Source organism: Nuphar pumila, chromosome 13 (genome assembly GCF_984573655.1).
Source record: "Nuphar pumila chromosome 13, dmNupPumi1.hap1.1, whole genome shotgun sequence".
Classification (NCBI taxonomy): domain Eukaryota; kingdom Viridiplantae; phylum Streptophyta; class Magnoliopsida; order Nymphaeales; family Nymphaeaceae; genus Nuphar; species Nuphar pumila.
Window position 1 is genome coordinate 2,446,998 of NC_143261.1, and position 205,940 is coordinate 2,652,937.

At 37.9% G+C, this 205,940-nt stretch overlaps 7 protein-coding genes and 1 pseudogene across 10 annotated transcripts in view; 5 read left to right on the forward strand and 3 right to left on the reverse strand.

The window, feature by feature from the left end:
- The window catches only part of LOC149817496 (uncharacterized protein At1g03900-like), a 12,063-nt gene extending 4,722 nt beyond the window's left edge, over positions 1-7,341 (forward strand). Inside the window, exons 2-3 of the mRNA XM_089985310.1 lie at positions 6,429-6,707; positions 6,865-7,341. Of these exons, the coding sequence (XP_089841436.1) occupies positions 6,429-6,707; positions 6,865-6,933 (348 nt within the window). The 3' untranslated portion in view covers positions 6,934-7,341. The remainder of the gene's footprint in view (positions 1-6,428; positions 6,708-6,864) is intronic.
- Positions 7,342-14,843: 7,502 nt separating this feature from the next.
- On the reverse strand, positions 14,844-21,639 carry LOC149817497 (uncharacterized). The gene is made up of 6 exons (XM_089984258.1): positions 21,619-21,639; positions 19,395-19,621; positions 16,033-16,284; positions 15,858-15,944; positions 15,646-15,779; positions 14,844-15,223 (listed from the first exon to the last, which is right to left on the reverse strand). The coding sequence occupies exons 2-6, from the start codon at positions 19,602-19,604 to the stop codon at positions 15,121-15,123; spliced, it is 786 nt and encodes a 261-aa protein (XP_089840384.1). The 5' UTR covers positions 19,605-19,621; positions 21,619-21,639; the 3' UTR covers positions 14,844-15,120.
- Positions 21,640-22,831: 1,192 nt separating this feature from the next.
- LOC149817498 (protein CHROMATIN REMODELING 8-like) lies at positions 22,832-31,960 on the reverse strand. Of its 2 annotated transcripts, XM_089984727.1 has the most exons (8): positions 31,783-31,871; positions 31,106-31,537; positions 30,521-30,664; positions 28,723-29,301; positions 28,106-28,511; positions 25,553-27,048; positions 24,765-25,229; positions 22,832-24,145 (listed from the first exon to the last, which is right to left on the reverse strand). In XM_089984727.1, the coding sequence occupies exons 3-8, from the start codon at positions 30,626-30,628 to the stop codon at positions 23,480-23,482; spliced, it is 3,720 nt and encodes a 1,239-aa protein (XP_089840853.1). In that variant the 5' UTR covers positions 30,629-30,664; positions 31,106-31,537; positions 31,783-31,871; the 3' UTR covers positions 22,832-23,479. The 2 variants fall into 2 exon arrangements, with proteins under 2 accessions (XP_089840853.1, XP_089840854.1); XM_089984728.1 differs by lacking the exon at positions 31,106-31,537 and having other exon boundaries at positions 31,783-31,960.
- Positions 31,961-50,911: 18,951 nt separating this feature from the next.
- Positions 50,912-65,702, forward strand: LOC149817499 (uncharacterized). 2 transcript variants are annotated; one of them, XM_089984814.1, is made up of 13 exons: positions 50,912-51,525; positions 54,011-54,185; positions 54,921-55,004; positions 55,090-55,331; positions 55,458-55,689; positions 62,699-62,778; positions 62,861-62,945; positions 63,703-63,834; positions 63,912-64,025; positions 64,189-64,236; positions 64,450-64,531; positions 65,201-65,254; positions 65,346-65,702. In XM_089984814.1, exons 1-13 carry the CDS (start codon positions 51,311-51,313, stop codon positions 65,444-65,446), a joined length of 1,644 nt encoding a protein of 547 aa, XP_089840940.1. In that variant the 5' UTR covers positions 50,912-51,310; the 3' UTR covers positions 65,447-65,702. The 2 variants fall into 2 exon arrangements, 1 of the variants encoding a protein (XP_089840940.1); XR_016427206.1 differs by lacking the exon at positions 65,346-65,702 and having other exon boundaries at positions 51,175-51,525; positions 63,931-64,025.
- Positions 65,703-73,423: 7,721 nt separating this feature from the next.
- LOC149817500 (pentatricopeptide repeat-containing protein At5g27110-like) lies at positions 73,424-82,305 on the reverse strand (annotated as a pseudogene).
- A 15,613-nt stretch (positions 82,306-97,918) lies between these two features.
- Positions 97,919-107,273, forward strand: LOC149817501 (casein kinase 1-like protein 10). 2 transcript variants are annotated; one of them, XM_089984259.1, is made up of 14 exons: positions 97,919-98,977; positions 99,261-99,301; positions 100,313-100,382; positions 100,463-100,611; positions 100,747-100,842; positions 103,728-103,798; positions 104,458-104,519; positions 104,634-104,697; positions 104,788-104,872; positions 105,197-105,323; positions 105,439-105,512; positions 105,602-105,671; positions 105,772-105,911; positions 106,522-107,273. In XM_089984259.1, the coding sequence occupies exons 1-14, from the start codon at positions 98,902-98,904 to the stop codon at positions 106,804-106,806; spliced, it is 1,410 nt and encodes a 469-aa protein (XP_089840385.1). In that variant the 5' UTR covers positions 97,919-98,901; the 3' UTR covers positions 106,807-107,273. The 2 variants fall into 2 exon arrangements, with proteins under 2 accessions (XP_089840385.1, XP_089840386.1); XM_089984260.1 differs by having other exon boundaries at positions 98,047-98,977; positions 105,602-105,647.
- A 6,444-nt stretch (positions 107,274-113,717) lies between these two features.
- On the forward strand, positions 113,718-114,086 carry LOC149817502 (uncharacterized). Its single transcript, XM_089985423.1, has one exon. It carries the CDS (start codon positions 113,718-113,720, stop codon positions 114,084-114,086), a length of 369 nt encoding a protein of 122 aa, XP_089841549.1.
- Positions 114,087-128,958: 14,872 nt separating this feature from the next.
- LOC149817503 (putative serine/threonine protein phosphatase 2A regulatory subunit B''delta) lies at positions 128,959-189,649 on the forward strand. Its single transcript, XM_089984261.1, has 13 exons — positions 128,959-129,587; positions 133,556-133,801; positions 133,896-134,001; positions 134,095-134,194; positions 140,867-140,972; positions 141,143-141,233; positions 144,362-144,503; positions 145,137-145,284; positions 145,397-145,506; positions 146,563-146,719; positions 146,800-146,925; positions 147,035-147,190; positions 189,012-189,649. Exons 1-12 carry the CDS (start codon positions 129,438-129,440, stop codon positions 147,173-147,175), a joined length of 1,623 nt encoding a protein of 540 aa, XP_089840387.1. The 5' UTR covers positions 128,959-129,437; the 3' UTR covers positions 147,176-147,190; positions 189,012-189,649.
- Positions 189,650-205,940: the final 16,291 nt, after the last annotated feature.

A 205,940-nucleotide genomic window follows, 5' to 3' on the forward strand; every position in this document is an offset into this window, starting at 1 on the left:
CAAAGGAATCTTGCCAGAGCTTTCTCCAGCCTGCTTGCAACTTTCTTTGGAATCTTGTGGAGAGATGTGGGATAACGTGCTTAATGAGAACAACATGACCAGCCATCCAAAGGTAGTTTACATACTATGATTTTAGCTTCTTGTAGACCCTATCTTCTATTGTCAACTAATGTGTGCTGCCCTTGATATGCCTAGATGAGGGGCATTTCAAGATGCTTCATTAGTAAGTTCCCAAGTTGGCAACCAAATATCATGATATTTATTGACCACTTCTCTTATGCATTTTTTTCAAAAATAAAAAGTAAAGTTTGCAATAATATCACAATATTGTCATGGTAGATTCGAAGAAATTTACTAAAAGCTATATACATGCATGTGTGTGTTCTGTTCATCTGCATATGCCAGCGAACATCAGCTTTTGGATGCGTAGCTCTGTAATTTGGGGTGAATGTCCTACAATTATCGTGCATGAACTTTGACGGGTTGGAACTGTGCAGGAAATTCTTGAATTATTGGGGAATATCAGGAGGTTGTATGTCTTAAATGAGATTCTCTTGTCAAAGTGGATGGTGTTAAGAAACGACTTTGAATACATTAGGTTCAATAATGAACCAATACACATGCACATGAAGTGCCGATATACCCACTAAAGGGGAAAACACAAGCACATAATGTGCTAACACATAAACCCACGAAAGGGGCAAAAATGTCTATAAGGCATAGGTTAATATTATTGAAGAGAAGAAGGGTGTAACACTCATTACAATGGAGAAAAAGCTCCTTTAAGAAGATTACCAAATACAAGGGGGAAATCCCCTATTTATAAGCCTTTGAGGAGCCACATAGGGGGCTCCCAAAGGAGTCGTTGGGAGCCCCCAACGGTCACATTTGTGACTGTTGGGGGCTCCCTAACGACTCTTCGGTGAGTCCTCCAATATGGCGCAAACCACAAAAAATAAATTTAGAAAAAAAGAAAAGAAAAAAAAAAAGAAAATACAATCATATTCCAAAATGGAATATGCGTAAAAATAGGTAAAATAACTAAACTACCCCTACGGCTAATATAGAAAAATATTATATATATATATATATATAATTAGGAAGATACATATACATATATACCATATATGTATATGTATCATCTTTTATATATATAAAATATATCTAATTACAATAATTGATGAGTACATTTTAACACCCCCCCCTCAAACTTTGCGTGGGGAAACAAAAAGATTGAAAAGTCGCAAGACTCTAAGAGGCTTCGGTAAGGATGCCATTGAAATTTGCAAATGCCTTCCTCCAATTGTCTTTTAATGGTGAACACATTTCCCGATCTATCCAAGGTACTTCTTTTTATCCTATCTCCAAGATCTTGTGGAATAACAACAAAAAACAAGTAAAAAATATCTTTGCACTTTACTCAAATGGAACATTCCTAACAAAATGAATTAATCAAAACCATATCGGATGACTCACCCACAAAACAATGGTGCAAAAATATAACTTATGCATGGTAATTTAAAGCACATGATAGGATAATTACTTTAGCATGAAAAGAAAATTTAGAAAACCAATATTTCAAAATCATATATCATGTCAAAGAGAGAGAGGAAACGAATTACAAGAATGCATAATGCTTTCACAAGCTCCAAAAATGAACAAAACACAACCCCACAATGGGGAATAAAGCAATGGTCCGCCATGGGACCCCATAAGACGCTTATAATGAAGTGCCAAACAAGAGAGACAAAATCTCCAAGAGTAAGCACGGAAGCACGCACATACACAAGAGGCCACTAATGGGCAAAATAAAGCACAAAAGCGGTCAAACACACAAGAGAGGTGGCAAAATATATTTCACTCATAAAAGGCTTCATAAGAAGCTTATAAAGAGGTATGAATTAATGGGTGTTACATACTTATTACATTCATTTTTTTTTATTCATTTTGCAATGCATAATCTACACATTTCTCTATTTTAGTAGAGAACCTTACACATTTAGGAACATCTCACTCAAATAATTGCAATTATAAAAATTCATTTTATATATTAAATACAAAGGTGACCAAAACCATAAGCACTTAATATGTAGATTAAATGCCAAAAAAAATTGATTTTAAAATATGCATATTAATGATATGCTATGTCACATGGGTGCGGGTGCGGGTGCGACACGGGTGCGGTGCAATTTCAAAAATTTTGGACACAGGGACTCGGCTATATATATATATATATATATATATATATATATATATATATATATATATATATATATATATATATATTAAAAATATATATATATATAAGACTCGGTCAAAGTTGTGCCCATTAGGGGACAGGTGATGAGTTGTGAAGGCATTCTGTACACTTTCTTCATACAAGAATAATTCACTTTTGGGCACTTTCTTCATACACTGTAATAATTCACTTTCTTCGTACAGGAAAAAACCACAAAAACTTGAGTTGTGCCCATTCTGTACTTAAAACTTGAAAGTGTACAGGTTTTTTAGTTGTGATGGGTTTTTTTCCTTACAGCTGTAGCCCAGAAAATTCAAAAAAAAATTCAAAAAATTTTTTTTCCAAAAAATGGACCAAAATGACCCTGGGTGCGTTGACCACACCCAGGGTCGGGTTGACCGAGTCCGAGCCGCACCCGTGTCGGTGCGTGTCGACGCGGGTGCGGCGACCTTGGAGCCGAGTCCGTGTGACATAGATGATATGATTCTCTTGTATTTTTAAAAGACAAAATATGAATGAAATTTCACAAATTTCAACAATAGTTCATCTACTACAAGCAATTACCTCATTAGTCCTACAAAACCCACAAATCAAGTGTATAAGCTACTAGAACAAGAACATAACCATAATGTCATTAAAGGCCAAAAGACACACACAAAGGTGTGTAAAAATACCTCTTGTCTATATGTAATAATACTTGAAATGAGTGTATTAACGACAAGAACAAGATAATATACGCCAACATAGACCAAAAGCATCTCTTGTTTACGTAAAAAGACACTCAAAATCAAGTATGTTTAGCTACTAGAACAAGAGTATCAAGCCAACCATGGGCTAAAACACAATACATCTCTTGTCTACATAAAGTGACACTTGAAATGAGTGAAAGAAGTCAACTATGGGCATACATTTCAGCGACTAGAACAAGGACACAAATGCCAACATGGACTAAAATTACATACCATAGTGTGAATCAACGTGCCTTGTCTACATATAATAACACTCAAGACAAGTGTGTTCAGCTACTAGACCAAGAGAACAAAGCCACCATAGGGCTACCAACACACAAAGATGTAATCAAAGAGTTCTTGTCCATATATTATGACACTTAGATAAGAGTTATAAAAGGAGAAGACGAGAGACACACTCATAATTAGAGATCATATAACAAATCATTTTAGAGTCCCAAGGTGCCCATAACTCACCTCAACAATCATCTTTAATATGGTAAGTGGACAATCTAAAATGACATAACACAAGGTGCCCATAACTCACCTCAAGAATCATCTCTAATATAACAATAACAAGGCCAAAAAGGATTGATGCATCATATAAAAAATAAATGCCATAAAAAGGCAAAGAACACATAAGGAAATCATTTTCCAAATACGTGATTTTACAGAGCGGGCCGATTTGAAAAAATCAAATCAAAGGTCCAATATAATCAATCACAACAATAATTTTGCATAAACACGAATTATGCTTAATCATGATCAAATCTTTAAAAAGAAGTCATTTATATCAAAAGGCAAGCCTTTAACTATGATAGATATAAAGTGCAATTATATGCACATCAAATTATAATAGATGTATTTTTTTACGCAATACAAGATGTCGAATGACAATAATCTTAAAATGAGCAAATAACAAATTTAGGACAACATATAACAAGATATTGCGGAAGCACTTACAACGATAAAAGAAACAATCTTACAAGTCCAACAAGGGACAAAACAAACACAAGCCCTAAAGAAGACAATATAAACATTTCTTATTTAAAAAAAGAGAGAGAGCTCCCAAACATTCATGAAGATGGTAATATTTAAAAAATCTCATAAAACCAATATTGTCATTTAAAAAGAAGCTTATCATGAAATCTTCTCAAAGAGTATATACTCATAAGAAGATTCACAAGGATCAAAAGGCCTCTCAACGAGAGATACAACACAAAAACAAATCCTCAAAAGAGGGTATATACGAAAGGAAGAGGGAAAACTTCGTTAAAGTGGAGAAAAACCCAACAAAAAAGAACAATAGGATTGCGTTATGACATAAATCTATAAACAAAAATTCATAATATTATTAAAAACATATGACTTAATAGATTATAACCAACTCCTAATGTAATAAGTATGCAACAAACATTAATAAAGACCATAAGTTTTATAATAAAACACATTCTTGAAATTGAATTGAAGAATGTAAAGAAAATAACCATATTTCATGAGATCATTTTTAAAATTTAATTCAACCGGTATTATAAATTGCCTTCTTAATCAAATATTGCTCATATGAAAAGAATTCATTAGGTAGGAAAATAAAAAATTAATAAAGAATTTTTCATAGTTAATATATGTCAATCACACGATGTTATGAAAAGCACCAACAATTATGATGAGAGTATGTGAGCAATGCTACATATCTCACAAACATTTTATTTTTTTTTCTTAAAAAGACTTATTTTTCATATAAACGGTGTTCTTACAACCAAAATTAGGTATAAATTCAAAAATTCCAATGGTCATATTTTTTTTTTTATCGACCCATTAGACCATGCTTTGAGCAATCACATATTTAATTATTCGAAAAACAAGTTCACCGGTTTTAGAATTTACCAATAAAAAAACTTTCAAGAAAAGACATACGAAAAAAATTAATATACGAAAAAAAGTTCAATGAAATGTTAAGAACGCAAACTCATAATGACAAAGAGAACACATATGCAAAATATATTTAATTCTTCATAATGCACAATACTTAAAGAAATATAATGCATACCAAATAATTTTAAGAAACAAAGAGAGAAATGAGGACTTCACCATTTTTTCTTTAAAATTTCTTGAATAGCACGCTTCCCGATGCAACAAAGAGCAACTCGATCCCAACCTTGCTCTGATACCATGTTAAGAAACGGCTTTGAATACATTAGGTTCAATAATGAACCAATACACATGCACATGAAGTGCCGATATACCCACTAAAGGGGAAAACACAAGCACATAATGTGCTAACACATAAACCCACGAAAGGGGCAAAAATGCCTATAAGGCATAAGTTAATATTATTGAAGAGAAGAAGGGTGTAATGCCCATTACAATAGAGCAAAAGCTCTTTTAAGAAGTTTACCAAATACAAGGGGGAAAGCCCATATTTATAAGCCTTTGAGGAGCCACATAGGGGGCTCCCAAAGGAGTCGTTGGGAGCCCCCAACGGTCACATTTGTGACCGTTGGGGGCTCCCCAACGACTCTTTGGGGAGTCCTCCAATGTGGCGCAAACCACAAAACATAAATTTAGAAAAAAAAAAAAATAAAAATAAAAGAGAAAATACAATCATATTCCAAAATGGAATATGCGTAAAAATAGGTAAAATGACTAAACTACCCCTACGGCTAATATAGAAAAATATATATTATATATATATATATAATTAGGAAGATACATATACATATATACCATATATGTATATGTATCATCTTTTCTATATATAAAATATATCTAATTACAGTAATTGATGAGTACATTTTAACAGATGGATATGCCATTTTTAGCATGAACCATCCGTGAGAGCAATCTCAGTGTATTATAGTTCGGGATATCTAATACATCACGTCAATGTAGCATTCAAACGGAAATTAAATTCTCCTACTCTAGGTTTCTAATGCATCACATCAATTTAAACCTTACATAGTGAGCCCGGTCTTTCTATAACTAAATTCTCGTACTCTCAACTTCATCAATGTGGAAAATCTCAGAACAAATGGAAAAAACGAGATTTAATCCATATGGATATGAAAAACTTTAAGTTTTGGGAATTGTTGAAGACAATTAAACATGCTGTTACTGTTGCTGAAGAATCAGCTTGAGATATAGGACATGGAAAGGGAACTACACATCTTCTGTGAGCTGCTGATTTAAAATAGCCAGTTTGCATTCTGACGGCAACTTTTTAAAGTTTGTATTGGTCTGCCAATATGAGCGTGCAAGTCCATATCAATATTGTAAGGTAATAGCATGCATGATTACCAGCTAGCAGTTGGTCACTGAAGTTGATTAGCAACCTATCCAGCTGGTAATTGAATTCTCTGTTGGCACACGAATCCCTTATTGGTAACTGATCTTGGTTTGTGCCTCAAGTTGTAAGCTAGTCCCTTTGTTTTTATTTGGATTAACAATTGTTGGTTTATCAGGAAGGAGAAACAATTAGGATCAATGTGAAGAGCAAACCATCCACTGGAACTGGCATGTTATCAGCTGCTGGAATACATGGTGGAGCGTCTGGCACAGGGAATGCTAGCGGATGTCTGGCACCTCCACCAAGTGATGCACCCAAGATCATGTCGCCTCTTCCACCACCACCTAATGATCTTGTTGCTGCTCGAATGACCTATAATGCTGGACGTCTCCATGTCTCAAAAGAAAGTGCAAGTCATAGTACCGATCCTTTGTCAGATTTCTCCAAGATTGAGGTCTGTTTTTTCATTCTTAAAGGGAAATCTCTCTCTCTCTCTCTCTCTCTCTCTCTCTATATATATATATATATATATATGCACACGCAGACACAGGCACCTTTCGCATGCTTGAGATTAACAATGGGATAATCTAATGATTTATTTGGGATTGCAGAGAAGCCTTCCTCAGGTGACTGACTCAGGATCAGCCAAGGACACTGCATTTGGATGGGCAGCCTTCTAAGATTGTTAGCACATATGCAAGGTCAAGTTGAACAGAGAAAATGGCCATGAAAAGGTAAGCGGAGACACACTCTTCCCTTCTCTCTTTGGCCAGTAACACATACTTGGTGCTTGACATTTTACTGATAGGTGAAACCTTTTTTTTGTGGTTCATCAATAGAAGCTTTATTCGCCAACTATGTGCCCATTTCAATATCTAAGCATACACAAATTTCTTTATTTCCTCTGTTGAGAAAATACTCATGACTGTTGGTATACATGTAATGCTTTGTCCCTACCCGTACCGTTTTCTCTTTTCTTGTGTTTGTTAATTGTGTATTTTTGGTGAGCAATTATGAGTATATGCTCATGGTGCATGCGTGCACTCATGTATGAATGCTTGGTAAGTTTTGATATTTTACAACTTAAACATGGGATCTGAATGTTGTAGGCATCGTAGCAGTTGTAGGCTTGCTTCGAGCTAGGCTCACAAGCTGGAGTGTTTCCTCTTCGTTGGAGTTGTCTATGTGAGCACTGTAGAAAGCGCCATTGTTTAATTTTTCATCTGACTCGCATAAAGGCAGTCTGTCACAAAGTTAACGAAAGCTTCTTAGATAGGTGGGAAGCTTGTTTTCTGGAAGCTCACTTCGAAAGCGCGATACTCCTCGCTTCCGAAACTTGATGAGAATCTCGATTCTCCCACGCTTTTTCTATGCTTTCCACACGCATTATTTTCTTACTCTACTTTTCATGTTTTTTATGTGTTTTTCATCACGCTTCTCACTCACTTTCATTTATTTTTTCTAAATTGGCAGTCATCTTTTTTAGATTTTGTTAAAAATTTAATTATTATACTAAAAAATCATGAAATTTAAGAATAGTCGCTTTTATTTTAGTTTTTATTTGTGTTTCATTTGTATTCTCATTCAATTCTTACATTAGTTTTTTATTCCTCGCTTCCCGCTTCCTATACATTTTTAAATGCGGTGCTTCTCACTTTCGCTTCCTAAATCATTTGTCGTATCCACTTCCTAATCTCGCAACCTTGGTCTCTCATTCTAAATCCATAGGTTTTTTAAAATGCTTACCAATTTGTAGACGATGATCAAAGGGCTTATACCTGCCTCTTTATGATGGTTAGTCATATGTAGATTAGGGATGAATAGCAAATAAGATAGATCAAAACTACTGGCCAGCACTTACTACAACAATGTGCACATAATGGAAATGGTTCATATGAAGCTATTTGGTGGTTTGGTAAGGGATAAATGTTAAAGTGGATGTGCTCTGCCTCCGATGGGCAAGCAACTGTAATCTTGCTTGAACTTTCTAAATTCTATCTGCAATACGTTAAAAACTAAAGTTTTGCATTGGTATCTGATCGATCCAATCATGATTTTTTTTATATATTTTTTATCCAATCATGATCCTGAACAACTACCATTACAAAGTGTTACATATCCAGTTTCTTGTGTTACTCTGAATAGCAGAGTCGGACTAAGGTCGTTGGTTTTTCTTTGTAATTTTTTCATGTGCCAGGCCATTGTTGGCATCACTGTATAGGTTTCATATATTGTTAGTGATTTAACTTATGTGTTAACAGTGTTATGCAAGTTATATTATACAAAATTAAATTTGAATTCCGCACCCGGAGTTTACCTGCTTCATTGAAAATAAGATGCGAGAGAATCGTTTACGGTGGTTTGGACATATTCGGCGAAGGCCTAATGATGCTCCAGTTAGAAGGTTGGAGAAATGGGAAAATATATTAGTTAAAAGAGGTCGGGGTAGGCCTAGGAAGACTTGAATGGAGATGATAGGAAAGGATATGAATGCTTTGAACCTCACCGAGGACATGGCGTTGGATAGAAATGATTGGAGGAAAAGGATTCATGTGGAAGACCCAAAATGAATTTCTTTTTTGGTTCATATCGCTGACCCCAATTGTTTTGGGATGAAGGCGTAGTTGTTGTTGTATCGTGAGAAAATTGCCATTTTTAGCTTTCAGGTAACTTCTCACAACCCGCCCGGGGTTCGTATTTTCACTCGATAATTGCTACTTAAATAAGATCTGAATGTGTATTCAACTCCGATTCTAATCCGTTTAGCCAGGTTGTTCTCATATTTTATAGAGGATATATGTTCAGATTTGGTTCAAACCTTACGCATTTATACTTTTTACATGCAAAAGCACTTTTTTTTGGTTCTTTTTTACAGGATCACCATCGACATGATGGATCCTACTTTTTCCTGTCTCATTCAGATATGGACTAAGACTTGCATCATATGTTGCGTTGGTTTCAGATGATCAATCTTGAGAAGAAGTTGCATATAAGGGGATGAAAATGGGTCCGATTCAGTTTGGGTCGGGGCTTTACTGAATCCAACCTAATCAGATCTTGCTTAATCTGATACGGACGTGGAGTTGGATGGAAAAAGCTATTACCTAATCGGATATATATTATATGTAATTGGGTTGGATTGAACATGATAAAGATAAAGAGATTGACCCATGAATGTGTGGCGGACACACGACCTATAAGCAGATTTGCATGTCAGAATAGGGATGGTAATGGACCGGGGGACAACGGGCCCCGCCCCGCCTCGCCCCATTTGGACCAGGGATGAAGGGCATGAAACGGGGATGGAGGCGGGGATGAAGGTTAAAAGCTATCCCCGTGAGGGGATGGACTTGCGCCTTTCCTCGCCCTGCCCCATCCCAATCCCCACCCCACCCCCAATCCTTCAAGGGATTACTATAAACTAAGGGGAAACGGGGCCCTGCCCGCCTCACCCCTGTTTGCACCGGGGATGGAGGCGAGGGAGGAGGTTCCGATTTTGAAACGGGGTGGGGTGGAGACCTTGTCCCCCACCCCCGCCCCAGTCCACTGCCATCCCTAACTCAGGGGTGGCATCCCTGTCACAAGGTCAAAGTTGGGTGCACTACTTGTTGGGTTGGGAGACTCAAGGTTTTACCAATGGGAGGCCAACCAATGTGAGGTTGATGATGTTTTTTTTTTTCTTGGATTATCCAGAAAAGCTTTGAAGGCTCGTTTGATTAGTGGGATACAATCGTCCATCAGACAAGAACAATTGCTTCCTAACCTATGTTGGTCCCACATCCTACACCAAAAATGAGAACATAGTATCACTGTCAAAATGTCTTATATATTTTTTACAACTTTGTATTGTAAAGCTTTAAATGCATTGTGAGCCATCAATTTTTTAAAACATGTCATCGAAACATGTTTATATGTCGTAATTTCTTCGTGTAAAGCATGTTTCATACTATATAAATTATAAAGAACAAATATATGAGGTTCGAGATGCTCAAGTATTGAAGAATGGAAGCCATCCCATCATCATTGGTTGTAGATTTTGAACCTTTAGTTGGATGATCCCCATCCATATATATATTTATGAGTCACTAGAATATAAGAACTAAAAATATGGGCATTCACAATACTTTTTTTTGCACATCCAACCATGTGGATGTGATTGGCATGGTGAATTTGCTAGAAATCAACCATTGGATCATGTATTTTCGATGAAAAAATGTGATTTTTGAATGCTTAAATATTTATGAAGATTATGGGTCATTGATTTTAAAGCCTTAAAAACTCTTGTTTATACATCAAAATCAGACAAGCCCGATGTGCAAAATGCACAAGGCTCAACAAGCCCGATGAAAACGAAGTTGGCCAGCTGTCCACCCCTAGTCTGAATCCTTGAGGTTAACCAAATATAGATATTGAAAAACTAAACCATGTACATTGTGAACCAGATTTGCATCATTTGTAAGCTAATGATAAAAAATAGAAAATGATGGCACTATACGACAAAAAATGATGCATTTCTTGCAATGCCCCCACAATTTTCAAATTTTCTCTCTCATGTCCAAATTCAGATATTTTCAACTTTAAAAGGACTTTTAAATTTTTGCATAAGCAAATTTCCTCTAGATACGTGAATCCTCTCAAATATGTGAATGTGTGAATTTATCTCAAATATGAGAATTTTTTCTTAAATTCTCATATTTGAGAGAAAATTTTAATATTTAGGAGGAGACTCATATATTTGAGAGAGAAATTGTATATTTAGAAAAAAATGTACATATTTGAGAAAAAATTCATGTATTTAAAAGAAAAATTGTATATTTGGGAGAAAAATTGCATAATTGAGAGAAAATAGATATTTAAGAAAAACTCATATATTTAAGAGAAAAATAACATATTCACATATTTGGGAGGAAATTCACTTGTGCAAAAGGTAAAAAGGTCTCTAAAACTGAGCGAATTTGGACATGGGAAAAATTTGAAAATTGTAGGACATTTCTGAAAATGCATTATTTTTGTTGTACAATACAATCATTTTTCATTTTTTTTAAAGCAATTTGCATTGTGTTATCCTTTGTTTTTGAATTGGTCTATTGTTTGCTCGGAGTAACAATGAACAAAATTGTAATGTGACTGCACGTATTTGGTTTCCTATGTTCAAGGCAATATTTGATTGTTATATGCATTGTCACTCGTAGCCAAAGTCTGACCAAGTTACAACTACGTAGGAAACTACCTGTACGAGTCTAATATAACCCAGTCAATAATTTAAGTTCTTAAGGGACTCATGTGGTTAGATTGATAAGAGAACCACTTATTTTACAATCTGAAGCAAATTCAACTGTTTAATTGAAGATGAGCCGAGTCTGCCCTGTGCACCATCATGTCAGCTCAAACACCAAATTAGGATATAATTATCAGGTCCCCATATGCTGAGTCGGGCCTAGACAAGGATCCAAATCCAACCTATAGGCATTCAGGATGGTTGGCTTCAAATCTGCTTATTAGAGGCTTCCCAATGTAAATCTGGTTAAACCATTAAGGATGCACAAAACGCAACGGACGTGTCACAATCAATTGGCACCTAACACGGTCAAGTTTGTACTGGGTACCTGAGCCGAGAACCCCAATTCTTGGGTATGAGTAGGGGTGTCAATGGGTCGGTTTTGACCTGGACCTGGCCCATACCAAACCGTATACGGCAGGGGTTGGTGATAAATAAGAAGGCCCAATTAGAAACTGGGTGGAACTCGAAAGGTCCGATTAATATAAGGAGCCGGGTATGGTTTGTAAATTTTCATACCAGACCTGGACCTGGCCTCAGATCCGACTAAGAACCACAGTTTTATTATTTTACTAGGTATGGTCTGTGTCTGGTTCATGTAAAATCCTTATCTGGGCATGGTTTCTCTTATGGTGGGTCCAATTAGACTCAAGTTCAGACCCTGTACCATAATCACAAATGAGGTTGGAGTATGGTTCCACCTGGGTCTAAACCAAACCTGACCCGTTGACACCCATGGGTATAAGCATGAAAAGTGCTGACTCAAATAATATTCGTGTCGACCCAACCAATATGCAGGACAGGTTTGGGATATGATTTTTGGCGGGTCCTGACCTGACCCAGCTTTTTTGCCAGATACCCGAGCTAACCCCAGTGTTTTATATGTATTTTCAGTAAAAATAATTTTCTAAATTTATATGGGTCTGGGTCTGAGATTACATTTTTGTGACCCGACAAAACCCGAACCTGAACCCAGCAATGTGTTATTTGGGCGAGTTCAGGTATACCCTGATGGGTCATTGACAGCCCTGCTCACCCCAACTTAGTAAAAAATAAACAGGCACCTGGACTTTAGTATTGTGATTTTCCAAAACAGCACCTAAATCCATCATAATTGATTGCATCGCCCATAAACAGAACATGTATAAGCTGTGAAGTTAGATTTCATATTATAAGATACCATCATTCATTCTGGTTATGTACCTGACACATTTGCAAAATAAGTATGCAATGCATATGCGCTAATTTGCATCATTAAAAGAAACAAAAAATAACAAAGATCTTTTGGAATTGCAATCAGACTTTTGGGTATTTCTTATTGAGGAAGGGTTAGGCTGAGCCTATCATATTGAACCTAAATAGGCTCAGTTCAGGTTAGATAAGAACATATTGAACTTTTTTCTAAACAAAGATTCAGCCCAACTTGATTTATGTCCTCAAGTCTTATTGGTTTCACCTAATATGTGTCACATATCCCCCCATCCCAACTTGGATACTCAAAGACCCATTGGATAACTTAACAGGGCTTTTTTTTGGGCCAAGAGAAAACTGAAATAACAAGTTTTGTGACACTGCTTCAAGTAACTATTGAAAAATAGAATTTGAAGAGGAAATATTAAACAAATTGCATAGTTATTTATTTTTAGCCTAAGAAAAAACTCAATAGCGAGCTTTTGCGGCACTCCTTTAAGGGATTATTTGAAAAATAGAATTTGAAGAGGAACTACTAAATGAATTGAATGGTTACGAAGAACTAAGGTTTTTAATTCTCACTTCAGATTTTTTTAGTTTGAAAATAATCAGAAAGACCACAACTTTTAAAATTAAAATAAATTACAATGAAGAATGCAAAAGAAACAAAATAATAAAAAACAAAAAGAGCAACAATATCATTACACTTGGACCCAAGGCCAAGCAGAATTAGAAACGAATTATGCATCTATACGAAAATTAATAAAAAAAAAAGATAACAAATTAGCCATTAGCCATCACTATGATGGTAAAATGATGAGATAAAAATAAGAAAATAATAGCAGGTTCCCTTTTCATTTAAGGTTCTAAATACATCAGCTTAGCCATGTGTAAAAAAGGAAACACACACAAGGAACATGGATTTATTTCCATAGACATACTTGAACAAACGGTTTATGACTTGGTTACTTGTATTTGTGAACTGATTCGCTATGAAATGCACTTGCAGATAGCTATCCAAAGTTACGAGGTCAGAAGTCTCACACCATATATATCTGGGATTTTAGATCCCTGACATGAGATCCAACATTTGAGGCACCTCAGATCTTTGCATCACGCATGCCCCACACCTCCTTAGATCTGAAATCCGAGGCTGCGAAAACGCCTCATAGGGTTATGTTATCTTGTGACAAAAAAAAACTCTAAAGCCTTTGCAGAAAAACCAAAGTTTTGCCTCAATGGACTTGGGCAGACTAGGAAGTTCCTCTTCACTTTTATCAGCTCAAAATCTAGTGCATCTCCATCTCAGAGTAGGTGCACCATATAAATAAAGTGAGCAAGATGATAAAACAGAAGTAAAAGAACACTGCTTTGCAGTATATCAAGCAATTGATGGCTACATCAAAATGTGGCACGAGCATCAAGAGACTAGCATCGCACCATCACCCAGCTCAGGCTGCCATTCTTGAAAAAGAGGGGCTGAATCACAAAAAAAAAATCTACTACTCAAGAAAATGAAGTAATGAAACACAGGATTTATGGGTCCAAGACAGGATATCTCTAGGCCCACATGTAGTGACTGTCAGCTACAACAGTTCAAAGGGCAACTTGAGCAATTAAACAAATACTCTTAAGATAAGGGGACACTGACTACATTATAAAAGGACCACAAACATGCCTCCAGAATCCCAGTTCTTCGAACCAAGTCTTATTCCAAAGCACATCAACCACTGTTTGATTGAGCTAAAATGAACACACTACCCCTGGAGGTACTAAAGAAAAAGCTACATGGTTTACAGAGGTGCAATCGTTTTCCAGAGCAGAATCTCAAAATGGCATATTTAGCTAATAGCTCTAGACTGAAAGGCTTAACATGCAAGAGAAGCATTCTACCAACGCAGATCTACACATCAAACTTGTGAACAGTACCATCAAACCATTTTCCTCGCATGATGCATGAAATAGATCTAGAAGATTGAAATGATGGTTTAAGCCTAATCATGCTCCAAGAAAACCTACTTGAACCCACACAGACACCAATGCTGGAAAACCATTTAACAAGAAAAAAGACATCCTTTTCTGGAAATCAAGAAAAGAGATAGCTCTGCTTGAGCACATAAAAACTATTGTTCAATAACAAAAATCAAACAAAATTTCTTCCAATCACAATAATTATTCACATCCAGTTTCTATATCACCTTAACTGATGATTAATAAATGGAAGAGGGTTTGGAGCCTTGCTGTTTCCTCACTATGTGCTTGAGCTGAGCTGGCCTGGTCCACATCAGGCTGTTCCATGAGATCTGTTGGTAAAACTGAGCCGAGGCAGGCGGCCTAGCACTTGTAAACATGTTAAAATTCAAACTTTCAGAGAATGGTTTCTAGGCTACAGAATTCTCTATTTCTTGAGTGCATTCATTTTGTCCCTCAAATAATATAGCTTAGCTCTTCTTACTTTCTTCTTGTCCAAAACTTTGATTTCCTTTATATTTGGGGAGTAGCTGCATGAAAATAATAATTCAAATGAACATTAACAGATAGGAACACGTTGAGCTATGATTCATCAAAAATAAATTGGATAACCCAGCATATGAAATCTATGAGCAAGTTTGCAGCTCAATTTTTAAACAACTCGAGATAATTGAGTTTTAATTGCCAAATTGATTCTGAAATGCATTGAGGGAATCAAAGTCATTCCAAAGCAGCGAATCTCCAATTCAGTATAATCAAAACTGGAATTTGGTGCCAAGAGAGCTGGTTAGCAGAGCCCCTATACAAAGGCACTAAGTCTTCAAACATGGAATAAATGGAGAAGTGAAAAAAAAAGATTGGTATTTTGCAATGATAACAAGCTCACAGAAATGCACCATTTCAGTAGTAACTGATTGATAGACAAACATAAAATGAAAGACTTGTTGCTTACAGAGGATAAACAGATTCCACACCAACACCAGCTACCAATCTTCGTATTCTGAAAGTTGAATTCAATCCTGAATTTCTCCTTGCAATAACTATGCCTTTTAACACTGAAGCACGGCGCTTGTTCTCAGGTACTTCCTGTTTACATCAAAGGTTAGAACTAGAAAGAGTAAGTCAAATTCACACCACTATAAACTATAAACATCACATTCCTACCACTTTAAGTTGGACTATATATCCAGGTCTTATATCAGGTATATCTCTCTGCCCTTTCACTTCTTCCACTGCCTCCTTATCCAAAATCTGAAACAGAAATTACAATCTTGCCTATTATGCAGGGAACTAAACCATTTGTACTTGATGAGGAGTTAAATATGCAACAGAAATGTACCTGCATTATGTGTTTTGCTGTTTTACTAAGCCTCTTAAATTTGACACGTGGAGCTAAATCTGGGATAACGGTAGGTTCATCACTCTCAGTAGATTCCTCAGGCTGTGTAGCTGCTGAGAATAACCTACTGTTCTCAGCAAGCCCCAGAATGCCTGACCTGAATAATTCCAGATGTGGAACACCACAGGAAGATAGCAATCTTCTACCAGCTTGAGGCATCAATGACTGTGTGTGAGTACCGAAGCCCATATCCTGAACAAGTACAACATTAGAATAAGAGTGCTTGGAACAAAATGGACATACATCAAGGTAAAGGACGGTAAAAAGGAAACAATAAAATGAACATGGTTTTCCCTCACAGGACTTGAACATCATTGTGGCCTTCATCAAAATCATCCCCTACGTAATTTATTGGAGAAGGAATATGCCTAACTAGGTAAGTCAGTCTAGCACCAAATTTCTTTAACTAGCAAGTTCCCAGCATGAAAATAAGGCCCTCTGTTCTGAGAAACTAGGTATAGATATTTATTTATTATTATTCTAAAGTATTAGGCATCTTAAGTGATCTTGGGATATGAATATGATACAGACTTATGAAAACTTATGCAAATACACTGAAGATGAATTAAGCAGCAACCCGAATAGTATAGTGGAGAACTAGCACCCATGACTTCATCATGAAGCTTGAAGACATGTCACTGGTTAAGCTAGACCCTTATGCAATAAATGATGAGATCATGAGACACTTGTAAGAAAGGAGTGACATTCCCCATGCACAACCAAGTATTAAAGAAGGCCTTACCAACCATAGAGGTCAGTACTTGATTCATAAGCTAAACATAGGAAAATGGACATAAACTAGGTATAAATGAGAAGTTGGTACTAAGACTCAACTCTTAACAGAGCAAGCTCCTGACACACCTTTTAGGCATTTCTATGTTGCTACTTCAGTATTCATGCTCTTGCTTCCTGACAATTTCTACATATATGTAAGTTACTAACTACGATGCTTATGCCATCCCTCTCCTAACGTGTACCTATCTATTACAGTGAATCAGAAATAACATAGACTGTCCAACATCATCATCAAACCTCTTCCAGCTACACGAGGTCGGGCATGGATAATTCAATTGCACAAATAGAATGATCTACATTGAGATGATGGGGAAGGTAAGGCAAAGTTCAACATAGAGTATGCCCCTTCTATAATTAGGGAAATTTAAAACATATTGGGAATGTAAACACCCTAACTTCACCAAGCATGGAACTGCAAAAGTAAAGTCTAGCTCACAGTGTTGTATTTTTGTTTACAACCAGGTTTAATTTCATTTCTTCTGTTTATCACTGCTTTCAGTGTCATAACTCCAAAATTTGGGATACTCTAGTCATTTGTTGATCATGCATCTGAATTTCCATGTTGTCAGATACTCACTATTCATCCGTTCAATTCAACTTAATCAAGTTCTATGGCACAGTCTTGATGCATCTAACAAGATCAACCTTTTTTACTAAAGTCAAACAAAATCATAAAATAATAAAATGAAAAAAGAAGTGCAAGGCCAGGAAACCCATGCAGTCATATCCTAAGATGATCCAAGGATAATACCATGTGATAACAGAAATCACTAATTAGAAAAATATCCCTATGAACCAATAAGATGATCACAAAGTAAAGTGTCACTGCAAACACAACTGGCTATTGACACCCAATATTTGCACATCATTTCCAGTTAATGGACTGCAATCAGAATATTCAAGGAAAAACTAACCCCTGCAATAATATAAGTGCTGAAACTTGGAAAGAAAAAAGTCTAAACCATGCACCACCATTATAGCAGGATTGCACATAAAACCTTGTCCAGACTCCAGACCAGAAGTAGGTGCCTCGACTCACTTTCTCTGCTGAGATCATTGCCATGTTGGTTAGGGCAGGATAAAGGTTAAAAATATGGAATCAGAATCAAACAGAAGGCAAGTAACTTAGCTATGATTTTTTTTTTTGTATATACAGTTATTTGGATGTTATCTGGTGGCACAAAATGGATACTCCAAGATGGACGAGATTCTGTCACATAAATGAGCAACTATGCCTGTACATGCAGCGGGAGGGCTTAAACACCATTTACTGATTTACATCAAGATGCAGAGTATTCGAGAAAATTTCCATTGGGGGAATATATATATTCATGGTAGACAATCCATCAGCTGAGTAGTGGATACAAAGTTCAGCTTGGTAGCTATTTAATTTAGTTTGTTTGCTGTGAAAACCGAACCCAAGCTGTTACAATATGTTCTTTTCCAAGTCCTATCTAAGAATGCTATCTTTTGGGAAGTGAGTTTAAGGAAAAGAGAACAGGATAAAGCATTTATACATGAATCATTGAACATTTCATGGGCAAAAAAGAATGATGATGTACCTAACTCAGTCACCATGCTGAACTGCTTGGCTGCTGAGATTCAGCATCCTGTTGACTGCATTGGCATGAGCATGGGAAAAAGAAAAAAAGATTATAGACATGTGGTTGCTACTCGCAACCATATTTAGGAAGAAATGTCCAGTTTGCCTATGGTATGGTGGTCAGCTGGGTTTAGAGTCTTTAGACCGTCGTGAGACAGGTTAGTTTTACCCTATTGATGATCGCGCCCTGATAGTAATCCAACTTAGTACGAGAGGAACCGTTGGTTCACACAATTGGCAATCACGCTTGGTTGAAAAGCCAATGGCATGAAGCTACCGTGTGCTGGATTATGATTGAACGTCTCTAAGTCAGAATCCAAGCTAAGAAGCGGCACTTGTCCCTGCCGTCCGTGTGCCAACCCGTGGTAGGGGCCTCGTGCTCCCAAGGGCCCGTGTCATTGGTGATCTCCTGTGTGGCGGATGAGCCGCGCAGGTAGCCTTGAAATGTAATTCCATTCGGTCGGCGGGCTGAATCCTTTGCAGATGACTTAAATACACGACAGGGTATTGTAAGTGGCAGAGTGGCCCCATTTATGCAAGAAACTGACGATCAAAAAACCCATTAAGAACTGACACCGCAACAATAATCCAGGATCAATCATAAGGTTCACAACTAAGTGAAGAACAAATCGCTTGTAACCACAAAATAGAAAAGGAAAAATCGAAGCAGCCAAGAAAAAAAAAATACTTCAAATCAATAACTATTAAAACCCAATAAATCACCCAAAAATATGATCCCAAACATCACTGAAGCTAGAACACATAACTATTCGAAGATTAATTACATGAACAACCGATGATGATTTTCCCGCATGAACAATACTTCAGAACAACAATGAAACAATTGAAAAAGGGTACCATCATATGACAACAAAGCAAAAAATATAATTGAAATAAAACATACCAAAATCCCAATCCTCATTGAAAGATCGCCAAACAGGGATGCACTACCGTTTGAAGCACTAGCGATCCATCGACAAAAAACTGAGGCAGCCCCATCATTACACAGAAAAGCACTAGGGTTTAAGGGATCTGTACCAGGGTTGCAAATTCTCGGGCACTGGCCATAGAGAAGTTTTCCGGCGACCAACAAGTTTCTCTGGAGAGATTGCATACTTTTGAGGTACCAAACTGTTCCATCAAGAAAGGAAAAAAACAAAAGTATGGTGATTTGCTTAATATAAGAGGGGAAGAAGGAAAACTACATTCAAGAGTAAAACAATCTCAGAATAGTGCCAGTACAATCTGAGAGGAAACTGGAAGACGGTTTTTCAGCAGCAGAAAGATCAGAAAATGGTTTCCCGGTGGGGGAATTTTGGTAAGAAAAGAATGAGAAATGAAGGTTAGGGATGGAACCAATCACATAGAAGAAATCAAAACTATGGATTCGTTGTCCATCTTTTCTTTCATTGTTTCTGCTCTCCCAAAGTAGAGAGAGGTGTGTTTAGGGATGCAAACAGATTGGATTCAGATCAGATGCGGCCAATACCAAATCCGACTAATCGGATGTAGCTTCTCGGATTCGGATTTGAATTCAGATGGGAAAGAACTAATACTGAATCTGAATTCGACAGCTATAATCATACCCAAATTCAAACCGAAATCCACATAAAGACGCGGATTTGGTCGTATCCGGATCCGACAATGGACAACCATCACCCGAATTTGAATTCAAATCCGAATCAGGCGATGGACAACCATCATCCAAATTTGAAACCGATACCTGCTTATATGCTATACACAGGTCATAATAACATTCCACACACACACACACAAACCCTAGTTAACCAACCACAAACATCACACATCTTCACAGTTCACATGCTTGAATCAAACAAAAAACCAAAAGGAAAAAAAAATCTACAGAACAAAAGAATCCGTTACAATGAGATGGATAAAAAATCTCAAGCAAGCATTTTCTTTAGCCATCATTTCAAGAAATTAGAAAGACGAAAAACCATATCTACATTTATGGCTTCTACCAAATAACATGAAGCAAAATTGTCAACTCTGCATAACATCTAAATTCCATCCAGCAACTTAATAAAAAGAAAACATATCAACAAGTAAGCTGAACAGAAACCATATATAAAAATCCCAAGTATATTCTTTTAGCATCTCCATTTCAATAATTCAGAAAATAAAAAAAACATATATATAAATTTATTGCTTCTACCAAATACCAAGAAGCAATACATAACATCTAAATTCCATCCAGAAACTTAATAAAAAGAAGCTATATCAAAAAGTAAGATTAACAGAAACAAGAAAATTTCTGGGCTAATCACATCATTCATATTATTATGAATGAAAGTTAAAACTCAACTATCCAAGTTACACTGTGTCAAGAGTTGCTTTTAGAAGCAGCACACTCTCTATTGTTGAATTATTCTTGAGCATCAACAATTGATTCTGGCTTTATAGCACGGATGAGAGATATAAAGTTACTGTCATTTCCACTTCTTTAAATGTAGCACATAGAAGATGGAGATTTGTGTGGTGATTCATAGGCAGCATTATATCATGTGATGTACAACAATGTTTTCCCCTCCTCCTTTTGCATCCGGGTTGGGGGCCGGCATTGGCAGAGTAAAAACTGTTGGGACAGAAAAATTATGAAGGACAAACAGTGCAAATAATTCTAAATTCTAACTTATCATTCAGTTGATCATTAACAAGCAGCACCTAACAAGTAAAAACAAATCAAACTAACTAATTTACAAGAAAATTAAACAAATTCACCCATCATTCACCTATGCCCAAAATAGGAACCCTAAAAATCAGAACCCCAAATAAACGTATTTCATACCCCCATTTAGCCTCTGCACTAGACAACTAAAACAAAAAAAAACTCATCTAAACATGAATCAGGATTATTCTCAAAGATCCAACCTTCTTCCTCCTTTTCGATCTTTATAGACAGAGATTGATCACCAAGCCATGATTCATTCATCATTCAACCATGCCCAAAATGAAAGGCCCTAAAAATCGGAACCCTATAAATCGGCAACCTAAAAGTTGGAAAAAACAAAGAGACCATAATTGATTCACCATTCAACCATGCCCAAAATCAAAAGCCTAAAAATTCGGAAGCATTTCAGTCTCCCGGAAGAGAGAGAGAGGTTTACTTGTAGCACTAGAGTGCCGTCTCCGGCCGGAAGCCCCGAGTGTTGTCGCCGGAGATGCAGTCGTCCGCCAGAGGAGAGGCCGAGAACCGCGAGAGTAGGGTTTATGAGCCACCGGACTTAAACCCCAAACGGGTCCGAACCTTGTTTCTTTCTACACGGGTTAGATAGAATAGATCAGATTTGGGCTGAATTCGAATCCAACTTTTAGGTTCCGCTAGGAATGTCAATGGATCTGATTTTATCTGATATTCGACCTAATCCAATTTTATTTAACCAGATTTGGTAAACCAAAACGATATCCTATTATATAATCGGATGCAGATATGGTTTTTTTGTTACGTAATCTGATAAATATAAGGATTTGATATAACATCTAAATCTGATTGCATGTAAAAAACTGGATATGGTATGAGCTTTTCACCATCTGGATTCAAATCCGCTTATACAACATCCGACTAGTAGAATATGGTACTGGCCACATCCGATCTGAATCCAACCATGTACATCCCTAGGTTCCACTGCCACTACTGGGACTGGTAAACAGACCCAGCAGCTCGTGACTCGGGCTCCGTTCGGCTTGTCACAGACTTGTCCATGATCGGTTGGTTCATATAGCTGGCCAGCTGAGCCATGAGCAGCTCACAGGAAGTTCATAGCCTGTATCTCTTTTTAGGCCAGTGGTCTGTCCCATAGTGGCATGAGTCATAGTTCCAGTTTCCTTAAACACAGGGTTCTAGTTTTTCTCAGAGAGAGAGAGAGAGAGATTCACCAATTCAATATAAGCCATGGGAAAGGCAACACATCTCTTTTGTTAGGCTGGGTGGGCCCCTTTCCTGTCCAAAAGATGTCCGAGATCTTAGATAAAATTTGCTCATTCACTCGTTAACTATTCCATAAAAATGACATCTGCTGCCTGACCGTAAGCACAACACTTTGAGTGCAAACTTGGTGTCTCTGTAAGTGAATTATATATTATAAATGGCACGTTTCAAGCATCTTATTTGATCCCCATGTGATGTAGTTCACGCAGCAAAAATCATGCAGGATGGAAAATAAGATGCATGGGAAAATATTGCACCAGAAAAAAATTGTGATATTTGAGTATTTACAGGAAACAAATTAACATTTTCTAGTCTTTAGAATTATGGTGATGAAGAAGATCTATGAAGCTATATACCAATTGGAGAAACGGAACACAGAGGGACAAAAAAAAGAAGGTAAGCTCCCTGTTTAATTAGTTGGTGAAAATTCCTTCATGTATCACAAGACTCTCAATAGGATCTCAGATGAACTTTGTACCAGGTTAGTCCCTATACATGAGCATCCTCAACCGCCATAAGTCCATCCTGGTCAAGCTTCAAATTTCCCTTTGTCAAAAGGATGCAGACTTCCAGGCAACATTCACAGAAAGCTTTTAGTTGCAACAAACAGAGAGCACAGATGATATTCCTTATGGACATCATGAACTTTTGCATATACAGTACTTCCTCTTCTTGTGCATTACCAGAACTTTGTTGTTGCCACCATTTGTAATTCATCCGTTTGTTTCCCCGAGAGTTCAGTCTTTGTCCATTGGAAGAATATCTCAACCCCAAACAAAATGGCAGGGATCTGAAAGCATGCTCCACGAGGATTACACACCTCTGGTATCCCTAATTGGATGAGCTAAAACCATTAGCAGGTCACTCTCAAAAACAAGGTTTTAACTGCCAAGAGAAGCAGCATACATCTCCTGTAACAAAAAGGCTCAAAAGGAAATGCATGGAAAGAGATGCCAGAATGTTGCACAGCCATCATGGATATGCCAAGCTGCATAAGGATAAATAAGATGGTGTTCCGTGAGCATAAAGTGGGATAGCTACTATTCATAATCTGGTTTCAGAATCCATTTAGATCCAGCCGTTCCCTTTTCTAGTGTTGCTATTTGCTTGAGAAGGTTCTTAAACAAGGGTAGATCTTTAGAAGGGACCTTGTCTTTAAAATGTTCCACAATAGTTGCTGAGCTAGTGCTTCCTCCCAGCTGCTGAATGAATGCACACAATTGCTGAATCAACACCTCTGGCTGAACCACTCCATTATTATGAGACGAACTGGAAGCAACACTACTTGATGCAATTTGCCTGCAGTTACTTGAACCGTTGCTTGATATATCAACTGATCTTAGTTGGTGTTCAAGCCCAGCACCAATTGCATTGGCTTGTGCACCTCGAATCCTAGCCAGTAATTGATCTGAGGACATGGCTTTACCAACAGATGTCCCAGCACCAAAGGACCCCTGTGGGAGTTTTGGAGCATTAACCAGTTTAGAGTTAACGGTCGATCCAAACTTTTTTCGGACTGAAGATGGTGCACCAGCTGCGCCGGATCTTCCAGTCCAGGTAGGAACCGAAATACTGTCTTGGCTCCTGAGAATTCGTGATTGCCGCAGAGCTTCTGCTGCCCTTTGTGCAACCTGAGATGCTTCTTCTTCAAGCCTCAGCTTCTCTTCGTCATTTGCATTCATGATCACATCATGATTGACGGCACTCTGGGGGAAAATACATTAGATTAGTAGACAAAAAGTGTGGCTCGTCAAACAACCTGAAAACATGATCCAAGAACTTCAGAACTTGGATTAGCCTACCAACTTTGCCAAAAATGTCTTCAACAGTTAAGATTAAGAAACTCCTAGAAGCAAGAACTCAATTTGAGCTGATCCATTATATTATGGACTTGGAAGAGGTATGTATGTGGTACAATTAGGCAGTTGGGGCTTAAAAACTCATCCCAAGCAGTTACAAAAAACAAATTCTCAAAGAAACGAAAACCAAGGAAAGATAAACATGCATGAGCAAGAAAATAAAGCAGATGTTTATAATACAGACAAACTGTTCAAATATCACGAGAATTCATGGAAGTAGACAATAAATCACTTGATTCTTTTGAATTATATTTATAAATGCATTAACACTATCATTAAAGTTGGTATCTAAAAGATCATGAAAATTCAAGATGAAAATCTCACTCGCATTATCAATATAATGAAAACTCCCAAGTAGCAACTTGCAAACAAGTTGGTTGATCACGCCCACGTTTCTATTCAAACTTGCAATTCCATGTATAAAATCAAATCCATTTCTCAAAACACCAGCATAAAACAGACTTACATGAAGGCCATGAACATCCAAAAGGCTTTTCAACATGTTTGACTCCTCATCTGGTTGGCCATCCTCAGCATAAACTTTAGATTTCTCTCTAGTTTTGGATCTTCTGGCCTTACCTGCATTTTCTCTTTTCCCAGTGACAAGATCAGAATCACCCATTGTTGTTGATGGTTCCAGTTCACCGGTATTATCTTTTTTGACTCCCACGTTTACATTACCAGACAAATGACTGAAAATATTTGATGTTTCAGTGCATGCACTTTCTTCATCATCCTTCAAAGTGAAAAGATCTTTCATGTCTCTAGATTTGAAGAACCTTCGCTGCTGAGGGTTCTTCAATATCTTATTGGTTAGAAAATGTTTATATATTTGTCTGTGGTAAATCTTCTCCTCAATGGTTCCACGAGTGATCAATCTATATACTGTAACATCCCGTGTCTGCCCAATTCGCCAAGCACGCTCTCTTGCCTGAGTCATCAAACCACTTATTCAGTCTTAGCATGCATAAACAGATGAAGCAAAAAAAGACCGTGACAGCAGTGTAGCATGCAAGCATTAAAAAACAGTCAATAGTCCTAAAAACACCTGGCACCTGATACATAGATAGCAGTAAACACTGGTTTGGTTTAGCTCCATCTCATACTGAACCATATTACCTGACCATCATGAGATTGAAATGTCCTAGCCATCACAACTTGAAATTTGGAGTCAAATTGAGATGGCCAGGTCCAAATGCAGGTTATCAGGACTTTACACATTTGCAACAAGTTTATTGAGACAAATTAACATACTTGCATGTCAGTAGAAGGATTCCAATCAGGATCAAATATGATGACCCTGTTTGCGCCAGTCAAATTTGTTCCCAAGCCACCCACTTTGGTAGTGAGGATGAAAATGAATACATCAGTTGAATTATTAAACTCATCCATCAGTGCCATCCTTTGCTTCACAGGAGTAAGTCCATCCATCCGGCGGTAAGCATAACCTTCTGCAACCAGGAAACTCTCAAGAATGTCCAACATTTGTTGGGTTTGTGTAAAAAGGAGAACACGATGACCTTGATCCCTCCACACCTTCAGCACTTGAGAGATCAATTTTATTTTCCCACTACGGTCTGGATTTCCATAGTCAGGATGAGCAGCAGAGTGATCTCTTTCCAGCAGATCAGGATGATTACATATCTTGCGCATGACATCTATTCCATAAAGTGATTTTCTACTTCCATCCAAAATTTGCTCTACCTCTGAGCTAGCCAAAAATGCACGATATACTGATCGCTGATCAGCAGTTAGACTACAGAATAGAACATGCTCTGTTTTCTTTGGAAGCTGAGCATTAACATCAGCTTTCATGCGCCTTAGAAGATATGGCATAATTAGGTCACGAAGAACCACTGCACACCTGTAAGCAGTAGAGACCTGCAAGGGTGTAGCATTTGCATAGCCACCAATAGAGATTGGAACAGCAAATTGAGCCTCAAAAACTGGTAATACTCCTAACTTTCCTGGGAATACAAAGTCAAACAGTGACCACAGCTCGGTCAGCTTGTTCTGAATTGGGGCACCTGACATTATGATGCGGTGCACAGTTTGCAGCTGCTTGCAGACTAGGGTAATTTCTGCATTTGGGTTTCTAATTCGGTGGCCTTCATCCAAGACAGCATAGCCCCACTCTATGTCAAGCAACTTATCTCCCAGCAGTCGCAGTTGCTCATACGTAGTAATCAGCAATCCAGACTGTGATTGCACAACTCGATCTATCAGAAGATCCCACCTTTTGCTGTTTTTAGGGGATATTCCACTGTCATTGTCAGACAAAGCCTCATCGTCGACATCGCTTTCACTAGAGTACGTCTTCTTTTGTCTACATGCAGAATCTTGAGCAGAATCATGAAGTATCTCAACATCAAAGTATGGATACCAGGTTTGTATTTCCCTTCTCCACTGGCACAAAAGAGTTAATGGGCATATAACAATACTGGGTTTATACATCTTACTGAAGTGTAAAGCTGCCAAGAAAGCAGTTACTTGAATAGTCTTGCCCAAACCCATTTCATCCCCAATAATGCCACCTGCTCTTTGACAATGTAATTCCCATAGCCATTGCACTCCAACTTTTTGATAGTCAAAGAGTCTGCTAAAAATTGATTCTGGAATTCTTAGACCTCCTTCAAGAGCAACAGCAGCATGTTCAGTTTCTGTTGCATCTTCAAGTTCTTCTGGGTAGTCGGATTCATTATTCAAACTACCAGAGTCACCAGAAGTTGCCTTTTCCTTTGTTTCTTCACCTGAAAGGCAATAACAATGTGAGTACAAAAGTACAGAATCTGCTTCTTTGACAAATAAAACCTTCTCACTCAACTAAGAATAAAAATCACCAACAATGAAAAAAAATCACAAATAACCTCAATGAGATTACCTGATCAATAGATAATTCTCAATCAGGACTATACTAATAAAACAGAAATTTTCTAGAAGTAGGAACATAGCAATATCTCACTCTTATAATTTGGATAACAAAGCCTAAGCTTGGAAGTATCTTCTTAGCAAAAATAAAGTTGGCGCACTCCATCAACAAAGTTAAACATAGTGCAGATGCCTGTATATGTTCAGGCACACAAAGAGAGTCCATGATGTTCAATGTTATCAACTGCACAAACCCAAATAGCCCTGTTGCACATGTCAAGAATCTCCATTCATCCTTGCATGAATGCAAACTCATATATGGTATCAACATGATGCTGTAACAGTGGATATGCCATGTTTGCAGTTTAGAAAGTGTACTTTATAAAGTTAACGTTGGATATTTACCATATAAGATTTATAACACATGCAATCAACAAATATGCTTGTTTCAAGAGAACTGCATGGTGAGCTGGAAAAACATATCCAACATCTCAAAAGAAGAGGTAGCCTGTATGGATATATCTCTACTCACCTTCCAATATTTTCAGTTTGGAAGTCTTAACGCTATAACATTAGTGAAGGTTAAAGGAAAAAGAAAAGAAAAAAACATTTGAACCAGTCACAAATATCAATATTGGAAATTTGTTGATGATCAAAAATATCATGATGAATCAAATTTTTTTGAAAAATCCTGGGAATATAATGGGATACATAAAATCTAAACATATAATAGAAAACAAAGAAAGATACAAAACATAAAAATGAAAGAATTAATATTGTGACAGAATATTTTAAAAATAGGCAACACACTGAAAACGTCGGGATTATTTCATGATTTTATTGGTTCTGACAAATATCATGATAAAATCACAAGTTTTTTCAGAAATAGAGTCCATATTTGAGACTGATTCAAACTAACAAAACAATCTAAACACACACCACTTGCTTCTGAGGGCCTTTCCTCACGTGAAATAACTTTTCTCCACTTCTTATCAGGTAAGGGTCTTTTTCTTTTCCTTAACCCATCTTTTAGAGGCTTCTCGTGCTTCTCATCATCAGATTTCCCACTTTGATAGATTCTTTTCTGCAACCTGTGGAAAGGATGAGTAGGCGGATCAAGTTTTGGTAAGCATTCTGCGTTGACCAATTTAGTTGCAGGGCGGGCCCGAGCAATTGCTGAAACTGAAAATGCAAACTTAGCAATAGTACTTGATGCATGATTATTATCCGTAACCTCCTCCGAAACACTACTGTCAGATGGTCCTGGTTGTTGAATACGACGCTCAAAACCCTCAAGTTTAGAAAAAGGAGTAAGAACACCCTTGCGAATCAACTTGTCCCGTTCCTACCACACAAATTATTGACGGTCAGACTACAAGAAACAAAGACTTTGTAGGAATACGTGACCAACCACAATAATCCACCATGCTGTACAGAATGAGAGTTGACTACTCAGAAATCAGAGCTTTGAAAGTTTCACATTAAATATATCTAAAAGATATCGTCCACAATCTCAAAACATCTGGATGCAAAAGAGACTAAGAAAGACATCTTACTGTTTCAACAAATCCTGCTGAAGCGGCATCCAGTACTGCATCAAAATCAATATCTTCATTGTATGAAACTATTTTCTTCCCCTTTCCAGTTTCTCTACTTGAGTTATGAGATTGAGAAATGATATGCCTATTTTTATGCTCATTTTCCTTGACCAGATTATGAAGCATTCTGTCATCATCAAGACAGTTATTGGAAATATTATTGTCCAAAATAGTAAGCTCATTTTTTAGCTGATCTCTTGTTCTCCTCAGACTTCTTAGCCTATCAGATGCTAGAGCCCTTTGGAGAGCTAATCCACTAACAGAAACCATAGCCACAGTAACATCTTTACCATCACCTGTCGTCCTTTGCAGAGAATTTTCCATATCAGTTGAGTTAACCACTTCATTTTTTATAATGCTCTTAGTCTGTTTAAGGCTAGCGGCAACAGCATCTATCTCAATTTCTACTGCCCTCAGTTTGTTTTGAAGTTTTGTTTGGCTGGCAAATGAAGCTTCCACAGCCTGCACATTGCCTTTATTCTGTCCATCTATGCTCTCCTCTGTTTCACTTTCCTCTTCTACTGCATCAGCTGCTGCCTGGCAGAAAGTCACGCAGATTGTGAATTGAGGCAGCAAACAAGCTTTCTACTATCTCGTCACAAAGAAAAAACATCACGCTTTCTAAATCAATATAAAAACTAAGTTTTACAAAGCATGAGAAAGAAAAGAACAAAAGATCTATATATAAACAATGCTAAAATGATTTCCAGAGAAGGTTACTGGCTGTTTGTGACAAGACTAGAGAAACCAGCCTAAAGTCCTAATGTTGAAAAGAAACTACAAAAAACAGATGAAGCATAACCAAATCAAGATGGCATCAATCAATTCATTTTTTCAGCACCCTTGCATATACTAACCTAAATACTTTGCAATACTGCAAGCTAAAAACAAAACTTTTCAAACTGGCATCATGGCAATTTTGCAAAGTGACCAACTTTTCAAACGTGCCCATACTCCATAGAAGCTGAATTAGTGCATCTATTTTGTATGAAATATGTCAGAAAAGAAAGACCAACTTTAACCAGCTCAAACGCAAGCATCAAAAGATTCGTGATGATACTGGTAACTCCAATAACAGAGGCACAAGTTACATAGAGAAGCAATTGTTAGGATAATAGGAATCGTAAAGATCCAAAAATTTGAATTTCATATGTTGTAGCATAGGATTGGCTCTCATCTTTCCTTTCTTCTCATTTCTTAATTTTCCTCAGAGATGATGTTGACAATAACCTTATTTCCGATAATCAATGCAGCAGAAATTAATGCAAAACTTCTCCTAGTTTTTGGTTTCCTTGTGCAGAAGCAAACTGATTTAAGCTCTCATAGAACTGAATAGATGCATCTTTCTTAACTTCATTCTCTTACTTTCTTTTTCATAAGATATCACATAAATTTCAACTAAATTTTTAAAATCTAATCATAAGGATCACACAAAGTTCAACTAATGTTTAAATTTCCACATCTGCAAATGTAAAAACAAACACACAGATGCAGAGAGATGATACTATGGGTAATTTACCAGATCTAACTGAAAACGTAGCTACAAGATACAGAATCCAGGCCATCAAATGGACAAAGCTAAAAAAAATGGGACAAACTGTCCCAAAGACACAAATTTCTTGCCTTCTAACTAGTCATAAGACTTCTAAGCAAGTATATACTTTTGATGCAGGTAGAGATGAGATTCTCAAATCCTAGGCTACATTCAAGAAGCACAAGTGAAAAGTACCCATACAAGATAAAGCCTAACTCAAACCTCTTTCAATATGCGGCACTCAATCTCTTCATGATTCGCAGATGTCACGCCCAAACTGTCTAACAGAAGTTGATCTTCCTCCTCCTCCTCCATATCTCCTCCAGTCATCTTATTTATAGAGGCACAATGTGATCATTCACCCGCCTATAAAACCGAGATAAAGCTTCATTACAATGGCGTTCATGAATGACAGGTGCAAAATTAACTATCGGTTCCCATGGAAGAAAGGAAACTTTCCTTTAATACAATAATGTCCCATTTCGAATAATAAGTAAACTGAATTTGAACTCAGAAATGGGAGACTGGCATGCTCATGTTACACGAACAAAAAAGAAATTCATATACTGATATTTATGTCCATCACTCTCTCTAGAACTAAAAGAGAACAAACCTATTCTAGCTTGTAGAGGGGAAATCACACAATGCAGCCTTCCTTGTACTACAGCAAGATAAATGAACATCCAAATACAACACTCTGAAACTTTTCATAGAACCTGTGGTATAAACACACTAATTTTCGACGCCCCATCCACCTTAGACATATAAAACGTTCAAATACTAAATAGAACACCCATTGGAACTTACAGAACGACTTGCGTATGCACTTGCATGCAATGCGCCATAGCAAACCCAGGCTTCCATGGCCATTGGTTCATAAACCGAATGCCAAAAAACACAGCAACACGCTAATTACTGTTTCCTGGCATCCAAATGAATATTTCTTGTGTCAGGCAGCAACGAAGTCCACTCAATTCGCATGATTGAACATTCTTAGACTACTCTTGGGCATCAATGAGCTCGGATTTTCCGTCACTATCTAAATGAATTTACTCCAATGAACTCGGCGGGCGAGGTGATTTTTCTCCGGTTAACTTTGTCAGTGATAGGCTTTATAAGAGACAGTTGGAACATGAGCAGAAACTTGTTGGCCAGTAAACATGGATTCTCCTCAGAGACACATAGAAAACCCATTACAAGTTGAATTCTAATTGGAATGCATATTGGTTGCTGCTATTTCTGCAATAAATCACATTAAGATTGAATCTATAATTGCACAGGAGCTTCTGGTCCAATCATAGGGTGCCCATATTGTGGTATTATAATGTAAAGCCAGTTCAATATGGTTGTAAAAGAAACTTGTTGGGCAAGTAACCGTGGATCCATCCCCGCCAAACACATCGAAAACCGATTAAAATTTGAGATTCTAAACCAAACATCAGAAGGGAAAATGGATTCTGAAAGAGAATATACGCAAACCATACCGAAATTGAAGACGAAGAGAAGTGGGGCATAAAATTGCTGTCAAAATAGTCGGTAAGAAAAATCAACAATCCGATTCCAACGGGGAGATTGATTGTGAATTGGTGATGGACAACGGATTCAGAGGAAGAGGAGAGGATGCACTTGGGAACCCTAGAGACGAGGCCTCTCTCTCTCTCTCTCTCTCTCTCTCTCTCTCTCTCTCTCTCTCTCTCTCTCTCTCTCTCTCTCCTGGATTTTAGAATTTCGCTCGTCGCCGATTTCTTTTGTGCTGAGAAATTGCCTACCTGACGTTTAACCCATTACAAAGGCCCACCCAATGTTTATGGAAATTACAAATTGCCTGCTAAAGTAGGTCTACCGATGTGGACATCGGGCCAGACCCAATAAGCCCGAACTAAACCCGGGAATTGACCCGACTCTTGTTGTTTCGGGCCAAGTTCAGATCGAAACCTTTCAACACGACTAATTGTTGGACTGGGATGGGCCAGGATCCATTTTAGGTGCCGCTTTATTCTTACTTGGACCCAGATCGTTTATTAATGGGGCTGGGTGAGACCCAAGGCCCGACTCTTTATGGGGCTTGAGGGGGTGTTTGACTGCTTGTCTAAGCTTAGACATAACACATTGTTCAGCATAGACACAACGTTGTTGTTATCCCGGACACATTGTCCCAAGTGTTTTTTTTAATACTGTTCTCCCCCGGGTCCCTGTGGGGGTCGGAATGAAAAAAAGTGTTCCTCGGGATGCACAGAACAACACATCCGCCTGTCCTGCATTTTTTACTGCACCAGTGCGGGACGCTCAATCAAACACTCCCTAAGTTGCACAAAGTCAATGTCTCGGAGAACTGAGCAGATGTCTACAAGGCCGGATTAGGTGCAATCAGATTGCACCAATCCAATCTGCTACTGCACGTAATCATCCTCCATCTGTTGTTGTACAGCCATGTCACCTGATCCCTATTCGGCTTCTACCGCTGGGTTGTAACAAGCTGGATATGGAACGGGTTAGACGACCCAACACTGTATTCATTTTAAGTAGTGGACCTGAGTCTGGATGTGGATTAAACTTGTATCACATAGTGAAATTCCTAATCCAGATAGTACCCGCACTTCTATGGCTCTGGATTCGACAGAAAAACGGGTTAAAACCCATCGATTATTCTTTTGATGCATAAAATGGTTCAGGTTAGTCTTCATACTTGTGTCCGGTTTGGTTCGGACCCAGGTGGAGCCAGACTTGGGACAGATTTTTGGGTATGGTATCGGGTTTGGACTGAGGTCTACTATAAGAAAAACCATACCTGGATCCGATAAGAAGTACATAAAACCAGACCCTGATCATACCGGGTAAAACAATATTTTGTATTATTTTTATATTGAAAAATTGCCTATCGGGTTTTGGCCTGGTTCTTAAGGGGCTTTGGTTTGAAGAGAAGCCCACAGCCCAGCCCATTGGCCCAACAGGTCAATGTGAAGCAGGCTGGGTCTTGTCCAGCTTGGTCCAGCCCAATCTTAAAATGTATAAAATGCTTGACTGAAACTATTGGTTAATGAGATAATAGCAAGTTCTCATACAACTAATTAGGTAAATAGTAATAAGTAACAAATAGCAAGTTATCATGCAACTAATTAGGTCAATAATAAATAATAATAGTCATCTAAGTTACTAGTTATTTTTTAAAAATTTTATATTAATAAATAAATTAATAAATAACTCAAGTCCATCAGGCCATTCCGGTAGCCCGGTATCTAACGGCCCCGAGCCTAATATCATTGCCCAAACTAGGCACTAGGCTCATGGCAGGCCGGGTGGGCTTGGTCCATCGGGCTGCAGGGCCGGTTGCCCACCCCTACTGGAATATAAAATGACCTGGCCATATTTGTTCTGGATCTGATCCATATTTCAGCTCATGCTACTCGGATCCGACTGAGTCAGATTTGGTTCACACATGGGCGGAAGCTCCAACTATACCTGTCCTGTTACCGTTGATGTTGGCACTGTAATGCCTGAACGGCTAAGATCTGACATTCTTTGTTTTGGATTGATACCTGACTCACACACCTTATCTGGTTAGATGAAGAGTTGGATCTGGTATCAGATTTTCAAATATCCAGATTTCATAAAGCCTGATAATATTTGAATTTGATTACCATCGGCTAGTACGATATTTTGATCCAGGGGCGACAAGGGGTTGCCCGGACCTGAACCCGAATCCGAGTCTGGACCAATTATTCTAGACGTGCATACAGATTTGCCTGGTTTACTGTAATAATACTGAACCTAACCCTTCTAGTCATTCATCTTGTCTTTCGGTTCATTATATTGTTTTTGTAAGAAAACCTAAACTGGGCACTTAAACTTGTACCGTATATGTGCATACTATACAAAATTTCTATCCATTACATATTTATTTGGATCTTATCTCGGTCTCATTAATTGGATTTCCACATGGACTTTTGCTACATTAAAGGTAAAATTCAAGGGTTCCTTTTTTCTGGGTAGGGCCAACCGTGGTTTGTTACTTGATATAGGGCAACCATGGTTCGAAACACATGGGAGGCATCCCTTGCCATAAGGTCAAAGTTGGCAAGGGGCTGCCAATGTGTAGATGGTGATGAGGGATTTTTTTAGCCACCTAGAGTTTGACCTGGACTGTAGGTGGGCAGGGCCCACCCTGACTGGACTGCAGGTGGGTAGTGCTCTGGGTCAGGGTGAGCAAGACTCGTGCCCAACCCTTAAGCCAAGCGGCGAGTACATACCCAACCCACTCTCTCTTTCTTTATTTTTTTTATTTTGGTTAGACATAGTTTTTTTTTTTTGAGTTAGCATAAATTTATGATTTTTTTTAGAAGTTAAGGGATTGATTTAGACTTTTGCAAATGACATAAATGTTCAATTAAGGGTTTAAGTTTTTTTCTGTGTTTTTTTTTCTTCTTAGGATTTATCTGATAATAGTATGAATGTTTTGATTTTAGGGGTTTTATTTATTTATTTGACATAATGTATGACAAGGTTTTTATTTAATATTTAGTTTATTTTTAAATAGCATAAATATTTAATTAGTATTTCAAAGTTTTTTATATGTTTTTTAATTAGCATTAGACATGTAATGAGTGTTTGATTTTAGTCAGAATATTATTGTTTTTTTAATGAATATAAATCCATGATTTTTAGTGATTAAGGTATTGGTTTGCATTTTCTCAAATAATGCAAATGTTTAATTATAATTTTTGAGTTATTTTGTGTCATTGTTTTATATATCATTAAGCAAAATTTAATTAATGAATGCTTGATTTTGGTTATAACTTATCAAACCCCTAAATTTTTTATTTTTACTAGAATTTGAGTTTTTTATTTGGTTTTTTAACTGCCATGAATATTTAATTAGGCATTTTTATTTTTATTTTCAATTAACATTAAACATTATTCTATGAATGCAATTTGGATTTTGGTGAGAAATTTAGAGATTTTATATTTCTTTTTCAATTAACATATTTATGAATCATGTTATGGATTTAATTTTTTTATTGTGCATTTGTGCCCACCCTAGTTTAGATTCCTAGATCCGCCCTTGATTACTAGACAGTTTTACCAAAACTCTTTTTAAAGCTTGTCTTTTTTAATAAACCAAAATTTAAATAGAACTTCAGTCTTATAAAATTGGCAAAAAAAAACCTGTGTTTTCCAGAAAAAACATTAGAGCACGAAAATTTATATTTAGGAAAATGTTTTAAAAAAGCTCAACAAAACCTCTTCAATCATGCATTAATCATTTAATATTTTTTCCACCATTTTTTCATATTGCTAATTACTTTTATGCTCCATCTTTAATTTATACAGAACCCATCTAGGGATGACCGTGGATAGGGGACAAGGTCTCCACTCCAGTCCCATTTCAAAATTCTGCTCTTCATCCCTGCACGGGTTTTGATTTTAACCTTAATCCCCGTCTTGTGTCCTCCATCTCTGGTTCAAACGGGGCGAGGTAAGGTGGAGCCTTGTTTCTCCTCGATCCACTATCATCCTTAAAGAGTATTTTAGCATTTTACTAATGAAAATTGATTATGGAGCAAGGTAAGGCGGGAGAAAGCATAAGTCCATTTTCGCATTTTGATTTTAACCTTCATTCCTGCCTTCATCCCCTATTCTCCCAGTTCCACTGCCACCCCTAAACCCCTTTATTGGGTCCATTGGTTGATGGAGGCTGGATTAGGTGCAATGACATTCACTTTTTTTTTTATCTTACTGGTGTAGCCTTCCATCTTATTCTTTTTCCTTGGTTGATGTTCCAAAAAATTTGGTGTTTTTGCCTTTTTATATGTCATTCGTCATGCTAGTGATGTACGATATTATTTTAATAAAAATATTTTAAATGTTAAATTATTTAAAAAAAATTTATTTTTTATTCATTAAAAAATAAAGAACCGTATCCTCGTGTCCTATTTTTTTAAAAAAAAAAAATCGAGCTTTCAAGTTGAATCAGAATTCAACGTCCTAGAGTCATGAATCATTGTGACATTGGTTGAAATTAATAGTCTCAAAATAGGCCTTCACAATTTCAGTGTGTTGCATTTGGTGTAATATCTTTAAAGTTTGCAGCTCAAGATAGATTAAATTGTCACTGGGAGCCTATAAGGTCATATTGTATATAATTGATTTCTCTATTATATTTCCTAGCTATGACAAGGGAAGATAATTATGTGCAATGTGATTGGACACTTTTAGTGTGTCACCTTTCATCTTTGGGATATAGCCTGTGCTGTGGGGCCCAAATAATGATGGAGGATGAACACGTGCAGCATTACACTAAAGTGTACAATCACATTGCACTTGATCCCTACTCGAGATGACAAACCCTTATAGTTATCTAGTGAGATGTGCAGCAAGGATCAATTATATACAATATGACCTTGTATTCCCTGATTGTTACTGATGATTAACACTTGCTTGTATGCATCTCTCCGGTGAATGCACACTCATCCAACATCCTTGGACCATAGTGTGGTCTCTCTCCACCTCTCTCTGGCTTTTGTTTCATGGAAAAACATTTCATATAAAAGGTTGGACCATCAAGTCGAGCTCCTATGATCCCCGCTTTTTTTTCGTGGGAAAAAGTTTTTTCAAATGGGCATTAATAAAAGAGCTTTTATAGAAAACTAGAGCCCGACTTCTTTTATATGTTTTTTAAGTTAACTAGGTAGAGTCTAACTATATTTTTTTTCTTAATTAATTAAGGTTTTTAATTAGAGTATGAATCATAAGAGGTAGGATTATAGAATCATCTCTCTAATCTAGTTCATGTTTCACAATAAGACTTTTTTGTGACTTATGAATTAATTGTTTGATTAAAACTTAAATTCATACCTTTATGTTATAAATAAAGGTTTGAAAAACCCCTTTGGATTATGAATTGAAAATGATTGAATTGATTTCCTAAACTTCTATTTTTTCTCTCTTTAAATGGCTTTTTTTTTCTCTAATTCTTTTCTTTTTCTTTCCTTATATTTTTTTTCCTATCTATGATCTCGTAAAGCTAGGCCTCCCTAGGCTGATCATTAGTCTCTTCCAAGGATTAAGCATTTTTTGTACCCATATATTTATCGTGGATTGATCTCTACCTTGAAAATCAATGTAGGAGTCTTATCAATCATGATTATGTTGATCAATATTCATTATAAATGTCTTTCAAGTATTTATACCACTCTCTAGATCTCTATCACACCTTAAGACCAATTTCTAACATTTTCTAAAGTCGTTCAAGCCATCTAAACCAAGACTGCATCAAGAGAAAATGTGCAATCCTGTTTTGTGGGTTGTTTCACCTTCTTTGGACTTCTACATCTTACTTAACCCTACTTAAACATTCATAACCCTTTCAAACCTTCCTAATACTGTCACATAACTCTTGTAATGGATCTAAGCCTTAACCAAGACCCGAAACACCAAAATTGCAACCTAACGATTCGACAAAACATGTAGTTTTGATTGTTTAACATTACCTGTCTTTCCAATGCCATTATCTGACCTACCTGACCCCCAACACCTATACCATACCTAAATGCTTGTCTTTAAATTGTCCCAAAACCTTAGGATCAATTTTTTTCATATCTGAATGAAACCCGCATATGAACCGCTCATCGAACCCAAAATAGTCTTATCACATTTAGTTGGGTTGACCATGTAGCTTCTTATACCACATAAACTGTCACCATTAGAGTCGCTTGACCGTTACCACACTATATCAATCAGGGTACAACACTTCAGACATGTCAGTCATATGTCCAAGGAGCCCGAAATCACATACACGATCCTCTCGTTGTTGTTGGGCTCCAACTAGCATATTTGTTTCTTGTCTGTCCGTGACTCCCTTCAGGTCTATGTTATGAACCTTTAAATCTAGTTTTTGAAAAGGGTGCAACATCACTACATGTAATAACACTTAAGAGATGTCAAACATCAAAAAATATCTTCACAATAGTTTTTGACATCAAGGACTTAGGAAAACTTGGGCACTTTCTCGGCATTAAAGTAGCTCACTTAAGTTTGGACAACGGACTAGTTAGGCCCACTAATAGATCAGGCCTGGCCAAAAGCTCAGTTTGGGATGGTCCATTGAGAAAACCTTGACTGATGGCTCACTTGTTAGGCCCATGGCCTAATCGGGCCAAACTTATTATATTATATATATAGAGGTTGTGGGCCACCCTGCATCCCAACCCAATTTAGGACAAGCTTTGGCCTAATTTATAGGTCCAAGCTCAACTCATTGTTGATGAATAAGTTTATATGTTGGAAATATTAGATTTACCTACATTCGTTGAAATCGTAAAGGACACCATTACAAACTTCAACCGTCCTTCACCTGACGAAAAAGTAAAGATGATGCATGTTTTCTCAATCTTTGTAGCTTAAATCATGTTGTCACGGATTTTGATATGCAATTTAAAAGATACAAATGTGTATAAGTACCTAATCAAAGATTAAATAAGATTGAAATAAATAGCTTATAGATCTAAGAAAATATTTTTTTCAAACTCATGAAGTTCGTTCTATCATTCTAGCTCATTCTTATGTCTGTTATCACTTTTGTGTAGATAAGAATGTTCGTCAATGGAGTTTGGACATCATGTTGGCAGGGTTGAGTAGATATGTTCTCGCAGGGTCGATAATTCCTCAATACTTTTCAGATGCTCAAGGTATAGGGGTGAGTTCATATTTATAGAGTTCAATATATTCATCTAAAAGCGTTTTCTCATACAAAAACTTGTCTCAAGAAGAGTCCTCCCATTCTGAAAGATGTGCAAGACAGTTGAAATAAGATAGGGATAAGCCTCGAAGCTTATCCACAAGTTCGGTACAACGGATGACATTTTGATCATGTCATCCCCTAACGGATGACACTCCTTATTTTGTCGTTAGGCAATGAACGATGTTCTTGTTTTGTTGTTCGGTAATGAACAATGGTACATGTTCTGCCGACCAGTGAGAGGAGACCCAATTCTTATACCTGCAAGCACTTATCTTTAAAAGATATTAGCGTCTAGGCATCATGAAATCTTGTGTCTACACTTGTAGTGGGTTGGGCCAGGCTACCTCGCAGGTTGCTCGACGTGTTGGCCACCTCTAAGTTCACTCGATGAAAGGAATTTTCCTATCACAAATAAAATATTCTCTTGACCTTTTAAAGAAAACCAAAAAACTTGGAGCTAAACTCCTATGAAGGTGAATAAAAAACTTAGTGAGGCTATTAGTGATCTCCTTTAATATATAAGTCAATATCAAAGTCTAGTTGAAAAGTTAATATATCTCATCATCACCGGACTCGACATTGCCTTCGTTAACAGTATAGTAAGCCAATTTATGTATGCACCCAAGAAAGAGCACATGAATATTGTTGATCATATTCTTAGGTATATTAAAAAATCTCCGAGTTAGGGCATTTGAATGTAGAAGAACAAACATGTGGACACAGAGGGATACTCAAGTGCAAATTATGTCGGGAGTTCATCACACAGAAAATCAACCATCAAGTTATGCATATTAGTAGGAGGAAACCTAACATCTTGAAGATGCAAGAAATAGAGCATTGTATTATGATCATACAGGGCAATGGCAATAATTAGCATGTGAACTTATCACAACAAGTCACTCATATCAAAAATTGATTTTCATATCACAATCCTATGAAGATGTTTATTCACAAAACTGTAAACTCTGTCTTTCACGAAATAACTAAACATATAGAAATTGATTGTCACTATGTGCAAAAAAAGTTCAAAACAAAAAATTCGCATACCTCATACAAAATTTTAGACTAGCTAGCCGACATAAGGCTCTTCAGAAGGCTCAGTTCAGTGAAATCCTCAGCAAGTTAGGTTCATATAACATATCCCACCTACTTGAAGGAGAGCTGGTTTTGAAAGATTGTTACGATTGTCAAGTTGGCAAAGAAGATCTAGAATTATTCTCAATGCTGGTGTATCCTTCATATCATGACGAATAAGGTAACTTTATCCTCTCCCACTGATGTATGGCTCCCTTGTACCTTGTGGTTATGAACAAACTACCTTACAAATTTCATCGTGGATGCATGCTCTGTGACAAATATGGCAAGATTTATAAAAATCTAAGGATAATATCGCAAGAAATTGCCTAAAATTTTAAAAGGGTAATTTTTGGCGAGATTTTCAAACCATGACAAATATCATGATATTTACATTTTTAGCATATAGTTGTCATGAAAACCCCCAAGATTTTTATTTTAAAATATGTTTTATTTATATTTTTATTAAAAATATTATTTATTTATTATTACTTAGATTTTGCCAAAAAATGCAAGATTTTATAAAAATCTTCAAAATCTCCTGAGTTTTTCACTGCCAATATTTTGCAGTTTTAAACTTTTGTCACTATGGATGCTGGTAAAGATTTGTCGAATCACGTAAATCTCTATCTTTCCTCTCTTTCTATCTCTCTCTTGTGAGAGGGTGGTGTATGTTCGCCCCCGATGATTCACTGAATCCCACGCCTGTGTTCGGGGCTTTGAATGAGCACCACGTATACAAGCACATGGGGCTCGTATTCCTGTGTATGTTGACATAATTTTGCATCGGACTCTGGTGTTGTTGCAAAGACTTAAGTATCCTTTATTGCTATTCTTCTCATTAAGTGATGGTTTGAGAAAATGACAAAAATGTCTTTCATTCAAAAAAGAAAAAGCAAATAGTTCAAAAAAAGGACAAATATGTCCTCCATCCAGAAAGTCGAGGATGATGTTGACTCTTCAAAGTCTTCTTCTTTTTCTGTTCAAAAAAAGGACAAACATGTCTTCTTCTTCTTTCTCCGTAAAACACTGTAAAACCCTTTCTCTCTCTAGAGAAGAAATCAAGGGAAACAAAGAGTTCTTCCTAGAGAAGGCCATGAACATCAACCTTCTCACTCTCTCTCTCTTCTCTCTCTACTTTTGTGCACATCCAACAGACGATCCTACATTGCTCCATCGTCATATTCTTCTTCTTCCTTCTTCGTAAAACACTGTAAAACCCTCTCTCTCTGTAGAGAAGAAATCAAGGGAGGTAAAGGGTTCCTCCTGGAGAAGGCCATGAACACCAACCCTCTCACTCTCTCTCCCTTCTCTCTCTACTTATGTGCCTGATTTAGAGTTTTTGCCCTTACAGAAGGGGGGTCCGGGGGCTCCCCCCCGACGCGAATCCCGGGGGGCAGCGCCCCTGGCGGAGGGCTCGGGGGGCAGCGCCCTCCGGACCAATTTTGTTTTGGGCCTTCCAACAATGATTTGTAGTATTATCGGGCTTTCCTACAATAATTTGTAGTATTTGTAGTGTCTTCCGTAAATCGTGAAACGCTATAGCGATTTGTAGTGTCTTCCGCAAATCGCGAAACGCTATAGCGATTTGTAGTGTCTTCCGTAAATCGCTATAGCGATTTGTAGTGTCTTCCGCAAATCGCTATAGCGATTTGTAGTGTCTTCCGCAAATCGCTATAGCGATTTGTAGTGTCTTCCGCAAATTAGGACCAACTTGTCAGAGCCATATCTCCCTAACCGGAGGTCATATTCCAAATCCGTAAAAAGTGGTGTCTTTGTTATTGAGTCTAGTTTATTTTTTTAAATTTTCAGCAATTTCTATTGTCATTTCATTCCCCATTTTAACTTCAATGATACATTATAACCACAATCATCAAAAGAAAGATTGCTCAAGCTAAGAGTCACCGTTCTCGCCCTCCTCCTCGACAGCAACCCAGTCGGTGCAGTCGCGCTGAGGATGGCCAGCAGAAACTCCACCACGTCGTCTTCCTCTCCCTAGCGAGGAGGTCTCAACAGAGCCGTCGTTCCGGTGACGGGTGTTCATCTCGTTCCGGTGATGGGTGTTCTACGAAATGTAAATCCCCCCTTCTGTAAGGGCAAAAGGCCATGAACACGCTGGGAGGAGCCCTCAGACCCTCCTTCTGTAAGAGTAAAAGCTCTGAATCAGACTCCATAACTCTTCAAGTTGAATGATGCTACTCACACTGGGAGGAGCTCTCAGACCCCCCTTTCTGTAAGGGTAAAAACTCTAAATCAGACTCCACAACTCTTCAAGTTGAATGATGCTACCCACGCTGGGAGGAGCCCCCAGACCCTCCTCCTGTAAGGGTAAAAACTTTGAATCAGGCTCCACAACAGTAAATGTGCAGGTCAGTCGGTGCTTGATGGAGCAATGTATGATCTTCTAATGGATGTGCACAGAAGCAGAAATAGAAGGGAGAGAGAGAGAAAGTGAGAGTTGAATGATGCTACCCACGCTGGGATGAGCCCCCAAACCCTCCTCCTGTAAGGGTAAAAACTTTGAATCAGGCTCCACAACAGTCAATGTGCAGGTCAGTCGGTGCTTGATGGAGCAATGTATGATCTTCTAATGGATGTGCATAGAAGCAGAAATAGAAGGGAGAGAGAGAGTAAGAGGGTTGATGTTCATGGCCTCCTCCAGGGGAGATTTCTTTCTCGGATAATCCTGCAGTGCAGAGACTGGGTCTTAAATAATCATCTTCGGGGCACTTAAGTCTTTACAACCACTCATTTTCAAGAGCCGTCATTTTTTTTTGCACCAATGGAGGAGAGGGTACTTAAGTCTTTGCAATCGCATCAAACTCCATCGCTAATTAATGTTGACAAACATGGGGATACGAGACGCACATGCTTACATACGTGGTGCTCTTTGGGACCCCCGATCATGAGATGTAGCTAACTGCCCTGTTCGGGGGGGGAACATATAACCTGCTTCGCTCTCTTGTTGTCATTACTTTTTACATGCACCACCTGTATACCACGTTAATAAAAAATATCAGATAAATAAAATTAAAGAATAAATAATTAGTAAAACTCTAAATGGAAAATCAATAGTAAAAGTATGAAAAAAGGTGTGATCTGTCAGAATAAATCAAGATACTTTTAGAATATATGACACTTTTAAGAATATCATGATTTTATTGTGGGATCACCAATACATTAAGATATTGTTCTAGTACAAAGAACATATACTTGAAACTTGGAGTCCAAGTCAACTTTGTACTTTATTCTCATTTTCTAGACATTGGTGTGGTGTTAACTTACCATAATGCATATTAATAAGGCTCCAAGTGTTGCAGCTACAATGTGTTGGCTGGTTCATCATCATTTGGGTGACCACCTCTTGAGTCCCCTTGCATAGAAAGTCAAATATGAGGTTTACATTTAATTTTGTTTATATTTTAATTAGCAGATATTAGAGTGTTTAGTCCTCTGTTTTTGGTAATGAGAAATGAAGAGAGAGAGAGAGAGTAGTCTATATGCTTTGTATGTGTGTGAGAGAGAGACCTGAAATCCTGTATGCAAGGAGAGTGGATCTACAAACTTTGAGGCTTGAAAAGAAAGTATTTTAATCTAGTTTTTACATAGTAAATTTTTTTTGGCTTGATGGTTTTTACTTTTTTTTTATGACAAAGATCCCTTTCCGAGAATGGGAAGCAGATCAGGTCATGCTAAACATGAGCATTTTTTCTCATGCCGACATCGTGGCCATTTGATTTGCATTTTAAAAAGCTCAAAAGTCAACAAAACCACGTGGCATTCATCCAAAATGCAAACAAACAACCACAATGTTGGCATGAGCAAAAACGCTCATACTCAACATGATCTGATCTGCTTCCCCGAGAACGAGGTGACTTAACAGGCCTGTCTCTTAAGAATTAAACCTTGGGTGAGGTCACCAACACCCATGCCCTTACAGAACCCACCAGTTAAAGGCACTAGCACATCTGGTGGGAGTCAAACCCGAGACAAAATAGTCAGCACCTTCTCCCTAAGCCTGCTACCACTAAAGCAACCCAAGCAGGTGTTTTTTTTTTCTCTTATTTTGGAGTGTTTTCTTAAGTAAATTTGTGTTTTATTCCCTTATCTTGCTTCCTCGATTGTTTCGATTGTGTCTGTGATGACTGAGATGGTTGTATATTGGTGCTCCTAGGGTTTGTGCATATGCCCACAGAGTATTTGCTGAATTTCCTAAAAGATTTACATGGAAGGTGAGCTTTGCACATCTATTGGTTTCTTTCCAATAGTATGCATACATAATTAGGGATGGCAATGGACTCTTGGGAAATGGTGCCTCGTCCCACCTTGCCCAATTTGGATCTAAGATGGAGGACATGAAACGGGGATGGAGGTTAAAATAAAAACTCATGCAGGAATGAAGGCAGGGATAGACTTACGCTTTCTCCCACCCCGCCCTGTCCCAGTCCTTGATCCCTGCCTTGCCCCGGCCTGACTTGTCCCCAATCCTTCTTTAGAGATGGCAGGCCCCACCCCGTCTTGCCCCATTTAGACCAGGGATGGAGGACATGAAACATGAATGGAGGCGGTGATGAAGGTTAAAACCATAAACTATGCTGGGATGGAGGCAGAGATGGAGGGTGGGATTTTGAGACGGAGCGAGGGTGAAGACCTTGTCCCCCGCCCCTGCCATCCCTATACATAGTAAGAAGAAAACCCTACAATTTAGTGTCCCTTTCACTACAAGAAAAATGCTAATTAGCGACAAAATTTTACGATGGATTTTTTTTATCGCAAATTTGTGATGGATTAGTGAGAGAAAACTATTAATCACTAAAATGCAAAATATTTGCAAAATTAGTGACGAAAAAATTATGTCTTAAAGTCCATCGCAACTTAGCCACGGATGAGCGATAGAATTTTTCCCATCGTGAATCCGTCGCTAATTAGAGATGAATTAGCGACAGAATTTTTTTGACACTAATTCTGTAGCTATTTTTTGATAAAAATGGAGCGCGAAATTCTACCTCCCTCTCTCTGATTACCCCCAACTCCTTCTATCTCATTTTTTATCTTCTTTCCTCTCGTTTACCCCCTCTCTCGCCTTTATGTCTTCTGCAATCAGCCACTACGAGCCCACCACCGGTGAAATTCTGGCGACCTACGACGGGCAGTGAAGGGGTAGGATTCCAACATCCTTTCTCATGAAAAAAAGGGGGAAACCCCTTGAATTTTCATTTTCTTTTTTTCCTTTTCGCAGAAACGAACATCGTCCCCTGGTAATTCGTCTTCCTCTCTCTATTCTTCAAACCCTAGGTAATCTGTCTCTTCCTCTCTCTATTCATGCTTTGATTTCTAAATGTTGGTGGCAACTTTATTGTGGGGATGAAAATCTTACACTATGTTTTAGGAATAAATACCAATTGTTGGGCACGCCTTTGAAATGGGAACCTACTCGCTCTCCTGTGCCAAAGATTGTCATTTTGGAGAATGGTTTAAGAACTTGTATCGCTCCACCGGGTAATGATGAGTTTTGATGCTCCTAGCTTCATTCATCATCAGCTGAGTTCTCCATCTCTTCTTACAGTCTCATGTTCGGCTTCATTGGGACTAACCCATTTTCAAAGGGGTTGCTTTGGTCGGCTGGTGCGTCTCCCCGATCCAAGTGTTTTGTTTGGCTAGTGGCTTTAGATGGTGTTCTCACACAGGACAATCTTGCATGTCAGGGCTTCGCTTTAGCGGGCTTTGCTGTCTTTGAAAGGCTGCCTAAAACTGCCTGCCACCTGTTTTGGGCTTGCACCTATTTCCAGCACATCTTTAGGGCTTCATGACTGCAAATGACAATCTCTATGAGTGAGGAATCGAGACCTACTTTTGAACCAGTCATTCGTTCCAAAGGGGTCTGGTCGGCTGTTCTTTTGGCATGCCTGGCTGCTTGTATCTTGCTGGGCTGTTTGGAATGAGCGTAATGTGTGAGGACCTTTGATGGAAAAGAAAGCCCACCAAACGTTCTGCTTGTGTGGATCTTATCTGACGTCTTGCCTCTAGCACAAGCAAACTGGCCTGAACAAAACCTGATTTGGATGAGGAACATTTTTCTTTAATCCTTGGCAGGTTATAGTGGTTGACAGTTCTTTGACTCAATCTCCTAATCTGTAACTTAAGGACTTTGTCATTCATGTCTCTGATAAATAAAATGTTTTTGTTCTTCTTCTTATTCAAAAAAAAGTAAAAGATCAAGTGCAATGTGATTTCACACTTTTAATGTACTGCTGCACCTAATCACCCTTCATCTTCATCTCTGGGATTCAGTCTGTCAAGTGCAATGCTAGTGTCAAATAAAACCAATGTTCTGATAAATGCTAGTGTCATTTTGTTTTGATTTTCATTTAGTGTTTTTCATTTCTTATTTATATAAAATTTAAAAATAGGGTGTTAAGGTGCTATTTAGAGGCAAATTTTTTTTTCATTCTGCTAAATTTTGAAGGATGTATTCATCTGATAACATACAATTTGTTTTACAGTGGTGAATATGTAGTGGTTAACAAACACCTTCTTCATGACTTGACTGAGATGAATCTTTGGTCTCCATCTCTAAAAAACAAGATAATATATGAGAATGGCTTTATACAGAAAATCCTTGAGGTTCTAGCTGGTCTCAGATCAATTTACAAGTATAGGAATGCAAACCTTTCTTCCATTTTGTTCAGCCATTAGTTTGAAAAACAACCTTTTATAATTATCTTTGTTAGAACTGGGAGATCAAGCAAAAAACTACGGTGGATCTGGCTATTGACCGTGGATGCCCATTGTTTGTTAATCACATTTTACTGATTTTTAGATGATGTTTGTTTGAAATTCAGTAGTTTGATCCATCGCAACATGGGTTAGTGGTAGATTGGCTTTACATGATCTTTCTAATTTCCTTGTTTTATCTTATTTAGTTGATTAGAAAATTCATTTTGTGTTTTCATGACTGTCTGTATGCACACATGGGGCACATAAAAAAGTTTATAATGTAGTAGGAATGGGTATTCTAACTTGACAAATGTGGCAATAGTTTTCAGGAAAGCCTTTGGTTATAACAGACAATGGTGCTAGTGGAGTCTTTGCTGGAAGCACATATCTTTCCTATCAACAAGTTGTAGATGATGGTGCTGATATAATTGATTACTCTGCTCAAATGACATGAACGTTAGGCCAGAGTAAGAGGTCCAAACCCATCCCACAATAGGCAAGAGGCATGCCTTAGAGCTGGACAAATTTGACACATTTGAGACTTGATACTTCTCATTCATATATATTTTCGAGGTGAACGTGCATATATTTTGTGAAAAATATTATCTCATTCTTCTTGTATCTAGTTACACATGACTCACAACACTTTGATGTGTGATTGTAAACCTTTTATTCAATCTTGGAAATGTATTTGAGGCATCTTGGATGAACACTTTTGTTAAAAATTGTAGCATCTCATAGTAAGTAAGGATGTGTCATTTCTATCAACATCTGCATTTATCATGGGTCATCTTTGAGTTGGATGGCGGCTTTAAGCCATAGTATTCATTTTAATGTATTTGGTAAAATATTGTCTTGTATCTGTACTGTCAATGATATGATTTACACTAACAAGCATCTGATGAACATTAATCTCTAACATCATGAATATAGTATCTAGCATTTTATACCTGCAATTGTACTAAATGTAATAAATAAATTATCTAAAATGCAGTATATGCAGCATTATGTAATGGATCTGTTGTTGAATCTTGTGTTTGCATGTGTGTGTACTCTTGTTAATTGTGCTCTATCAAAGCTATTTTTGTGTCTTTGTTGACCTTTGAGTTTGCCTCTGTAATTTGATTCTTGGAACTAAGATTTTTTTTTACCTTAGCCACTTAATTCTCATGCACCCAAAGAACAAAATGATTTTGAAACTAATGTGGTTAATGTATCACATGTGGTCATGAGAAAGGTGGCATCTTCTGATCATGGTTCGACTGAAAGTGGTCAAAATCAACAGCCTGATGACTCATTCATGTTCGATGAATTGATAGATACATGTCAAGTTCAGAATTGGCTACATGCCGATGAAGAAATTAGTGAGGGAGCACATGGTTCAATGAATTCAAGTGACTGCATTTCATAGTCATTTGTAAACGATGAAAAGCTTAAAACTCCTATTCATGATGAAAAATTACGCCAGTATATGCAAGAACTCCAAGTGTGTACCCATACTAAGATCACGTCAGATGCAAATGAGAACGACAACTCTCACTATTCAAGAACACTTTCAGCTATTCTGTGTAATTCTCTCGGGCCAAAACATGTAGATATTTCACATGGCTTCTCTTTCAAAACTTACTTGTCCAGTGGTAGTAACGTGTCTTGCTTCTCAAAATGGAGGTAAGGTGTAAACTACCAGATGCAACTGATTGATACAACACAAAAGTTATTGAAGAAAGCTTTGTTTGAAGTTACTTGGCTGCACAGTAAGCACTCTCTTACCCAAGAAAAGTTTTATGGCAAAGGCAATTTATGAAAATTGGTTTATGATCACATTTTATGAAGAAAGAAGAAGCAAAAAATTAAATGAACAATTTATCGTCTTAAGGTCACTTGTTCCTTCAATTAATAAGGTACTTTTCCCGTACTCTTCCTTGCACCTTTGCTAATTGTCTATCACAAGTCCTATGAAGATGTTTATTCATGAAACTGTAACTCGTGTTTTTCACGAAATAACTAAACATATAGAAATTTATTGTCACTATGTGCAAAAAAAAGTTCAAAACAAATAATTTGCGATATTTGAAAATAGTTTATTTTTTAATAAATGTTATATATATATATATGATAAAATATAAAAAAATAGTTTTTATAATAATGTCTTATTTTTCAAACAATTTTCTAAACCGCAACCAAACTTTTTTCTTGGATAATCCAAGGAAAAAAACCCCATCACTGCACCTTGGCTTGCCTCTCGTTGGTAAAATCCATTGATATCCCCCCACCCACCCCGGGGGGGGGGGAGTACACACTCAGCCAGGGATGGCAGTGGACCGGGGCGGGGGTGGGAGACAAGGTCTCCACCCCCGCCCCATTTCAAAATCCGAACCTTCATCCTTGCACCAGATGAATTTTAACCTCCACCCCAGCCTCCATCCCCGGTCCAAACCAGGGCGGGGTGGGGCCCGTTTCCGCTTAGTTTATAGTCATCCCTTAAAGGATTGGGAACGGGGCAGGGTTAGGCGGGGATTGGGACGAGAACGGGACAGGGCAGAGAAAAGTGTAAGTCCATCCCCGCCTTCATCCCCGTTTCATGCCCTTCATCTCCAATCCAAACAGGGCGAAGTGGGGCAGAGCCATGTTGTCCCCCGGTCCACTGCCATCCCTACACTCAGCTTCGACCTTGCGGCAAGGGATGCCACCCTTGAGTTTCGAACTTGTGACATCTGGACATTCACAAGTTGCCCCTACCATATGAGCGGAGCCTTTGTAGGCAAAACCACAATCAAACTTCTGGAGCAAGTCAGATTGTAGCATAGGCTCTAAATAGTAGGAATGGGCCATTGTATCCAGGGGTGTATGTGGGTCAGGTATACTTGACACAATATTAGTGGACTCTTGGGTTCCCGTCAGGACCAAAATATAGACATGTAATGAAAATGGGTCAGGTATTGGATATTGAAAATGACAACCCAAACCTATTTGTACTCAAACCACTTTTTAATACCTGACTCAAATGGTTCTTGGTACCTTAAACCCGAACCAACCCCATTTTATACCGGAACTCATTTGGTACTTGACTCAACCGAACCCAACTCAATTATGTACTCAAACCCATTTCATAATTGGTAGTACCAGGAAAGAACTAAAATAATTGGTTAAAATAAAAATTTATATAATCAATTAAATATTTAAAGATGTTAATAAACTTAAAATTAATAAGTTATCAAAACTTTAATTCATTTTGTGTGCCCTTAAAGCATATAAATTGTTGGGTTGAATTGAATCTCAAATCTAAATAATAATACTCAAGAACTCATTGAATTTGATACATTTTGAATATGACATCATTATCCCGTTATTTTTACCCACGAAGGTAGCAAACATTACCGGGTTCACTGTCAAAGTTAGATGTGGTTAGGTTTGCCGATTTGCTCCCGCTGCCCAATATTGGAATTTGAGTTCTGACCTACCTTGATCAGGACCGGTTCCGATCCGTTTGGCTGATTAAGATGGACGATCCACTGAGGCACAGTCAAGCAACGTATATGAGTTTCGCGCTTGTGTGATCCACCCTCTTTGCTTCCTTCTTTCCTTTTTTTCACTTTCCCATCAAATTCCGTTCTCTAATAACTTAAAAAAAATATCTATCATTAAATTAGAAATAAATACCGGGTATTTAAATCTCCTGCTATGCGGAAGTAGTCTCTCCCTCTCTCTTCTTCAATTTCGGTAGCGAGTCGTCGTCGTTCTTTGTTGCGAATTCCATCCACCGTCGTCGGGCGTTTTAGGTGACGCGATCGCCCGCATTTTCCTTCGGACGGTAACCCGGGAATCTCCTTTCCCGCGAAGTCGATTTCCCGATTTTTCTGGGTTTTCTCATCCGCGTGAACTCGCTAGATTGCGGATTCCGTGGCGGGTTTCGAGGTGTTTTTGATCGGGAGTCACTGGGTGGTCCCCCACCCCATGGACGTGGAGTTGGTGGGGGCAGTCTCGTGTGGGATTTGGTAAAGTTGCTCCGGATAGGTTTTTTGTTTCGCAAATTGTGCGAATCTGGTAGTGGAATTGTTCGGTTCGTGATGTTTTGATTGATTTTTTCGGCGAATTTCGCGCTTTTTATTTTGAAGGTGTGAAGATTCTTTCGTGGTTGTCGCAGAATATATCGCCCAGATTAGGGTTTTCTTTTCGCTTTTATTGTTGCACAATTCATCTTGATTGGATTTAATTGTGGGGAAATTTGGAGCGCTTTATGTGGATATATGCAGGATTTGGTAGGTAATTCTTTCTGGCGTAAGGAATAACGTTTGGGATATTGGTCCTGTTTTGGCAAGAAATTCGTGATTTGAGGGAACACAAGGGTTTTGTTGAATAAGTATTCGGCATTGATGCGTACGAAGGGTTGCGTGTTGGGAAGCGGTTTTCTTTCCGAAGTTTATCGGTGAATTGTGGGATTTGGAGTTGGAGTGTGATGGTTCTTGTCGGTTTTCTGTTGAGACATGGACTCGGCTAGGAGCTGGTTTCGCAAGTTTCAACCGAGAGATAAGCTGCGGTCGTCGAGTAAGAAGGACCCGACGAACGTGAAGGAAGGGATGAAGCCCGCGAACGAGGACGCTCCGTCGAATGTCACTAAGCAGAGGGTCGCGGCTGCGAAACAGTATATCGAGAATCACTACAAATCTCAGATGAAGAGCCTGCAAGAGCGGAAGGAGCGGTATAGTTATCGGATTTTCACCTGTTTCCTTTCTTTATTTGGGATCGGATGATTATGCTTTTTTTGTCGTATCACTCCTCCCGACACCCCACAACACGTTGTTGCAAGATTGACTAGGAAAAAAACTATTAACAGTTTGAATTGCAACTTCCATTTTTTGGATGAGCATGGGAATTCCCAATTTTTAGTACCGTAACAAGTTGATGTTTGCTCGTGTTTTGTTTATTTATGTATGAATTTGACACTTGCATCTCTTTTACAGTTTGCTGTACTCCAGCAGTTGCTCGATGTGCATATGGGGAACATATTATTTCTATTTTTCTTCCCATTGAAGGGTTTATGAATATCTTTCTTTCAACTTTTACATGCATTTTTGGCTTTTTTTTGCGTTAATTGGCAACGTTGTATATCTTTGGAAAGATAACAGTTCATGGATCGTCACTTGAGGTATCTTTGGATACATTCATTAAGCAATCTGTTTCAGCTGGAATTCCTGGGCCATACGATATTTGAACTTGGATACGTGACAGATGTGTACAGTGTTTTTATGAAGACCCATATCTTGATCTCCAATCAATTTTGAGTTGGAGTTTAAGACCTGATATGTGGGTTTTAGGTTGAAGTTGAAAATGGGGGCCGCTTTATATAAGGACTGACCCCCATGTTTGCATCATATGTTGGGGCCTGGGTGCCCATTCATTTCCTCCGAAACTTACCATCTTCTGTCTGACACAAATGCACCCTGAGAGCGATCCTACAGATTCCTGTGACATTATGTACCCATTGCTCTTTTACAACTTCTCTTCTATTTTGGGAGACTCGTTACTTGTAGAGGTCCTATGGAACCCATATTGTTGCCCTAACCATTCCTATTTGTTATGTTATTTGAGAAAGCATTGGACATTTCCAATAAAACTTTCTTGGATGTAAGCTGTATACTATGTAATTAAAGATTGCTCATTTTTGCACGTCCTTTTCATAGCCTAATTTTTGGATAGCTATTGGTGTGATATAAACATAGATCATTTGATTAAGATAATATGACTCTAGCCATCATCACACTTGCATAGGTCCTTGTTCATATCCTTGCAACCTTTGAAGAGTGTGGCTTCATCCTATTGGCGAAAGAAGCAACCTCCCCGAACCCAATAGAGGAGTCAATGGGCCCTGCCGTGGGAAATACTTTAATGGCAAATGGATTGTTTACTCTCATGAAAAGAAAAGTAATGAGAAAAAAATCTATTGGGAAATTCATGGAATGGATATAGCTAAAATAGAAAAAGGGTTCTAATGGATTACGTCTTGCAGGATAATTTTCTAAAGTGTTTGAAGTTTTCAATTTTACAATTGCTGTATTGAACAACACGTGTAGTCTAATATTTGTTATGACAAATTGAGGGGAATGTAATTTAGCAAGATACATAAACTTTTAATTTTGATTTTTTTAGTTCCTCTCCAATTCAGACTTGCAGTTTTATAGCCCAAGTTTATTGCAACTTGCAACCCAGCATTCCTTTGGCACACCCCCTTATCCCTGCTCCCTTCAGAATAAAAAGGAAACCATGGAAAAAGAAATAATTGGCTAGCTAACCTGCCTTCTTTGCAGATGATCCATACTGAAAGCTGATATGTTGCATTTATTTTGCATGACAGGGTGTGCAAAAAACAGAAAATGCTGCAGAGAAAATGTAATTAATGAACCTTATCTTTTTTCTAACACCTGTTTGCGTGGTGTACCTCCATTGGTTTATTCGTTCCGTTTTGTATGGTTTTCTTCGATTCAGTTGGTTTCTCATGCTTTTTCTGATATTTTACTGAATGAGTCAGTATTCTCTCAAAATGTCACAGATTGGTTTTCACTTGTCATTCTTAACCCTTTTGTCATTGGCATGATGCTCTTCAAAATCCCTGGCTACTGTATTTCTAATCTTTAGTAGCATGATCTCTAATGTTTGTCTCATGGTCCCTCTCCTATGCATTTGACATTGTCAACATATGCATCATGCGGCTGCCACCTATGCTTCTGCATACTGTAAGGCGCAACTATGCCTGTAGGGGCAGGATTGATGCTGTTATGTCTTTTCCAGGTGGATTTTATTTCACATTTTAAGTTACTATCTGAATCTGAATTGTTCATGCTTACCTTCTCTTAATCTGAGTAGAGGCTGGTAGAGAAGTTTGGGTGCTTATTTCCATGTACCACCAAATTTGTATTGTGAACTCTATTTGAAATTAGTTAATTGCCCATGAGTGGATTTTTTTTTGGTCAGGAGTTCTGGATTACATGACAATTTTCCACCTCTTTTTTTAGTAGTCAAGCTTGTGATGTGCTCTTGGTGGGATTTGAACGCTGGACCACTTGGTCAACATATTGTCACTCTAGGGGTTCAGCTTATTCAACCCATTATCTGAAGTTATATTGATCTTTTAAAATATATAGCTTTTGATATTGACAATCTTTTCTCATATTTGTTTTCTGGATCAGGCGATGGACATTGGAGAGAAAGTTGGCTGATGCTGATTTCTCTGTGGAAGAACAAAACAATCTTTTGAGAACTTTGGAGAAAAAGGAGACTGAGTATATGCGTCTCCAGAGACATAAAATGGGTGCTGATGATTTTGAACCTCTGACGATCATAGGCAGGGGTGCTTTTGGAGAGGTACTTTTCTTTAGTATTAGCAAGCAGTTTTTCTTTTTCCATTGAAGTATGTTATTCTTGGTTTTTCTGTTTTTAATCAGTGATAATAGTGTCTGGTTATGCCGGTTTGCATTGATTGCAACTCAACTCATTTCATCACTTTTTGACACATGAATCCAATTGCTCCTACCTTGTATTCATTGTTGTGTTCTATGCTATTTTGGATACCTGCAATCTCTGCCATTTCAGATGTTAGCTTTCTAATTCTCTTCTGTTCTATTTTTTCCTTTAATTATAATCCTCTCAATACTTTATTTATGGTCTTATCCTACATTTGATGTTTGAACCTGAAGATGACTCCTCATTATATGTGGAACAAATATGGTATAGAAGCTGTTTCAGTAAGGTGGTTAAGTGGGCATTGAGACATTCTTTCCAATTGGAGAATGTGCTGAAGATTCTTCTTGTTATGAAAAGAAATATGTCCTCTGCTTTTGTTGATTCTAGTTGCGTGTTTCATGCTTAAATTGTTGGCATTATGTTCAGTGCATCCAATTTCCATATCAAAACACATTTTTTCATGAGGTCTTCCAACGTGCTGACATAAATGTGCCGCCCTTCAAAAGGATTATGATTTGTATCATCACCATGTCATATTTTATTTAGCTTTTGACTTGTGAATGTTGGACCAATTCCTTATAGTCATGTTCTCCCTGATTTATTTTATTTGGTTGTAATTTCATTTTAATAGTGCAGGTTAGGATTTGTAGGGAGAAGGCAACTGGCCATATTTATGCAATGAAGAAGCTTAAGAAGTCAGAGATGCTTCGTAGGGGCCAGGTAAATTTCGTTTGATGTGTAAAAAATCCTGTTTCTTAGACTGCTTTATCCTGACTTCTGTATGTGCTTTATGATGTCGGGTTAGGTTGAGCATGTTAAAGCTGAAAGAAATCTTCTTGCTGAGGTTGACAGCAATTGCATTGTGAAACTCTACTGTTCTTTTCAAGATGATGAATATTTATATCTGATTATGGAGTACTTACCTGGTGGAGATATGATGACATTACTTATGCGAAAAGATATCTTGACCGAAGACGAGGCCAGATTTTATATTGGACAAACAGTTCTAGCTATTGAATCTATCCACAAGCACAATTATATTCATAGGTTTGTTAAAGCTGACCATATGGCCTTTCAATGTTTATGCTCACTGAATTATTTACTTGGAAAGGGTCCATATCTCTGCATAAAATCAGAAAGAATGGGCTAAGATTCATTGGTTTTTGGTTGCAGAGATATCAAACCTGACAACTTATTGCTGGATAGATATGGACATATGAAGCTCTCAGATTTTGGGCTATGTAAACCTTTAGATTGCACTACCCTTCCAAGCTTACAGGAGCATGATTATGGAACGGGGAAAAGTTTGACTGATTCACTGCTGGGCGATGGTCGACCAAATGTGGCACCAAAGCGCACACAGCAGGAGCAGCTATTGCATTGGCAAAGGAATAGGAGGATGCTGGTAAAATTTGTTGTGCACTATTGAGGGCCTTAATACCAACCAGCCAAAATGGTCTAAGATCAAGAACCTAAACAAACAATTGGTTACTTGTGTACTTCAGTGATGGAGTTATACATCCTTTTACTTACATACATGTATAAGCACATGTTGCACATTCACCTTTCTAATGCTTAGCATTGTCATAATTAGTGTCAAGCCAATAGTTACTAGGTTCTCTACATGATCTGGCATCCTGTGAATACCAGCATCCTTTTAGTTCAAATGATCCTATACCAATGCACCTGGGTCTTTGGGCCTTACCGACCTGCAAAATGCAACCAACTGGCGGACCATGGTCAAACTGTTTTCCTTTTACATGGGGCTAGATTTGTGAATCCTATATCTTCAGTTTATTTCTATCCAAGGCTAAAAACGAGTCAGCCTATATTAACTGAAAATAATAATGTCAAGATGGTATATGGCCATTTCTTGTGTTCTAAGTTCTAACCATAATCACAAATATTGGTATCGGCTATATCTTGGCAAGGCTATTTCTCACGATATTATAGGTTTGGTGATAAATCTCAGGAAAATCTTGGGGCTTAAAAAATGTAAAAAATAACAAAAATAAGTAAGAAAATATCATGTTTAGACAAAAAATACATAAATAATAAAAGAAATAAGTAAAAAATGTAAAAGAAAGAAGAAAAACATATTTAAAGTATAAAAAATAAATAAAAACAGTAATTCACTATATTATCATGAGAATATCGCAATATTATCACAAGAATATCGCGATATTATCAAATTGGATATATTTTCAAAATATCTCTATATTTTACCTATATTATAGTTTGCTGAATTTACAGTGATAATATCGCGATATTTTGAAAATATCGCCGATATCTGTGACTATGGTTCTAACATGGCTGCAAGACTTGTGGATTTTTTTTCCAGTCAAATCATCCATTGTAAGTGCACACGCATGGCTTGGTTATCTATCTTGATTAGAAGGATCAAGATCTGATTGATATTGTTACAGAACTATATAGAGATCAGTAGTAGCCATATAGCCTGATTCTCTAAGTATGGTTACGATTAGCGGCCCCAATTTGCCTTTAAAATTGAATATCATGAGTAATTTTTTGGGATGTATTAAACATCATCTTATTTAATGATCTCATACTGTTTTAAGCTTATAAGTGTGAGTGGGGAATGGGGTGGAGGGGAACGGTGGGTCTGTTTTGATGATGAGCAACCCACCAGGTTAATTGGCCCGCTCTATCAGTGGTAAAGTAAACCCATGGAAAGTGGTGTAATGAAGTATGCGGAAAAATAAAGAATGCTAAAAGCATTCACAATGACCAACAATGGACCAATACACAAGGGAGATAATAGCCAAGTCCAGTATGGGACAACATAAACAAGCCTTGATAAAGGCACAAACTAAAAATAAATACTCTTTATTGAAAGAGAGAGTTCTAAAGCTTATAGAATACAAAGGGGTTGACCCCTATTTATACACCCACAGTGGGTCTCAAAAGAAGAGCCAAAAGGGGGTTCCCATAGAGTCGTTGGGAGCCCCCAATGACTCTATGTGGAGCCCCTTTTTGGGTTGGGTTTTGAGACAAAAAAAAAAAAAAAAACGAAAATAAAAATAAAAGAAAAAAGGAAATAGTTGTTTACTAAAACAACTATGTGAAAAGTCGATATATATATGTGTGTGTGTGTGTGTGTGTGTGTGTTTGTGTGTGTGTAGTAACATATATTTTAACACCCCCCTCAAACTTTACGGGGAGATGACCAAAAGTTTGTCAAGAAGAAACATGAAGCGGGGAGCAGAAAGAGCTTTAGTGAAAAAATCCGCTAACTGATATTTTGATGTGATATATGACAGAGTAACTGTTCCTCGTAGGTACTCATCACGAACATAGTGTCAGTCCATCTTTATATGTTTGGTGCGCTCATGGAAGGTGTGATTACTGACAATGTAGATGGCTTTGAAGCACCTGTAATGTCAACCCCCATATCTTTGAGAAGGCTTCGAAGCCAAACAAGTTCCATTATAGTAGTTGTCATAGCCCGGTATTCAACTTCAATAGAGGATAGCGAGACTTTCTGTTGCTTCTTGCATCTCCAAGCAATTAAGGAATCTCCTAAAAAGACACAGAAGTCAGTAGTTGAGATTCCATCATTAAGGTTGATTCTTCATTTTGTATAAATATAAGCAAGTAAATTCAAAGAAGAAGATGACGATAGAAATAGCCCTTTAGTTATGGTGTTTTTGATGTATCGAACAACCCGGAACACGACACTCATGTGCACAGTTGTAGGAGCATGCTAAAATTAGCTAGCAGAGTGAACAACATGAGCAATGTCTGGTCTGGTGATAGTCAGATATGTGACAGATCCAATGAGTTGTCTATAGGGTGTGGGATCTTCTAGAAGAACCCCATTCTCCAATCTTAATTTTGCGTTAATTACTTCTAGAATCTTCACATTTTTATCATCTGAAATTTCAGATTTAGTACATATATCTGCAGCAAGCTTCATCTGTGACAGTATATATCCTCGGGGAGAATATGCAACTTCAATGCCGAGAAAATATCTTAGGAAACATAAATCAGACATATCAAAACTATCTTTTAACATATTTTTAACATTAATAATACTATTTTAATAATTTCCTGTGATAATTATATCATCAACATAAAGTAATAAGATAACAATACTATTATCTGCACTTTTGACAAACAGAGCAGTGTAAGTATAACATGAACGAAATCTTAATTTAATCATGATATCACTAAATCGATTATACCAAGTCTTGGGAGCTTGTTTAAGACCATATAAGGCTTTTAAAAGTTTAAGAGTTTGACCTTGTCCAATATTAATTCCGGCGGTGGATCCATGTATACTTCTTCATTTAGATTTTCATTTAAGAATGCATTTTTCATATCGAGTTGATATATAAGTTATTTTTTGGTTGATGCAACAACTATTAAGGTTCTAACACTTGTCATTCTAGCTATAGGGGCAAATGTTTTCTCGTAGTCAATTTCATATTCTTGCGAATATCCCTTAGCTACTAATCTAGCTTTATATCTTTTCAAGGATCCATCACTTTTGGTTTTAACCTTAAAGACCCAGCGACATCTAATACATTTTTTATGTGGAGGGAGTTTGACTATTTTCCAAGTATTAGCCTTTTTTAGAGCATCTAATTCTATACTCATTGCTTCAATCCAATGAGTTAGAGTTTTGGCTTGATTATAATGAGTGAGTTCATAATATGAGTGTAAGGTTATTAGGCATGCTCGATAATTTGGTGCAAAGAGACTCATATGACACAAACCTATTGGGTGGAATGGATTATATAGAAGATCGCCTAATGGGGGTTTCTTCCAATGATTCAGTAAGTTGAGAAAATTTCTCCAAGGCACTAATAGGCCTTTCTTGTTCTCTTCGAGTATAAACATGAATATTTTCATTATTAATATCACCATTATGTGGTGATATTTCAATATTGGATACATCACAAGTATCATCTATACTTTCAAGATGATTCATAGAATCATCACATATATCATCTATAAAATCATGTCAATTTCATTTGGTTTATCTAGTTTTTCAAATCCATTTTCATCTTCCAAAAAAGTCACGTCTTTTGAAACATATAGTTTGTTATTCTTGAAATCAAAATACCTATAGTCTTTTTTATTTTTTTTGTAACCTAGAAAAACACATTCAATTGCCTTTGGAGACAACTTATCTCTCTTATGTGAGAGAACAAAGCATTTACAACCAAAGATGCGAAGGCGATTGAAGTCGGGGGAAATTTAAAAAGTTTTTCATAAGGAGAAACATTCTTTAATTTAGAAGAAGGCATTCGATTGATTAAGTATGTTGAAGTTAAGACGACTTCGACCTAATTTTTTTTTGGAATATTTTTAGAAATAAGCAATGTTCTAGCGGTTTCTATAATATGTCTATATTTTCTTTCAGCTAGTCCATTTTGTTGTGGAGTTCTAGGGCATGATCTTTGATGGCAAATTTTATTTTGTTTTAAATAATTTTGAAATTCGTTGGACAAGTATTCTCTACCAGAATCGGATCTAAGAATGAATATATTATTTTGAAATTGATTTTGTATTTTCATATGAAAGTCTTTAAAGAAAGAAAATACTTTCAATTTATGATTGAGGAAATAAATCCAAATATAACGAGTAAAGTCACCAATAAAAGGGACATGACCGGAGATGAACCCCAAACATCCGAGTGCACCAATTCAAAAGGTCTTATGGAAAAAAATGTTCTAGTTGGAAATGTAATAGACTTCATTTTTCCAAAAATGCAATCTTTCCAATTGTCTTTTTCTTTATAAAATTTTGTTTCCAAATGGAAAAAAATACATTTTTTAATAACTTGGATGTCCAAGTCTTTTATGCCAAGTTTCAATACTTTTATCTTGGACATAAGTACAAAAAGAGTTTGTAGGAAGGTTTAGATGATCCATATAGTAGAGGTCCATCTTCCTAGGGGTGGCAATCGTGTCGGGTTGGCGGGTCAGCATACCTCAACCCGAACCCGACCCGTTTATTAAACGGGTCGGCTGTGGCAAACACGAACCTGACCCGTTTAATAAACGGGTAACTTGACACGACCCGCCAACCCATTTAATAAATGGGTTGGGTCGGGTAAACGGGTTCTCAGGTTCGCGGGTCGGGTTGACGGGTCGAGTTGGCGGGTCGGGTTGGCAGACGAGTTGGCGGGTTGACCCACCCGCCTAACCCGTTTATTAAACGGGTCAGCCGAGTTAGCATACCCCCAACCCGAACCCGACCTGTTTAATAAACGGGTTACGCGGGTCGACCCATTTATTAAACGGGTTGGCTTAAGCCCAACCCGAACCCGCCTAAGAGGCGGGTTGGCGGGTCGTGTCAGGTTTTGCCACCCCTACCTCTTCCTATGGCTTTGCCCAATCCGCTTCTCGGACTGAAGATCTTGCACAAAGCAACCATTAGATGAGAAAGATATTTCACATCCATGGTCAGCAATTTGGGAAACCGAAAAAAGATTTAAATTTAATTTTGGAACAACTTTTACTTTTGGAACAAAAAAGTTTTGAGAATTTTTAGAGTTAAATGTTCCAATAATTGTGATTTTAAGAAAATTTCATCGGCCGTAGAAACACATGAACTTTTTGAATTGGTGCATGCATCGGTTAATGCATTTTCATGTGGGATCATATAAAAAGATGCTCCGGAGTCTAAAATCCAAGAATATGTACTGGGTGATGATGTAGACGCAATGGCCACACCCGACGTGGAGGAAGTAGCTTTGAGAATTTGTTGTAGAGCCATAAATATTTGACCAAGTGTTTATTTGAGGTTGCCACTCTTGCCTTCACCTTCTTTGGTGGTAGATTCTTCTAGGGACGCCACCTTAGGCTTGAATGTTCCATTTAGCTTTGTGCAAGCGGGTTTAATGTGACCCAACTCATAGCAACGATGACATATAATCATCTTTCTTCCTTCACTATTGTTTTCATGTTTTTCAAAATGGGGTGGTTTATAGGTTTTGACATTGTTGCCGGGATTGGATATGACAAGCACTTCATCAATGTTCTTACTCATGCCAAGCTTAGTTTCCTCTTGTGTGATTTCGGCAATGACGTCTTCTATTGGTGGAAAAATAGCTCTATGGAGCAGTGATGACCTCACTTGCTCAAATTCGGGACGTAGCCCAAACAAAAATTGGAACAATTGATCTTGTTCTATTTGTTTTTGCCTTAGTTCAACATCCTCTATAGCTATCCAAGTTGACTCTAAAAGAGCTAGCTCATCCCATAGTGGGTCTAATGAACTTTAGTAATCTTGTATACTTGAATCACCTTGTTTGGTGGTTCTATTTTTTTTTTTTTTTGCAAAAAAATATGCTCTTGTAAGGTCTTTTTGGGTATACATACCCTTCATAAAAAACCAAACCTCATTGGCTCGGCAAAATTTAGCTATATTAGCACATACCGTGAGTTCGACATTGTTCATAAACCAAACAAGGATTTTGGCGTGGTTGCTCTCTCAATCTTCTACTTTCCTTTGGTGGTCTTCAATGGCTTTGAGGTGAGCATCTCCCTCAAGAGTCTTTTCTTGATCTACTTAAATCCTGGTGAGCTCTAATTGAGGTTTCGGAATATAACCCATTACATAACCCCAAAGTTTCTTACCTTTGAGGTTGTTCTTCATGCTGATGCCCACATCATATAGTTCTTTCCATTGAGCTTGAATGATAGGGCGATTTTGGTCTCCATAATGCCACCAAAGTGTACGAAGAAGAGATACAAAGAATGTGAAGATGAATTTCATGCTTCTTCCTTTAAGAACCGAATGGATCTGATACCATGTAATGAAGTATGCGAAAAAATAAAGAATGCTAAAAGCATTTACAATGGACCAATACACAAGAGAGATAATAGCCAAGTACACTATGGCACAACATAAACAAGCCTTGAGAAAGGCACAAACTAAAAATAAATACTCTTTATTGAAAGAGAGAGCTCTAGAGCTTATAGAATACAATGGGTCTTAAAAGAAGAGCCAAAAGGGGGCTCCTATAGAGTCGTTGGGAGCCCCCAATGACTCTACGTGGGGCCCCTTTTTGGGTTGGGTTTTGAGACAAAAAAAAGAAAAAAAAAAGAACGAAAAAAAGGAAATAGTTGTTTACTAAAACAACTATGTGAAAAGTCGATAATACCCCTATCGGGTATATATATATATATATATATATATATATATATATATATATATATATATATATATATATATATATTTTAACAAGTGGACCGACCCACGGTGCTGCTCCATACCTGTCATGGGCTTGATCTCTGTGAGAAACAAACTTGTGGTGTCCAGGGCTACCGAACATCTCGATGCTTGCCAAACCAAGTGGGCGACCCTGTGAGGGCTGTGTATGTATGGTTACATTATAATTTTTTCAACATTTTTACTGTGTTCACTTTCTAAAATTTCAGGCTTATTCAACTGTTGGTACACCTGATTATATCGCTCCGGAAGTATTGTTGAAGAAGGGATATGGAATGGAGTGTGATTGGTGAGACTTGTTTAGTCTTGTTGTCTGTCTAAAATTTCTAATACCCTCCCTAAAATGATCTTTGCTTAATGACACTATGCAGGTGGTCTCTTGGGGCTATCATGTACGAAATGCTTGTGGGATATCCCCCATTTTATTCTGATGAACCCATGTCAACTTGTAGGAAGGTAAAGATTAGGATTTGGCTTATTGTCAACATGTATCAAATTATTGTGGTCTCTTTGCCTTCACTTTGAATTCATAGTAACTGCTTGATCTTATTGTTTTCCTTTGGATATGCAGATTGTCGTATGTAACAAAAAGTGTTTACATGTTAGATTATAAATGTGTAGCAGTTCTCTAAACCCGAAGCATTGATCTTGAAGGGCACATATATGTGCATGATTTTATCTTTATGTTTATTTGTGAATTGAACTTTCATTTGGAACATCTTGGTACTAAGTTTTAGATCTAAACACACACATACACAGAGTGCATACTTAAGATTCCAGTTTATTTTAGGAAATTGCTTCGCCATAATAAACATCTTTTTTCCAATGTAAGTTTGATGCAAACTCAGACCTATTAAATAAGAGAAAAATAAAACGTTAGAATATGCAGAAAATGGAACCAGACATTTGAATAACAAGGTGTCATGTGATACATGGGGTTCCAGAATAAATATGAAAATTTAAAGGGAAAGGATGGAAAAGTACATTAAATTTTTTTTATTATTATGAAGAAAAAACTATTGTGCTAAAATCAGCATGTCATTTTCATGGGAAATTTGATGAAGTACTAACACCGCTACCTGTGGTGGTCGTGTATTTTCAGTCATGTTACAGATAAAAATATGTTATCTCATAAGCCTGAAGTTTGCACCATCGTAAGTGTTGTCTTTTGCTGTACGTCTTGTGCCTTGATTCTTCTATTTTTCTTTTACAGATAGTGAACTGGAGGAATCATTTAAAATTTCCTGAAGAAGCAAAGCTATCAGATGAAGCTAAAGACCTAATAAGCAAACTATTATGTAATGTTGAACAAAGACTTGGAACAAAAGGAGCTCATGAAATAAAGGTGTTTTGTGTTATTGATGCTGAAATCTTTGTCTGATTTTGACAACACATGAAATATTAACAGCTTGTTAATATTAGGCCCATCCATGGTTTAAAGGCATCCAGTGGGATAAATTGTATCAGATGGAGGCTGCATTTGTTCCTGAGGTCAACGATGAATTGGACACTCAGAATTTTGAGAAATTTGAAGAGGTAGTACATGACTTTCTTCCTCAAAGGAAGTATAATCTTTGATTATTCGCATAGTCTAGAAAGATAAAGATATAAGCATATATTATGTGAGTGCAGCTAGCTTTACTGTGATGTATATTGTGTCTCTTGTATTCTCATAAATTTTGTATGATTGGTTTTGCAGTCTGAAAACCAGATGCTAACTCCATCAAGATCAGGCCCTTGGAGAAAGGTAAGCTTGTAATTATCTGCAGTCTAGATGTTTTTATCTTGTATGTCTCTGTCTATCTTCATGCCCATGTTGTGTCTATGAAATTTCTTTTTTTGGTCTTTGTATGAAAATTCTCTTTCTTGTGTTTCTTTTTTAGTTTATTTTTATTTTAAGATTTAATTGCCAAATAATTTACGGATATGATTTGGCTCATTTATTTTATTTGATGCACAGATGCTTCCTTCCAAGGACCTCAACTTTGTGGGTTACACTTACAAGAATTTTGAAATAGTGAGCGATCAAGTTCCAGGAATTGGTCTCTCTCTCTCTCTCTCTCTCTCTCTCTCTCTCTCTCTCTCTCTATGTGTGTGTGTGTGTGTGTGTGTGTGTGTGTGTCTGATCTGCACATCCATCTGATATAATTTAGGGTACTGTTATTTTTAGCATATAGGAACATGAGCATTTTCTACTCTTTTTTGTTTAAGTTTGTTACGTCACTTGTGCCTAGGGCTGCACAATGAGCTCGGGTTTGACTCGTCTAAACCCGACTCGGACTCGTCCGAGTAAATAAACAAACCGAGCTTGATCAGGCATTCGAGCTTGATTAAGCTCGATTAGCCCGATTAAGCTCAATTAATAGTATCATATGGGGACCACTTTTAGGATTTGTATCATTTTTGTTAGAAAATATACATAAATTTCCCTTAGCCAAGTGGTTAACGTCTTTGCGTGCATGTGTGAGGTCTTGGGTTCAAATCCCGCCCTCTAAGCAACTGAATTCTTTTTTTTAATGTAATTTAATGCGGGTCGAGCTTGAACTCCGGCCGAGTTCATACATAGTTTTTCAAGCTCGGCTTGAGTCAAGCCAAGCTTTTTGAGCCTGAGCTCGGCTCGAGCCTGGCTCGTGTGTACCCCTTGTTCCTTTACAAACTTTATCTCTCTCTTCCTATATCTAAGTTCTTTCCGTTGAACATCTTTTATGCAGCTGAGTTGAAGAAGAAGAGCAAAACAAAGAAACCGTCAATCAAGACTCTCTTCGGTAACATATCAAATAAACAATTTAGGATTGATTTTTGTTTTCTCTTGTTCAGTACCTAGGCTTCTAAAAATCTGTTTTGCTGATGTTACAGAGTCGACCCCTGGATCTAATGCGCCTCCTCAAGGGAGCTTCTTGAACCTCTTGCCTCCACAACTAGAAGTTACAGAGACCAAGAAGCCATCACTTCCATGATCATAACTACTTCATTGTGGCCAGCATTGTGTTTTATATCATACTTTTCTTTTTTGGAATTAAGATATTTGATTTGCAATATAAAGGCTCTGAAGGGCAAGAAATTGGCGCATCATATGGTGCCCAATCTTTTTCCATCAGAAGGTAAAAACCTGGGGAAGTGGATGTATATGATTGGACTCTCCAGCCCTGTTATTTTTTCTTGATTCAGGCCATGTAAATTAGTTTTTGTCATAAATATGATTCTTTTTCCAAACGGTTCTCTAGGTGTATATCTTCTTTTCTTTCTCATAAATATGATTGTGATTTTTTTCTTTCCTTCTACTTTCTGTGTTATATATTAGAGTGATCAAAGTCGCAGGAAACTTCATTCTTCCAGGCCCCTGGCTTGACATGTCAGTGAGCAAGTGGCTGCTTTGGCTGCTGGCGTCCATTACTGAACAACCTGTTTGTGTCTCCTGAGACAGGTTTTGACCCGTGCCTTGGGGCATGTTTGCAAGCGGGAAAGTAGACCGCTGCCTCTGAGAAAGTGGTTGAGATTTTCTTTTCCATGACCAAGAATGGAGAGAAGTTTCAGGCATATTCTCTACATGTGAATCTTTTTAGCTTTGAGAAAAATGTATCACGGTTTGTAAAGCTGGCATGTTTGCTTTGGTCACAAGTGAGACTAACAATTACATGTGAGAAAAATATATCACGGTTTGTAAAGCTGGTATGATTGTTGGTGACAAGGTCCATCTTGTGACCAAGAATCACAGGATTCATGTGATTCTCATTCTCAAGTGAGAATCACAATCGCAGCTGGCACCTTTTTATGTTTCAGTAAACTTGAGAAAGTGGTGTGCAACCGGCTCGGATTGGATACATTATAAAACTTATAGCTAAAAGCCTAAAACTTTACTCATATATTACCTTGTTTTGGGGTCAACTCGAATAATATTCAGATCAGTATTTCTATACCATGGAATTTTGGTTCAGGTTGGGTTGGGTATCAATGCAAAACCGAACAGTTGACATGCATGGGTATTATTTTTATATATTCAATATATGCTAATAAAAATAAATACATTTTCATATTATCAGAGGTTAGTTTTATTGATTAAAAATAAAATCCCTGTCCTCATCTCTTAAAAAAAAAAATTCACTCGTACGTTTAACTCGAATCATGTTTCAAGTTGTACCCAAATCTTTGTGATACACGTCTTAATGTGAATGTTACTTTGGAAGGAAAACCAATCATTAGAATTTTTCAAATTATAACCTGAAGAAACCACACCTGGCACAAAGACCTGGTCGTGTTGGCTCAGCCTGCCATATCTACATCATCGTGCCAGTGGCGTGAAACTCCTAGGCTAGGACTCACACCCCGGGGTCTATGCATTGCTGGGTATTGGCTTGTGTAGAGAAGAGATGCCCATGGAAGTCTAACCTTGACCGTGGGTCTAGCGGCTAAGGCCCCCATCCCATTAGGCCAAACCCACTTGGGGCAACCAATCATTATAACTTAATACATACATTCAGTCCCCTCATCTGCAGATTCTGCACAAACGAAATCATCATCATTCATCTTCTTGAAGAAAGGAGAAGACATAAAACTACGTTTTTGCACGTTATACACACATAAGAGGCATAATTTATGTTTAAAAATAGATTGAAATGGAAGAAACCAAGCAAGAGGGTGATGAGAAGAACATGCTAGAGTTTAGACTACACGCACGTTATGCCTTCCACGTCTACCTAACGCATAACATGCGTTTTCTATATCTCTGTATTCCTTCAGCCTTCATTCTCACGAGAACAAGAGCAAGAGAATACCGTGTTATAGATTGTTCCCCTTGAAACACGTCTCTCAAGAATGTCTTCCATATTATCATCTCCCATGCATATCAGCGAAGAAGAAGAGTGCAAAGATGAACTTTTTATGGCTGATCCCAATTCGTCGAAAACATCTGTGATTACAATGAATTTCCATACACCATTGCAATTCCGAGTGAAAAAACAACCGCCACCCGGAAAGCCAGCCAACTTCAAGAGTACAAGCCTGCCTTCTTCCTCCAATTCGTCGCCGAGGACATTGAATGGTTCGTTCAAAGGTAACAAACATGGTTCATTACGAAGCATGAATAGTGATGAATCAACTCCGAGGAAGTGGTCCTTTCTGAAACATGGTTCACTCGCACGTAGCAAATCTTGTTGCACGGGTGAGAAATCATATGATTCCTCAGATGAGTTTGAACTTGGAAAGACGGCGAGATACAAGGAAATTGAAGAAACTGAATCAAGGATGAATTATCGTTATGATAACAGTATTTCCATCAGTAACAGAAGCAGTGGTGAAAATGAGTACACCAGCATAGAAGATAAGGTGTACAAGTTGAAGAAATCGAATGCTGATGATGACAGTTCATTCAGTTGCGGAGCAATGCACATGTTCTTGCGGTGCCTTTCCAAGGGGAAGCAGGTAAAGAGAGAAAATGATAACAAAGAAGATGTTAGCGATTATGATGCAGATCAGATGGTGATGTCTACAATGGCCTCCTTGGAAAGGTTTGAATGTGGATCTTGGTCATCTCCTGCCATTATGGAAGATGAGGGAGGATCACATGTTAATCTCTACTCTGATGTGTCGAATGGCGATGACACACATTATCCGGATTCAACTGCATTTGTTCTCAGCAATGACAAGGTGCCTGGATTAAGTGGTGTTCCAAAGAGGAGCACATCATCTTTTCCAAGATTTGTTGATACATCTCGCCATGTCTCGTTCTCCATCAGTTCCCCCTCATCTTCCAAATTAGTGATTTCACCACGCCTTAGGATGGCCAGGGAAGACTTTAATGCATATTTGGAGGCACAAAGTTCTTCATAAGGCACAATGAAGCGACCAACTTATCACAACCTCATTATTCATGGTGATGATACACATGAAGGTAAAAGTACTTGCTTTTCATGAATGTGTACAATTTTGTACCTCTAGTGAACCTTTTGCACTGTAATGAGAGGATTATGGATTTATTAATTAGCACTTGAAAATGAATATATATGAGCGGCAGTATGAATTTGTATGAATATAAAACATGGTAACACTTGCCGAATGACATTGAGGATGCATATGACAAATGCTTGTTGAGTCAATGTTTCCTGTGGTTCTTCAAGAAGACTGAAGCAAATTTTTGTTTCAAATCAGTCGTGTTTCTCATCGGGAGAAAAAAAACAGTCGTGTTGATCCACCCATTCATCATGGGAGTATACAAAAAATCAGCCAGACTGTTTTCAAGAAAAAAATATCTTTGAAATACTGAATAAGATGGACATATTAATCGTTGAAAAATTAAAGAGAGTACATACGTCACCTTTTTTTGTTCTATCAATCCTCTCCCTTTAAAACCATAGAGACAATAAAAATTAATAAAAGAATTACTAAGAACCACATGGCTGCACCAGCAAGGGAGTTCAGACTTTCCAGAGAGTAAAGTAGGAACTCAAAGATTTTTGAAGGAAATCTTTTTTACTGATATTTAATGGATAGGGCCATCAATGGACTCTTGCAGTCCATCCAATCAACCTTCCAAGTATACCTTATACAGGTAACCTGACACTGTTTTTTAGAATAGGCAGCAACTGATTACAATCATATAGGCCTCCATGTCATTAAGTAGTAGTTGATAGACACCATAAACACAGTTTCACTGACCACAACAATGATAGATGCCTCAAGAACTAAGTCACACAGACTCGGCTAGGGAGGCGACACACCATTGTCGACACGCCCGAATGCGGGTGCGGCTTTGAACATGGGCCGGACTCGGTCAACGAAGAATCAAACTCGGTCAACGCATCGAGTCTGAATTCATCCTCGTTTTGGACTCGGTCAACAGTGACTGAGTCCAAAAATATCCATTTTGAAATACATTTTGGATATGGGTCGGATCCGAACTCGACTCAGATCCAAACTTCATCTGCATCGTTTGGGCCGAACCCTAAAAGGGGTTTACGACAGGGGGAGGGGCTTACTTTGTCGATTTTGCCTCCCTGCAGCTTCCTCCTACACTCACGCCAGTGATCCAGACTCCAACGACAGTAGCCGCAAGCGACGCCAGCCACTGTCTCCCCATTTCCTCCGTCAACAGGTATGCCCCTCATTCCTACTCTCTCCTCTTCATCCGACAAGGGGCTCCCCCTTCCTCCTTATTTTCCGGCAGGTGGCAGAGCCCCCTGCCTCATTATTTTTTTTCGACAGGGGGCGAAGTCTCTGCCGGAAACTAAAGTATGGCAAGGGCCTCTGCCCCCTGCCAGAAAAAAAAGAACGAGGCAGTGTGCTCTGCCCCTGCCTCATTCTTATTTCCCGACAACCCCTCCCCCCCCTCTGCTCGCAGAAGAGGGGCTTGGCCCCTCCTTGTTTCCTTTCTTTTCGACGGGCAAGGCTAGGCTCAGCCTGTCAGCCAAGCCCCCTCCTCCTTCTTACCCCTGCCTCGTTCTTATTCCCCCCCCCCTTGAACCCTCTGCTCACAATAGAGGGGCTCGACCCCTCCCTGTGCCTCTGATTCACATAGAAGGGGCTCGACCCCTCTTTGTTTTCCTTCTGTCCGGTGGCCAAGTCTAGGCTCGGCCTGTCAGTCGAGCCCCTTCCTTCCCCCACTCCTCCCCTCTTCGTCCTCTCCTTCACTGTCGGCAAGCAAGGCCTACCGACCCTCCTTTTTGCAGGATAGGCAGGGGTGAAGCCCTTGCCGCCTCTGCTTTTCTAGCAAGGGCCTTCACCCCTTGCCTTCCCGTCTTCTTCGCCAGACAGGGGCATTAATTGCCCCTGCTGCCTTTGGCTTTTTCACAAGGGCGAAGCCCCTGCCACTGATAAGGTTCGGCAGGGGCTTGCCCTGCCCCTCCTTTTTGCGTTAGACAGGGGGTCGACCCCCTGTCTCAAACCTGGTTTACAGAGAGGGAATGAACCCCCTCTCTGCATCATCCCCTCGTAGAGAAGGGCCTGGTTTGAATAGAAAGAACGAACCTGAAGCTCCTATTACTATTATTTTGAAGTGTTTATTAACTTTATTTTATTTACTTATTTTTTTTTTGACTTTTCACTTTTTAGATATAATGGCGAGTTCTAGCGACAATATCAATATAGTTGGTTCAAGTTTTAACCTGAAATTAGAAGTTTCTCAACCACTTTGGAGGCTTGTGACAAAAGGGATAAAAGCTACTAGTGGTGGTGGGAATGTGCAGTTTCATTGTAATCTATGTAAGACTGTTTTCACGGGTTCTTATACACATGTTAAAGCACATCTTTTGCATATTCGTGGTCAAAGAATTAGAACATGTGCTAGGGTTGACAACGACTTGTTAAAACAGTTAAAGAAAAAACAAGAGAAAGCCAAAAAGAAGAAAATTGCAGAGATGAGAAGCAATTCGATTAATCTTCATTTTTCTATTGCTAGTGATGTACAAGAAGAGCTTTTAAAAAAAAGAAAGATGGAAAGCAATAAAGCAATACAAACACCATTCAAAAACATGGCAAGATCAGAAATTGATAAAAAGATTGGTCGATTCTTTTACTCAAGCTCAATTGCATTTAATGTAGCTAGAAGTTCATACTGAAAAGATATGATTACATCTTTGGCTAATTGTAATTTGAGTGGTTATGTGCCTCCTACTTCAAATAAACTAAGAACAATCATTCTTGCAGAGAAAAAAAATAGAATTGAAAACTTGTAAGAGACCCAAAAATTTGCATGAAAACGACATGGAGTTTCTATAGTTTGTGATGGGTGGACTGATATACAAAGGCGGTCATTGATAAACTTCATTGCTTTCTCACTTAATGAGCCAATCTTTTTTAAGACTGTTGACACATCTCGGGAGTATAAAGATGTTGAATATTTAAAGAGATTATTTGTCGAAGTGATAAAAAAAGTGGGTGAAGGAAGTGTGGTACAAATCATTACTGACAATGCTCCGATTTGCAGTCGTGTAAGAATGAATTTGGCAAGTGAAGATACATATTCACATATTTTTTGGGCTCTTTGTGCAGCACACCGTTTAAATTTGGCACTTAAGAGTATATGTAATCCATCAAAAGATGATGCACATGCACATGAAATGTGTTTATGGATTGAGAAAATAGAGCATGATGTTCGAAATATTAAAAATTTTGTTGTAAAGCATCATCATGCCCTTTCTATATTTAATAAGCATTCTAATCTCAAGTTACTGAAACTCATTTTGCTTCTCTCATTGTTATGATGAAAAGAATTAAGCAATTCAAGAATGCATTGATGATGATGGTGGCTGATCAAGATTGAGATTTTTATCGTACTGAAGATGATGTCAACGCTCAAGCTATCAAAAAATGCATCTGTGATGATTTTTGGTGGGATAAAATTACATATTTTGTTAAATTTACAAAGCCTTTTTGAGAAATGTTGCGAGAAGTTGACCGAGATGTACCCATGCTTCATAGAATTTATGAAATGTGGAACAATATGATTAAAAAAGTTCAAAGTATCATTTTTAAACATGAGAAGAAAGATGTTGCACTTGATAATTCAGAATTTTACAATCATGTACATTCAATTTTAATGAGAATATGGGATAAAAGCAATATACATTTGCATTGCATGACACACACTCTCAATCCAAAATACTATGCAAAAAAATGGTTGACAGCAGGTGTTGGTCGTGTTTCTCTAAATAAAGATCCTGAGATACCAAGAAATAGAATAATATGTTTGGGAAGACTTTTTAATGATCCTCACATGTTTAAGGTTGTAAATAATGAGTTTGACAAGTTTTCTACTGAGAGATTTGATTCTTTAGTAGCACTCGTGGCAAGGGATGAGAAAGATCCTCTTAATTGGTGGGTAACATATGGATCAAAGACACCAAATCTGCAACGTCTTACAATGAAGTTGTTATCTCAACCTGTTACATCATCTTGTTGTGAAAGAAATTCGAGTATATATGCTCAAATTCACAATATTAAAAGAAACAAACTCACTAGTAAAAGAGTAGAAGATTTGGTTTATGTTCACTCTAATCTATGATTAATTTTTCGCCGCATCAAAGAAGAGTATAAGTATTTTTTTTCTTTGTATTCAAAGTTCGTATTTAAATATTTGTATTTAAAGTTTGAAGTTAGATACTAATATAGTTATTTTTTGATGCAGTTGTGGACCATCCAAGAATTGAAATGTAAATCCAGAAGATTTTGACTTGAAGGGAGAACATAATTTGCATACTCTCAACATGGACTACCTCGATCATGTTATTCCCTTTAATTCAGACGATGAGGCAGATTTATGATAAGTTTTGTTGTTTATCACACTCACAAGCTTCTTTATGTGTTATATTTTGGTAAGTTTGTGTTGTTAAGAATTACTTTTTTATTTTTGCTTTAAAATTTACAATCTTTATGTGTTAATTTATTGTTATATATATAATTATATATATTTAATATATATAGCAGAGTCCCCGTGTTTGAATTTTTTAAAATTGCGCTGCACCCACATTTTGCATACATGTCAACAAGGGCTACATGTCACCCACAATTTTTTAAAATTGCGCTGTGACCATGTGACATAGCTCAAGAACCATCTCACTCTTTGCTATTTGTTGTCTTCATTTTCTTTGGATTGCCTCTAACAATCACTCATGTCAGTAGACTAAATCCTTCCGCCATTGAAACAGTTGATCACGTGCAAATTTCTCAACCATCTTCCACCATATGGAATGACCATGAAAACCCTCAGCTTCACCGTAGATGGTGATGAGTTTATTGTACATGGCTATGTAGCATTTGGAACATATCCTTCTCTTTTCATGTGCAGCAGAAGGCTTTCCAAAGATTCATATATCTGTTCTGCCTCTGGATGTGATTTATCTTCAACAAAAAATGTGTGAATCTTCTTGTCAACTTCAATCCAGCTGCAAACGGGGCTTTTCTTTAGTCCCCGCTCTCTCATCTTTGACCTCACCATCCTCACATCATCCCATCTCCCAGCTGTAGCATACATATTTGATAGAACTGTATGTAGAGGCATCGTCGGGATCCTTCTCAAGCAGAAGTTTAGCAATTTCCTCACCCAGATCTAACTTCCCATGCTGATTACAAGCATAAAAAGAGCTCCAAGCAACCTGATATCTGCCCGAATAGGCATTTTTTTTAGAATCTCATATGCATCATGCACCCTTTCTACTCGATTGAGCAGATCGATTACACAAGAATAGTGCTCAAGAGTTGGATCAATACCATGGTCAATTCTCATCTGATCGAAATAGTGATTTCCTTCATCAACCAGACCACCATGACTACACGCAGAAAGAAGAGCAAGGAATGTGACGTTGTCTGGTTTAGTTTTCGACCTATTCATTTGCTGAAAAAAGGTATAGAGCTTCCAATGCATTTCGATGGGAACCGTAGGCTGTGATCATGGTAGTCCAAGAAACAACATCCCTTTTTGGCATCTGATCGAAAACTCGTCGTGCATCATCTACTGCCCCGCATTTTGCATACATGTCAACAAGGGCAGCTGCTACTATTTTCGCATTTTCAAGCTTGATCTCCACTATATATATTGGTGAATTTCTTTACCAAACTGCAGAGCTGATAACTGTGAGCATGCTTGTAGAATACTTGCAAAAGTGATAGCATCTGGTTTGATACCATCATTTCTCATGTCATCGAAGACTTTTAGAGCTTCATCACAACATCCTCGTGATACAAGTACTGAGATCATAACGTTCCATGAAACACATTTTATCTTTGGCATCGTCTCAAAAATGTCCCGAGCATATTGCAAAATCCCACACTTAAAGATACAGATCAAGCAAAGCAATTGTTGGTTAATGCTCAAGGTAGTGGGCAAGAGAATCCAAAGCCCACGTATGGCTTGGTGTTCAATGTAGAAAAAGTGGGTAGGGTATCCAATGCCCATGTTTGACTTGTAGAGCACTCAAAGCCCATGTAATTTCAGTTTCCTAGTTTATAGGATTTGCTTTTTGTTAGTAGAGTCTCAAAAGTTGAGTATGTGTGGTATCTTTCCTAACTTTTTGCTCATGTTTCATATTTTCATGTAAAGGCTTTTGCCTTCTATAAATAGTGGTACTTCTCATGTTAAAAGTAGTAGTGTGTAGTGAGAGAGAGAAAAGAAGAATTCGTGAATAGTAATACAATTGAGGTTTTTATTTTTCAAGTCTTGTATTTTATGTTATTTCATGTGTTGCACCTTTTGCCTTTTACCCTCTATTTCCCTCAATTCTTGGTATCAGAGCACAGGTTCGAATCGGAGCTGGGCGTTCGAGAAAAATGCAATAGGAGCATTGCCGAAGCAAGGAGTTCCTATAGATTCGAAATTTCTTTTGAAGGATAATTGTTGAGTAAGTTCGGTATTGCAAATAATTCTAACTCTCTCAATTTGTCACAATCATTAGTGCCAATTTTTAATGGTGAAAATTATGAATTCTGGAATATTAAGATGAAGACTTTCTTTATCTCACAAGACCTCTGGGATTTGGTCGAAAATGGTTATGCAGATGTTGAAGGATTAAAGGCAACAGAAAAAATTGATGTCAAAGAAGCACGAAAGAGAGATGCAAAGGCATTGTTAGTACTACAGCAGGTTGTGTCTGAAACCATTTTTCCAACTATTGTCGGTGCTACTAAGTCAAAAGAAGCCTCACAACTTCTGAAGCAAAAATTCCATGGTGATAAGAAGATCACTACGGTTAAACTTCAAACCTTAAGAAGAGAGTTTGAAACGTTTTCTATGAAAACCAGTAAGTCAATTCAAACATTCTTTTCTAGGATCTCTACTATTGTAAATCAAATGAAGACCTTTGGTGAAATTTTAGATGATCAAAAAATAGTAGAAAAAGTTTTAAGGTGTCTACCTTCTAAATTTGATCATGTTGTTATTGCAATTGAAGAGTCTAAGGATTTATCTGTGTATTCTATTAATGAACTAATGGGGTCTCTTTTAGCCCATGAGCATCGCATAAACAGGTCTTCAGAAAAAACATTGGAAGAGGCCTTTTAATCGAAAGTTGAAATTCCAAAAGAAAAGAATGGCCAGTTTGATCAAAAGGGTGAAGGTAGAGGTCGATGACGAAGAGGTTTTAGAGGATCCTTTCGAGGACGTGGAAGAGGTCGAGAAAGGTTTTATGATTCCTCTCAAAGGAATGATGAAACAGAAAAAGGTAATCAAAATATGTTCTTTAGAGGGAAACAATGTCATTTTTGTAAAAAATTTGGTCATATTGAAGCCCGATGTTTTGAAAAGGCAAAGCAACAAGCAAATTTTGCAGATGAAAATGAAAATTTGTTTCTTGCAAGCATGAATACTAACAATTGCAAAAGTGAAATGTGTTTTGTAGGCAGTGGTTGCAGTAATCATATGACCGGTGATAGAAGTCTTTTTAAGAATATTGATGAGACTGTGACGTTGAATGTGTGGCTTGGGGACAACAATAAAGTAGATGTCAATGGCAAAGGAACTGTTGCAATCAAGACAAAATCAGGTAATGAATGATACATTCAAGATGTGTATTATGTTCATGGTTTGGCTCAGAACTTATTGAGTGTAGGACAATTGGTTAAAAAGGGTTACACTCTTTTATTTGAAAATGACATCTGTGAGATTAAAAACAAGAATGGTACAGTTCTTGTAAAAATAGATATGGTTCAAAATAAAATGTTTTCACTTGAAATGATCAAGATAGATGATTGCGCCTTTATGGAAAATGGTCTTGATCAATCCAAAGGGTGGCATTTGAGGTTTGAGCATCTTTATTTTAATGGTTTGAAACTCTTGCATCAAAAAAATATGGTAGTTGGTTTGCCAGCCATTAATTGTACAAATGAGATATGTGAAGGGTGTGTTTATGATAAACAACACTAATTATCATTCTCAGTTGGAAAAGCATGGAGAGCTAAAGAACCTCTTGAATTAGTTCATGCTGATATATGCGGGCCCATGAGAACTCCTTCATTAAACAATAGCAAATACTTTTTGCTTTTAACTGACGATTTTACTAGAATGAGTTGGGTGTACTTTCTTTCTTATAAATCTCATGCATTTGATAGATTTAAGGAATTTAAGTTCCTTGTTGAAAATGAGAAAAGAAAAACTATAAAAATATTGTGCACAGATAGAGGAGGAGAATTTTTATCTGATGAGTTTGGTTTGTTTTGTAAAGATCATGGTATTCGCAGGCAACTGACAGTAAGAAAGACACCACAACAGAATGGAGTGGCAGAAAGGAAAAATCGTACAGTGGTAGAAATAACACGCAGCATGCTAAGTGAAAAGAAGGTGCCAAATGAGTTTTGGGCAGAAGTCGTTAACACTGCAGTTCATATCTTGAATATTTCTCCAACAAAGGCAGTTCAAAACAAAACACGTTATGAGGCTTAGTGGAATCGAAAGCCAAATGTAAGTATGTTGAAGGTATTTGGCAGTATGGCATATGCTTTGATTGACTCTTCAGAAACAACCAAGTTAGATAAGAAAAGTGAAAAGTGTATATTTGTTTGTTATAGTAATGAAACTAAGGGATATCGTCTTTATAATCCTTCTTCTAAAAAATTGATTATAAGAAGGGATGTTATTTTTTATGAAAAAGCATGTTGGGAATGGAACAACAATGAAAGTGTGAAGTTGTAAATTGATGAAGTGGCATCGCAGTCAAATCATAATACTGAAACATTATCTCCAGAAATGTCAAGTATGGGAGATGAATTCACAGAAAATATTAAGTTCACACTTGATGTGGACACTCCTCCAAAAAAGGTACGGTCTCTAGAGGATATTTATAAATGTGATTTTGCTTTTGTTGTTCTAGAACCATCATCATATGATGAAGCATGCACATATAAGAAATGGATAGATGCAATGAAAGAAGAAATGGAGGTCATTAAGAAGAATGACACATGGGAGCTTTCCAACTTGCCACCTGGAAAGGAATCAATTGGAGTAAAGTGGGTTTATAAGGTCAAATATGATGCTGGTGGAAATGTGAAAAAATATAAGGCAAGGTTAGTTGCTAAAGGGTTCGTGCAAAAGTATGAAATTGATTTTACTGAAACGTTTTCACCTGTTGCAAGATTTGAAACTGTGAGAATGATCCTTGCGATTGCAGTTCAATTCAAATGGAAAGTTTATCAATTTGATGTTAAGGCTGCATTTTTAAATGGTTTTCTAAATGAAGTTGTGTATGTTGACCAACCACCTGGATTTGTTGTTAAAGGAAAGGAAGAAAAAGTTTATAAGTTTAAAAGGCCTTATACGGGTTAAAACAAGCCCCGCGTGCATGGTATAGTTGCCTTGATAAATTCTTCCACCAAAATGGTTTTCAAAGACGTGATAGTGAACCTACACTCTATGTCAAAGTAAATGAGAATGAATTGCTCATTGTAAGTGTCTATGTAGATGATATTATCTACACTGGTTCTTCATTTAAGCTTATTGCAGAATTTAAACATAGTATGATGAAGGAATTTGAAATATCATATTTGGGGATGCTATGTTTTTTTCTTGGTCTTCACGTTGTGCAATCTGAAGAAGGGATTTTCGTGTCTCAAGAAAAGTATGCTTTGGAACTGCTCAAAAAATCAAAGATGTTGAATTGCAAAGTTTGTGAAACTCCGATGAATGCGAATGAAAAATTGAGTTTGGAAGATGGAATGGCAAGAGCAAATAAAAGATGTTTTAGAAGCTTGGGCGGTGAATTAATGTATTTAACTCACACTCGGCCAGACATTGTATTCTCAGTCAGTATGATTTCAAGGTTTATGCACAATCCATCTGTACAACATCTAGGCCCAGCAAAAAGGATTCTCCGCTATATACGAGCAACAAGCAATTATGGAATTTTTTATAATTATGTTACTGACTTTAATTTGATTGGATTTACTGACAGTGATTGGGCAGGTTCAATGGATAATCGAAAAAGCACAAACGGTTTTGCTTCAGGCATTGTGTCGTGGTGTTCAAAGAAACAAAATTCAATAGCATTATCATCTTCAGAAGCGGAATATATTGCAGCGACATCGGCTACTTGTCAAGCAATCTGGATGAGGCGTGTTATGAAGGACCTGCATGTAGAACAAAATCTTCCAACTAAGCTCTACTGTGATAATCAGTCTATAATTTTTATTGTTAAAAATCCTACTTTTCATGGTAGGACAAAGCACATTGAACTTAAATATCATTTTATAAGAGATGCAGTGGAAAAAGGTGAAGTAGAGCTGAAGCATTGCTCTACAAATGATCAAGTTGCTGATGGTTTCACAAAAGCCTTGCCATCTAAAAAAAATTTAATGTTCAGAGAATCCATAGGTGTGCAAGGCCTTTCACATTAAGGGAGAAAAATGTTGGTTAATGCTCAAGGTAGTGGGCAATAGAATCCAAAGCCCACGTATGGCATGGTGTTCAATGTAGAAAAAGTGGGTAGGGTATCCAATGCCCACGTTTGACTTGTAGAGCACTCAAAGCCCATGTAATTTCAGTTTCCTAGTTTATAGGATTTGTTTTTTGTTAGTAGAGTCTCAAAAGTTGAGTAAGTGTGGTATCTTTCCTAACTTTTTGCTCATGTTTCCTATTTTCATGTAAAGACTTTTGCCTTCTATAAATAGTGGTATTTCTTATGTTAAAAGTAGTAGTGTGTAGTGAGAGAGAGAAAAGGAGAATTCGTGAATAGCAATATAATTGAGGTTTTTACTTTAAGTCTTGTAGTTTATGCTATTTCATGTGCTGCACCTTTTGCCTTTTGCCCTCTATTTCCCTCAGCAACATGGCTAAAAATGTCTGTTTCTACTCTGTTTCTGTTAATGTATCCATGCACAAACTTTCCAAACTGTAAGTTACCAGACTTTGCGCATAGTGATAGCAAAATACTCAGAGTCGCTGAAGTGGGTCTCACTCCTTCCATAATCATGCTGAAAAAGAGGTCAAGAGAAGAATTACAATCTCCACTTGTAGCATAGCCTGATATCATCAAATTCCAGGTAACCACAGTCTTCTTTGGCACCAAATCAAATACCTTCCTGGCCATCTCCAAATACCCGCACCTTGCATACATATCAACAAGTGAAGAATTCACAAACATATCCATCTCATACCCAGTGCTGATCAAGCTCTCATGAATCCTTCTCCCCTTCTCCAATGCAGAAAGTCGTGCACACGAAGAAAAAAATGTTGTGTACGTCACAGAATCAGGCTTGAATCCAGAGGCTCTCATTTTGTCAAACAAACCAAGAGCCTTCTCATACTGTCCATCTTGGTAATAACAAGACATCACGGTGTTCCATGAGGCAACATCTCTTTCAGGCATTTCATCAAACACTCGGCAAGCCTCAAGAAAAACGTTGGATTTGGCATACATTCCCACTAGAGCACTAGCAACAACAACATCCCCAAACCCACCTTTGATCACACAACAGTGAATCTTTCTCCCATCTTGGACACACCAAAGTGCTCCAAATGCCTTGAGAACACTAGGAAACTTATAACTATCACGTTTAATGCAGGAAAAACTCTGTAGTTACTCGAAAAGCAATTGGGTTTCTCTGTACATCTGATTTCTAGCATAGGCTGCCAACAAGCTGCTCCACAGTGAAATCTCATGTGGGTTTTCTATGTTTTGGAAAACTAGCCTTGCAGATTCAAGGCAGTCTAAAGAAATGTAGAGGTTTATGAGTTTTTTACATAGAAACATGTCCTGTTGTAGACCACATGATATTATGTGCTTATGCAGTAATTTACCTTGTTGTAGCGACTTGTTAGAAATGCAATTTGTTAGTAGAAGTGCCAGCCTTCATAATGTCCATGACAAGATGCACTACGTTATCAACATAACTTTCTCCTAGTATGTTAAGACCTAACGATTCTAATTAGCATTAGGTTGAAAACCATCACTAGTATAACTGTTATGTGGACTATTTGGTATCTCAACCTTCTGCTTCTTAGTGGTTCTTTGCTTTTTAGTACTCTACGCTCTGCATGAAATCCTACACATCAACTGGGGACCTCAGCACATGGAACTGTGTCTTTCTTCTTGATCTGAGCATGAAACTTCATCTGATACACCCAACAATTGAACTCTCTCTGGCCATAGTTGCACCTGACTTTCTGTTCTGCTGCATCAACCAAAAAAAGTGCTTCTAGGCTTCAAGCAAGCGTCGCTTCCTCTGGTCCTGCAGCTGATGTCAAACTTCAAATTCAGATGTTGATATAAGTCTAGTCACAGACGTCGCCGATATTTTCAAAATATAATACAGTAGTAAAATCAGCAAACGATGTTAAAGGCAGAATATCACAATTTTCTAAAAATATCAAAAAAAAATATTGTGATATTCTCGTGATAATATCACAATATTATCAGTTGGCTTTATTTTTTTATTTTTTATTTTACATCTTAAATATGTTTTTTTTTTACTTATTTCTTTTGTTTGTCTAAACAAATTAAAATTAAAATCTGAAGCCCATGCTTTTTTTAATTGGTAAATGAAGGTAAGGAGAGAAAATAAGAGGATGAAAATGTTGCAGGAACTTGTTCCTACAAGGTTTGTCAAATCAAACATATTTTTTAGGTTTTCTTTTCCATAGCTTCTTTTTTATTTTGTAATTTTAAAGCTTATTTCCTCCCCATGTTAAACAGGTGACAAATCCTTGAGGATTTTGCTCAAGAGTCTGCTTATTTGCCTTCTGAAAATGCATTTGATCCATATCAAGGGAAATCTGTTTTTCTTCTCTTTCATTAATTTCATGTGCTATTCATTTTCATCAAATCTGATAGCTGCTCAGCGTGACCCCATCGCTCAAGCCCCCCACATGGACTAGCTTCCAGTTGGGACTGGGAAATTGCTTGGTCTGTTAGCAACTTGACCAGACACGAGACAAATAATTAACTGGTTACTCTGATGTGTGCACGGCAAACACACGACCAAGAAGTTGATTCACACGTTGTTGGGAAGAGGATGAACACACTCGCACAGAAAGAATACGTTTTTAACGTGATTCGGTCTTCAATGACCTACCTCCACGGTGCCTCTCTCTCTCACACACACACACTTTAATGTGAGATAAAGACTCTTCTATTATTCAAAGAGGATGAGTTTCAATTCACATTGAACTCTTTCACATTCTTTCACATTGGAGAGGACATTACGTTTAGTTTTGGACGCTTTCTTTCTTTACTTCAAGATCTCTTCATTGAGCTGAACTTTCATATTTTCATTGGGATACATTATATAAGAGTCTCTCTTATAATTGTCCACACTCGAACCTCCTTTCTTGACTTGGACTCCCTTGGTTGTGGGATCCTGATAGGACTAGACCACCGCGCTTGGATTGGGTCTTGATCGCATTCCTTAAAATGGTCTGGTCTGGACGTTGAGCTTCAATCGTAGGTAGTTGAAGCAAGGAACCTCAAGTGGCTTGTTAAGGGCATATGCCAGTTCGTCGTTGGTTGAAATACATTGGACTTACAAGGCATGAAAAACCACTTTATTCTGAACAAAATGAACATCAAACTCAACGTGCTTATTGTGATTGTGAAAGGTCGGCAGCGAGGTATGTAGTAGAGACATTGTCTCAATAGATGGTTGGTGGAGCGAACAATGAGTAACCACGCTCACCAAGAAGATAATGGATCTACATACATTCAACAACAACAATGGCAACTGCCCTGTACTTGACCTCAATATTAGAATGAAAAACAACTGACTGTTTCTTGGAGCTCCAGGAGATGAGATTTGACCCAATATATGCGGCATATGTAGATGTGGACTTATTATCATCCGGAGAGCCAGCCCAATCAATATCAGGGTAGATGGAAAGACGGTGAGAACCGTTGGGCTTGGAGACCATGTTGAATAGTAAACTTGAGGTATTGAAGAATATGCTTAACAACAACCCGGTGATCGGTAGTCGGAACATGCATAAACTTGCAATCTCGGTAACCAAAAAAGACAAATCCAGATGCATAAGAATGACATACTAGACAGCACACTTCGGGTACAAAGTTGGATTGTCCATGGGCGTTCCAGACAGAGCGGACAGATGAGTAGAGACCACCATTGGGGTGGACACTAGTTTGGCATGGAGTATATTGGTGTGCAAGAGAAGCTCAAAAATATACTTTTGTTGAGACAAATGTAGCCCTTGGTCGGAGCAAACAATTTAAATACCCAAGAAGTAATGCAAATCATCAAGGTCTTTAAGAGCAAATTTGCAACCCAAATACATGATGAAGGAACAGGCCACAGTAGGTGAGCGAACAGTTACAAGGATATCATCGACATACACCATAACATAGAGACTAAGGTTGTCTCTCTGAAGAACAAATAAGGATGGATCAATGCGAGAGTTGTGAAACCCATGTTCTGCTAGTGCATGACTGAGCTTATGAAACCATGCACGCGGTGCATGTCGAAGCCCATAAAAGGCCTTATGTAACTTGAAAACAAATTGCAGTCGATGAGAATCTTGAAAGCTGGGTAGTTGCATCATATAAACAAGACTCTTGAAAGTTGCCATTGAGAAATGCATTATTCACATCAAGCTGGAGGACATACCTATTATTACCGTCAACGATGACAATGATACTACAGATGGTATGAGCCTTAACCACATGGTTGAAGGTCTCAAAGAAATCAACTGTTTCTTCTTTGTGAAATCCCCTGGCTACAAGATATGCTTTGTAGCATTCAAAGGAGTCATTTGCCTGTTCTTTGATTTTGTAAACTCATTTGCAACCAATGACATTCTGATGAGGATGTGGAAATACCATTTTTCAAGTATGATTGTGTATTTGAACCGCATGCCTTGCTGTCACATATGGTCATTGAAAGTCTATTTATAGGTAGTGGTTTCACGATCAGAAGATAGGGCAATAGGAAGAGAGTGGGTCGTAGTGAGAAACATGTGGGAGCTTGAGAGTACCATCATGAGAATGTGTGACCATGTCATGTATGTGCGTAGGAGAAGGCAGTGATGATGGTGGTGGTAGGGTAGGGGAAGAGGGTACCGGGTTGTCAACCATGATCGGTGGTGAAGGGGATCTGAATTAAGTGGAGCTGTCAGAGGTGGCTGCCGGTGTGATCACTGGCTCCACGGGTAAGGGTGACAAACTCGGTGGGGGTAGGGAGCAAAGCAGGTGGGACATCTGGTGGTTTTGGACCAGATACATGAGGTGGTTGTAAGAGAAACCTAGTTTTATCAAAAACTACATGACGGGAGATATAGTTTTATTCATCTTGGGATCTAGACAAATATAGCCATGGTGAGTGAGACTGAAGCTTAGAGCGAAAATCAAGGTTATGAGCACCATAAGGGGGAAGGTTTGGATAACAGACATAACCAAAAGTCTTGAGAAAGACATAATTTGGTTTCTTTCTAAACAGAATTTCAAGAAGAGTTTGGTGTTGCGAGGTAGGAGTAGGCAGACGATTTATGAGGTAGACCGTGTAGGAAAGGTATAGCCCCAAAATTGTAAAATTGTGGTAGAATATCTCCATGCTAAAAGGGACAAACCTATTTTAATTGTAGATTTGTGCTTACGCTCTGCTGCTATTTTGTACGTGGGTATATGGACACTAAACACGATGTTGGATCCCAACCAGATTTAGGTAAGGTTCAATGGCTTTGAATTCACCACCACCATTAGACTAAAAAAATATATAATTTTTTTGCCCATTGTGTTTTCAGCCAAGACTTTAAATTTTTTAAACGCCTTAAGCACATTCGACTTATTAGACAATAAATATATTCAAGTGTATTTAGAGAACCCATCAACAAACACTACATAATAACACACACCATTACTTCTTAGAACATTACTTCTTAGAACAGGAGGTGGCCTCTAAATATCAGAATAAATAAGCTCAAGGGGTTGACTCACATGATTAACATAAACAGAAAAAGGTAATTTATAGGATTTACCCATTTGGCATGTTAGGCAAATATTAAAAAAAGTTTTATTAATAAATGACAACCCAAAATGACTCACAATGGATCTAACAACTTTAAAGAAAGGATGACCCAATGATTGTTCCACTGATCAAGAGAGGCATGTTCACCTACATTGGCCTCTTTATTGCACTCATCAAACTGTATTGAATATAAACCATGCTTACTAACGCTTTTGCTATCCTTAATACAACAGAAGTTAAGGTGAAACTTAAAAATCATTTTGTTCTATGTGAATCTTTGAACAGAAAGCAATCGTTTAGTAAGTACTGTTTTCTATTTTTAACAGAATCACCACCATGATAATTGTCACCACCATGATATCCCTGTGAAAACAAATAGACAGAGAGCGTACCTTGATTCGCCATTGATCATGTAGGTGATTCGGCGTTCTCCTCAGCCGGTCGACGCCCACAATGAGCCCAGGCCTTATGTCGACGGTGAGCAGGACCCTTTCCGCAGCGTCTGAATGCGGAGCAGAATTTGGGCAGGGAAACAGCTACAAGTCACTCATCATCCCAGTAGCCCCTAACCCCTTATTTGTAATGGGAGATTAGGCAGTTACGTGAATGTGGTCTCTCCACATTCACGTAACTCCCACCCACTATCTCCATTACTTGGCCAGTTACATGACCCACTAATGGCTGTGTCAAACCGGGTCAGACTGCGGGTTGGACCCGTAAAACCCAAAATGTCCAACATTCTCCCACTTGACCCATTGACACCAAAAGTGTACTAAATCGAGGTGTATACCGTTATCTCGATTTAATTCTTCATGTGGGTTCACATGCCACCCTTTATCACAAGGATAAATCGTATGAGTCAAGGATATGAACACCCCTTTATGAAATGTCATATTTTCTTGTACTACACTACAATTCACCTTCAGTGCTTAGGCATGTAAAGTAATTACATTTATGAATAGGTTGGTCTCTCACATATTCTATTGGTCCTTTAATATTGTTATTCTGCTATTCTCTCTAACCCATATGAGAGATTCTTTATGCAAAATCAACAATAATACAAAACTTTAGAGAATCAAAACATAAACACAAATGTGATTACATAATGTATTGTCATACATCAGAAGGAATCAAAAAGACTCATCCCCTTTACATGTTGGGAATACAATCCCGGTGCTAGCCCTTTAGTAAGGGGATCCGCAGTCATTTCCTTCGTCCCAATTGTATCAATACATACCAGATGATTCTCAGTCCTTTCTTTAACAACAAAATATTTTAACTCAATGTGCTGACACGATGTTGAGCTCTTGTTGTTATTTGAAAAAGACACGGCTGCTTCATTATCACAAAAGATCTTTAGTGGTCTCTCAATAGAGTCCACTATACCAAGACCCATAATGAAGTTTCTTATCCAAATGGCCTGTGACGAAGTCTCGTATAGAGCAATAAATTCCGCCTCCATGGTATGAGCAGCAGTGGTAGACTGCTTTCCGCTTCTCCATGAGACAACACCACCCGCTAGAAGGAAAATGTATCCAGTAGTGGATTTTCTACTGTCAATACACCCTCCTAAGTCCGCATCAGAGTATCCAACGACCTCTAGGTGGTCAGCTTTCCTGTAGATCAACATATAGTCTTTCGTTCCTTGTAAATAGCGCATGACCTTCTTCGCTGCCTTCCAGTGCGCAATGCCTGGATTTGACTGATATCTACCAAGCATTCCCACAGCAAATGCTATATCAGGTCGAGTGCAGGTCTGCGCGTACTGTAAACTCCCAACTGCTGAAGCATATGGGACAGCATCCATCTGAGCCTTCACAATATCATCCTGAGGATAATCCTTCAAGCTCAATTTATCCCCTTTCACTATAAGTGCCGAACTAGGAGAACAATTCTCCATCCCATATCTTTTAAGAACCTTAAGGGTATAGGATTTCTGAGATAAGCCAAGGACACCTTTAGTTCTATTACGACGGATCTCAATTTCAAGGACATAAGTAGCCTCACCCATGTCTTTCATATCGAAATGAGAGGAAAGAAAATCTTTTGTTTCATGTAAAAGACTCAAATCATCAGTTGCAAGAAGAATATCGTCAACATATAAAACCAAAATTATGAACTTACTCCCACTAGTCTTAATGTAAATGCACTGATCAACAATGTTTTCAGTGAATCCAAAGTTCATTATAAACTGATTGAACTTCTTATACCACTGGCGGGAGGCTTGTTTAAGTCCATAAATTGACTTATTCAATTTGCAAACTAAGTTATTTGAGTCATCTATACTGAAACTAGGAGGTTGTTGCATGTATACCTCCTCATTCAGATCCCCATTTAGGAAGGCGGTTTTCACATCCATCTGATGCAGCTCTAAATCAAAATGAGCTACAAGGGCCATGATTATTCTTAATGAATATTTAGTTGAGACAGGAGAAAAAGTCTCATTATAATCAATGCCCTCTATCTGTGTGAAACCTTTTGCAACAAGCCTAGCCTTGTACCTCTCCACATGACCTTTAGAGTCTGTTTTGGTTTTGTAAACCCATTTACAACCAACAGGTCTAACTCCATCAGGTCGAGGTACAAGATCCCACACTTGGTTCTTTGCCATAGAGTCAAGCTCTTCTTTCATGGCATTAATCCAATGTGTTGATCTTTCACTTTCAATGGCTTCTGCAAATGTGAAGGGATCTTCATCAATGTCTATGAAATCATTTGACTCTTGTAAATACACCACATAGTCCGGATGGATAGCAGATTTCTTAATTCTGGTGGACCTCCATACAGGTGCTACAGGTGGTTCAAAATGAGCCTCTGTATCCTGTTGTTGTTGTATATCCTTATCAACAACCGGATCTAGTTGGGATTGATATTCATTGACTGAACTTTCTCTTACATTACTCGAAGGAACAATGATAGAGAAAATCGGGTCTTTATCCTTAGCAGGTGAGAAACTTGAATCCTGCATTTCCTCAAAATTAATATTTTGAGACGCATCTATCCCAACATAACAATTTTCAAGAAATCTTGCTTTATCTGTTTCTACTATCTGTGGTGTATGAGATGAACAATAAAACCTAAAGCCTTTCGATCTTTCTGGATAACCAATGAAGAAACCACTAGTTGTCCTAGGATCAAAAGCTTTTATATGTGGGTTATACAATTTAGCTTCTGCTGGACATCTCCATATGTGCATATATGATAAAGAAGGTTTTCTACCTGTCCATAACTCGTAAGGAGTCTTTTGAACAGCCTTCGTAGAAACCTTATTCAGAATATGCACTGCTGTCCTTAGAGCTTCACCCCACAAGGTTAAAGGGAGGTTTGAGTGATTCAACATCGCTCGAACCATTTCTTTAAGCGTACGGTTTCTCCTTTCAGCTACACCATTCTGGTAAGCACTATCAGGCATGGTATACTGAGGTACAATGCCTTCCTCTTTTAGAAACTGCGCTAATGGACCTTCCTTTTGTCCCATCTTAGTGAAACGACCATAATATTCGCCACCTCTATCTGACCTGACAACCTTAATAACTTCACCGGTTTGTTTCTCTACTTCTTTCTTGAAGTCCTTAAAAACCTGAAAGACTTCTGATTTTTCAGATAATAAGTAGAGATACATATACCGTGAGTAATCGTCTATAAAGGTGACAAAATAATTTTCACTCGTATAACACCGTGAAAAAGGGCCGCATGCATTCGTATGCACTATTTGTAACTTTTCATTGCTGCGTTTGACATCTTTCTTATATGTGTTAGACTGCTTAGCCTTTATGCAGTCAACACATGGCTCTATATTCATAAAATCAAGGGATCCAAGGATTCCCTCTTTCACGAGTCTTTGGACTCTCTCTTTCGAGATATGTCCTAACCTCCGATGCCAAAGCAAATAGGATTGATCATCCTTTAGACCACGTTTATTGCCAATCATTGTGTTCTCAATGGAGTGAGATTCCTGAATTTGGAGTTTGGTTCTTAATCGATACAAACCATCACACATATATGCAGAACCTATATTCATTGAATTTTTCATAATAATAAGTTCAGATTTTTCAAATTTAAATATAAAATCAAACTTATCAAGTTTTGAAATTGAAATTAGGCTCCGACTATAAGATGGAACATAAAATGTATCGACCAAATCCAACATGAATCCCGACTCCAACACAATTCTGCAGGTCCCAACGCTCTTGACATGTGAACGCATCTTATTTCCTGAGAAGATGCTTCTTTCATGCTCCGTTGGTTCCCTTTTGTTCAGAAATGCCTGCAAAGAGTTGGCAATGTGCACCGTGGCACCAGAATTAATCCACCAACTATGCAATGGAACATGAATTAAATTGCACTCATGAGAAACGAATGACTTATTACCTTTATTTTCGAGCCACTTCTTGAACTTCAAACAGTCCACCTTCTTATGCCCTTTCTTTTTGCAGAAGAAACACTTTATAGAAGGGCCACCAAACTGGGATTTGGCTTTCGCCTGAGAGTTTGAACTCTCCCCAGTGGCTCTCTTCTGATTCTTCTTTTTGAAAGAGCTTTTCTTTGGCCTCGACCTCTGTTTATCCTTATGAGAGGCCATATGTGCACTTGGCACCCTCTCACCCTTCAACCTCTCCTCTTCCTCAACACACTTACTCAAGAGGTCATTAAAAGACCACTCATCATTATGTGTGTTGTAGGAGATTTTAAAGGGTCCATACTCAGTAGGTAACGAGGTTAAGATCAAATGGACTAAAAATGAGTCAGAGATGGCGAACTTCATGTCATTCAGTTGAGTCGCAATATTCCTCATTTCCAAAATGTGCTGTCGGATGTGACTGTCACCAGCATATTTCATAGACACTAATTTGGACATAAGGGTACTGGCCCTTGCCTTATTAGAAGTGACGAATTGAGCCTCAATGGCTCCCAGAAATTCCTTCACAGTCCTACAATGAGGAATTGCACCTCGAATGTTCTTAGCCACCCGAGATTGCAAAAGCAACAGGCTAAGTCTGTTCGAGCGCTCCCACTTCTCAGAGGCAGCTTTCTGATCAGCTGTACTCTGCTCTGTAAGAGTGGGAGGTTCGTCAATTCTAAGGGCCAGATCTAAATCCATATAGCCCAAAGTGAACAACACAATTTCTTTCCAATCAGAAAAATTCGATCCGTCTAAGATAGGGATACTACTAGAACCGTCGATATGGAAGGAACCTGATAAAAGGAACGAAAAATGGAAAGATGTTACTATTATTGCTCAAACGAGACTCGTGTTGAAAAGGTAAAAGTGAGACCCTTTATTTTTACCTTTTCTGAGACAAGCATAGTTGAGTCATTATCGTTTCACTTTGGTGAAAACGATAATACTCATGATTGCTCCGTCTCTTCAATTCCCAAGGAATTGACTTCAGTTGGTGAAACTAGTAGATCATGAATCCAGAGGCAATTCAGTACTATACCTTTGGGTACGAACATGCTTCATGGGCTGGAATTCATATCTACTATCACACCCTGTGTAAATTTGGAACAGAACGACCTACCTTTGGGTAGAATCGATGTTTCATAAATTCACACACAATCATAATTACGAATCTTAATACGGTTCAAAGAATCCTCAATTAACACGACTCAGATCACTTTGGTGATTGATGAATCGGTTAATTAAAATCTTTTACCGAAAAATTTATTCGTATTATGGAGCACACCCATGCACACATTTTAATGCATGTATATTCATGACCTAATATCAGTTTATACTACAACAAAAATACATAAACTAATTGTCATAAATTTAGTCATAATTCATGCTTAAAATCATCATGCATAACTTAACCAACGCTAAATACATGAATTAACATGCATAAGTCATGCATTATTCAAAATAAATACTTTATAAAGCATGAAAAATAACAAAAGCATGCTCATATGGGTAAAACCCAGGGTCTTCATGTAGGAACCGGTCTTAAAACACTCTGAACCGGTCTGAAACCACCCCGAACCGGTCATCTAAGGGTCTGAACCGGTTCTGAACCTTATAAACCGATACACAATATGAACAAAAGTTCATAAAACCCTATAACTGTATGCCAAAATCCCTATATTTCTTTATATTTATGAAAACAGGGTCTCAGCATCCCGGAACCGGTGAAAAACTGGAAAGAACCGGTCAAAAATGGCTCCGAACCGGTTCCTGAAGGGGTCGGATCAGGTTCCTGATCCGATTCAGTCTCAATAGTGTTTGGATCCTGTTTTTTTTTTGTATGGATCCAACCTAGTTTCAAATGGGATCCGGGTCTGACCCAACCCATACTTAATACGGGTCGGACCCGGCCCGAACCAAAACCCAGGTTAGACCCGGTCCGAAACAGGCCCGGGTCGGACCCGATCCAAAACAGATACCGGGTTAGACCCGGTCTAAAATGGATACCGGGTTCGACCCGGTTCAGACCGGATACCGGGTTCGACCCGGTCCATCATGGACCCGGGTACGACCCGGTTCAGACCGGATACCGGGTTCGACCCGATCCAACATGGACCCGGGTACGACCCGGTTCAAACCGAATACCGGGTTCGACCCGGTCCAACATAGACCCGGGTATGACCCGGTCCTATATGGACCCGGGTATGACCCGGTTCTTAATGGGTCCGGATCGGACCCGATCTAAAATGGGTCCGGATTGGACCCGATCCTTTTCAGATCAGACCCAGACCCGGTACCTTTGTGGGTCTGGGTCAGATCCAAAAGAAAAAAGCAGACCCCGATCCACCCAAAAGGGTTTGGATCGGGTCTGTCATCGGGTTTCCTCTCCGGACCCGATCCGGTCCAAATTTAAAACCTAAACAGAAACCCGATGGTTTCTGTTTCAGTTTTTTTTTTTTAGGGAAACCGAAAAGGCGACCCACGTCGCCGTCACGGCGACCGGCGCAGCTGCCGGCGACCTGCGTCACTCCACAGTGACGCCGGTCCGGCGTCATCCACCCCGACAAAAGACGTCGCCCCACGGCGACGATTTGCGGCGGTGCCGACCGATGGCTGAAGGGCACGACCGGAAATACAGTGCCGGCAAGATCGTCGGCGAACGGCGGAAGATTCAGCCGGCATATCGCCCTACGGCGATGGTCCAATCCGGCGACAGCCCCGGCGAAAACCCACCCCCTCCCCGGCGACAGGTAAGGGTTTAAATAAATTTTTTTTTTTTATTGTCGCCGGTTTACTGGTAACTCCGGCGATGAGGTGGGAAAACCAGGGCGCCGGCAAGACTGCAGTGGCAGTTCTGCTGTTTTCCGGCAAAAGCCCCTGACGCCGGCCATCCGGCGTTCAACCCCGGCAATATCTCCGGCAAATGAAACCCGGCGATGGCAAACCCTCTCTGCAGCCCAACGACCACAGGTATAAAACGATTTTTTTTTTGTTTGCCTGAACCGGGAATATTAAGTCGCCTTTTTCCGATGACATTTGCCGGTGATGATTGTCGCCTCACAGCGACAGTCTTTGGCTAATCGGTAGTTGTCGCTCCACGGCGACTCCACCGACGCCAAAACGCCGTTTCAGCCTACACGGCCACGCGCAGCGGGAATGCGTGGTACCGTGGGCCCATAACCCATTGTAGGCGATATCCCTGTGAAAACAAATAGACAGAGAGCGTACCTTGATTCGCCATTGATCATGTAGGTGATTCGGCGTTCTCCTCAGCCGGTCGACGCCCACAATGAGCCCAGGCCTTATGTCGACGGTGAGCAGGACCCTTTCCGCAGCGTCTGAATGCGGAGCAGAATTTGGGCAGGGAAACAGCTACAAGTCACTCATCATCCCAGTAGCCCCTAACCCCTTATTTGTAATGGGAGATTAGGCAGTTACGTGAATGTGGTCTCTTCACATTCACGTAACTCCCACCCACTATCTCCATTACTTGGCCAGTTACATGACCCACTAATGGCTGTGTCAAACCGGGTCAGACTGCGGGTTGGACCCGTAAAACCCAAAATGTCCAACACCAGGGAGTTCAAATATTATGGTGCAACATGATGTGGTACCAGGAATTGTTGTTGTTCACAACATCAAAGTCTACCGAGTAAACATTAGGAGATCTATGTCAACTTGATTCTGTACAAATAAGTTGCACGATTTGGCTGTGTTGTCACACAGTTGACACAAGAGTTGTTGGTCGTACGATTGGTTTGACCGTTGTTATTGTTGTTGGTGTTATTTTGATATCTATTATCTACAACCAAAAGACTGGTTTTGCTGAGAACGAACATGTATTCTATTTTGGCCTCTGTTATCGTGGTTAGAAAAACCATCGCGATTGTCTCAATTATTCCAAAAGTTATTTTGTTGCATGAAGTTGACGTTTGCAGGGGTTGGCTTCTCCTCATTGTTGAACTATTGTGCTTCCTCAGACAGTAGGAGTAGGAGGTGGTGTCGTTTACTCATAGAGATGGGTTTGACAAGAGTAGTAATGGAAGTGTAGAAGGATGTATATTCCTAAGATAAGCCTCTGGGGATATACATCACCATGTCTTCATCATAAACAAGTTTGCCAACCATAGCAAGATGGTGATCAATAGATTTGGTCTTTTATATATAGTCTCTAATAGACTTGTCAGCCTTAGGCATAGTTTCCAGTTGGCCTTTTTAACTGCATGATCTTTGATCGAGAGTATGCAGCATACCCCTCTCTCAAAGCCTTTTAGATGTCAAAGGAGGTTCTCAAACCAATGATCTCTGTGTGCACATGTTCTGTAACGGATGAGATAATTCAGCTTAACAAGGCTTGGTTTAATTTCTGAAATTCATTTTGAGTAGCGTATTAATTTGGTAAGGGATTCGAGCCATCTATGAACCCTTCCAAATCATATGAGATGGAGTAAAATGAGACTCCCATAACATATAGTTTTCTACAATTAATTTGCTAGAAAGCAGAGAATTAAAAGAAGGCAAAGTAGGTAAAGATAAGAGTAAATAACTTATCTTAGATGATGAGGACCTATTGTAAATTGCACACACAACCACAACAAGATGAAGCTTTGCTAAGACAGTTGGGTGACTAGGCAATGGCTCTGATGCCATAAGGAAATCGATGGATGTTTGCATGACAAACACACGACCAAGAAGTACATTCACACGTTGGGGAGATCACACACTCGCACAGGAAGAATACATTTTTAATGTGGTTCGATCTTCAATAACCTACATCCATGGTGCTTCTTTTTCTCTCACACTTTAATGTGAGATAGAGGCTCTTCTATTTAAAGAGGATGAGTTGCAATTCACGTTGAAGCCTCTCACATTAGGAGATGACATTATATTTAATTTGTTCTCTTTCTTTCAATGTCTCCTTATTGAGCCCAACTTTTATATTTTCATTAGGAAACCTTATACAAGAGTCTCCCTTATAACCATCCACATTGGAACCACCTTTCATGACTTGGACTCGCTTGGCCGTGGGATCCTCATAGGACTGGATCACCGTGCTTGATCTAGATCTGGATCTTGGATCTTGGATCTTGAATCTTGGATCTTGGATCTTGATCACGTTTCTTAACAAATATAACCTACCCGAACCATTTGGACCGGGGATGGAGGACCCAAGATCCAGGTAACATACCCAAACTCTTGACACTCAAGGTAACAAATGTTAAGGTATCAAACTCTTGACACTCTTTGTTAAGGACAGGAGGAAAATAGGGCCCCACCCCACCTCGCCCCATTTGGACTGGGGATGGAGGTTAAAATCAAAACCGGTGTGGAGATGGAGGCGGGGATGAACTTACGCTTTCCCCCACCCACCTTGCCCCGTCTCCGATCCCCGTTAGTAAAATGCTAAAATACTCTTTTGGGATGACAGTGGACCGAGGAAAAATGGGGCCCCACCCACCTTACCTCATTTGGACAGGGAATGAAGATTAAAATCAAAACCCGTGCAGCGATGGAGGCGAGGATGAAGGGTGGAATTTTGAGACGGGCCCAGTCCACTGCCATGCCTAATTGCACTTATCAGATAAGAGGAATAACAAATAATAGGTTAGTGGACGTTATCAATCAATGAATCTGCCTTCAGTTTTCTAAATGTGTTTTTTAAATACATAACGAAAATAATTGCTGTCAAGTTTAAACAAGTCGGAGGTCCAGACCCATGTTTAACCATACAAGGCCTGGAATGGATCTGATTAAATTTGAGTTTTAAAACTCATGCATGTAACAAAGAGTCATCTCAAGATCAACTGAGACTAGACAAGATCCACGTCCAACCCATTAATTGCTCAGTTGATCCCAACTTAGTGCCCAAGCCCGATCTGATGATGCCAGGTCGGGTTAGTCAGCCAAATAAACACAAAATCCAATGTAACCATTATATCACATATCACTAATAACTACATCACTAACTCGGACAAGGGCTTTGCACAACTGACTAGGTGTGTGGGCTAAAGGCATTTAAATTGAAGAGTGTCAAGAGTTCGATACCCGGAGTGTCACTTATGGTAACATTGAAGCTAGGGGTGTCAACGGGCCGGGTTTGGTTTGGACCAGGTGGAACCAGACTTGGCCCTGGTTTTCGAATATGGTATCGGGTCCAGACCCGAGTCTAATTGAACCCACCATAAGAGAAACCATACCCAAACCCAATAGGAACTACATGAACCAGACCCATGCCATACCTGGTAAAATAATATTTTTATCAATTATACATTGAAAATTTGTGGGTCTTAATCGGAACTCGGGTTTGGCCCAAGTCTGGTATAAAATTTCACAAACTATACCCGGATCCATGTATTAATTGGACCTTCGGGTCTGGACCTGGGTCTTAATTGGGTCTTCTTATTTATCACCATACCCAGACCCTATAGGGTTTGGTACCGGTTCTGGGTAAACCCGACCTGGGACATTAGAAAATGGGGGAAATCGTTACATTCAGTGATCCTCTTTTATAAAATACTTAAAAGTTCTTTCCCAAGAATGCTTACATTTCCTAAAAGATCCTCTTTTCCAAAAACCCTTGCATTTCTAAGGCCCAGCTTCCTTCAAAGGCCATAGGTAGTCAACGGGTGAGGTTTGGTTCAGACCCAGGTATAACCAAACCCAGACCTGATTTGAGATGATGGTACCGGATCCAGTCCCAGGTATAATCAGGTTCAGCATAAGAGAAACCATACTCGGATCCTATAAGGATTCCATTAACCAGACCCGGACCATACTTATAAAATAATATTTTTTATCTTTTCTATACTGAAAAATTGTGGATCTTAGTCAGAACTCAGATCGCATATGAAATTTCACAAACCATACCTAACTCCATATATTAATCGGACCCAGAGCCAGACCTGTAAAGAGGCCAATGAGGCTTGGGCCTCAGGGCCCCTGGGCCCAAAAAAAATTTAGGGGCCCATTGTTTAGGTAGTTTATATAAATATTTTATACATTTTTATTTAATATAATATAAATATTTAGAATATTATATTTGTTTAATGTGAATGCAAATTTTATTGTTATTTTAATTCTTTAAAAAAAATTCTGAGGTGCTGCCCCCGAACTCCTACTATTATTAGGGGCCCATTTTTTCCCTCCGCCTCAGGCCCCATAAAACACAGGTACGGCTTTGATCGGACCCAACCAGATTTTAATTGAAGCTTCTTGCCCTAACCCTATGTGATATGATACGGGTCAGGTCTGAGTCAAACCCGACCCATTGACATCCCTACCTACACAGCCCAACTGCCTCCTGCCAAACAGAGCAACAATAATTGATCATGTCAGGTTTTGCTTATCTTTGCTATGGCCAAAAGCAACTTAGAATAAAGTCTTTGCTATGAGGCAATGCACCTCAAAGTTGGTGAGAATTTTATGATTTGATTCCTTAGCTAACTCATTTAAGTCTTGTGTGTATACTTGTAGGACCTCATACACCCTCTTTCAAGGGTACAGTCTTCCATGTTTTTTTCTCCCACAACCCTTTTTTGTGAAAAAGCATTTTCTTTCTAAAGTTTCTGTCCTTTTTAACTAGACAAAGATGGCTTTTTATTTTACACCTTTCTTGTAAAGGATATCACAATTTAAGAATAATTATCAACAAAACTCAAGAGTGGATTCATCTTCACATATCCACCCACCATATATGTTTTTTTTGGGGATTTATATCTCAAAGAAACCATACCCGGCACGAAGACCCGGTCGCACTCACTCATGTCATGCTTATGATTGTCAGACTAGAACCCCCCGCCCACGGGCCTATGCAGAGAAAAAACACCCATAAGAATCGAACCTTGACCACATATCTAGTGGCTAAGGCCCCACCCCACTAGGCCAGCCCCCCTTGTGGCATCCACCCACCATATCTTACTGAAATTAATGAGAAGCACTCAGATGCAATATTGTTAAAACCGGTTCACTAGGTGAATCGTTTTCTATAAAAAAATCAAAGAATCGAATTATTTTTTAATTGGAATGATTAAAAAATAAAATGTAATTCCAAAAAATCATAAAATAAAAAATATAAAGAAATAAAAAACATAATTTTGTAAAAAAAATAAATGAAAAATAAATAAATAAATAAATAAAATGCCAATATAAACAACATTCATAAAGATGATATTTTAAAATAATGGTCATAAAGTACCATCACAACCCATTAAACAAAAACACATGTTACACTACACGTTTACTTTTTTTTATCAGGAACCGATTCAATGAAAAACCGACTAATTTTGGCTGATTTAGATTATTCGGGCCAAAATAGATCGATTTTAAAAGGGTTTCGAATCCACTCCCCTGCTTCAATGCTGCTGGTTCAGACCGATTTCGACAACATTGCCCTGATGCTCACAAAGGCTCCCCACACCCGGCTAGGTTGGTCACCTTAAGGCTTCGATTTAAATGACATCGAAATTCGATATTTGGGGTATGCACCACTTGGCACAAGGTCAAATTGGGATAAGTACTCTAGGGTTTACATTCTAGGCACCTAAAAGAAATCTAATGAAAATCAAAGAATTTAAAAAAAAAAAAACAATTAAGTAAAAACCCTAATCAAAGCCCTATGATTTTTTTTTTTAACCCTAATCATAGCCCAAAAGTCCTAATCAGAAAAAAAAGAAAAAAAAAAACAAGAGAGAGAAAATCGGAAAACCTTTTCCTCTCCCAACTTTTTTTTTTAACGAGTGTCCCCCCTCCCTGTTCTTTTCATATCAGGAGGTGAAACAACATTTCATCATTCTAAAGATGTGATGAATGCACCTTTCACACGTCCCCCACATCCAACGTTTGATAGCAAGTTAGCAACTATGTTTCACGAGACCGCCATACCCCTATCGATGGCCTTAATGGGATAGGTCACTAGACCATTGACCTTTGTTTTCCAATGACTTTATATGAAAGAAGTCAGAAGCCAACCTTGTGGAAGTTCATAAAAATGATATTGTTGCCAAGAAAGCTTTGCCCGCATTGTATAAATTTGGATTTGGATTTGGATACTCACCAAATCATACACACAAAGTTGAGAGAGAGAGAGAGAGTTAACTAGGAAAGGCAGGTTAAGGGAAGCCCCCCAAAAAGGGAAGGTTGCCTTGGGAGTTTGGGATGCCAACACCTGCCTGACGTGTCCAACAGGTTTTACCAAATTCGAGATCCGAGCGCTTCACCCTTCATTCCTTCTCACCACTTTCAATTACACCACCACCACCACCACCATCATCACCCAACAAGAGGGAGAGAGAGGGAGGAACCCAAGGGAAGAATAAAAAAGATCCCCTCTCTCTTTCTCTCTCTAAACCCCCCTACCACCACCACCATCTTCAACAACTCTTTCTCTATTTTCCCCTTTCCCTTTCTCTGTCTAAACCCAACACCATTACCAACAACAACAACAACAACTCTCTCTCTCTCTCTAAACCCAATAACACCAACAACAACATTGCACACACATATTCACCAACTCATCATTTTATCCAATTTTTTTTCTCATTATTATCTGTTTCTTAATTTCTTGATAATCCTTTTATTTTCCCTACCGCCACATAAGAATAAGATGCGCGAGATATTCGATCAATTTTTGGGGCAAGATCGTATTCTTCCTTGGAGGGTTTCCCTCTCTGTTGCCTTTCGTACCTAGATTTTCTTTTCTTTTATTTTCTCCTATCGTTCCCCCTAAACGTTTCCCTGTGATGAAAGATCGTGTTTGGGCGTCCGATTTGTGTTTCTAGGGTTCCGATTGTGATGGTGTTTCGTAGATTGGATCTTTCATCAGCAGCAGAATTAGGGTTTCGGTCGTCCAGAAGGAGGGAAATTGAAGTTCTTGGCGTGTCGGTGATGGGTGTCCCTGTTTCTGGGGGCTTTGAAGAGCCGTGACTAGGGCTTCTTTCTGGGTGTTTGGCGTCCTTATCTGTCGTCGATGGGCGGAAGTCGTTGTCTTTCGGGGAATTAGGTTTTCTGGTTTCTGGTGTGTAGAATTAGGGGTTTCTTGTTCGAATTCGAAGGGAGAAGGCGTGGTCGAAGGGGGTTGTGGGTAACGTCGTTTGTTTCCAGCTGTTTGGGCTAGGTGCGTTCGATTTGGGCGATATGGAGCACGTGATCGGCGGCAAGTTTCGGCTCGGCAGGAAGATCGGAAGTGGATCTTTTGGCGAGCTTTATCTAGGTATGCTTCCGTTGATGGGCTTTTGTTTTTTGTTTTTCGTTTTTTGAGAAATTCGGTATCTCTGTTCTTTTATTATTAATTTAGGTTTTTCATTCCAAATATGATTTGATTTCGTATTTTTCTCATTCCGTTAAGTGAATTTTCATCGAGAGGAAAATGCTATATGGTATGAATTGTTGAAAGATTTAAGATTGTTGATGATTATAAGATTGGGGTTTCATCGTTTTGATTCAGATGAAAGGCCTAATATATTTGGGGATTTGGGTGATGGAATTTATTGCAGGTCTTAACATTCAAACGGGAGAAGAAGTGGCTATTAAGCTGGTGCGTCTCTCTCTCTCTCTCTCTCTCTCTCTCTCTCTCTCTCTCTCTCTCTCTCTCTCTCTCTCTCTCTCTCTCTCTCTCTCTCTCTCTCTTTTCTTTTTTGGTGGATGATTATGATTTGGCAGGGGGTCTGCTTTTAGTTTCTCCTAGCAATTATTTATGTTGTTATATGACCAATTTATAAGGGTGTGATTGTCAAAGAATGGGTGATGCTTTAGCTTTGGGATTTGGCTGCATTTTCTGCTCTCAAGAGTTTCTTCTTTCTTTCTTGCTCTCTCGTGTGTTTGATATTTTTATGCTGAATTATTTGTGAGGAAGAAAAACTGCTGCGAGTGAACAATTGAAAATTTATATTGTGGGTGGTCATGTCATGATAAAGTAGAAGAAATTTGGACAAAAGAAAGAAGAATTATAAAACTAATAATTCAAACAACGCGGTGCATTATTCGTTATGAGAAATGACATGCTCTTCATTCTTGTTTGTTTCTTCTAAATTTTGATGAGGATTTTATTGGCCTCTGGGACTCTGGTCATTAGAGGCTTTATAATCCGTGTATAGGTATCACTTTTAAACCTGATATACAAAAGAGAACCGTATTCTGTTAATTTCCATTCATCTAAACTGTTATCAATTTGATTAGCAGAATGTCTCAAGTTTAGCCATGAGAATGGGAATCAAATTCTTATCATTTTCTATCTCAAAAAAGGGGGTGGGGGATAGAGAAAAGAAGATATCTTAATTAGGGCCTTTATGTCCTTATACTGCGATGGTATCCTTCTTTGTCCTGTATATTGCAAATTCATTACATATAAATGCTGGCCTGATAGGTTACCTCCAAAATTTGCTTTGTATCTTCACATCTCCATTAAGTCCTTGCATTGAGTTTTTTCCCCTTCACTGTGAATGCATACTGTGCTTGTGGAATGAAGTGTATGTTTGGTCACTATCTTGTAATCGTAACTTTTATGTGATGTATCTCCTTTAAAAGAGTTCACTTTTGTACCTTATAGGAATCTGTGAAGACTAAGCATCCCCAACTTCACTATGAATCCAAATTGTATATCCTTCTTCAGGGAGGAAGTGAGTACCCTTCTACCTTATCCAGTTCTTTAATTAAGCCTAGTTCACCACCATATGATTTTGTGTTTTTAAAAATGAAGCGGGCATTCCCAACCTGAAATGGTTTGGTGTGGAGGGTGAGTACAATGTAATGGTTATTGATCTTCTTGGACCAAGTCTTGAAGACTTATTCAACTATTGCAACCGAAAGTTCACACTAAAAACTGTACTGATGCTTGCAGATCAATTAGTAAGTAACTTTTCTATTCTACTACGTGACTATGCAATTGAACTGTTTGAATTGCCAATTCATTTATTAATATTGTCTGGCTGCACCATTTGCCTGTGGGAGTTTGAATTGCCTATCATATTTATTTTGATTTAGATCAATCGAATTGAGTATGTTCATTCAAGGGGTTTCCTTCATCGGGATATTAAGCCAGACAACTTCCTCATGGGTTTGGGGAGGAAAGCAAATCAGGTAATGGTCTTACAAATTTTTAGCGTGTTTCAGCTTTCTTTGGCATTTTTACATCTAATAATTGTTAGACATTATCTTCTTTGGCATCTTATTGATGTTTCAGGATCCTATGGACTTGATAAGCTGTTGTGTTATATTTACTAAATTCAATGGTTACAAGTGAACAAGGCAACACATGGCCTAAAGTCTTGAGGACCTTGATGGTTCCTTAAGCATTGGTGAATGTTAAAGATCTGATCAGTTTGTCTTCTTGGAGAGCTTATGATTGCCAGCCGCTATAATACAGATGGCTTAATCTATTGTCGTCTGAAGTTAGTATCTACCGAATCATGATCAAGAATATTGTCACTGGGATATGCTTAGCAAGGCAATTTCTTGAGTGATTTATAGAAGTTGGTTTTAGTATGAAAATCTTGGCAGAATACAAACACAAACATTAAAAAAATATTTTTGAAATACTCTAAATTTTTTTAATTTCATGAAGTTATCACTGATGTAGCAATATTTGCTAGAAAACTCACTTTGGTGTGAAATCCAGTTTTTTCCTATTATTTCAACATTATATTCATTTTTAGAATATCAAGAAAGTAGCCATGAGATTGAATTTCTAGGTTGCAATGCACAATACCATCAATAATTTCTTTAAGTCATTAATGATATTCGATTAAAATGACATTGGTAAATGTTGTGCTACCTCTATCAGAAACAGGTCCGGTCATTTTGAAGCTGATAGGCATTTCATTTTTTGAAATACACAAACGTAACTGTTGCAAAAACCATGATTTTGGTAGGAGGTGACACCCCTCTTTGTTTTGAGTGTGTGAAACCATTCTGTTTTGGTTCTTCTCCACACTAAAGCTTGCAGGAATTTTCCTATCATTTTAAAAATTCAGAAATAACTGTTTAAACGAACTGACTTTTTGCTAAATTTACAAATAGTGCTACCTTTTCATGTATGTTTGTTGATTTGGGTTATGAACACACTCCCACATATCAAGAGTTGATTTCAACTTCTTCACCTATATGCTTAGAGCATACTAAATAAGCATTTTTTGTGCGTCTAACCCACAAAAGATTGTAGACCACACTGAAGACTAAGTTGAACTCGTATGAGTTAAAATGCCTTGTTAAAATTCATATAAGCTTGTATGTGTGTGGATGCAAGTGAGGGGACTGTGATATTGTGTATCTTTTGTGTGTAATGGTTGTATAAATAGAAATAAAAAAGGAAATAAGTATATTAAGAACTGTTTCACATAAAGAGGCTTATAAGACATCTTTTTCAGTAATGTCTCCTAAAATAATTTAGGAGATAAATTCCTTCTTGTTCATAATTATGATAATTGAGGATGATCATCGCGCATGCGCGTGCACAACAGTCAGACAGATGGATACATATTATTTAATTCACCGCTAGGTTAACAATATTGTAGTCATGTTGGGTAGTCTCACTGTTTTAAAATGAATTAAACGTGGACATATAGAGGTTATTTTTGTTTACAAACTAGGGGGGTTGTATTCATGTTTTTCCTTGCTTTATATTGCTGTTTTTTGTGATAAAGCATAATTAGGCATAGGAGACTGTGTTCTTTCCCTTTGGAATTTAGGTATGTAATTGCATTTTTGTTTATCAGAAAAAGCATGGTCATTACTTCAAAATGGGAGTTTGAAAAATCATGTATATGACTCCATTCCTATAAAAAAAAATGCATGCTTTTGTTACCCCAATTTGGCTAGTTGCTTCCTGATGTAGAGATGGGAAGCGAGGCAAGCAGCTTGTGGCTTGGCTCAATTCAAGTTGTTCAGGCTCATAAAGTAAGCTTGACAAGCTGAGCCACAAGCTGCTTGTAAAGGTTTACCAAGCTGAGCATGAAAGGTGCTCGGATCGGCTCATAGAGGTTCATTAAAAGTTGTATATGTATATTTTAAGTGCATTTTATGCTGCATTCTGCAGGACAGTTGAGGAATTGGATCTACAAACAGTAGGTTCTAAATTCAAATCCTATGGTTGATAGATTTAAAAAATGTTAGATGCATTGTTGATTTGTGAGCTGAACTTGGTTGCTCTAATATAAGAGATGCAAGACGTGGAACATGTAATGAACAGTATTAACAACAAACAGTAGGTAGGAGAAGACAGAAAAATATCTGGATGAGTATGTTGAGTTCCTTGTTGCAACAATCTTGTGCTATACGATTTGGATCTCTCTGTTTCTTGTAAACAATGAATATTTGGCTTGTAATTCCATTTTAGGACAACAATGGAGATGGCGACGGAGGTGAAAACCGTGAAATAACAAATACCTATCTCTCGGTTTCTCATTTTGAATTTATAGGCAAATATATGCTAGAAATCCTTGTAAGCTTCCACCATGTCTAGCAATGTGTTTGGTCGTTGCATCCATTAGAGCATAAAACTCTCCTTTGCTCTTCCCGATATAATGTTGATTGAGATTGTTGGCATTCTGGCCCGTCCACTATGTGGAGTGCACAAGTATGATCTTTCCCTTTTCTGATTGTGTGGTGCTGAAGAGTTGTATGTCAATGTTCGATATATAGTATTTCTATCCTGGTCTTTGCACTGCTAAGAGATTCTTAAACTCATTGCCTAAAGTTGCAACAAGGGGTTTCATATCTTTTTTAAGATGCTATAGCAGTAAAAAAATGTTTCCCGCAGGGGGCTGTGGTTTGTTTTGTTTAGGATGTTATGGCTGAAAAAAAAGGTTATTTAAATCCTTGGTCCCATCTTTAGATTTCAGTTTTGTGATTATTTCCATGTTAATTTTGCTGAGCCATGCAACTTTGGTATTTCTCTATCATAGAGTTCTTTTTGATGTTTTGACTGTTATAAGAACCCACTGTTGTTGATGTTTTGTCTGATGCAGGTATACGTAATAGACTTTGGCTTGGCAAAAAAATACAGGGACCTTACAACTCACAAGCACATACCATACAGGTAGCTCTTCTTTTTTTTTTTGGTAATCCTTTTCTCTCTGTGCATTTCTGTTTCCTGGATGTTGCTTACAGTTTCCATCATTTCTGTATAATATTTTCTCATCTTATGTTAAGGAGAAAATCTTTTCTTTTTCATTTTTTTACTTGTGTGTCTATGAATCAGCATCTTAATAAGCTTCTTGGTTTTTAATGTGAGATTTATGTAAGATTTTTTTTTTCATATTTCATGTAGAAAAGTTCTGAAATAAATTTTAAAATATTACCTAAGAGTTGAGGATATTGAAAATCTGCTTCTGACATACATATAAAGATTAGGCCCTTTCCTTTGTGTGGGGAGATGATTCGGAGACTTTTATGTTGGAAATTCTTCTCCTTTAAAGCTTCCTAATTGTGGCCATTGATTTGGACTTCTTTTCATGTGATAGAACAGGTGAGGGATATGGAAATGCATCTTGGGAAAGCATACTTGGTTGAGTTTTATTAGTTATATTGAAAGCATGTATTTGAATCTCTCTCTCATATTCATGCATGTGGGTCTTTGTCTGATTTGAGGACAGAAAAGTGGAAAGTGGGTGGTTGTTGCTTGGTCTGTCTTTTCTGTAATTCCTTTCTCTTGTTTATGCCTTCATTTTCAGCATAGGGCTTAATTATACATTGCAGGGAAAACAAGAACCTTACTGGAACAGCTCGCTATGCCAGTGTTAACACTCACTTAGGAGTAGGTGAGTTTGAAGTATGATCATGCTTTGTGGATTTTTCATATTTGGATTATTTGTTCTCGGTTCTTTGTTTGTGGTGGGCCTGGTGGCTCATATTTTCCTTTTTTTATCTATTAGAGCAAAGTAGGCGAGATGATCTAGAGTCTCTTGGTTATGTGCTTATGTACTTCTTGAGGGGAAGGTGACTACTGAAACTTAACATCAACATTTACCTTGTTGTGGTTCTTGCTATTGTTTTACTATTTTTCTAAATTATTGTTTTCCATGTCAGCCTCCCATGGCAAGGTCTAAAAGCTGGAACTAAGAAGCAGAAGTATGATAAAATAAGTGAGAAGAAGATGTTAACACCCGTAGAGGTATGGTTTTGTACATGCCACAGTTTCATGCATGCACTTGGTTATTTTACTGGGATTGTTACTAAAACCTGACACGAAATTTGAACTATGAATAACTTCATAGTTTAATCAGTTAATATGCAGGCTGGATCAGTCTCTTGTGATCTAGCAACTTGGCTTATCAAGTCGCATTGACCCTTGTGGGAGAGCTAGAATCTCTTGAGCAGGGTTGTTTGTCCCATTGCTTAATTTGATTGATGGGTTACACATGGGTGAACTCCCAAGTGTACTCAGATACTCAGTTCCGTTATATCATCATGAATTATTGGTGTGATTCCTGAACAGGTTCTTTGCAAATCTTATCCATCGGAATTTATATCATACTTCCACTATTGCCGGTCCTTGCGGTTTGAAGACAAGCCAGATTACTCCTATTTAAAGAGACTATTCCGTGATCTCTTTATTCGAGAAGGTAATTCTACTCTATGGTTGATGCTATTTGTTTGTCTGTACATTATGCTGATTCCTTGATGATGTAAAATATGTCTCTCTAGGATCAAATTACTGACATTGTTTAAATAATGTAGGCTTCCAGTTTGATTATGTGTTTGATTGGACGATACTGAAATACCCACAGATTGGTTCAAACTCAAGATCACGTGTAAGTGCTTCCAACCTCCGAGCTGGAATTTGCATAAACTCTTGTTTCCCATTGTTCTGGTTGTTCTTATCTGCTTTGTACTTTTGCAGCCATCACAAAATACTGGAAAAAGTGGTGCAGCTGTTGGCCCATCAGGTGAAAGAACAGAAAGGACCTCAAGTTGAACTTACTTGAGCTTGTGCTTGATTTCAGTCGGCAAAATTCCTCTTTGGATGCTTTACAATGTCAATTGTTTCTTTGACACGTATTTCATTTCCAGTTGGACAGGAAATTCGTGATAGATTTTCAGGTGCAGTTGAGGCATTTGCTCGCAGAAACAGTGTAGGTTTGGGTCAACATACTGATCATTCCAAGCAGAAGGGTTTAGAAGTTGAAGTGCCTCCAGGATCCAAGGATGTGGTAAGGAATATGTAAACATAGAAGAAAATAAAAGGTTGCTCTTCTTATGCGCTTGTATGCTGTTTGCTGCCGTGGTATCTAGGATCCTGAGCTATTTCATGGGTTTCGTCTAGTTGTAGGAGGAATACTTTGCAGTATTAAGGCATCTTTTGTTATTATCACCCCTTCAGCCGATGCAACTTGAGATCAGAGTCCATTAGCCTTTGTCATGAACAACATAGACATGAGAAACGTCTTCTTGGACTCATTGGTTTGTCGGTTTCTTTTATCAAATTCAAAGTTGGTGGCCGCTCAGATCCATGGATGGAAAATTCTCTGACTAGGTCCATGTGTCTTGGTCATCCTGTCTTAAATTGCTTTTATGCCCATGATCGTAAGCAAATCATCTGAAGCCAGACTTCTGGTAAGCAGGCTCGAGTTGTTTGACCCTTTGGCCAGTTTGCTGTGTATCGGGCACATTGCTCAGATATTGGGCATAATTTCTTTCTGCTATTTTGCAATACTTTTCTTGATGTCACTGCTTATAATGCTCTGGTGAGGCCACTACTAGATCTAAATCTATGGTTGTTGACCAGATGATTAAGTATTGGAAAATGTTGAAAACTTTCAGGTGTCAGATGCTGAAAGAGGTCAACCTTCAACATCCAGAAATGGAAGCACCTCAAAGAAAGCAGTTGCATCCAGCAGCAGGCCCAGCTCCTCGGGTGATGCTGGGGACCACAGCCGGACCACATCCCGAGCAACATCAGGTTCCAGCCGTCCGTTAACAATGCAGCGTGTCCAACCGGGGTACGACGGAAAGCCCTCGAGTCTCTCCCGGAATCTAGCATCAAGAACCTCCCGGGATGACCTGAGGAATTTCGAGCTCCTCTCTGTGGGTGACAAAAAAAAGTGAAAAAAGGCAAAATGATGGTAAGATACTGCTGCCCTATGAAGATGAGAAAAGTCTCGTCCGAATTTCTATTAGTGCTCCGAGCTTGAGCATATATAGCCTCCTTCAGCTATGTCTATATTGTCTTTGCTTAAGATGATGATTGATATATGTATATGGGAAAATTGAAAAGATCCAATCGTGCTACTTTCACAGCTAAAATTCCTCCTCAGCATTTCTGACAGGTGGAAAGAAAAGGTTTTTAAGACCACACCCATGTGCTGAGGCGAGTCCATTGCTATGTGGTGTGAACTGTTGCCTTTCTTCCTATTTTGTTTTCTTTTCCCCCCAATGGTAATTGTGATATACGAGACTTTCTATTACCAAGTCATTGTTCTTGTATTGTTGATGTTACTATTGCCAGGGTAGGCTACATGCAACCACTATCAGACAAATCATGAGTAGCAATGGATGAATCAGAAGTTTACATATTTTGTTGGCTTATTATATTGTCTGTTCATACAGGCACACAGTGTCACGCGTGTGCATGCATGAGAGAGAGAGAGAGAGAGTAACCAACAAAACCCCCCAAACCCCAAAAGAAAAAAAAGGAATACCCGGAAACTGAGTTTCACCTGGGGTGGTCGGACTTGGTGGCCTTGGATCATGGTCGACTAAAGTTTGGGTTCGTTATATTTTTAAACATGGTCTTTCTCTGGGAGCTCACAAGTAGGGGTGTCAATAGGTCGGGTTTGGTTTGGACCCAGGTGAAAACAGACTTGGACCTGATTTTTGGGTATGGTATCGAGTCCCGACCTGAGTTTAATCATATTCACTATAAGAAAAACCATATCCGGACTCTATAAAAACTACATGAACCAGACCCGGAACATACCCTGCAAAACCATAATTTTTATCATTTTTACATTGAAAATTTGCGGGTCTTAACCGGAACTCGAGCTGGCTCTGAGTCTGGTATAAAATTTCACAAACTATACCCGGGTCCGGTGTATTAATGGGACCTTCCAGTCTGTACCTGTCTTAATCGAGTCTTATTATTTATCACCATACCCAGTCCCTATAGTTCAGGGTCGTAATGAGGTTCAGTTTTCACAAAGAAACGCTAGAGCTAGATCCACGTTATTTAGCTCTCTTTCACTATTGCAATAGTGGTAGCTCTACCGAATTCATACAGCGTGGACCCACTTGTGACATATGTTGGATCCTTAAAGTTCTAATATTAATATCTCACACAATACGCTTCCCCCAATATTGTGAAATTTGAGCCATAGTTGATGTAGCGCCCATGTCTACAGGTCTTACCTGCTCTCGGTTTGAGCTGCCTTTGCTTCAAGACAACTGTTTAGAAGCACAAACATCACACATAATATCAGAACATGGAAATATATGCACAAATGAGTACAGAATATGACATAATTTAAGCAACAGACCTGTTAATTCCGATTTCATCGAGCACCTATAAAAAAAATCATAGATAACAAATGCAGTACGACATTCATTAGCTATCATGCAAATCTTCTTTTAAGTGATGGAAGAGGAGGTCGCAAATGTTTGACGACATTTGCATATATTCAGTACGACATTTATGAGCTATCATAAAAATCTTCTTTAGGTAACCAATTGTCAAGGAAGTTCCCAAATATATATATATATATATTACTACATTAGTGAGTTACCATGCAAATATCTTTTAACTAAGGAGGTCCGCAAATGTGGTGACATTCACAAGTTACCATGCAAATTTTCTTTAAGTAAATGATTGTCAAGGAAGTCTGCAAATGTGTGGTGACATTATATATATATATATATACTGCATTCGTAAGTTATCGTGCAATTCGTAAGTTATTGTCAAGGAAGCAAGATGCACATTCTTGAAGTGCTTACCCCCATCACTAATCATCGCTCTCGGGACACCAAACCTACTAAAGATGTTATGTTTGATAAATGGAAGCACCTCTTTGAGATCATTGGTTTGTGTGGCCATGTAATCATGCATAATTTTTATGCATAAATTCATACATTCTCGTGTGCGATAATCGTTTAAAAATGTTTGTTTGCAAAGGTTTTCAAAGATTTTTATCAAATTACAATTTGAGCAATTTTGAGTCCTTTTTTAGTCTTTTTGTAAAATTGATTAAGTTTTTGGACAACACTTTCATAAAATAGAGTTATTTGAAATATTTGAAAAATATATGAATTCTTTTTGAAAAATTTTGCAAAAACCTAAAGTATTATAAATAGGAGGTTTTAAGGAAGAGGGGGGTGTCTCCCACCTTGAGAATCATGCTCCCTCGGTCTCTCTCTCTCCTCCTTCTCTCCCAGCCGGCTTCTTATTCTTTTACTACTTCTTTTCCTCTCTCTTTTTCTTTCCTCTATCCTTTTTCCTCATCGGCGTCTTCTTCTTCTTCCATCAAGGGGTGCAACGTGATGAACACATATCGTGGAGAGGTCGCTCTTCTTCTCAACCCGTCCATCGGAGGCGAGCCGTTCGGTAAGTCTCTTCTCTCCCTTCTCTTTATTTTATTTGGATATAGATTAAATCTCGCTCTTTTATGCATAAAAGCTTTGTTTTGCATCGTTGGATGTCTGCATATTAGTTGCATTTAGATTAAGGTAAGAGTCAATTTCATACAATATATAGTTAGATTTTATTTTCTTAGCAACGTCCTTCCAAGTAGATTCAGCGATTTCTAAATAGTTTTCTGCATATTAGACTTGTGTAGCATCGTAAAGTAGTTCATGTGTTCTTGATTTAGTTTAATCAATAGATAGTTTTTAGAAAACATGGCAGCTATATTTCGGGTATGGGCTTGCAAACAACCCCCACAGATCGGTACGATGAGGAAGTTTCATCATATGCAATTTATCGATAATTTTTTTGGCAAATTGTAATCTGTGAATCATGCATATCTGCGTGACTCATAGACCATGACTTTCAGGCCAGCAGGAGTCGGTCCATATCACTTGAGAAACTCAGAACCGACCTGTCTTGTCCTATTGGGGAAACTAATTTAACATTGAATTAATTTGCACGCCCAATGTGAGTATTTAATTCAGTGTTAATGGTTGTTCAACCTTTTGCCGATTTTACATGCAATATTGTTTATACATAAGCAAATTTTTGATGATTTGCAAGGAAGGTAAGTTGATCTTATTGGTCTCAGAGCTAGTCGCGTCATCTAGGTAGTGTAAGTAATTAATTCGTTGTGTTCTTTCTCTGATTTAAAGATTGCATACATAAAGTAATTTGTTTTGTTTATAATCAGTTAGTTAGGTAGTTGATGCTTGTTTATAATTAATTTTAAACTAACATGTGTCTTGAGGTTTAGTTAGTCTACTTTAAATCTTAGATTTCAGATTCTTTCTCCTAGGCTAGTAATAATATTTTGATGTTATTTTTAGTCAACCTGAATATTTCATAGTTAGAATAAATTAGACGTTAGTACGTTGTGTAGCTGATGGTCATATCTCATTAAAATAATTCTCATGATTTCATTGTTTTTAATTAATGTTTTCTTGTTTTAACATAGTTAGATTAAGTTTTCTTGTCATTCATTAACATGCTTACTTATTTAGTTGAGTGGTTTAGTTCATTGTTAATTAATTTAATTAGATTGTTTAGTCAAGTTTATGTTTTCTTGAATAGTAGTTATTTTAAATAGATTAGATTAATTCATAGTATAAATTACTTCTTGTTTATTAGTTAGTAGGTTGTTTTGCTAATTTGTCTTTTAGTAGTTAGTTTCACATTAGTCCTAGTTAGCTAGTTTGTTTCGCTATTTTGTCATTTAGTGTTTAGTTTGCTCCAGTTAGTTCATATTTGTTACACAGTAGTTAGTTTGTTTTGCTATTTTGTTTTCTAGTGCAATTAGTTTGTTTTGTTTTGTTTTGTTTTGTTTTGTTTAGTTCTTCTTGCTAATTTTGATTTAATTAAATTTTAGATTTCATCTAGTTTGTTTTGTTTCGGTTGTGTTTTGTCTTTTTATTTTTGCAGGGAAGCGGTTAGACGTGCGACGAGGCCTCGAAAGTACCCTTGAAGAGCCCTCTGAGGTCCCCTCAAAAGGCCTTAAAAGAGCCCCTAAAGGAGCCCTCAATAAGAAAAAAAAAACTTAAGTTAATATTCAAGCTCAAGGAAGGGACAAGAAGCTCAAACACTGAAGACTTTTCCTCTTTCTTTTAGATTAGGCTTTTATTTTATTTTAATTCAATTCAATTTGGGTTTGTAATAAGGCACTATTGTTTTATTTGTTTAAGCCCTCTGCAGGGGGCACACTCTTATTCAGTAATTATTTTTATTTTTCAAGGCAATAAAGAGTAGTTTAGCTTTTCTGTGAAATACAAAGCATTTTTCCCGTTCCCTGAGTTTGACCCAGACTTCACCACTAGTGTGAACCAGTTTTTATGATTTGATTCAAGATTTGCATAAATGTTTTTACTGAAAATATTATTTTAAAATACTTTATTTAAAAAATTACATCAAATTTTTGGCGTTGTTGCTGGGGAACGATCATTAAATACGAGTATTCACTTTATAACCATTAAGTGTTCACGTTTATTTAGGTTGTTAGTTTACTTTCTGTTCTTTATTTAGGATTGCTTAATTTTATTTACTGCTAATTATTTATGATTGTTTAGTTTCTTTTCAGCATTTAGGTTTAGAACCACGTGTTTGCACACCCTAGATACCAGCTTACCTTTCTTGCATGATCCACCTGCTAAGCTACCCTTAGGAGGTGACTGCACACGATTGGTATCGTACTCATAGCTTACTTTTCACAAAATATATGTTAGGTGCAAGTGTGTAGTGCTTGTTTATTGCTTTCTAGTTGTCTTTTTCTTTACTTGCTTTGTTGTTTATTGTTATTTGACCACTTTGCATGTTAGGTAGATAGAAAATCAGTTTCTTTGAATGGTTGTTGCACCGGTCTACCCTCAAGTGCATGCAAGGGCGACGCTCGCTTGACTTTGAGCATGTGCAGACTTTAGAGGGCCCTGAGTCTCTTATTAGGAGAGCCCGTAGACCCAACCCCATGGTTGAGGATCAGCAACTGACACATCCCCTCGGGGAGTACTTTATTCACAATGCTTACACTCCCGCCTCCTGCATCACGAGACCTGATGTGGGAGCTAATCATTTTAAGAACAAGGCCAATGTCATTCAAATATTACTATCATTTTATGGCCTTAGCAATGAAGACCCCTATCATCATCCTGAAGAGTTTCTCGAAATCTGCTCTACGGTGCGGATCAACAATTTCGAGGATAATGTGTTGAGGTTGATGTTATTCTCATTTTTCCTCAAAAACAAAGTCAAGCATTGACTGGAGGCCTTAGATATAGTTCAAATTACCACTTGGGAACACACGCAAAGAGAGTTTCTCAATAAATATTTCTCGATTGGTAAAACGAACCAATATCAAAAAGCCATCTCCAGTTTTTCACAAATTGAGGAGAAACAATTTCATGAGATATGTGAAAGGATGAAAGATCTTTTCTGAAAGTGTCTCCACCACCAGGTGCCCCGTTGGCAACTGGTGCAATATTTTTATGACGGATTGACTGGGAAGAACCGTCAAATGGTTGATAGTGTCTGTGGGGGCACTTTTATGCTGAAGAGTGAGGATGAGGCATGGGTCCTGTTTGAGACCCTGAGTGAGAATTTGATGCACCACACTTCTGCCTCATGATCTGAGAGGGCTACACCTGCCCCTGTTGGAGCCAAAAAGGCTGGTATCTACGAGTTAGGGACGAACCTTAAGTTGCATAACAAGGTCGACCTATTGACCCATAAATTAGATCAGCTTTTATTGAATCCCTCCCCAGCCATGCAGGTGTGTGTGTTGTGTGTTAGCTCAGCACACCATGTCTTTGACTGCCCTGTGGCGTCACAATACCCTGAGTTTGTTCAAGAGCAAGCTCAGATGGCGCAAGGTTTTACCATGTTGCACCCAATCCTTTTTTAAATACCTATAATTCGAGTTGGTGTAGCCATCCCAATTTCTCATAGAGAAATCCATAAGTCCAACCCTCCATCCCTTCCCAGAACCAACCCAGGCAAGGTGTTTATACGCCCTGTTTTCAGAGATCTAGCTACCTCCCAACCCAACCTTCCTATAGTCAGCCTCTGTCCCAGGAGTCTGCTTCTAACCAGTCCTTCGAGGACAAGATATTGCAGGCTTTTTCGAACCTCAAGGCGAACTTGAGTTCTCACACGCACTCCATTGCAAAACTTCAGATGCATATGGGATGACTCATCGAGGCTCTTAGCAGGCGGAGCGTGAGGGATTTACCTAGCCAGCCATTGGTTAACCCTAGGGGTAAGGAGCCGATGTATGGCCTACACATGATAGATGCCCATCAAGAGCAGGCTCAAGCAGTTATAATTCTTAGGAGCGAGAGAGGCTACAGAAGAAAGTGAGAGACCTAGTAAAAAGCAATCAGTCCCTACTGATATACTTCAGGAAAGTGAGAAGGCTCTCCCATCTGAGTCTTCCAAGTCTTATATCCCCAAAGCCCCCTTTCCTGAGACGTTAAAGAGAACGAAGTCGTTCGGCAAGCAAGGAGTGAACATGCAGGAGATGCTTGAAATTTTCAAGCACGTTCAGATAAATCTCCTTTTGCTAGATGTCATCTAGCAAAATCCTGCATATACAATGTTCTTGAAGAAGCTTTGTACGCAGAAAAGAAAGTTAAGGTCCCACGTACCGAAGAAGATTTATCTGACTGAGCAGGTGAGTGTGGTGCTACAGTACCAAACTCCACCAAAGCTCAAGGACCCAGGGACTCCTATTATTTTGTGTGACATAAGAGACATCACTGTTGAGCGTGTTTTGCTTGACCTTAGGGCAAGTGTGCATATCTTGTCAAGTTTCTTTTATGACAAATTCAGACTGAATTAGATGAAGATAGCACCTATGACACTGCAGCTGACAGACAGATCGATCAAGGTCCCACGAAGGATTCTTGAAGATATTCTAGTCAAGGTGGAAGACTTCTACTTCCCTATTGACTTCATCATTTTGGATATGGAGGGAGTGGATGATATGAGGCAGACCCCCATCATTTTAGGTCGCCCCTTTCTGGCCACCGCCAATGCAAGCATCAATTACCGCACAGGCGCCATGGATGTTTCATTCGATAACAGGAAGATGGGGCTAAATATTTTTCATGTTGTAATGGGCCCTACAGGTGGTGAGGATTCTTTCGAGGTCGATCTCATTCAGGACCTCGTAGAAGCGGAGCACGTTTGGACGTTGAGTGATCCACCTCAGATCTGCCACTGACCATCCAATTGCCTATTTATACTCATGCATAACCTAAAGAAGCTGACACTCCTGAGTGTAAGTCAGGTCTGCGAAAATGATGACAAGGAGAGTCTGATCTTTTCCTAAAAAAGTATACTTAAGTGAATCTAGTAAGAGCTTTAACTCAAGTTCGGGAGGACTCTCAATGGATGGTCGAGCAGGCTTCTCTGTCAAATCAGGGAGTGGTTTGAACTACCATGTCCACTACACTTCTCCAATCAATCTATGAAGCAGACCATAGTCCTCTCCCATGAGTGAAGCATCATCCTCATCCTGAGGTGGGCCACTCAACGTCCATACCGGCTCCGCTTCTACCAAGTCCTGAATGAAATCGACCTGAAAAGAAGCATCCGTTCTTGTAGGGCCAATTGCAGTATTGAAAATGTCCAACCTCATCTATTTATTGCCAAATGAAACATCCATCACACCAGTGCGACAATTGATGCATGTGTTGGCAATAACCAGGAAGGAGCGATCAAGAATAATAGGTGTCTACCTCACATCATCCACTCCCTCCATATCCAAAATGATAAAGTCTACAGGGAAATAGAAATCTATCACCTTAACCAACACGTCCTCAAGAATCCCTCACGGGATCTTGATGGAGCAAGCTGTCAGCTGTAGGGTCATCGGCGTTGGCTTCATCTCCTTTAATCCAAATGCGTCATAAAAGAAACCCGGCAAGATGTTCATACTTGCCCCGAGGTCGAGCAAAGCACGCTCGATTGTAATGTCTCCTATGACGCAAGAGAAACTAGGAGCCCTTAGGTCCTTGAGCTTTTGGTGGAGTTTGGTGTTGGAGCACTGCACTCACCTGCTCAGTCAGATAAATCTTTTTCGGTACATTGGACCACAACTTTCGTTTCTGCGTACAAAACTCTTTCAAAAACTTTGCATATACATGGACTTGCTGGATGGCATCAAGCAGTGAAAGGTTTATCTAAACGTGCTTTAATCTCTCAAGCATCTCTTGCATCTTCACCCCCTGCTTGCCGAACGATTTCGGCTTCTCTAGCACCTCAGGAAATGGGCCTTTGGGTATATAGAACTTGGAAGGCTCAAATGAGGGGGTCCTCTCGCTTTCCTGAGGTATGACAGTAGGGACCAATTGCTCAACATTAGATCTGTTTCTTTCTTTTGCAACCTCCCTCGATTGGTACTGCTTCTCACTCTTAAGGGTTATAATCGCTTGGGCCTGCTCTTGATGGGCATCTATTCTATGCAAGCCATGCATCGGCTCCTTACCACTAGCACTACAAGAAAAATGTTAATTAGCGACGGAAATTTGCGACGGATTTTTTCCGTCGCAACTTTGCGACAGATTAGCTAGAGAAAACTTTCTTCATGAATCCGTCGCTAAGTAGCGACGGATTAGCGATGAAAGTTGTTTCATCGCTAATCTATCGCTAATTAGCGACGGATTAACGACAATGATTTTTTCATCGCTAATTCTCAATACAAGAAAAACATTTTAGCGAGGGATTTAGCGAGGGAATTTTTCCGTCGCTAATTAGCGACGGATTAGCGACGGAAAAATTCCCTCGCTAATTTTCGATTTAACAAAGCGCGAAATTTTCCCTCTCTCCACGTTCGAAATTTAAATTGGCCACGCTCGATTTAAACTGACTTCTTCGGAGGACGGCGACGTCGGAGAGCATGACGGCGACGAGGCAGTTTCACGGAGGACGGCGACGTCGGAGGACGACGACGTCGGAGGACGGCGACGCCAGAGGACGCTGGAGGACAGCGACGCCGGAGGATGCCGTCTCACGGAGGATGCCATTTCACGGAGGACGGCGACGAGGCAGACGCAAAAGCGGTGGCCGGAACCTCAGCTTTTGGCAGCTCGTTGGAGCCGAAGATGGCGGTGCCAGCAACTGCAGTGGATGAGAAGAAGTGGCCAGCCTCTGGACTGTCAAGGAACGACAATATTGAAGACGGAATGTTGTCTTTCTCCTCTGCGATCGTCCTTTCGCCCGGGGTGAAGTCGGAGGGAGACTCGAACCACTTTAACCTTGAGGCATCGGTGCGGGAGGCCGGTTCACGGAGGACGGCGACGCCGGTTCACAAAGGATGACAACACCGGTTCACGGAGGACGGCAACGCCGGAGAGTATCGGTTCACGGAGGACGATGACGCCGGTTCACGGAGGACGGCGACGCTGGAGAGCAATGGTTTTGTGCAATGCCTGTCGGGTGCGGTATAAGTCCGGCTTATTGCTGCCGGAATACCGCCTGACAGGGATCATTTTTTTTATTTTTTTTAAAAAATTTAGCGACAACTTAGCGACGGACATTATCCATCGCTAATTTGTCGCAAATTAGCGACAGAATTAACGACAGATAAGTTTTTTCGCTAATTAGCGAGCAAAAATTCGCGATGGTCTTTATCCATCGCTAATCCGTCGCTAAACTGTTTAGCGACGGATTAGCGATGGATAGAGACCATCTCTAATCCACGTTTTTCTTGTAGTGTAGGGTTAACCACTGACTGACTAGGCAATGTCCCCTTGCTCCGCCTGCTTAGCACCTCGGTGAGCTGTCGTATTTGTGTTTCTAATTTGGTAATAGACTGCATATGGAAGCTCATATTCGCCTTGATATCTGAGAAGACATGCAACATCTTATCCTCAAAGGATTGACTGGATGCATGCTCCTGGGATGAAGGCTGACTAAATGAAGGTTGAGTTGAATGAAAACTAGATCGCTGGAAACCAGGCGCATAACCGCCTTGCCTGGGTGGGTTCTGGGAAGGTAAGAGAGGATGTTGTGAAATAGATTTGGTGTAAGTTTTATGAAAAAAAAATTTAAAATAATATTTTTAATAAAAACAATGTGAAAGTCAGACACTAAATACTAAAAACTGGCTCACACGAGTGATAGAGTCTGGGTCGATATCAGGGAACGGGTGATGGATGGTTTCGCCAACCCGGGTTATAAGTACTGGAATATGGTTTGGGCATGAGTTTAGTGAAACCTTGCACCATCTGAGCATGCTCCTGAACAAACTCAGGCTACTGTGACACTGTAAGGTAGTCAAACACATGGTGTACTAGGCTAGCACACAACGCACACACCTGCATGATTGGGGAGGGATTCGACAGCAACTGATCCAATTTTTGGGACAGCAAGTCGACCATATTTTGCAACTCAAGGTGTATCTCTATCTCGTAAATGCCAGCCTTCCTCGCTCTATCTTGTGCAGATGAAGCCCTCTTAGATCGTGAGGTCAAAGCGTGGTGCATCGAATTCTCAAACAGAGTCTCAAACGGGGCCCACGTCTCATCCTCACTCTTCAGCATGAAAGTGCCCCCACAGGCTGCATCAACTATCTGACGATTCTTCTCGGTCAGCCCATCATAAAAGTAGTGCACCAGTTGTCAATGGGGCACCTGATGGTGGGGACACTTTCGGAGAAGATCTTTCATCATCTTCTATATCTCATGAAATTGTTTTCCCTCAATCTGGAAAAAGCTAGTGATGGTTTTTCGATACTGGTTTGTCTTACTAATCGGAAAGTATTTCTTGAAAAACTCACTTTGCATATGTTTCCAAGTGATAATTTGAATTGTATCTAAGGCCTTCATCCAGTGTTTGGTTTTGTCATTGAGGAAGAACGAAAACAACATCAACCTCAACGTGTCATCCCTAAAATTGTTGATCTGCACCATAGAGCAGATCTTGAGGAACTCATCGAGATGATGGTAGGGGTTTTCGTTGCTATGAACATAAAAAGATGGTCACATTTGGATGATACTAGCCTTGATCTCAAACTATGGTTCTCCTACAATGGGTCTAGCGATGCAGGAGGTGGGAGTATATTCATTGAGAATGAAATACTCCCTCAGGGGATGGGTCAACTGTTGATTCTCAGCGATGGGGCCGGATCAATGGACTCTCCTAATAATAGACCCGAGGTCCTCAATAGGCTTAACAAGCTCGGTGTCAAGCGAGTGTCGTCCTTACATACACCTCAGGGTAGAGTGGTGTAGCAACCATCCTAAAACAAGGGCTTTCTACCTACCTAACACGCAGTATGATCAAACCACAAGAAACCATGAAGCGGGTAAAATAATAAAGCACAAAAGCAGTAAACAAACACCACACACTTGCACCCACATAAATATTTTGCAGAAAGCAAACTATAAGCATGATACCAATCATGCGCAGTCACCTCCTAGGGGTAACCTAATAGGTGGGTCATGCAGAAATAGTAAAGTGGTTTGTAAGGCTCACAAGCACATGGTTATACAATCCTAAGTACTGAAATAAATTAACAATCATGAGTAATAAGCAAGAAAATAAACTAGCAGTCCTAAATAAGTAATAAAAAGAAAGCTAGCAATCCTAAATAAAATGAAAACACACAATATGCAATAAAGTGAATACTCGTATTTCTATTATCGTTCCCCGAAAATTGTGCCAAAAATTTGGTGTAAGTTTTATGAAATAGATTTTTAAAACAATATTTTCAATAAAAATAATATGAAAGTCAGACACCAAATACTAAAAATCGGCTTGCATGAGTGGTAGAGTCTGGGTCGATCTCAGGGAATGGGAGAAACACTTTGTATTTCACAGAAAACTAATCTACTCTTTATTGCCTTAAAAAATAAAAGTAATTAATTAATTAACTAAGAGTGTGATCCTCTATGAAAAGCATAAACCAATAAAAATAATTAAGTGACCTTATTACAAACCCAATAAATTAAATAGACCTTAAGCTAAAAATAAAAGAAAAAAAGGGTCTTCAATTCTTGAGCTTCTAGTCCCTTATGTCTTTGATTTATGATTTTTCTTTTCTATTGAGGGCTCCTTGAGGAGCTCAAAGGGCCTTTTGAGGATACCTTTTAGGGACCTCAGAGGGCTCGTTTGAGGGCTTATTGCACGTCCAACCATTTTCCTGCAAAACAAAAACACAGAAAAGTATGCCAAAATCTAAGGTTAGTTTTATGAAAAATCAAGAAAAATAAGAATCTAACAATATAATCTAACATGTAATCCTAAATCACTAAAAGACAAATTAGCAAAACAAACTAACAACTATGTAACAAATTATGAACAAACTAAACTAACATGTAACAAATTGCTAACAAACTATGAAACAAATTAACTAAAGCATGTAAGAAACTAATTATTTAAAACAATATAAACAAACTAGCTATTTGAGACAATCAAATGACAAACTAATTATGAAGTAACAAAAACGTGAACAACACTACTAAATAAAATATAACTAAACTTACAATAAACTAAAACTGATTAACAATCTTATCTTAAGAAAATGTGAACTAACCTAACCGACTATGAAACATTAGACCAACAAATTACGTATAACATGTTTAAAACACATTAACTTCAGAAATTAAAACATTGTTAACCTAATGCAGCTTTGTTGAATAAACAAATAAACTGCAGAAACCATGAATTAAACAATGACGAATTAATTAGAATGTAAAAGAGAAAAAGTCGATTGCAAACTAATTAAATAAATAAGCAAATAATGAATCAACACTTATCTAACAGTGCTTAAAAAGAAAACTCTAATTAGATCATGCCTATGATGATCGGCTATACAAGGTTAATGAGATGCTTATGTTATAACGCTGCAATAAAGAAAATTGAGAGACTACATGATCAGAGGATCACACAGGTAGTTTTCTTGCTGCAACTTGATAGAGAATTTGTGAACACACCAATGCACACTTGTTGATGCTATCATGCTAGGTGTGATCTATAAAAAAAAATGTAAAAACAATGTGACAAACAACTATAATCTATGATCAAACTATTGACGACAATCGAATTTTTAATATATGCTAAATAAACTATTCAAACAATAACTGATTTATGATAGAAAACTTGCTAAACTAATGTTTACGATGCACATGCTCTAATCTAATATGTAAAATCAAGAGAATGTAAAAATCAGATTGTTCTATATGCAATAATGATGATGAATTGAAGTATGAAACCTGCAATGAACCTAAAATAGCTACAGAGATGGGTGAGAAGAAGCAAACCTTATGATTTACCTTCGATGGAGAGGTTGAGAGAAAGAACGCGGTCTCTCCTCCAGGTTGCACGTACTTTCGATGATGAGGACAAGAAAAAGCCAGTGATAGCAGGGATTATAAGCAAGACGAAACAAGATAAAAAGAAAAAAATGAGGGAGGAACCAGCCAAAAGTGAAACGGGGGAAGAAGAGAAAAAGGGGAGGGAGACAAAGGACGTGTTTTTCAAAAGAAAGGATGTGGGTTGCAGCTAAAAAAATAACGTTTATACTAAAAATTTTAGGTCACGCAATTTCTATGGAAGTTTGGATAGTTTTCAAAAATTATAAAAAGGGTCTTCCTCTAAAAATGAGTTTTCTACAAAAACTACTTCTGAACCGATTAAAATTAATTAATTAACTCCTAGTTTAATTAGACTTCAACTTAAATAGTCCTAAACTACTCTAAATACTGAAAAATGCAAGGAATGGCTTCAAATATGCGATTTTACCTATATTTTGAATTTCAAAGCCGTTTCTCAAAAACACTGATAAGAATGAGTTTTTAATGTGATTTTTCACTGGATCATGCATAAAATCGTATGAATAAAATGCAAAATATATGCATGATCACTCCTCTTGTTTTTGTTTTATTGCTCTCAGTTTTGCTTTAGGTATGTGCCCACCCTTACCTCAATATGGCTCAGCTACACTCCAATGCTTCAATTGGTCTTCACTCCTCCTAGGTCAAACACCCCCAAACCTTTACACTGGTTGGGCATTTGCTTTGGTGGGTGCAACACTTCAAGTGATTGAGTAGAAAGGCACCCCATCTGCTTTGAAAGTGCAGCAGGTTGTTGGTTGAGTCTCTTGTGACAACTAATGCAAGAGGTCGTTGGCCAATGATGTGTGTGTGTGTGTGTGCAATTGCGCCCTTAGGGAAGTGCAACATTTGTTCATGATGGCAAGGCATCATAGTCATTTTTGTTATTGCGCTTAGGGAATTCAAATGGGCCATTTCCCCCTTGTCTAATGCAGCAAGCTTTGAGATGTTTGGAATTTTACCTTGAAGAGTAGTTTTTATTGCATAATTTCCTCTTATAAGTAGCAAGCAATCACTTCCTTTCTATAATCTCCAATCCTTGCAGCAATTTAATTGAGAATATACGTTAGCCAAGGAATAGACACATCTATCTCAATTGCCCTCAACCCTACAAGAGTCCACTCGAACTCTTCCAATGTTGAGTTAACATTCTTCATATGTTGCTCCATCGAGGGTTTGCCTTGGTCATCCTTGTAGATCTTCATGCAGGTGCATAGGTTGGTAATCCTTGCAAGTGCTACATCTACCGTATTGATACTTGCATCAGATCAAGTGGCACTCATCTGATTGATCATCACATGCATCTAATGCTCAAACCTGCAAAGTCGATCAAGGAGTTGTAGATAGCCAACGATCTTCATGTTGCCAATTTTGTGTGCTTCAGCGTGTGGTGTTGGCTCTGATACAAAATGATATAAGCTGATGAGGAGTGTCATCGAGCATGCATTGATAGGTTGCAAGTGTACGATAAAAGACGATGGTAGTGAGTGAGAGATGAGAGATAATGCTCATTATGTAACGCCCCAAAATCTCAACTTAGAAAATCCTTTAGATTTTTAGTTTTTTTTTTTTTTGAAATACATTGTGCAAGGCGAAAAAATATGAAGGAAAAACAAGTGGAAATTTAGGACGGTTTACAGAGTGAACAACAACAAGATGAAACATTTTATTAATCACAGTTTTACAAAATGATACACGAGAAATATACATCATTTCCCTTTTACAAAAGTCAACTGTCAAGATCTCAAGGTTCTAGAGTGTGGGTTTAGTCATCCTTCGCACATCGAGCTCCATCGCACCACGAGAAGTCACTACCTGTATCCCCATAAAACGGGGTAAGGAGAAATCCTAAAAATACGGGACGTTGTCCAGGGAAGCAAAGATACCTCCAAAAGTCTTATGCTGAAAATCCATTTATGAGAAGAAATGCTTATTACAGCATTGTATATAAGGTGCCAAACACAGTGCTCACTCCAATATGGATTCAAGTCCCCAATTGGACCCAAATCTGACTCTCACTAAATTTTCTTTTATACAACTTGACTCGATGGAGCCCTATTTGTATGTCGGTCCATGTAACGATCTGAACCGAGGCCTCTCGAGCCTGGATTCGTGAACATTAATTCCCAAAGAAAAATAAACATCAAGTTTATTCATTTAACATCAACATAATCATTAGTTCTCATCTAAGTTCAAGGATCAAACTACATGTCCATAACATTAAATAAAAAACATAAATAAAGCAAAGTATTCCAAGTACTTCTAGATCCACCAGTAGTTGAGGCCAAGTCCACGAGTCAAGTTCTCATGTCTGCAGCTGGTCCTAAACCTATAGTTGTAACCAAGCGGGGGTGTGTCTACAACTCAGTAAGTTCTTATTTATAAATAAGATACGGTTGTTACAACTATAGTAAGCTCTAGGCTCCTATTCTTAATTTAGTTTGCTAACTATGCACACATGTTTATATATTTTATCTCTCTTTACTAATTCTCTTTCTTCATTCTCAATATCGTACTCTACACTAATCGACTTTTTTGAAAATAGTCTCCTGGGAGGTAGCAACCATGTAGATAACTCAAGAGTCTACGATATTGGCCAAACATATGAACCACTCATAACAATATAGTCCAAACCGGTTCAAACTATGGACTTACAACCATTACAGTTTTGCTCACCAGTTGCAAGCCGGAAGCCCAAAAATGAGATAATTGTACCCGTTAAGTTTAAGTATTTTAAGTAGAAAGTAGTCAGTGCAAGATTTTTCAGGTTGTATTGAGAGGAACCAGCTGCATTCACTTTAGCTTTAGATAGGCATAATTAGAGAAATAGGAAATGTAGAGTTGATCACATGTAGATCGTATTAAAGGTGCAGAACAAGTAGGGCTTTGGTGATACTAATTAGTGCACATGATATCCTGATCTATTGCATAAAAAACATCAAATATGAACTGTGGTGCTATCTCTGTCTTTGATGTCCTAAAAAAAGATCAATTCTACATTCAATTTATGCATATGGTTCTAATGCAAGGTTGGCACACTAGGAAGCGAAAGCAGCAAATGATATAGGAAGCGAAGGCGATAAGTCAGGTATTTTAAAATTTATTGGAAGCGAGAAGCAAGGTATCAATTTGAAAGCGAAATAGGAATAACAAATGAAGTAATACAGGAACAATGGAACAAGGAGCAAACAACAACAACAACAACAACAACTACGCCTTCATCCCAAAACAATTGGGGTCGGCGATATGAACCAAAAAAGAAAATCATTCTGGGTCTTCCACATGAATCCTTCTCCTCCAATCATTTCTATCCAATGCCATGTCCTCAGTGAGGTTCAAAGCATTCATATCCTTTCCTATCACCTCCATCCATGTCTTCCTAGGCGCACCCTGACCTCTTTTAACTAATATATTTTTCCATTTCTCCATCCTTCTAACTGGAGTATCATTAGGCCTTCGCCAAATATGTCCAAACCACCGTAAACGATTCTCTCTCATCTTATTTTCAATGGGTGCAACGCCTACCTTCTTACGTATATCCTCGTTCTGAATCTTATCTTTTATTGTATTTCCACACATCCATCTCAGCATACGCATCTCAGCTACACTCATTTTTTGAATATGATATCTTTTGGCAGCCCAACATTCCGTACCATATAGTAAAGCGGGCCTAATAGTCGGCCTATAAAACTTTCCCTTCAACCGCAATGGCATTCTACGATTGCACAACACTCAAGTTGCACTTTTCCATTTCATCCACCCAACCTTTATCCTATGATTTACATCTCCATCAATTTCTCCATACTTTTGAATGATAGATCCCAAATATTTGAAACAATTTGTTACCAATTTCACGACTGTGTAGTTTAAGAATTAATTTTTTGTTAAAACTTAACAATGATGGTCACCAATTTATTGAAAACATATGGCAAGGGAGTGGGTGCGTGATAGGAAGCACATGGAAAACACAAAAAGAAACTTGAGAAAAATATATAGGAAGCATGTAGGGAAGCATAGACGACGTCTGGGAAGCATAGGAGAAGGGTGGTAGAATCGAGACTCCCATGAAGTTTTGGAAGTGGGGAGTATCACGCTTCTGGGAAGTGCGCTTCCCACCTACCTAAGAAACTTCCCGTATCTCTGTTCTAATGTGCCACCATGTACTCCCATATACGTAGGTTCTCTTTGAAGTTTGGTACTTGTGGTTCTCTTTGACTGAAGACTTATGTGGTTGCTTTTAAGTCTGTTAACATTTTGTTGTTTCTACTCTCCAACTTGAGTTCAATTTTCATGTTCTTGGAGACTTGCATGAAGAAATATAATAGACCTGGCCATTCTGTCAGGTGTGGAGACTTCCTTCACCCTTGCCATTTTAACAGATCTTACTAAAGTGTGGTTCTGAGCCTGTATTCTTAATATCTTCAGTGGATGCTGAAAAAGATTGCTCCTATCTATTCTTTTTTTTAGTTTTTCGAGATGTTACTCGTTCTAGTAATTTTAAATATTCATAAACATTCAACACTGTTAGTTGGCCCAACTAGTTCAAATACATTGCCCCTTTTTAATTTCGGGGAATTTTGCTTGAGCTCATTCTAATATCTTCAGTGGATGCTGGAAAAAATTACTCCTATCTATTCTTTTTTTTAGTTTTCTGAGATGTTATTCGTTCTAGTAATTTTAAATATTGATAAACATTTGTTAGCTGGTCCAACTAGTTCAAATACATTGCCCCTTTTTAATTTCGAGGAATTTGGATTGATCTCATTCTAATTTCAGTTGAAAGAGTAAAAATTGTGCTGCTAGTTTCCTGTTGCAGTCAAGGTGATATCCTTAATTCTTTGACAAAAAAAATCTTTTTTGACTGTCTTTTATTTACAGCCTTGTCATAGTATGCCTTTATATGATCTGCATGAAATGCTTTGCCTATTTGGCATAAAAAATTGTTATTAACAAGTAACTTCCAATATTAAAATATCTTTTAGTGAATGCTTGGATGTGTCTTTACTTTTTGTTGTATTTGCTTACAGGGCAAAGAACATGTGATTGATAGCTGGGAATGGTGGAATTCATTTCGTCTCCTATGTGAGCATCATAGCCAGTTATCTGTTGCTCTTGATATATTGTAAGTGACAAAAAAAAGGACCTTCATTGGAAAAGTGGTGATTTTGATGTTTTTGCTGCTTCAAAAATGTGTATTCTCTTATAAAATATTTTGCTTTGCAAAAGTTGAACTAAATCTATGGTACTCATGCAACAGGTATCAGGACCCTTTAATTTATCTTTTTCATGTCTGTGTTACATGTTAACACTCATGAAACACACATCTGCTCTGTGGCTCATCTTACTTTCTTGTGGCCTATGTTTTTCATGTTTATGTTAACTGTGAACACTTACGAACATCTCAGTCCATGTTCAAAGCTGCCAAAATGAGTCAATTTGTTATAATGCTATGCTGTAAATTTTGGTTTTCATCTTAATTCAGAGGTTTAGAGTTTTCGTCACATGTTTTTCTTGTAAGAACGGAATTCTTGGCATGAATTTCAATAATTTTTTTATGAGTTTATCCCATGATCAAACCCTCCTAACCGTGGGTTTGAACCATATCTAAAGATCCAAGAAAAAAGAACAATTTCTCCAAAGGAAAACCCTCTTGGAAATCGAGTTTTTCATAAAAACTCAGTTTCTTAGAAAAGAAATCTATAAAATTTATAAATATTTAAATTATGCTACGATTTTCTTGTAAGTATCTATTTGTATTGGCAGGATATATTGTTGTAGACCTTCTGTAAAATTTTTGTGAATTTCTATGAATAAAATCTTGAGATATTATGAATTTTGGAAATATCGAGTTTTTTTAGAAATGAAATTGGTAATTTTAGAAATAATATAGATTTTGTGGTTAGATTTATGCAATATTTGATGGTTTCTGATAGATTATGATTGGGTAGATATTTTGTGATTTTTGTAGTTTTTTTTTTTATATTTTATTTCATGTATATTATATGTTTTAGTTAATTTATTGTGCATTTTGCTGAAATTATTCTTGAGAAAATAAAGCATATGCGATATAGGCATATTTTTCTGACCAAAAGGTTGAGAAAAAATATAATTTATCTCAAATTGAATATGTCAGGTCTACCTGTGTATTTTATTGTGTTTTTTATTTTAAAATATGCAAGAAAAATCATGGGTGTACGGATTTGGGTGGCTTAGTTTGACCCGACACGAATGCATAGACCCAAAATTACAGTTTTTCGGTCAGACCTTTGACCAGTAAAATGTTCGTATTTTCTTCATTCGAAGGAGTTTTGACAAATGGTTTATTGTGTTGGAATGCTAACAAATTTTTGCATCTATTGTAAAATTTTGGGCTTTGTTTATGAACTAAGCACGACCCTGTGACAATCGGAAAAGAATATGACATGTCTGTAGTAAAACGTTCATAATTTCCTCATATAAAGATTTTTCATGAACGGTTTGCGACTACGGAAAGTTGAAGACATTTTTTATATACTGTAAAAATATCAACTCTGTTTACCGAACATAAATTTTTCTGTAAACTCTGTAACAGTCTGACAGAGTTAAAGATTTTGCTAATCAAGATCGGTTTTTGGACAAAGGGTCGACATATGCATTGTTCGCATGTTTTTCTTACAAATTTCTTTGTTTCGAACATCATGTATTATGTGGATATGTATGCAAGTCGGATGTTATCCAGAAGTATGCCTAATACATGAATTGTTAATAAATGGTTAGGCATGATGCCTAATAAAGCCTACACATTAAGATAAAGGATCAAAAGGTCCAATGAATGCAAGTTTATGTTTACATTTCAAATATTGTGTTGGTTGCATGTATGTTCATGTTATGATGATGATGATATGAATATTTCAATGATGTGGATGCTGAAATTCATGTTCTTTATTGCATTGGCCATGTACATGCATATGTGTCAACTGAAGCACGAAAATGAATACGTTTTTCATCTATGCATATGCTCAAGTTTATGTTATAAGTATAATTAAGTGAATATTCCAATGCTTTATAAGAATGCATTCATTGTCCATAAAATGGCTCAAGTTTTTGATGTTGCATAAAAATTATGAATATAATCAAGTAATCACTTGACATTAAAGCTCAAGATACTTGCTAGGAGAGTGACAGATGATACAAAACTTTGTGGAGCAAGTATGTTTCGAGTACGGAAGGTTGCTCCTCCCCTCTCATGATTTTACAAAGAAACTTCTACATTAGGCTGCAGCGCAGAAGGCAAGGTACTCATGAGAAAAACTAGTGCATCGAGTTGAAAGGTATTAGGAATCTCTCTCGTATTAACGTCCCTCACTCCATCTTAGTAAATGAGCTTGGCCAGGCTAAAGCCACCCCTATATGTAAAACACTGTCTGTGCCATGGTCTTGATCTGAGAATCTAAGCCTGTGTCGTATCAGCTGAGCTAAGAAGTGATAACATAAGATGCATGTGCATTAGTCAGTCATCACATGCATCATTTAAGAATGAAAATTTAATTAAAGATAAAAATTTATGCACGCATTGAAGGACTTCAGCATATGGTAAGTCATGCATTTTTATTGCTCATGCATTTTAATTTTTTGAAATGTATAAATTGATGCTCTCTTGTTTAATTTGGTTGATTGAATAAGCATGACTAGTTGTGTAATTGTTTCAGTTAATTCCAAATGCTAAACTATGAAATTTTTACTGAATTTTTTTCTTTGTATTCCTGTCTTACAAGTTTAGTATATCTCACTCTACTAAGACATGTTTTGTCTGACCCTATATGGTTTAATATTTTTCAGGTAATGAGGAGTAGCTTACATGCAAGAGCGGGAGGTTGTGATGGGAACTTAGCCTACCTTTCCTTTACATTTACAAGTTTTTTTAGATTCTGATTTATTATTTGATTATTATGTCAATAGACAAAAGTAATTAATATTTTGAATGATTGTGAACCTTGATTCATTTTATGCATGATGAGATATATTTCTTTTAACTTCTCACAATCATATGGTTATATATAAATACGAAAAGTAGCACATCAACTTTTAGGCCTAATGAGTTTTTTCACTGTTATATGTTAAAATATTCAAAGATATTAAAAAAATCTACCATTTTCGAGTTATAAAATTTGAGGTGTTACATTGCAACTATTTTGAACTTGAGTCAATTGGACCCTGCAGCTTGGCCCGTTTAGCTGTCAATTCAAACCCGAACCAAGTCAAGCCCTGGCTAAGGATGTAAACACTTGGGCTTGGATGTGGCCAACACCATATTCTATTAATCCAATGTTGGCTAAAGAGATTCAAATTCAGATTTGGATTCGGATGGTGAAAGCTCATACTACATCCGTTTTTTTACATGCAAATAGAATTAGATATCCATCAAATTCTGATATTTTTTGGATTCAGTAGCAAAAAACCGAAACCATTTCAGCATCAGATCATAATCGGACATGATTTTGGCTTACCAAATGCAACTAAATGGAATTAAATTTGGTGGGATATCGGAACAAATCCAATTCATTGACATCCCTAACCCGAGCTGATTTCGGACCCTCCAAACCCGGTTGTGGACACGCTCCGAAGTCCGAACCGAATGGCAATACAGGCATTAGAATATCAAAGCACAATCTCGTCCAATGCGCGAAGAACATCGCAAGGGTCCAGTGAAACCCCGTTTTTAAGGGTATAACCGTAATTTTATACTAGTAAATAAAATAGCGCGGAGCGCCTATTCCATTTGCTTTCTTGGGTCGAGGGTTTCTGTTCTTCGCCTTCTGAGGAAGACGCTTCCCCGGAACCGATCGGTCGAATCCCCGCCGTCTCCTCGCTTCCTCTCTCCCAACGCCGTTTCTTCCTCCCTCTCCCTCCCTTCCTCGAATTCTCGTTCAGATTCGTCTCGCATCTCCTCTTCTGGCTTCTATCGATCGGAAACGCTTCTCCCCTTTTTTTCTTTCTTGTTCCATCTTGATGCCTAAATCGGCATTACTTCCGATGAATCTTCCCGAGAGCTACAGAAGCAATCTAGGGTTAGGGTTTCTTTAGGCGTATTCGCCGAATTCTTTCCGAGTTTTATCTCTGTTTTTTTCGTGGGTTAGGTCTGCGGGAATCGGGCTGAATTCTGTGGAGTTGGTGCGATCTAGGGTTTTCGTTCTCCCTTGGGTTTCATGTGGAGATTTACCGGTGCGATTTGGCATTGTGGGGAGGTTTGATCGGACATGGAAGTGGAGTCAGTGGGGGACGTCGCGGTGCTTGATCCCGACTTGCTGCAGTTGCCGGAATTGTCGCCGATTGCTCTGAGGTCGAATATTTACTTGGTGGATGAGCTTTTCTCTCAGTTTCTCTCAATCCCGGAGACCGGTCGCTTGGTATGGTTATCCGCGCTTTTTTCCTCTTCTTGTTCTGGACATTTGCTTGTTTTACCCTAAATTTCGTGATTTCTTACGGAGATTTTGGTTCATACTGGTGTGGATCGAGAGTTTGAAAAGTCTGTCATGCCCTAAAAGTGATTGTTTAAAGATGATCAAATTGAGCTGGTAAAATGGCGATATTAAAAGCGTATGTTATTTTATCTATTTCTTCTTGTGAATGAGGACACACAAATAGATATGCTAAGAATAAAGGAACGAAGAAAAGAAACACCAAAATTTTATTCTTATTAATATCTGAAAAAGCATCGTGAAGTTTGGATGAGAGGTCTTGAGTCAGAATAAATGCTAATTTATTGTCTTTCATTGTAACTGATTCTTATTCATTTTTCAAGGTTACATACTTGGTGCCATGCATATGCCTCTGATCATCATAATCTGATATCTTGCTGGGAGCATGCTGTCCGCCCTGAAATCTCATAGATTTTGAAAATACCTTGTAATGAATGATACAGGCTCATGTCTTCTACTCTTTGTTTATTGTTTGGGCATAATGCCCGTTTACTAGCCTAAGAAGTATTCTATTATTATTTGCAGTGACAAATAATTGAAAATTCTTTGGTAGCCATTCATTTGGCTGAGATGAGCAACACAGTGATTGCATTGTCTTATGCAGCTAAAATATTAGATTAACATTCTGTGGTAGGATCGGAATACCAGTTACAATACCCATGAGCAAAAGTGGAAACCTTCCCGTAGTATCAGCTATTTATTTCACTTCCCTCCCCATTTCAAGTGGTCATATGCAAATATAAAACGGCTTCTTGTCAGTATGTTCCTAGTAATGATTTGAGGGGGCATGTTGGCAGTTGGTACTCACCATTGTCTATATACAAGCATGTTTGATTTTGATCTTGCATTTTATTTCACCAAAAATGACATTTTCCCCCTTTCCTCTTTTGTCTGTTGGGTTGATCTCTATTCTCATGTTGTATGTGCACTTATTGAATCCAAGCAACTGGCCAAGTTTATAGTTGAAGTTGCATAGCCTTGGAAAGTTCAAGAAGTCCATTCATCTCGAGTTAGGCATGTATTGATTTCCGTTAAGTAAATCACAATTATATGAAGGCTGCAATCGTACACACAAAACAAGATTCTATTTGTAGTCATATCAATATAAGTGGTCATGCATTTACTTTTTGTACGATTTAATCGAATCGTTGGAACCAAGGTTGTAAGCATCGTATCGTTACCCGTATCGGTCAGGCCCAAAGTAACACCGTATCGTATCATATCGTATGTAAATTTTTAATAAAAAATTTCCAAAAAAAATCAAGAAAAATAAAAAAAAACTAGCAAAATAAAAAAAAAATCATTTCACATGAAACAATGATGAATTGCACAAAATACAACCATAAAATCACATATGAAGCATTTATGTCTCCATGAGCTGCTATGAATGGCATGCATATCTCATAAGAAAAATGTAAATTATGAAATGATAAACAACAATATTAAGCTAACAAGTCATAAGATCCATAACAATGCATTTTTACATAATCAAAAACAAAATCCCCAAGTGTTTCTCAATACTTTAAAATTTTACATAACCATTTTTTTTAAGTTCAAAAAAAAATGAAGACTTCTTCTTCTTCCAAGAAATCAAGCCCCAAATCACTCTCAAGTTCTTTAGGAGTGAACACTCACCTGAAGGAGTCTTTTTATATATTTAAAAAAATGAAGAAAAAAAATGAATTGAGTGCAACATAAAATGCACTAATTGTGTATCGTAAGATACACCCTGAATTGGGGTGTATCGTACGATACACCCGATATAGGTATGATTTAAACCCGTATCTCGATATGGGTGTGTATTGTATCGATTAGGCCTAAAGTAACAATATGTCTCATACCGTATCGTACGATACTGTATGATACTTACAACACTGGTTAGAACCATTACCACTTGCCTGAACGTGACATTTGTTTATCATGAACTTGCTCAACTTCTTTAGGCTCCTTCTTTATCATGGCTGTGCCACGTCTTGACCGCCAATTTTCATTGAATCCACCTTGCCATCCTTCATCTTCCCCCTCTTGTTTTCTACCTTGTTTTCTTTTTTGTAGGGTAGGGACGGGGTTCGTTAACTTTTTTCATTTTTGTTGTTGTTGTTGAAGATAGGCAAGCGGGGGCCTAACCCCTGCGGGATTCGAACTGGAGCCCCGTTGGTTATAATAGTGAGACCTTACCATCGAGTTATTTCATGGTTCCTTATCATATTTGTGCGTTGTTTTCTTAAAATCAGGTTCTCTTGAGCGGAATGGGATGCATACCTTACTTTTAACCAGCAAAATGATGATTTGGTCAATTGTGTTCCATTTCCTGAGCAGGGCCTCAATATGCCATGTTGAGGATATTTTATGTGTATCTGTTAGATCTCTTGCCATAAATCTTGAACTAATCACTTAATCTTGCTCATTTTTTCTCCTATCATGGGTATGATTATTTGAAAAGGCTTTCAGCACTTCTGATTGTCTGTGCATATGCAACTTCAGCATCCTGAGTTGATTTGGAGCCAAAATAGTTAAAGGTCTCTAACAATGGGGATGTCGGAACTCTTAGAAAGAGCATTGATTTCCATTTCTTTAGGCATGCGCCGAAGTTTGAAAAATAAGTCCAAACTAGCCTTATGAGTGGTAAAACTATAGCTATCATGGTCTGAAGATAAATTTCACTACACAGTTTGGTTTTGGTGATAGGGAAAACACTGCTCGAAGGTACAGCATCACACTGCACAGGTTGTACATTTTTAGCTGGATGCTGTATGCATGCACATCCCATTTGATATGGAGGGTTGTATTGTACTCTGTTTCTCTATGGCCCTATGATAGTTTGAACATCTTGTTGCAGTATGATATAGTTTTTAAGCAAGTGCATTGATTTCATTGGAAGATATGTAAGATGAAGTTTAGTCATAAAAAATGATATTGGCATTTGCGAGCATGACTGTAACTTTATCCTGATTTTCCAATATGTACATTATGATTTATAGACACGTATAGATGACTTGGCAGCTAAGAAAAGTAGCTAGCGAATGATGAAGCAAAATGAACTGAGATGTAAATGATTTCCATGAATGTACATTCTTCATCTGTTAGGCATCCTCCCTAAAAGGTTTTAAGTCAACATTTTTGTGCCACATGCAGACTGATATAGTCGTGCATGCCATCAAGTAAGAAAAGTGATAGAAAAAGTTGAAGAGGATATGTTTACAACATTTTATTTCAACATGTTGATCAGTTGTAGAAAAAATAAGCATGGTTTCTGTAGCAAAAGCACTTTAAAGTGTTATCACTTTTGCAGTGTTAGATCTATTCTATTGTTGAGTACTTGATTGCTCTCTTAAGTTCATGATAAGGAGTAAATAATTTAGTGCAGACCATTTGTGGCTCTGTTGTGAACCAAGTCTTTCTTGAATCTGTTTTGACACATTTACTAGCATGAAATTGTGTGCAATGATTAAGACATGAAACCCTTCTAAGGATTAGAATGCCATATGTACATGAATTTAGGGCATGTTTCTGAGGTAACTTATAGGAATGAGAACAAGAAAGGAGGGAAGGATGGAGGTTTTAAGATAGAACAAATAAATGATGTTCCTAATCTTAGCTTTTATGTTATCCCTTTTCTAGGGAAAGATCGATTGACGAGGAAGTCAAGTTGGATATGTCATCGCTGTTCTGTTGATGCCTATTTTTAGGACAACAGCCAAATGTGGGCAAAGTTGCACTATTTTTTAATGCTTTTAAAAGTAGTTATGCTGCCTGTACAGTTAAAATTACAGAAAGAAAAGGAGTTAACCTAGTCCAACTGTCTGCTGCTTTTTCCCCTCTTTTTTTTTTCTTTAGTTGTTTACTGCTAGTTTGGAGGGTCTTATAAATTTCTCATCTATTTGATGTTCATTCAGGTAAAGTCCTTGCTTGATGATGCAAAGGCTGGTATTACTTTGAGTGTTTCCAGCACCACTAGCAGCTCAAGTTCTTCTCCAACAAATTCTTTGCCGTCGATATTTCCTGCTGGCAGTGCACCACCTCTTTCTCCAAGAAGCACTTCTGGTTCTCCACGTGTTGTGAAGCGACATGGAGCTGGGCCATCTCATCTAGGTTCTCCGCTAAAATTGGTCAGCGAGCCTGTGAAGGAATTCATACCTCTGGTATGTACCATCTGTTGAGTATTTTTTCTCAGAGTTCTCAAACTCTTTTTGTTGCCTGACAGCGTTTTAATATATTGTCTTAAATACCTTGTAGTTCTATTTCAAGAATGGCCAACCACCTCCAAATGAATTGAAAGAACAATGCCTTTTTAAAATCGATCAACTTTTCTATGGTCAGAACAATGGACTCCAAGTTCAAGGTTTGAATTTTGATATATTTTTTAATGTGTGACTATTCTGATTTTTGTCTCCTAATCAATTTTATGGACACCTTCCCTTGTTTGTTATATCAGAATTTAGAACATTGACAAAGGAAGTATGCAAGCTGCCATCTTTCTTCTCTAGCACTCTTTTTAAAAAGATAGATGTTGAGGGCCATGGATTTGTGACGAGGTATGGTAACTTTTCAGTTATAGAACTGCTATTATACATCTTTGTTGTCTTCAAAGTCTTCAATGAATTGTTTTTCAGGGATCTTTATTCTTAAATTAGCTGTTGAAGTGATGCTTGAATTCAGGAATGTCAAAATTTCTTTCTTTATCATGTATATGCTGTCAATTCGATTCTTTGGCAATGGAGACTCTATAGTTCTGTTGGTTCAGCTTCGAAGTTACTTATTCCTTATCTAAAATAGAGTGCACTTTACTCAGTTTACCTGTCCATTGTTTAATTTGTTGTGTAAAGATGCTGTCTTTCAAGTAAAACCAAAATCTGGGTTTTTCATCTTAATGTTTTTCGTGTCTTCCCTTTTAAATGTTATCATTTATGTTTGAGAACATTTTTCCTCTACTAATTTTTTCCACCTGGCTTCTTTGCCTTTGTATGTGCTGCTGAGTATCCCCTGCTATGGTTCAAATTAGAAGTTTTTAGTTTTCCTTTTAAAATCTTATGTTTTGGCCTTTGATACCTATTGCAGGACTGTGGTTTGAGGTGTTCTCCCCCTATTCCAGTGTTAAATTATGTACATACATATACTTATATATATACATATTGTTTTCTTATTCTCCAAATACTCGATAGGGGTATTATGGCAAATCCCCATGTAATACTTCCCCTTTTCCTTTTCTCTCCTTTTTTACTTTTTCTTTTTCTTTTTTTTATTTTTGTTTTGCATATTCTAAGACTACAAGGGGTCCCACTCATCTTGACCGTTGGGGCTCCCAACGACTAGATGGGAGCCCCCTTGTGGTCCCTCCTCTTTGGTTTCCTCCTCTATAAATAGAGAAGGCTTTCTCTTGTATTTGCAAGGTTTTTTTACCCTCTTCTTTCTTTCTTCAATAATATCCAACTTATGACTTTTAGTCATTTTTTCCTTTAGTGGGTTTTTGTATACACTTTTAGTGTTTGTGTTCTTGGCTCTTGAGATCACTCTTCAAGAGTGGTTTGCTTTATTGGTGCTTCTGCCCCCCTTTTCATTACATGGTATCAGAGCAAGGTTGGTGATCGAGCTTCTCTTCTTTTTGGTGTCTTGGAACGTGTGCCTCTCAAGCTTTTAAAGAAAGGAAGACTATTCGGTACCTATGGAGCGCGAATCTAAAGTAGAGCTCTCTTTTGAGCTTAATGGATCTAATTACCTTATGTGGGCCTCCGCTATGGAAAATCATCTAAGAGGTAAGAAACTTTGAGGTTTTGTTATGGGAACTACTCCCGAACCCTCTCTTGTTCTCACTAAAATTGAAAGTGTGATTGAAAAAGCTTTAGATGGCGATGAGCGCATCAAAGCTATCAATGACCATCAATCCAAAGTTGTGGATTGAAAAAGTAACCATGCCAAAATTTGGGCATGGTTTATGAACAATGTGGACCTCAAAAATTGTGCCAACATTTCTAAATTTAGAAGGGCCAATGAGGCTTGGTTCTTTCTTAATGGTACGTATACCCAAAAGGATCTAGGTAGACAATTTTTTTGTCAAGAAAAAATTCGTTCTACTAGACAAACAGATATGAGTGTCCGTGATTACTTTAGTTCTTTAACCCCTCTTTGGGATGTGCTTGTTCTTCTTGAGCCCAAATGGGTGGCTCCAGAAGATATTGAGTTGAGAAGAGAACAAATTGAAAAGGAGCATTTTTTCCAATTCCTCTGTGGTCTTCGGCCGGAATTTGAACAAGTTAGGGCATCCCTTCTCCATAGAAGTAAAGCATTACCCATTGAAGACGCTCTTGCCGAAGTATACCAAGAAGAAACTCGTCTTGGCATTAACAATGATGAAGTTTTGGTCGTTACTAGGCCCGGATCAAATGTAAAAGCATACAGACCTCCCCACTTTAACAAAAATAATGGATATAGAAAAAGAGCGATTTGTCACTATTGTAATGAACCGAGACATATCAAGCCGGTTTGCCCAAAGCTTAAGGGAAAAGTGGTCACGGTGGAAGAAAATTCTCCAAAGAAGGAAGAAGAAAGTGTCAAAGAAGGAGATATCAAAGAAACTCTTATCATATCTCCGAAGTTCTCCAACATCTTCTCAAGACTTCTTCATCTTCAACATCAGGAGCCCCCATCGCCTATTCTTCATCACCTCCAGGTATGTGGATACTAGACTCCGATGCTTCTTTTCATATGACATCTTATAAAAACTTTCTTTTTAATGTTTCTTTCGAACCCATATCTTCTTATGTTTCAACGGTCGATGGGACATCTTTAAAAATTAAAAGTATTAGAACAATTGATTTTAATACTTCTTTAAACTTTTTCGTTCCTAAAGTAAGAGTCATTTAAAAAATTAATCTAAATCTTTTTTTCGTTTCCCAAATCACCGATCATGGATGCCAAGTCTCTTTCTCACCTAAAGATTGCATCGTGCAGAATCTCCAGTCAGGGAAGCTGATTGGGCAAGGCCATAGAAGGGGTGATCTTTATTTTATGGACTTTTTGACTCTTCCATCGAAGTCATTTTGTAATCTTATAAAGGACAAAAGTATTGGAATTTGACATAAGAGACTTGGTCATCCAAATTTTGTAAAGATGTCTCTTTTTCCTTTTTTGAACCATACTTGTAAAGACAAACACATGACTTTTAAAGATTGCATTTTTAGGAAATCTAAAACTATTCCATTTCCTCAAAGAAATTATGTCACAACTCGGCCTTTTGAACTTGTTCATTCCGATGTATGGGGACCTTCCCCTATTTTATCCAAAGGAAGATTTTCGTACTATGTAGTCTTTATTGATGACTTCACTCAATTTACATGGATTTACTTCTTAAGTCGCAAATCCGAAGTTTTCTCCTTCTTTAAAGAATTCCATGCAATGGTTAAAAATCAATTTTTAGGAAATCTATCCATTCTTAGATCCGATTCGGGAGGCGAATATATGTCCAATGAATTTCAAATCTATTTGAAAGAAAATGGTATTTTCCATCAACGTTTTTGTCTAAGCACTCCGCAACAAAATGGTCTTGCGGAAAGAAAGCACAGACACATAATAGAAACCACAAGAACCTTATTAATTTCAAAAAACATTCCAAAATCCTTTTGGGCCGAAGCGGTTCTAACCTCAACATATCTTATCAATAGAACCCTTTCATCTTCTTTGAAAAATCTTTTTATATTTGAAAAAATTTACAATATGTCTCCCGATTATAAAAGGCTAAGAATTTTCGGATGTAAATGCTTTGTTCTAACTCACAAAAATGATAAACTTTCTTCAAGGGCAATTGAATGTATTTTTTTAGGATATGACAAAAAACAAAAAGGCTATCAATGTTTTGACATATTCAAAAATAAACTTTATATCTCAAAAGATGTCACATTTTTAGAAAAAGAAAATGGTTTTTCACATAAACCAAATGAAAATGTTAATTACTCCTTTTTATTTGACTTGTTACCTCAAGAAAAGGTCATAGATGATCATGTTGAATCTAGTGAAACTCTCGTAGAGGATTATTTCAAACCTCCAAATGATGACAAAAATTTAGAAGAAAATATACTAAGGCAAACACAAGTCTACTCTAGAAGGAATGAAAGCAATCCTCCTTGTGCCCTTGAAAAATTCTCTCAAAATGAGTCGATTAAAGAGTCCTCTCAAAGAAGATCAAATCGTATTTTTAAAATGCCAAATAGATTTGTGTCTTATGATTCTTTTTCTCCAAATTTTTGAGCATGTCTGCTAGCCCTTCACTCATTTCATGAACCGTCTCATTATAATGATGCTAAACAATATGCTCATTGGAATGAAGCAATGGAACTAGAACTTAATGCACTTAAAAGGGCAGAAACTTGGGAAATCATTGATCCACCCAATGGCAAGAAACCCATTGGATGTAGATGGGTTTTTAAACTAAAAACTAAGAGTGATGGCTCTTTAGAAAGATATAAGGCTATGTTAGTAGCCAAAGGGTATGCTCAAGAATATATGATGGATTATGATGAAACTTTTGCCCCAGTTGCTCGAATGACTAGTGTTCAAGCTCTTATTGCAATAGCCTCTATTAAAAAATGGGCAATTTTTCAACTTGATGTTAAAAATGCATTTTTAATTGGAAGTTTGAGTGAAGAAGTTTATATGGAACCACATCCGGGTATGAATTTAAATGGTAAAATTTTAAAATAAAAAAAGGCCTTATATGGACTTAAGCAAACTCCTAAAGCTTGTTATGACAAATTTAGTAATGTATTAATCAATTTGAGATTTACTTGTTATACTGACACTGCTCTTTTTGTTAAGAAAATAAGTGATTTCATTGTTATTCTACTGTTGTATGTTGATGATCTTCAGTAAAAGGTGAGAATGATGAAGAAAGCCACCAGGTGTAGTATCAATGCATTGCCTGATTCACTCCCCATCAAAGTTGTGGTGAGGACCAACATCCTGTCCAAGAGATGGAGGTATCTCCCCACCGCAAACCCCTCTGCAGATTTCGATGAGGATCATTTCCCTTCGACCATGAAGCAACTCAAGAGATAGAAGAAGCTTGGCGAGTGGCACTCGCCGCTAGAAGGAACCGATCTCTTCACCGTTGTCAATCGATTCTTGTTGAACCAGGCACCTTCGCAGGTTGAGCCCGCGCTTTACCCAAAGAAACAATTTAGAGAAGAGACTCCTTGGTAGTTGGCTACGACATGTGGTTGCCGTAAAGAAAGTTGAAGAGTTGTGTCTCGAAACTCACCATGTTGACAAACCAGTTCCTAAGTTTTCTGGCTGTCATGCCCATTTCAGCGGGCCTCTTTTTTTTCATGTCCAAAAGTTGGACATAAATGACCTTGGGTGCGTTGACCGCACCTAGGGTCGGGTTGACCGCACCGGGTGACGCACGCGCACCCACATCGCGTCGCGTTGATGCGGGTGCGACACCTGGTTGGCCGAATCCCTGTGACATAGCTTGGGAACAAACATAATAATTACAAGGGGAAGGAGTGCCTTTAAATAGGCACTCCATGTACCAAGGGTTTGTTGGGCCAGCCCGAATGGCTAGAATTTAGCCGTTGGGGGTAGTTGGACTAGCACCCAATTCTGTCCAGCATTAATTACAAGAACAGAAAAAATAAGAGGTCGTCAGTCCCTAGTGGCCTGGCACTTGTTACAAGGTGAAATTACTGAAATACCCCTAGTTTGCGTACACATTAGAATATATATATATATATATCCTCAACAAATAATACAAAAATGGCTCATATACAATACATTTAACATACAATAACAACAACTACGCCTTCATCCCAAAACAATTAGGGTCGGCGATATGAACCAAAAAAGAAAATCATTCTGGGTCTTCCACATGAATCCTTTTCCTCCAATCATTTCTATACAATGCCATGTCCTCGGTGAGGTTCAAAGCATTCATATCCTTTCCTATCATCTCCATCCAAGTCTTCTTAGGGCTACCCGACCTCTTTTAACTAATATATTTTCCCATTTATCCATCCTTCTAACTGGAGCATCATTAGGCCTTCGCCGAATATGTCCAAACCACCATAAACGATTCTCTCTCATCTTATTTTCAATAGATGCAACATCTACCTTCTTACGTATCTCCTCATTTTGAATCTTATCTTTTATTGTATTTTCACACATCCATCTAAGCATACGCATCTCAGCTACACTCATTTTTTGAATATGATGTCTCTTGGCAGCCCAACATTCCGTACCATATAGTAAAGCGGGCCTAATTGTCGTCCTATAAAACTTTTCCTTCAACCGCAATGACATTATACGATCGCACAACACTCCAGTTGCACTTTTCCATTTCATCCACCCAACCTTTATCCTATGATTTACATCTCCATCAATTTCTCCATACTTTTGAATGATAGATCCCAAATATTTGAAACAGTCATCCACCGGTATTTCTTGCTCACCAAGCTTCACTACACTCCCATCACTACTTCGTTGCTTACTAAACCGACATTCCATATATTCTGTCTTACTCTTGCTCAACTTAAAACCTCTTGCTTCCAATGTCTATCTCCATAATTCTAACTTAGCATTAACCCCAACTCTAGACTCATCAATCAAAACAATATCATCCAACAACATACACCACGACACATTTTCTTGAATTGATCTCGTAAGCTCATCCATCACTATAGCAAATAAGAAAGGACTTAATGCAGATCCTTGATGTAACCCAACTGTTATAGGAAAATTGGTTGTCACCCCTCCATAAGTGCAGACATTGGTTACTATTTCTTCGTACATATCTTTAATTATACTAATGTACTTGAGAGAAACACCTTTCTTCATCATTGTTCACAAGAGAACGTCCCTAGGTACTCTATCGTATGCCTTCTCCAAATCAATAAAAACCATATGCAAATCGTTGTTCCTCTCTCTATATCTCTCCAAATCAATAAAAACAATACATTTTAACATGAACATCAATTATTTATTCACTATATGGTTATATAGGGGTTCTCTTATATATAAATTAGTAATTTTCATAGTTCTATACATTACATTGAAGCATCTCTGTCCTCAAGGTTTTCTGTCCCTTTTATTTTTTAGCCTGATTAAACTAGGAGTTGACTGGCAGCCTCTATCCATGATTTTGATTGCAATATTGATTTCTTCTGGATATGTTCCACTTAAAATAATCAATTAATATATCCTTAGGGATTTGGTTTCAGGGACAAATTTGTTGATTACTGGATCAATAGCAGTATGTTGACAATGGATATACCTACCCAAATATTTAGAGTTCTGAAGCAACCCGGCCGGAATTATCTTACTCAGGTTTGTGTTCCCCCCTTGAGTGATACTTTGCATGTTTGACTATTGTATACATCTATCAAAACTTGCTTAAACTTTATATGGTTTAACTACTATGTTGGCATATATAGATTCTAAGCCATACTTTCGGCCATTAGTTTACTAGTTTCTCTGCCTAATTGTTTTCGGTACAGGAGGACTTTAAACCAGTTCTTCAAGAGCTTTTGGACACACATCCAGGGCTGGAGTTTTTACAGAGTACACCTGAGTTTCAGGATAGATATGGTGAGTACAATCATGCATAAGTATTGATTCGGCATTCTTCTTTCTGTGTTAGCATGATTTCCTTTCCCTTTGTTTGGATGCGAGCATGAACCAAAGATATTCTTTATTGAGTCATACTTCCCTTTGCCTGACCTTTGATCTCTGTGCGATCATGGTAGTGGCTTTCTTGCCAGAAATCTCTGTGTGAACTGCAGGATTATGATTTGTGAGGTTAGGAGTGACAGTAGCTTGTGTGGAATCCCACATCCACGTTTAATTTCTTTTAATTCCTAGAGGATGTGCAAGCTCAGGAGTATATGAATCTCTATGAATATTGTAAAATAGCTTTTTGTGGTAGGTAAATTGTCAATTACTTTCTGTTTTGTTTAATTTTGTGAATCTGCATTCCACTCTTCTGCATTTTGGTTGTTAAACTCTTCGGATCTATGTCACACGGGTGCGGGTACGGAGGGTACAACACAGCAAGTTTGAAAAATGTGGGTACGGGGACACGGCTATAAAAAAAATTATATATATATATATTTTAAATGTAAAAGAAAAAAAAGAGTAAAATGAAAATTTTTAAAACATAAAAGGGTGTAAAAAAGAGTAAAATGAAATTTCTTAAAACATAAAGGGGTACTTTGTAACCCCATTTCCACCGCTTTTTTCTCTCTCTCTCTCTATATATATACATATGTATACAAAGGAGGAGGATGACGACCCCATGCCTCTCTCGCTGTATATGAATAAGAAGGGAGGTAGGTACCTCTCTCTCTCCCTCTCTCGTTTCTCCCTCTCATGTACCCCCCTCTCTCTGTCATTTCCCCCCACCCAGGTCAATGCCCCCCAAAAAATGAGAGAGAGAGAGAGAGAGAGAGAGAGAGAGAGAGAGAGAGAGAGAGATTTATCGTGGTGAGGAGGACCAAAATAGTCCCACCCCCTTTGACCACAGGTCTAACGCCACAAAAAAATCTTTTTCGATGGGGTCAGGGTTGGACCCGACCCAGTGCAGTACCCGTACCCGTGTCCTGACGTGTCGACATGGGTACGGCACCCCATACGGCGTGTCCGTATGACATAGCTCCAGATAGTTCTGGTAATCAGGCTCTGATGCTTCAAATGGTTTTTTTTTTAATTTATTGTTCCCCCATGATTATGAAAAAGAAGAATATGGCCGCCATGAGCATAAAGCAATAATCTTTATTACAATGCAGTGAGTCAGCACCTACTTTATGGTTATCTTGTATGTCTATGTATCTAAAAGGGTTGTGTATGATACTGTGTCTGCAGAACATTGCAATACACTCTGTGGTGCTCTGAAAAGTCAGTATACTATAATATACTATTGTATTATATGATGTATAGGGACATTTAGGTTTTAACAATGATGGCCATCTATCATGTGTAGTGAACAATGTTTTCTGATGGTATTTAACAATATTATCAAATTTAAAAACTAGTGTCAAGTGTGCACTTTCGTGCATGAGAGAGAGTACTGGTTGATACAATAATACTACCTTATAAATTATTTGGAATAAATACATATCTGCAACCATTTTTATATGCTTAAGATAGAGAGAGAGAGAGAGAGAGAGAGAGAGAGAGAGAGAGAGAGAGAGAGAGTACTGGTTGATACAATAATACAACCTTATAATTTATTTGTAATAAATAAATATCTACCACAATTTTTATATTCTACTTGTAAAATATAATGCTCAATAACATTCTATGCAGCGTATGTGCTTGTACATTATTGTGGATTTTGTAATAGGACCTCCTTCATTATGGTGCTGTGTTGGACAACAAAAAAACAACAAGAATGCATGCAGTTGAGATGCTTACATTTACACCGAAGATCAGACTGACGAAAAATATATGATAAAGAATGAGTACCTTAGAATAAGATTAGAATAAACCACTTTCAGCAGCTCCTGATCCAAAAACGACCCAAATAGGTCCAAATCCCGAAGGCAAAACAGTGAATATAACTCATGATGCAACAATCTTCAAATCTGGCCTAGAATTTCCGAAAATGAACAGAGAATAAAAGAAATTTTGTATCTCATTTAATAGGAATTCCAATTGTGCATGGTTTGTGTCAAAATTCTGTGATTGTTTACCAACTGCAGTGCAAAGGAGACCAAATCAAACTCCTTCAAGGGGGGTCATGGGGCTTATGGCTGACATCAGCCTATCCTTCATCAAGTAATCCAATGCTGCACTTTCAGTAGCAGTTTTGCAGCCGGACAAGCCTCGAATGCCTCCCAATGTAGCTCTGTTACCATATATGGTACAGCTGGGTGAGAGGCACTCACAAGAAGAATACTGTGTGTGCAGGGGCAAAACCTCAAAGTTTTTTCCTCATAAAGAAAGATACGGGAGTTGGCCCTCTTTATTGGTGCTACAGAGACTGCAAAGAAACAAACAAATATGACTAAAATGACCTTAACATATACACTGTAAGATTAAATGACCCTACCTACACATGAATAAATGTACGTAACAAATAAATAAATACCAACTTTGTCCCTATGCACAACTAACCAACTATTTCCACATATATAATGTGTGTTATATGTGGGTGTGCAGCATGTACAACCTGGCTGCCCCCTCGCACCCTTATTTTGGAAAACACCCATGTCATGCTAGCCAGATCCCTATCGTACAATGTACCAGCACCTGTACCTGTCTGACAAAGGCATGCAATCATTTGCTTGAATATAACATGCTGATTATGCTCTGTTTCTCCTTTCTTTTCTGTCTTACTTTTTCTTTGGTGCTCCTTGTTCAGCATTAAAGCTGTGACTTTTCTTTGTTTTTCGTCTAATCAAGCATGTAATTTGCTTGATGCGTGTATGATATGCTGTATGGAAGCACTGGTCTTGTCATGATTTATGCACGTGTTGGTTTTCCTTTTCTGAACAGTTTCAACCAGCAATAACTGTGCTATTTTTTTTTCTTTGGTGTGGACCAAACTAGTGCATCAATGTAAATACAGAGATTTTGGTGTATGTTGCTTTAAGAGATCCTTAATTTTGTATCTAGAATTTCTAGTTTATCTGATTTTGACAATTTCATTTCTTCTATCAGTGTCCATATATTAGCTGCTATATGCTAATTTGTTTCTTTCTGGGATGACCTCTCAGCTGAAACTGTAATATACAGAATCTTTTACTATGTGAATCGATCTGGTAATGGTCATCTGACACTGAGGGAGCTGAAACGTGGAAATCTTATTGCCGCAATGCAACATGTGGATGATGAAGAGGACATTAACAAAGTGTTGAAGTATGTTTGGAATGACTTTCTTATTTTGATTTTAATTGGACATGTTGCATTATCATTGTTCCATTTTATGCGTATTCAGAATACAACAGACTGAAAATTTTCTTCATTTGGAACATCTTGATCTGTTCATTTTATCTTCCATCTGCTATTTGTGCTGCTCGTCTTTTGGGTACTAACAAGTTCTTGGCAACTGCACCTTGCAACAACGTGGGACAGCTTTTGTTTCACTTGCCTTGCAAACTTTAGGTCTTTCTTTTTGAGAATTTTCCCCCAAACTGGAGGTGATAGGAAAGGATATGAATGCTTTGAACCTCACCGAGGACATGGCATTGGATAGAAATGATTGGAGGAGAAGGATTCATGTGGAAGACCCAGAATGATTTTCTTTTTTGGTTCATATCGCCGACCCCAATTGTTTTGGGATGAAGGCGTTGTTGTTGTTGTTGTTCTTATTATTGTTGTGAATCAATTGCTTTATGACTTTTTTTTTGACCCTTCCTTTTAATCACATTTTTTTCCTAATGATGCTTAGCATGAAAACTACAACTATGGTGCAATACCTCGTGCTTTAATTGTGAGTGATGAAGGATAAAACTCTAAAATCAGTTTCTTATTGCTTTTTGTTTCTTACAGATATTTTTCTTATGAACACTTCTATGTAATATATTGCAAATTCTGGGAGCTTGACACAGATCATGACTTCTTAATTGATAAAGAGAATCTCATTAGATATGGTAACCACGCCCTGACGTACAGGATTGTGGAGAGAATATTTTCACAGGTTCTCTTTAAGCAGAAAAGTTTTTTCAGAATTCTTGACATCTGATAGCTGCTGCATAGTGATTAGGCTTTAATGATTGTCATTGTACATGTTTTATTGTCAATTACACTAGGTCCCCAGAAAGTTCACAAGTAAGGTTGAAGGGAAAATGGGATATGAGGACTTTGTTTACTTCATGTTGTCAGAGGAGGACAAGTCGTCCGAGCCTAGTCTTGAGTACTGGTATGTTCTTATATGTATTTTGAAGATTATGCATTATCTCTTAAGTGTCCCTCACTGATTAGCACTTGCTAGCTACACCGATAATTTGAGAATGTGATGCATTTGTCAATTATCTACTGATTACAATCAACTTGGAGCTTGTAACAAGGTGCTGCATTTTGTCAATTATCTAACCATTGAAGTTGTTTGTTCTTTGCCTTTCACTACACGATCAAGTTTTTTCAACATTACATTTTATGGACATTAGCTAGTTATAGTGGATGTGGATCTTCCAAAGAGACAAATAGGTACTTACTTTGCTAGAAAGTTTTAGACAGTAGTACATCATAAGCTTACCTAGTTTCTTTGGATGAGTCTGAAGGTCCTTTTCAACAAATGGAGATAGGGTTAATTCTGGAAACGAGTTGTCATCTTTCATATAAAAAGTCACATTAATCAAGGAAAAAATACAATTTCGTAAAAGGTATAATATTGACATGTATTTTGTTGAGGAGAGGCATTTGTAAATAGTGTTAGTAAGTAGAAAACTCTGGCAAGATTATAAATTTGAGCAAAGGTTCATTACAGAATATAATCAAGCTGTACATAGCTTATACATAGACTTGCTTGTTTGTTCATCTATTTATTACAGTAACATTGTTAATCTGAAGGATTGTTTGATTGCCAACCGCTGACTTTTAGTTATTCTGACTTGAAGTAATATGAAAAAAATGTTGCTTCCAAAAGGCATTCCCATGGATGTAATTTCCAAAGTATCAGGTAATTAGATTGATTGTATTGGTTGGGTCATAGCCTTTTACTTTTGTTAAGTTTTCCTCACCCTTAGATACTATGAAACTGTTTGTGCAGCATTTTTTGCTTGCTGCTGATAAATTTTTTTAAAATTTCGTGGTTACAAGTTACAAATAAATTAAATAATTAATTGCCTCGTAATTATTGTGCACAATCACGGGTGTGGTGGTATGCATGTTTGCTGAATCTTGATAATTGTGGTGAAAATATTGAATTTCTCCTAATTTTGTCATCTTATGCATGTCATGTTCCATTTTTTCCCAGGTTTAAGTGTATAGATTTGGATGGCAATGGGGTGCTCTCACCTAATGAAATGCAGTTCTTTTATGAGGAGCAGTTACACCGCATGGAGTGTATGGCCCAGGAACCTGTTCTCTTTGAGGACATTTTGTGCCAGATGGTTGACATGATTTCCCCTGAGGTAGTTTTAGTTCCTTTAATTGTTTTCTGCTTCCTTCTGGCTATGTGGTAAATGATATTGATTCTTTGCTCATCATGCAGAGGGAGAGTTATTTTACTCTCAAGGACATAAAAGGTAGCAAACTTTCAGGAAATGTTTTCAATATTCTGTTCAACCTGAACAAATTTATGGCATTTGAAACACGGGATCCATTTCTTATCCGTCAGGTGTTTTACAAAGAACTCGGTTATATTGCAATTCTCTGTGTCAGGATAGGTAGCAATTAACTGCTGCTAATTCTAATAACACTATGTGCTTCACAAATTGTCCTTGCAGGAGCGGGAGAATCCAACATTGACCGAGTGGGATCGCTTTGCACATAGAGAATACATCAGACTTTCCATGGAAGAAGATGGAGAAGATGCCTCTAATGGCAGTGCAGATGTGTGGGATGAATCACTTGAGGCCCCATTTTGATTGGCGTCGTCTCAAGTAAGTTGCTTTCTTTTGGTGTTGCATATTTTAATCCTTTATTGTTATCAATATTATTTTTATCTCAATATAATTTTTGTTTCACTGACAATATTGATGAAATCAGATGGGGAATCACAATATTTTATTTTTCTGAATATAATCTCATTTCACCTACAATATTGATAACATCAGATGCAGACCAGATAGTTATATTCATTGTCACAGATATCAACGATATTTTCAAAATATCGCGATATTATCTCTGTAAATTCAGCAAACGATAATATAGTTAAAATATCATGATATTTTGAAAATATTGCCAGTTTGATACACGATATTATCAATTAGTTTTACCGTTTTTATTATTTTTTTACTTTTTAAATATGTTTTTCTTCTTTCTTTTACATTTTTTACTTATTTAGTTTATTATTTATGTATTTTTTGTCTAAACATGATATTTTGTTATTTTTTAAGCCCTATGTTTTTTCCAAGATTTATCACCAAACCTGTAATATCGCGAGAAATAGCCTCACCAAGATATAGCCGATACCGATATTTGTGACTATGGTTATATCATGATATTTTGTTATTTTTTAAGCCCTATGTTTTTCCCAAGATTTATCACCAAACCTGTAATATCGCGAGAAATAGCCTCACCAAGATATAGCCGATACCGATATTTGTGACTATGGTTATATGTATTTTTTAATGGATGCTTCTCTCATTCTTAAAGTATAGATTTTTGAGTATTCCCTTGCTTGAGATGGCACAACTTTGAGTCATCCAACCATCAAGCATTGTTTGTATTGACAGTTATAATTGCCATGTTTTCACTTGTTGGTTTTCACTTTTACCTCAAACAAACATGGTCGTGGATCTAAAGTTGTAGATACTCTTTCTTGTATTGAACTGGTTAATGTTTAGGATGGGCCTCACATGTTATTCAAGCAAAGTAAATGTGATGGACCTTTCCAAAAATGTCTTCTGAGGTTCATTTTGGTGTCAGGCTTTATATTATAGATAATCATATTTGCCAATAGAAGATGTCCTCTTCGGCGAAGAAATGGACATGGTGAAATGCCAGATGAATTCTTGTTCAAATTAAGAAATCTGGAGCCTATCATTATGCAGGATCATGGTCTATGGGAGGAAACTATAGGAAAAACATGGTGACCAGTGAATCTAGAAATTCTGCAGACTGTTCTGTTTGTTTGGGAAATCTACTCCTATCTTTTTGAGTTAGTTTTAGACTTCATTATAGGCTTACCTATTTCATATGTGAAGAATAGAAGATAATGCTTTACTGGGATGTGGGGGGCAAAATTATATTATCAAGGAGGCACTTTATCTGTTCAAAATGGCATAATCTGCTCCCCCGCTCTTGTAACTGTATGGCATACCCTATTTAAATGTTTGGCAAATAGACCCTGATGGTAACAAGATGTATCATATGCATAGATTCAAGTTAAAATGGTCAAACAAGTATATTGATTATGGTAGCATGCAGAACTTCAGCTGGGGAAACGAACAGTTCAGATTGGACACATTGTGGATGATATTTCTAAAAAGTTTTTCTCCTAAGAATGCAGTTCTGTCGGATGTGAAAGATGATTGTTATTGAGATAATTCATTATTGTGAGGGCAGCTTTTGCTGTCCAGGGATTTTGTTTCAAGTCAGAATTTTGTCTTTGTTTCTCTCTTTTTCTTTCTCATTTTAGCTTAGAGATCAATGTAATTCCATGAACCAGCAACCTAAGACAATCCTAATAAGGAAATTTCGGTTATTTATGTTTTCAACAAACCTTGCTTATCAAGACTGAGAACTCTCCAAAAATTCACAATTAGCAATCAGCAGTTCATGGATTGTTGGACTTGTAATGAGAAACCAAAATAGGACTGCATGAGTCACTCGTATCAAACCCACTTGAGGCTTAGATTGGACCCAATCCAAATCCAATCTGCTTGGATCTGGATTCAATTAAGACCTATTTGGATCTCAGCAAAAGTTTTGGACCCACATGATCAATATAGGACAGCTATATCTTTGCATACATATGTTGGTAAAAACGGCTTACCACTGGTTTTCAGTGAAATTAATGGGAAATTGCTTGAATATTTCTGAAATCATGATGGTCAGTATTAGACGAGCACACCCAAAGTATTTTTGTCATTTCACCTATTAGATGTGGGATGCATGCTGGTTGTGATAAATGCCATTTTACATTGTTTGGTTGCCTCTTTTTGAATTTCTTGTAATGAAATAAGAACAAGAACAAGAACAAGAACAAGAACAATGAAGTGCCTCTTATAGGCTTACCAAAACACAACCAAATCACATAAGCACATGCACATAACCGACACAAGGGCCAAGAGAACACATAAAAAAATATAGGCAATTGTATTACAAAATGCTTGAGAAAGCATTGCTTTTACAAAGGGGAGAGCTCCCCTATTTATACACACAATGAGGCCCATAGGGCCATTGGGATACCCCCAACGGGTACATTAACTGTTGGGGAGGTCCCAACGACTCTATGGGCTGGATTACCTTTATGCCCTCAAACAAAACAATAAAAACCTATTCTAAAAATAATAATAAAAAAGATTGTTGTGTCCCTAATGGGCACAACCTATTTCATGACTGTGAAAAGACAAAAATAGCCCTAATGGGTATTTGTCTATTACAAAAAAAATATATATATATATATATATGTACAAAATTACAAATATGTTCAAGTATTTTTCTTTGCCAAGGAGAAAATAAAACCTGAGAGACGAAACTACTTTGGTGAAGAAGTTCACCAATTGATACTCGGATGGTACATATGTCAAAGTAATGTTCTTCTTGAAGAATTGTTCTCTGACGTAATAGCAATCCATTTCGATATGTTTGGTTCTCTCATGAAAAGTATGATTGTCAGCAATTTAAATTGCACTTTTGTTGTCACAATACAATCTTGAGGGTTCTGCCACGTGAACACCCAAGTCTTCTAGTAATTGCTTCAGCCAAACCAACTCAGAGGTATTGGTTGTCATAGCTTGGTATTTTTTTGCTTCTTGCATTTCTACGAAATCAACGAATCCCCTATAAAAACACAAAAACTTGTAGTTGACCGATGATCATTCACATCCCCTCCCCCAATCAGAGTCAGAATATGTAATAACTTCGAACGATGAAGAGGATGACAAAAATAAACCATAATTAACAGTATTTCTGATATATCTAATAATCCTCATTACAACATTCATATGTACTATAGTAGGAGCATACTGAAATTGACTACCAGAATGAATAACATATGCAATATCAAGACAAATAATAGAAAGATTAGACAAAGTTCCAGTCATTTGTCTCTAAAGAGTTGGATCCTTTAGAGGTTCTCTATCATCCTTCTTCATCTTTACATTGATGACTTCTGAAATATCAACTCATTTTTCATCTGAGAGTCTTGACCGTTCTATTATGTTTGCTGCATACTTAGTTCGTGACAACAAATAACCACGAGGTGATTAAGCCAACTCTATTCCAAGAAAGTATCGTAAAAAACCAAGATCTGTCATCAAAGTTGACTTTCAACACATTTTTGATATGACTAACTCCCTGCTTAATACCTCATCTGATAATCATGTTATCAACATAGAGATGTAATATCACTTTGTCTTCTTTAGAAGACTTAACAAACAATGCAGTGTCAGTATAACAAGATTTAAAACTATGGTGTGTCATACACTACTGAATCATTTATGCCAAGCCTTAGGAGCTTGTTTTAGATCATACAAAGCTTTTTGTAATCGAAGAATTTTTCTATTTGTTAATCCTAATCTTGGTAGAGGATCCATATAAACTTTCTCATTAAGGTTACCATTCAAATTTTATTTTTTACATCCATTTGAAAAATGAGCTATATTTTAATTGATGCTCTAAAAATAAATGTTCTAACAGTGGTCATTCGACCAACCAAAGCAAAAATTTCATCATAGTCTATTCTATACTCTTGATTGTATCATTTGACTACTAGTCTTGCTTTATATCTTTCTATTGTCTCGTCACTTTCAATTTTAATTTTGTAAACCCATTTGAATTTTATAGTTTTATTTCTTTTGGGCAATGTTTGATTTTTTCAATTTTTTGCCTTTTTTAATGATTCTAATTCATCATTTATTGATCGAAATCCATTTTTGGTGATTTTTAGCATCATTGTAAGATGATGGTTCTACGTACAAGTGTATAACCATTAAACATGCTCTATATTTGGGTTTAAAAGAACCAAAGGATACAAATCTACTAAGAGCTTTTGAAATTCTCATGATTTTTCTAATGCTAAAAGAATATATATCTTGATTTTGAGAATATCTTTCTAAAGCACATGGAGGATGGTCTTCGGTACGTGGAGTATAAATTTGAATTTCACTATGAGGTTGGTTTATATTATCAATACCTTCATTCCCATTCTTATGTGCATCATGAGTGCCGTCATTGTCACTCTCATGCACATCATGAATGTCATCACAACTCACATGTTCATTCCCATTCCCATGTGCATCAAGAGTGTCTTCATTGTCACTCTCATGCACATCATGAATGTCATCACAACTCATGCTCATTGGCAAAATTAAAAAGAAACGAATAATCACATTGCTCTTAGATTTTATCTTTACCAAATCCATTTTCGTTTTCAAGGAAAGTGACATTTCTTGAGACATATAGCTTGTTCCTTTTAATTTTATAACATCTATACCTTTTTTATTTTCGGCATAGCCTAAGAAAACACAAAAAATAACTTTTAATGAAATTTTGTCATTTTTGTCGGTAAGAACAAAGCATTTACAACCAAAGACTCAACCTTTTGTAATCAGAAGATGTTTTAAATAATTTTTCAATGGGAGAAATGTTTTCAATAGTTTTTGAAGGCATCCTATTTATCAAATAAACCGTCGTAATAGTGGCTTCGACCGAAAACATTTTTGGAACATTTCTTGATATAAAAAGTGTTATAGTAGTCTCAAAAATATGTGCATGCTTCCTTTCGGCTAGTCCATTTTGTTGAGGAGTATAAGGATATGATTTTTGGTGAATAATTCTATGTAAGTCAAGGTGGTTTTTGAAATCCTTTGATACAAATTCTCTTTCGAAATCGGTTCTAAAGATTTTTATATTGGTTTTAAATTGAGTCTTTGTATAACAATGAATTTTTTTGAAGCAATCAAATACTTCAGATTTGTCTTTAAGAAAAAATATCCAAGAGTGTCTACTATAATTATCCACAAAAACAACATATTAAGCTACTCCTCCTTTGGATATAACCGAAGCCGGCCCCATACATCCGAATGTATCAACTCAAATGATTTTTTTAATATAAAATAACTAGGCTCAAATGGTAAAGATTTCATTTTACCAAGGATGCAATCTTCAAAAACAAAATCTCTTTCTTTATAACTTGTAAGAAATGAAAACAAGTGTAATTTTGACACATTAGGATGTCCTAGTCTCTTGTGCCAATTTCCTATATATTTTTTTCACAAAATTTCAAAAAGTATATTTTGATAACTCAAGATTGTCCATAACATAGAGATCTCTTCTATGGCCTTCCCCAATCGGCTTCCTGGACTAAAGATCATGTATCAAACAATCATTATATGAAAACAATATTTTGCATCCATGATCTACAATTTGAGACTGCCGGTGCCAAGCCCGGATAAAAGAGGAGGGTTGCGGTAGGCCTGTGACAGCCAACATAAAAACTTAGTCATACCCTATGAATATGAACCAATATGAGAATTTCGTTGGGGCGTTCCCTACTGAGCGACGCGCTGTACTCTATAGGCCTGGAGGCAGTGATAAATGGGCAAGGGTTGCTAGGTCGTCGCCCGGAAGCGACGCGTCACACCGGTGCCCGGGTGTGGTGTCAAATAGGCAAGGGTTCCCTCACTTTGTTGGACGGGTGGGGGTAAAGAAGTTAGTCCAAGACCAAAAAATTAGGTTAGCCACTTGGAACATAGGGTCTTTAACTGGTAAGTTGGTAGAGTTAGTAGATGTTATGTGTAGGAGAAAGATTAATATTTTATGTGCACAAGAGACCAAATGGGTAGGTGAGAAAGCAAAAGTGATAGAACCTTGGGGATATAAGATTTGGTATACAGGAATAAATATGAATAGGAATGGAGTAGAGATTGTTATGAGTCGTGAGTTTATAGATAATGTAGTTGAGGTCCGTAGGAAGGGTGATAGGATTTTACTTATTAAATTAGTATTATGTACAGATATTATTAATATTATTAGTGTTTATGCACCTCACGTAGGTTTAGATGATTCCACTAAGCGTCAATTTTGGGAAGATTTAGATGGAGTAGTACAAGGGATATCTTATGGAGAAAGGCTTTTCATCGGCGGTGACCTTAATGGTCATGTAGGCATTAGTAGGGATGGATTTGAGAGTATCTATAGAGGCTATGGTATAGGAGAAAGAAACGATAGTGGAGAAAGGATTTTAGATTTTGGTTTGTCCTATGATATGATTTTAGCAAACACTTGGTTTAGGAAGAGGGAGTCTCACCTAGTAGCATTTAAAAGTGGGGTTAATACGAGTCAGATAGATTTTTTCCTACTTAGAAAGAGAGATAGGGGTTGTTGCATCGATTGTAAGGTTATACCGGGAGAAAGTGTAGCTACACAACATAGAGTCTTAATTTTAGATCTTAGAATTAGACAATGCCGCAAAAGGGATATACATAGGATAGATCCTAGAATTAAGTGGTGGGCACTGAAAGGAGCTAAACAAGGAATGTTTGTAGAGCGGGTAGTTAAGGAAGTTGATTGGTGTCTCGAGGAGGATTCAGAATCTATGTGGAATAAGATAGCGGGTGGCATGAGAAAGGTGGCTAAGGAGGTATTGGGTGAGTCTAAAGGCGGTGCACCGCTAGGTAAGGATACATCGTGGTGGAACGAGGATGTCAAATTAGCTATTAAGGTTAAAAGAGAGTGTTATAGAAATCTAAGTAAAAGTCATGATAATGAGAATTTAGAGAAGTATATGATAGCAAAGAAGGAAGCTAAAAAAGTAGTTCAGAACGCGAGAGATAAGGTATATAAGGAGGTTTATGATAAGTTGGATACCAAAGAGGGTGAGAAGGATATTTATAGGATTGCAAAAATGAGAGATAGGAAAACGAGGGATCTGGGTATGGTTAGATGTATCAAAGATGAAACACAAAGGGTTTTAGTTAAAGATGAGGAGATTAATGAGAGATGGAAAGATTATTTTGATAAGCTATTTAATGAAAGTCATGTTCAGGATCTTGGAGACTTTTCCATTCCTTTTCTTGAGATGAATCGTGACTTCATGCGCAAGATTCAAAAGAAAGAAATTGCAGAGGCTTTGAAGAAAATGAAATCAAGAAGGGCAGTTGGCCCAGATGGTATACCTATCGAGGCTTGAAAATGCTTGAGAGAGAAAGGTTTAGAATGGTTGACAAATCTTTTTAACAAGATTTGGCGGACAAATAAGATGCCTATTGAGTGGAGGAAGAGTACTTTGGTGCCTCTATATAAGAATAAGGGTGATATACAAGATTGCACAAACTATTGTGGTATAAAACTCATGAGTCATACTATGAAACTTTGGGAGAAGGTGATTGAGTCTAGGTTGAGGAAGGTTGTCATGATATCGGAGAATCAATTTGGTTTTATGCCTGGAAGATCTACTATGGAAGCTATACATCTTCTTAGACAACTTATTGAGAGAAATAGAGAGAGGAACAAAGATTTGCATATGGTTTTTATTGATTTGGAGAAGGCTTACGATAGAGTACCTAGGGATGTTCTCTGGTGGACAATGATGAAGAAAGGTGTTTCTCTAAAGTACATTAGTATAATTAAAGATATGTATGAAGGAGTAGTAACCAATGTCCGCACTTGTGGAGGGGTGACAACTAATTTTCCTATAACGGTTGGGTTACATCAAGGATCTGCTTTAAGCCCTTTCCTATTTGCTATAGTGATGGATGAGCTTACGAGATCAATTCAAGAAAATGTGCCGTGGTGTATGTTGTTTGCTGATGATATTGTTTTGATTGATGAGTCTAGAGTTGGGGTTAATGCTAAGTTAGAATTATGGAGACAGACATTGGAAGCAAGTGGTTTTAAGTTGAGTAAGAGTAAGACAGAATACATGGAATGTCGATTTAGTAAGCAACGAAATAGAGATGGGAGTGTAGTGAAGCTTGGTGAGCAAGAAATACCGGTGGATGATTCTTTCAAATATTTGGGATCTATCATTCAAAAGTATGGAGAAATTGATGGAGATGTAAATCATAGGATAAAGGTTGGGTGGATGAAATGGAAGAGTGCAACTGGAGTGTTGTGCGATCGTAGAATGCCATTGCGGTTGAAGGGAAAGTTTTATAGGACGACTATTAGGCCCGCTTTACTATATGGTACGGAATGTTGGGCTGCCAAGAGACATCATATTCAAAAAATGAGTGTAGCTGAGATGCGTATGCTGAGATGGATGTGTGGAAATACAATAAAAGATAAGATTCAGAACGAGGAGATACGTAAGAAGGTAGGCGTTGCACCCATTGAAAATAAGATGAGAGAGAATCATTTACGGTGGTTTGGACATATTCGACGAAAGCCTAATGATGGTCCAGTTAGAAGGATGGAGAAATGGGAAAATATATTAGTTAAAAGAGGTCGGGGTAGGCCTAGGAAGACATGGATGGAGGTGATAGGAAAGGATATGAATGCTTTGAACCTCACCGAGGACATGGCATTGGATAGAAATGAATGGAGGAGAAGGATTCATGTGGAAGACCCAGAATGATTTTCTTTGTTGGTTCATATCGCCGACCCCAATTGTTTTGGGATGAAGGCGTAGTTGTTGTTGTTGTTTGATCTACAATTTGAGAAACAGATAAGATGTTTAAATTTATTTTTGATACTATAATATTTATTACCATAAATGTTTTATGTTTTTGTAAAGACCCAACACCTTTGATTTTTAAAGAAGTTCCATTAGCGGTTGAAACATAAGAATCATTTGAGTTAATATGGCATTCAAATAGTGTGGACTCATTTAAAGCTATATGGAAAGAAGCACCAGAATCAATAATCCAAGAAGTTTTACCGGGATTAATACATGTGGATACGACCTTTCGCCTAAGATAGAAGAAACTTAATTCTTGATCATTTGTTGTAGTGCCTCCATGAGTTGTGCCAAAGACAATCAGCCTATGCGTTTGCAGTTATCATCTACACCGTTTCTTTAAAGAGATTGTCCCACCGAAGCCACCTTCTTTTCATCTCTTTGATATTCTCTCCTTTTAGGACAAAAATGACTTGATATGACCCAACTCATAGCAATGATAGCATGCTAATTTGCCACTCTTCTTGTATTCATAGTCATATTTTTTATCATTTTGGCTCCTTTCATAATCATTGAAATTTCTTCCATTATCATTACTTCTTCCAAAGTGAGGGGGCTTACAAGCCTTGTGTGATTTTCGGGTATTGACATAGCAAACACGAATTCTTCATCTTTAGTGGAGGAAGTTTTCTTTAACCTATTTTCTTCCGTAGTCAATTCTTCAAGTAGTTCTATTATGGTAGGTACTCCTCTATGAAGAAGGCTTGATTTAGTCTCTTCAAATTCGGGTCTAAGCCCATTTATAAATTGGCAGAAGTGCTCCATTCTAATTTGTTTTTCATGGAGTTCCACAACTTGAGGGCAATGCCACGTTGACTCTAAGAGAGCCAGTTCATCCCAAAGAAGATGGAGGATATTATAATATTCCTTAATGCTCATCTCCCCTTGGGTCATGGTTTTTACCTTGTTTTGCGCATTACATATGCGAGTTATATCCTTTAGACTATGCATATCTTTAAGATATTTTCATGCATCACTAGCAAAATCAAAATTTGCTAAGCTAGAACAATTTTTATGTCAACACTATTGATGAGCCATCCTCTGTTCTTTCTATTTTTTCTCATAATCGGTGACGGCCTTAGACATGTCTTCTCCTTAAAGAGCCCCTTCCTTTCCATTTTTCATCTTGGTAAGTATAAGTTTAGTCTCTCTTTCAGTGCCATTAATCAAATTTCATAGACCCTTTTCTTATATTTTATGCTTTACTATGGATGCCCACGTCACATAGTTAGTGTCATTGAGCCTCGCGGGAATGGAGACAACCACTTCTCTTTCATCGTCCATTTTTACAAAAATGAGAGAGAAGAGAAGAGATGAGGAAAAGGTAGCAAAAATTTTGTTGAAGAAGACTTTGATCATGCGCTTCCCAATGCAACAATCCCACAAACCAATGCTCTACCAATCTCTCAATCCTCTTTTGTTTTTTACGAATGAATCACAACCCAAGAGCACCAAGATACCATGTAAGAAATAAGAACAAGAACAATGGAGTGCCTCTTATAGGCTTACAAGAACACAACCAAATCACAGAAAACCACTTATGGCTCAATCACATAAGGACATTCACATAACCCACACAAGGGCCAAGAGAACACATAAAAAATATAGGCCACTCTATTACAAAATGCTTGAGAAATCATTGCTTTTACAAGGGGAGAGCTCTCCTGATTGTATACACAATGAGGCTCATAGGGCTATTGGGATACTGTTCGACGACTATAAATAGAGCCGTTGGGGAGGTCTCGACGATTCTATGGGCTGAATCACCTTTATGCCCTCAAACAAAACAATAAAAACCTATTCCAAAAATAATAAGAATTATATCAATGTGAGAAGACAAAAATACCCCTAATGGGTATTTGCGTATTACGTGTATATATATACATATGTACAAATATAGATATGCATATCTTAACATTTATAATCAGAGTTGCCAGTCGAGGAAGCGGGAGCGCGAGCGGGAAGTGAGGTACTTTCAAAATTTTAGGAAGCGGGAAGCGTGGGACGACTTAGAAGCGAACCAAAAATCGTCTCGGAAGCGATCTAGGAAGCGAAAAAAGATAAAAATAAAATAAAAATACAAAAAAAGGAAAAAAAGAGGAAGCACGCTTCCCAAATTGTTTTTTGCGCTTCCCAGCATATTTCAGAAGCGCGACGATTCGCGCTTCGGGGAATCACACTTCCCCACTTCCTATGGCGATTCCGGTAACTTTGTTTATAACCTGAAGAAATCGCGCCTGGCATGAAGACTTGGCCGCACTGGCTCAGCCTGCCATACCTACGGTCAGCGTGCTGGCTGCGTAAAACTCTGAGGCTAGGACCCCTGCCCTTGGGGCCTATGCTACACGTTGGCTTGGGCAGAAGGGCGATGCCCATGAGAATCGAACCTTGACTGCCCATCTAGCCGCCAAGGTCCCACCCCCACTACACCAACCCCCCTTGGGGCTGTTTGGTTGCCTCTTGTATTATAATTCCTTTCTTTTTCTATTTATGTACATATATTGTATCATGTATGATACTACTAGAGTGGCATTGCTGTAATACTCTAGTTATGTTGACTACCTATAGTGTCATTGTTGTAATACCGTCCCTAGTCTTACAATCGGTGTCCACTACGTCCTTGTCTTGATTAAGCTTAGGTCTTTAGATGGTTAAATGCAGGTTTGGGCTTGCATATTAAGATGAAATGTTCTGGTCCAATGATTGACCCATTTCAGATTGGGTCATACTTGGGTTGGGTTGACTGGGTTCCAGTTTGGGTCAGCTTTGTCAAATGGTGGTTCTTCTGATGCGCCCTTTCTTTGACGGAAACTGCAATGGAAATGGTGGAGGCTGAAAATAGGACAAAACTGGAAAGCTGGCAGTTCGGGGCAAATGAATGGATCCGACTCTGAGCACAATGGGGCTTGGCTAGGTATGGTTTGGGTCAAGATTAATGTAGGATGGGGGGAATTGTGTCAACCTGGTTTGATACTCGGCCAGCAAGATAGGGTTACAACACAACCCTCACCTTTACTGTTCACACACAGGAGACTCAAAAGTGCATTCCCTTGCTCACCTAGCACTCTTACACCCATTCGGGCTGCTTCCGGCTACCTTTGTCACGATGTTGCACTGGCTCGCACTTGTCCTGTTCACACAAAGTCACAACATTCAAGCTTGATGGCAGCGCCATCTCACCACGTGATAGAGAGTGCACAAGCATCTCACACACCACCAATACTTCACATGCAAACTTACAAACACTCAACACATGCTTAGAAAGCACACCACATATTCTCACGTGTCACACACAACATGGACACTTCTAGGCACCCAAGGTGTCGATGTTGGACATGCCATGGACACCTGTTTTTTGAGGTGCAGACGTCCAGAAAAACTGGACATGTGTTGCATCTCTGACACGGGTGTTGGAACATGATATTTGATTTAGTTTCAGATCTTTATCCATATCCAGATCTGGATCCAGATTAAGTCACAAATGTGGATATGCGTTGTAGAGTCTGGCTGTATAATGATTTGTTCTTTTCATTTTGGCCCCTTATCTCTATCTAGTGTATATTAGAGTTTAGGAGTATTATTGTAACATTGAGGTAGTTATTGTAACTTACCTTATAATAAAGAAAGACCCACACGTCAGGAAGGCTTGACGTCTCTGGGTATTCTCTGTAGCCTTCTCCTCTCTCTATCCTCTTCTTCCTTCTCACGAACCAGGTGAAAAACCTCTGTTTTGCATGGTATCAGAGCACTCGATATTGGGTTACTAATCTCGAAACCCAGAAAGTTCCTAAATATCGATCACGTTTTTTGTTTCGCGTGGCCCTCTCTTTTCTCACGTGATATCTCCTTTTTTGTCGCTCCATCTCTTTTCTTGAAATCTTTATGTTTTGTTTCCAGATTTCTCATGTTAATCTCAAAACCCTCTTTCCTATAATTATCTCACGTGAGATCTGTTTCCCTTTTTCCCTTTCTTTAAAATCCCAAAGAACATGTTATTCCAGAATTAACAAGTTTTCTGATATAGATATCAAAGATCGATCTTGTTGAGACTTAATTTTTGGTTATCTGGTCTCTGCAAAAAAAAGGCCAGATAGTTCATTACGACGACCATATTAATGTTTCTTGCATCGTTTATTATTTCTTTTATTGTCGTTCTATTCGATATTGATTGCCATTCTATTTCAGCTAATTTCTTAAACCAACTCGTATCTGAAAAGCTTACCCAGTCCAATTTCCTCACTTGGAAGAGACAAATTTTTCCTTTCATTCGCAGCCAAGGTCTTTCGGGTCATCTGAATGTCTCAATTGAGGTTCCACCAGAATTTATTGTGCAGGAAAAGACTGATGGAAAATGGGCTGTTAAGGCTACTCATGTGCAAAATCCAGACTGTCTTTTGGATGAATCGGGGCCAGGCACTTGTGGCATACATTACATCCACACTGTCCAAGGTAGTTTTAATTGGCATCTTTGATGATTGTACGACTATGGAACTTTGGAGTAAGTTGGTTCAAACGTTTTCTCAAGTTTCAAAAGCAAAAGTCATGTTTTTAAAGAGAGAATTTCAGAACATTAAAAAAGGGTTCCATGTCCATAATATAATACTTGAATAAGACTAAGCAAATCACTGACCAACTCACCATGGTTGGCTATGAAGTTCCAGAAAATGATAGAATTGAACAAGCACTGAATGGTTTGGGACCTGAATATAGTGTGGTATGTACTACACTATCATGCTTACCTGAATTGCCTAATTTTGAAGCATTGAGATCTAAACTGTTGCTCTTTGAGATGAATATGCCCGGAACTTTAGGGGCAAATTCGGGTGCTGCAGACAATCACACTGTTTTCCTATCAGAGTCAATTTGGAAGAGGACTTGGACGGAACCAGGGAGACCGTGGTCTTCTTCCAATACCAAATATTCCACCAATGATGGGTCAGAACAGAAGGGCCCCAACATGCTATGTGCAAGAAATCAGGTCATGTGTAAAAAGATTATTGGTTTAAGTATGATCCCAGGTACAATCAAGGAAAAACTTTAGATAAGCCATGAGGATCAGGGTCAAGTTTAGGCATTCGTGGACAAACAACTCTTATTAGCATCACTTGTAGAGGGCAATCTGAAACATAATGATCAAGGAATTTGGTATGTGGACTCTGAGAAAACTGCTTCAAGGATTGAGAAATGAGAAGAGAAAGAGAAGAAAGATAACTCGGGTACCTGTTAAGAATCGGCAGCCGCTCTAATCTCAATTGGCTGCATTAAAACATTGTTAGTTTAATAGGGTTACAACTTCTTTTGCATGGACAAAACTGCCCTGCATTAGTAATACAAAATACATAAATATACACGTGATATGGATCCTTCAATGGATCCATATTCATCCTTCAATGGATCCACATCCGATCCATATTCTAATACCCTCCCTCAAGTTGTGCATGGGATTGAACCATGTGCAACTTGTTCTTCAGTTACAAAAAACGATTACTTGTGAGGCCTTTTGTGAACATATCGGCGACTTGGTCTTCTGAAGTCACATAAACTGGTTCAATTTCTTTGTTTGCTATCTTTTGTCTGATGAAATGCTGGTCAATCTCAATATGCTTAGTCCGACTGTGATGAACAAGATTGAACGCAATTTGTATAGCACTTCTATTGTCACACATAAGAGTCGAACTTGAGATATTCTCTCCCATCTCTGTAAGTAGATGTCTAATCCAGGTCACTTTTGCTGTGGTAGCTGCCATAGATCTATACTCTGCCTCTTTACTAGATCGTGCCACAACCTTCTGTTTCCTGCTACTCCATGAGGCTAGATTTCTTCTGATAAAAACACAGTATCCTGAAACAGACCTCCTCTCATCTGGGTCCCCTGCCCAGTCCGCATCTGTATAAGCCACTATGTCATGTTTCGGTGTCCCCTATGAAGATTGTACATATGTGAGTCCATCACCTACTGTGCCTTTTAGGTAACGAAGAATACATTTGACAACATCTATGTGACCAGTCTTTGGCTCATGCATGAATTGGGATACCTGGTTTACAGAATATACAATGTCTGGTCTAGTAAAAGTAAGATACTGTAACATGCCCACTAAACTGCGATACTTGCTTGCATCAGGGTATAACTCACCATCACAAATACTGAGCTTTTGACTGACAACACTAGGTGTAGGCAGATGTTTGCAATCTGTCATTCCTGTTTTGGCCAGAAGATCAAGAGTGTATTTGTGTTGGGTTAATGACATTTTTCCATCCCGTCTGTCCACCTCTACACCAAGGAAATATCTCAGTTCTCCAAGATCTTTCATCCTGAATCGCATACTCAGCAAATCTTTAATTCGTCTAATATGGTCTGGAGCATTACCAGTGATCACAATATCATCAACATATATAAGTAAGAAAACTATATTGGACCCATCTCTGTATATAAATAGAGAATGATCTAGTTGGGAGCGGAGGAAACTGTGGTTCTGAATCTCTAAGGAGAAGCTTTCAAACCAAGACCTAGAGGCTTGCTTTAAGCCATACAAAGCTTTGCTCAATTTGCATACATATTCTTTTGGGTCTCCCTCTGCATAGCCTTGAAGTTGCTCCATGTAGACCGCTTCCCTTAAATCCCCGTGAAGGAATGCATTTTTAACATTAAGCTGACTAAGAGTCCACCCATGTTCAATGGCCATGCTAAGAATAATACGAATGGTTCCCATTTTCACTATTGGGCTAAATGTCTCATCATAATCTTGACCGTATTCTTGAGTGAAACCTTTGGCAACAAGACGTGCCTTGTATCGTTCAATGCTACCATCAGGTTTATATTTAATCTTATATACCCATTTTGAACCAACAACATTTTTATCTGGGGGACGGCCAACTATCTCCCATGTTTGACACTCATGAAGTGCCTCAATTTCCTCATTCATTGCTTCAATCCATTTGTTGGATTGAATAGCTTGACGAAATCCAAGTGGTTCCTCGTGTTTTTCAATCTTGGATAGAAAAATCTGAAAATTCATAGAGAAGTTATCATAACTCACCCATTTCTCAATAGGGTGCCTTATCCTGCCTGATCTTCTTGGTCCCTCTTTGTTACTGGACAATGCCACCTATCCTCGAGTAGGCACATCAGTTTGTTCTCTGGGCCTTCTGGTATAGACATTTCTTCTATATCTCTGACATTCTGTTTCTGATGTCTCATCTGAAACTATCTCATCGTTTATGCTTCCAGGAGCCAAAGTAGTATGTTCTGCAGCATGTGAGATGAGTTCATCACTTAGCCATGGATCATACCAATTGACAGTTGGGTCAATATGTTCATAATCATGATCTGCTTTATTTTTCAGAAAACTATTTTTCATCAAAAATAACATTTCTGAAGATTATGATCTTCTTGTTGGCAGGGTCATAACACCTGTATCCCTTGTGTTCATCTGCATAACCTACAAATTGACATATAGAAGCCTTGTCCTGAAATTTGATTCTCACAGATTTATCAACATGTACATAACACGTGGAGCCAAAAACTCGTAAGTCATCATAATTTGGATGTACTCTAAAGAGAACATAATAAGGAGACTGGTTCTCAAGAATAGGCATAGGAAGGCGATTTATCACATGAGTGACAATATGAAAAACTTCTGTCCAAAGACTAATGTGCACGTTAGAGCCATGCATCATGCTCATTGCACTCTCCACACTATGTCTATGTTTACGTTCAACAACTCCATTTTGCTGTGGAGTGTATGGGCAAGAAACTCTACGATGTATCCCATTATCTTGAAGAAAATCTAAAAATTCTTTGGAGGAATACTCACCACCCCCATCACATTGGAGAATTTGAATATTTTGAGAGAATTGGGTATTAACGTAGGCATGAAAAGAACGAAAGATAAGGGAAACCTCTGATTTGTGTTTCATAAAGAATATCCAGGTAAAAGGAGAAAAGTTGTGAATAAAAGATACGTAATATTTACTTTCAGAAGAAGAAGGATTGGGGGCTCGGCCCCAAACATCAGAACATATTAACTCAAAAGGCATGGAGGTTCTTTTATTTATTTGATGAAAAGGAAGTACATGACTTTTGCAAACCTGACAACCGGAACACATCTTATTCTTCAACGAAGGTGAAACAGACTCTGGAAGAAATCCATTGGACACTAATTTTTCAATAAAGACTTGACTACAATGACCAAGACGAGAATGCCAAATTTCTGGCTTATTACATTGAGATATACTTAAAACACTTCTAGAGACATGATCGGAGTTGGAAGGCTTCATAACATTGGAGGTTGGATCTTCATTGAAGATATACATGTTTCCACGTTGCTCTCCTTTAGCGAACGTCTTCTTCGTTTGAAGATCCTTGACAAAGACAGAAGTAGGAGTAAATTCAATAGATGAATTGGTAGAATCAACAAGCTTGGAAACAAAGACTATATTTTTCTTTATATTTGGTGCATGCACAACATCAGATAAAGGAATGGATAAAGATTCAGACAAAGGAATGAAGACGTTGCCTACGTTTGAGATAGAGTGGTGAGTTCTATCTCCAGTTACAATATTAGATTTTCCAAAATAAGGGATCAAGGTAGAGAACTTACCTGCATTGCCAATGACATGAGCAACTTCCCCAAAGTCGACATACCATATTCCATCATCATTCTGCTTCAGTTTCAAGTTAGCCATAGCCGACAAGAGAAGATCCTTAGCATCATCACTGACACGAAAGGTACCCGCAGATCCTGATGTAGCAACATTTCTATTGTTTTGTATTCTATTGCGATTTTGAGGATTTTGAGGATTGAACCAACAATTGGCTTTGATGTGGCCACGTTTGTTGCACTGGTAACATGTGGAAACATTCCTTGTCAGACTGGGAGTGACATTTGGTGTAGGTTGCAACCCACGTCCACCCTGTATTTGTACTCCCCTACTTCTATTGCTACGCCCTCCTCGTGTACGATCAGCAGTCATCCCGGTGGCAAGAACATCATGCATAGATGATTGCCCTGTTGAAGCATCAGAAATGCTTTTCAAGGACATCTCATACTTGAACAGTTTAGCACGCAAATCTTCAAAACTAGGTAACATAGGCAAGCATAGTAAGGAAGTCACAAGGACATGATACTCTGATCTCAAGGCATTCAGGGTCTGCTGTACTTTTTCTTTATCGGACACTGGATATCCAACAATGGCTAGTTGATTTGTGATGCTTTTGACTTGATTTAAGAATTCAATAATAGTCATTGTCCCTTTTTTTAAAAGCTGGAATTCGCGCTTGAGAAACAACACCTTAGCCTATGATATTTGAGCATAAGTCTGAGCTAGATTTTCCCACAATTCTTTAGTTGTACAATCATCAGGAATAGAAACTAGTACTTCTTGTGTCAGTGTGGAAGTAATGTACGCGACGAGAGCTTGATCGCGCTTCATCCAAGTAACAAAAGTAGGATCACAAACAATGTTTGGTAAGTTTCCATCTTCTTTTGCTTCTTGTGGAATAAATTTTGGAGGCATTGGAGTAAAGCCATCCAAATGGCCTGAAAGATCTTGGCTTCGGATGAAATGAGTGATTTGACGTTTCCAGGTCAAAAAATTATTGGTATTCAATTTTTTAGAAACCAGCTGTCCAAGAAAATTGGAGGAAAGCCCCGAGTTGACTGAATTGTCCATTTGCAAACTTATGATAGAGAACAGTTTTGTGGCAGGGCCCAACACACAAAGGAGATTATGTCATTAGTCAGGACAGAGTAATGGAGAATCAAGAAAGAGGAAAACAACTTTACGTCAGCAAATCTGCGTAGGGTTCAGATCTGACTCAATCAATGAGAAATGCAAACATTGATAGATAACAGTGACTAAAAGAAAAGGAATGTAAAGACTCGGTTGCTGCGTGCTTGAGCAAATCTGTATAGGGTTCAGATCTGACTCAATCAATGAGTAATGAAAATGAGGAGACTCGTATGAGAAAATAACGTGATACAGATGATGTTCACGTGACCAGGACAGGTTATGTGAAATAAAACCAAAGGACTCGTATGGAGAAAGAAGATGTGAAAACAGGGGAAAACACGACTGACGTGAAAAGGAGGTGTTCACGTGACTAGTGTGTTCAAGTGACCAGAGCTGAGCTGTGTGGACCAAAGCAAAAAAAATAAAAATAAAAGGGACTTGTGTGACCAGACTTTACCAGGTGTCACGTGAGATGAGGAATCAAAACTGTTCCAGGGCAGCTTTATTCAAATGAGACAAGAAGAATAAAGGAGTAAAACCTGACAAGAATAAAGAGGGTGCAACTTTATTCGGATGAGACTAGGAATAAAGGAGTAAAACCTGATGGCTAGAAGACAAGGGTGCAACTTTATTCAGATGAGACAAACTTGATGGCTAGAAAACTAAGACAACAACTTTATTCAGTCAGCAGCCTTTGCGTGAGACAAAATGGAAGACAAGAAGTTGGGGAACACAACTTTGACGAGAAAGGGAACACAACTTTTCTCGGTTCCGATGAATGCCCTTTTTATTCCCAAAGGGGTCGATGCTCTGATACCATGAGAAAACTGCTGCAAGGATTGAGAAATGAGAAGAGAAAGAGAAGAAAGATAACTCGGGTACCTGTTAAGAATCGGTAGCCGCTCTAATCTCAATTGGCTGCATTAAAACATTGTTAAGTTTAATAGGGTTACAACTTCTTTTGCATGGACAAAACTGCCTTGCATTAGTAATATAGAATACATAAATATACACGTGATATGGATCCTTCAATGGATCCATATCCGATCCATATTCATCCTTCAATGGATCCATATCCGATCCATATTCTAATAGACTCTGGGCAGCAAACCATGTCACCAAGGATGAAGGTAAAATTTGCAACTTCGTCCCTTATTTTGTAAAAGATCATTTCCAGAGATGAAATTCGACACCCCATCACTGACACTGGAAAGGTTTCTATTCCTATGTCTAAATCCAATCTTCAGTTGTCAAATGTTTTTTTTGTTCCTAACATAAAAAAGAATCTCGTTTCTGTTTCAAAATTAGTTGATGATACCAACTCGTGCGTTATTTTTACTCCTGTTTATGTGAATGATCTTTACATGAAGAGGATGTACACTGAAAGCAAAATGCAAGAAAATATGTACCTCTTTAAGTAAGATCTATCGGTTGAAGTCAATAATAAATCCATTCAGCATTCCAAGAGTCGTCCTTTGTCATTATGTCTTGTTAGTGAGTCTCAGTTAAATAATTCAAGTGTTTAGCATAGTCGTCTTGCATATTGTAATAAAGCTTTCATTCGAAAGCTAATTTCAAGTAAATTGATTTTCATTTCTGATTTAAATTTAGAGTTGGAGAGTCATGTTTGTCCTAGTTTTCAAGTGTCCAAGAGTAATGTTTTACCTTTTATTTCCGACAATAAAAGAGCTTTCAAGGTCTTTCAAATAATTCGTTTTGATGTTTGGGGACCGGCTCCCAATCCTTCTTCTTTTGGGAGTAGATTCTATGTGATTTTTGTTGACAACTATTCTCGATATACTTGGATATACTTCATGAAACATAAGCATGAAGTTTTTAACATTTTTAAAAACTTTCATGCCATATCAAAATCAATTTTCCACGTCTATCATGAATTTCTAGTGTGATGGTGGGAGAGAGTACTCTTCGAATGATTTTATTGAGTACGTCAAAATCAATGGTATAAATCGAAGAATTTCTTATCCCCTGACACCTCAGCAAAATGGGCTTGCTGAGAGGAAGTATTCATTGAAAGTGTGTTGGCCATGATGCATGAAGGATGTGTTCTTATATATTTATGGACAGAAGCATTCCATATAGTTGCCAATGAAAGTGATTCAGGATGAATCTCCCTTCTATGAACTATTTGGAAAACATCTTAATATAGAAATTTAAAGGCATATGGATGTGCTTGTTTCGTTCATATAGATGCATCATTGAGACGTAAATTTGATAAGAAAGCTTCTCTTTGCAAATTTGTTGGTTATGCTAAATATTACAAGGGTTATCGATGTTATGACATTGAGAACAATTGCTTTCGAATATCAAGAAATGTTTTTTATGAAAGTAAATTCGATCACAAAGGCAACATCCATGAAGAAGCACATACAACTGAATTTTATCAGCCTTAGTTGAGTGAGAGTCTATTTCCAGCCAAAAATGATGAGACAACACAAAACTTGGGAAATGAAGATGAGCACGCACATGAAATTCATGTACAGCAGCAGTCTTATAAACAACAACTACACCTTCATCCCAAAACAATTGGGGTCGGCGATATGAACCAACAAAGAAAATCATTCTGGGTCTTCCACATGAATCCTTCTCCTCCATTCATTTCTATCCAATGCCATGTCCTCGGTGAGGTTCAAAGCATTCATATCCTTTCCTATCACCTCCATCCATGTCTTCCTAGGCCTACCCCGACCTCTTTTAACTAATATATTTTCCCATTTCTCCATCCTTCTAACTGGAGCATCATTAGGCTTTCGTTGAATATGTCCAAACCACCGTAAATGATTCTCTCTCATCTTATTTTCAATGGGTGCAACGCCTACCTTCTTACGTATCTCCTCGTTCTGAATCTTATCTTTTATTGTATTTCCACACATCCATCTCAGCATACGCATCTCAGCTACACTCATTTTTTGAATATGATGTCTCTTGGCAGCCCAACATTCCGTACCATATAGTAAAGCGGGCCTAATAGTCGTCCTATAAAACTTTCCCTTCAACCGCAATGGCATTCTACGATCGCACAACACTCCAGTTGCACTCTTCCATTTCATCCACCCAACCTTTATCCTATGATTTACATCTCCATCAATTTCTCCATACTTTTGAATGATAGATCCCAAATATTTGAAAGAATCATCCACCGGTATTTCTTGCTCACCAAGCTTCACTACACTCCCATCTCTATTTCGTTGCTTACTAAATCGACATTCCATGTATTCTGTCTTACTCTTACTCAACTTAAAACCACTTGCTTCCAATGTCTGTCTCCATAATTCTAACTTAGCATTAACCCCAACTCTAGACTCATCAATCAAAACAATATCATCAGCAAACAACATACACCACGGCACATTTTCTTGAATTGATCTCGTAAGCTCATCCATCACTATAGCAAATAGGAAAGGGCTTAAAGCAGATCCTTGATGTAACCCAACCGTTATAGGAAAATTAGTTGTCACCCCTCCACAAGTGCGGACATTGGTTACTACTCCTTCATACATATCTTTAATTATACTAATGTACTTTAGAGAAACACCTTTCTTCATCATTGTCCACCAGAGAACATCCCTAGGTACTCTATCGTAAGCCTTCTCCAAATCAATAAAAACCATATGCAAATCTTTGTTCCTCTCTCTATTTCTCTCAATAAGTTGTCTAAGAAGATGTATAGCTTCCATAGTAGATCTTCCAGGCATAAAACCAAATTGATTCTCCGATATCATGACAACCTTCCTCAACCTAGACTCAATCACCTTCTCCCAAAGTTTCATAGTATGACTCATGAGTTTTATACCACAATAGTTTGTGCAATCTTGTATATCACCCTTATTCTTATATAGAGGCACCAAAGTACTCTTCCTCCACTCATTAGGCATCTTATTTGTCCGCCAAATCTTGTTAAAAAGATTTGTCAACCATAATGACAGATTTAAAGGAAATTAGAAAGATGATTCACGAAATTAGAAAGATGATGCATCAAATGCGGTTCTAGCATCCCATAATGACAGATTTAAAGGGATAATATACAGTCAATCAGGTTGATCGAGTGCAGCAGATTGTCGCTTGCACCTATGCTGATCAAACGGCTCCAACCGTAAGAAGATCTGGGCGCATCAAACATCCAATGGAAAAATGGGTAAGTTGTGAAAATTTCAGTGTAGATCATCAAAAAAATTTAACTGCTGTCTCAAAGTAAGAAGAGCCCAAAACATATCATGCATCAAAATCAAATAGATGGATTGAAGCTATAAATGAAAAGACGGAGGCGTTACATGAGTGTCAAGCATGGGAAATTGTATCAAGACCTATTAATAAAAATAATGTGGGATCAAAATGGGTATATAAGATCAAATACAAGCCATATGGGAGCATAGAAAGATATAAAGCTTGACTTGTAGCGAAGGAATTCACAGGTGAACACATATTGGATTATGATGAGACCTTGAGTCCAGTGGTTAAAATTCAAAAAAAATTGGTTGTTCTATCTCTTGCAATTAATCATTGTTGGATATTATACCAATTGGATGTTAAAAATGTGATTTTACGTGGAGACTTAAAGGAGAAAGTTTACATTGAACAACCACAGGGATACATTGAGAGAGACTCAAACAACTATGTGTTCAAACCGAACAAGGCCATATATGAACTTAAACAGGCATCCAGATCGTGGTTCGAGAGTTTCTCCCTTGAAATTTAGAAACATGGATTCATCAGATTGCAGCTTGATTATTCACTTTTTGTGTATACAGGTAAAGGCTGGTTATCTGTCTTACTCATTTATATGGATGATATAATAGTTACGGGAAGTTCAGAAAAGCATATCATTGAAATCAAAGAAGTTCTTGGTCGAAGATTTAAAATGAAAGATATGGGAAGCCTTAAATATTTCCTAGGAGTGGAGGTTGATAGAGGGAAGGATACAACACAAATACACTATTGATTTGTTGGGCAAAGCCGGTATAAAAGATTGCAAACCTCTTTTAACTCCTAGTGCTTTAAATCAAAGGCTCGTGATGGAGAATTATATATTGATCCCACCAAATATAGGAGCATTGTAGGTATGCTTCAATACCTCACATTTAGTCGCCCAGATGTTTATGCTGTGAATCAAGTATCTAAATATATGCATTGCCCAAAAACAATTCATGTAGAGGCAGTCAAGAAAATTCTCAGATATCTTAAAGGCACATTCGAGGATGGTCTTTGTTATAGAAAAAGAGATGAAAATAAAAACACTGTAACAATAATGGCCTATTCTGATGCGGACTGGACAGGTGATCCAAATGAACGAAAATCAGTTTTCGGGTGTAGTGTTTTTGTTGGGACAAATATTGTCTCATGGAGTAGTAAGAAACAAAAAGCATTTGCTCGATCAAGCACGAAAGTTGAATATAGGGCTATGGCTGCAACATGATTGGAAGTAACATGAATTAGATATTTGCTGAATGAATTGGGTCAGAAAATGCCTTGTTCAATGTTGTTATGTGACAATCAAAATGCAATCAAGATTTCGCTTAATCCAATTCAGCATGGAAGAACAAATCACATCGAAATTGGTCAACACTTCATCTGGAATAAGATTGAGAATGGTGAGGTATAAGCTCAGTTTATTGGAATAGAAGAACAAGTAGCCGATCTGTTCACAAAGGGGTTGAGTAAGCATCGTTTTTTGTTTCTGAAAAGCAAGTTGTCCATGATCTTAACTATGTACAACTTGAGGGAGGCTGTTGGAACGTGATATTTGATTTAGTTTCAGATCTGGATCCAGATTAAGTCACAAGTGTGGATATGTGTTGTAGAGTCTGGCTTTATAATGATTTGTTCTTTTCATTTTTGCCACTTTATCTCTATCTAGTGTATATTAGAGTTCAAGGGTATCATTGTAATGTTGAGGCAGTTATTGTAACTTACCTTATAATGAAGAAAGACCTACATGTCAGGAAGGATTGACGTCTCTGGATATTCTATGCAGCCTTTTCCTCTCTCTATCCTCTTTTTCCTTCTCACAAATCTCTTGAAAGACCTCTGTTTTACAACGGGGATGTCCAATTTATAATATAGTGTCTGAAACTTAGAGACAAAGTATCCAATTCAGGACATGAAGTGTTGATGCCTTGGCAACAGTGTCCAGTTTAAGACACTTTTAGGTGTCATGGACACAAAATGCTCAACTTAAGACACTTTTAGGTGTCCTAGAATTGGAGTTTTCATTGTCTTAAACATGAAGTCATAGTTGTCCAACTCGTGACTCGGGCTCGGATTACTTGACCCTTGACTTCGCGGGTCAACGGGTCGACTCTGTAACTCGCAGGTTAGTACCTAAAATTTTTAAGTGTTTTTTTTACATAGTACTTTAAATATTGAATATACAGTACTTTAAATAGTGAATATAACTGTGTTTTCTACAATGCAAATGCAAATAATCAAACTCCAATCTGAAAAATCCACTAAATCAAAGCATCAAAGAACAAAAACTACAAAATATCTTATATCTGCATAACTCTCTTCTTTTTTTGTCAATGAGGATTCCATGATCCTAGCCAGGATCTCTATCCTTCGATTTGCCGAGCTCTGATGTGTATCTCATATTCTAATTTCTACCATGTCAATTTGAATTAGAAAAAGACAAAGTTAAAAAAAATGCAGCACATGAAATAGAAGCATGCAGTATGCAGTATGCATACACAGACAAAAAACAAAAAAGTTTGTACAGACATCCCTTGATTGTGCAAAACTACATATTATGAAGCCACAAACTATGTTGTGGTGCAGCCGTGCAGTGCAGGTGCACTCAGCAGTGTGCACACTGCATGCTTAATAAAAAAAGATTAAAAAAACCCTAAATGTGGGGGGGTTTTGTTGTTGTCCACAATCAATCCCCCAATGCCACACACACACACAAACACGATAAAGAAGAGCCTCGCTTCAGCGAGCGAGGCAGAGAGAGAGATAGAGAGATAGGGAGAGGGTTAAGGTGTTGAGCTCGCCTTGCCAAGAGAGAGACAGATATAGAGGGGCTGAGCTCGCCTCGCCTCGCCCAGAGAGAGAGAGAGAGAGAGAGAGAGAGAGAGAGAGAGAGAGAGAGAGAGAGAGACTTGGCTGTCGGCGGTCGTTGCTGGTGGTCGGTGGCCTGGTGCTAGGGTTTAACGAGAGGAAGGAAGCGAGAGATTTCTTGAAAACAATCTTTTATAATGTTAAAAACTGGTTTGTATCGAGAGAACTGGTTCATAGCCCGACACGACTCAGTAACTTTGTACTAGACCAGCGCATACTGTCTCAGTCCTGAATCGGATGATTCAGGACTGACTCGCTGGGTCGCCGAGTCGGTCGATTCCAGACCAATTCACAACTGATCCTGGGTAAACCAAGGTTGGGGTGGCTCGGTGGCCCAGTAATATACCAATCGGATCCAACTCAGGCGATTCCCGACAGATCGCCGAGTTTGTCAACTATGCATGAAGTATCCAGCTAGGACACTTTTAAATGATTTGGATACAAAGTGTTTAGTTTTGATACATTTAGATGTCTTGGATACAAAGTGTCCTGCTTAGGACATATTCATGTTCAAGTAAATCATCAATGATGAAGATCAAATGAAATTAGATATACATTTTATATTTAATTTAACATGCCTTTTTTGTATTATTTTTTTGCTTCTCTTTTTTCTCCAGTTACTTGTATTGTTGGATACTATGTCACATGGGCGTGGGCACACACACACACACATATATATATATATATATATATATATATATATATATATATATATATATATATATATATATATATAAAGGGGGGGGGGTCCGGGGGTTCCCCCCGGAGCTGGTCCCGCTGCGCGGTCAGCGGTCCAGGGGGGGCGCCCCTGGCGGGGGGTTATTTGGGGGGGGGGGGCAAGATTTTTTTTTAAATTCTGCAGCCCATTTCATAGGGCAATTTAAAAAAAAACAAAAATGAACCAAAATGACCCTGGGTGCGTTGACAGCACCCAGGGTCGGGTTGACCGCACCGGGTGCCGCACCCGCATCGCGTCGACGTGGGTGCGGCACCTGTCTGGCCGAATCCCTGTGACATAAGTTGGATATGCTTAGGACATATCCAGATACTTGTATTGTTTTTTAATACATATATATACAGTGATGCAAACATGCTAAATGGGTTTTATTTGCCTTTTCCATTTCTTTTTCGTGATTCCGACCCCATAGATGTGTTCGACATGATCGATTTTCTAAGGAAATCGATCCACGTCATGTGTTTTCAGTGAAAAGAATGATGTTTGGGGCCTCAAAATTTTACAAAGATTTTGGACTGTTGATTTTTCGAACCTTATAAAAACTACCCATGTGTCGGAATTGAACGCTCCGAGAGCTAATCCCTGTAAAATCAAGTGTGTAGATCACATCTGTATAGTAAGAATTTTAAAATAAAACGAAAAAAGCCCAAAAAACTCATTTAGCACATTTCATTTATATAGCTGTGTCCAAGTGCCTAGTTTTTTAAGACTTGTGTCTGACGCTGACGTATATACCTGTGTCCAAGTGCCTAGTTTTTTAAGACGTGTCTGATGCTGACACCTGTGTCAATGTCCAAGTAACGTTAATATTGGTTCACAAATGACAACACGAGTCACATACGCCTCACCCACAGTCACACTAACACAAGAACTGGACTTCCAAACTGTTCAAAAGAAACAATACATTGGATAAAAACCAGATGCCATTTACGAGAGTCTTGAGGCCCCTGTATAGCCTCCCACATACCTATTTCTAGACCTATATTAGCTCTAACCCAACTCCTAAATGCCTTCTACCTAACTACCTATTAAATCTCACTAACCTATTTGCACTGACTTATTTAGACAAGTCATACACCCTTGATGCATCCCATGCAAGCCATGTCACCAAGTCCCATTAAATTCTACCTAACCTATGCTAACCGTCTCATACCCTCAAGTCAACCAATTATTATGCAAAAGCATGTTGCATGCCCATGTTTTCCAATGTACATGCATACCTACCTTATCTCATTGTTGTATTCCCTATACACCCACTGTTTTAGTACCTTCACAATAAGAGGCATACAATAAAGGCATCCCTTGTTTTTCCTGAGTCGTGTATTGAACTCTTAAGTCCAGCTTGTGACCAAAATCCGGACCACCCTATCAAAATGGGTAAGGCCTGATCTTGGTCCAACCCAGACTGCACTAGAAGTGTCAAGTGATAATCCATTTGGAATCTGGTTCCAAGCCTACTCTATTTACTAACTACCCTAAACACTCAACTAACTCTAAGGCTATCCGGCTAATGAATGCATCCTGAAGTGCAACATAAGGGTTCCATGATCAGTTTCCCCATAATGACCCCAGGCTCCCCATGCAACATTGATCCTATGATCGGAATCTCAGTCTCACTTCTATTAACTATTCCTTTTAGCATTAAATGAATCTTCGGGATCCAGAGACAAGGTCCAATGAGCTACATTCTGGGAGAGGTTCGGGTGGCACTGGTGGATTCATAATAGTTAGGTTTCTCATATTAGCAAGAATGAGAATGGTGCAGCTTCCAATCTAAGAATATTTTTTGTGTTGGAGTTATCTCTATCCTCTCTAGAAGGCTCATCTTCTTCCTCCCCAAAAGTTATCATGATATTAGAGCCAATCATCCCTCCCATCTTGTGAGAATCGTTCAAGATAAAGTATCTCTTTCCTTTTCTCACTCTTTCTTTTGTGTCATTCTTGCATTCTCCTTTCTACCCCTCTTTCTTTCTCACATCCTCTATCTTTCTTCTCTCTTCAACCAAGCATCCTAAAGTTTGCATTCCAATGTGCATCCTGATGGTGTCCCAGCCTGTTGATGTCATCTACTTATTCACACAATTTCTTTTATTGATTTTAGTTCTTGCTTTCTACATTCTTTTGGCTAGTTTTAATGTTTATCATCCCTCTTGTTAATGTTAACCATTGCTTATTGGAAAAAAAAGGTAAGGAAAAGGAGCCAAAAGGGTTTATTACTAAAAAATAGGGAAGAAAAAGAAAAGGAATTACGAAAAGTTTCTTCAAGTCTAATAATGAAAAACCAAAATGTCTTTGTTTGTGCTTTGTTTTGGAATGTGAGTCTGGGTCTATCCTATTGTTCCTTAGGTTGTGCTAAAAGGCATATGAAGAATATTCTCCACCAAAACTACAAAATAATTGTATATTTTCACAAAATTCTTGAAAAATTTAAAGGTTGCAAACATATCAAATTTATTCTCAAGAAAAAATATCCATGAGAATCTGAGGTAATCATCAGTGGAAAGTTATAAGAACAAGTATTAAAAATGGAAGCAGTAGGTGAGGGTCCCCAACCATCTAAATAGGTTGACTCCAAAAATGAAGAAGCTCTATTATCACTAGAAACATGACATCTTAGTATGATGATCCAGTAAACAAGCATAACAAATAATTTCATCAATTGATTCAATGAAACAAATAAGTGATCCCTTATTACATAAAGATTTCAGCGACTCACAACCACAGAGCCCTAATCTATGATACGATGAGAACTTGACATCACTCGTGCTACTCGGAGAACCAAGCAATCCCTTAGCAGATGTGGTTCCATGACCAAGTCCTTCAAAAAGACAATGAAAATAAATGAAAAAGTCATTAGTCTCTCTAGCCAAGTGAGAAATGAAAATCAGATTCCTAAGAAAATTGGGCACAGCATTCTTGATTGTGATGAGACCCTCAGAAAAATATAGCTTCACTTCTCCAGTGTGGGTAATGGGATATGATGTCTCCTGTAACTATGGATACACTACCATAACAAGAAACAAGGACATGATGCCTGTGTTATTGGTCACATGGTTTGTTGTCCCGCTATCAGCTAACCATTCCGTAGGAGAGGTGATGACCAAATCTTTCATAGACGTCCTGAGGGTTGACACATCATCATTGCTGCTCACTCTGATGCTGCTATTTCTTACTGAATTCATGGTATTATGGGCAACATGTTGGAAATTGCGAGTATAATGGGCTGTTCCACAGCAGCACTAACACAAATTTCCAACATATCTTCGATTAAAATTATTTCCAAGTATAGGTACTGATACATGGCCACCGTTGGACCGCATTCAGGTTCGTTCCGCCATTATTATAGTTGTAATTTACGGAGCAGCCACATCTGCAGCCTCCAGCATAATTGTTTCGACCTCTACCATGTCCTCCTCGACCACAACAGTTAGTATTATTACCACATGGCAATAAGACAAACTGTTATTGTGAAATGTGACGTTCGGTTCATTGTTGCTTCCAAACATGCTATCATATTGCAGCAATATAGGCCTCAATCCTGAGAAAGAGGGATACAGTGGCTTCGCAACGATGCTAGTCACAAAGCTCTCATTGTCCTTCTCTTATTTCTTGTAGGGCATGATTCACCTTATTAGTATCATACACAAGGTATAGTATGTGATCTAACTGATCTCATTTGTTTTTTAAATTTCTAAGTAAATGGATACACTTATCTTCCTTCTTGCAGTGAGTGAGCTACTCAGCTACTCACAAATTCATAAGACCGACCTAAGGTGCCTAAGCATACAAGTTCTTGATCCTGTCAACAAACCTGCAGCTATGGTCAGAATCTATAACCTGAGTTAAAATATCTTTTGTGGGAGTGGAATTAATCCACCCAATGGGTCCTTGGTTTTTGAGGATTCAATCATTATAAGCACGATTAGGTACTAGTCTTGTTCTTATGCTTTCCCAATAAAATTTAATGGATGCTGAGATTGATCTATGTGTTCCGACAATCTCATTTAACGAATATAAAGTATAAAAATGACTACACACAAAATAATTTTATTGAAGTGAACTCCAACCTGGGGAATGCTTCACTGGAAGAGAGAGACACCTTATGTGTACTTTGCTTATTCAGAAATGTGACCGTTGGGGCAGCTCCAGCAGTCAAATGGAGCTGCCCCAATCAATTTGAAAAAAAAAGAAAACAAAAAGGTACAAAAGGAAAAAGACAAAAAAACAATATCAACCCCTAATGGGTTGACACCTATTAACGAAAAGACCAAAATACCCCTAATAGGTATTTTGGTTTACATAGTTATATATATTTATATATATCTTAACACCCCCCTCAAACTCATGGTGGAACAACCGAGAGTTTGTCAAGTAGGAAATGAAATCGAGGTGATAGAAGCGCTTTAGTGAAGAAGTCCGCTAGTTGGTACTCTGAGGGAACATAGGGCAATGTGATGGTCTTCTTCAGAAATTCTTTTCGAATATAGTGGAAGTCTATTTCAATATGTTTTGTCTTCTCATGGAATGTATGATTGCTTGCAATGTAGACTACACTCTTGTTGTCCCAATATAGTCTGGAGGGTTCAGCAATGTGAAGTCCCAGGTCCTTTAGTAGTTGCTGCAACCACACTAACTCCGTTGTGGTCGTTGCTATGACCCGATACTCAGCTTCAGTGGAGGAAAGCGACACCTTCTGTTGTATTTTGCATCTCCATGAAATTAGGGAATAACTTACAAACACACATAAACCAGTGGTTGGGCGTCTGTCATTTACATCCCTTCCCCAGTCAGAATCGGACTTCTAATGAGGAGGAGTATGATAAAAACAAGCCATAATTAATGGATTTCTTAATATATCTAACAATTCTCATTACAACACTCATATACACTATAGTGGGAGCATGCTGAAATTGACTAACAAAATGAATAACATGAGATATATCAGGACGAGTAATAGAGAGCTAAGACAAAGCTTCAATCATTTTGGCATTTATCACTTTCAGACTTGGATCTTGCAATGGTTTGCCATCATCTTTTATCATTTTTGCATTTATCACTTTCAGAGTATCAACAAGTTTTTCATCCGAAAGTCCTGATCGTTCAATGATCTCTGCTGTGTATTTAGTCTGTGACAAAAAATAACCACGAGGTGAGTAAGCAACTTCTATTTCAAGAAATTATCGTAAAAATCCAAGATCAGTCATATCAAAGTTGACTTTAAGCACATCTTTGATATGATTAACTCCCTGCTTATCACCTCCTGTGATTATCATATCTACTTAAAGTAATAAGATCACCATTCCTGCATTGGAAGACCTAACAAACAACGCAGTGTCAGTAAAACAAGATCTAAAATGAAGTTGTGTCATCACATTACTGAATCTATTATACCAAGCTTTGAGAGTTTGTTTTAAGCCATACAAGGCTTTGCGCAACTGAAGAGTTTTCCCATGCGCTAAATTCAAGCCTGGTGGAGGATCCATGTAAAATTCCTCGTCCAGGTTACTGTTCAAAAATGCATTATTTACATCTATTTGAAATATAGGCCATTTTTTAATCGACGCTATAACAATGAGAGTTCTAACAATTGTCATTCAAGCAACTGGAGCAAACGTCTTATTGTATTCAATACCATATTTTTGACTGTATCCCTTGGCTACTAACCTAGCTTTGTACCATTCTAATGTTCCGTCACATTTGGTTTTTATTTTGTACACCCATCTACATCCTATAGTTTTCCTTCCTTTAAGTAATGTTTGGATTTCCCAAGTTTTAACCTTTTTCAAAACTCTAATTCATCATTCATCGCCTTAATCCATTCTGGATGATGTTTGGCCTCATGATAAGATTGTCCATTCTGGATGATGTTCGGCCTCATGATAAGATTGTGGTTTGGAATATGAGTGTATGGACATTAGGCATGATCTATATTTTGGTTCAAAGGAATCATAGGATACAAATCTATTAGGAGCTTTTGAAATTCTTGTCGATTTTCTAGAAGAATCTACTTCTTGATTTTGGGAATATCTTCTTAAAGCACATGGTAAGCACATGGTAGATGATCTTCGATACGTCGAGCATAAGTTTGTATTTCATTGTGAGATGAGTCTATATCATGAAGATCCCCGTTCATACTCTCACTTGCATTATGTGTGTCTTCATTTCTACTTTCATGTGTGTCATGAGTATTTTCACATCGTTCATGTTTATTGACAAGGTAAAAAAGAAATGAGTAGTCACAACTTTCTTGGATTTTCTCTTTGCAAAAGCCAATTTCATTTTCAAGAAAATAACATTTCGAGAAACATACAATTTGTTTCTTTCAATGTCCTAACATCTATATCTTTTTTAGCTTTCGCCATAGCCTAAGAAAACACAATGAATTGCTTTTGGAGACAATTTGTCATTTTTATTGGTAAGGACAAAGCATTTGCATCCAAAGAGTCTTAACCTTTTATAATCAGGAGATGTTTTAAAAAGTTTTTCAATACGAGAAATATTTTCAATGTTTTTAGAAGACATTTTATTTATCAAATAGATTGTGGTAAGAGTCGCTTCGGCCCAAAAAGCTTTTGAAACATTTCTAGACACAAGAAGTGTTCTAGTGGTTTCAATAATGTGTCTATGTTTTCTTTCGGCAAGTCCATTTTGTTGAGGAGTGTATGAACACGATTTTTTGTGAATAGTTTCATTTAGGTCAAGATAATTTTTAAATTCTTTTGACACAAATTCTCCCCCGTTATCGGTTCTGAAAATTTATATATTAGTTTTAAATTGATTCTTAATAAAACAATGATTTTTTTTAAAAGACTCAAATACTTCTTATTTTTGTTTTAAAAAGAATATACAAGAATGTCTACTATAGTCATCCACAAACACAACATAATAAGATACCCCTCCTTTGGAAACGACTCGAGTCGGTCCCCATAATTCCGAATGTACCAACTCAAATGGGTTTTTAGTTATAAAATGCCTTGGTCCAAAGGGCAAGGACTTCATTTTGCCAAGAATGCAATCTTCACACACAAAATCTCTTTCTTTATAATTTGAATGAAATTGAAACAAGTGTAATTTGACCACGCTAGGATATCCTAGTCTTTTGTTTCAAATTTGTATATCTTTCTTTTCTACAAAATTGTTGTTTTGGTAATTCTAGATTGTCAACAACATAAAGATCTCCTCTTCTATGGCCTCACCCAATCGGCTTGTATTAGACAATCATTAGATGAAAATAGAACTTTACAACCATGGTTCGTAATTTGAGAAACATATAAAAGATTTAAATTTAATTTTGGTACTACTCTAATATTTGTTTGTAAAAGATTATATGTTTTTGAAAAATTTCAAAACTTTTGATTTTCAAGGATGTGTTGTCGGCGGTTGAAACATAAGAATCATTTTGGTTAGACTTGCATTCGAACAATATAGACTCATTGGGTGTCATATGAAAGGAAACACCAGAGTCAAGGATCCAAGAGGTCTTACCATGGTCTCTACTTGTAGATATGACCGCTCCTGAAAAAGATGAGGCTTGAGCATTTAGCATGGGTTGAAGTCCCTCCATAAGTTGGGTCAAAGAGAGCGAGCCAATGCACTTGGAGTCGTCTATATCACTCCTCTCAACCGAGGCAACTCTTTTGTCTTCTTTATGCTCATCCTTCTTTCTTTTGGGACAAAAAGGTTTGATATGTCTCAGTTCATAGTAATGATAACAAATTATCTTTTCACCCTTTTTGTATTGGTGATCACCCCTCTTGTCATTCCTTTCATAGTTGTTGGGGGGCCTTTCATTCTCATTTTTTACAAAATGAGGAGGTTTGTAGTTTCTAGTATGATTACCAACCTTTTTCATGGTAAGCACGGATTCTTCATCCTTTAAAACAGAAGGCTTTTTCAATCTATTTTCCTCCATAGTCAATTGTTCAAGAGTTTCTACTATGGATAGATACCTCCTCTATAAAGGAAAGCCGACTTGGTTCCTTCAAATTTGGGTATAAGCCCATTAATAAATTGGTAGAAATGCTTCGTTTTAATTTGTTTTTCACGGAGCTCTACATCTTGTTGGCAATTTCATTTTGCGCCAAACACTCGACCATCAGGACCAACCAAAGTCGCAGTCAATCCATCAACGTCCAAATGTTGTATTCTCTAAAAGAGCCAAAACCATAAAACAACATACAAAACACAGAATGTGTGAATTTATGAAATCCTATGCAGTGTGATCACATATATTTTTGTCTTTCTCCAAACACCAACTATACATAATTCATTGTCATCTGAAATGACTAAAGTTGATGAAACAATTTAGATACAACGACACAACATAGTTGCTTCACTACTTGAAAAACTTCATCAGTAGCTTTTCAGGTAGCTTCGATGAAATCACTCGCCTTGCTGAAAATGAAACTGCCAACACATTCTCAGTCTTGAAGGCCTACAACCCTCGAGGTTGAGGCCTGCAATGTCATGCAACCAATGATTATTTTACCATTGTGGCAAGCAAGATCAAGCAAAGGATGGAATTAACCTTGTTGACATATTCAAGTAGGGCTGGCAAACGAGTCACACATGGTTTGGTTCATCCCCATCTCTGTTTTCTACAAAAAAAAACACAGAGATCAGAGACATCCTTTATGCTTTTCTATTTTCTCGTCTTTTATATGGTTGACACACACACACACACTCATATATATATATATATATATATATAAATTAATCTTGTCTCTAGTATCTTGTAAAAATCTTGATACTAGATGAGATCTACATTAGTTTCAACCACTGATCATAATCCGCGGGAGGGGGTGAGGCTTATCCTCATCCTCCGTGAGGGCTACCTCCTCCTTCACCCAGCAACAGGAAGCGACAGAGAGCGAGGGGGAGAAGGAAATAAAAAAAAAATTATGGGACTTACCGAATTTTGGCGGCGGCAACTCAGGTAATAGGCCCCTCCTCTTTCTTCTTCTTCTTCGTTTCACCTTTCTTTTCCAGGTGAGTTGAGGGCCGGCAGCCATGGCTGTCGGTGAGCTGCAGAAAAAAAAAGAAAAAAAAGAAAAAAAAAGAAATAGGGATTGCAAAAGAGTGAGAGAGAGAGGGTCGGTCAGCCGGCCAGCGCCGGTGGCCGGACCCTCTGCCACATGGAGGAAGGAGGGAGAGGGCTGGCAATGATTGACCCATCTGCATATGTGAAAACAAAAGCGGATATGACCTTTCCACTTTTAGGTTTTTTAACAGGGGATCGGGTCGGTCTGGGTGCCCAAATCAAGCCAACTTTTAAAAAAAAAGGTAGAGACCGGTTGAGTCTAAGTGCAACCCAGGCTGAATCAGGTCAGTCTGAGTCACACCCAGATCAAACCGAACCTTGATCTTAAAAGTTGGTTGAACAGGTTTAGACCGAATTGGTTTAAGTTAAGTCGGTTCAAACCAAACCAATTTGGGTCAAACCAGGTCAGACCGAACTGATCCAAACCGAACTGTTTCAGACTGACTCAGTCAGATCGAACCAGTCTAGGTTTGAACCAGACCGAGTCAGGTTTGATTGGGTCTCGAATCCATATTGGTTTGATCTCGACCAGACTAAATCTAGATCCAATCTGATCCAGTCAATCTGGATAAATCCAAATAAAACTGGATCCAGAGAGAAATAGGTCTGGATCTGGACTGACTCTTCTGGATTCAGAACAAAATTGGATCTAGTTCAGATCAATTCTAAATCTAAATCTGATCTAGATTTGGTTGGGTTAGTTCTAGATCCATATCAGAACCAGGTCTGGGTCCAGTTAGATAATTCTGGATCCAGATCAAAACTTGACATAGATCCAATCAGACAATTCTAGATCCAGATCAGTAAGGGGTTTGGTTCTAGTTAGACAACTTTGGATCCAGATCAGAAATGGATCTAGATCGGGTTGTGAGTTATTTTCAAATTATGAAAGTAATTTTGAAATGATCAAAATATCCTTGTGAGTATCTAAAAATCTATTTTGGTAAGTTAGGCATAACTCTAGTCATTTGAGCAACTTGAGCAAATGTATCGTCATAGTCTATTCCATATTCTTTAATATATGCTTTGGCTACTAGTCTGACTTTATATCTTTGTAATGTCCTATTACTTTTAGTTTTAATCTTATAGACCTATCTATATCCTATAGTTTTCTTCCCTTTAGGTAATGTTTGAATTTTTCAAGTTTTTTCCTTTTATAAAACTTCTAATTCATTATTTATTGTCCTAATCCATTCTTAATGATTTTTAGCATCATGGTAAGATGATGGTTCTACGTGTGAGTGTATAGTCATTAAACATGTTCTATATTTGGGTTCAAAGGAATAATAAGATACAAATCTACTAGGAGCCTTTGAAATTCTAATGGATCTTCTAATACTAAAAGAATCTATATCTTATTTTTTAGAATATCTTTTTAAAGCACATGGAGGATGAACTTCAGTACGTCAAGTATAGATTTGAATTTCACTATGAGATTGGTCTATATTATCAAGACCCTCATTCATATTCCCATATGCATCATAAGTGTCTTCATTGTCACTCTCATGCATATCATGAATGTCATCACAACTCACATGCTCATTGGCAAAATAAAAAAGAAACGAATAATAATAATGCTCTTGGATTTTATCTTTACCAAATTCAATTTCGTTTTCAAGAAAAGGGACATTTCTTGAGACATATGACTTGTTCCTTTTAATTTCATAACATCTATATCTTTTTTTATTTTCGGCATATTCTACGAAAACACATGGAACATTTTTGTCGGTAAGAACAAAGAATTTACAACCAAAGACTCAACCTTTTGTAATCGAAAGATGTTCTAAATAATTTTTCAATGGGATAAATGTTTTCAATAGTTTTTTAAGGCATCTTAAAAGTGTTCTAGTAGTCTCAACAATATGTCTATGCTTCCTTGCGACTAGTCCATTTTGTTGAGTTGTATATGGATACGATTTTTGGTGAATAATTTTATGGAAGTCGAGGTAGTTTTTGAAATCCTTCGATACAAATTCTCTTCCGTAATCGGTTCTAAAGATTTTGATATTGGTTTTAAATTGAGTCTTTGTATAACAATGATATTTTTGGAAACAATCAAATACTTTAGATTTGTGTTTAAAAAAAAAATCCAAGAGTGTCTACCATAATCATCTGCAAAAACAATATAATAAAATACTCTTCCTTTGGATATAACCGGAGTCGGTCTCCATACATCCGAATGTACCAACCTAAATGATTTTTTTGATATAAAATGACTAGGCCTAAAAAGTAAATATTTCATTTTACCAAGGATGCAATCTTCACAAACAAAATCCCTTTCTTGATAACTTGTAAGAAATAAAAACAAATGTAATTTGACACGCTAGTATGTCCTAGTCTCTTGTGCTAATTTTTTATATTATTCTTTTCTACAAAATTACAAAAAGTATGTTTTGATAATTCAAGATTGTCCATAACATAGAGATCTCTTCTACGGCCTCGCCCAATCGGATTCTCGAGCTGGACATCTTGTATCAAACAATCATTAAATGAAAACAAGATTTTGCATCCATGATCTACAATTAGGGAAATGGATAAGAGGTTTAAATTTAATTTTGATACTATAATATTTGGTACAAAAAATGTTTGATGTTTTTGTAAAGACCCAAAACCTTTGATTTTTAAAGAAGTTCCATCGACGATTGAAAAATAAGAATCATTTGGGTTAGTATGACATTCAGATAATGTGGACTCATTTGGGGGTCATATGAAAAAAAAACATCGGAATCAAGAATCCAAGAAGTCTTACTTGGGTCAATGCATGTAGATACCGCCGCGTTCGAGAAGAAACTTGATTCTTGAACATTGGTTGTAGTGCCGTGATGAGTTGTGCCAAGGATAATGAGCCGATGCATTTGGAGTCATTTGAACCATTTCTTTCAAGAGATGGTAACATCAAAGCCACCTTCTTAGTGTCTCTTTGATCTTCTCTCCTTCTTTTAGGACAAAAAGGCTTGATATGACCGACTCATAACAATGATAGTATACTAATTTGCCACTTTTCTTATATTCATGGTCACATTTTTTATCATTTTGACTCTTTTCATAATCATTGAAATTTCTTTCATTCTCATTACTTCTTTAAAAGTGAGGGAGCTTATAATAAGCCTTTGTGTGATTTTCGAGCCTTGACATAGCAGGCATGGATTTTTTCTCTTTTGAAGAGGATGATTTTTTAACCTATTTTCCTCCATAGTTAATTCCTAAGTGTTTCAACTATGACAGGTACACCTCTATTAAGAATGACCGATTTGGTCTCTTCAAATTTCGGGTCTAAGTCCATTAACAAATTGGTAAAAATGTTTCATTCTAATTTGTTTTTCACGAAGCTCTACGTCTTGGGGGCAATACCACTTTGGCTCTAGAAGAGCTAATTCATCTCAACGAAGAGAGGGAGCATTGTAATATTTCTTAATGCTCATCTCTTTTTGGGTCATAGTTCTCACCTTATTTTGCACATTGCATATGTGAGCTATATCTTTGAGACTATGCATATCTTTAAGATGTTTTCATGCATTACTAAAAATCAAATTTTGCTAATTGATGTCAACATTATTGATGAGCCATCCAATTATCTTGGAATGACCCATCCTCCATTCTTTTCTTTTTTTTATCGTATTCGGTGACGACCTTAAACATCTCTTATCCTTGAAGAGCCACTTTCTTTCTGTTTTTCATCTTGGTAAAAATAAGTTTAGGCTTTCTTTCGGTGCCATCAACCAAACCATAGAACCTTTTCCCATATTTTATGTTTTACTATGGATGTCCACATCACATAGTTAGTATTATTGAGTCTTACTGGAATGAAGACGACAACTTTTCTTTCATCTTTCATTTTTATAATAACGAGATAGAGAGATAGAAAAAAAAGGTAACAAGAATTTTATTGAAGAGAACTTTGATTTTGCGCTTCCCAATTCAACGATCTCACAAACCGATGCTCCACCAATTTGACGATCCTCCTCTTGGCCTTTTCAAATGAATCACAACCCAAGGGCATTCTAATACCATATGTAATGAAATAAGAACAAAAGCAAATAAGAGCCTCTTATGGGCTTACAAGAACACAACCCACAAATAACCTCTTATGGATCAATCCACACCAAGTGCGTAAAAAAATAAATGTTTTTGTATTGCTAAATGCTTGAGAAAGCATACTAAGATAAAGGGGAGAACCTCTATTTATAACAAGAGAGGAAGAGTGGGGGCAGCCCAACTAGCTTTTGGGCTGGCCCCCAACAGTCACATTTGTGACCGTTGGGGGCAGCTCAAACAGCTAGTTGGGGCTCTCCTCGTCACCTTCTAATTCCAAGAACAAAAATTAAAATATAAAAAAACAAAACTAAAAATGATAAAGTCAGCCCCTAATGGGCTGTGACCACTATTACAATGTGAAATGACTGAAATACACCTGTTGGGTATTTTGGTTTAAATACATTTGAATCCACACACACAGACACACACATATATATATATATATTTATTTATTTATATTTATTCGGTCCACAATCTTAACATCAGTGACCTCACGATAATCTTGGAGGTGATGTGAGCCAAAATTGCCGGCAGCGGGGAAGATTCAACTGGAGATTGCTAGGGTGCAGATCACATCAGGAGAAATTAAAGGAAGAAAGAAAAAGAAGGAAAGAAAGGCAGAAAAGCTATAAGGAAAGTAAAAAGGAAAGAGAGTGGAAAACAAATTTAGATGCTAGAACGAAAGAAAGGTGAAAGAGAGAACTAAAGGTCAAGGCCGATCGAAGACAGAAAAGAAAGAAGAAAATCAAGTGGAATGAGATACCATGTAAATCTGGTAGCCGCAGCAATGTAAAAAGGAAGGAGAATAACCCTTGCTGTGAGTCTGTGACCCCTGAAGTTCACCTATTGAGAGAGGCTGCTCCACAATATTCTTATTTATGTGAAATAACCCTAATAGGATCTTAATACAAGGGGTTTTCAGAAATAAATACATGTAGGCATGCCATATGGCTGAAGCAGTACAAAATAGAATAAAAAATGGTGTCAACATATAAAATGGCAGATCTGCCCCTTACATCAACTGATTCTTCTCAATAAAGATATCTTATTTATGAGTCTAATTTTCCTGGTTGACAAGTTTACTGCATACTATTTGATATTCAAAAATGAATTCCTGATTGTGAAAGTGGCAAAACCAGTCTATATCCAAGCAATGGCCTTTCGTTTTGCTTAGATGCAATTGAAGAAAAATAAGTTGACAAAGATATGAAGAAATGGTTTTAGAATCCAAGGGATTAGAGGTTACTATTTGTTTTATGCAGTGTAACATGCCTATTTCAAAATAGACAGCACAGCCTTGTCAAAGCTAGCGCTACTGGTGACGGAATGTGCTTTCATATTTACTGTAACGAGATTCTCTATTTATAGTTTCAAAACTGTGTGCGTGTGTAACCGTACATATGTATCGTGTGTATCACATGCCATACCATGTACCTGTATCCTATGCCATTTCTAATAGGCTAGAAACCCTTTCGACGCTTATAGTCCACCTATTCAGCTGTCTAATTTGTCTACAAACCTAAGGTAATCCTGGGTGCATAGATATAAGGATATCTTTATTCATTAACACTGTTATTATTGCAACCTCGAACACCTATTTTGGCATAGATCTTAATGTCAGGCTGTGGTTGTTGAAAATTTTGATGTTTTATGGCTTTTCTACAAAAGTTCTAGGTATTGTCTCGATGCTGTCGGGATTTATATCATTACTTCTAGTTGTGAGTTTACTTAGTTATTACATGTTAATTTACATTTACATTTACATTATTGTTGCTTGGTCTCTCATTATTATTCGTGATCTGTAAATTTTGGAGGTTTTGACTTCATGTTATTACATGTTTTTGGATTTCAGCATGTTCTTAAGTTGTGTTGCTTTGCTTTTAATGATCAATTACTGCAAAAATGAGAAAAAGGGGAAATCTATGTGCTTAAGGTGGTTGCTACCTAAGCTTCCCTAGTCCATTCCTATGCCTAGGGATTGTGTATCACTTTTTATTACTATGGATCTAATCATCTTAAGTGGAGGGATCTCTTATTTCTTTCATAAAATTTGGTGTTTGACCAATGAGTTAAAAATTCTTCTATAGTGAAAGTGGTTTGAGACACTAAGGTGGCGCGGAAACTATTTTGAGGGAATGTTTGCTGTTAGGTTACACATTCTAGCTCGTAAAATGGAAAGTGCAACTATTTTGAGTGTGTGATAGAGCCCTCTAACCATGATTAACATATTCTTTAGAAACTAATGTAGAATGAGTTTTTTCTTGAACATTTGTTTCATGTTACAAGGCCTGTTGTTTGCAGATGTTGATTTAGAGCTCTTTAACTCATACGAGCATTTGAAAGGTGTCAATGTGCTTTCCAAGATTGACAGCAGCACTCAAGATTCACATTAAAATGAATGATTGCCGAGAAATTCTGAGCTTCTTCATCGGCGAACAAAAAAAGAAAAGAAAAGATTTTGTTGGCATGTCTTATCAATTCACACAAGAGGAGTGAGCAGAATTCTAAAGCAGCATCAGGGAAAGCTGGCTTGCTTATCATCAGCAAGCAGGACAGTGATTAGACCTTGTTGTCCATCTGGTTTCAGGTTTAGCATCGGAATATTAGTCAATTTTTTAAAAGTGAACAAGTTTTATTTTCTCATTCTTCTTCCTCTACACCTGCCTTGCACGGTTTCACCCCTTGTCTGCCCCCTTCTCCCGACTGTTTATTTCTCTATTTTCAGAATCAATGTCTACACCAACTGGTCTTTCTGTGCTTTGCCTTTACTGGCAGTGGCCAGGTGGGATGGTTTGTGTCTTGGGTCTTATGTATGTTTAATGCCTTTTCTATTAGTTAATATTTAAGCAGAGTTCAGAAAGAAACAGTTGATTGCTTGTATTCATTGCTTTATACTGTTCATACTTCATAGAAATGCAGCTTCTTCTTGTTATATACCACGCAAATTAGTGAATTAGGCTGTTAATTTGATTTCTTTTAAGCGGATAGCCAGTTTTTGGTATATTTGTTAAAGCTGCTGTTTGATAATTATGTTTACCTGGAGACTCAATTTGGCAATTGGTGATGTCTTGATTATGCTGTTCGGTTCCCATAACAAGTTTGGAAGCAACCAAAAAGATTTGGAAATTTATGTCGAAATTTTGAAATTTGGTTTTTTTTTTTTTACCTCTTCATGTCAAGAGGTGGAGAAATTTTTCTTGGACAAATGTTCACACTTGTACAGTCTGGCGGTGAGTCTCAAGCTTTTGATATGAAATCTCTGATTTCTGTATGAAAAATTTTACCAGCTCCATACATTATCAATTATGCTGTCCCAGTTCCAACCACCACTGACATCCAATATGGGGATGGCATTGTAAGTCCAAATGAAGTGGTCCTGGATGCCTTTTGACGCTGTCCATTCGGCCTTGTCCTTTGGTTGGATGCTATGCTGTTTCTGTGATGACTTGGCCACTGGTTATAGTGTTTTATTTTTTTTTGTGCGATAGTCCAGCTGGGGTTAGGCGGACCCCTACCAGTGCATTACCAAAAAAATATATATATATATTTTTTTGAAAAGGCAAACTGGCGTTAGTGAGACCTCTACCAGTTATACTATACCATTGGGTTTTGAACCTGCAACGTCCCAACACAAGGTGACGTGCACTAGCTGCTCCTACCAGACAACCGGAGCCCCCGTTGATTCATTACCAAAAAATATGCATATGTACCAATATATTACATTTAAAGCAGCCAATATGGGGACTTGTTCTCCATGTAAGCCAAGGCTCGGGCCAGAGAATTCTGATTTTTAGGGTCAGATTGTTCCATCACCTGGCTGAGGAGCTTGAATGAATTCACCAAAGGGACCGGAATAGATTCTGGCCTTCCTATTAGCTTCCTTCTTATGTCAGGCCTTGATATCTCAATACAAACCATGCTTCTACAGGGGATTCTACTCTGTATTTCCTTCTCATTCACGATGGCTCGACTGCCCATTGCATGTGATCCATCCTGCATTTATGAAATAACTTGCCACGTTCTGAATTGTGTATCCCAACCGCCAACATGTTCTTGAAGTACTGCGTAACCTCCATAAAGATGTCAGTCCTCGAGTTGTTCAATGATGGCATGCTCCCCAGAATCCAGGGGTGTCAACGGGTTGGGTTTGGTTCAGATCCAGGTAGACTTGGATCAGATTTTCGTGTATGGTATCAGGTCGGGACCAGGGTTTAATTGGGTCTACTATAAGAAAAACCATACCCGGACCTGATAAGAACACGAACAAGACCCGGATCATTCCTGGTAAAAGTAATATTTTTTTATCATTTTTACATTGAAAATTTGTGGGTCTTAATCGAAATTTTTGGTTGGGCCCAGGTCTGGTATAAAAATTCATAAATTATACCCGGATCCATGTATTAATCGGACCTTTGGGTCCAGACCCGAGTATTAATCGGTTCTTATTTGTCATCATACCTGGACCCTATAGGGTTTGGTCTGGGAAAACCCGACCCATTGACACCCTTAACAGAATCCACTCTTGGTTGTAACTCTGCCATGGATGATTGGATGAGTGAAATGCATTGAGGAATATTCCCTACAATAGACCTACTCCATATATTCAACAGGTTTTTCACCTCCTCCAGTTTGCTGGCCATTTTAAACATAGGAGACGCTTGCACCCGAGTGCTCCATCCTTGTCTCACCACTTCCTTACACCCTTCCATATCCACCTAGAAGGCAAAGAACATCTCGAAGAGTGTTTTGTTTACATCCTGATGTTGGTGATTTTGGAGACCCTTTGTCCTGAAGAAAATGGGGTTATCTCTAAGTGCAATGACTGACTGTTTTGTGCATAGCCCTGGTGTTGGTGATTTTGGGACCCTTTGCCCCTTTCTACTGAAGAAAATTGGGTTACATGGAAAACAAATTACCATGAAAATTTCAAGCTGGCAACTTAATGGTACAAGCTACGACAATATCGCCAAAGTTTTTACATTGACTGCAGTTGTACCTGAATGCCCTCCATCTTTCAGGCATAGCCTGTGAGGAGCGGGTCTCAACTAGGATTGCAAACGGGTCGGATTCAGGATGGGTTTTTTTGCAATTTTTGGTTGTCCTGTATCTAACCCAATCCAACTCCCCAATGTATTTTCTGATTCGAAATCTGAAACTTTTGCGTCCCTAGGCTCAACAGCAGATGGAGGGTGCTCCAGTGCAATGCTACATTGTTTTTGTGCAATGTGATTGCATCTGACTGCACAACATATGCAGGGAGAGTGCATGCTGGGCGTGCAACAATCTGCTTGACAACTGTTTATCTTGACATTTTTTGAGATATGTTGGGTGCTCATCTAAAAAATGGTCAGCGAATGTGAAACTGCATAAATATGACATCTTTGGCAATTTAGGGAAAATTGTATGTGAATTGACAAGCACTCTTAGCTCTTTTTTCTAATTGGTAGAAATGAGGTTGAATGTGGCAGTTGGAGTGGTGGATTTTTTTTTTTGGATTTATAACCTGAAGAGACCTGGCCTACTCGTGCAGGCAGCCTGTCATACCTATGGTCGTCGTGCCACCTGCTTTGAGGCTAGGACCCCCTCCTCCTGGGGCCTATGTTGGGCATCTGCTAGCGCAAAGGGGTGCCCCTTGATTTTTTGCTTGCATGGCTTTGGATTTTTTAGGCACTTCTTTTTATCCTCATGGTACATGGGTGCCTCTCTAAACCTTAAAAGTTTCCCTCATCTGTCGTCGCCATGCCTTATGGTTAACTCTATATAATCTCATTTCTAAAAAAACATTGGCAAGGAAAAATCTCATGATATCTTTAAATTCTAGTTTTTTTTTTGGAAAAATATCATGAAATATCACTATATACATATATATATATATATATATGAATATATGTGGCCATAAATAAATATATGAATAATATAAGAAAAAAATCAGTAAAAAGTTTGTCATGTTAACACTGTTCGAGGAAGGCATGTCACACTAAGAACAATTAATGGATAATCAGTCTTTTCAACTAGAGGGAAAGCTCTATCAACTCCTTATCCCAAAAATGATTAAATGTGATACTTTAAATTAGGTGATATCATGAAAATATCACTTTTGTGAATAGTATCATTTTATTTCAAAATATTGGTGATATTTGCGACTATTGTGATCATGATTTTCGTAGGTAACGGTAAATATTGGGTATTGTGAAATTTTATGAAACTATTTAGTAGAAATCACATTCATTTCATGTTTTTTCAATTTGTTTTTGTAAATCAGTCTCTACAAATGTGATCTACACGATTTGTTTAATGGGAAATAGTTTTAGAATTATGTGACTGTGACACGTAAATAGGTTTGTGGTCGGATCGAGTTGACTTGTACCAAATATTGACCCGATAAGTAATAAAACCAAACTTTCAAATCCAAAAAGCATAGCTTAACACCATGTTGCTGGTTGGCATTACAATGTGTGACATATTATAATCATCTCTTGATAAATCAAACTGATGTAAACCTGCAAAGGAAACAAGGGCAGTGGACATATCACATGAATGGTAATGCTGCATTTTGCAATATGGTATGTGGGTGCAACTGGCCATTGGTTGATTCCCTATTTGATTTATAGGGTGTTACATTCGTGCACTCAATATTAAAAGGCGAATTGTTTCAAGTCAATGAAGAGAGATATGATCCTTGTTATTCTAAAATCAAAAGAAATATGATCTTTTTATTTTAGAGGATTATGCTAAATGAAACATATGAGAGAATTCGATGACCAATCGTCAGTTGCTAAGAAAGTGTAGATAAAACCTATTCAGAGAGATACTCCATTTTGGCCGTGTATTCCTGTTGACATGACTGGACAAGTTGTTTTGGATATGGATTTGTATGACAATTATTTAAATATTCTTAATATAGTGTTATTACTTTTTAATAATATTTCAATAAGAATACATTTTTAAGTATAAAAATGTCTTCTTTCAAAAAAAAGTATCAAAATATCAAAAAATATATAATTTATTAAAAATTAAGAAATTTAGTGTCTTCATGACCTACTTTTGAAGAAAAAAAACCGACGAGTCGGCGAATGTCCTCATATCTTCTTATCTTTGTAACAGGATAAAACTGAATGGTCTGGTATGATTGACAATGGAGAGACCAACAGGGGCTCAACTTGTCTGGTGGGAGCAGCTAGGGTACGTCACTTTGTGTTGGGACGTTGTAGGTTCAAAACCCAATGGTATAGTTGTATAACTGATAGTGTTAGACTTTTTCGATTGGGTCCAACTGGATGTGACTTGGTTCGACATAGGGCACACCCAAAGACAAGGAATGAGAGTGGAGGGCTGTTACCTTAATGTCATGCATGTAAGCCCAATTCTTCTCCCTGGATAAAGAAATAAATGGTTGCTTGACAAGGATGACCAAGGTGATCTCTCTTTCTCACACTAGGTTCAAGGTCCTGCTTACCTTTTGACCTGACGGCTTGGGCTCATCTAGGGCATCAATAGGCTGAGGAGAATGCCAACCAACCACGTCTATGGAAGCTTTGACTGGACCATGACGGCTTCCGGTAAGTTGTGTTCACCATTTAATATTCGCCTACAGATAAGGGGTCTGCCTAACCCATCTTGCCTTTAAAAAAAATGATTGGCAATGGAGGTGAACTCAAATGAATAAAAATAATAGAAGGAATAAATTTGACGTAAGGATTTTGTTGGGTCATGATGAGAAGGTTTGATTTTAGGGCACTTAGATAGTTTTGCTCTGTAATCCCGAGTACTGGGGTGCGTTTGGATGCCTTGCAAGGCCCACGTTTTTCACGACTTTGGCACGCCAAGTTCCTGTTTGTGTTGACACATTAGGTGGGCACAAGGCATCGTTAACATTGAATAATTTAAAAGGGCAGTTTTTGGATTATCTTTCGACTTTACATTATATGCAGCATAGTGACATGCCTGACAGCCAACCGTCATGGCATTTCTCGAGATGAGTGTGTTGTCCATTTTGAGAAATATCGAAAGGGATGGTCAGCAATAATAGTAGAGGTTCATGTTAAGTATGCAGCGCCACTGCATAGAAAAATGACCTCTTATCTTATTTCTCAAGTCTACATGTAACATGTTGGGTACGTTTGGTTCGATCACATGAGATTCACTTTCTCATACACTTTAGAAAATGAATTTCATTTGTTTTGTTTTTTTTGCAAAAACAACCAAACTTAAAAAGTATTCATGAATGAGAGAGAGAATCTCATTTGCCTTTGCAAATGAGTCATTTTATAAAGTGAAACTCATTTGTGCATGAGATTCGAGTTCCCATGAGATTTATAAAGTGAATCTCATTTGCACAGCACCCCACAAACAACCAAATGTACTTAAAGTTTTAGGAAGCAGATCAGGTCATGTTGAACATGAGTGTTTTTGCTCGTGCCCACATCGTGGTCGTCTGTTTGCATTTTGGATGAATGCCACATGATTTTGTTGACTTTTTAGCTTTTTAAAATGCAAATCGGATGGCCACGATGTCGACATGAGCAAAAATGCTCATGTTTAGCATGACCTGATCTGCTTCCGTAGTTTTACTTTTATGAACTTTTGTTGTTCTAATAAAGTAAAAGCTGCAAATTGATACCGAGTTGGTAAGTGTGGTCCTGTGCCAAGCTGAAGGCCCAGGTTCAAATTCCTCTGCCACGTGGGGTTTAAGAGATATCTGGTAGGGGTCTGTTTAACCCCATCTTGCCTTTCAAAACAAAAAACAAAAAAAAAAACTTTAAATGGGTCCCATTCAAGGGGTAAGGCACAACTCATATTTAGATCCAGAACCAACCTAATCTGAAACACCTTGTTAGGTCCATAGTTACATATCTCGTTTTCGGGGAAATATCAGCATATGAAAAGTATAAAACTTATACAACAACAACAACTACGCCTTCATCCCAAAACAATTGGGGTCGGCGATATGAACCAAAAAAGAAAATCATTCTGGGTCTTCCACATGAATCCTTCTCCAATCAATTATATCCAATGCCATGTCTTCGGTGAGGTTTAAAGCATTCATATCCTTTTCTATCATCTCCATTCAAGTCTTCTTAGACCGACCCCGACCTCTTTTAACTAATATATTTTCCCATTTCTCCATCCTTCTAACTAGAGCATCATTAGGCCTTCACCGAATATGTTCAAACCATCGTAAACGATTCTCTCTCATCTTATTTTCAATGGATGCAACGTCTACCTTCTTACGTATCTCCTCGTTTCGAATCTTATCTTTTATTGTATTTTCACTCATCCATCTAAGCATACGCATCTCAACTACACTCATTTTTTTAATATGATGTCTCTTGGCAGCCCAACATTCTGTACCATATAGTAAAGCGGACCTAATTGTCGTCTTATAAAACTTTTCCTTCAATCGCAATGGCATTCTATGATCGCACAACACTCCAGTTGCACTTTTCCATTTCGTTCACCTAACATTTATCCTATGATTTACATCTCCATCAATTTCTCCATACTTTTGAATGATAGATCCCAAACATTTGAAACAGTCATCCACTAGTATTTCTTGCTCACCATGCTTCACTACACTCCCATCACTACTTCGTTGCTTTCTAAACTGACATTTCATATATTTTGTCTTACTCTTACTCAACTTAAAACCCCTTGCTTCCAATGTTTGTCTACATAATTCTAACTTAGTATTAACCTCAGCTCTAGACTCATGAATTAAAACAATATCATCAGCAAACAACATACACCACGACACATTTTCTTGAATTGATCTCGTAAGCTCATCCATCACTATAGCAAATAGGAAAGGGCTTAATGCAGATCTTTAATGTAACCCAACTGTTATAGGAAAATTGGTTGTCACCCTCCACAAGTGCGGACATTGGTTACTACTCCTTCGTACATATCTTTAATTATACTAATGTACTTGAGAGAAACACCTTTCTTCATCATTGTCCACCAAAGAACATCCCTAGGTACTCTATCGTGTGCCTTCTCCAAATCAATAAAAACCATATGCAAATCTTTGTTCCTCTCTTTATATCTCTCAATAAGTTGTCTAAAAAGATGTATAGCTTTCATAGTTGATCTTCTAGGCATAAAACCAAATTGATTTTCTGATATAATGACAATCTTCCTCAACCTATACTCAATCACCCTCTCCCAAAGTTTCATACTATGACTCATGAGTTTTATAACATGATAGTTTGTGCAATCTTGTATATCATCCTTATTCTTATATAGAAGCACCAAAGTACTCTTCCTCCACTCATTATGCATTTTATTTGTCCGCCAAATCTTGTTAAAAAGATTTGTCAACCTTATAGAAAACTATATATTAAACATATAAATAATATTTTAACATGATGTTAATGTGTTAAGAACATGATATTTAATAAAAAAAATTAATATTGCATTTTTAAAGCAAAATAAGCCATTGAAAATGTAGTGTTAGTATGAAATATTTTCGAAATATCAGATATATTTGTGACTATGGTCAGGTGCACTTCTTTGACAGGTATCCCTAAAAAAGGCATCTTATTGACTATAGCCTGTCTTGTGATGCACCTCTTTCATTTTCAGTAATTATTTTGGACCTGCCCCAAGCCAACGGATACCAGGCTGTGACAGTCCTAGGTCACCAAACTCATGATGTATATTGCTTTCTATATCATTCAGACTGCCCTACTTAGTCTGATGGCTATGTCATTGTGTCTTCCATAGATACTTGCCCTTTTCAAGTGGGTTGAATGAATTGCAAGTTTGTTCTTGGTAGTCCAAAATCCTATTAAAACAAGAAATTATCGAACAAAAAAGGTGCCCAAATCCAACAAAATGAAGGGATGCAAATGGGCCAGCATGGGCTGTTTTCAGAACTATTAGTTGATCTGGCTGGAGCAGGTTCCCTTAATTGGTATCATTGGTTAGGTAAGGTTGGTCATGTTGGAACTTGTGAGAATGCTGCATGTGCTCTCTCCCCAAGAACATTCTTTCAATAATCAAGCATATATATAAATATCTACCAACATTGTACCCATCCACCTCATGTTGGTGGAGCACATTGTTTCACATAAACTGCTCATCGACATTAAGCATTCCTCGTTGCATCACCAAATTCCTTGCACCAATCATACAAGCAGCTACCAATTGTCATGTAAGCATTGCCGTGGGAGTAAAGGAAAACTGAGAGAGAGAGAAAAGATGGGGTCCTCTCCAAATGGATATTTTTTACTCGAAGTCTTGCAATTATTCACAATAATAATTGGTTCTATCGTTCCTTACGGGCCACACCAAACAATAACACGAACAAATTGGAATGGTATTTATAAAGCAAGTTTTACCAATCTCACTTAAAAGGGAAAACTCATTGAATGCCACCAAATACAAAACTTCATGGAGTTTTTCTTAGATGACAAAAATTCGAGATAAACTAAATTTGAGAGTAATTTGCAAAAAAAAAAAACGCTTAACTTATTAGCTATTTATGAAAAGGTGGCTAATTTTTGTGTTTATTACATTTAATTACACGCTTTATTTGAATGCACCTCAAATATCCACCTGACGTACAAAATGGCACGCTTGTCTTTTCTTTGTAAAACAATTAACTTATGCTCTTTTGTTAAATAAATCAATATTGAGAATATTTGAGTTTTTTTTAGTTAACTAATCAAAAATCTAATTAGGCTCTGTTTGGGAGAAGGGTATCAGAGGAGCTGTGAGGGTGTCTGAATCCACACATTAAGCAGGGTCCAAATGGATTTGGACTGTGTTTGGAAGAGATTAGGGATGGCAGTGGACTGGGGGAAAGTGGGGCCCCACCCCGCCCCGCCTCGCCCCGTTTGGACCGGGGATGAAGGGTATGAAACGGGGATGAAGGCGGGGACGAAGGTTAAAATCCATCCCCGTTCGGGGGTGGAGAAGGGGATGGACGTGCACTTTTCCCCGCCCCGCCCCGATCCCCGCCCCAACCACTTTTCCCCGCAATATCCCTGCCCCGCCTCATCCCCGTTTGAACCGGGGATGGAGGACATGAAACGGGGATCAAGGCGGGGGTGGAGGATAAAATCCATCCCCGCCAGGGAGGCAGGGCGGGGGTGAAGGATAAAATCTTGAGGCGGGGCGGGGGTGGAGACCTTGTCCCCCGCCCCACTGCCATCCCTAGAAGAGATAAGTGGAGAGAAGCGTGAATGTCGGCTCCGAATAGTAGAAATTTTATATTTAAACTCCTCTAATAAAGAGGATGTATTTGCAACTCCTTGAATCACAAAGGTTCTGGTGGATTCTTATTTTTGATGGTTCGAAATTTTTTACCCCATTTTACCTCAGTAAATCTTATATTCACCTATTTTGTCCTATTATTTACTGTAATAATGGTGCAATTAAGATGCTCATAGCTACACTCACCTATAGCCAAGCAGGGTGAGTAATCAGGAGTTTGAAAGCCTAAATCCTTAACAGAGTTACTTATGCTTTCAAAACAATAGAGAAAATCCATAATTCTTTTGAAATCAAATTCCCTTGAAGTTCAGTTTTGTATTTTCTTGGACTACTTGTAAATCTCTCCAACACGGGTTCGCAAACAGTGCCTTTAAGCCTTAATGATTTTAGATTCAAGCAAGCAGATAAATTGCAGCAATTGAAAATGGGTGTTTTTCATAAATAGCTGATAAGTTAGGCAGAATTTTTGCAAATTACTCTATATTTTTATTCATTGCCAGATCTTGGATGCATTAAACATTTAAATTCACATATAAAACAACCTAGTTTCAAAAAAATTTTTGAGGAAGAAAGCAACCTAGATTATCGGTGTCCACCAATGTAAATGTACACCCTTCTATTGAATATCAAGTTATCAACCAAACCCATCTTTCGGTCGGTAGGTATAATAGCCACACCACGTGGCAGAAATTGGATTCATTGTCAATAAAGATCAATATTCTCACGAATTTCCGAAAAAAGAAAAAGTATATCCAATTGTTTGTTGCATTTGTGATGCTTCTTGGTTATCGATCCGCTTTATTTTTATTGCTTGGCTTCTTTTCGTGATCGCTTCATGAGAGAGAGAGAGAGAGAGAGAGAGAGAGAGAGAGATTTTCTTTAAAAAAAAAATCAAGAAAAAAAGAAAGCCCCTCAACTAGTTATTTACAATTTTGGTTATTATATTGAGCTGCCTACTTTTTTCTATGTATCTCAATGTGCTTGCCTAAGATGTGAAAAATGACACTCTTGTCTTCTCTTGATAAAAACAACTCACTTTGTGTTAAAGACGAGGGGTGATCATGCACTCGGCGTGAATTCATAAATTCTTTGAAAAATAAGACGCTTAGTTACCCAATCCGAAATGTGCGTGGTGGGGTAGACAAGAACGCGTCTGTGCTGGATCAGCAGTGTTCACAACTGTTCAGCTTGAAGAAGCAAATCAAACACAGCCTTACACCCTTAGGGGAATAATATACATGTTTTTGTCTGTTCTATAAAAACTGTATTTTGTTCAGCGTTTGTTTAGACTATATACACAGAAGTGTTTCTTATGTTCAGTGCTTGATTTAGGTTGTTTGTACAGCTTGGACACACACGGATAATAGAAAAGAGAGAAACAGAGATAACTGTGGTTTTCAGAGAGAGAAACCTGTGAAGGTTGTCAGGAGGAGGCTCTCAGAAGATGTATGAAGGGTGGGCGTCAAGGAGAGGCTCACAGAGGATGCCAAAAGAGTCTGTATCGAGCGAAGTCTCGCAGCGTCGGGGCAGAGATGGGAGGGAAGGGGGAGACACTCAGAGGGGAAGAAATGAGGACGTGAGGGGGGTATTACCCCTGCTCATTTTTTTTTGGTGTTCCTCCCTTTTCTGTTCCCAGCGTAATGGGGGGAGAGAGAGAGAGAGAGAGACTGTGAAACATCATTCCACAAACGAGATGCACGCGTGTTTCTTGCGTCCAGTGTTTGATGGGTACAACGTCTAGTTCTTCCGCGGGACACGCCATCAAACACTCCCTTAGTTACCCAGTCCGAAATGGGTGAGTTTTGAGCTGCCATGTCTAGTCCAAAATGGGACCCACCTCTGAAGTCGAGATGTCCAAGTCATTACAAGTGACTCTAGCTGATCTGATCACTTCCGTGGGTCCCAACGTTTAAATACGCTGCCATCTGGCAATATGAATCATTTGAATTTTATTCTCCAAGCTGACATGGCGCGTCTGCCGACTGAAAGTGTCAACTTTTGGCGCCGACATGGGCCCACCATGCCAACTCGGATGATCGTAGAGTATCGAATGACGGAGACAGACATGATATTGTTTACAATGCCAGAAATATCCCTCACTGGTGCCAAATTTTTGCCCTTTCGGTCTACGGCTCAAATGGGGCTCAGCTGTGACCGTGGGCACCCGTTGACCGCTGTACAAGCTATTTATAAAAATAGAAATTCCGTCCTAACAAACTTATTTATAGGAATGGCAGTGGACCGGGGTGGGGGTGGGGGACAAGGTCTCTACCTCCGCCCCGTCTCAAAATCCAGCCTTTCATCCCGCCTTCATTCCTGCATGGGTTTTGATTTTAACCTCCATCCCCGGTCCAAATGACGCAAGGCGAGACAGTGATCAGTTTTTTCTCGATCCACTATCATTCTTAAAGAAGAAAAGAAAGTTTTACTAACGGGGATTGGGACGGGGCGGGGGAAAGCATAAGTCCATTCTCGCCTTCATCCCCGCATGGATTTTGATTTTAACCTCCATACTCATTTCATGTCCTCCATCCCCGGTCCAAATGGGGCGAGGTCATTTCCCCGGGTCCACTGTGATCCCTACTTATTTATTTGATGTATATGTTTTTCCCAAACTTTTGGAATTGGGCACAAAAATACTTACCCGATGCCTGTTCAAAAAATATCCCGAGTTTGTGGTTTTTTCTTTTTCGTTTTTAATGACTAGAACCCTAGCTGAAAACCGGATCACTTAATCGGGGCGGTCTCCTGCAAAGTAAACCTCGGGTGGGGTCATCGTTACCCAAGCTTTTACAAAACCCACTAGTTAAAGGCACCACACCCAGTCGGAGTTGAACCTGAGACAAAGGGGTCAGCGCCTTCTCCCTTGGCCTGCTTTCACTGGGCTACCTGAGCGGGTGTATGTTTGAGTATTTTTATACATTAAGAAAAAAATGAATAATTTAGGTAGTCATTGAATTCTAATATTGTCGGGTATGGATCGTGTTCCCTATTGATCTTGCATGACTCGAACCTAAATCTGAACTTGGCTATATGTTATCTAAGTGGATTTAAGTGCACCCAAATGGGTTGGATATCGGACCCCTTAACAGTCGTAGGTTGGAGAGTGGGGGAGGCCATGGTTTGAAATTAGTAAATATTCAATCAATTCAAACTTTAAAAATATAAAGAATCATAACATGCAATATAGCTGGAGTGAGAAGCTTCAAATTTTTTTATGAATATCAAGGAACAATGGCTCGTGGATTTGAATAATCATTCAACAGAATAAAGTTTCACAAAACACCACCAACATATGCACGTAAATAAGTAAAAAAGAAAGCATAACAATATAAAAATATTTGGTGACCATAAAGTAGAATAAAAAAAGGAATCAAAAGTTACGGCCAAATTGGTAGGACAGAAAGGGATGAAAAAGGGATGAAGGGTTCTTTTTTTTTCAACAATAAGAGAAACCATACCCGGACCCGATAAAGAATTACATGAACCAGACCCGGATCATACACAGTAAAATAATATTTTTTTATTTTTACATTGACAAAATTTGTGGGTCTTAATTGAAACTCTGGTTGGGCCCGAGTCTGGTATAAATTTTCACAAACTATACCAGGATCTATGCATTAATCAGACCTTCAGTTCTGGACCCGGGTCTTCTTATTTATCACCATACCTGGACCCTATAGAGTTTGGTAAAGGTAAATCCCACCCCTTGAAACCCCTAACCAAAACCATACCACACACTTATTTGGATAATTGAAAAGCCATGCCACTCATACAAAGAGCATGACCTCAGGTGCCCCCAACTTGTCTAGAAAAAACAGGGTAAGGTGGGATGTTGTTTGTAATACACTGCAATATCCCATCTTGTCCCACTTTATTGGATAAGTAGGTTGGGTGAGTCCAAGTAGCACTTGTTGTCTTATTGCTTACTTTCAACTATTCACCTGAAAATAAAGGAAAGTGTATGTCATAAGTTTCAATGAGAGCAAGTGTTTGGACATAGAATGATCTTCAAACCGTATGTGATAGATTCTATAATTAGCTGCTTGAGCTTAGTGAGCATTTTTTGGTATAATCTAAGACTCGTTTGGATGTATGATCAATGTTATGAAAATGAATAAAATTGCTAAAAAAAAAAACTTACTAAAACCTGAAAAATGTTGCACAAAATTATTACTGAAAACATTATTTTTTTTTCAAATAAAATGATCAATATTCACTATATCTCACGAATTTCTCATGAAAAAATTGTCTAGAGAGAACAAAAGTGTATAGGAAAACTTTTAAGGCGCCATTTTATTAGTTGGAGAAAAATGTCAAGACAGTAAAAGTTGCCAACAAAATGTGGGGTCTGCTCAATTTTTCCCAAAACAAACATGAAAATAAAAACTCCTTGGATAAAGCTGTTCATTTAGATGACTTTCTCTAGAAGTTTAGTTTTTTTTTCCAATCAAAATGCTTAAGGACAATTTTCAAAATTACATTCTATCTTTTATATCAAACAATTTTTAAAATGATTCCTTAGACAAATTTATCTGTACAACCTTATCTTGATTAAATTCTTGGTTCATAATGGGAGAGAAATATAATGAATACAAGGGATGTCAATAATTGTGCTTTTACTCCCTCGAGTGAATGGCTTGCAAACTGGACCACAAGGCCCATTGGCTCAAGTCGTTTATGTAGGGATGCCAATGCATAGGATTTTATCCATATTAGACTGAATTTTAATCTGTTTAGTTGCATTTGGTAAGCCAAAATTATGTTCGATTATAATTGGATGGAGATATGGTTTTGATTTCTTGTGACTGAATCTGACAGATACTCATATTTCATGGATATCTAAATCTGCTTACATGTAAAAAAGCTGATCTGGTATGAACTTTTAGCATTCTAAATTTAAATCCGAATTCAAATCCGTTCAGCCTGCATCTAATCCGAATCCGAACCATTTGTATCAGTATGTGCAAGATCACACCTTTCAAGAAAAAAAATGAAGAGAGCTTAGCAAAGCCTGTGAACGGATCGGGTTTGGTTTGGATATCTAATTAACTGAAATCCCTTTGGTGGGACTCGGCAATTCCCTTGCATAGAACCAATTACCTAAGTGGTCTGGTTTGGTTTGGGATTTCAAGTCCAAATCCAAAAGCTTCTAAAATTGATACCGATGTAAATACATATAAGAAGCCACTCAGATCTTAATATGGTATACCGAGTCCAGAATGTAATTGGGCCATATATCCCAACGTGTAGGATTCGATTTATCTCGACCCAATGAAAACCATAGAGTTCGTCCATGAAGATGAACTCCTTCCCATTGTTGTCAGTATCGGGCAGAAAATACATATGATATTAACCTGAATTGCTTATTTTTAATAAATATATAAAATTAATTTGTTAATATTATTTTAATGGTTTTAACATGTGTCAAACGAAATACTTTTTAATTAATTTTTAGCTGATTCAGAATTATTCACTTGATAATGGTATATGTTGATTCACCTGCCGATACCAATACTGACAAGTTACAACAACTAGGGGTGGCAGCGGACCAGGGCGGGGGTAGGGGACAAGGTCTCCATCTCCGCCTTCATCTTCATTTCATGTTCTCCGTCCTCGGTCCAAACAGGGCGAGGCCCCATTTTTCCTCGGTCCATTGCCATCTCTAAAGAAGGATTGGGGACGAAGCAGGGTGGGGCAAGGCAGAGATTGGGGCAAGGTGGGAGAAAGCGTAAATCCATCCCCGCCTTCATTCCTGCATGAGTTTTGATTTTAACCTCCATCCCCGTTTCATGTCCTCCATCACCGGTCCAAACGGGGCGAGGCAGGGCGGGGTTCCGTTTTTCCGGGGTCCATTGCCATCCCTAGTGACAACATTGCACCTTATATTCTTGTTGGGCCTGCACCATAGTCACAAATATCAGCAATAAGTTGAAAATGTTACCACTTTTAAGAAACAAAAAAAGTAAAAAATACACACATTTGTTAAGGTATAGTGATTTGTTATGTCATAATAAATGTGCATGATATGAAAATCTTAATAACATTGTGAGAAATTCAAAAACGTTACTTAATTTGAATACCTCCTGATTTTTATAAATTTCAAATTTCACTCCTACATGTTTTTATTATTTTGTTTATATCTTTTGCTGTGAATATACAAAGATTATATTTAAAATAGTTATTTACTAGATTTCCCCAAGATGAGGAAAATCCACGATCTAGACTCGTGAGGGTGGATGTGCGGCTATGATCCAAACATGTCCACAATCCGAACCAATCGCGTAACTAAGGACAAGGTCGCAAATCGTGCAGAAATCTAGATCATTAAAGTCCATTAAAAGAAAAATCTAAGGTTTTAGTGATTATATGATCAATAATAAATTGATAATAGTTACTGACAGAACAGCGACCGTAAGTATGTCCGGCTGAGCCAGCGCGGCTAAGTCTCTGCGCCTGGGGGTGTTTTTCTCTGAGTAAAAATAAAAAATAAATAAATTGATAATAGTTCTTGCGTAACCGCGTTTACTGAAAGTAAAGAAAGTTTAGTGGAACGTTCCACTGGGATACCAGCTGCTTTTGTTATTTTCTTCAGATTAAAGGGTATTTTGGTTATTTCATATTTAAATTATTAATGAGGGAAAAAAGTAAATAAATTAACAGGTTTTCCCACACGTTGGTGGAATGCTTGATAATATAATAAGAGCAATTTCCAGATAGACGCCCATCAAACTTCTTACAAATAACTACTGTGCCCAATAATTTTGAAATTTTCAAAAGGACCCATACTTTTGCTACCTTAAAGCAAATAACCCGCCCATTACTCTGCAACCCCTGATTTAATCTTGGGTTAACAATGATTATGGAGTTAAAATTACAAATGTGTTTACAAAATTTCCTTTATGCACGATATTGGATTTATTTTTTTCTAACTTTAAAACATTAAGAAAATTTCACTGCTCTCGGGCACCAAAATTTATCAATTCAGGACAAGGTTTTTGTTTCTAGATTATT

Coding starts and splice junctions, on each gene's coding strand:
- LOC149817497 (XM_089984258.1), bottom strand. CDS start 19,604: ATGCAATCTCTCCAGAGAAACTTGTTGGTCGCCGGAAAACTTCTCTAT. Junction 16,285..19,394: donor CAATGAGGATTGGGATTTTG/GTATGTTTTATT, acceptor GTACTTGTTCAG/GATATGGGCTTCGGTACTCA. Junction 15,224..15,645: donor GTGGAATCTGTTTATCCTCT/GTAAGCAACAAG, acceptor ATTTTCATGCAG/CTACTCCCCAAATATAAAGG.
- LOC149817498 (XM_089984728.1), bottom strand. CDS start 30,628: ATGACTGGAGGAGATATGGAGGAGGAGGAGGAAGATCAACTTCTGTTA. Junction 27,049..28,105: donor AAGGCCCTCAGAAGCAAGTG/GTGTGTGTTTAG, acceptor ATTGCCTTTCAG/GTGAAGAAACAAAGGAAAAG. Junction 24,146..24,764: donor TGGATGTTCATGGCCTTCAT/GTAAGTCTGTTT, acceptor ATTTTCCCCCAG/AGTGCCGTCAATCATGATGT.
- LOC149817499 (XM_089984814.1), top strand. CDS start 51,311: ATGGACTCGGCTAGGAGCTGGTTTCGCAAGTTTCAACCGAGAGATAAG. Junction 54,186..54,920: donor GCAGGGGTGCTTTTGGAGAG/GTACTTTTCTTT, acceptor TTAATAGTGCAG/GTTAGGATTTGTAGGGAGAA. Junction 55,332..55,457: donor AAGCACAATTATATTCATAG/GTTTGTTAAAGC, acceptor TTTTGGTTGCAG/AGATATCAAACCTGACAACT.
- LOC149817501 (XM_089984259.1), top strand. CDS start 98,902: ATGGAGCACGTGATCGGCGGCAAGTTTCGGCTCGGCAGGAAGATCGGA. Junction 100,383..100,462: donor TATCCTTCTTCAGGGAGGAA/GTGAGTACCCTT, acceptor TTAAAAATGAAG/CGGGCATTCCCAACCTGAAA. Junction 105,672..105,771: donor AAGAACAGAAAGGACCTCAA/GTTGAACTTACT, acceptor TTTCATTTCCAG/TTGGACAGGAAATTCGTGAT.
- LOC149817502 (XM_089985423.1), top strand. CDS start 113,718: ATGACACTGCAGCTGACAGACAGATCGATCAAGGTCCCACGAAGGATT.
- LOC149817503 (XM_089984261.1), top strand. CDS start 129,438: ATGGAAGTGGAGTCAGTGGGGGACGTCGCGGTGCTTGATCCCGACTTG. Junction 129,588..133,555: donor TCCCGGAGACCGGTCGCTTG/GTATGGTTATCC, acceptor ATGTTCATTCAG/GTAAAGTCCTTGCTTGATGA. Junction 133,802..133,895: donor TGAAGGAATTCATACCTCTG/GTATGTACCATC, acceptor AATACCTTGTAG/TTCTATTTCAAGAATGGCCA.